Source organism: Grus americana, chromosome 2 (assembly GCF_028858705.1).
Source record: "Grus americana isolate bGruAme1 chromosome 2, bGruAme1.mat, whole genome shotgun sequence".
NCBI lineage: Eukaryota > Metazoa > Chordata > Aves > Gruiformes > Gruidae > Grus > Grus americana.
Genome location: NC_072853.1, coordinates 142349858 through 142636916, shown reverse-complemented (window position 1 = coordinate 142636916; position 287059 = coordinate 142349858). Strand labels below are relative to the sequence as shown.

At 40.8% G+C, this 287059-nt stretch overlaps 4 protein-coding genes and 1 long non-coding RNA gene across 8 annotated transcripts; 2 read left to right on the top strand and 3 right to left on the bottom strand.

The window, feature by feature from the left end:
• Positions 1 to 54020: 54020 nt before the first annotated feature.
• TFPI2 (tissue factor pathway inhibitor 2) lies at positions 54021 to 61074 on the bottom strand. 3 transcript variants are annotated; one of them, XM_054814079.1, is made up of 6 exons: positions 61020 to 61074; positions 59204 to 59409; positions 58921 to 59100; positions 58261 to 58440; positions 56826 to 56999; positions 54021 to 54485 (listed from the first exon to the last, which is right to left on the bottom strand). In XM_054814079.1, the coding sequence occupies exons 1-6, from the start codon at positions 61025 to 61027 to the stop codon at positions 54382 to 54384; spliced, it is 852 nt and encodes a 283-aa protein (XP_054670054.1). In that variant the 5' UTR covers positions 61028 to 61074; the 3' UTR covers positions 54021 to 54381. The 3 variants fall into 3 exon arrangements, with proteins under 3 accessions (XP_054670054.1, XP_054670052.1, XP_054670053.1); XM_054814077.1 differs by lacking the exon at positions 61020 to 61074 and adding an exon at positions 59582 to 59598; XM_054814078.1 differs by lacking the exon at positions 61020 to 61074 and adding an exon at positions 59582 to 59598 and having other exon boundaries at positions 54021 to 54482.
• A 1556-nt stretch (positions 61075 to 62630) lies between these two features.
• On the top strand, positions 62631 to 66382 carry LOC129202060 (guanine nucleotide-binding protein G(I)/G(S)/G(O) subunit gamma-11). 2 transcript variants are annotated; one of them, XM_054814082.1, is made up of 3 exons: positions 62631 to 62767; positions 62934 to 63032; positions 66130 to 66382. In XM_054814082.1, exons 2-3 carry the CDS (start codon positions 62937 to 62939, stop codon positions 66253 to 66255), a joined length of 222 nt encoding a protein of 73 aa, XP_054670057.1. In that variant the 5' UTR covers positions 62631 to 62767; positions 62934 to 62936; the 3' UTR covers positions 66256 to 66382. The 2 variants fall into 2 exon arrangements, with proteins under 2 accessions (XP_054670057.1, XP_054670056.1); XM_054814081.1 differs by having other exon boundaries at positions 62716 to 62767; positions 62929 to 63032.
• Positions 66383 to 66524: 142 nt separating this feature from the next.
• Positions 66525 to 158998, top strand: LOC129202056 (probable acyl-CoA dehydrogenase 6). The gene is made up of 9 exons (XM_054814076.1): positions 66525 to 66916; positions 83413 to 83533; positions 125030 to 125159; positions 132274 to 132380; positions 138329 to 138496; positions 144703 to 144876; positions 150940 to 151101; positions 151244 to 151394; positions 158157 to 158998. Exons 1-9 carry the CDS (start codon positions 66764 to 66766, stop codon positions 158245 to 158247), a joined length of 1257 nt encoding a protein of 418 aa, XP_054670051.1. The 5' UTR covers positions 66525 to 66763; the 3' UTR covers positions 158248 to 158998.
• Positions 158999 to 160494: 1496 nt separating this feature from the next.
• BET1 (Bet1 golgi vesicular membrane trafficking protein) lies at positions 160495 to 166643 on the bottom strand. Its single transcript, XM_054814080.1, has 4 exons — positions 166446 to 166643; positions 164349 to 164464; positions 162625 to 162681; positions 160495 to 161754 (listed from the first exon to the last, which is right to left on the bottom strand). Exons 1-4 carry the CDS (start codon positions 166462 to 166464, stop codon positions 161599 to 161601), a joined length of 348 nt encoding a protein of 115 aa, XP_054670055.1. The 5' UTR covers positions 166465 to 166643; the 3' UTR covers positions 160495 to 161598.
• A 68621-nt stretch (positions 166644 to 235264) lies between these two features.
• On the bottom strand, positions 235265 to 269137 carry LOC129203095 (uncharacterized). The gene is made up of 4 exons (XR_008575911.1): positions 269028 to 269137; positions 267862 to 268023; positions 262264 to 262326; positions 235265 to 235356 (listed from the first exon to the last, which is right to left on the bottom strand). It is a non-coding gene; the product is annotated as an uncharacterized LOC129203095 (long non-coding RNA).
• Positions 269138 to 287059: the final 17922 nt, after the last annotated feature.

Sequence of the window (287059 nt, the reverse complement as noted above, 5' to 3'; positions counted from 1 at the left end):
TTTGATTTTATCTTCATTGCACTTTGGTCTCAATTTTCTCATAATGTTCTTCAAGTCTTCACTTGCCCTTCACAGGATTATCAAAACAACACCTACGTTTGCAAAAACTCTGTATTTGGGGAGTTGTGCTGTAACTTTACTACCCCATCCAGAAAGATATAAACCAGCAGCAGTGTTAGTGTATTGCCTGAAGTCTCCAAAATGGGACAGATGCAATTCCATATTTTCTACACTATATTTTGCACTCCAAACACACAGTTACACCATTCTGGTAATTGCACCAGGTTTTCCACATGCTTCCATTTTGGCTCAGGCACCACCTTAAACATATAAGAAAATTATACAACCATTCTAATAATCTAAACATTTTTCTTCTCTGGCAATGACAAAATGAAAACAGCTGATTCATAGAAGATCTACTTTTCCAGAACATGTATTTCATACATATCCTCAGTAAAGGAATATGATGATGAAAAAAGACCAGCAACAGGATACTATTGGCCATAGTGAGTGAGAAAATGAGGGTGGTGTTCTTTCTGACTTGTTCCCTTTTTTCCAAATAGCAATCTGCCTGCCCGCTTTCATTCTCTTGGAATTCTTTTTCAAACATCTAAATCATGAAAAAGAACTGTCATATTCTTTCCCATTTCTAATAATTCAGTGGCAACATTATCGGCACCTGCTGTTTTGTTGTTCCTGAGCTCCTGATTGCCTCTCGAATCACTTCAAAATTTAATTCTTCCACAAATAGCTCATGTGTCTGGGAGACAGCTTTTTATTCACTATGAACCATCTCCCTGTAGTGGACACATAAAAGTACTCCTCCTTACTCTTCTGTAATTGAGTTTTTATAATGAAAAGGTTTCCTTATTTATTCTTTATCAGACATAGATGTAGTTAATATCCTCTCTTCCATGCATCGATACCCTTATAAAATGTGTTTATTTTACTAATCTTGCTCTCCTGTTTCATGTTTTTCCCCAAGCCATGAAAGTATTGCCTTTCTCCTTATACTGCTGGCCTCATGACTTTCCCTCTGGCTTTAGAGAGTTTCTCATCCAGAGTTCAATTCTGATTTGAAGGCTACAGACTTCAGTTACTTTCCTGCTATCTTTATCAAACCATTCTTTTTCCGTTATTTTCGGATTTATTCCTACAATCTGTTCTAACGCTTTCTTTACCACCTCTCTGCAGGTGTCCCACCTGGTATCAGTTAAACATCACAAAATCCTTTGAAGACTCCAAGCACTTTTAACTACTGGCCAATATTCCTGTCCATATTCTGGATTCCCCAAAGATTCTGTATTGTGTCTGTGTCTCATCTGCTTTATTTCATTTTGCTCAGTTCTTGGTTGTAGCAAATCATCTTCCTACAATACAGAGAGCTCACTTGCAGCCAGCTCCCCTTCTCTTTCCACTTTCCTGGGTGTCACTTCTACATCTTGAATAAACTAGTACATTGTGCAGTCTGATTGATACCAAACTATTTTGAGGTACTCACATATGCTTTTGAATGTTCTCATGAGCAAACGTGACCTTCGCAACCACATCTTTGAACTGGGCAAGTGGCACTTGAGCGCTATTAATTCTGCTCTCATCTGGATCTCATTCATCTTCCTTTCCTTCCTTAGGATATCAATCATCCAGGAAAATATTGGCAACTGAAATCATCTTATCTTTAGTTCTTCAGAGAAACTATCATCTATTATACGATCAGCGAGCTTCATCAGAATGAGAAAAGTCTTTTCCTGGTACCTCCCTTTGAACCACAGACAGAAGTGCAGAGAGGACTCCAAACCCAGTTGCTGCTGACAGCGTAGTATCACCAGTGAGCCAGGTCCCGTTTCATGCTCCACAATTACTCCTCCATTCCAAAACAGTGCCGAACCCCCAACTTCAAGAGATTTCTTTTCCTGGTCCTCTTGGTTATTTTGTGGCTTTGATAATCAAACAGTTAAGAGGTTCCTGATTTATGTGAAGTCAAAATGCTAGGTGTTCCCATTCCCCAGTATTACTTCCACAGCTTAGGTTATTCAGTACAAAAGATAATGCGGATATCTGAAGCTCCCATTTTTTTCCCAATTTCAATGTTTACTGATGAAGGGACGAACGATGTGCACAACAGCCAGTTTGCAGGAATGATTTCCTTAGACTAATCATTATTCTTCTACCTGTCTGACCAGGCTAACTGCTGCAATATAAAGAATAGGGAATAGGTACTGGAAACCAAAAGTCTAAGGACTATTTCAAACATAGTCTAACACACGCTTTTGCACAGTATTTTGTGCTATTTACTAACTGAAGAATTAATTCACTCTGTAACGTAGTGTTAAAATTCTAAACATATACAAGTCAGCAAAATGTAAATAGGAAAACAAGCTGAAAAAGGAAGGGCAAGCAAATTTAAAGCAAATAGTAAGAAAACCTCACATTTATTAAATTTATGAAAAAAAAATTAATTGAAACTTCATCCTTGGGGCCATATTTAAAGTCAAATGGTATAAACAGTACAAGGTATCTCTATGACTAATTCATACTGACTGAAAGAGCTATGCCCATCTCAGAAGCTGAAACTAGAACTTAGATGTCTTGAAGATAACGGAAGTTTCCATAGTGAGTTTATCACAAATTATGTTTAACACTAACAGAGTGATGATCTAAACAAGTATCCTGCGTGCTTGCACAGAGTGCAGTGCACAGAGTGGGGCTTCAGCGGAAGCCTCCCAAGGAAGGGGCGTTCAGTGGACCATGGCAGAGGGGAGTCAGTGATCTCTGTACCTATGAGCATGTGGCCTTTGAGCACTGTTGCACGGTCCTGCTGATTCCTCCACAGCTCCCACCACCACTGTGGAAAGACAGGCATGTTGCCTCACCTGCCTCATTTTGTGCCCTGATGATGGGATGCCATGGGAAGAGAGGCTGCATGGTGCCTAAATGTGTAAAGTATGACAGTAAATAGCCAACAGAAAAATAAAGGCTTACATTTGAAATCTATTCAGCAAAGAAAGACCAAAAGCCAGATACATTTCTAGCCAAAGAACAGCACGGGATGAGGCACTCACTTGCGAAGGGACCAGCCTACCACACACGTCTTCTCTTGCATTAAAGCATCGTACACCAAATCCTGCGAACCATGCAAGTTTTCCAAGCTTCCTTTGGGAATCATTGACGCAGTTGGGCTGCAGGATCTTTGAAATACCCTGAGCCTTCAGCTCAGCAAGGAGCAGTGAGGGCAGGCCGAGAAGGTCTCGGAGAAGCCGTTGAGGCAGGACCAGGTGGGCTCTGGAGGCACATTGTCCTCAAGGCTTCCTTCTGTGCTGACACCTGGTGGTGGCCGTGCAGCTACCGCGGCCCTTGTGTCCAACACGAACAACATTGCACGGAGAAAAAAGCCCAGCAAAACTTCAAAACCCACTTATTCCCCCCTGGAAGGCACTTCTTATTTTTCTAACTAGAACCAGCTCATGTGACTCAGAAGAAAGAGTACTTAAAGAGGGATATACTCTCTCAGAAACGGTTTGTGGACCAACTGAGCCCATTTCTTTGCAGAGGACTTTTCTCAGTGATTCGAGCATTAGGTTTAGCAGATGTGACACGCTGGGAATGCCATTTTGTTGGGGAATTGTTAGTGTGGTTAAACTCTACAGTTATCTTATCCTAGAGTTCTTTGAGGGTGGTGCTTCAAGTTGAGGATTAGAAAGTTGAAAGATGAAAATTTACAAAATGTTCCTTTTTCCTCTCCTAGTGAAATAATCTAAAAATGTGAACCAGATTTTGAGAATTTATGCTAATGTAGCTATTTTAAGGGACTGTACCAAAGAGGTTGAGTGCTGGAGACCCCCCCTCCCAGAGCAGAGCATATCCTTCACTCCATAGCATCAGGGAAGACTGCATATTTATCTAATTTTACACCACTTTGGGGAAGCCACTAGAAAATAAACACAGAATCATTTATTTATTTTTAGTAAGGCTTATATTTTGCTGTGTATCACTCCAGGCACTAAAAAGTAAACACTTTCCTTAAGGCAGAATTAATGACAAATAAAAAAGGTCCCCCAAAAAGATTTTTAAAAAATATTTTCTCTAGAAATGCTGATTCCTGGAAGCATTGTCTGCAAGATACAGGAAATATTCACTTTCCATTAAGTCCCATTAGGTTCCTAACTCATATAAAGCCATACTTGTGAAAACTGGAAAAATATTCTTTCTAAAGAAAATTGACAAACACTATGCCAAATGCTCTTTCTCCCTCTTCTATAAACACACAGAAAGCTTTATTGTTAGTGGTGGGATATGCAACTTAATTTTCAAGAATGTATTACAAGATCAGAAGGGAAATAAGGCAAATATTTTCATGGATATCTGTAATTAAGCTTCTAATTTTGTATTTAGTTTTCCAGACATGAGATTTTAGGATCTTAACATTGGAAATACATTAAACAAAACATGACCTGTGTCTTTATAATGAATCAAAATCCCTCAGTATTAGAAAATGAGCATTGTTTGGGTTTTCTGTTCATTTCCTGAATTAAGCAAAAATGAAATATTCTGATGAATGTTTGTTCATTTCAGGCGACAGGCAGTAAAAGTGATTTATTCTTATAGTAGCTTGGATAAAATCCACAATGGCAGGTTTCCAGCTCACTGTAACACTCAGAAAGTCCAGCTGATTTTGATAAACACTGGTATCTTAGTGTTTATTTTCCTTAAAGCCTCATCTGCAGTTCTTTCAATGATGGAATTATCTCAATGAACAAGAAACTTTTTGTTTTGGTGCATAGAAATTAAACAATTCATAGTTACATTAGGTTTTTTCCCCTCTACTAACGATATTTCTGAGTAAGGGTAAATTCTAACGATGCCTTTCCTGACAAGTTAAGCCCAAATGCAACCCTGTATGTGAAACTTCAGGCTACAACACTGCATGTCAACACAGCCAGCCCACCCGGAGGTTGTGGGTCCCGTTGTGTTTAGGTGACATTAAATCCAAGTGTAGCCCAGGCTATCCGCCGGCTGGTGCAAACCCAGTTTTGCTCCTCACCTCCTTCCCCCTCCAGCTTTTCTCTCTCTTTTCCATTTAGACTGTAACGTCTTCGCTGCAGGGACCCTCCTTCATCCCCTCTTCGCTTATTGCTGGGGCAAAGGATTCCCAGTCCCAGGATGGGTCTCTAGGTGCTGCTATAACACCAATAATAATAAATGCTGCTATGACTATTTTTCCAGATATTAAATCAGTACCAGGACTGTCCCTGGTGTCTGTGGCTCCTCTGAAACAGATGGACAGAAATGTCATCGTTTCAGCTGATTGTGGTCCTGACACTGCAGGGCTGGTGTCTAACCCATGCTGTATCCCACCAGCATGACCAGCTCCCCTCACCTGTACTGGGCAAGAGGAGGGTCTGTCTGCCCCAGGACTTATGTCCCATGTTTCAGGTCATTAACGCTTTGACCAAACAGAAGCATGGCTTGTATATGCCCCTTTTAGATTAGTATATCAGGAATTTTGCCCAAAATATGGCCTCTCCTCGCACCTATTCCCATTTCCCTGAAACTGGCAGGTTCCCTTGAACTTACTATCCGAGGAAATAAAAAGGTCATTTCCATCATCTTGCCATGAGTTTGTCTCCTCAGCAGTGTCAGCAAGAGCACTGAGTCGTGACCTTGTAAGACCAGAGTGTGATACACAAATCAGCCATTAAATCCTAATGACATGAGGTAGGCCAAATGTCTCCAGCGCTGATTCTGCCTTTACTTAAACATGCACACTTAGCATCTCTTAGCTCTTGTGCACTCTCAACATTATAATTGGAAAATTGTTAGCACAGCTCAGCTCTGCTGCAAGGTATTTCCTCCCAAGACTTTGTAATTTAAGCAGCTGCAAATTTTATATAGCATCCCTACCACCTATTTATTTTTTAATGCTAGACATATTGTGGGACTGGAGAAAAACAACAGCTATCCAAATAAAATGAGAGAGAGATACGGTGTGACCCTAACTAGACAGGGAAAAGCAGATATTTGGTTGCCAATTATGCATTTCCTTCTCTCTACCTTTTACTGGAGTTGAAACATTTCACTTGCCTTTGTAGAAGTACTTTGAGACCGATGGGGAAAAATAGAATATACAGCCATGTATTATTAGTAATATAGTTATTATTATTACTATTATTAATTACAGTAAAACCCACAGCATTTTGTTTTCTTATCTCACCACATGCTGATGATGTCCCCTGGTAGACTTATTAAGATATTGCTAAAATGCAACCTTCTGAGTCCCCGCTGCTTTGATGACTGGCCATCTAGCCCATCCAAATGGCATTCTACAAAATGATATCAAATGATAGTTGGTGTTTTATACTGTTACTCTAAGAAGACATTTGGGAAAAAATAACCACAATACCTCAAAGTGATTGTGGCTGACATATACACATAGTAACAGCCAGTCTGAATTCCAGTCATATAACATGGATGTTCTAGTTCATGTCATTAAAACTAAAACAGATTATGGAGATTGTCAGTTCAAAGAGAAAATATAGTACACTGTCATGCAAGAACTGGCCAGTGGAAATCAGTGAGAACTAGAGGTGCTTATTGCTTCGTGCTGTTTAGGGCAGACTGCGTCTGAGAGCCTGTTGGGGAGACTGCGGAGGTGTTCAGATACTCATGACAGCAATTAACTTATAGAAATATTTCTGAGGTCAAAAGTCACTATAAGAACTTTTATTACTGTGTATGGACAACAAAACATAAAGAAGCCCGCATGCTTAAAAAAAAAAAACCAAACCAACAATGAACAAACAAAAGAAAACAAAACAAACAAACAAAAAACCCACAGACAGATGACAGGTAGGGAAGTAAGAATTTTTCTTTTAAACTGCTTTGTCCTAGTATGAAAAATTGGTGCCACAGCAGCCAGAAAACTGTTTTTACAATCTACTTCTCAGGGCAATTTTAGGCATTAATGAGGCATTAAAAACTCAAGTGGAAAACTGAGGAGATTTGCGGGAAATTTTGTTGCTAGATTGCAATTTTGGTATTATCCTTTCCTTTATATTATTGGGGATGCTTAGGAACAAGAAAATTGACCTACCGGAACAATTTAGTATTCAGTGTACGTTCATATCTTGTTTCTGCAGAGGATTAACTCCTTTCTGAGGGGAAGCACAAGAACCTTCACGTCAATAATTACCAAATCATCTGCCCACAGATTTTTTTCCCAGCTCCTTCACCCTCTCCTACATTCACCTGCTCAGAGGTACGGCATGAAATTTACAGCATTTCCAAAGCTTCCAAAGTTTCCAAAGTTTAATGCAACCAAAAATTCCAATGGCTTCTAGATTTTCAGTTCCAGTTTGAATTATATTTAGTTCTTGTCTTTGCTAATACCTTGCAACAATGAGTGCTAGTGGTTTAAAAAGCATTAAGCCCATTTCCATATGTGTGAATCTTACATATTCTGCCTTGCTTGAATGGTCCCTTGCTCTGGTGTTGAGCAAGGCAGGAGACAGCTCGTCCTTTGCCCTCTCTGAGCTGCTGCTGCTGGACATGGAGATACGGGTGATGGGACATCTGTAGCCCTGTCTGTGCAGCCCAAGCTCTGGCTGCCTCGAAGCCTCGGTTGCCCATTGGTAGGTGAATGTGTTGGGTTTGCGTGGCAGGGTTTTGGTGGCGGGGGGGCTACAGGGGTGGCTTCTGTGAGAAGCTGCTAGAAGCTCCCCCTGTGTCTGACACAGCCAATGCCAGCCGGCTCTAAGACGGGCCCACCCCTGGCCAAGGCCACGCCAATCAGCGCCTCTGTGATGACATATTTAAGAAGAAGAAAAACACTTAGAGAGAGAGCTTTTGCAGCCAGAGAGAGGAGTGAGAAGATGTAAGAAACTCTGCAGACACCAAGGTCAGTGCAGATGGAGGGGGAGGAGGAGCTCCAGGCGCCGGAGCAGAGATCCCCCTGCAGCCCGTGGTGAAGGCCATGGTGAAGCAGGCTGTCCCTCTGCAGCCCATGGAGGAAGGATGAGGGGGTGTAGAGATTCCACCTGCAGCCCGTGGAGGACCCCACGCTGGAGCAGGTGGAGGCACCTGAAGGAGGCTGTGGCCCGTGGGAAGCCCACGCTGGAGCAAGTTCCTGGCCGGACCTGTGGACCCGTGAAGAGGGGAGCCCACACCAGAGCAGGTTTGCTGGCAGGACTTGTGACCCCATGGGGGACCCCACGCTGGAGCAGTTTGCTCCTGAAGGTCTGCACCCCGTGAGAGGGACTCCATGCTGGAGCAGGGGAACGATGAGAGGAGTCCTCCCCCTGAGGATGAAGAGGTGGCAGAAACACCGTGAGATGAACTGACCGTAACCCCCATTCCCCGTCCCCCTGTGCCGCTGAGGGGGGGAAGGTTGAAGCCGGGAGTGAAGTTGAGCCCGGGAAGATGGGAGGGGTGGGGGGAAGTGTTTTAAGAGTTGATTTTATTTTCTCATTCCTCTACTCTGTTTTGCCTAGTAATAAATTAGATGAATTCCCTCTCTAAGTTTGGTCTGTTTTGCTCGTGACAACAATTAGTGAGTGATCTTTCCCTGTCCTTATCTCAACCCACAAGCATTTCGTTATGCCTTTTCTCCCCTGTTTAGTGAATGAGGGGAGTGAGAGAGCGGCTCTGGTGGGCACCTGGCCTCCAGCCAGGGTCAACCCACCACAGTGAATTTCTCTGTTCGACCTTGGCCACGCATTATTACCAGAAGCACCGATGTGGTACTGAGTGGCAATCTGGTGTCCAGGCAAAAGGCAGGGTGGGCCCATGCTGCCTCTTCCAACACACCTTTGGATTCAGCAAAAAAATCTCTGCCTCTCATCCACAGAGAGCGACCCCAGCTTAGAGCTGGCAGTACCTGTGTGCTCAATGTGAACCTGGCTCATTTGGTGGCCAACCAACATTTACATCTCCTGACTTGGAAGCTGATTTATTTCTCTGCCCTTTTTCATGAAAACACCATCCTTTCTGCTTAGAGGTTCATTGGTTGTTGCCGTTTCCTTGGCTTTCAATGAGGTTATAATCCTGCAAATGTGAAATCCTAATTAGTTGCAAAGAAGTCTTCAAGGAAACCAGCAAAGTGCTTTGGAAAGAAGGCAGGAGATAAATGCAATTGGTGTTAGTATGACAAACAGTGGTTTTGGTTTTAATAACAATTGATTCATTTTTTATTCCCTGTGACTGAAGATGACTCACTGCTGTTTCTCATTTTTCATTAATAGAAGAAAATATAATCATAATATTTATTATCTCCATGAGTAGTTCTGATTATAAGCAGCTACAAGAAGAAAAGACAGCAAATCAGACCTGTTCATCGTCATCTGTGAGTCTGAAAAGCATGTTCATCTAGACTCCACCTTTCCTCCCACCTGTCAGTCCAGGTAGACATCAAGTGCTGGTGTTTACTCAGCTCACTGACGCTGGAGAAGCTGCCCAAAAGCTGATAGAAGTCCCTTTCTTCACTGACCCCAAAGGCTTCAGTCAGCCCCCAAACTGGCTATTAATTACAGTGTTCAGATAAAGGACAAGCTCAAAAGAGCTGTGCGCTGAAGGCAATCAGTACAGCACCAATAAGAAAATCCTTTATAATCATTAAAAGAACTCGGGACTGCTGCAGTAAGTTTCCGTCTCTTGCTTGGTGACCAGTGGGACCTGCCGCGCTCAAAAAGGTGGTCCTGCATTCACATCTACATTTCTGAAAGATGCAGCGATCAGCCCTATGATCACCAAATATTTTGGAAATCCATTCACAAAACAAGCGTACACGTAACTAGCAACTCAGCCTTGGCAGAGGCACAGAAGTTCATTAGAATGAATAGTGAAACCATCCATCTGGTGAGCCACCTAACTTCAGCCCCTCGCTTGTTCATGGTAGGGGAGTCCATTTATGTGGATTTGTTACCTAATGTGCTGAGGAAGCACCAAGCAGAGCAAGAGCTGCTACCTTAGATCTGCTGAGGCCACAGTTACTTTGAATTAGTCAAAGGTGGAGACCATGTACTTCTTAGAGGAGAAAACGTGTAAGTAGAAATCTTGTCTGAAGGTGGACCTGTCCTATTTGGGCCATGTCAATGAAGGTGCTGTCTTTTGTTTCCTGTTTGGGTTACAGCAGATTTCCTGAGGCTTTTACATTCTGGCTTTTCTCCATTCAGCAACATGTTTCCTGGTCATTAGGAATCACCAAGCTCAGTTATAATCTCAGTTGCATCTGGGCTTCCCAGTGGTTTCCAGCTAATTCTTTCACTTCTGTTTATAAACCCCAGTGCCTTTCCTCCACCAGTGATTTTTGTGGGTACGAGGGATGCTACAGCTGAGGAGAGGCAGGCGAGCAGCTGGAGCGGTAAAAGTCTCTGCAGCCTCTGCAGCCTTGGAGGTGGTGCTGCGGCAGGGGAGGGGGTTCACCTTGCTGCCTGCAGTGCCGAGAGCCTCTGCAGAGGCACGGGGTGTGAAATGGGATTTTATTGTGTCCCAGTGAGGAAAAGTTTTTTCTATGAGAGGCACTGAGGACTCATAACACTGTCTACGAGACGAAAGTACTCATAACAACACTCATAACACCAACGGTGTTTCATGATATTGCTTTTCACGGCAAAAACTACTTGCTTGTTCGCTGTCACGCGCAACCACTGCTACGTGATATACTTTTTGTATCTTTTTGACGTGGTTTAGGCCCAGCCGGCAGCTGGGTGCCACGCGCCGCTCGCTCACCCCTCCCCCGGCAGGCTGGGGAGGAGAACGGATAAACAACGGCAAAGCCTCGAGGGTTGGGATAAGGGCAGGTTACTGGGACAGCAAGGGAGAGGGAAACGATCAACAACAGTACTGATAACAGATATTCACAATGGGTGATAACAGAGAACAATTTACCGAGCCAACCACCGACCGAGACCGACCAGCCAGACACTCAGTCCGTCCCGGAACCGCGCCGAAAACTGCACCCCCCCTCCCCTGCCCGACTAGCCCCACCCCCCCGCCTTTTATGGTGAGCATGACGTCACATGGTATGGAGTAGCCCCCCCCCCCCCGACCAGCTTGGGTCACCTGTCCTGGCTCCTTGTGAAATTAACTCTGTCCTTGCCAGAACCAGGACACTTTTGTAATTTACCTACTTCTGCAGCTCTTGTATTGGTCCCCATTGACTAGAAAGTGATATAGCTAATAGAAAGTAGTAGCAACAGTCAAAACTATGGATATTATTTTTTTATATACCAAAAACCCCTTAATCTTAACAGGGTATGGAAAAGGAGACAGCGAAAGAATGTAGAAAGTATTAAAGTTGAGGCCCCATCTCTTCACCTAAAGGAACAGACAGTGCATAGCATATATGGGAAAGAGGAGCTGGAAAGTAAAAAGGGTGAAAGGAACAATAAACCCCATTGTTGCCTTTTTTTGAGAAAATATTGCAAAAACTGGAGCTTTATTAAGAATTCCCTGGGGCCTATGGTATAGAAAATACTGATTTGCTGTAGCTCATGGAGTTTTTTGAAATGGTATCTTGAAAGGATCACGGCTGATAAAGAGCTGTGATGATGGGCTTGGCTGATTGCTGTACGTAGAGTAGGACTCCATGGAGGCAAGCTCCGGCATCAGTATTTACCTGGTGGTGCGGAAAACCAGAGAGGCTCTCCCCCACCCCCCAACCCCTCTCCTGCTGTGGGATTTTACACAAGAGGAGATGACCGAGGCCTTGTGGCTTTTCCTGTTGTGGTATGAACATCCTTCAGGAAAGGAAGTGGTTGGTTTGTCTGGACGGATCTCATGGGGGGTAGGACATCTAAGAGGCCCAGGCTTTTAACCCATTGAGAGTGTTGTGTCCAGCATCAAGTTAAAAAGTTTTATTAGATCAAAGACTGGAGACTTTTGACTATCAATTTTTCATTCACTTGATATGGCAAACATATGCCACTGTGCCCTTCATAAAGCTGCTGGTACAGGAATGTCAATCTTGTCCTCTCTTCAAATTTCTATGGACAGTGCAACAATCTTGTCTGTATATTTCAAAGAATTTTCTGTTTTAAAAATTATACAATCTGTGTGCGTATATGTACACGCACTATATATATACACAAACGTGTTCTTCATGAGTCTGTCAGTACACAAAATTCAGTTTGTTTACTGGTGTTATCAGGAGGCCTGTAGTATTAACACCTAGTTACTGGTAATGGTTGAGAAAATGTCTGCTTTTATAAGAAAATGACGGATTTTTCCTGCTTTTTTGAATTCTAGAAATAACTCTGAACACATAACACAATGTAACAAAAGTTGAGAGAAAAATGCACAAGGTCATTTAAAAAAAATAACCCCCTAGACATTATTCAGAGAACTAGCATAGATATTTTTCTTATAAAGAGAATCTCCTGATCTTCTGTACTCTGGTTTAGTGTTCCAGTGTTTTTTATAACAAAGCAAGGCTAATATCACAATACTTATAAGTTATTAAAACTGAGAATGAAGTGTGCTTCAGGGAGACTTCTTTTGGCACGAAGAGAACATTTTTATCAGATCCATGACTCCAAAGCAGTGCTGGTTAGCCCTTTTTGTGGTCTTGTACTTCACATCTCTGTATCTGCATTTCAGGAGCTGAGAGAGAAAAGACACTTCTCAGCTGCTACCAGTTTTTCTGGCACTGGCAGCAAAACGATGAGTCCAGCTGAGAGCTGTACCTGTGTCCTGGAGGATAAATCTCATGTCCCCAGAAGCTTAGGAGATTCTCAGGGTTAAGAATGCATCTGAAATGTGTCCTCAGGGCTCAATTTGACGGGGAGATGCTGCCGATGGAAAATTCCTGTTGAATCAGGCACAAACATCTCTTTCCTCAAAGAATCTGTGTTTTAACACACTCCAGTTGTGGATGAGTCAGATAATCCTAGGCCAAAAAATAAGGCTTTCTAATTCCCTTTAGAGTCATGTGGAATCACTGAAACAGATGAGATAGGTGTCTGTATGTGCAGATATTGAATCTTCTCTTGAGTAAATCTAAGTACAAGAAGAATATTTGGCCCGTTGCTTAAACAATGTCTTGAATAGCAGCAAAGAGGCTGCTGAGCTGAAAGCAGTGTACGGCCAGCAGCCCCTGGACGGCCACGCAGGGCGCTGGGACACTGCATGAGGTTGATGCTCCTGAAGACAGGACCTGAAGTTGTCCACGAAGAAAGCTCAGGCAGAAGAGTTAAATTTCGCATGTCACTCTTCTCTGGGATTTGAGATGTTTTCTTAGATTTCCTCAGAAAAAAACAGTTTAGATCCCTCTTGGGCAGAAGCAAGGATGGGATGTGGGTTCCTTCTCTATTGCAAAGCTCTCTCACAGCTCAGCCAGCATCTCCTGCACAAAGGTGCCAAGTCTGGCCTTGGCACATGGGTGCGCTTTGCTCAGCCAACTGAGCAGCAGGTTGGCTGATACCCAGCAAGTCACTCCCCTGAGAAAGCCAAATGCTCTAGAGGTAAATTCATCCCTCTGGGGCAGAGCAGGGTGTCAGGTCAAAACCGCTGCCCATGGTGGTAAAGGCTGAATGTGGGCACTTCCCTGGGGGAGATACCTTTGTCTGCTGAGCATGGGGTCACCCAGGTGCTCAGTGCAGACTCCTGCAGCCCATTTGGAGGGGGATGAATGTCTGTCCTCTTCCCCAGGACCAGCCCCACCATGCTTTAGCTCCAGACACCTACATCCTCCTGTGCATCTCAGTGTGTCTTGCAATCGTTTCCTTCCTGCAGATCACTGCAAATACTTCTCTAACTGCTTTTTCTTTCAGAGCTCTTGCTCGCTCTTTCCTTCTGAGGATGTTACTTGGGTGCTTTTTCAGAGCCTCCAGGAGGAGATTGTTTATGAACTTATTCATTATGGCAGCTGTGTGACTTGACACACCCAACAGACGTGAAGTGGAACAGGAGGAAGAGGAGCACTCATAGGTTTTGAAATAAAACATGTTCTTCAGGCAGAGCTGTCTATTTCTGCAGCAGAAAGTCCTTCTCAGCATGGAGAAAGTTATTAGCCTTTGACTCCTGCTCATCAGCAGACTAACAACCTCCAGTTTTACTATGCCCATCAGTAGCTCCTAGAGATTCATCTTCAACGCGAAAACTTATTGACTGCAGTTTGAAAAAAACAATGGATTTGCTATATCTATCCAGACAGTGATCTCTTCAGAGAGCATCAGATGGCTGCTTAAGCTTACCCTTTCCTGCTTGAATCTATGCTGGGTACTGCTGTTTCTTCGAGAGATAGGAGGGCAGCTGAGGAAATAATACTAAAGATAAAACTTGAAAATAATCTATTTTGCTGTAAAGGTTCAATAAGAGGCTGCTCATATGAAAGCCTGGGAATTACAGCTAATACCCTTACACCCCTCTGACTCCATTGGCTCCTGGTGTGCATTGATGTAAGAGCGAAGAGAATAAGAACCCAATTATTCTCTATTTGAATGGCGCTGTATCTAATCACAAGTAGGGCATATGGAAGGCACAGAAAAGCCTTGGGGATGTGCTGATCAGTCACCTGGTAAAATATAATGACTCACATAAAGCTTTACTTGGAATATTTCTCCCATCTAGTCCTTTGCATGTGCTGAGCATTTGCTGTAATACATATGAGGTCCGATTTACCTCCCTCCCTTCATACTCTCTTTCACCTCCCAAAAGCAAGTCAGTCTGTTCAGCCAATGCTTTTTGCTGTGCCTCGTGAATCAAATTCAAGACATCTCCTGATGCATTTCCCAAACAGACACAGCTGAGCAGACTAGCAAGTAAGTCAATTTACATAGTGAAACTGTTAGAAAGCTCTGAATCTTGTTATACGAGGATGATCATCCTAGTACCCTGAGGATGGGAGGAAGAATTTTCCCTTTTACCCGAAATCTGAACATTGCAAGTAAGTTTGACTGCAAAGATCACCATGGAAATTTGGCCATAATTTGTAGCCCCTGGGCTATAAATGGCATCATGCTATTATTTTAGGAATGCTGCACTTTGCCACCTTCCTGTTCAATGACTGTACTCTTTTAACAAGTCAGTTGTCAAAAATAGCTCCCACAGTCCATTACAGATGAAGCACAGTAAATAAAGGATAGCACTTAAAAATCTGGTTCATTAAGTATTACTCTGGGACTCTACTTTTAAAAAATGTGATTGTCTTTTGTCATCATTCCCTGATGTGTTCTTCTACCTTCTGTGAGAGTCAACTCAGCACCCAGGCATTCAGCTTCTCAGCCACTTTCAAGATTTCTTTCCACATTACCCCCTCATTCCTGCCTTTCTGTTGTAGGATATGACCTTTATAATGCTGCTTTTTTTGCCAGGGGTGTTGCTCGGAAACAGATCAGGGACTGATATGAATTAAAATATCTAAATATTTTTATTTTTTAAAAACTAGCTCGAGTGCCTAACTTGGTTCCCAGCACACATCCCTGCAGCAGCAGTACCAGTGCATATGAAGGGGCAGTGTGGTGCGGCAGCAGGAATGAAGCAATGGGAAGAAATGGGAGCACCCATGGAAGAGAAGGGCCAAGAACTTCTTAAACTGATTTTGCAACCAGGTGCGAAAGTTGAAGAGGAAAATCTGGGGTTTGTGCATGGATTGACAGAGAGCAAATAGTTTTTGCTTTCAGGAATGCAAGAACCTGGAGCTGCCTATATAATGAATAAATAATTCCAGAGGATGTATAACCCACAGTGAAATATTTCTGACATGGAGAAGAGACTAGGAAAGACATTTTGGATCATTTTTTTAGCAAGTCTTGCTCAGGATGAGAGAATAAGGTGAACTTTTTTCCCTAGGAAGATTTCCAGAGCTTCTAGTGAGGAATAGTTTATGTTTGTCCAAGAAAAACAGTATTTTATATAGATTTTCTTAGAATTACTTTCTTTAATGGTGATAATTGTCTATGAGGTTGCACTACATACTAATGAAAAGTATAACCTTTCATCCAGCAATGTGGATTTACTATGTCATCTCATCTTTCTAGGAAATGGGGATGAATCATACGTATGTGTATATATATACACACATACGTTATGTGACATGAAACTACTGAGTAACTCTTTGTCTGCCTGGGAATTCCACAGAGCTCCTTTGTGTCTATCCTGAACAGTAAATCCTACTTAGATTTTGACAATTGGCACGAATTTCCCACAAAAATCTTGAGTTTTTAATCTGTGAAGTGCAAAATTCAAAACACGGCAAAAATTAACTTAAAAGGAGTGATATCTTTGTTCTGTTATTTTCTTGGTCTCTGCAAAAAAAAGTGCAAATCTATGTTTGAGTCCAGAAAAAAATTGCTTTCTAAAATAAATTTCATGTGTTTATGAAATAGGTTCAGCTGTCAAATTCTGCATGAATTCCAAACTGAAATGGATGCATTTTATTTTAAAGCGAGAGGATGTTCCTTTTAGCTTCCTTTTCCTAAAAAAACCCAACACTACCACATTGTTTAGAGTAAAGTTGCTGGAGATTGACAGCTGACTTTACAAAGGAGAACTAATTTTTTATAAGCCTGTCTGTCATGATATTACTGGAACAAGGCAGTAGATATCAGCCAGCCTTTATCACATTTGCAGTTTGCTTTCATTAGCTCTCTCTTTCCTTCTTCCTGGGGATCATCTTCCTTTTAAAGAGGCAATTTGTTAACTTTATCAAATGATACTCTAGTATGTATGTGGCCTACTTAAGAACAAGGTCTAATTAAAGAAGAAAAGGAAATCACATGAGTTCAAAAATAAGAAAGCTACAGTAAATGCAAGTTAATACAGCTAGGAAGGAAAAGTTTGAATTATGTGGGGGAAGAAGTTGTCTGATCTTTCTAGTGGAGGCAATCCCTCCACTCAATCATGCAGGGCCACATGGAAACAGGAGTGGACATTTAAGTCAACTCATAGGTCGCAACTCAATAAACTTCATGGTGCCTCAAGCAGATGGATATGTACACATCAGGCTTTTAACGGGACACATGGTGGGGTTACAGGGACCCTGACATTGGGCCAGACATGGATCACTTGAATGGGTGAAGGGAAGAAAGCAGAGCCCAGTGGACCTCTGGGTGGGATCATGCCATGCCTCTCTCTTCTGCTATGCACATAGTTCAGGGCTGAAAACTAGCAGCTTGAGATATGTCCCTGCTAGCAAAAATCAGTATAGGACAGTGTCTGGAAGCCGCAATAAGCCATGAATTGCTGGATGACCTACAGAAGGCTACGGGAGACTTTCACATCTCGGTCTTCCTGACCTCAAGCAAGCTTCAGAGAAGATGGAAAATTTACAGGACTCTGCTCATTTGGTTAATGGGAAATTGGCTTAGTGGCTTCCTGGTCTACTCCCTTCCTTCCTCTGCTTCTTCCAGCTTGCCTCAGGCTGGTAGTTAAAAGCCCTGTGAAAACACAGAGGTTGGGTCAGGCTATGGGTATGAGAAAAAAATAGGTAGGGAGGGAGAAGGGGCTAGCTCAAGGGTATGAGGACTATTGTGGCAGCTGTAAATGTTGCACAGAAGACTATAGGAGTGACGACACAGCCACAGGCATCTCCAATAGCCCAACCAAAACAACACACCGTAAACCAGGCGAAACAGGACTGCCTGTACTACCTCCTCGTAAAGTAAAAGGACCCCACAAAAGTGTTTGTGTCCAAGGTGCAGGTTCTTGGATAGGCGATTAGTTGAACTTCTCAACTTTGGTTGAATTTAAGAATTCTGCAGACTGGGGAAAATTTGCAGTGTAATTGGGCAAAATGCCAGATTTGTTATAAAACCTTAGGTGGATGAGTTTCTCAGTGTTTGTTCTGCTATTTAAAAGAAGGGAAAAAAAAAACCCCTTCCTTTCTTATGTGTGTGATGTTGGGAGAAAAAAGGGCACTCGTTCTATGGTCCACTCCAAGCAGCTTACAAAATGAATAATCAATATAAAGAATAGCATCTTTTTAAGGTAATGTCTTATAAATACATGTAGCTTTCAGGAGACATTTATCTGGTAAAGCATGCAAGTTACTTCAATCATCAGCTAGATGTGAGAAGATCAAAATAAATCCCGAATGTGGAATCTAGACTCTGCTGCATATCAAGTAAAGAAGCTTTTTTGACACCTGGTCTCAAGTGTGCTGTTTCTGTGGGCTGAATTTACCTCTGATGTCAACTTTCTCCTATCACAGGTTGTCACATAAGTGAGTGAAGGGCCTGCGCTGAAGACTGAGTGTCTCGTCTCACAGTCTACTTTGTGTACAGTAATGCGTCAGGCTTTTCATTTTTTGACACGCAGTAGTAGTAGTTGCTTTCTGGGTTGGCTTTTCCCTCCCCCGACATGACTGAGTCTGTCTCCTGGGAGCAAAAACTCAGCCGTAACCTGCAGGAGTGAGGCATCCTGAGTCAATTCTTTAGGCTTTGCAGGGCCGGGCTCCACGCACAGTTTTGGGGGGGGAAGTGGCAGACAACATGTTACCGGCACATAGTTCATAAAATGAAGGAAGTAGTATGTTTTCCCATTTCTCCCATGCTTCAAAAATAGAAATCCTTTGTCCTGCCAAATGCACGTATAAATAACCTTGTTATCTGTGCTTTGCACAATTTGATGTAGACAGCTAAAGATATAAGATTTTTTGCTTATTTTTCCCAAAAATTGAATGGATGTTATATAGTCAAAGGAAAATATACTTTCAGGTGTCAACTAATGTCATTGCCAAGAATTTGCATTTGTAAAACAGACTAGAGCAAAAGTACTCAGTAGAGGATGTGAAAAGAAAAAATATGTATGTGAAAGGCATTGCCAAAGGGAAAAAGTGAGGGACTTTTGGTAAAATGCAAGAGGGCCTGCGCAAATACTGACACTGGGAATATCAGTGGGAATATCAGGCGCTGGAAGAGAATAGGCCTATGCATCACAGTATGGCCTGGTGGGAGAATTCAGCAATCTGTGTGGACATCTGCCTATAAGGTACTTCTGAAAACACCACCATATAGATGTCCTTTGAGAGACAGGAGCCTGCAGTAAGCACCATTTACACTTCTGTTGTGTCTTTAGTTTAAGGGAGATCTTGGGAACAAAAAGGAGTCAGGGTTGGGTTCTTACTGTGCATGACTGCACTTGGAGTAGGGCAGATTTTTGGCAAATATATCCAGTGCTCAGGACTAAAGTACTTATGAGTGCTGAGTCAGAGACGGGCCATTCTAGGCTTCATTTCAGGGGGTGGGCTGAAATAATCTGAAACAGTTTGTGCTGGACCTCTTAGGGCAGTGCATTTGTGCTGCTTCTGCTGCTTTTATTTATTAGGAAGAAACAGACATTGAGAGACACATCTAAAGAAAGAAATTTACAGACACAAAAATATTCATTTCAAGTTGTGAAACTATTCTGTGCATACGAATTATAAACAATGCTCAAGACCCACTTGGGATCTAACACTGAGTGTTAAGATCTATAGTCTAGTGCAGAGACAATGCTGAAACAAAGTCAGAAACTATTGTGTAAAAAAATAATGTAAAAAAGAACCAATTCCCACCTGTCATGGTTTAACCCCAGCCAGCAACTAAGCACCATGCAGCCGCTCGCTCACTCCCCCATGAGAAAACTCATGGGTTGAGATAAAGACAGTTTAATAGGTAAAGCAAAAGCCGCACACACAAGCAAAGCAGGACAAGGAATTCATTCACCACTTCCCATGGGCAGGCAGGTGTTCAGCCATCTCCAGGAAAGCAGGGCTCCATCACACGTAATGGTTACTTGGGAAGACAAATGCCATCACTCCAGATGAGTCTTCTTCCCCCAGCTTTATATGCTGAGCATGATGTCATAAGGTATAGAATATCCCTGTGGTCAGTTGGGGTCAGCTGTCCCGGCTGTGTCCCCTCCCAACTCCTTGTGCACCCCCAGCCCACTGGCTGGTGGGGTGGGGTGAGAAGCAGCAAAGGCCTTGGCTCTGTGTAAGCACTGCGCAGCAACAGCTAAAACATCTCTGTGTTATCAACACTGTTTCCAGCACAAATCCAAAACACAGCCCCACACCAGCTGCTATGAAGAAAATTAACTCTATCCCAGCCAGAACCACCACACCGCCTTTCCAGTTTAAAGCAGATGTTCATCTTCCTTTTAAATATTTTCAGCCTTCTCTAAGGAATATGATGATATTGTATTCACGGATATGCTTATTCTTCTTCTAAATGTGAGGATGCTTATTCTAATAGGTTTGGAGCTTGAGATTGTAATGGACATAAAATGATTTCTTATTTCAAAGCATAAATAGTATTTAGCTAAACAAGCACCAGCAGCAACCAATTCAGTAAATACATCATAGGCATACACACATACATGCTTATACAAATTTTTTATTCGACCAAATAAAAATACCTGGGTTGTACTGGTGTTGAGAAATGCCATGACAATAGCAATTTTCACTGGGACAGTCTGCTTATCTCTCACAGCTATAAAAATAAAAGCTGAGAGGATATGTGCGGGCACCACCCTGCCTTAGCAAGGCATTGCAGGCCTCCGTCTACCTGTTTTCTTTCCAGAAAAGCTTTAAAAGAGCTAAATTGTAGGTTTCTATAGCTACATTAAGAATGTAAAATTATCCCATATCAATTGCCAGCAAAAATAACAGAGATAAATGCAGAGGTTTCAAGCACTTCAGAGTGTGGGCAGGTGGAAGGGTCTGCCCTGGAGCTGGGGACCTTGTGCCTTTGCCAGCCTGCCCTCGCCAAAAAGCAAGCTCACACGAGGTTTTCAGCAGTTTTCATTAAACTTTCTGGTGGGCTGGCACAAGTGCTAGAGAAGAGACACTTGAAATTTCTGCAAACAGCCATAATTCAACAAGAGGAGACCTGCTGGCATCTTGTTCCCAACAACGGGTGCTAAGGGCCTGCCTGTGCACCCCTGGATAGGGATTCTCTGAGAACAGCTTTGTTCTCATAGTTTTTATAATTGAAAGCAGGAAAAAAAAATCATCTAATTTCTACACTTTTTCACCTGCTACATTTTTAGGCAATAGTCTTTATATAACTTTCTGAGGCACCAGCATTGTTGTTCAATGTTGTTGGCTATACTCAGATACCACACGATTACAGCTATGTACAAACTCAAGCAGGAGAGAGTTCATGCCATGTTATCAATGAACTGCCCTGCTACCTGGGGCATGAAACACTTCAGTGGCTAACAAGTAAGATATGATGGTGGAAGTGGAGGAAGAAGAATAGAAAGGAGATAATACCTGGAGAAGAAGAAAGATGCAAAATAGTTGGCACTGTTTATTCCAAATTTACCTATTTGCTGCTTGCAACACTTCCTGAATGTAGTTTTTCCTTATGTCTTTGCAATTGCTGATGGGTGGTGACTCAATTTAGTCAAGTTAAGAGTAGTTCTTTCAGTAACAGATGAGTGCTTACCAGAGCAAAAAATATTGCATCTGATAAAAATTTCCTCTCCCAGAGCTCCACAAGAAACAAGCTGGGCTGCCAGCACCCTGTGCATTTAAAGACAGCAGGGAAATAAGCAACCCCTTACTTGAAGAGCATTGAGGGATAGAAAAGGGGACCGGAAGAAGAAGAGAAAGGGTAACTGACCTGAACACCATTCAATGGGAAAATTGCCTGGCTCTGCCATGCGGAGCTGGGGTTTCACACGTGACTGGGAGGTCAATTCTGCAGGGAGATGGTGTTGCCCGTAAAGCTCCTGCTGCTAAAACCATTTTGCCACCCTTTCCCTTCATCAGCACAAATGTCCTGCATTTCTTAGCCCTTCTGAGAGTGGGACTCATGTTACACATATTCCTCTATATAGTCAGCATATTTGCTTTGTGTTCCCTTTGTTGCACTTACAGCTGCAAAAAATTAGCATCTGTTGTTGCTTTCTTGGCACATTTCTTCTTCCTGATATTCATAGAAAAGGCAATATGGCACAACTCAGACAGCACAATGATAACTTGGGCTGCTTGGAGCACAACTCTCTGTCCTAGAGCTCAGAGTCTCTAAAAGCATCCCTGGTTGGCTTGGTTTTTTACTGTGTTTGATCAGAACTTTTAAAAAAATCTACCAAAAGCAATCTGAGTGAAAATTATCTTGTCCTGATAGAGTTCATGGATCTAAGATGAAGAAATGAACCTGAGCAGATGATGACCACTAGCAATGTGCTTCAAAAGGGCCAACATAACAGCCTCCAGACTGGCGAGAAAGGTGCCCATGGAGAAGAATCCCAAGGGGAAAAAAATAGTTCAGGAGAGATGGTAATTCCTATATGAAGCAATATAAAGGATGCAACACCATTCTGTCTTCCTACGGAATAAAACTAGGAAAATGCCACAGTGGCTAATCAAGCTGGATGAGGCATACCTGGAGAACAGGAAAATCAGAGAGAAATAAAAAGTGAAAACAGTGCTAGTAACTATAGATATCTATAGTTGATTGCCACAAGCAGAGGGGTAAAAATAATTTCAAAGAGAAAGGAGCAAAAATTGCAACTAAACCCAATGTTGGCCGAATGCATGGGAAGTTAAGTAATACACTACATTTTCACCTATATATTGCTTATGAGAAAGGGAGATAAAATGAATATCAGGAAGAGAATTAAACTGTTCAGGACCTATTTGTTGTAGCTTTTACAAAAATATTAATAGCAATTGTTGTTTAAACAATCTATTGAATATTGAAGAGGCAAGTCCACATCAGGAGAGGGAAAGAGTAGATTAAAGACTGTTTAGGTGAGTGGGATATATTCAGACTGAAAGCACAAGATGAACATACCCTTGATTCCTTATGGAACTGGTCAAACTGCATATGTTTGAGTAATTATGATTTTTAACAGAAAAATGCAGTTACAAAAAATAGTGAAATCTCAGAAGACTGGAAAAGGACAAATATTATAAAGAGAAAGTTTTGGGTTTTTTTTTAAGTGGAAGAAACTGTGATCTAGATAATTACAGCTTGAGCAGCTTAGTTTTGGTACCCAGAAAGACTCTAAAAGAAATTGCATTCAAAGATCAGTAGAAATTATTTGAAATTTAGAAAATATAAACCTAAAAAGAAAGAAAATTAGATTACTTTGGTATAGAAATGAGACATCTAAATGAGGACATAATTGAACAATATGAAAAGAGTTTGGGGAGGTTTTCTAGGCAGCCTGTGGGGGTAGAGCAAGACAAAAAATCAGGTTAAATAGAAGCAGAGAAGACACATTTTAGATTTTAGGACAAACTTGCAAATTATAAATATGTCTAAGTAGTATCATTTGCAAAATAGGCTGTAGAATCTGCAGTTGCAAGGTCCCTGAGGAAGACAACCAGCTGCCTTTTCCTACGTAAAGTTTAATTTCACACCTCCCAGCAGTGAACTTTGCCGTATGAGCGAGTCCCTGCAGACTGCCTGTGCAAGGCTACCTTTGATGGGTTGCCTCTGCCTATGGTCACTCAGCTTTGAAATGGGAATAGATGTTTCATAGAGGATCTCTCTTAGATTTGAGTTGGCAAGACTGAGAGTTGCACAAACACCCATTGGGAACGGTCTGGACAGAGGTGAGCCTTTGAGGGTTCCTGAATCTGCTCAGAGAAACAGCCCTTGCCTGTCCTACACCAGAAGGATGGTATGGCCTGGCACCCACATAGCACTGCTGTGCAAGTCTTGAACTTGGGAAGGACCCAAGGATGGTTTTTGCACAACAGAACATCTCTTTTTTGGTCCTGAAACATTGCTATCAAAATATACAAGAAGTGTTGCAGGGTTCATCTACATGGCTAGAAATGAGACTGACTCCAAGGTTAAGCAAATCAATATATCATTTAAAAAACATTAAAGAGTTACAGTTTCTGTTAGGTAAATATTCCTACCATGTACAGAATACACTGGGTAATGGGTTTACTTTGACCCAGATAAAAGAGGTAATAGAGATGTAAGCACAAAAGAATAGCTAAGCCTTGCCTGCAGATTTACATTTAATTGAACAGTAGAGCTCCTCCAAGGAATGCTGAAACTGTGCAAGAGGTGAGCAGCAGTATGACACGTATATATAATGATCAGGCCCGTGCCAGCCTCATCTGTCTGGAGAATGTGTCATTTGTGCACATTGGCTTTATTGGAGCACCAGGCAAACTTGCATCTGGAAGATGGCCACATAAACGTGGGGATTGGGAGGGAAGGGACATCTCCCAACACAGCACATATGACTGCAAGGGACCGAGTCTTTGCATGCTCAGAAAACCACATCTTAAAATCTCTTTTTTAAAAACAGGGCTAAAGTCCCTCTTAAACCTAATAAGGACTTTTTGCTCCCTTTTTTTCTGGGCAGCTGTTCCAAAACCTCACTGCTCTCATGATCCACATGACTTTAGAATTTCGATCCTAAATTGGCCGCTATTTGTTTATTCCATTTGCTCTTGTGCCAATATTGTTGCTCAATTATCATGGCCAGGGAGGAGCCACATCGCATCTCAGGCTTTGTTTTGCTCTTTGTCTGAGGAAAGCAAGGATCCATCATGCTTTCAGAGCTATGCACGGCGTAATGATCCCCATGCTAACGCTTGCAGGAGCTGGATCGACAAAACAGGACTGATGCAGCCATGTCACTGAGTTGAAGAGCCCTGCTAAGCAGTAGAGTGATGATTACTTCTGGGGTCATTCAGTTCCTCCTGGTGGATATTATAAGGTAAAAAACAAATTAAGATTGAATTTGGGCTGTGGTTATTCTGGGCTTCCCTGAAACACTGGGACGAGGGGAGCCAGCAGCGGTCCCTGTGCTGTGGCTGAAATCCAGTAGATGACTTGTTGGCAGGAATTTGATCCAATATGCACATCCAGAGCAGTAGCTCCATAATTCTTGGGAAAGATGAAGCACATCTTCCTGTCAGTGACTGGCCATCATTACTGACAAAGCAAATTAGGACAGAGAAAAAAATGCAGTTCCGCCCTACCTCTAACTCTGCTTCATATTCCCTCGTGGACAGGTAACACCCAGGGAGAAATCAGTAAGGAAGAAATGCTGCATTCCCATGACCCTTGGCCTTATCGAGTGGATAGGGCTTTTCTGTCTCACACTATCTGCATTGCTACAAGATCTAGGCAGAATCAGTCCCTTACTACGTGGTTTTCCATGAAATAATAAGGTCAGTCTGTCAATTACATCTCACTGATGGCGCTGATGAAACTCAGATTTTCTCCTCATCTCTACTTCTTGCCAGCAGCAATTTTTACATTTCCAAAATGTTCACACTTGGCTGCTAAAAATGCATTCCTAACTCTAGAAACAGATACCCAAATAAATACAGGCTCAGACACAGAGCTCTTGCTTCTTCAGAGAGGGCTGCAGGCAGTGGATGTCTGAGAAAACCAGGCCACTTTTACTTAGCAGCGAACCCCACGTAGAGCAGCCTGATTTCTCTGAACACATTGCCCTATAGATCTAAGACTATTGCTAATGCAATGAAAATATTATTCAAAAGACACAGGATAAATGTTACAGATCCTGGATTTTTAAAACCTCCCTCCAAATCAAAACTTAACCTTTAACTTAAAAAGTGACTCTATGTGTTTGAACTAAGAGTACCTAATAATATTTTTCTTACAGGCTGTTTAAAAGGAGAGTACATCTGTGTTTTTGTTCTTTTCCTTTAGACCTTAGGAAAAGAATAACAATATATATACAGGGAGAGAAAAAACACAGCAAGCTTTGCAGAGCCATCACATTTTTTCTGTTCTATGGATTTGGCTATTTATTTTTGGTGATGTCTTATCTAGGTGACAGAAGACACAAATGACAAACAGCAGCAAACAGTGCAGAGACTGGCAGCTCTCTGCATGAAATATAATGAGTTTTCTGCAACCAGCTTCGGCTCATTTCTCAAATCATTATTCAAGAACTGTCACACACTGAACCTGCATGACTCCAGCGACAGGCAGGGTGCATTCACATCATCTCCAGGGGCTGAGGACCAAGACTGCAAGTCACTCGGGTCCAGGGTGGCAAGTCAGGAAGATCAAACTCCTTACTGCTTGTTCTTACCCTTTCTGTGTGCTTCTAGTTCCTTGTGAATGAGAGAGGAATACAATAATTCTTAGGTAATTTGTACATTAAATTGAGTTAAAATTGCAAAGCCATACTCTTACCTGTTGTGAGAAAGTACAAAATAAAGCATTTTTTTCTTTATTTACCATTTCTCATTACATAATACATGTCCATTGCTACAGAACTTATTTCACCGGGAAATATATGTTTAAGTAGAGGTTTAGAGCAATTTGTTTTTAACACAACCATTTGGAAAACTGAAAAGGCAGAGAAGAGAACTGGGTTGACCTACCATAATTGTAAGATCTAATAATGCCTCCAAGATAAAATATGAGCAAAACAATTACTGTGAAATGAAGTTTGTAGACTGATGACTGAAGAATGAGTTGCCACAGTTAAGTGCCATAATATTCCAAGGAAGTGCTTGGATATTTTGGTAACTACTTCATGAGTCAACGCGAGTACCTCTCTCATTTCAGTCGCAGCCTTGCCTTGCTTGAATGCAAATACAGTCTGAGCTGGTCTCTAGCCCACAGGGTTGGAGGTTGGCCAAGCACTGGATCCTGATGGGAAGCAAAACTTAAAATCATTCCATCCTTTGACAAATAAAAATGTTCAGGCAAAAACTCTGTAAGGTAACTAAGTCAGGCTTCATCCTCAATGTGTCTGGCATCACGTCCTGCCAGGAACTGTATGGTTTGTAAGCAACAGGCTGCTAAAGTGCATCTTCTTGTGCACTATGTGCTTTAGTCATTCTCAGACTCTCAGAGCACTGTAGACGCAGCCAACAGTGGCTTAATGCTGCACTTGGTCCAAGTCTCTATGTTTAACATAGAATAACCTCTTATATAGAGACTATTTCTAGAGGTTGTTACACTGGGGCCAGCACAGATAATAGTTTGAGTGGTTTTACTATTTGCAGATTCTGCTCCTTTAAGCCAGTTGCAGTGTGAAATGCAAATACACACTGGGTTAACTGTTTGATCCCTATTTGCATATCTGGCATGGTGGTGAAGGACTGTGGTCCAAGAACAGTAGTATTCTCAGGCTTTGTCGTGGAGCTGTTCAACATCACTGAGTAGGTGGTGACACTGCATTTCTAATGTCCAATTAGTGTTAGCAATGGACAGTGAGACCCACACAAGTGCCTCAGAAAAGCAAAACAGAATGACTTGTTTCTAAAGAAGCGTGGCTAGCAGGTCAAGGGAGGTGATTCTCCCCCTCTACTCTGCTCTGGTGAGACCCCACCTGGAGTACTGCGTCCAGCTCTGGGGTCCTCAGCACAGGAGAGACCTGGAGCTGTTGGAGCAAGTCCAGAGGAGGGCCACGAAGCTGATCAGAGGGCTGGAGCACCTCTCCTATGAAGACAGGCTGAAAGAGTTGGGGTTGTTCAGCCTGGAGAAGAAAAGGCTCCAGGGAGACCTTAGAGCAGCCTTCCAGTACCTAAAGGGGGCTTACAAGAAAGATGAGGACAGACTTTTTAGTAGGGCCTGTAGCAATAGCACAAGGGATAAAGGTTTTAAACTAAAATAGGGTAGATTTAGATTACACATAAGGAAGAAATTCTTCACTGTGAGGGTGCTGAGACACTGGAACAGGTTGCCCAGAGAAGCTGTGGATGCCCCATCATTGGAAGTGTTCAAGGTCAGGTTGGACAGGGCTCTGAGCAACCTGATCTAGTTGAAGATGTCCCTGCTCATTGCAGGATGCATTGGACTAGATGACTTATAAAGATCCCTTCCACCCCAAACTATTCTATGATTTTATGATAACTGGGCATAGAAAGAAGGGCATAGAAGTGATATCTTTTCTCATGTGAAGGGTAGACCAGATTAATCATAAATCGCTTCTCAGAGTAATCTTCCTCACCCACAAAAGGTTCTCAGCAATATGATTTAACTCAAAATATAGGGGTCCAGTCTCTAGCAGGAATCAGAGGTGATTTCTCTAGACTTTATTTGGGGTGTGATGAGTAGATGTGTTTCCTGTACTTTTGTGTGTGTGATAATATAAGACCACATCCCACATAGCAAACTCCAGTGAGGACGGAAACTGTCTTCTGTAATGAACTTTGTTGGCACTGAGGCTTTTCTAAAGGATGAAGAAACTGAGGCCAGACCTCTCATTGTCCATGGAGCAGAACAACACAAAAAATTAATCTCTTTTGAGACTTGTAGCACTATATCCAACATCAGAATCCAAGACTCTTTTTGGCTCTATACTGGTCCCAACATTGTTCAGGACATGACTAACATTGTGGCTTTATCCTACATGCAAACCATGGGTTCTCAAACAACTTCTCATCTCTCTGGGTAAGCAAGCTCACTGCATCTTCACCTTCACCTTCTTTCCTTCTCCATTGCCTGTTTTCATGAAACACAAACTTTACTGCACAGGTGGGAGCCATGGTGCACCCCAGGCAGCCTCCAGCCGGGACAGTCAGGGATGCTGAGCTGTTCAGCTGCTTCACTGCCTTTGTGGGCACAGTTTAAATATGTTGCTGTCGTTGACTGAAGCAGATCTTTCTCAGAGTCCTTGACCCTGATTTTTAAATAACATAGTACAGGCCTGGCCCAGTAAAATTACTTCCCCTTCATAGCAAACTGAAAAGTCATTCATATATCTTCCCTGTCTTCTGCTGGAATCACTAATACAATGAAAACTTGCCCACAAGAGTATCATGCGCCCAGTGGAACAGCTCTGAATTTCTCATTTCCTTTCTGCTCCTGCTATAATTAAAATAAAACTTCTGATCTCCTTTTAGACAACATTGGGCCTGGTTTTCTGCCATGGTTTAACTGGATTCTTGAAAACATTTTAAATTGTTCTACAGATGAAAAACTGTCTAGGACAGTCTTTCAAGTTATCAGTATAATCCTCAATGTTTGCAGCAGAAAGGGCATTTCTAAAGCTGAAATGGCATGAAAAATATATGTGTAGAGAAAAAAACATGCTGTCAGTCATCTGCTAGGCAGAGAAAGACCCACAGACCTGTGGGCATGGATAATAGTGTGCACAGAATGAAAAATTAAGCTTTGAGGTGGGGATGAAGAACAGGCTATATTTTATTTATGCGTTCTCAGGTGCTGTCTGATAACTGCTAAGCTTAAGTACATAAACATCATAGGCACAGGGAAGAGAGTCTAAAACATCCCTGTGAGATTGCCAGCTCTGTGTCTCCTCCCAACCATCAAACTCATAAGTCAACACATTCTTCCAAATGTCTCCAGGTAGCTGCAGCACCTCACAGGGAGTTGACTGACTGTGATGTGCAGAAGCTCTGCCAAAGCGTGGTCTACCTGGTCAGCAGCAGCTCCCATTGGTACAACTACTACATACCAGGGTATGCCACTGGTTTGGTCCAAATATTTTTTTCTTCGTGAAAGATTATTTTTTTTAATGCAGTTATGCCATCATGTAAAATAATTGCATTATGTTATTCTGTGTCCTCTATGTATCATCCAGGCTTGTCCTTCAGCAGATCTACTATACTGTTAGCAGGTTTAACTGCATCTAAGGAGGTGAATGAATCTTCCCAATCACCCCTTGAGCCCTAGCCTTGTCATGGTTTTTTTGTTAGATGAAAGAATTGCTCAAGCTTTATATTTTCTTGAAGGTCAAAAGGTTGGTTTTCTTTTCAGAGTGCTTCTGCCAGGGAGCCTGTCACTCTCCGTTCATGAATCTTTTGTTCTGTACCTATGAGAGAATTTCAACAGCTGAAACAAACCCAGACAGCTTGGCTCATTAGAAGAACCTTTTCTAAATAACTAGTGGGACTGGTGATGTAGTTCAAGCTGATGGTGTAAAATGCTCATACAGTCCAGTTCTTTCTCTCCTAACTTAATAAAAACCGGTGGTTCCTTATAGGCCCCAGTTAATGGAGAAGACTCCGAGTGGCTGCCAAACATAAAATCTGTGTTGGTGTCGGCACTATAAACTGTTAGACATGATATTTCAGAAGGTCTTGCGTGGGAAGAATCACAGGAGGGAGAAGAATCACCAGAAGATGCCCTGAGGTGGGTCAGAGCTGAAGAAATAATGAATCATCATAACAATGCTACAATTTCTTTGTCTCCTTGCCTGCTTTCCCACACAGAGGGAGTGAGTTCAGCACTTGGGGCTCCCAGGACAGCTGTATTTTGTAGCAGTAGCGCTTTCCCCTAACATTGGATTTTTCATTCTCGAAGGTGACACCCCACTTATTGCCACATGACTGGTTTAAATGATGAGTCTCTTCCAACTCTGATCCCTTCTCTGAAAACCTAAAACGTTGCCATGAGAGGATCAGTGATAACACCATTATACCTGAGAGTCAAAACTCAAGGATATAATTCATGTTCTGGACCTCAGCTGTTCCAGCCAACTGTGTCATATCACTCACTTCATGAACTAATTTTTGTTTTATTTTGAAATTACTAAGGCTTCTCAGCCTATCATTGACCTACCATTTCCCAGCAGTACGCTGTTAAGAGTCACATTTATGCAACGGGAAGCAATCTTTTAATCTCTAGTCTCTCATTTCAAGAAAAAAATTGAAACTATCACTGATATGCCTCATCTTAGCCTGACAAAACATTTATGAAGCTGGGCAGATAGACTTCCCCCATAACTATGTAGAAAAACTGAAGTTGCTTAATAAATTCTTTTGCTCAGTTTGCTGCAGCATCCAAACAGCTGAGGTTAAAGAACCATTTTGACTGATTTTGAAAATGTGCTTGTCGTGGTTTTACCCCAGCCGGCAGCTGAGCACCACGCAGCCACTCGCTCACTCCCACCTGTCGGGATGTGGGAGAGAATTAGAAGAGTTAAAGTGAGAAAACTCGTGGGTTCAGATAAAGACAATTTAATAGGTAAAGCAAAAGCTGCACACACAAGCAAAGCAAAACAAGGAATTCATTCCCCACTACCCATGGGCAGGCAGGTGTTCAGCCATCTCCAGGAAAGCAGGGCTCCATCACACGTAATGGTTACTTGGGAAGACAAACGCCATCACTCCGAATGCTGCTGCCCCCGCCCAGTCCCTCCTCTGCCCCAAGTCTCTTATAAACTGAGCATGATGTCATATGGTATGGAATATCCTTTTGGTCAGTTGGGTCAGCTCTCCTGTCCGTGTCCCCTCCCAACTCCTTGTGCACCCCCAGCCATCCTACTGGCAGGGTGGTGTGAGAAGCAGAAAAGGCCTTGGCTCTGTGTAAGCACTGCTCAACAACAGGTCTATATAACAAAAACATATCTATATTATCAACACTGTTTCCAGCACAAATCCAAAACATAGCCCCATACTAGCTACTATGAAGAAAATTAACCCTCTCAGCTGAAACCAGGACAGTGCTGCACAATAAAAAGACTTGATTTCCAAAAGGGCTGGAATTCAGAACTTTCTAGAAGTTGAATGCTTTTAGAGTGCTTTTAGAATGTCCTGCTTTTTCTTACTCAAAACTCTTGAAGTGTGTTTCTTCACAGATTTTCCTTGCATTGGTTATAGAATCATAGAATCAGCATGGTTTGGATTGGAAGGGGCCTCAAAGATCATCTAGTTCCAACCCCCCCTGCCATGGGCAGGGACACCCTCCATTAGACCAGGTTGCCCAAATCCCCATCCAACCTGGCCTTGAACACTTCCAGGGAGGGGGCATCCACAACTTGTCTGGGCAACCTGTTCCAGTGCCTCACCACCCTCACAGTGAAGAATTTCTTCCTAATATCTAATCTAAATCTACCCTCCTTCAGCTTAAGGCCATTACCCCTTGTCCTGTCACTACACGCCCTTGCAAACAGTCCCTCCCCAGCTTTCTTGTAGGCCCCTTTAGGTACTGGAAGGTTGCCATAAAGTCTCCCCGGAGCCTTCTCTTCTCCAGGCTGAACAACCCCAACTCTTTCAGCCTGTCTTCATAGGAGAGGTGCTCCAGCCCTCTGATCATCTTTATGGTCCTCCTCTGGACTCACTCCAACAAGTCCATGTCCTTCTTATGTTGGAGGTCTCAGAGCTGAATATAATTTCATCTGTGGTATTTTTTTCAGGTTTCCTGTACATCTGCAAAGTCTGCATTCAACTATACAATCCATTTACTATTAAGGGCTTAACATCTGAAGCTTCTCTGTCTGCAGTTCTTGCCCTGTAGGGCCTGTTTGTCTTCACCACTGGTACTGGCTCACAACCCTCTGCTTGCAAATCCAAGGAAACAGCATCAATCCTGTGCTCCAACAGACTCTTGTAAATGAGTTCAGGAGTGGTACTGCAGGTCGTGCTTACACAGATGGGAGCTTGATCTCTTCCAAGGTCTGTAATGCAGCATCCTCTGCTCCAGAAGGCAAGGGGCACAGTGGTCAACCCAATCAGCCAAGCTTTCCAGCAGTGTGTTGTAACACATGCAGTAGGTGAACACCACTTCCTCTACACGCAGAGAGCATACAGCACGGACAGTGTGTCAGTGGCCCAAAAGGGTGAAACAGTGATCAGGACTAGTGACAATATCCTGCAAGTTCAAAGGTTTGGAGGTTTTTGTTTCTTTCTTTTTTTTCTTTTAAAGAGAAAGCTGAGCATGGACTTCGGTCACCTCTATCTTGGATCCCTTGGTGAAATTCTCCTCAATTTTATGGGGTTAAAACAGAGGAGTAGCTTTCCCTGCTCTTGGATTATGGCAATGAAGTATGGATCTGGAAGGTAAGCACTGCCCAGAGGAGAAATCGCTGCCGAGGCTTTGCTGGCTGGTGCAGGCACACCGGCAGCATTCCCATCTGAACTCTGCAGCTCTCCTCCTCGCGCTTATTTTCAGAGGTTGCCTGAAGGTTTACTTCTGCCTCATTTAATCTCACTTAATGCTGAAAATCATTTATCTCTATTTAACATAATTCAGAGTCTCTATAACCTGACAGTGGTAATAGACACTCAACTGGCTAATCTTTGTATAAAATTCCCAGTTTAGGTTTTATTTTACTTGTATCAGTTCAAATCTTTTTTAAGGAACCTGAAGGGAATTCCCACTGAAATGCCCTTATGAAAGATAAAATGCCATTTTTGAAAGATAAACTTCCTTTTTTTTCAACTTTCAAACATCCGACATAACTCTGTATTAACTATTTAGACATATGATGTAAATGTGATACTGAATTAAGCATAGAATAAAAGTTAAAGTGAAACTCTGCAATAAAGTTAAAGTTTGACACATAAGAAAACATTTTGATATTTGCAGAATGAAAGGGAAAAAATAAAAACAAACTTCTGAAATTTCCTCTGAGAAAATGCATTAAAATATGATCATCTTCACTCTTAACCTTGCTGTGACTAATGTCAGTATCCACTGGGTCAGCTTTGCAGTAGCAGCTCCCACTCCTCCTCTTCTTCCTTTGCCAACTGTTTCTCTCCCCCTCTTGGGTTCCTCAACATATCAAATATTTTCTCTTATCTCTGCTAGCTATTCCCCACATCTAAATACGTAATCCTCCCTCATAACACCCCCGATCGCTGGCTCCCTGTAGTGCGGGTGCTCTACAAATAATAATTCTTGCTGACCTTAGCAAACCGTGTTGCTCTTCTGGCTTCTTTGGGTTGTCTCCAGGTGATAAATATGCTTCTGTAAAACAACTGGGCTTGTACCAAAGCTCCTTTCTGTACTCTTCTTCCTATCCTCTGTATTGCTATAATATCCAACCAGTCTGGAAAATGTTAAGTCATTCCCTACTATTTCAATAGTGGCCATGAATTCTATTTGGTTTTATAAAACAGAAGGAAAAAAAGCACCTGCTCTGTTGATACTAACAATTTTTTTCTTTTTCTTTTGCAAAAAGTGCTCAATTGTCATATTAATCTTTTCCTCTTATCTGTTCCTTACACTGTTAGGACATCATCAAACAACACATTGAATACCCTCTACATTTAACTCAGTTTGCTGGAAGCATTTTTTCAGGAGACCTAAAAAACTGAAGTAGAAAAGTGATCTCAGATCTAGTAAGTGTAAGAAAGAACTGCCTAAGGATGCATCGTCATTTGCTACCAAATGGGAATTAATTCAATATTCAACATTACTGTGACTGGTTTTGTTTGCCAAGACTCTGGAGAGCCTGGAAGCTCTTGCCAGAGCAGGGCACTGCTGTGGGAGGCATTGTACAAGCAAAGGGCAAAGGAAAAAACAACACCCCAAAAGCTAAGTCACACAATAAACCACTTGCAATCTGCATAGATATAATTGCTGGAGCAACAACACTCATTGTTTTGTCTGATTTTGTCAAAATAAAAGGCAAGCCGATACAGAGGCCCCACGCCAGAGAGGCATAGTCTGTCATAGTACTGGCCATGAACATATCATTAGACAAAATATCTGGTTCCTCATAGTCCAGCCTGAACTGTGAAATCCAACAATTTCTGTTTGCATTTCTGCAATTGCTATCAAGATGACATTACAAAAAAACCCCAAAAACCTTGCCAGAACATAAGTGGGATAGAAGGGCAGCACTGCTGTGGAAACAAACATAAGAGTGACAATAAAAAATAACTCTGCTTAGATGTGGACATTACCATTGGGAGACCAGTCTCCTTACAGGAGAAATGTGATGTCTTGGCTAGCAGCTACGACTGTTGGAGGCTGTGGTTTTCTATCTACCCATCAGTAATAATGGTGGGAAATGAATGCCACTTATATTTAGCAAACAATATCAGAGGTCCAGGTGAGGTACAATGCCAAGTATTTAACCAGCTTGGTCTTGTTTGGTGTGGATTGCCACTTATTTCGCTGAGACCCAGAAAGAGAAGTGGATGCTAAGATCTTTCTTGTCCAGCAAAAGAGAGAAGTTCCTCTCCATTTAGAGTTAGAGGAAGTTTTCAGTAGAAACTGCATCTTTCTTACCTGTTTTTACCCTGGTTTTTTACCTGTTTGTATAAGTGAGGATGCTCGTCTCTACTTTTTTTTTTCCTGTGTAAAACAAAAATTGAGAAAGGTTTTCTATATGCACAAGTCTATTAGTGGCTGAGTGTAAGTTTTCTTGAAGGAGCAAAGGGTTTGCATGCATATGTTAACTCTCATTAGATGTTTAAGACTGTCGAGTTGGCAGACACAAATCTAGAGTTAGCAAGCCATTTCCTCTTCCATTTCTGTCTCCTCAGTCTTTGACAGATGTCCCCACTGGAGTAAAAACATAATAGCACAAATGTGTATAAAACAAGAAGGAAAAGGTAGAGAAGATTATTTTCTTTGCTTCTCTAGGGTAGTCCATAATAACGTGCAAAGCAATGGTGGGATGTTATTGAGACACCTGCACACTCTCTGTTTCAGGCATGGAGCAAAACAGAGCAGAATTTGGAGGTGCAAAAAAGTCACTATGCCTGTGATGAGCAAGATATTTCAATTTCTGACACTCCTCAGCTTCTGAGATAAGCACTGAACCGCCTTTTGTCTATCAAATTCACAATCAGTTTACATACATTTGTGATCATCTGCTTTTGAGACTAAATGTAGGAATCAATCAGTATTTTAATGTAGATCAGTCACCACTGGGGATTTTATTCATGTTGTGTTCAGTTAATCATTTCAATGGAAAATTGATTTAGTTTAGAAGAAGATACCTGGAGCCTACTTGGGCAAGTGACGTGGTCAGCTTTCCTAGAAACATGAAGAAATAAAGTGAAACACTAGACCCAGACTGGGTAGATTACATCCATCCACTGATTTCAATAAGAATAACATTTCATCCATCACCTTGTTTCTGTAGCTATAAAGGTATTCATTACTTTATTTAAAAAATCATCTGAGAAAAAAATTAACTGGGACGTTATTTGTGGTATTTTTTATGCATGTACTCAGGATGAACTCATCATGGCAATATTTCATTTGCCAGAATTCTTTTCTTAGGTATTTTATAATTTCTCTGCCTAACTCAAAGATGATTTGTCCAGGAAATACAGCTGGGCCTTAAGTATATTTTAAGAAATCACTGAGAAATCAGCATTTTACATGCAATCAAATTATTTTACCCCGCCAAACCAAGAATCCTTTTTACAAAGATATTGTGTTCAACGGTTAAATTAAGTATCTCCATGTAGGGATCTGCACTCATTTAACCTTACTGTCTTCTAAACTGATGCATTTAAACCTCCTCCACTTCTCACAGCAGGCAGAGGCACAGCTGAAGGGGGAGTTGTCTGCATCAGCCTAAGGTAATTGAAATCACAACACAAGACGATGCTTTCCTTTCCATGGGACAGGGAATTGGTCTAGCAATTGGTTTGGAAATATTGCTGCAAAAAAACCCAGGTCTTTAAAGTACGACAAGGACTCCTCGAGTTAGCCTAGGTGTCCTTACCATGGGGAACTGATTAGCTGAACAACTTCCTTGGCTATTTGTCTGCATTGTGCAATGTTTAGTTAGAATGGATGAAACAGGATTGCTCAGCAGCTGCAATTATTTAACCTACAGGATTTATTGCATTTGAAAACTGAAGTCAGTCAGATGATACTCTCTGGAAGGAACACACAGTTACTTAGAAATACATGTGAAATATTTAGGGTGAAGTAATTCATCTGGCACAGGGAACATTTAATCTCTGTTATTTAGACCTTGATCTGTAACTGCACTTTGTTTCACGGGCACTTTTAGGGATTACTTTCCTTGATATACAGCAATATAGAATAAAACCTGAAAATGTTAAAAAGAGATTGGTGTTGAAAAGAGGCTGGTGCTGAAGGCATTCACTGCAGAAGCACATCTGAAACATGCGAGCAGTGTGACAGAGCCCACCAGTAGAGTATGCTGGTATAACAGCACTCACTGGCTTCAGAGGAGTAGTAGACTGGAGAACCAACCCAGGAAATTATTAAGGACAAGATTAAAGCGCACATACAAGAAGCTTTGTGTATTTCTCAGTGACTGCTCTACAGCTGTCTGCATTCAAAATTTGGGTCCTTAGATTTCCAGCCAATGTTGGAGTTCCTAAATTCTGTAGGTACCTACACTTTTTTCTCCAAAGACCACAACTGAATAAAGATCATTCAGCCATGGCTGGAAGTAAACCAACATCTCACTCATAACTACCCTCATGAGATTTACCAAGTTTTCATTCTTTCATGTCTCATAATCACCGAGATGTTGGCATTCTTAGAGCACATACATGAGAAAAGCCTTGCACACACAGGGCCCATGGGAGATGAACTAGATGCTAGAATCTGACTGTAAAGCTGTTTTTTCTGGAGAGGCAGAGATTCAGATGAATCAGTTTTTCATACAAAATATTCCCTGAAGCAGGTTTCTGGAATCCAGGTCTCTTTTTTGTATATTCCACTGGAATGTAATTATGTTTAAAAACATCTTTCTCTTTCAATGTATATTGAATTATGGAATAATTTCAGCAAGAGAGATTGGGAGAAACTCAGCTACAAATAGGCTATATTGTGAGGCTAGAGTATTTATAAAGAATGCGTGGATTCATAATATCTTAACAGAGGAAGGAACTGACTGTGGGTCTTCACATCTAGGTAAGGGCTGTAACCATTGAGCTGATGGATGAAGCAGTAGGAGTAATATTATTTAGTACAGACTTCCCTCCAAGGAAGGGTTCGGTGCAGAGACTCCTAACTGGAACGATAGGCCAGTGCTGGGGTGAGACTGAATGGAGTCCCACTGGTCCACTTGCAGCCCAGTTTTTACTGGCTACCTTAAATATTAGCTTTGATAGATCCTATTTTCTGGTAGTTAAGCTTCCCTATGTACAATTTAGGGGCCTTAAGAATGTCATTGGAGATCATGTGTTTCTACACTGTGATGAGGCTGAATAAGTATGCTTGAATTTATTTTTTTTCTTTTGTTTGGTGAATGCTCTTTTAAACTAATAATGAGGATTTTGAAGACAGTTGAATCTCTCCTGTACACTTCAAAGCTTCCACTGGCACCCAGACAAGCACACATCATGGTACCTACCCCCCCCCCTCCGCCCCCGCAGACATAAGGTTAGGACATGCAGACTCCCCCAACAGCAACATTCAGAGTGCTACATCACTTCCCTGGCCAGTGGTTGCAACATGTTTGTGTCGTCTCTCTAGAAACTATCTAAATCAGCTACTAAATGTTCCCAAATTCTTTTGCCTGGGGAGCAGAAATCTGAGAGTGGCTCTGAAGGGCAAGCCTCCCACAGGATGCTGTATGTCAGCGTGCCACGGGGCCCTTCAGCCAGAAATATTTCTTGCTTGTTTGTCTTAAGACTTTACATGGGCTTTTTGAAGCTTGAAATAATGTTTTCTACCACTTCAGGTAGAACGTCCTTTTAAATGTTTATTTATCTGTTCAGCACAACAAAGAGATCTGGGGTTAAATGCTACAGATAAAAAGGAGATTGAACTAACATGCACAGAGGTGCAGCTAATACCTCTAAGTAAATGCTGTGTTCATAGGACTCTAGGTGAAATGGCATTAACCGAAAGAGTGTCATTTTTCTCGTGTCTTCGCAATCCTTCACTGTTCCTTTCTAACCTGATATTCTCCCTATTCTCTCGTTCTTGCTCTTAGTGACTCTGTAGCCCTGTACAGGCATACCCTTGGCAGAGTTTCTTCAGGTGGGCTATGTACAGATAAAATTAGATAAAATAATTATTTCAGCTTACCTTACTTAAGCATTTCCCTCCCTTTCTGTGTGATTCATCTGAAACAAGCATGCAAGATGCTGAAGTGAAAGGGGAGCAAAGAAAAGTCCTGTTACCTATCCATCCTAGGGATATTTCTTGAGATACTAGATGCAGTTACTCAGAAAATCAACAGTTCATGAAACAAAGAAAATGTAGCTTACATTTCGGAAAAGACTCAGACAGAAGTTCAAGTACTATTCCAAATATTTAAGCTATCCAATTCGGAAGAGATCAAAATGGTTTTAAAACAGTTCCTTGCCTTATTAAACAGTTCCTTGCATTATTAAGCCACCGAGTCACTAATTTCCTTGTCAGCAGGAAAGCAGCTCCTATGTAAAAGACAGCAATGAACTCAGAAAATTTGTTGACAGACAGATCAGTACTACTGTGTCACTAAGGACAGGGTTTGTACAGGTCTTCAGCTGGCCCATCCAGCTGACCAGGGCCAGTTTGTAGCAGGTCAAGGATCTTTTCACAGCAGTAACATGATAGTGGTCGATATGAGATGTCACAAACCCTTCCCGGTGATTGTTAAGCAACTAAGCCTTGTTGGGTGCATTCACTACAGCCTAACAGTGCTGTACCTTGCTATATGATAGGCAAAATTAGTCATCCACTATATGGCATTAACAGGTTATGATCAACGCTTATCATAAATTTTCATGGATATGAAATATTAATTTCTTCAGAGTACCTGCATATGAGCCAAATATCCCTCACATGAAAAGAGGGATTTCGTTTGTCTGTACAAAAATAACCTCAAAGGCTCTGGGAGCTCTGAAGATAAACTCCCTGGGATTTCTAACAGGCTGGAAGGAGAGGAGGAAAAAAAAGTCTTCCTTAGTATAACTTGAATCTTGTCTTTTTGAAGCCCCTTTTCAAGCTGCTGTGCCTCAGGACCCCCCAAATGTGGGCTTCGGTCATATGGCACACATGCCTGTGTGCAAGGAGGGAGCCTGCGGAGCATATAGGAAAGGTGTCTTCTCATCAGATTTTGGAGAGTGCAAAGCAGGATCGGGACACGGTGGACACGGCAGCAACTGGGGCCAGTGCTCTCCACGCTTGTTTGGGAGGCAGACATGGAGTTCTTGCTCTGGAGAAGAAGGAAAATCACCCAGCACGGCACTTCTGGAAGGTTTCCAAGTCCCTGCAGGTTGATAGGGAGGCACAACACAAGAAGCCGTGTGTGTATCACAGGGAACTGGACAGTAAATACTTCTGAGGTTCTTGCTGTATTATAATATGCAGGTTGGGTCTCACAGAAAACTGGCTTTCCTGGAAGATGAGGAAATTTGTGCTTTGCAGTAGTTCAGCATTTATCAAGAATCATCTCTGATTGTAATGAGCAATGAGATAAATCTACTTTTGTAATGATTTTCCAATTGGGTTCAATTTTGTATTTTTAGAAACTTCTCAGTCAAGCTTATTGAGCATAATTTCCAGTTCTGTTTTCCAGTAATTAGTGAAATGGCATCTCATTTCATTGTGTAATATGTCAGCTCTGTGTGGCCTTGGAACCAGAATGGAATAAAAGGAGGAAATGTATCAGGGACAGGGTAAGGTCTGCTCCATAGTGGAAATTCAGATTGTGTGGTTGTCCCGCAGTGCCATGTGGCTGGCCTGTCCAAATCCAGCCTGGCATGATCCAAACCTTCTAATAACACAGAAGGTGATCACTTCCTCAGCCCAGTCTGCTGCCAAACCCCAGCAGAACAAAAACAGTACCATGAGGGCCAAGCTGCATGGCACTGTGACAGCAGGACCTGGGAAATCTGATGGAAATCTGTTTCTAAAAGTGAATTTATCTCCCTTCTGAGCCATAAAAATGATTTCTCAAAAACATTAATGAAAAAGTATGATTTAACAGAAGGAAAAGTCATATTTTGGAGATTATACATTATATTATTATTATATTATATTTTATTTATTATTATATAATCAAAAGAAAAAAGAAAATGGACAGTCCTCAGGAGAATTCAAAAGACTTTTTGAGCTTGAAAAGAAAACCTTGTTACAATAACAGAAGAGTTATTTTAGCATTTTTCCTGGTTGGTATTTTTTTAAGAACATTTCCTGGTTTAATTGGCATTGCTGACTGGTTTCCATTTTTTTACCAAATATGTGCGGGAAGAGTTGTTAAGTAGTGTCTATCAATAGTAAAAGCCAGTAAAGTATGAGCTGAGTTACATGGGCTACAACACTGCAAAGCAAGAATTTAGAGGAAGTAAACTAATGGAGCAAAACTAGTATGATTTTCTGAAAGACATCATCATATTTGGTTGTGATAGGGCATGCCTGAAATTGAAACTGCTAAAGGAAATGGAAAAGTCAAATTACCTAAGAAGATTTTAAAGCCAAATCCTACAGTATGAAGTTAGTCTTTACTCAACTGAAGTTCCCAAGAATTCCCAAGAATTTCAGTAAGACTATTGCCTGGAAAAGGGTGGAGGGTTAGACTCCTGGATAATAAGAAGAACATGGTGGGATGCTTTTGGGTTAGTTTTATGGAACATCATAAAATAGTGGGCTATAAAACCAAAGGTGCATAATAAAAGCAAACTGCAAACACTCTATAAACCAATCTTTTTATTTTAACTTTGGGGCAAAATGTGACTTAGGAAGTGAAGGAATCATCTATTTTTCTTCCAAATACCTCTAACTAGCCAGTATTTTATGTAGTAAACTAAGTGGGAGACAATAGCCTCTTTCATGCTTCAGTATATTAATAACAGTTCAAAAAATACATGCTTGCTCTGAAGATCATGACTTTACAGGAACAGCCTATTACCCACATTTAGTTTTCTGGGCCCACTTTTATGATTAGAAAAAAAGGAATCCAAGTGAGCTCACTAAAGTTATACATTTCTCAGTATAATTTGTGTTCTATGCATCTGTCTTTTAGATGACAAACCTTTAAGGATCATGTCTTGCAAAACATCAAATAAGTTATTAACCTAAGTAAAAAAGGATAGTCTTGTGCAAAAAGAGGAACTGCTAAGCAGATTTAACTTTGGAAAAAATGTATGGCCATTTCTGCAGCTTGTAAAAATTGGTGGGATTTTATTTTTTGAAACACTTTTGACGTATGGGAATGGGTCAACGATATGTGAGGAGACTCCCACCTCTGTCTGCCTGTGTCAAACAGTGCTGCAGTATCTGCTCTTTCCATTATACCAGATTCCAAACCTACGTGTTTAAAGGAAAAGAATCCAAGTATTCAATGTAGAGCACAAAAAAAGTATGTAAGAAGACTAAATATAAAATAAAATTGCATTAACATAAAAACTGGAAATAGAAAACACTTGGCTAAATAAACTAAGAGTATGTCCACCTTGCTTTCTGCAGACAGACGAACTTTGCCTTGCTTGTGCTGTGATCTGGCTGGACCTGACTGTACTAGTGCTAAAACAAATAACCTATTTGAGGGGCTGGTTTTCTTGGCATTAGGTACGAGAATTATCCGAAGTTAAGTTTGTCTTCTACGACAACATTTCTGTGCTGTTTTAGGGAATCAGTTAGCTCTTCTACGATCAAACTTGTAAATAATTTTCATTAACTTTGTGAAAGCTACATGTCTAACTGTCCTTGAGGAGATGGCTCATTTTTACTGCTCTGCAAAATCATCATGAAAGGACCTTCCTCGTCCACAGGGGAGCATAAGCAGAACCAACAACACATCACCTTGAGGCTTAGCCATGTGCTGGGTGTGGAGATGTCTCCGATTTTCCTGTCCATAGGATTTCTGAGCTCATGTGCAATGTCAAGCAAATGCAGCTTTACAACGTTTTCAGTCAGTTCAGGCCAGCAGCAGCTTTGGTGGTTTCATGCAAGGCTGAGACTGGGCTGGTAACTGCTGACTCCAGGCTGAAAGCCCTGGGGGCACAATGCAGAGACAGATGAGCTGGCTCTGCAGGAATTTGTGTGCCTGCAGAAGCTGAAACATTTTTTTATGTTCACTTACCCACTCAAACTCAGCCCTAATGCCCAGATAAAGGAACCCATCTGTAGATTAAATAACTGCACTAACGGTGGATGTATAAGCACCCTGAAAGGACTGCTAGTCCTTGTAGATCTTCAGATGATGTAACACTGATTTTGCCAGCATTTCTTCATGGTATCCTCAGTCAAATGATCATACTGAATTTTCATCTGCTAGGCTTCCAATATTTCTCATTGACATGAGAAGTATATGCAAACAGGGTATACATGAAATCTCTGACAAGGCTTTGTCCCACCATTACAAAAAGAACAACCTTTCTGTTGAGAAATGTCGGTCTGAGTGAGACTGACTGTTTAGTGCCTTATGTTTAGAAGAACATACTTCTCCCTGCACTTCATAGAGGAGAAAAGAAAAAACATTTTGCTTCCTCACATTCAATACATTTTGGTTGGACTTGATTACTCTTGTACTTCTTTCAGTAAAAATGACACATCTGAAACGAAGTTCAATCTTACAAACCTAGTCTTTCATTAAAAACCTGGTATTTCTACTTTTTTTTTATTTTGTTCCAGCTTGGCAGTGGAAGAAAATATTTGGAACTTCAAGATTACCCAAAGGACAGAAATTTTGGGTTTTGACAAGCAGCGCTGCTTACCAGGGCTGCATTTCACACGTACTGAGTGCCCTGATTGCTTCCAGACCATGTTCTTGGAAGTTCAGGAAGTTCCTTACTGGGCAGTTTCTATAGGACAAATTCCGTCAGTTTGTTATGTACTCTTGTGTTGGTCATTCTCAACCATCAACGCACTCATGAACCTCCCTGCTGTTTTATTAGCATGACTGGATCCACATGAACCCAAATCTCTGGCCTTTCCCATAATCTGCTAGAAGGCCACCCCATAAGAGCTTTCTGATTCAGCTCATATGCAGGGAACCAATGCAAGAACCATTACACAACACATAAGTTGTATATGTATTTTCCCATGCTAATCTCCACCCATCCCAGCCACTAACCAAGTATGAGGTGTGACAGAAGACATCTTGTCAGATATGGGTAAATCTGATAGATCATTCGGCTTCCTTGTCTTTGCTGTAGCATTTATATCTTTCCTCTTTTTTTCAGTGGTCAGTGGGATAATTTAATTCTCAGAAACTGACTGTCCCCCCTACAGATTTCCAAAATAAAGAAGGTAATAAACAAAATATTCCTAAATTCTCTTTTGGGTTGAACTTTGAAAAAAAAAAAAAAATTAAGAAATAATTTCCAGTTATATCACAATCTGTGCCAAAAAACATTAGCAAAAAGCCAAGAAGTCAATACCAGAAAATAAAGTCCTCCCTGTTGGATGACAAGGATTAATTTAGTGCAGCAGCACCTCCATTAGCTGAAAGGACTGAGAATGTGGGTGCAATGACAGAGACCTTGGCAGTTACCAAATGCTCACCTCAGTCTCATTTCTGAGATCTTGTGACATGACAGCAGAGTCTAACATAAAAAGGGACAAAAATATATTACAATAACAGATTAAACCCAGCCTGTTTATCCTGGTTAATCTTTCTGAAATATTTAAAGCTAATTGTATCATTATGAATAGAATGGTAATGTTTTTATTGGGTACTTTTTCTGGATTGCCTTTCAATTGAATGATAGGCGTATGTGAAATTCAGCTTCAGCCCCGCCTCCTCAAATCTATGACCCTCACTTTACACTGCTTTGTGGCCTCTTGACATGGTGTAGATCTCTTAACTGAGTTGACAGACCTCTGTCTCCTTGCATTCTTCACCAGGCAGTCTGCTTCCCCCAGCTCTCCTTCTCTTGCATGTACACAAATACATATATATCTGGCATGAGCTATTGACCTTCTGATTGAGTTTTAGCACTCATGAAAAGGCCAAATGACAGCTCTCGGGTCTTTTAAAATCTGCTTATTTTTTAGTCAACTGTGCTTAGGGCTGTCAGTTAGAGGCACTAGAAATTTCAACTTTCTTCAAAGAGATCTGTTCTTTGCATCCCAACCTCGGACCACAAGCTCATTCCATATTGTACACCAAGTAATCTTCGAGAGCAAAAACAGTCTGGTCTTGGGTCTTACTGGAACTGGAAGCAGCAAGTGAAAGGCAGGGTATCACAGGAATCTGAACTATTCAGTATGTCAACACTATTTGAAGAGCCACGTGTGCGTCATGTTCTTGTTTGCAAGCTAATTAGATTACTTGTTTTGAAAGATGGATTAATGAATTAATCACAGGGTGTGGTGGATGATTTTTCTTAATGTTCTGAGACTAATTTCATATGAAGGTTTTTATTTTTTTATATATATGATTCATTTCAGAACTGGAAAACACAGAAAGTAGAAATGTGAAAATGATAACTGTGTTAAAAAATGAAAATTATAATCACTGCCATCTTTGGCACAGCAGGCTTTCTTTTATGTTATCTGAAAATGTAGATAGTACCAGCAACTGTGGAAAGAGGGAATGACATGAGAGCTTTCTAGTTAATAAATCAGAGCTGAATGGAAAAGGGAGTGGTTTTGATTGCACAAAATGCCAGGCAGGTTTCTGGTTTGCAAAACTGAAACCAGGGGTGGTTCACATCTTGATATCTTCTCATACTGCAGCATTTATGGAAATTCTACTTTTTTTTTTTTTCTTGAATCAAAATAATTACATTTTGGGCAACTTTTAATATTACAAAATGCACTGATCCAAATTTATTGACTCATAAGCAGAAGGCAGCATGGACTGGGATCTGGCCCTGGATTCTGCAGAGGAAGACACTCATTTCTGGCCAATTCAGCAGCTGCACCACGTTGGGCATTTATATGTGCATGTGCCTTTTCACTTCTTTTCCTGTTTTTCAGTTTTCCTGTTCCAGACAGCTGCCCACCTAATAGGCCAAATTCTGCACATCCTTTTCTTGGCCACGTAGCCCACTGAGCACTGCATGGTGGGATCCTGGTGCCTGGCACACAAGAAGGGAAAGAGCCTCAATGTTAGGCAACGGCAAAGTGCGCAATTCTGAGCAGGACAATTTGCATGAACCGTGAACCATCTGGTCTTCAATCATTTTGAAAATTAGAGGTGGAGCCAGATTTTCAAAGATATTTACCTCAATAAATAAAAATAGAGATAAATGTCCAAGGTCAGAGATAAGGTGCCCTAGACACTTTCAAGAAGTGCCTGGGAAATTCCCACTCTATCAATAGGGCTGTTGTGGTTTAGCTCCAGCTGGCAACTAAGTACCACAGGGCCACTCACTCACTCCTTCCTCCACCCCATGGGATGGGGAGGAGAATCAGAAGAAAAGGGTAAAACTCATGCGTTGGGATAAGGGCAGTTTACTAGGACTTTACTTAGCAAAGGAAAAGGAAAATAACAACAACAATGCTAACAAAAGGATATACAAAGTGGGTGATACACAATGCAATTTGGTCATTGCCTGGAACCTGATGCCCAGCCCATCCCGAGCAGCGATCCCTCCTCCCCTTATATACTGAGCATAACATCGTATGGTATGGAATACCCCTTTGGCTAGTTTGGGTCAGCTGTCCTGGCTGTGTCCCCTCCCAGCTTATTGTGAAAATTAACTCTATCCCAGCTGAAAACCAGGACAAGGAGTTAGGCAATAAACACTTACTGAAATCCCACAAATCAAACACCTTTGTAAATGTGGTCTTTGTTCCTTTATCCCTTCTGTTTTCACCTTCAGCTGTACAAACACTCTCTGTACAAATACAACATGTGCAGCTCCTTCCCCAACAACCTCCTTTTGGTTCTCCCTCATTACTAAAACTGAGGAAATACCAGAGACCAAAGTACAGGCTGCAATATCTGCATTACTAAAAAGGGGGACATTGTACAGACCAAACATATCCAGTAAGGTCTCTCTGAGCCAAGAGAGAGTACCCATACCTATTGATTAGGAAAATAATCATTTTTCTTGAACGTTGACTGACTGTTAAATGGAAATTAGTAGAAAAAACACACAGAAAGATTGAGTCCTACCTAATCATGTTTCGGAGTGTGACTATACAAGTGTCTGTAAGAGAATAGGAATAGGTATGGCAACGGTGATTGAATGCTACCAATAATGCATACCATTGCTAGGTACGTATTTAGTTATGTATCACAATTTCTCTTCACATCTGCTTAGTTTGAATGCAATGAAATAGAGGAAGAGCTGTCACAGTCATTCAGCAGCTGCAAAAATCCTGAAGTCGTGTTTTGGTGTGCTTTATAGAGCATTCACTCCAGTGCTGCTGAGACTTATTGCATTAGCTGGAAAACAAAATAGTCATATTTTACGGTTTTGGATGTCTGAAGGAGAAAAATACTACTTTTAAGCTTTTGCCGAGTACAGTGGTGCATTTCAAAGCTCTATCAATACTGTATGCTCCCACCTGAGAAAGCAGACAGCTGAATTATTAATTTCTTTTGCTTTTTGTACATTAGCTGGTGTATGACAGTGCTGCGATATGACATGTGGCCAATAAGTTTATCACGTAGTGCTCAAAGGATGTAAATCAATATTGTTCCCTAGAATAAAACATGCTGCTTTGACCATAGAGCGTAGTGTACGGAAAAGGCAGTGGGATGGATTTGCTGGAAGGGGCAGAGAAGGAGGGCTCTGTTGCCAGCCTCAGCACCCCGGCGGGCCAGGTTGCGTGGTGGGAGCCCCCCTGCTCGCTCCTGTTCTCCTTCTCCCCGTAGCCATCTCCCTGTTTCCACCCAGAGTGATGCACCTGGGGCTGTGTCCCTCCTCATGCCCTGCTCCTCTTGCTCTGTACCTCTCAGCCTGTGTCCCCAGCACTGAGCTGCCCGTAACTCCGCATAACTCTGGAACAGACATCCTCCCCCAAAACAAGCAAAACTCCCGGCATGGGCTGTGACTTGCACTGGGAGTAGGGATTTCCCCAGGTAATGGCAATGGGAAGTGCCCTGGGGTGCCCAGCAGGATGGACTCATTCCGATCCTTAGTTTTTCTGTGATGTCCTCAGAAAGCTTATTTGCATTTCCAACATTACATTACTTTTCATTTAAGACAGTCACTCATACTCATAGGAAAATTTGAGCTAAGAGGAGCTGGGAGGTCATCTGGTCCGGCCCTGGCTAATAAACACCAAGGGAATGATCAGATCCGATGTTTCCTGGCCGTTGCGTGAACATGGTGCGGGCAGAGGCTGCTCACCCAAGCGAAGCAGGAGCAAGTGCAGTGAGTCAGAGAAGGGTCTCCCCTCCTCCTTCCAGCCTAGGCTTCCCTAGCCGGGGAATGAACATCGCTGCACAACTTGCAAAAAATGTCTCTCGTGATGAGGAGAGAGCCTGCAAGAGCTGTGACTATTTTATTTTCCCCTGCTTTAGCTTTCTCAAGTGCTTAAGACACATCCTACCTCTCTTCTCTCCACAGAGCTATCTGAGCTATTTCTCAGTGGTTTCTTCTTGGGGTGGAGGGTTTCAGCAATAAATAGTTGGAGGGCATTTTGTGGCTCTGATGCCCAGAGCCTCACCTTGTGCAGCTGAGACTCAGCACAGTCGTCCCTAACACTTTTCAGGCTGAAATGAGAAAGCCTTCAGGGTGCTTCGGTGATAAACGGAGAAACAATAAAATAAAATGAGCTTTTTAAAGAAGAAAACCTCAATCCTAAATGCTACTGAGTTCTCACTATCATATTCAAAGGCATAATCCTGTCTGTTGGGGATAGAAATATTAACTACAGGTGTCTCTTCAAAAGTGAGGCAATAATAAAGAGTTGGATGATTCTCTGTCAGCTCCATTGCAATAGGTTTGGAAAGAGCTTCTTTATTGTATATCTGGAGATCAAGAGCAGCTTTCTATCAGCATAACTGCAGACTACAGTCTGTAATCTTTTTTCAGTCTCAGTTTCAAAAAATACAAAATTGAAAAGCAAAATCACGTGACTTCAGTAACATTTACTTTTTTCAGGTGTTTGTAGCTTTGACTAGTTCTATGAGAATTAGAACTTCCTGTGATTCATACTGTACAGTTTTATTTTAGTACTGCTTAGATTAATTCACACTAGAAGGATGCAAAATTACTATTAGGAGATCAATTAAGGAACCCAGTTTAATTGCCGGTACAAAAGTGACACTTAAAATAGGTGTCTACGAACGTATAATACATAAGAAGGAAGAATATCCAAGCTATCTGAAGACTTTAAACCAAATTAAGGAGATTTTAAAAGTCCTCCTTCAATATAAACCGATGTCTATTTATCTGAATATTACTTTGGATTTTAAAAGAAGATTCTTGAAAAAGTTGGAAGGAACAAACCCTGATAAAACCTAATCAAGGAAATGCATTTAATGTTAAATCAGATATCTTCCAGCATTTTTATATAATAGGCTTTGTAGCAGTTTTGGTCCTAATCCTACCTGAAGACACATTGGAGTGAAGAAATGAGTTAGTTTCCTTTCCCACCTGAAAGGAACCTATTGCCCCACCAGAGCACGCAATCATTTGCGTCATACATCCAGCAGCTGAGTGGGTGCCGAAATAAAGGTCGGATATTTTTTGCTTAGCCTTCGTTTGTTTGCTTGCACCCACTGATGAAAATTGACAAAGAAGAGCTCAGGTAAAGCAGACACAGGTACTGCTGCAGGAGAACGCTGCTCTATGCAAGATCACGTTTCCGCACTTAAAGGAGGTTATCAAAGTGTTTGGACTCGCTCCAGGACCCATGGCAGAGTCCCTCCGGCTGGCACCGCGGGAGCTGTACGGGCTCCTTGTGCTCCAGTGCAGCAACCTGGCTCTGTGAGAGAGCAGTGAATACCATTTGTCATCACTGCTTTTCTCAGCAGACTTCCCTCCCACTTTTAGAGGGGGAAAAAAAAGGGAAAAAAAAGTCTTGCTTGTCTCACTACTTTCTACTAGAGGCATTTTTAGAAAATACTCCTTTTTTAACATCAGTAAAACTCAAGATTTCCTATTGTTGAAAACTACTGTGATGATGGAAAGCTTTTTCCTGGTTTGATAATGAGGTATATTTTCCACCCTTTACTCTCTTGACTCTTTAAGTATCTTTTATTAGTATAATCTATCCCTTTACCTTGCTTCCCACACACAGAGAAAAATATCCCATAGAGAATAGTGTTCATATGCATTTATTAGTTACTATGAGTTTTATTACTGCATTTCATATTAAGCTTTACAAATTTTAATCATGCATTGCCCTCTTAGAAAAGATGCTGCACACTTGCTAGCGAGTAGGAAGCCTCCAAGAAAGCTCACCGAGCAAAAATGTTGTAATTCAGCTGGCAGTTATATGAAAGAATTTAACGTGTAGTTACTATCTCAAGGCCTTTAATGAGGATCTAGCATGAGAAAAAATAGGGCTTAATATTACTGTATGCTGACCAGCTTGAAGTTCGGCCCCACCAAGTGAGACAACACGATGTACTTCGAGTTCAAACTGCATTCAAAATCCTTCACACAAAAGCAGTTAGGCATCTAACCAGCTGTGTCTGGAAGAGCCTCCATTTTGTCCATATTCATCTGAAATTATGGTCAGTGCTGGCAGTACAAAGGGAACCTCCATTGAAAGGGACTTGTTTTATTCCTACATAATAGATACAACGTTTTACATTTCCTAAATTAGTATTTAACTTGCCTGAACTATTTCTCTGCTATGAATAGTTCAGCCATGAGCTGGGAATGCTTGTTTCTCTGGCATTTATTTGGAAATCACAGCTCATGATCACATCAGTTGGTAATACCTCAAACAGCATGCTTTTATGCATCTCGTTTACATAGATTTTTTTTTAATATCATTGCTGTTCATTAGGCTTTATATACTATGATTAACACCCCTTATCCTTGGCAATTAAGTAATTTATCAGATGATAGACATTACTGTACAGGACCACCATACACTGAAAAATTAGGCTCACTTCAACAGAAGCAAGTATCTCTGAACTAACTATCACCAGTGATAGTTATGCATAATAATAAAAAGCTTTCTAGAAAGATAATGAGGCAGATTTTGCTTTCAATAACACTAATGTAAATGCATAATAATTCTGGCACATCCACAATGTGGTTCTTCCAGATTTACATCACCACAGCTGGACTGCGTTTACCCAGCACAACAGATTTCTTGTCACTGCCTGGGTCCAGAACTGTGCAGTACAGCTGACTTCAAGCTTGGGGACTCGATCTTTCACCTGTGAGCTGAGACACAACTTCAGTGAATTTTTTCTTTCTTTTTTTTTTTTTTAAATGTGGCCCATTGTGTCTAATATTTTTTTTTTTTTAAAATAAATGTTGCATGTTTTCCACCTCCTCAGATGAAAAGAATCAATAAAGGATCAGGGATGCTCCTGGCAGTCAGAAATCCTACTCCAGGGATACAAGCTGAACTTATCCCTGTTTTCCCCCTAAAATAAGGAATTGTGAGAAAGTCTTTTATTGGGGCCAATCACTGCTAAAATAGGTGTGGTGAAAGTTTGCTTACAATCATTTAGATAATCAGTAAAAAAAAAAATTTCATTTTTCCACATGGATTTTTTTCTTTTCTCTTTTTGATAATTAAAATTCCACTCAGATATAAAGATGAAGCCATTCTCCAACTCTTGAAATACTTTTACAAAGCAATTCCCTGAGTGTTGTCACAGACTAAGGATGAACAATCAGCGCAGATTTTCATTTTTATAGTCTTTGATATAGTTCTTCTCTAAGAAAAGAACTGGAATTATGGGTTGCAATGGAAAGTTAAAGAGCAGTGATGTTATTTGCACTGGAGTTTAGTCAAATCTGCGTATTTCAGCAACCACTGCTCAGCAGCAGGTATGACTGTCCCATGCAAATCACTAGTCATGAGTTTCAGGGGCAGTTTGCCTATGCAAGACAAGATGAACCCAACCGATTATAATCACTGCTTCCCTCCTCTGCAGTAGAAATTGGTTCTGTGACACATAATACCAGCTGCTGGACACTGGCTACTATAATAAAAGTTAATTTGCAGGATGGCATGGGCTGCATTAATTTTCAACGTGGCAAAACACTAACAGTTGACCCAACCTTCCTGAAAAAGGAAGTAAGTCATGAGTCATGTAAAATGCTGTAGATGATAGAGAATTATTTAGATTAGTCAAAGCCGCAGGAGTCTGGAGGGATATTAGAGTAATGTAAGAACATGAAGCAAAGCAGCACAGTGGCCACTGAAATTCTTTGTAGCTAAAACAAAGGAGATTAAGGCATTTACCTGGAAAAGAGGTACAATTTATACAAAGTGGAATAGCTTCACTAAGGGACTGAAAGAAACTTCCTTGGCCTCTCCCCTTCCTCTTCTCCTCCCCTCTTCCCCCGCTGCCCTCCAGAATACTCTACAGCCTGCTCACTAGGAAACCCTGCAAGAATTATGGATGGTTTAGATTAAATCTCTGTGTGGTATCAGGTAGATAAGGGATTAAAACCCAAGCCTCTGATATTTCATGGAGTACCCTAGCAGTAAGCCCTTGGACTTCGAATTATGTTTTTATGCAAGAAAAGAAAGAGCATGTGGAGCAGCCACATGACAAAGGGCTACAGTGGCCACCACTCCTGTGTCCTGGGGGGAGCCTGGTCCATCAAGAAAGCTCTGAGTCCCTGAGGAGGCATGGGCAGAAGATTATCAAACTCTTGGATCCCTTCCAGGACACTATCTAGGTATCGCATTGCCCAGGATATGTCACGATGCGTGACCAGGCACCCAATTCCAACATCAAAAAGTAAAGTGAGGGAGCTGCTCGCAGATTTTGGGCTCCCTTTAAATCCCAGGTCGACTTTTGTATCCCACCCCAAAATACTCCTATGAAAGTCAAAGACAGAGAGAGGTAAGGAGCGACAGTCCATTTCTCAAACATGTTACCAGAGATTATACCCCACAGTGATGCTGTTAAAAGATGGCCATCCTCTACAGTTAAAAATAGTGTTTAAATTGAACTTTGACTTCTGAAATGGGCTTGTGGGTTTTTTAAGCCATGGTCACAAATCTGCAACAAATGCAGCTGGTGTGCCCCAAATGGTAGTGCAAGGTATGAAAAAAATATTCAGAGGGACACTCTGGGTTGCTGCTCTAAGCAGCATTGCCAAAATTCGCAGCCCAAGGGAAGGGACACAGGCAGTGTCCACGGGTAGCGTGCCCTGTCTCCCCCAGGGAGGTGAGACTGGCCCCACGTCTGTTCGAAGGCTAGTTACCAGAGAAGAGGTTTGGTATGGGACAAACACTCAGAACTGTGCCACTAGTTTCTTGCAATTTTCTGTCACAGAATGCGCCCATTCATCTGCACTAAGTGACAGATTAATTGAAATAAGGTTTTTTGAAATCAAGAACCAGAAATGGCATGGTAGGAAGACTATGACAAGCACAGCCGACTGCTTTAATTGAAAATCCAGCAGTGAGAGAAAAATCAGTAAGAAAACCAAATCTTGACGAGTTTTCCCATCATGTTCCCTCTCCGAAATGGGGATAAAGCAAACACCTGAAATTTTCGAACTGAAAGCCAATGTCATTTCAAGCAAATAGCCCACTACCCACACAAAAGCTCTTCAGATTGTGGAACATCAAACAGGAGACCCAGCAGCAGACCATCAACTTAACTAAGCATCTTGAGAGCAGCTCTTTAGGGAGAGCCAGCTGAGCCATAAAAACTGCTGGGGATAAATGACATCAATGCAATTTACTGGCTTTCTTGAAAGACAGACCTCAGCGTAAGGAAATGATTTAAGAGACAACTAAACTCTTCTAGAGTCATAATTAGTAAATAGCAGGTTCCATTACATATATTGGTATATACAACTAATTTAGTATAATTAACAGAAGCATATGACAGAACAAGCTCTCCTTTTTTTCCCAAACATTTTATTAACATTACTTATGAATTCATATGTAGAAAATATTGTAGGTGAAATGAACTGAAATTCAGACATGGCTCAAATACAAAATGTGAAAGAAGGTGCAATAATATCACCATAGGCATAATCTACCGTAAGAAATAAAATAGTGCCTCAAAAGAAGGATTATATGAGATTTGCAGAAGATTCTGCTTTTCCGCTTTAAGAGCCACCACATAAACACAAGTATCAAGATCCTCAGCAGATGTAATCAGTGTAGCTCCATTAAAATCAATAAAAATATGCTGATTTATGCTACACAAGGATCTGGAGTGTAACTTTGCAGAAATCTCAAATGTCATGAAAAAGTAATGGCTACATTTTCATTTTAATACTCAAGTAGCTTATTCATTGCCTTTGTCAGAATGTTTATCAAAGTATCCCTGTTCCCAATTGTCTCTTGTGGGATTTAAGTTTATAAGTTTATTTAAGTTTATACTTCTGTTACTGTTATGAAGGCTTCTGAAAGCACTGACTATGAACATAACTGTAAAGGACAGTGTACTTAAATGACAGTGCAAAAGTATGTAAAATGGCAGGGTAATAAACCTCTCAACACACTTTTGAAAGGTTCCTTTTCTTTAGCAAACAGAGGACACCCAAAAAATCCATGGTAGAGATTTAGTTTTGTACTCTCCTTAGTTACACTAAGATATAATTGATTTTTCAAATCTTTATTTGTAACAGCTGAAATATTCTCCCAAGGCAGTAGTAACATTCCCCCATAAAAACATGGAAATCTAAATACCTGGCTTTGCCAAAGTATTACTGCAAAGACAACAGAGCAGAAGAACCAAACTTAGGTTCATTCTTCTTCTATTAAATGCAGTTCTTTATAAAAAGTAAATTGGAAATAAAAAGCAGTTCTGAAAGACAGAACTATGTCGGTGTATAAAACTGTGTAAAAACTATCTTACAAAAGAAGAAAGTGGAATCAAAGGATGTTTCAAACATCCAAGTGCACATCAGCTTTAAGACTTCGGGTTATACGTCTGAGGTTTTTTAATCAGTTTTCTCATCATTTTTCTGCGGAATACATTCATTGGCTTGTCGATTCTTGGTTTCTGAGTCCCTGCTAAGAAAACAAAGGAAGCAGTTACGGAAGCAGTATGAAAACACTGTTACTACTCTTTGTTGTTTGGGTTTGGGGGTTTTTTATATTATGCTGTTCAAGCAGTTGATCCAATAATAACAAACATATCAGAAACTGTAAAATGTGTTCCAGACTCCCTATTCTCACACACTGTAAGGTCTCCTTTGGCACTGGAGTCCTACTTTGCTGCTCTTTTCCTGAGCAAACATCACAGTCTTTTCTAGCTGTCCTGCAGTGACAGCAGAATGGAAGTAAACATGCTGTTCTATCTGGAGGGGGAAAAAACAAACAAAAAAAAACCCAAACCAAAACATGAAGAACTATTACTATGTTTCTCTGAACAACACTGGGGCAAAGTCTAAAATATAACCAATGCTTGTGGGAGAAGAAAAGGTAAAATGTTTAAGGTTTCTGCACAGAACTGGGTTTCACACAGAAGCTGCAGAGTGGCCAAAGACAGTTGGGGTTATCTCCAGAAATGCTTACAAAGGCCACATGAAATGTGTGCGTGCAGTTGAGAAAACAAGTACTTTGCAAACCTGACTGAAAACCTTTTGTCTTTATGCTACATATTTACCTGCATGAGGAACCCCTGTGGCCAGTTCCCAATCCTTTCGCTGTCACCCCAACATATTTATTTTCTTCTCCAATATAAACTTTTTTAATGAAATGAATCAGAAACCTTTTCACTCCAAAAGCTATAGATCAATTTAAACAGCAGTTGCATATTTGCACAGGGAAGGTCAACCGAATTCAAGTCGAGACTCCAAAAGGTAACAGGAAAGATGCTGGGGAGGGAATTATGGGAGCAGGAGAGAAGGAGTGGCTTAAGTTGCCTTAAAAGTTTTACTTAATGGTGCTGTACACTCCCAAGCTATAGAAATGAATATGTATAGCACAACATTAATTAGCACTAATTATGCCCTTAACTATGGGCTTCAGCTGTACCAAGCTTTATTGAATTGTGAAATCCACAAGTTAGTGAAAAAGCTTATAATTGATCCTTTACATTTGGCTATCCAGTGCTCTAGTTAGGAGACAGGTAGCATTTCCCTGCTTCTTTCTTCCAGGAAAAGAGTGAGGAAGGGAGAACCCCCAGGTGGCTCTGGCTGGGTGTGGGCAGGGGCAGCACGGAGGCGAGATGCTGAAGAGGCAGTCTCCTTCCTCCTCTCTCTTTGCACACTTAGGCTGGAGCCTGGCCCTACCATTTCCCGGGTAGTAATAGATGCAAATTAGATAATCACAAGCATCTCAGATAGACTTAGCGTGCTATTAAAGACTCCCTTACAATACTAGAATGGCAGAGACACACTCAGACTTGTCACCCACAGAAATATTACTGCCATGACTAACTGGCAGACAATATTTTTACTTCTGAGGACTGTGCTCAGGGTGCAATCTTTGCCCCAGCCCTGGATTTCTAGCCCAGAACTGAAGAATCGTCTCCTGACTTAAGCATTCTGCCTACACATCTTAAATATTGAAGTACTTGGACCTTGTGCATCTCATGTTTAAAAAGAGAGCTACTTTTTGGCTTTTTTTTTTCCCCCAAAGTCAATGTACATCCTAGATATAGCCTTAATTTTTTTTCCTGTTAGTATCAATTTTTTAAGTATTGTGCTGTGTCTGCTTCCTGAGTGCTCTGGGGATCAACATATAATTACGCTTTTCTCTCACTGATTTACATATCAAATGAATTAAAGTAGACTATTAAAACTAGCAATAGCTGGTATGAACACAGGACTGCAGGTAAAAGCACAACTGTTTTGACTTATAAGCACAGTCAGTAGCTGATTTGAATAAAACCATTAAGAAAAATCAATTATCATTCTCAGCTCTTCCCCCCCTACAACCACAGAAACAGTTGACTCAGCGCAACTGATGAGGCAGAAATCCTTAGGAATGGGAATGGGAAACAGGAACAGGCAGCAGGGAATCAAGGGAGGCTGATAACTTGTGAAAATGTGAAGGAAAAAAGTAAATTGATTTCACAACTTACTTTAATCCTACTTTAAAATACTTGGAAGAAAATGAGACCTTAATTAAGTGTTCATGCTGGTACTGATCAGCTTAAAGACTAATTCTTTGTGGGCTCTAGTAAGTTAATTAATGTTTTTGTGTGCTCTTCTCTACATTTCATTCAAAAATGATGTAACCACCTTGCACCGCACTTGTCAGAAGGATTTAGTGTTGCATCTTGGTTTTCCCTGCCTTTGAAAACACCGAGTCCAAAATTCAAAAAGCATACCCTTGTAACAAACCAAGGTGAGTATTTGGATTGCTTTATGTGCTTGTAAGTGAAAAAATTACAAAAAATCTTACCTTTTCTGCAGACATTGTAACAATCCGTTTCAGTAACGAAGTTATTGGCATTTCCACCACAGCCGGTATATTTGAACTCCTTACATGATTTAGTCTTGGTGTCATAGTAATAGCGAGGCACAGAAGAAGAACACAATCCTTCATCCTTTGGGCTATAGCATAGCAAAGGACCAGCTTGAAAAAAGGAAAAAAAAAAAAGAGAGAGAAAAAGACAAATTACATAAATGTAATCTCTGTGCCTGGCTTCTTAAAATTTACCCTGCAACAATTTTGTGGCTAAACAGCTCTCGTTCCCATTGAACTGACATGACTCTTACCAATGACTTCAGAGACTTACTACATTTTACTCCTGTGAGTTATGAATTTGAGAAAGCAACAGACAGTCCCAGAAAATAGGATTACTATCCCACAAGTGAAATTCATCAGCTTTCCCCATTTGTGGTGCCACACGTACGACAGCTACGATATTTACATAGTCTGGCCAAAAGTCTTATTCCATATATATACAGGAATATAACAATGATTCCAGTGGAACTACCTCTGTAGAGCAAAAAGGCTCTATTTTGTTTATCCTTGCTATGATTTTGCCAGCAAATCCTGCCCACTCATAGCAAAAAGTACAAAACCCACCACTTTCCTCACAAGAACCATGTTTCATTTTGCCTTAACAAAATTTTACTTTTCTTGCTGGAGCCCTTTTACCAATTTATTGGATACGCAACAGAGAAATTAAAAATAATTCAGCGTTCACCTAAGAAAACACTGGCAATCTGTCTTCAGCCAAAAATAACTGTCTCATCAAGCACTAATAAAGCAGTGACAGCTTTTGCACATTCTGGTAGATCTCTCTTCTTCAAAGATCCTACCTTGCACGGGATATTAATCTGGTGTTTATGACAACACTTAGCTTTAGTCACCTGCCTATAATTATCACCTCTCATATGGAGAGACAGTGAAGGGTCATGTCAGGCAAAAAACTTCTAGCAGAAGTTGAGCTGGCGAGTGCCAACAACCCAAGCCACCTAACCCCATCTCTCAGGCCTGAATTTTAGAAAGGCACTTCCATTTTATAATAGGATATCACTGCCCTGAAGGTGACTGCCACAATGTCTCATACATCTGCCTCAACACAGATCTCCAACCTTATTTCCCTTCAGATTACACATGTACAGCTCTCTAGAAGTTAAGAGATCGGTTGGGTGTAGCTGTGGGCATGTTTAAGGTCACAATATTAAACTAGCACAGCATTTTTGCTCTTTCAGTAACAGCTGAGACAAGTGACACATTAAAGTCTGCAGAAAACATACATGTCTGCTTCCCAGAAGTCTTCAAAAATACCACTGTATGGGTATGCAGAGGAAAATATAAAATAAAATATCATCTTCGTGTCGCTTTCAAACCATCTATTTTATTAAAAATTTAGAACAGTCATTACTTTTCTCTGGCAGACAGTGGTCCACACAAGACTGCAAATCTCTGAAGTTATTGCCATTTCCGTAACAGCCACCATAGATGAACTCTTCACACCTCATTGAGCTCAAGTTAAAGGCATATCTTTTTAGATGACTCCTGCAAGGTCCTCCATCAGCTTCCATCCGGCATAATTTGGGCACTTCTGCAAAAAAATTAATTTCATCCTCTGTAAAATCAACCCTTCGTGCTCCCCATACTGAACAACATGGCAGTGCAGACAAAACGCTATTACTCCGGTTGCAGGCAAGTCATAGCTTGACCCCACTACCTGCATTCTTTAATAAAGTGAAATACGCTTTACAGAAGGAATCTGATGCATTGATTAGCAACTAGATATAAGATTAAATTGCATTTAAAATATTAATAGTTAAATTCCGCGTGTCGCCTCCAAAACAACTGGTTCTGGTTTCTCTGCACAAAACTGACATCTGGGAGACAGTCGCGGCAAGCAGGCGGGACCGACGGGGTGGGTACAAAGCATCCCGTAAGCAGCGCAGCCTCCCCGGTGCTCCCACAGACCCTCTCCGTCCCCCTGCCACCCCGGGGGCACTCCGGGGAACCGGGCCCCTTCGCGCCGGCCCCCGGGGCTGAGGAGGGCGGCGGGGCCGCTCCCTGGACTCACTCTTGATGGTCCAGCAGCTCTTCTCGCAGTCGTCGAAGGTGAGGAAGTTGTTGGCGTTGCCGTGGCAGCCCCCGTAGGTGAACTCCTGGCAGCTCTGCGTGTACCTGTCGTAGTACCAGCGCGGCACCAGGGCGCGGCAGGGCCCGTCGTCGGGGGGCAGCAGGCAGGCGCGCTGCTTCTCTGCGGGAGACACCAGAGACCGGGGCTGAAGCCACCTCGGCGGCGGAGGCGGCCCCGGCCCCGCGTAGCCGCCCGCGGGGTCCCGCCGAGCGCCCGCTCCTACCTGTGAGGGTGCGCGGGGCCAGGGCCGCGCAAGCCAGCGGCAGCAGCAGCGCGGGCAGCGGGAGGCGGCGGCCGGCGGCCATGTCGCGGCGGCGGCGGATGGGAGGGAGGGCGGACGGGTGGCAGCGGGGTCCCGGGAGCGAGCGGCGCTGCCCGCCCCGACGGCAGCCCTTTATATGCGCCGAGACGGCTTTCCCGGGCCGCCTCCTTGCGCATGTATGGGAGGGGAGAATCTGATTCAGCGGGACAGCAGGTCACCGGGGCGCGGCAAATTGCGCGCCTGCGTGAGCCCGAGTGCCGAGGGCAGCCCCCCGCCCCGCTACGGGGAGCTGCCCCACCACCACCACCACCCCCCCCCGCCGCACACACACGCACACACATTACGGGATGATGCTCAAAGAGCATTTCCTGTTAATCACGGCGAAATCCGGGACGGGTCACTTAGCGAAAGTCCTCTCCCCCCTCGCCCTCGCCCCCGTGGCGGCCGCTCCCCGTTTGGCTCTGGGCAGAGGGCGGCAGGACATGGAAATGAAAGACGGGAGCCTCGGGAAGGTCCTGATCCAGCCGGGACAGGCACGGAGCCGCTAGAGATAACAGCCATCAACCCGCGTTACTAGTTTAATACCCTTCTGTATAATGCTGATGAACTGGAGACAACCGAGGCACCGTCAGCGGGCTCGGCCTGCTGGGAAACCCAAGGGGCTGAATGGATGAAACCTCTGCCTAGTTCAAAGCTGCATTTCAGAAAATACCATGACTTGTCTTATTCTGTAGATTTTTAACCCCATCAGGCAATGCAGTGTGATCTGGGGGAGGAGGGGGTGAGCACCAAACAGCATACTTTCCTTCTTTAATCTATTAGAGCCATTACATTAATTAGTGTTTACTCCAGATTTAATACAGTAAGAGAGATAAGAGCAGCTGCAAATTAGGCGTGCTGTCTATAGATAACAATAAACTAATCTGATCTCCTATTGTTCTTCTCCGCCCCCTTTACAGCAATGGTGTTGGGCCTCGTCCTTCAGGCAGGTGCTGCCCGGGATGGGATTGCATACAGGGCCCTGGAAATCTGTGGCCTGCAGGAAAGAAGCTACAGTCCATATGGGCTGTAAGGAGGAGGAACTTTATAGCATCCTGATTATTTCAGGAATTTACTTTCTCTCCATGGCTTCTTTGCTTATATCATGGAGGATTACGACCTAGTTTTCTGACATTCTGTTTTTCATAAAGGCAAGAAAAAGGAGCAAATTCAACCGCCACCTCACCTAGGTGGCTTCTGGGGGGATATGAATGGCACCTCTCTCCCTCCTTTTTCAGCACTGTTCCTTTTTTTCAGAATCTCTAGTTGCCAAAGGACAAGTGGGTGCTTTAGTGGCAGGAAAATAAGCCCTGGTACAGTTTGAGGCATCACTATGGGACACATCTGCCATGTTTTAGAGTCTTATAGCTACAACTGTCAGTAACAGCCCCTCATTTTGGGGGGCTTTGTTAAATTTCTTAAGCACAGCAACTATAATAAAGCTTAGGCAGAAAAAAACCACCCACACACCAACCCCCCATCCCCTACATTTTCTATTTCCAGAAAAAAATCAAAAGGCCTTCTTTCTAATATTAGGAAACTCTCAAGTGATTTTCATATGACTAGACTGATGTCCATTAGTTTTCATCAAATTTTGGTGGAATTGCAAAGAAAGTAATTGAAATACCACTTTAAACAATAGCAGCAAAATGAATGCTGTCATGCAAATACCATTTCCCATATTTTCCATTTCCTCTGTGCACACACACATACAAATCAAAGTCTGAACTAAACTCACCTGTCCATCAATGCTGCAGCACAGTAACAGCAAAGAAGTTCACTTAGATTAGGTAAGTATCTGTAAAAAATATATGAACGAGAGTAAAAGTTAACATAGCAAGTGGTAGAAAGTCCTTTAGTAACTACAGTCAGTTAGTCATGCCAGCAGACAGCTCACTGCAGGCTTTCCATGACACGGTTATTGATACCAAGCTGTCCTTCCCATCCTAACCATGCTAACCATGCGCGAGAGCCCACTCTCACATCACTCCCACACCCTACGCCTGCTACCACCACACCACACGCACCACAATGTTTCTGCTCCCACCAACAGCCCTGGCTCCCCTGGGACCCCGGCCGGCCAGCTCCTTCCACCTGTTTTGGCTGGCCCTGGGACCAACAACTGGTAGTGTTAAGGGATGCAGCTGCCAGTGTAGGTTAAGGGGGTGTAGAAATTTCATACCAACAGCTGGGAGGGAGGGATCATAGCCAGAAGGAGGGGAAGAGGAACTGATTTTAGTGAACTGGCTAAAATAAAACAAATACAAACCCCAAGAGCACTATAGGAGCAGCGCTGAAGAAGAAAGATGTAAATCTTACATACTGCTGGCAGCTGTTTACATCTGGTGAGCGGGAAGAGGAGAAGCAAGGAGTGTCTTTAAGGGGAAAAGCCAGAGGTGGAAAGAGGGAGGAGCAACTGCCTATAGGGACCTTTGAAGTATCAGATAACAGAAGGACCCATTCTAATAGCTGCTTCCAGGCCTGCAGCTCTGTTCACCGTAACTGGTGGTGGATTCTGCCTCCACTGGTATTGTAGGAAAGCAGCTGCTGGGATCAGAGATGCTAGGTGCTGTACAAACACACATGGAAGGACCACCCTGTTCCAAAGAGCATAGCCTCCTGTTTGGAATGTAGACCTTGAAAGTACATGCAACCACAGGAGAAGAATGGCCTAGTTCCTTCTTGTGTTTTCTGAACCCATCACTTCTCTTACAGACAGCGTCCCATCCTCAACACCTGTCAAAACTCCAGGTCTCCAGAGATGCTTTGTGCAGGCCAGGCATGACATCCCTCTCACATAGAGCTGCAATTCTGCTTTGCAGACATACTGACATGCCTACCAACAAAAGTTGCTGTGTCTGCCATTGACAACCTAGCCACCTGCCGGGACACTTGACCCGAGAGCCGTTCCTTCCCTCTCTATGTTTTAGCCCATTTATAGTTACCATGTCCAAGTATCGAAGAATGTGCCCATGCAAACCACCTGCTGCTACCTTAGCTGCTGGGCAGAGGAGCACAGAGCCCCGGGATGCTGGCGGCACAGGCAAACAAGAATCATTGCGAGGGACGGGAGGAGCAGAGGGAGGTGGCAGGGGAAGAAAGACCTCACCGCTGGGCCAAAACACCCGGTCGACCTCGCTGCGTTTGCCCCACAAGTGGTGGCGGAGATGGAGAGGAGGGGGGAGACCGGCACACGAGGGTCGCTGCAGCTCCCCGCTCCGTGGGGAGCCGGGGCGATGCGGCGGCGGGGCCGAGCGCCCTGCCCGGGGGCCGCGCCGGGACGGCCGGACCCTCCCTGTGCAGGCAGGGCCCGTGTCAACGCCCCGGCGCCCCGTCCGCGGTGCCGGGTCGGGCGGCGGGCTTTAATCCGGTTAGTGGGGATTAGCGTGGCGATTTAAAGGCCGGAGCGGCGCGGGGAAGGGGTGCCAGGCGCGCCGGAGAGGAAGCGGCCGCCACCGAGCAGCGGGGCAGCCCGGACGGCACCGCGTGAGTGAGCCCAGGGGCGGGCCGGGGGCGGCCGTCCCACCGTCCCACCGTCCCACCGTCCCACCGCCTCCCGGGGGGCTCCGGCCCCGGCGCCCTCGCTGCCCAGAGGTAACCTTTTGTCCTCTCTTCCTCCCTCCATCCCTCCCTCCGCGCTCTGGCAGCGTAGACGATGCCAGCCATCAACATCGAGGACCTGAGCGAGAAGGACAAACTGAAAATGGAAGTGGAGCAGCTCCGGAAAGAAGTGAAGCTGGAGAGGCAGCCGGTGAGTGGCCGCGGAGAAGGGGCTCGGGGCTGCCGGGGCGGGCGCCGGGGCCGGGCCCGGGGCCGGAGCGGGGAGAAGCCCGTTACTCTCCGGGCGGGGGTGCGGGGGCTCATGCGACGCCCGGGGACACGTCGGGCGGGCGGCGGGGCCGGGGCACGGCAGCCCAGCGCGGAGCGGGAGCGCCCCGTCCCTCCGTGGCGGGCCCGGCGAAGACAGGCTCAGCGGGGCTTCGGGAACCGCTCTCCGGGAGAGCCCCGGCTCTTTTGGGACGACCGCGGTTTGCACCGTCGGGTCCAGCCACCCCCTTTGGGTCAGGGACCGGTGACGGCGCTGCCGACATACCACCGCTAGCAGCGCGTAGGAGCGCCGGTCTTTAACCGGGGTGTCTGTGGAGTGAGGGAGGAAAGGGGCGCTCCGACCCCGGGGTAAGGCGCCCCGAGGGGCCGGGCCCGCCGGCCGTGCCTGTTGGCGTTGCATTTGGCACCCCTGGGCTTCCCCTCCCTTGCCGGTCCCTGGAGCCCCGTGGCAGCGCAAGGCAGCCTTGCCTGGCGAGGGAGGAGCGCGTTGAGCTCAGTTCCCCTCCTCTGTAAAGCGCGTTGGAATCTGCCAGTGCCAAGTGAGGGGGTGATGTGCCGGCGGGAAGCCCTGCTGCGGCACCGCTCCGTGTCCTGGCCCGGCCGGAACCGCACCGCACCCGGCCGGGCTGCGGGAGAAGTCGCGGGGCCACGGCCGCCCTCTCCCCCCGGCACCGCTCCCCCGCTTCACTTGCTGTGCGGTGCCCGGGCAGAGGGCAGGAGCCGAAGGACTGCTGGTGCAGAGCCGTGATCCATCCAGCTGGTCCGAAGGAAACGCTGTACTTTCAGTCATGAACAGCCATGGTTCTTTTCCACAGGTGAAGTAGTTTCCAGTGAAATTTTTGTATTTTCGCACATTTTCTATAGGTGAAAGGCATGCAAAAGTGATCTTGCTCCATGATAAAACTAATATTATTTTTCTTTTCTTTTTTGTTCTGCATGCCTGCAGAAGCAAACTACATCTAAATAAATGCTTCTAGTTAGGACTAAAAATACATTTATATGTGGGAATCAGTGGCATTAGTCATGCTAATTACATTGCAGGTCTAGGTGTTTAGACTGGAAAATACAAGAAAGCCAGTTATGTTTTATCTGTCAGTTAGGTATCAGTGATTGTAGATGTTATGGTATGGTCTAAAGCTGCAGCACTAGTGAGGGCTCCACATCCAAGTACTATAGATATCTATATCATCCCTCAGAGAGTTCCCAAGCAACTGAAATAGACTCTGTAGGATGTATAGATGATGATAATAATAATAATAATAGTAATAATTCTTGCCTAAATATTTGGAATAAACCATAAGGCTGATCACTTTAGGGAAATGAGTATTTTCAAATCACCTGTAGTAAAGTACAGCCAACATCCTCAATTTTACCAGTGCATTATAACATTACTATGAGAATGAAATCTGTGTTGTAGTTGTCACAGTCCCCGGTACCTGTGTGGGTGTTACAGGGACAGGGAAATGCAGAAGCCTCACTTTTGTTGTCACCAAAAGTAAAAATGTTTAGCCAGTTTTCTTGACCCTTTCCTATACCTTTACAGCACAAAGAGGAAATAGCCTTTTGAGTAATTGTTTGAATGAATAAAAATGTCTGAATGTGTATTTAAGGAGACATTTTTTCTTATATGTGGAAAAGGTCCTGATAGTGCTGGCTGAAGTAAACTGAACCCTGGTCCTGCGTATACTTTGGAGCACGACTTTACTGTGGCATAAGGTGCCCCAATTTGAATGAACAGTGTTTGTGAGGCACAGACGAGAAAGGCACGTGTAATGGGATTTGTAGGTCCAAATTCTTCTTTTCTGTAAGGCAGCTAGAGGTAGTTAGACCTTATTTTATGCACTGTTTAACTGGGAATTAACTCTGAGTTCTTTCTGATGGCTTAAAACTTAATTTTGCACCAGCCATGCTCTGTTAGTCTATGATACAGCAGGTAAATTCATTGGTTCTCTTGTCATAATTTTACCTATGGAGTAAAATATAATTAACAAAGAAGGCAAGAGGCCTTAAATTAGAAATACTAGTCATCTAGTGGCCTGGCCAACAGCTGGTTCCTGCTGCTGACTCTGCACTGCTGTGCCTGCGCAGGGATTGCGGGTAGGAAGGGAGGAGGTGGGGACACCGCCAGAAACGTGTCCTCAGACATGTCAGGTATTTGGGCACCGAAGGACGGTTTGTACTGACATAGGGAAGGGAACCGAGAGATATGCGTGGACAAGGATCCTCTGGAGCTGATGGGGCCTGCTTGTGCACCCTCAGGCTCCGCAGACACTGTTCCTGCACGTGCTGCCTGTGCTCCTGTCTCAGTGAACACACACTAATCCCATTTCTTCTTCACAGGCGGGTTCTGTGCAGGTTTACCTACATCAGTGCTGGGTTGCTATGAATGTCATGCAAAGTGTCATGCATATTATGTTCTGTCATAACACTGTTTATTAACGTCTGTTTTATTAACTGTTGTTCAAAATAACCCCAGGTAACCTGTAAGTAAATTGTCTTTCCTAGTCAGGTCTTTACTGCCTCTCAAGACACATGGTTGCTATTATAGAACCGCAAGGTGAGAATTTGTACTACTGTGGAAAAATCATTACTGAATGTTTTGTTTGGGAAAAACACATAAAGCCATAAATACTTTGAAACTGAATTGAAAGTTACTGATCCTGAACCCATTGACCATAAGTCATGTTGATGCTGAGGGAGAGTGTGACCTGCAGCTTAATAAAACTATATTGAATGATTAAAAAAAAAGCAAAACACCAAGTTTAACTATGCAGCAACTGCTGTTGCGAGTGGCATATAAATTCCCAGTGATACTCACATGTTCTGTGAATATCGGGCTGTGAAAGAGTGGAAGGAACCTGAGTCTGCACATGCTTAGTGCTGGCTCTGTGGTCAGATCTTTTATATTTGATGGGAAGGTAAATAAGAGAAAGAAGGATGTGAATTCACTGGGTTGCTGTTCTGACGTGCACGGTGAGCTCCGGCCGTAACGCAGCCACTTCTCTGTTCTCTCACTCGAGGTGTCCAAGTGCTCCGAAGAGATCAAGAACTACATCGAGGAGCGGTCGGGCGAGGACCCGCTGGTGAAGGGGGTTCCCGAGGACAAGAACCCATTCAAGGAGAAGGGAGGCTGTGTCATCGCTTAGGGAAACGAACCACCCGGAGCAGACACTCTTCCTGTACCTGTAGGGAGTCACTAGCGTGTCCCCATCGCCGCCGGTCCTTGTTGAAGAGCACAGGAGCGGATTTCTTTTTTTTTTTTTTTTTTCTTTTCTTACAAAAATAAAGAAACCAACCCGAACGCCGCCGAGATCCGCGTCGGTCGCTCGGCAGGGACGGCTGTCCCCCGCTCCCCGGCGTGGCCGTCCCTCCTCCCCCGGCGGGGACGGCTACTTTCGCTTCGCGACGCCCGCTTTCGCCACCCGTTTATCGGTTGCTTCATGGCTGATCGTTGGCATTAAAGAAAACCTGCCTGTAACCCGAGAGCCTGCCGTGGCTTGCTGCGGGGGAGAGGAGCTGGAGGAGGGACGGGGCGGTGCAGGGGCCGCCGGGGCGACCCGGACCAGCCGTTAAAGCTCGCCGGGCCAGGCCGCGGCCCTTGCCTTTGCCCTTGCCGGAGCGGGGCGGAGCGGAGCGGGGCAGGCAGTAGCGGCCATGGCGCTGCGTGGCAGCAGGGGCTGGGCGCGCTTGGCCTCGGCGCTGCGCGGGGGTGCGGCCCCGGGGCGCGGCGGCAGCTCGGGGCAGCGGGACGGAGGGCTCGGCGGCGATACGTCGCAGTACCGCGACTTGCGGGCGGCCCTCAGGAAGGTACCGGGCGGAGGCGGTGGCGTTTCCCCGCGGTGGGCGGGCTCGGGGGACGGTGGGACGTTAGGCCGTGCTGCCCCGTGGGCCGAAACAGGCGGAGAGAGCAAGCGGGACAAGAGCACCGAGCCGCCCGGAACGGCTCGGGATATGTTTGAATGAGTAAACTTCCCCCTGCCAGTGGTGCCAGAAGCGAAGCCGTGTGTCCCCTGTATGTGTCCTGCGGAGTAGCAAAACACTTCCCTGCCGTGTGCCGCTGCCACGGGCCGAGCGGGTGGGTGTAGTGCTGCGGGGTGAGCGCTGCGTGCTGCTGCCCCTGCCGCAGCTCCCTCCGGGCTGCCGCGAAGTGCAAGGTTAAGGTCCGGCTGTGGATGCAGAACGGAGCCCGTTTGTCATTGGCACGATTTCTAGAAGGGGAGTAATGGGAGGTTACGGTAAAACTGAATCATAAATTAAGAGGAAAGGAGGCACTTCTGGTAAGGTAACGCATAAAAGGAATGCCAGATGACAGTCTGTAAGTAATGGTGGTGTCGGTGAACTCTGTATATTCCCAGCTGAGAGGTCAGTGTCACCTGTAGAAGGCTGTGGTATAATCAAGTACACCTGTGAAAGTTAGATAATGAGATGGTTTGGAGGCAGAAAGCCCCGGCGTGGTGCACACTGTGGGGGTTGTGTGTGAGGGAAGTCTGCCTTTAAGCTATGAGCTGATGAGAACAGGGCTGAGGTTCAGTGCCTACTACAAGGAGTAAATGGCATTATTGTGGCAGCCACCTGTGAACGAGCAGGATGTGCGTTCAGAGGTAGGCATTACAGATTGTAAGGACTAGTCTGTTATTTACCTGCAGCTGAGTTTACAAGTCCCAGCTGGTGCTGCAGTGCACTGCTGTAGCTTTTTAAAAACAGTATGCACTGGATGGCCAAATATTACTGGATTGCCAAATATTAACTCATTCATGTGACTTTGGAGCTGTGCTGTCATATCTTCAATAGATGCTTTTTAAAATTACTTGAGGAATCTTATATATTCATGGATAAATTTAACCTTTTCCAAATTTTACCTCTTTCCCAGTTCACTGTGGGCAAAAGATAGTGGAACTACTTCTCAGTCATGTGGTTTTTACTTCAGGGTTTGGTTTTTTTTTTTCTAGGAATTAACTTTCACATTTCCAGTGTTAAAACAGGATAGCCCAAAGGCCATTTAATTAATCAAGTTTTCTATCACTAACATGAGGCCTGTTATCCTTGAGCTTTAGCAGTTGTGGGTTCATCTTGTATGTTAGAAAAAAGAAACCTGAGCAGTAAGGAAAAGCAATGCATGGCCAGTCTGTTTCCTAAAAAATTAGTTCATTAGTCTAAACTCCTGGGCCTTCTGCAAAGCAGAAATAAGTTGACAGAAAGGATCAGTAGAAGTTGGAAATGAATCTTCTTTTCTCATGTGGATTAATAGTACAGGATTTTGTAGCTAGTACCATAGTGTTGAGTTTGTGCTGATCCCGTTTGGAGCAAGCCTTCGCTCTTTATATCTGCAGAGTCATCTGCCCGCTGAACTCGTCCCCTGGCACACTGCTCCCCGTTACCTGCCTGGGCACTACAACTGCAATAGTGAAAAATCAATGTCCTTCTGAAATACAGAGGACAAGGCCAGACCTTGTGAAGGCAGTAATCTGCATCTGGAAGATTTTTAAAAGCCCTGCTTTGTCAGGGATAGGTGAAGGCACACGTTATTTTGTATCTCAGATGTTTGCAGCTGTGTGTTTACTGAGAGATTGGGGGAAAGTGGCTGTATTAGTGTCTGCTGGTGCAGTGTTTGTTTGCTGCTCTGCTGTGTGACACAATGCTTTTTTTTTTTTTTTACAAATATTCCCCTCCCTCCCCCCCCTTGTTTTTATTGCCCCCATGCCTGTTGAAGCACAGCTAGCAGTATGCCCTGCCTTGCTGGGTTTAGTGCAGGTAATTGCATCGTGGGCTAAGAGGGAATGTAATGCTGCGTTCATCACATAAATCCTTGTGATGAACATATTGTAGAAGAAATTACAGTAAGCAACATAAACCCAATTTTATAGTGGTCCTGTATCTTACAAAATGCTTATACAGCATTTATTTTAGATTTTATCTGATCATATAGAGAAGAAAAAATAAATCACCATATTATGTCAAATCCAATCTGATGTTCACCCCAAAGCTTCTAGCAATCAATGTTTATTTTGGCTTAAGTTAAGCCTGTTCCCAGTGACTTTGGGGTAAACTGAAAAGTAAAGCCTTTGGGAGAGAATCACCACTCAGGATCTGTAACACATTTTAAGTGTACCTGGTATGTAATTTGTGTAACTCTTTCATCTAGCTAAATCCAGATGCAACTACCAGAGAAATCGGAGAAATAAGCAGTGCAATTCCATGAGTGAGAACTGTTATTTTTTTGTCTCCATTTTATTTTTTAATCTATTAAATTAATGTATGTTAAACAGTCTGTTGTTTTCCAATTGTTCTGAGCAGGATGAGGAAGAGACTCTTGTCATTCCAAGGGGCTGTTTTTAGCAAGGGTATTGAAATAAGCTTGTGAGTGGTTTCCTTTACAACTTTATAGGTCACCACCCTTCCTCTTGGAAATTGAAAATGTAACTTTTCCTTAACTTGTTGAACAATGCTTGCACTGCAGTGGTATCCTACAGCTTGCTGCAGTGATTAAATACTATAGCTGGCTGGAAGGAAAAAGATTTAACCTACTCTGTGTGTGTGTATGCATAACAGTATGCGTATAGGATATATGCATGCTGTCTGTTTTTCTTCTGGCATTAGTAGTAAGAGGCTTTGGGAAATAGGCTTGAAAAGGATTGGCATATATTTTGCTGGAGTTGCATGTAATATAAATGAGATTTCATTTTATAGCCAGCAGTGACTTAGTCTAGTTACGCTGTGTTACATCTCTGTAGGATAAGGGGGATTTCCCCTGCAACAGTGAGACTCCATGAAAGGACACTGCTACCTTTTTTTGCCACTCTTGGCTAGTATGTCGTGAGTTTCTGTTTATTAATATAAACACAGCTGAATCTGCAAAATACCTGACTTGCATCTGTCATTTTAAAACCTTACTTATCATGCATCCGAGGTAAAAGTTTCAGGAAGGAGACGGTTCAAAAATGTGACAGTAGTAAAGCTCAGGGTTTTTGCACTGAGTGCCCTCTTGTCTAAGGGAAGCAAAACGTTCCCAGATTCTGGGGTATTTGCAGTAGCCTTTGTCATCTTGTGTCTGACAGAAACATTTATATAAATATTTAGGGGCTAGTTCTCTTTCTGGTATAGATAAACACAGCAATATCCTTCACTACTGCCAGTTTTTGGTAGTAATTTAACAGAGAGGAAACTTTCATAATTGATTTTTGTTGTTATTGGAAGAGGCAGCTGGAATATACCACTATAATAAGAGGAACCAACCAATACATTCAGTAGTGCCCTACCAAGAGTTGCTTTTAAATCAGTTTAGGGGAGAAAAAAGAGCTTTAGCACAGTCAAGCAAGCTCTGTAAAAAGCTTTTTCTCATAATCAGAAAAATGTCACTTAGTGTACAAATGCTTCATTGTGTAGCAAAAATGCTGTAAAAGCAATTTTATGAGCAATGTTCTTATTTGTTACTCAGTGTCAGTAGTGCATACATCTGAGATTGCAGTTGCTGTGTCCAAACATTGGATTTTTTTCCTACTCTATATTCATGTTAGAACAAATTGCCACTGCGTCTAGTTGGACTTCTCCATGAGCATCTCCTAATAGGAGAACTGGGCCTAAGAGATATTTTTGTGGTTCAGGTCTAGCTATTATATTGCTTCATCATTGTCACACCTGATTGGGTTCTGACAATTAAAATCATGTCTTAGCAAGCAGTTTATGACTGAGCAACATCTGGGGTTTATATAGGTTTTGCCATGACTGTTCAGAAAATGTAACTTTGCTTAAAGCTTTTTAGGTCACATTTGCTTGGAAATGTGTAATTAAATCTCTTCCCCTGCCTATGTATCCATTCTAATGAATGTGACATCTCCCAGCCGGGCGTCAGGGTGTTCTGAAAGCTGGTCTGTGTTTCAGCTCACCTTGCTCTGGACTTTGACTTTCTGGGAGAGGTTTTTTTTTTTCCCCCGTTTGGACTAGATGGAGCATGAAAGCCTACATCCAGCTCCAGTCCTTGAAGATGAAATTTGGTAGGTGAACACTGATAGATTACATGAGGAGGCCTCCAGGATGGTTAGTGTACTGCTTAAAATTATTTTCTGTCATGCAGCCAGGCTTGAGCAGCTAGACATCAATTGTTAGATTTTTCAAGATCTTTTAAGAGCCAAAGATCCCTGGTCAATAGTCCTGGTAGCACCACCTGAGCTGTATGTTCCCTCAGATTTCAATGACTAGCTTTTGACTTTTGATAAAAAAAAAACAACCCTAGAGCATTAGTTTCTCTGTAGGAGTAAGTCAGGGCAAACTTAATAATTTTAAGTATTTCCAGAAATGTCATTATATCTGCAATCTGCCATTTTATATACGGCAGCCTTTAAAATATGCCATGTAAACTCGAGGTTGGGCAAACTGGTATGGGCGGCATGCTGTGTTTCTGAAAGTGCCAGAAGTGTCTGAGACAGTGAGGTGCAGAGATCCTAAGGAGAAGGGAGTAGTGGGGTAGCCAAATCGTCACACCTGAAGCTGCTGTTTGGTGGTGGATGTTCTGCTCCCTGCTCATGCCAAGGCACCTGGGAAGTATGTGCTCTGTGAAAGCTAATGAACTGAAAGGCTGGAGTGTGGACTATCCTCTGAAGTTCTCTTGGCCATGTCTACTGGTGTCTGGTCTCCAGTACTGCTGCAGAACTGGCAGGATTTTGTCTGTCATTGGGAGCCCTCTTTCTCCTTTGTCAGCATCCTTCAAACCTGCTGTGGACGGGAGGCTTGGGTTGGAGAAGTGGAGCTGCTCTTCAAGCAGATTTGGGAGGGTTTCTCAGGAGTGGGTCCTCAAGTATTGTCACAAGTATTCCTATTAAAAATGTGCAGTGGGATAAGCACAACAGTGTATGTTTTGATTGCGTTTTCAAAGGCAGCAAAGGAAATTAGAAACTCCTCTCTTATTCTTAAGAAGAAATGAACCTTTCCCAGGGGAAACTGATAAAATCTTGGAGGAAAATCATCTTTTTTGGGGAGAAATGTGGAACATTTTATTCCAGTTTAGCTTTCTCCCAGCCACACACAAAGATAAATGGAAAATAGAAGGAACTCTGTAGAGCATGCTGAATAAAAATGTTTCACATGGTGCTGGGGCAATGCGATAGGTAGATCCTGTGTAAGCTTCTTGTGGTTCAGACGACATCCAAATCTAGCTGATGATTTGGTATTATGAACTAGCAGACCCTCAATGAGGTCAGTTGTTTCAATCCATGAGGATGCCTCAAATTTATTAGGTACTTGGCTGATAGATGATGAGCGTAGATTAAGAGCCAACACATATATAAGTTGGCATAAGCTGTGGGTCTGCGGTGAGTCTTCATCTACAGTTTGGCATGTGCAGAGCCATTTTTTTGAACACCTGTAGAGAATATTTTTCATCTTTCAGTGACCCAAGACAAAGAAAAGGTGAGGGCAACAACAGAGTTAGGATCAGTTCCTAGGACTATTTTCCGCTTTGTCTAAAGGATTCAGTCATGATGTGGGCCTCTTGGATGCAGTCAATAAACCATGTTTTATTTCCAGGACTACTACTCTGGGTACGGGTGTGATAGCACAGATATCCCTGTCTGAACATGGCCTGCTGATGCACTGGGAAGTCCTAGGAGTACAACAGGAGACCCTGGTTGCCACTTGTGGTTTTGGTTGGTTGAAAAAGGATCGTGAACATTTGGAAGCTCTGCTAATGGAGATCTCTTGATGAAGGAAATCATCAGTCTAGGTGAATGGTACAGCCTAGCCAGCGCTGGATACAACATTGCTTAACACAGTCTCTCCAACTGTTACCAAATTTTCAGTTTGCACTTCTACTTAGTTAAGTGCTGAGCCCTTTCATGGGAAACAGTGTGTAGGTGGCAAAGATGGATAAGCTCCAGAGAGTTGGGATTGTTCAGCCTGGAGAAAAGGTGGCTCTGGGGAGATCTAATTGTGGCTTACCAGTACCTGAAGGGGCCTACAGGAAAGATGGTAAGGGAGTGTAGTGACAGGACAAGGGGCAATGGGTTTAAGCTGAAGGAGGGTCGATTTAGATGAGATGTTAGGAAGAAATTCTTTACTGTTAGAGTGGTGAGGCACTGGAACAGGTTGCCCAGAGAGGTTGTGGAGGCCCCCTCCCTGGAAGTGTTTAAGACCAGGTTGGATGAGGCTTTGGGCAACCTGGTCTAGTGGAGGGTGTCCGTGCCCGCAGCAGAGGGGTTGGAACTAGATGATCTTTAAGGTCCTTTCCAACCCAAACCATTCTGTGATTCTATGCCTTTGAAATTGGATACCATCGTAGAATTCCACGATGCCCTAGGACCTTGCAGTGGACAGGTGGCCTGGGATGAGGTGGGACACAGTGAGATAACTTGTTTTGTTCCTGCAGGGATGTAACCCAGAGTCAAAAGCAGGATGCAAACCCCAACATCCCAGCCCCTGGTGAGCATTACACTATACCTCAGCTCAGCATCTCTCTGTTGGATAGTGTGAGTTGCAGGGGCAAAAAAAAAAAAAAGCTTCACTTGCTCAGTTCTGCATGGCTTTCACAACTGGATACAAGTAGCCAGAGCTCCCACCCTTCCTAATGGCTTGTCTGAGATGAGCACCTTGATTGAGATGACACACATTTTTGCTCTTGTAGGATTACCCTGGCTTGAATGCATCTGCCCTCAGATCCTAGGAATAGCCATGCCCTCAGTGCTCACTTCTCACTAATTCTGGGTTCCCTGTATGCCAGGCCAGGAAAAAAAAAAAGAAAAAAAGTCTTTGTCTATTATGTTGTGAAAGTGTGTGGTTTGTGCTCATTCTGATTCCTTCTGGGATGAGCCCTCCAGCTGAAATCAAGTTGATTGAGACAGTCCCATGTGGGAGTCTTTAGATATGTTGTAATTTGTGTGCAGGGGAAGATTGATGATAAGATGAAAACTGTGGAGTTGGTGCTGTGGACAGCCTCACAGGGCACCTAGAGAGGTTGCGTCATTACCAAATACAAAGGATTCTCATGAACAGAATTTGTGGTTACAGTGGGTGAGTCTGAACCCAGTCAATTGATGGCTGGTTGAAGGTGGAAAAGGGGATTCCTTTGATCTATTTTTTTTCCCTACAATGACACCACGTGCTCACGTGGTTCTTGTCCAAGAACACAGGGCCCCACGTGGCTTAAAACCCATGGTGTTGAGTGAGAAATGGTCTTTTGATGGCATATCGCTTTGCCCCTTTTGGTGTGGCTGAATGGAAGATGCAGTAGATATTACCAACAGAGAGGTAGCTTAAGTAAAATACAATCTACATGTGCTCAAAGGAGAGAAGGTGAGAAATTCCATGGAACTCAACACAGAAGTGAGTGCCTGATCTCAGGAGGCTTTGCAGATGCATTCCTATCCTCTGCTGGGGAGCAGATTTCAGTATGGAGTCCAGAGTGAGAAGCAGTTTTGGGATCCTCCCTTTTCTGCCATATTCTTGGATAGGGCAGTTGAAGGGGTTGTGGTTGCAAGTGTGCAGGGATTGCCAAGACATTTGGGTTTTGCAGGGGGCATTTACCCATGTGATTGTCCTGGGAAGAAGGAGATAGGGAGGGAGGAGGGGTTGACTAGGGTCATGTCTGTCCCTCCCCAGCTGGAGCTGGTCTTCCAACATCTCATTCCTCAGGAAAAGGTTAAGCTGGGTTCAGCTCCCAGGTCCTGGACTGGACCTTTTATTTTCTTAACATGGTGATGATGTGTGCCCTCTGCTCCAGTGGTGGGGCTCCCAGATGCACCAGCAGCTGCACAGGGTGGAGGGGCAGCACATGCTTCTGCACTCCCTGGCAGGTTTTTAAGTTTTAGGTAAGCATTGGCAAAAGCCTTGTGGTTGATTCAGGATTTGGGGTGTGGGTGGTTTTGGGTTTTTTTGTCTCCTAAAGTAAAAGCTGTAGCCAGATGTATGAGACCAAAAGATATGCAGCATTTAAATTTCTGAACCGATAATCAGCTTTGCTTTGTGTGTTAAATACGTTGTGAGGAACTGTCCTAGTGAAAGGGAGGAAATGCAATGATTTAAACAGAAGCGTGTCCAGTTACTGCCAAATTAATAGACCAGGCAAAATTGCAGAATACTCATAAAGTGCATGCTTTTTTTCCTGAAAATCAGATTTTGTAAAAATAGATGAGGGCAGGTATGTTTTATTGTATAATGAGATGCCGCCAACTCTTACGTTACAGGGGTTTTGCCTCTGTTATTTTTTTTTTTCCCTTTGAGAAAGGGAAAAATTCATTTAGTAACAGTTTGTTCCAGTATTTGCTGATCACTGCAGTCTTTGGTACTCAGTGCTGTAGCAGATTGCATGATTCCTTTGTTGCCTGTGGCACGACTTAATTGAGGGTACAAAAAGGAATTGTGGTGCTCTAATTAATAAATTTTAAATACATGTCTTCCCATTCCAGCCATACATTTTCCAGCACTCAGGAAAAGTTTCTGGTTTTCTCTTATATGAGCCTACTGAATATTGGTTTTAAATCCACTGGAGGTTTCTCTGGAAGCTCAGCTCTGGCCACAGCTATGTGCAATGGCAGTGGAGAAACCCAGACGTGAGCCAGGCCTGTCCTCCCTCGCTTTGCAGCAATGAACAGAGAAGTAGAAGTATCCTAAAGATACCCGAGGTGCTAACGAGGAAGTGTTATCTGCCCCTTTGAACTGGCTTTATAGTACTTGCTGGAATGACTTTTTTTTCCTTAATTCTTAGTGTCTCAAGCTTATGTACCACCCATTGGGAAAGGGAAAAGGGGAAAGCGAAACAACCTGAAATCTGTGTGTATTTATGTCTAAATACGTGCACGTGCACATAGTAGATTCAGGAGGGGTTATATGTAACACACCTGATATGGTTGATGTGTCTCTCTATTCTGGCAAGTGCTTAGTATGTTTATAAGCAAAATAAAGGATCAGCAATGCAGTCCATGGAAAAAGAGGGTGGTGAGCGTGCGTGCCTGCCACGGACCCTGTGCTCAGCCGGGTGCTTCAGTGTGGTCCTAACCTTATTTCTGTGTAATCCCGCAAAGCAAGGGGACTGGCAATACGTTTGAGGAGAGTTGATGGAACTATGATTTTGCTTTTCAACACCTGTTTAAGGTTCTTAGGTATGGAATTAAAAGAAAAAAAATAGAAAATATAGTTGTATTTGACTTGGCTTTCTTTTTTCTTCTCAATGATATCTTCTGGCTGGCTTGAAGTGTCCTTTTCATCCAGCAGTCTTTTTTTCAGTAGGCTGGACGCATCTTGTCCTGCAGGTACCATGTAGAGTCATTTGGTTCTGCACATGAAATGCATGAAAAGTTGGGTAGACCAAAATGAACTGAAGGGCAAAGACAGCGGAGCATGATCTTCTGAACCTTTTCAAGGGGTGGGCATTGGCAGCTGTCCTGCCTGGTTTGAGTGTCTGGCATGTTCTTCAAAGTTTGTGAATGAAGGACAAAGTTTCAAGAGCAACTTTCCTACCTTCTCTTTTTAACAAATCCTACAACCACTCATTTCTTGCTCAGAAGTATTTGTTTAGTGTTGAAAAAGATGCTGATAAGAACAGCCCATTCCACTGTTTAATACTGTTTATTTACCGAGGGCTTCTATGCGATTGCTTTTTAGTCCATGAATTTCAGTCTGTGTGTCTCTCCTCTATGGGATGTGCTTGGGGTGATATCAGTGAGCTTGTTTATACAGGCTAAATCAGTCACATTTCAGATTAGACCTGTTAGTCCTCAAGTATAATGGGGAAAAATGTAATAAAAAGACATGGAGAATAAACCAATGATACAACTTGGAGGGTATTTTTTCCTTCAAATGCAGTGAATGCTTTTACAAAAGACATGGATGTGTGTGGTAATTCCTCATTCATTTTAGGTTTTCACAGGGGGGAAACAAGATTGAAAATTCTATGTAGAGTAACAAAATGTTTTGAAAAAAATGTTTCCAGTAATTGTCGAAAAATATGGAAAGAAATCAAAGCTGTTTACTTCAAACCCTTGTATGAAAGTTTAGACCACACTCTCTCAATTCATTGCTATTGGCTGTAAAGTTCTAAGTTAGAGGGATACTTAAATACTGTGTTTTTTTCCTGCTGTTTCCTCCTTATTCTATGTGCTACACTCACGTTATTATTTAGTATCTTCATGATGGCTTGAAAATATTGAGGCTTTACATCTAGATTATAATTTTATAACTTGTTGGCTTGGGGTTTGTAAAATGAGTCATGATGTTTTAAAAAGCTTAAGTCAAAATTACTTAATTTTTGTTCTTTAATTTAATTATCTGGATATTCTGCTTTTAGGACGTTGTTTTTTCTGTCAAGTGTTTTTTCACAGGGTCATGAAATGGATGTCTGCACTTAAATTGAACTTTTTCAGTTCAACCCTGTATCATTGTGGAAAACATTTCTTGGCTTGTTCCCAGCAACAGTCTGATGACAGGTCAGAGTACAGAAGTTTCCGTATCATCTTTGAGGTCCGGTCCCAAATCCCGTACTCAAAGAGAGCAAATTCTTCAGCGACATCTCTTGTAGACAGTCATTTGTCCAGATGTCACGTTGCACGTTTGCCTGGGTAGTCAAGTGCAAATACAGAATATGAGGCACAGATTGTATCCAAATGCCAAATCTTCCATGTTGTGGGCACGAGGGAGACTTGGCTTCCTCGTGCAAAGGGGAGATTTGTTTTGGCAGCATCTAGGACATTTGCTGCTTTGACAGGACCCCTTGTGTAGTGGTAAGTCATTTTTTACGTAGAACTCCTAGGTGAGTTCTAACCAACAAGAGCATGTATGTTTTTATAAGAGAAGGAATGAGGGCTATCCCCCTTGTTTCAATTAGTATATATATTAACCCCCCCCCCAAAAAAAAAAAAAAAAAAAAACAACCAAAAAAACCCAAAACAAACCCCAACATAAAAACACCAACCAAAAAAACCCAATCTCCAGAAGATGGTCCTGCAAAACTTCCTGGAAATCTTTGCCCTGGGGTGGTGATGCATCCTGAAAGAGGAAGCAGTAAGTTGCAGCTTTGCTCTCCAGATCATTTCAGACCTCAGGCAAGCTGGTAATATTGGACTTTGGCTGCCAAGAGAAAGCACGCTAAATAACTTTGAGCAGGCAAGATTAGTGCAGCAGGGAACGTTTTCTGTCTGCTGTGTGGTTAAATCATCTTTGTGCGATGGAGTTGTTTTTAATCTGTTGTGGTCTTCTGAGTCACATACTACCTCTGCTTCTGCACGTGATGTCATTGGAGACTGAACGATTGCCTCTTTCATTGGGGCACTGACTGCTGCAGGTCCAAGCTTGCCACCACCAGACTGGGTCATCCGGGCACTCGGGCTGCTCCTGGCTTCTGCTGAAGTCTCCTAGCACGTGTCGTGGGGACTGCAAGCACAGGATCATCTGCCATCCTGCCAGCACTGGAGGGACCTCACAAGTGCAGGAGGGACAGCAGGACCCAACTTTGCTCCCCATGTGCCAGTAGACATCCTCATCAATGAGGTGCCACAGCAGAAACACCAGTCTCTCCACAGCCTCTCTAGTAGGTAGCAGCTACGAGGAGCTGACCTCCTTCTCTCACCTGCCTTGATTTGCCCCGGTTCTGTCCTGAGTGTGTTTCCACATCCCAGTCTCCTTCTCTGCACCTTTTGCCTACCTTTCTGAAGAGTATTACTGGGAAAGGATTGGCCACCAAACTTTGTTTAGGGCTTTGGAGGAGTTGTGGGGGAGCTGAGGAAGGCCACGGCCTCCAAGCCCAGGAGCAAGAAGAAACAGGGAATATACGCTGGAAAACTCATTCTGGTGTGCTTGAGATGCATGCCTTGGGGGGATCCAAACAGCAGCCACCACGTAGGAAATGAACGGCTGCTGTTTGTATGTATGAGGCCCCCCCGAGGGGCAGCCGAGAGGACCCGCACAGGCTGCAGCGCGGCAGCTGGCAAGGAGCTCGCCACTGGGGTCATGGCTGCCTTGCACCCATGGGGTGGGTTTTGGTGGCCAGGTTTGGTAGCACTCATGGGTGGCCCATGTGTTTGACCGCCTCGGCTCTGGCTTATATCTTGCTAAAGCACTGCCTTGTCCTCAGTACCGGTGTCCCTGCAACGACGAGTTGTCTCTGTGCTGAAATGTACCACCACCCTACAGGATTGTAAGGGTAGATATAAGACGTATTGTGTGTAGAAGTGGCGTGACCTCTGATTTCTGATTTGAATTGCTTGATAGAAGATAAACTTGCTGGTGAATAATGGAAAGAAGTCTTTAATTGCTGTAAAGGACATCTGTACGCGCTGTCAGTACCCAAATTAATTCAATTACAGTTTCTACTGTTGTAGAAGTAGTGCGTTTATTTTAGAATACAGTGAGAATTAAATGGCAATCGCTAATGTTTCTGAGCAGTTGCTGGTACAGTATCAGCACAAAATATTGAGCATCATGTGAAGGAAAATGCCCAAATGTGTGGTTTTGTTTCTTTTCTCATTTAAATAGTGTACTAACTTCCAGTGGAAAAATAATCAAAATGTGCAACTATCTGGCAATGTTTTGGGGACAGATTTTCATTGCTCTGTTTTAGAGAGAAATTAGAATAATCTATTAAAAAAAATTATCTGTATTTCTGTCTCTGTCCCCTCCCCAACCCTGCCACCGCATTTCCCCATTCCTGGGCAGGAAGCTACAGGTGCTGTTTTCACAAAACTTTGTCAAGACTATTTTAAATGAAAACACTTTTATTTTTCTTAGTGTCATTCAACACAAAGTGAGTTTGTTGGCTCGCTCAGTTTCTGACTGGGCAAATATCCACAGTGTTTTTTGAAATAATTCATGGCTGATACCAGCCCTGAAGCCATTCTTTTGAAGGCTCCCTGGAGAACAGCCCAAACTCTTGCTGAACCAAGGTTGCCTCCAGAGCCGAGTCCTTTAGGTTTGCATCTTCACGGTTTGGATGAAGCAGCTTGAGAAAAACACTGGTCCCATACATGAGACTTTGTGCCCTCGCTGCCAGGAAAATAACAGAATTTCTGTTGTGGTTTGCTGGTACTTTATCAGCAGGTGGGAAAGATATATGGCTCCTAAATTGTCTTTACATTCCAAATGCAATTGAGATTTGGCCAGCTAGATCAGGTAAAAAGATTTCCTTTGTGGCTGGGAATATCTGTCAGATAGCATCTGTAGTATGCTGTGTGAAAATAATTCTGCTGAGAGGAGTTTTAGGTCTTGTTACAGTCAGCATCCTAGTGATGGAAGTCTAAATGCTCTCACCTGTGATTTCCACATTTCTTATGATAAAGCATATAAAAATAAAAAATCTAGCTGCTCACCTACTTCCAAAAGCTTGCTTCTGTGTATTTGTCAAACACTGCATGTATACCTTATGATTTAGGTTAAGGTGCCTGCATAATTTGTGCCTGCGGCTGCTGGTGTTTGCTTCTTAAAGCTGTGCACATTCAAAAAAAATTGAATTAATTAAAAGTTAATTAGTCAAGATTTAAATTAATTCAAGTGTGAAATATTTCTCACGGGGCACGGATGTTAGGAACTGGCCAAAGCCAAGGGAAGGAGCAAATTAAATGGTTAGGTATGCGGCATTATTTGACCTGCATCCATGTAAACCTGTCTTTACCAATGTTTTAAGCACCCATTCTGTAATTGGTTGTGTTCCTTCAGTCATTGGTTTGGCCCTTTGAAAATCTCTCTCTCTGTTTTAGTTTGCTTTTATATGAAGGGATGACAATATCCAGTGATCAGTACTGAAACATTAGCCAGTTGACCAGCGCCGCAGTTCTCCAGCGATATGGCTTAGGCTTGTGACAGGACAAGGGGAGGTGTTTCCCCCAGACCCCCTCTCCCATCTGGGTCATCTGCCTCTGGTTGCCCCACAGCCTCCCCTCTCACTCTGTACAAATTATCTGAGGATGTGTGTTTTCTGAAGGCTTATTCTGAGGACTGATACTTTTAAAAGAATGAGTTTGCATGCCTGAAAGTAGGTTAGTTTGTGTAGAGTCTTGATGATTGTAAATAGCATGTGTGATTTTTTTGCAAACAATTTTCGTCTAAAGTGTAAAAGCTTTTGACAAGACCTCTTTAATTTCTTTGCAAAAATACAATTTCAAGTGGATGGTCCAGTGACTAAGAAACAACTGCAGATATCCGTATCTAGACTGTGATACTAATTTTTTTCTTGAACTGTTTGTGGTTTGGTTTTTTGTTGTGTCATGCAAGGGGGATCTTGTTTTGCTTAACATGGCAAACTTCACCTGGTAATAATTAAACTTTGGCTTTGTTTAAACAGTTTTGAGTTTTACTCAAAGGCATAGGAACAAGCAGGTTATAATCTGCAGAAATCATGTAAAATAACTTTTCTCATGCCTTAGTCATTCTTCTGACTCTTTAACTTCAAAGGTAGCTTTGTATGTAGGCTGTGAAACACTTGGCCTGGTACCAGCCATAACAAGCCCAGAACTCTGTTGGTACATTCACTTCGTGCTTTTGCCAAGATCCATCAAAAGACAGGGATAACTTTCTGTGTGCACTTCATAACATCCAGGGAAATGCCTGAAAGAGGTTATCAGATGAGCATTACCAAATGTTACTACAATCAGTCAAAAAGGTGTTTCATCACCTGTAACTCAATATTAAGGGTCAGCATCCTAGCATCTGAGCATCTAGGATATGGCAATATAGAAATTAAATATGGACTATCCTAGATAGTGTTCCTGGTGAGTATTTTGTTACTATTGATCATGAGGCCTACGTTATTCAGTATAAGAGAGGGAGAGAGAGATGCTAATTACTGAATGAGTTGAACGTTCAGCATATACGTTTCTCAGAATTTGTTGAGAGAAGTGAAAAAGTGATTTTTCTATTACCAACAGAGAAGTATACTTATTTCTGTGGCCGACTGGGAAGCAGAAAGCAGCCATATATGGGCTGAAATTCTCCAAAGAATGTGAAATAAATAGATAGCTCAGAAGAAGGCTCCACGGGGTCTCATGAGCGCAGCAGTTTAGGAGGGAGAGGAGTCTGTTTCCAGCTCAAGAAATAGTTAGCACCACAGGACTTGTTTATTTAGTGTGGAGAAAAGACTAAGAGGAGTGAGTTCTTAAAATAATAATTTCTCTCTTTGTAAAACAGTATAACAGCAAAATTGTGGTCGTGGATTACAGACATTAACTTTCTCTTGGGAATTGGTGTTTGTTTTGGTAAGGTTGGTTTGGGGGAAGGAGAGTAGCTTTTCTGTTTTGTGCGTGCTGACCCAGGTGCACGGTGCACTTGGCGGCACGGGTTTGGCTTGTGGAGGTAGGCAGGGGTGGGCACTGTACAACTGACTCCTTATGAGAGCTACTGAAGCGCCGTCTGCCGGGTTGGTAAGCATGGGGAGCAAGAACGAGGTGGCAGAAACACGAACACCTGATGCGCCCTGTGGCGTGGGGCCATTTGGCATGGAGACAGCTCTGTTCAGGGGTTACTGCCAGGCTTAGAGGTCAGCTGTGAAACTGCAGGTTGCCCATTTGGCTCCCTTCCCATGGCCATGGAAATCTGGGATCTTGGGGGGTGGGATGTCCAACCCTTGTGCTCTGAAACCTGAAAGCGTTACTGAACGTGGTGGCTGTACTCCAGATGTATTTTGCTGGCAACAGCTGTAGGAGAAGACAGCATCTGAATAGAGCAAGGGCAGTAGCCAGGCAGCTTAGGACATTGACTTCTGGAAGGTGTACAGCAATAGCCCACTTCAGAGTTGCCCAGGGACTAGACTTGGAAATGCTATAAAATCTGGAAGAAGACCAGATTTTTCCAGTACGTGGGAAGTCTAACTGCAGACTGGACACGAGTGCCCTGAACAGTACCTGACGTCCTTGAGAGCCTTTCAGGCAAAGGGAAGGGAAGCGAGGTCTCTCCTGCTTGCCTGTGTTCCGTACTGTGTGTGGTCATCGTGAACAGATCATCAACCTTCTTTGGCAAAGACCCTATGAGGATAATCCAGATTTCCCTTCCTGTCACTTTCTAGAAACTGTACCCAAAAAGGTAACAAATAATGAGGGGGAACCACTGTTTTTCTAGGTCTTGGAGAGGCTTAAATCAGCCCTGATGACTTCCTGTTGTAGCAGTTATAAGTGCTAAAAGAATTATTTATATTTGCCTTATTGCATCTGTTGTAATAATTGCGGGTAAGTGGAGAATAAGGACATCCATCAGGAAGTAAGAAAATGAATGTGCTTTCAAAATTTTCCCTGTACGCTTTTTTTCTTTTTTAAAGTCAAGTTTTTAAACAAAAGTAATCAAAGGTCTTTCTGTAGGAATGTCTGTGTTAATAACTTTTAAAATTTATTTTTCGAATCTAGATCATTGACAAGGAGATTAATCCCTTTGTGGACAAGTGGGAAGAAGAAGGACAGTTCCCAGCACATAAAGTATTTAAAACCCTGGGACAGGCTGGATTCCTTGGTGTGGATAAGCCAACAGGTAGGAGAATATGTAACTCCTGAGTATTGATGTTGACGGTGATAGACTCATTACGTTATCTCAAATCGCTTTTGCCCCATATCAAAGCATGGTTTGGAATTCAATGCAAAGTTTACCTATATTCCTCAGTCACAGGCATGCTGGTTACCAGCTGTGCAAGTACAGAAAATAATGTTGCTGAGTGCTCAAGTTCATATTCTTCTAAATATAAATGTTAAAAACCTGTGTGACTGTTATTTTAAAGTCAGTGAAGTGAAGGTCATTTTAATTTTCAACATACAATCTGTATAATGACTTTTCTTCTGGATCTGGACACATATGAAATAATCTTCATTAAAGAAACCACAGTTTGAAGGCATTGAAAGTATTGTAAGATTTGGCCTGTTTTATTTCCTTAACCTGTAACCTCTCCATCGTTGTAATGTATTCTGTCTCGCCATTCAGAGGACGAGGTTTGTGTGGATTTTAGGCCATTATATCGTAGACTGTCTTTAAAATGCACTATTCCAGCCCACAGAAGCATGTACAAAACAAGAAACTAATGATGCACACAGCAAGGACAGAGCAATTTTCATGTGTACACATATATATTGGTGAGGAAAAAAGTCAAGAAGTCCAGAGGAACAGGAGGCATTCCTGCTCTTCAGCCAAAATACATATTCCCCTAGTTTTTTGTTTGTATGTGATGTAATATATACTTGTTTTCTTTTCAAGTGCTGTTGTTACATGTTCCAGTCAGAATTCTCTGGGTTTTTTTCCCCCATTTTCTTATTCATGGTTAAAAAGTTTAAAACAAAAGTAAGTTTGAATAGGCAAACCTTTTAGCAATCGCGGCGAAGTCAGAGCAGCCCACAGTGACAATGTTTGAACAGTTAACTGCAGATAATTGTCTATATGGAGCAGCTCACACAACCTTAGCTATGGCACGCCACATCATTATGTTGCTAAGGGACAGGGTTTGAACTGTGGAACAAATTATGTCTTTTTACCACTTTCAGAGGAAATTTTTCCTCTTGAAATGAACTTTCATATTCTTACATATTCCAACGAGGAAGGTTTTTTTTCTCTAGCTGTTCAGCTGTTGGAGATCGCAGAACTGTTTAGCTGTGATTGTCTGACAAATCCAGTTAGGTCTGAGCTGGAATTCTTTACAAAAATGCTGACAGTTTAAAATTATACTTAAGATCTAATTAAAGGACAAATAGGATTACTGGGGGAGGGAGAAAACCACCTCTACCTTTTGCTATAATTGTTTGATAGGCAGATTTGAAATCTGTCTCAGTGGGATCTCCTTCACACTGCTAATATTCATGTTGGTTGTAATAACGGTTGCGTTGCTGCCCGATTACAGCCACATCTTGTTATATGTATCTCAGGGCATGCAGAGGCCTTGGCTGGGGTAGAGAACCTCAATCCTGAGCAGCGCATAAAACGTTGCATAATACTTACAAAAGCTAGGACAGAAATAATGTGAGTGAAATCTAGTGAAGAAGGGACTTGTAGAGCCAAAGATAAGCACTGACTATGCTTGTTATACTCATGACTAAGAATATTTTAGCCTTGGCTTTGGCACTTGTATCTAGCTGTTAATCTAATTGTTGGGCCTCTGCAGCTGCATTTTATAAAAGCTATAAAAAATGGATAAAATTCTCAGCGACACATGGTCCTTCTGAGTTCATCTTTTGGAGCAAGGTATTGTTTGGTGCAGAAAAAGCACCAGCTCCCTGTAAGATGCTGCCTCTGCAGCATTCAGTTGTGCAACAGAATGTCACCAGATCTAGCTTTGCTCTGTAATGGTGTAGTACCGCCAGGGACGTCCTGAAAGTACCGAAACCTTCTCGTGATGGTAAGTGAAAGAGTCAGATGTGTAACAGCGTAGTCTCAGCAGCAGGACTTTGGTAAAGCCTGAAATTCTTCATCCTTCTACAAACTGCTTATGCTTGTTGTGATTGTGATTAGTGTGTACTGGTAGTAGTAATTAAAAAATAGTAATAAAAAATTAAAACCTATAGCTTTTATACTCTGCTCAGCCACTTCTATTATTTAACTGCTGTGTGCAGAGGAAGAGAGATCTTAAGAGATTTGAGGAAGCCAAGAGCAGCTGGGAGTTTTGGGGGGATGTTGGGAGAGGTCTGGAGAAGAGAGGTTAATTGATTTGAGGAGAGCATTCGTGACACAGCCATTGAGTAACAACCTGCCCTACTTTCTCTTTCCAGCACAAACCAAAATTATAATTAGCATATTGTATCCCTTCAAACCCAGATCATAAAGCATTCTGTTTAAAGAAGACTAAGTTTTTCAAGTGAATTCACTTTATTAGCAACTGCAATTTTGAAATGTAAGTTTTTCTGATTTTGTTTTCCAGGGTCATTCTGTCGAGTACAGTTAGTGAGTTTTTTTGGGGTGTTTTGGTTTTGGTTTTGGTTTTTTTTTTCCTGTAGAATTAATTTTGGAGCTTTCTGATTGGGCAGAAACAAGTCACACACTTGTTTTGCTTAGATAGAAGGAAACATCTGTTGGATTTCAGATTTGTTGAAACTGGACTTTTTCCTGTGTAAACACCATTCCCTTTATGAACAATGAGCTGCTTAATGGGAGTCATGTTTTTAGAGGAATGTCCTTACATGTGTCCCTTATCATTGGGAACTTTCTCTGTGTGGAGAACTGATTTGGGGCACTATTTGTATTGCAAAGGCTCCATCAGTTCCCACCATATGCAGTTGTGGGCTACAAATTTGTCGGGGTTTTTCCTTTATATTTTTTCCACAGTTGTTTATGCTTGTGCAGAGTATTTGCTGTAGTACAGTAGTTCAGGATGTTAGTTGGAGGGGTCATGTAAACACTGTGGTCAAGGCCCAGCTATGCACCCATAATTGGAGAATCCTTAAGATGATATGGGGATTTAACTTACTACACTGTCTGGTCAGTCCTCTGCCAGAGGAAGATTTTTCTCTTTGAACTGTTTCTCTGCTCTGGTATTTACATGACTCAAAAATAGTGCATATACTGGTTTTCCTTGGGCAAAAGTGTGTGTTATTCTGTTATAATAGGAAATTCTTTCTACTAGTAAAATGCATGCTGAAAAAGTGAACGTTATTTATGCATAAAAAGTCCCTTTTTGCTCTATGCAAAATGTGTTTTACAGAATCACTCAGTTCAGCCTGAAGTATTTAGTTTGAGGGGAAGAAAAACCCAACATCTCTATATACTTATTATTCCTCATTTATGTTTACTGTGTGTTTCTCCTCAAATTATAAAGTTTCTAGGCTGTTGAGGTACTGACAGTCCCAAAACTAAGGGCAGAAAATATTAGGGTAGGCAGCAAAAATATTTTAAATATTAGGGTAGACAGCAAAAATATTTTAAACAGTCTTCGTAGTTGGCCATTGTCTGTTTTGCTAAGGGAAGTGGGTAGGACATATTCTTTGGAGTGTTTTATGTGCAGGTTAGATGAGAGATTGGAGTAAAAGCTGAAAAGATCTATGCAATCACTTGTCATCTTATGGTTTATGAATCACAGCCTTGGCTGTTGCTAAATTTTAGGATGTGTTGCCAAAGACACAGGCTCAAAATGTACTGTTACGTGCCTGCGTATGCTGACGCAGTTGATTAAAAGTTGTTTTTATCAGCTGATGCAAAAGTACAGGAATCCTCCTGTAAAGGCGCAGGGAAAGTGAAGAGGAGGGAAGAGAAAGCTTTGTAAGAGCGCAGAGTCTGCTGTCCTGCATATTCACATAACATCACTGTGAGACATGAGCAATGAAATACCCACAGTGGGCATCATTATTAGTGTTTTCACTGGCAGTCCTGTAGGAATATTTAGCGGAATGCATTAGCATGTAGAAATAATTATGACAGGCATGTCCAAATAGTAGCCTTCGTTATTTCTGTCAAACACTTAGCAATGCACTTGCAGAAATACGTTCTTAAATATATCAGGAAAATTAGGAAACTATGTGGTAAGACTTGTACATGGATGGCGAAGTATAGTTTCACGCTGTCTCCTTCCCCTGCTGCTGGGATATATGCTGGAGGACTGGAGAAAGTAATAAACAGTATGTTCTTGTCACTTCAGACAGATAAGCATCTGATGAAACAAAACAAATGTTTCAAATGGTTGATTATACTGCAAGTGGAAAATGCTACAATAGCTTTCCTTAAGAAAGCATGTTTATTCCACGTGTCTGTGTGTTGAATGTGGGAATATAGATCTAGACTATCTTCTAAGGTTAATTTTGTTGTTTTCTTCACAAGTATTTGTTTCTCTGGTGAAATGAGACCTTGTGAGAGTTTGGTAGTGGAGAGTTTCTTTCTCTTTCTTTTATTCTTTTTCCCTTTCTGTATTACTAAGTCTTATTATTATATAGAATGAGCAAAAGAAGGACCTGAGAGGAGCAGTGAATTCAGTTACTAGAAAGGAACTTAATAGTTCAGGTGAAAGGGGTTTTATGGCCTCTGAGGGAGTAACTGAAACGAACTTTTTCAGATGTATCTATGAATAGAAGCTAAAAGGGATATATTTGGCAGAAGAGAATCCTTTGCCCAGAACTGTTTCTGTATGGTAGGAGTGGATCAGCTGCAATGCTTTGCTTGGTTTAGTAGATTTAAGCATAGCCAGCTGAACTAGTTGTTTGGTCTCTCTTGCTTACAAAAGAGTGCAGCTGTAGTTAGTTACTAATAGTTGCACTCTGAAAGTTTGAGAGAAGCCATTGCACCACGTTTTCAGGTACCAATGACCCGGTAAAGCTGCACTCTAAAATGTTTACCAGCTATGAGATATACCTGGTTTGCAATCAAGAAATAACCTCGATAAGCCTCTAAAAAGACAATAGACCAAAATTAGTCAGTGTTTTATTTGAATCAAATTGATGACAAAGTTAGTGATGGATGACAGTGATTTGGAGACCTCAATCATAAGTATAAGAAATTTCAGGTGCTTATCTGACCTTCTTAATTTGGCGGATTGGAATGAAATCTCAGGAAAATAGATTTTTGTATGTGTAGAAACAAGTTCTGTGTGGGTGAGACTTTTTTACCTCCCCTCTTGTGAAATGCTGACAACTCAAGTCCTGTCTAGCATCTTGCAAGTGTAGGACGAAATGCAGTTGAAAATGGTAAGGAGGGGACTGTTTGTTGCACTTCACAGATCATCAGATATGTCTGATCAGACAAGGAAATGAGCACTTGAGTTTGTTTTTGGTTTTTCTTGACTCTGCACATGGCTTGGAAACACAAGTACTTCGTTCTTTGTGGCTGGTTAGGAAGTGTAGCAGTACCTCTGGGAATAGCTTGTTCAGCTATCAACAGCAGTTTTGTAGAAACACCCAGCAGAGAACAGGCTTACCGAAGGACAGTGAGTCTTTGTGAGAGAGATAATCATCCTTTAAATGTGTTGTTGATAGAGGGATTGGATTAGTTCCTGGGATTCTGCTTTTGTCCTTGAGATAAGGCAAATCCTCACGCTTGTGACTTGTAGTGCAGGACACAGCAGTAACCCATCCAGTTCAGGTATGTGTATGCCAATACCTTAGGGGCAGAGTAGGAATTTCTGAAATCTAGTACATGTACCACTGTCAAAACAGTATTAAGACATTTCTAACTTCTTCCAGGAAAGAGGCATTTTTAATTTCTAACTGGGAACAAGTGCTCAGCTATGTACGTGCTATTAAGTGCTTAAGCTCTTGATGGTCACTTCTCTCACAGCATACCTGCTGTGCCAAATTTGCCTCTGCATCATCACAGGCTTTGCACAAACTGGCAGATGCATGTGGTGTCTTCAAGTTGTTTAGGAGCACTTAGTCTCTGGTTGTAGCTAAGAGATGGTTACAAACAGCTGTCCCTGTTCCATCCCTGTTCCGCACAGTGTGCAGGGTTGTGCTCCAGGTAGTGCAGAAGAGTCCATCTTTATCTGTTGTACTTGATTTTAGGTTAAGTGCACACCAACTTGAGTGCTTTGTATGGGGCTTGTTAATGAGGTTTCCAGGTTGCTCAAAACTCTCTGTATTCACATACCAGGTATGTGTCTTTGGGGGGACGCAGTGCAGAAATGAAGATGGAAAAGCCAGGGAGGAAAAGTAAGGATACAGCTGTGGTGTTGTTGGAAGGTCACACTGAAATGGTGTCAGAGTGAGAACCTCGGTTTCCAGAATCCAAACTGTGGTCTTATCTACTGCCTAAGTGGTTCTGTCTTTTTTTTTATCTACTAATGCCTCAAGCTTCAGGACAGGTGAATCTCATCACTAGCTAGAGTTTTCTCTTCTCCCTAATGCAGAAGTTGCAACAATAATCTTCTATAAAAAGTGAGAAGAGGACCTGCATACTGCTCTGAGGTTCAGGTGCTGAATCAGGAGCCATATCTAACCTGTGAAAGACAGCTAATTTGACTAGTTGGCACTGAACTGGACCAAAAGCCAGATGGTATTTCTCAATGTAACATCATGATAAAACACTGGAAGAAGCAATCAGGACTCTTAGTAGTATCTTGTGATCGTTTATTTGGAGATCAACCTGTTCGGAAGCTGTGGACTAAACATTCTTAGATTGACTTGAATATTTCAATTAACTTTTATGACTTCTTTGATTTATCCTTTTGTGGGGTGTTCTCGGTTTCGTTTTCCTCCTGTTCCCATGCTTCTGAAGGTCTCTGTGTATAACTTGGGTTTGAATTTCCTTCAGTTTTGTAGAAAATTGTTGAGTTTGGGGATTTTTGAAGAGGCAAATTTGGTAAAAAAAAAAATAGAATAAATCTGATGTTCTTAAGCTTGTAATGGTGAGTAGGAAAAGAGTACACACTAAAGAGAACAGCTGAACAGATTAAAAAAATATGAGGTACGACACCTGAAAAGAATATAGAGGTTGAGACATTTTCAGGTAAGACATACTGTTTGGAAGTTTCCATTAAAGGATTTTAGTTTATCCTGATACTTCTGTGGATCAAATGGCAAGACACTTTCTTGACAAAGCATGGGCTAATGAATGAGCTTATACTAAAATAGCCTTGGTATTATGTCTCCTTAATTTACACATTACTGTCTCTTCCCAATCTCAAAAGTTTGATGCTAGATTCTTGACATCTGTCACAAACACAGATGGCATGATCGGAAAGCTTTCTGAAAGATATAAATGCACCTCTTATGCTTTGAGACATGTCAGTACACCCAGCGTGGAGAGTGTGGGAGAATTATCTTTGTGAAACCTAGGCTTGATTCACTTTTGCCCACTCACTTTTGCATTATCAGCTGCTGGGAGTGAAGGCTGATTTCTTTCCTGGGACTGAAATGAGGAGAAATACTGTAAAACAGTCATTCTGAGGTTGACATGGAAAATCTCTGAAGAGCTGTTGACTTGTCAATACTTCCAGATCCCATAGGTCAAGAACCAAACCACAAACTTTGAATGACATCTGGCTTGAAGAGAAGATTAACAAGATTGCAGTAAAACAGTGTTGTTCCTAGGTAAGGGTATCTCTCCCCAACGTTTGAGCAAGACAAGAAGCTGGTGTCCAGGCTGTGCAAACCTGAACATGTGTAGCTGAATTAGAAGAAATGAAAGGAGGAAAAAAGACAAGAAATGCATTTAGTTTTGGTTGTCCTATTCTGATCTAACATTTCTAATCCCTAGTGACCCAGTTCATGCAGAATCAAAAGCATCATTAATGATCTAATCCTTGGGGATCTTGCATACACACTCAGTCATCCCAGTGTCTGTAAGGAAGTTCAGGGGTCCCCATACAGGTGAAGTACCTTTTCCTAAAAGTGAAAAATTGGTCTTGGCAATATCTTTCTCCCTTTCTGACAGGTGACTAACACTGCAAGCCACCTTTGTGAATCTTGTCCTTACCCTTGCAACACAATTGTAGGGCTTCCTGTGCTGTAAACAGGACTCCTGGGGATAGCACTAATCCTTTTTGGCACTTATCCCAGAAAGGAGGACAGGCAAAGGCATAGGCTCATGCATAGGCATGATTTTTGTTCTTTTAAACCGCTATACAACTTAAAGAAATAGCCATCTGGTCGGTTCGGCCCAATGTTTAATGTATTTCAAAGGCCTGTCCCCGCTTTCTGTGCAAAGTTCGTATTTCAAATATTACTAGTTAAAATAACACCGCTGTAGCACAATGCTGAGATATCATGAGCGCTACTCAGGAGACTTGCTGCAATAGGGAGGCTTTCTACAGTAAAGACTTCACTTCTTCTTTTTTTTTTTTTTTTTTTTTTTTTTTTTTTGTCAAATAATTGCCACTGCCTTGGGGTTTGCTGGTGGGAAAGCTGCTTTGAGGTGCTCAGAGGTATATGATGTCTGAATATATGGAAACCCGTAGCCAGATTTGGAGTCATAAGGGGTTTGTGCTAGTCCCCTGACACACGTGGCTCCCTCGAGCAGAGAACAGCCATCAGTTTGTGACCCAGCTGTGAAGCGTGGTCTGGGGAGCACCATGCCACTTGGTGCACTTTCCTGACCCCAAAGCTTTGGTGGTCACAGACTGCTTGTCCTGGTTGTGTTTTAGGGCTCTTAGCTCTTTAGCTGAACAGTCTTGGGACTCTTGCTGCTTCATTGACAGGGATAAACAAAAGCGATAAGTGTAATATTCGTAAGTGCTCAAGAATGCATGGGCTGATTATTCACAAGTACTCACCATTTCTGATCAACATTTATTATTCTTTCCCAGATTCGTTTTTTTATCATTTTTTATTCTCTCCAGAGGAATTGTGCCACATTGTGCCTCTGTTGGATGAAAAAGGAGCTGTAGATCAGTGTTTAAAAACACACCACTGTGACTGCTATCCATACCATCTCCTTATACCCCTTGACAGCCATACATAGGCAGAGGAGAAGCGTGGGCTCTGCTTCTCCTGCATTGCTGTTATGAGAAGCAGTGTCCCATTCCCCAGAACTGCTCTGAAATTTGTTGGCAGTTACTCAATTCCATAACATTTCCCAGGAGCCGAGCGGTTCGGCGGTACCTCGGGGCTGGCAGTCTCCCAGGGGATGGCCAAGCTGTGCTGTGTCTAGAGCTTGGACCTACCAGAAGGAAGTTGTCCATCTGTCTGACCTGCAACTTTTCTGTCCCAGCCAGTGCTCAGGGTTCTTGTCTGACGCATAGAATTATTTAATTTGGAGTATTCTGTACACCACTAAATAAACAATCGTTATTTTGGCTTATTTTCACATGAATAAGGATTATTCATGGGCCAGAGAGTTTTTACAATTAAGTTCATCACCCTGTTCCTTGAAACCATAAATGATTTGCCAAGCAGACAACTTCTCAGGAAAGCAATTGGATATATGCTTACGTGTTGTGCTTTAAGGAAAGATTTGAGAGTGCCCTTTGCTAAAAGAATAAATAAATTCAGCATACAGGTTTATCCAGTCTTTTTAAATCTGTCATAAATATTTGGTCAACTGTCAACTGCCAAAAATATGCTGTCCATGTGAAAAAGTCCAGAAAAGCTGATGCTCCTTGGCCTGTCAACTGCTCCTCAAAGCTTTGATCATGCAACACAAGATACCTTTAGTCCTTTTATTTAAATATGTGCTTACGTGCATTGAATGTCTAGTCTTACTGCTTTGGTTCCTAAGGGACATGGTTGCGAACTGGTTGCCACTTGATATCGGATACTCACACTTCAACTCTTTCTTGCCATGTAATCTATAATGTCCAAAGAGAACAACACAAAAGTTAGAGAAGTCATTGATAAGATATGGTGAATTGATGGCTATTTTTCTTAAAATTTTGAATGAAAGCAAAGGGAATTATTTGACTTGTGCTCAAGGTTTTTCAGGTTTTCTTTTTTGTGCATCTCATAGTATCAGAACAGAATATAAGTAAATGTGCCTTTTGAAACTGCTGAGGGGTTGGGTTGGTTGGTTTGGGTTTTATTTTTATTGTGTGTGGGGTTGGATTTTTTTGTGGGGTGTGTGGTGGTTGTGGGTTTTTTGGTGCGTGTGTGTGTGGGGGATGCCGGGCTAGTCCAGGCTTGTTGGTGCCGAATACAGGGCCATTATGACCCAGCAGAAGGGGCCCTGGGGGAGTCCAGCTTGGGCGAGAGCAGGGATTGAGCAACTTGCTTATCTTGCACTGATAAGCACCGGACCTGAACAGGGGCAGGAGATGAGCAATGCGCCTGACGGGTCTACTCCTTAATCAACTAAGTGACGCCTGGGGTGAGGGGGAGCCTTCACAGCTTGACGTTACTTTGGTAAAACTAAACAGACCGCTGCACCTCTGTACTTGAATGCCTTTGTTCTCTGCCACTTCCCACCCCCAGCCCCGATCAACTGCACAACAAGCCTTGTTAAGGGCCAGTCAGCACACAATACCTGACTTAGTCCCACCTTGCCAAAAGTATAAATCTGGCATTTAGAATCCTCTTTTTTGAGGACGAGAACTCCAACTATCCGGACGGGTCAACGGGCCTGAACCTCTCTCCTCCCCAAGCAGGGATGCCTCTTTGGTAAGACTTGCACCTCCGATTATGTTGGATGTTACCCCAGGAAAACTATCATTAACAAAAGCGCTGAACTATTAACTTGAGCTCAAAATTGTTGCAGTAAGTGCATTTATCAACGGCAATTCCCAACTTTTGTATCTGTCACCTCAATAAATTACCTATTTTTCTTTTCAACTTTGTGAAACTGTTTCAGTGAAAGTCCTTAGTGGGGCTCTGACAGGCAAACGTTGACTCTGATATGTGGCTATACACATAATCCTTTAGACATAAACCGTTGACCAAGTCTGGGACTAAGACTGGACCTAGCCGCACCTAGGCTCCTCTCTGAGAAGGAGTTTAGAAAGCAAGGGGGTCCTTTCTGAACCTCGTGACTCAATGGGAGGGCCTCCCTCAGCCACACATCAGACTTGTACCCTTTCACGTGACAGTGTGGTTTTGGTTTTGGGGTTTGTTTTTCGTAAGTCCTGCTTAGGTAAGATGCTGTCTCTGCAGGCTAGCATCATCATAATACCAGAAGTTCAATGTAGTGGCTTTTGTTTATCTGTTCTCTTACATGTTTTAAAAGATTGATGGAGAGATCATGTTTAAGTGGAAACACACACAGTTAACATTCAGGGCAAACTGGATCAGGTGCCACTGCAGTCTCTGTGGGGAATGGGTGCACGATGTAAAGAAAAAACGAAGGATGGGAAACTACCGTGACCCCAAGGCTCTGTGAAACAATACCAGTCTTTAGGGGTGGAAGGAGCTCTGAGCAGGACCGGCGGATTAGGCGTGCTGGGCACAGGTTGTCTCAGTCTTGCCTCTGCAGTGTGGTGCCCGTGAAATCTGAGGAGCTGTCTCAGTTATTTGGCAGCTGACCTTGTTGGCAGGGATGTTGGGAGGAGACACGTCTGAGGTTTACTGGGGCAGAGGTTGGGGAGTTGGCATGGGGTAAGCCGTTTCAGGAGGAAAAAGGGGAAGAAGCCATAAGATGGTGTGAAGATTTAACACTTTTATTCCAGGTGTGTTTGGTTTTGTGCTGTCATTTCAAAGTCATGATCATTTGGAGGCAATACAGTTTCACCCTGTTTGAAGAGAAGAAAACAAAAAATAGGAAAAGTGTGTGTTGGTTAAAAAAAAAAAACCAAACCACAAAAAAACCAAAAAAACAACCAACCAAAAAAAAAAAACCATGAAAAGGAAATCTGAATTAAAACTTCATTTTTTGTTTTTTATTATTTTCTTCTGTCCACTCAAGAAACCCTTTGAATACCTTAATCATCTAGGGTTTTTTTCAGTAACAAAAAGAGCTTGGAGCTTTTTTGGAATGCAGAGAGTTGTTAAAAAAGTATCTGTTTAAGTATTTGAAGTGTTGGCCAGCTATGAAGGACAGTGTGATAAGGAAAGCATTCTTCTAAACACGAGGATTGTACATACACTGAAATCTAATATCACTTTTCTGTTTTATAGAATCAGTTTTGAAATCAGACTTCAGTGTCAGATTTTTGTTTTGTTTTGTTTCTCAAGCAGATGCATGGGTGACCATTTGGGAGCCACAAAGTATTTCTTGCAGGTCAGTGGTATTTCCTGAAGAACATGACTGTTACCTTTCCTGGGCTAGCCTAGAAGAGCTGGTTTCTCGGTCCTCTCCAGTGCAGTAGCTGTTGTGTCCCCTAGGACCACAAACGCGCTTTGTGGTCTCGTCTGCTCTGGGAAACGTCTTCAGCGCTGGGAAGCAGGAGCCAGGACCGCAGCATGGCTCTGGAGGAGGGCAGGGACTTTTTTTGCATAGGACCTTTGAAACACCGTGACCTGCGTATGTGCGTTTTGCTTGAGCCTGTGAAGCTGGCAGAAAATGTGCACTAACCCAGAACGTCGTGCGTTTACAAGTTAGCTTCGCTTGTACAGCTAAAAGGGGAAACAAAGGGCAGAATTAATGGAAAATTTCCTCGATTGAGTATCACAGGGGCAGGTATTTGTTTTTTATGGCATCGTTAAATGGTTTAAAAATCTCTGAAGGTGACTGTAGTCAGCATTTCTTCTGCTTCCTATTCTGTACATCAGAGGAAATGAATGAGACTGTTATGCTCACCCTCACTTTATTATTCAAGAACTGGGGTCTCTTGGCAGAGTGGAAGATCAGTGACTAATAAGCCTGCTGAAAGGATTTTTTTTTTTCTTTTTACATTATGCATAACCTGTGAAACTCATCCTGCAGAAATCACACGGAGCAAAGTGTAATAGCTTCTGGATTCCGATTAAATGCTTTTATAGATGATGGGACCATCCACAGTTACTTGAGGGAGAGTAACTGTATTTCTGATCATCAACTACTCACTTACTCAGCTGGTGGATACACCATTTCACAGCTTCTTATACTCTGTGGCCTCTGTTGGCTCATTAATACCCCCCTGCATAGGACATCTAGCACTGCTCTGTGTGCTGGGGTCCAAGTCTGGTGTGGGCAAAGTAGCATAGTAGGTGGATAGTAGGTGGAAGGTAGCACGTAGCTGGATAGTAGCAAGTATCAGAGCTTTAGTCCCAGCAAGAGGTTGTAGTTTTATGCCAGAAATCCGGACTTTATCTCATGATGTTAGTAACCCTCTGGGCTGAGATGTGGTATAGGATGTTGGTCATGTCAGCCTGCCTGAGAGCAGAGTTCAGCCTTGGGTTATGACAGACACTGCTCAAGAGTGTTTTGCGCTCCTGTGGATGGAGCTTAGCGCTTCATTGCGATGCAAGGTGAAGCCCTGGTGCTTCAGTTGGCCAGCGTGGGTCCTGCTGTGCAGTCGGGGAGGATGGGACGTGGCCCTGAAGAGCCCTGGAAGAAGGTCCGGTTTTCTTGACTGAAACATTTCTCTCTACCTGTTCCCAAGGGAACTTTGCAGCTGCAAGGCTATGAGGGAAAGGGTTGAGTGCTCTGACCCGCTCTAGAGCTATTTGGTGAGCCGAGGCCGAGCTCATGCAGACACCCCATCAGAGCCCTCTCCACATGCTGGTGGAGCACCAGAGGGAAGATGACATCAGGCTGCAGCCAGCTGGTCCAGAGCTGCTAGGGGCTCAGGTGAGGCATGGCAGAGCCGGGGCTCGTGTGGAAAGAAAGTAATCTCCTGGGGAGCTATGTCTAGCAGGAAAAGACTTGCTCCAGGCTCAGTTTTGCCAGGAATGAAATGCTACTTCATATATTGGAATGGTTATGATCACATTTTTTGCAGGTCGTTACTATCCATATTTGTTTTCTAAACTTTACCAGTTGTTTTCAGCCATCTCTGTGTTTTCGCACTGAACCTCTTACCTCTTTCTTCTTGCATTTTTTTTTTTTTCCTCTTCAGAGGATTCAGGTGGATCCTCATGTTACTTCTCTAACTGCTGTTTCCTGTTTCTTCTTTTTTTAACTTTGGAAGGACTGAGGGTAATAAAATATTTTGTGAAAAATGAATGAAAATCTGGGTGGAAGGGGGGAAAAAATCATCCTTTATGTCAGATACTCTTGACAGTACTAAAGACCTTAAGGTCCTGAAGGCTGAGAAAATTGAGGCTTTTTTATCATCTACTTGCTGTGGATTTATTCTTTAAAGCCAGTGCCATTTATGAGAAATTTAGACAGACGGACTTTGCTTTGTGGGGAAAGCTTATTAAAGATTAAATTGCATATTTTTTACTTGAGCTAGTAACATGCTGCGTTTCCGTTACCTGGTCTTTTGTTTGTTCTTGCTCAATAACCTTTTCAGGAGTTTTATTTTGGAAGATAAATAGAATATCTTACTCCTTTGGTATTCCAATAGGGACTTGCTTTCCAAATCTTTCCTCTCTTAGCTGAGCAGTTCAGACTAAATCCTCATATTGTGGAAGTCCATATATACAAACCAAAACAAAAAAACCTCTGAATCCATTGTACGTGCTTTTTGGGCTTTGTTTGTTTTAGGTAGAATACTGAGGGGTTTTTTTCCTCTTTTCTTCTAAGGGAAACAGCACAGGAGCAATTTGCTCTTCTGTAGCTGATGGAAAGAAGCTGTTAGCTGAGCGTGTCACTCGCAGCGAGTCAGGAAATTCTTTCCAGTGTGTCCAGATGCTTCCTGTGCACAAGGCTGGTGTCATGCTTGGCATGTGTTTAAAAAAAAAAAAAAAAAAAGAAAATCGCACTCTGACTACTTTTTATTTTGCATTTAGCTGGGTCCTTTGGCACCATGGAGGGAGGATAGCCTTGCTGGTGGGACAGTGTAACTGTGCTTGGGGTTGTCTGGAAGAACAAAACGGAACTGTGTAAAATGTAGTAATTTTTTAAATTTTTTTTTTTTAGCTGTTGAAAGCCTCCATTGGCTTTCTTTTCCATGCCACCTGTATGTTATCCTTGTAGAAGTAATAGACTGACTGCTATTCTGCACATGTTGGGTTCTGCATTGCTGAAAATAATAGTTATGGCAGCTGATGCTTGTAGCAGTGCTGCGTTTCAAAGGGGGAGGAGATGATGTTGGCATCTTTGCACTCTTAGGGGATTTGAGCTGACCATGATACATCCTCTGACCCCTTTGTAGCTGGTATTGTATTTTTACGTTCCTCTATGTAGGAAAAGTTGTGTAAACTGTACGTTCTGGTTTGTGCTTGTAAAACCTGTGGGCTGGTGGACCTGTAAAAGAAAGTGTGATGCATTTGCTACCTTGGGACAGGTCTCTCCTGGACTGTCAGTTGCTAATGACATGTCTGGATAAACCATATTCTCTCAAGAATAAAAGAAGTTTCCTATGCTTTCTCCTTATCTCCTTCCAAACGCGGTGTTGGGAATCCCGTCCGCTGTCGTAGCTGGATGTCGTAGAGTCCCATAGTCCCAGAAGAGGATGTGGAGAGAGGAGAATACAAGAGGAAACAAATACCAGGAGGAAAATTCTTTAAGTGGGAATCATTTCAACAGGAAATGTTCTGCTCCTTTCAGCAAACTTGCTTTGTAACTATTTTCTAAGATGCTCATTTTATTTTATTCTAGTTTTACATTTATTTCCTGGTACTGAGAATCCAGTTTCTTCTCTTCTAGGGAAGAGACGTGTATTTTGGTCTTTGAAAACTTTGTCTGCTATTACTGATCATCAACTTTGAGTGACCAACAGATCTTTAATGTACAAAAACGGTGTTATGAGTTGTGCTGGGTGATACTTTTAAAACTGAAGGAACCCTTAGTTTTGGAGATGCCCACTGAACAGGCTCGTGCAGACTGATGTGCACAAGATCTGACCTGGCCCGTAGGCTCACTGCACTGTGTAACCCCTGAGCGACTCCAGGGATTTCAGTGTTGCACCTGTCTGTGATAGAAACCACGCACCGGCCAGATTCCGATCTGCAGTGCTGCCTGCTAAATTAGGGAAAGGAGGGTAAATGCCAGTTTTCTGTTTGGAAACAAGAGAAACAGAGTGGAACAAAATGAATTGGCCTTTCTCTGAGGATATTTTTCAAGCAGTTTAGCTATGTGTCTGAAACATAAAACATATAAATGTAGAGAATTCCAAAATCTTCCAATTCAGATCTTGCTAAAGCTTTAACAGGTTTTAATTGCTCCCAGGTTTAAGGCAAGTGTCTTTAAACAATCTAAGATTCCAAAACTAAAAATACGAGATTGTTAACATTGGAGATTTTTACCATTGGAGTGAGCATTGTCTAGATATGTAGCGTAGTGTGGTTTCTGCAAGGAAAAGTGTGGAGCAAGGTGGAGAGGGTGGGACATGCTGTGTTGTACCTTGTGCCTGCATGATGGAGAAGCAGGAGGCAGCACCAGGTCTTCTGTCCTACTTCTGAGCTGTCTGGGGCTCATGCTGAGGACTGCGGATGCGGCTGCCCTGCATGGCTTTTAAAATGTTTTGCCTGGATTTGGGTAGATTTGTGTTTGTCCCTTGGTGTGGTGTGGATCATCTTCCACTGATGGATTTAGTGAGGAGAAACTGGGTAGAGAGTGGGTATATTGACACAGCTGGTAGTTTTGGGGGGTGAATCTGCACCCTTGTCTGCCACCAAGTGCTGTAACAAGCTTGTCCGTATTGAAAGATGGAGAAAACCTCCAGGAGAAACTTTCTGTGTCCTGATGTGGAGATGGAGCAGCACATGTGAACGGTGGTGGTCTCTAACGCTAGCTATCATCACCCCCTTTGCTCTCTTTTGAATGTAAACGCTAATAGGTCTTAAAGGGAAAAATTAGTTCATATATTAAAGTAATTTTTCCTTCCTTTCAGTATTTTACTGATTCAATGGGTAGTAGTGAGCTGTATTCTGTAAATGCCTCCACATGCTGAATGATCTCATTTTCCATGTGGGAGTACAGAATAAACTTTGGAACACAAAAGATTGCATGAAAAGGTGGCATTAATTATACAAAATTACCATCAGAAGGCAGATTATTATACAGAACATTCTTTTTGACATTGTGAAACAGCTTTTAATTTAATATTAAGTTTAACCTGACAACACTCAGAAATAACCACAAAGCTCTGCAGTTTAATTTCTGGCAAGGGAATATCCTTAAAGTTAGTTATTGAAGCATGCTAACAGGTTTTTTTGGGGAGAAGGAATTTAAATATAAGCTCTGCTGAATACTAATGAAGGGCTTAATTGAAATCAGTAATTTTTAGATGTAGCTTGGCGCGAAAAGGTGAAATGGAACAATACCCAAATTCTTCTCAGAGTCCCAAATATCTACTAGCTGTGAAGTAGTTAATGTCATGGACATGCAAATGTAAACATAAAAGTTTGGGGGGGAAAAAAAAAAAGAAAAAAAGAGGGGGTTTTGACATTTAGTTGATGTATTATTTAAAAAGAAAGCAGAAAATTAATACAGCAAATAAGAGGAAAAATCAAAACTTAATGTAGATAGCAGGCACCAATTTGCCTGTGGCCACAGTTGCAAAATGCACAGTAAAGCAAACGCTGGTGAGGTAAGGCTTGTGTCTTGCAATTATCCCTGGCTTCGGACCTGCACAGGCTGTTACATGATTTGTTTTTATCTCTATTTATGCCAGAGAAGTACTGGCTTATTTTAAAAGGGGGGGTAAAAAACCCAATGCAAGAGCTACACTTGCAGGGTTATGAAAGTGGGATGGAAACTGTCATATGGTCGTAATTATTTTTGCTTGTGTCTGGAGGCCACCGCTGTAAGCAGGGCCTGTGATGCCGGGTTGGTGGGAGATGCTCAGCTGGAGCCAGCTGCCAGGAGGAGGCTTCACAGCTGGGAGCTGAAACACAGAGGTGGCAAAGGCAGTCTGGAGCAGAGCCAGAAACTGGACCCTAATTTTAGGAGGCTGGGTAGCTGTGATGAACATGGGAGACAGGAAATTCCTGATCGGGATGGTTTGTGTTTGCTTTCACAAAATCTTGGGGGGATTACTATAGTCCAAGACTTGAAAGACCCCAGCAGATGAACCACGCAGAGAGGTGCTTGCCTCCAGCATCTCCTTACATATGCGCTCAGCTTCCCCTGTCCCTCACCATTTTTCTCTGTCATGTTTTTCAGTCAAGTTATTTTTGTTGTGAGAGTGATTAATTTCACAATTACGGGGAATGTTTTTAAAATATTAAAAAATGTTCTTGCTGCTCAGACAGCAGGCTGTGAAATCACTTGGCAGGGGTGGTTTTTATTTCAGCTGACCCTGGAGAATCTGAAGGATACCACAAATGCATTTTTAATGGTCAGCTGCAATTTTACCCATAAGTAATAAATTGCAACCAATCAGAGCATCATTTAGGGCAAAAAAATAGCTCAACAATATGAAGTCATTCTAAAGTGCAGGGCCAGATTAAAATATCCATGTTCAACATAGGCTTTGAACTCATCATGTTTGTGAAGATGGGCAATAAAAAGCAGAATAAAAGCGTTGCTTTATTTAGTTTTTGAGATGTGTGTCGCAACCTGCTCTGTGAAGGACACAAACTCAAGGGATTATAGTTAAGCTTATTTTCAAGATGATACTCTGTGAAGACCATATGCCAACGTTGTATCTTGTTCTTGCAGCAGCGCTTTAAATGCTCAGGCTGCTGGCTCAGCCTCTCAGATAATGGAATCCCTGTTGCTTACCTGGGCGTTTTTATCTGCTTAGGACCGAATATCATCTTTGTTTAAATAACCTCTGTGCAAGATAAACTTCCAAAGGCCTGAGTTACTGTCTTTTTTCGTATTGAACATCAGTGAGACTTGGGCACATATTTGCAATTTTAATTTTTTGAATATTGAGTTTGTAATGAGAAAAAAAAAGCGATGTGATAAATATGCTTCCTTTCTGTTTATTTCCTTAGCACATCTTTCCTTGTTGGTTTCTAACAAAGCCTTCAAGCTGCCTTGAACCACGTAACCGGATCAGTCGGTTTGCCCTAAGTGTTTAAGCGCTGCAGCTCTTTCCTCTCTCCCAGAACGATTACGCTGGCGCAATGCAGAGCAAGGGACAGACGAGACAGGTGGCAAGTCCTGCACGCAGTGATTTTAAAGGCAGCATCCTCACTGACTTTAATGAGCCCTGGATTAAAGGGCAGGAAATGTCTTGTGCAACTTCTCTGTAATGAGGGAAGCTCCCTGAGCCACGCAGGGATGTGCCAGCTCTGGGAACAGGCAGATGTCACCGTACCCCATTTCTTGTCCAGAACAGGTTTTGAAGTTGGGGCAAGTTTTACCCGTGATGAAATAAAACTGATGCTACCTGGGCTGCAGTGGTGGTTGCTGGGAGGGCAGGGGGCTCTCAGAGCTTCTGTTATGAAGCTGTGATGTATTTTAGCTTGGTTTCCTAAAAAAAACCCAAAAAAACAAAAAAAACCCTCTTAGATTTTTAAGCACTCAGTTTCCTTTAATACTTCTGGATGTTATGAAGCTTAGCTGGATTAATTAAAAGTCCCAAAGATAACTCATTCCTGTGTGTCTGAGAGTCATTGAAGGGTGAGAGGAGCGAGACAGGAATGAATGCCACCCAGAAGAAAAACACAGTGTTGTGAGCCGAAGTCACCTGCTCCTTTGGCCCAATACCTGTCTTGGTACCTGCTCGGGCGGCTGCGTTTGGAGCCGCTTACCCCACATGCTGCTGCCTGGGGGCATGGAGGGGGAAGCTGGTGGTGCAGAGCCCTGAGGGGCACAGGGTGGTGGGAGCAGAGCACCTGGAGCTCTGCTTTTTGGATAGGATTTCCCTTGATGCGATGGCAAAAAATATCACAATCTAATTCTTTTTCCTTTGCTGGGTCACCAGGCAGAGTAATGATTATCACTGTGATGCCATAAATATTTATGAAAAAAGATTCCATCCCATCTTTCATTTTCACCGATGGTTTTTTTTATATTCACTGTATCTCTGCTTATTGTCAAATTACCCATCTGATTCATTTTTCATCATATATACTCCTCACTCTATGCTTGTGGGCTGCTGTAATATTGCATATATTCAGGTTATTGTGAGAGGAATTATCTTCTATTTTTGGAGGAGTGCTTTTTTACTATATATTGTGCACACTGGCAATAGAGTGTTTCTATATTGCTTTGAGATGGTATGTTACTACTGTCAACTGTCTTTTTTTTTTCCTACGTTAGTTACACGGCAATGAAGCTTTTTTGACGTTTTAGAAAAAGTTTTGCTGTTTTTTTTTTTTTTCTAAGGAAATCTTTATAAAGCCATTTTCAGTAGCTGTGCTTTACATATTCATGCATTTATACATATTTTACACGGCCTAAATATGTTAAAGAAAAATTAAGGGTCAAGCAGAAGCTCACAGGTCCAATTAATGAGTTCCAGTAAATGCCCTTAAATCCTTTGTGCATTGGGAGTGGGGCACAGGAAAACCTCTCCTGATGCTTATTTCCACTTATTGCTTCAATATTTAATTAGCATGGCTTAGTCACTGTAATTCTTAGTGAGTTTTTAAAAGATTTAATTTGAAACTAATTGGACTAGTGCACTGACTATTAATTACCCAGACCTGCAGATGGAGGAACGGTAGGAAGTTGGTCTCTGTGAAGACACTGGGTGCGGTTCTGTATCAACACTGAAGCTCAGGTGTGACGGAGTAGACTTAGGGAAATCTCGCCAGCTTTCTCTCTACACCTTTTTGCCATCTGTAGAGGGGGAAGAGGTGAGTGGCATAACAGCCTTGTGGTCAGTGGTCTTCAGTCAGGTTGTGTAACGTGAGTGATAGTGGCAAGACATGTTGCTGGCATGCGTACATGCATACACTCTGTGTACACATGTCATCATATACATATGTGTGTGTGTATATGCGTGTTAAGACACATCATAGAATGTCCCAAGTTGGAAGGGACCCATAAGGATCATCAAGTCCAGCTCCCTGCCCCTCACTGGACTACCTAAAACTAAACCATATGACTAAGCGTTGTCCAGACGTACATACATTTTTCCAGACTTTAAAGAAGTATTAACGAACAATTTTTATTTTTCCGTTAAAGGGCAAAACAATTGCATTGCTTGTGGAACATCATCTATTTTTCTGAGGCCCTTTCCTGATTGACTTTACAGGTATGGGTGGTCTGTGGGGGAGGTCTTGTTTGTTAGAGGATCAACGGGCTTTTTCTCTGGCTAGTAGACATACTGCTAGTTGGAGATGCTCGTTTGTTAATCAGCAAGTGAAATTTCAGTGAAGCATTACAAACTCTTTAAGTTTTGTATTCTCACTACTGGGCAGATGGACGTTACTGTAAATTTGCAATAAATGCATCGTTGAAATTTGAAAACTTGCCAGCTTGAATAAAGCAAGGAAGCTTACTCATGCTTCATAACTCTTGCAGGTTTGAAAGCAATCTCAAATTGTCATGAAGAACATACACCTGAATCAGAGATACAGAAAAGATGTGGAGGCTCAGACCTCACTCTTAGAAGAATAAAAATTAAAATTGTGCATAGGTTTGGGGGTTTTTCCTCCATTTTCCAAAACAATGCTGTGCATTTTTTCTGCTGATAGCTTGGTTCTTGCCCGTGACTTTAGTCCAAGGTCTTACAACTTGCTGAGTGGTCAGACGTGACTTGTTAGCAGTGGATTTGCGGGCACGGAAGTGTTGCTGCGGTGTACTGTGCAAATCCCACCCAGCTAGCCAGCTTCTCCCATGTACCTGCAACCCTGCCAGGCAGCAAAAGGTATGGATGGCAGAGCAGAGAGCCTGCTGCCTGAGAAGCTGCTCTGCTGCTGTGGTGTCTGGTCACGCAGCGATGTGGGGATTAGGCTTTTCTGTCCATCGTTTTGTTCGACTGGCAGCATGAACCCAGCTTCTGCCTGATTAAAACTAGTACAGTAGTAACTGTGATGGGAAAATATTAGCCAGACTTTCTTTCCGTGAGTTTACAACTGTTCCTGGTGTGGTGGCAACATGTATTTCCAAATGAATTACTATTCGGAGGGGTGCCCTGCATTTCGGAGCCCCTCGGCTGCTGTAAATTGCAGTAATGGAGCATGGGGGTTTGTTCTTCACGCTGACATCAAAACCATGGCTGCTTTCCCGTTGGTCTCCCAACTTCCTGTCTTGGGAGGGAAGGAAGGAAGCAGAGCTGCCTCCTGAAATATATAGGTGGTGAGGTGTAGCTGTTTTCATGTTTCTTGAGGAGCTGGGGGCTGAACGACTTGAGTCTGTAGTAGGAAGGGTGACTGCAGTTTCTGTCACACTTCATATTTAGAAAAAGGAACAGTAAGATTGCTTACTTGCAGTAAAATGGGTATTGGATCTCCATGCATCAGCTGCTCCAAATGCCAAGTAGCAACTGAGGATATTTTTAAGTGAGCTGTCTTTTAGTTGATTATCTGCGGTTAATGCAGTGTACATTATTGACTAGGAAAGCTGTGGTTTATTTGTTTAAGAGCCTAGAAACAACAGAGCCCTTTTCCTGGCATGTGCCGTGTCTAGTGGCGATAAAAAGAACTTAGATCTGTTTTCAGTTTTTTAACTCAGCTTAATTTCTTATGTTTCTTTTGGTTTTTTCCAAATAAAAAATATTGAAAAATTACCATTTTTTTTTACATGCTGCCAGAGGCAAGTTAATATATATATATATATTTATATAGTCTTCTTTAGTCTGTGATCTTGATTTCAAACTTTTTTATAAATCATCTTTTCATCAGCAAGAGAGATACTTTTGAAAGCTGTTCATGTTTGACTGTTGGAATAACTTTGCTGTGGTGCTGGACTGCTTCTGCCAGTAAAAGACCTAAGTTCAGTAAGTAGCACGGAACCACGTTCTGCTGTCAGAAGTTTGCAGTTATCCTTTATGTAAGTGCAAGCAGAATGTGATTCCTTCTTTATTTTCAGAAGTTGTTTTCTTTTTCCTTGTTGCTACAAAGCTGCTTTCTGCAGCTGTTTGCCACACATGTTGCAAGGGTCATCGCCGTAATTACTAGTGAAAGCTCAAAAAAGAGAGAATTGACCTTTCCTGTGTTTCAGGGAATTTTCATCTACAACTCTTTGTCCAAACCCGAAATTAACTGCATATTTTACTAACACTGAGGACGGATTTGGAATGGGAGCTCTTACCTGGGCATGTCTTGGCCTGAAAGTTTTTGGCAAACTAATGAGTTCAGGGAAAAAATGAAGAAAGCTCAAAGGATCAATTTGTAGGAGCAATTAAAGAGTTCAGTAGTTGAGCTAGGGAGTGATTAAAGAAACGTGATTACAATGTATGTGTCGGGCATAAACAAGAAAAGTAGGAGCTGTTCAGGACAGTGGAAGAAAAGTAGAAATTTAGCCTGAAAAACTGCCAGCAAGTAAAATGGTGAGATTATAACTTATTACCAAAAGTTGGAAACCTTATTGCTGGAGACATACCACTTGTAATAAATGGGCAGGAGAAGATACGCAGCTGGGACTCACACTTCTGGAACTCATGGCATTCTCTAATTTCATTGATACTTTTATTCAGATTTAGTGGCAGGCAAGGGACTGCTTGAGCATGTCATCTAACTTCAGGTTTAATATGGGTAATTAAGTTCCATGCAGTAATCAACTGATTAAATCCAGTACTTCTGGATAAATTAGAGAAGTAGGTTTCAGCCTGTGGCCTATGGATCTCTGTAGATTGTTTCCAAGATGAACGCAAAAAGTTAATGAGGACAGCAAACTTCTTGTCAGTAGGCTTTTAGTATTTACTGTAAAAAAATTATGTCATTGAAGGAGGAGGGGGGGAACCCCAACAAAACAAAGGAGAGCAGTAAAGATATTGCATATGTCTGTATACAGTTTGAAAGACATCAGACTTTAATTTTTGCAGTGGAATGGTCAGCGCGCTGTTTGGCAAGATTGTTATAGCAGTTAGCTATACTCACTCATGGAAATTTGTATCTTGTTTCAAGATTCAATTTTGCTATTTTCAACTTCTGGCTGTGTGGCATGTATTACTTACCTTCTCCTGAATCATTACTTTGGTCGTGGAGTCAAGGTAACAGCAGGGAGATCAAAAACTGCCATAGAGGTATCAAAAAGTAACATGCCAATATAAGTTTGCTAACAAATATTTGAAGGGGTAACATCTCCGGCGGATTTCAGGCCAGATCAGGTAGCATCTTTCATTTCTGGAGTTCGCGTAGAGCGGGTAACCTCATGCTGTGTGCTCTGGCTAACGTGACAAATGCGCTTGTGCCTGACCCAGGCTGAATTTTTACTGTGATGGAGCTGCTAAAGCATTGGCCTAAAATCAGTGACTGGCGAGTCCTGGCTTCTACTAATCTTCAGTAGTGCAACTATCTACAATGCTTTCTGTGTTATGATAGTATCTAATTTTTATGATTTTTTTCAGATTTTTTTTTTAAAAAAAACACTGACAAATTAATTCTCTACGTGTGGGTTTTTTTCCATTAAACTCAGGAAATGCTTTAAAGGTTTTGCCTTTGAAATAAGAGTGCAATGAGTCATTTCAAATCTAGTTTTCCTAACGGTGTAGGAAGTAAGATAAAAAAAGAGGAGTTCCTATGGTCAATATTAATACATATATATGAAATATATAACTAGGAATTCAAGAAATGAATATTCTGTTATTTATATACAGACTACTCTTACATTTGTCTGTAGAGTTACTTGGCTTTATTTCTCATGTCCTCAAGTCTTCATTGTTTAATCATCAATAAGATCATCTTTATTGATAAGATACAGATATAAGTAAGTCTCTTTTCAGTGAACAGTGTCACAGTATGAATAATGAAAAGAGAATCAAGTTGGTGTTGACAACAGGCAGTTTGTCTTCAGAATCTTCATAAATTTGTTCAGAGAAAGTGTTTAATAAACAATTTCAAATACATGTGTTTACAAGTTTGTTCTCTGTGAGCAAACAGGCAGAAAGACCATCCATTTCTGACTGCAAATTATTTGCTATGAACACTTCAATCACATCTATAACTTCGGGTTTAAATTCTTAGTAGTGAGTTCTCTTGTGAATTTTTTTAATTTTTTTAAAGTTTTGCTCTGTTTCTCTGTAAAAGAAACCTGGCCTGTGGTATCCTTGAAAGTAGTGAAAAATGTGAATTCATTTATCATGAAACTAATGAGAAAATAATCTCAGCTGTAAACAGAAAAAGATAAACAAGAAAAACATCAATCTTTAGTTTTCTTGTTACTCCCTCTAGACAGCTTTTTAAGGCACACTGAAGTTAGAGAGTATATGTGATGTAAAAACTTTTGAAGTAAATTTTATGGAACAAACCACCAAAATTGGTGTGATTTTTGTTCATGTCTTTTGCTATTCCGCCATCTAAAAACCCCAAGTACAGGATTCAACAAACAAATCTGAAACTTTATAGAGAGCTTGGATATGGGACAGGAGGTTTTTGATATACATCTGGTTTGATTTTTGCATTGTTCAGACAGTCCTTCTGTTGTGGTGAGTGATGCTCTATTAAAAATAGCGTGTAGTGTTGCTCGTAGCATTAGTAAAAGGGAGTTTTTAAGTGGAAGCATACCTTCTTGTCACAAAGCTGCTTTGGAAGCTGATGTAAATATTTCAAGTTCATTTTAAAAAAAAAAAGAAAAGAAATAAAAAGTACCATTCTGTGAATTAAAAGTAGGGACCCACTATGTTGTGCAGGGAGGCAGGGTAACCACTGAAGTGTACTGTAGTATAATTTAAACCAATCTGCTACTTTTTAGTACCAGTTATTTCCTGACTGTTGCATTCAGGCAGTTGTGTGGCTGAGGGATGGGGAAACAGGCAGGTTATGCTGAGGCTGAAATAGCAGCAGCGCTGCTGGCAGCAGGATGGTGTGCTGGTCACAGGAGTCAAAAATTCTCCTGCTGCTGACTGCTGCTTGCACTTACTTAGGGATAATCTGTTATTTTCAAATCATTCTTCGCAGTGGGATGAGGAAAATGACGGTCCCAGCTGGTAGAAGTCCCAAATCCATGTTTGGGGTGGCAGTCTCTGCAGGGCTGCGTGCCCTGACCCTGTGGTTAGGTTTGTCTTGTCCGCCCATTTCCATGGAGGCCACTGTTACACCAGATAAGGTTATGCGATGGCAATAAAAAAGCTTAATCTATTAAATCATGCAACTAGATGCCTGGCTGCAAAATTAGAAATGCAAAAAAGACTTTCTTCATTTATTTATTTATTTAAAAATTTCGGATTTAACTTAGCAAGATCTCAGTGGTGTCCGTATCACCGCTTCAGAGGGTGGACACTGGCAACTTCTTCTCTCCACCTGAGGGCTGGTTTGCTCTGGAGACCTCCAGCTTACATCTCGTCCCGCTGGTGTTTGAGGAGTGCCTATGAGTTACTCCGAGTGGTTTAGCTGGGTTGTGTTTCTCCAGGGTCTCCTCCTGCCTCTCAAGCAGCCTTCTCCTACTGGTTGCTTTTACCAAGACGAATCTCCAGTTAGAGCACTTACCAGGTTGGTTGTGAGGATTCATATTTCCTTCCACCCCTTGCTTCATTGAATTAGGTTTAAAAATAAAATACTTTTATTCTTAAACTTCCTTCTCCTTTGTTTTGTGTGATGGAGAGCATCACTCTCCCCATCTGTCTGCCTTCCTTCCCCTTGCACTTCCCTGAAATTACTCCTCTATTGTGTTCCTTAATTACACTCTTCGCAGCTTCAGGCTTTTTTTTCTCCTTTGACTGTTTCAAGATTGGGGCAAAATCCCTTAATTTGTGTATCGAGAGGCTTGCTTGTTATATCTCTGTTAGGTATCTTGCAGCATCGCCGTCGAGACCATAAACACCACAATATTAAATTGCAGGCAATGCATCTTTTTCTAAATTACTTTGTTCTTTCATGCCATCCTCTTCCATGCCTTTTACCAGTTTTGTGGATCTTGCTGTCATCATTAAGGGGAAAGAATTTGTTGTCTTTTTACTAAGTAGTAGGGCATTTTAAAAGAAAGTCCGTGGTATAATGCCATGGCTTTATTGCCTCACTGGCCATTTAATTTAAAGTCATACAAAATGCTTCTCCTTATGCAAGGAGATGAAAAAAATGAAGGTAGATGAGCGGGTAAATGAGGGATAAGAGGTACGGGTGTTTGGCCCCTTTCTGCTATATGACATTTTCTGAGCAGGAAAGACCTGAGAGCAGGTGGTACCCTGTATCTCCAAAGTGAAACCTGACCATCAAGAAATGGGGACAGCAACAAGGTGATGTGAGGAGGTGAGGGCTTTTTGCTCAGCAGTTGGCAGAGCTCAATACTGTGGCTGTTGTTGACAGTGGTTGAGAAACTTAGCTAGAGGTCAAATTAAAAAAAAAAAAAAAAAGTGAGTCAACAGGGAAACATTAGGGATAATGAAATTCCAGTATGATTAGTTTTTATATAACCTTGTTGTTGCACATTCTCCATTGCTGGCAGGCTAAACAGAGAGGGCTCCTGATTCAGCTGTAAAATCTGTATGAATTTGTTTTGGTTTTTTCCATCTTTTCTGTGTTTATAATTAACAAAGCAATCAGATCAGCAATGCCCATTCATCTCGCTAGGATATTTCAAAAGCATCCCGAATGTGGCAAACAAGAAGATAGGTTTTCATCAGTATAAAGAACAGGGCTGGGTGATGTACAGTGCCCAAAGCTGGATTTACACTGGTGAAGCCTTTTCAATGAGGGAGAAATTAGGAAGCAGTTTCATCCCAGGTCACGATGGGAAACACAAACCAGAGGACAGGATTTGTCTGAAGACTCAGCCTAGCTCTGTCTGAAGACTCAGCCTAGTTCTGGAAAGTCGGCATGGAAGGACACACTGAGAGATGGAAAACAACTGGAAAAAAAAGAAAAATCATATCAAGATGTGTTGTTTGATTCATCCGTACTTCTCTTTGAATAAAAGTAACCAGGTTCTTAAAGCTCTTCATTCCAATACAATAGTTTGTTAGTTTTTTTCTATTTTGCTCAGTTATTTAGCCTTAAGACCAATTTTTCTGGAAGCTGACAGGCTGCACACATCTTTTCAGCTTACAGGGCTGGATTAAACAGGACTTCAACAGCACCAACCACTCCAACACAAAATCAGGAGCAAGCCAATCTTGCAGAGTGAATTGCAATTAAATTGCAAGTGGGAGATATTTTCTAGTGGTAAAACATTAGCCAGGGTAACCTCAGTCTGCAGCGGCAGAGCTCCCAAACACAGATTTTCCCTAAAATGGTAATAGGTTGGGGTTTCTTTAGTGTTTGTTTTTTCTCTTCATGGCAATACTTCTAAAACATAAGAAGAATCTGTGCAATGAGGGAATGTGTCTGATTCTTTTGTGTAGACCTCTGCAGAAAGCAGAGAATAGTGAGATGGTTGGCTTGAAAGTGTTATTGCTAAGCTCTGTGTTTTAGCGTGCTATTTAGGTGAGTTTGTATTTGGCGCGTTTTTCATGTCTTGCCTTAATTAATCACTCTCAGTTTTGTCCATACTTTATCAGTGCTACTCTAAAATTTAGAAAACAGCATTAGCCACAGTCACAATGTGAGAAGGATTTCAAACAAGACTCATCACCAACGCTTGGTCTTGTAAGAAAAACAGAAAAGCTGTAGCTCAGTCATTACAGTTACCATGTTTGCATAAATGTGAGCAAAATAAATGAGCCAATTTTCTCCTTTATTTCTGGGAGGGGTTTTTTGGGGGGAAGAAGATATGCATTAATTCATGTTTGACTTGTTTTATGTCCCTTGACTTGAAGTGGTGAGGCTGTAGCCTTGGAGAAACTGTGATCTTTTCCAGATAGAACAACTTATCTCACTTCCCTACCACCACCCTTTTTTTTTTTTTTTTTTTTTTTAATGGAAGGAGAATTTCAGCTTTACATTTGAGGAATAGTTCATGTAACTTGTCATTGTTTCAGTGAAGTTTAGCATGGTCTTAAACCTTATTGCTAATTTTGAGGCCATTAAGTATTCAATGAACAATGTTTTTGTCCCTTCCCCAACTATTTTAAACATAGAGTGAGAGTTGAGCATAATTTGATGTCTTTGGTGTGGGCTTTCTCATTCTTCATGGTTCAGTATAATGATGTAGTTGGGAGAAAGGAAGCACAGTCACTGCTGCTTTGCTCACTGTTAATTTAGTTGCCAGAATTGCTCAATTTGGGACTGCCTAATGCTGAGAGATGCTATAAACTGGCTTTTCATTAAACATAATGAGTTTGCAAATACTTGTAGTCCTTAAAAGAAGGAGAGAAAACATGATAATGATGCAGCGCTGAAAGGATATGCAGTATGCTCAACATTGTGAAGCTTATGAGTTTTAATACGTTTATTATAATTTTTTGTGAGACACTGCAGAAGCTTCAGAATGGGTCACTGATTAAAATGTGTGTCTGCTTATATATCACTTTGCTGCTTCTGCATCTACCTCTGGGCTTTGATCATGCTAATGTTGCTGAAAAAGCTGCTTCACAAACTTGAACAACTGATCTGGCTCTTGGGCAGTTTATGAAGACAGTCTGGAGTCAGTGTGGGATTGGTGTCTCCGGCAGACTAAGGGTATGCAGAGATGTTGAACCATGGGTGCGAGATACCAGCTATGTACTGGAAATGCATCTTTAAGCTGGAGTTGTTCCAGGGCAGACATCTGCATGTCTGCTGCCTCTGCTGAGCAGCATGGAAAGCCTCCAGCACCTCAGCTGCAGGCGAACTCCAAAGGTCCAGCAGCAATGGGCTCCTCGTGTGGTTGGGAGGGATGATCCCTGCACGCCCAGCCACCTCCCGTGTTGTGCGCCCCCCCTAAATGAGCAAACAAGTTCAGCCCAGCACCTCTTCAGGGTGTCTCTGAAATACTGGAAAGCTTATCTGCCAGCTCTTTGGAGATGTGGCTTAAGAGTAACAAGAAGGTGGTGGAAAATATTTATCTCTGAACAGAAGGAGTGTCTGGGAGACCACAGGAAAACAACTTTAGCAGAGTGGCTACCCCAGTGAGCCACCTCACCATAGTAAAAGTTGCCTGTGGTAATAAAATCCTCTTCAGTTCCCTTTCTTACAGCCCTGTGCTACTCAGCAGGGTCTCACGGCCACAGAAGCTGTTGTGTTACAGCTAGGTGGATGGAGGCATGTGAAAAATCAAGCAAATATTTTTGTGCCTATTGCATGCAATTCCAGAATAGTGCCTCTTATGAGGTGGAAAGGAATGTAACTCAAAACACATGCCAAAAAGCCTTAACATAGTAACATAATTTTATAATTGTGTGTTCTGTTTCTGGAGATTCTTACACCTACCTACCAATAAATTGACTGGGATTTTCTTTTTTATTTCAGGTGTTTCCGTTGCTCATTTAGAAACAGGACACACAAACCCTTGGTACCTGATGGATGGTTGCCAAGCCTATCATGTTTTTAAAATTGTTTGCAATTAGACGGATCTAATGGAAAGTGCACAGTACAAGACCAACTTAAAACAATAGTAATAATATGTAGTTCTGACAAGTGCTTTTTCCTTCATGAAAAAACTACCTTTCCCTCACCCGTCCTCCCCAGTTCCCATCTACTTGTAGGTGTGTGGGAGAGATGGGGGAAGCAGGATGGCTCTGGAACATTTGTCTCCTCGGGAGGTGGAGAGGACTCCAGCCTCACTGGTATTTTTCTTCTGATCTGAAAGGAAGGTATGTTACCAGCTAGATTAGTGAGCCAGGAAGATAACAACTCAGGTATGTGGCAATACTTCTAAGATTATTTTTCAAACATCTCCTTAATTTCTGGGAAGAAGGATTTCCCCCCGCACCCCCAAATATATGAACTTGTTTTGCTGCTTTTATTTTCAAATGTGAATATTTTAGATCTCAGTTTCAGAGCAATCCCATAAGTATGAATATATACAATATGTATGTTGATTTGATATACTTTCCCTTTCAGAATTACTCAGTGTATGCAAGAGAATTTAATTTCTTTGCAAATTTACTATGTGACCACATATTCAATATATTCTTTTCCTGAAGAATATATTTATTGCTATGTAGCTCCTCTAGTATGTTATTTTAAGAACAAGAATTTAGGATATAATTTGTGGTATAGCTACTTAGAAAAAAACCCAAATGATTGAGATGAATAGCCAGCCTCTGAGGTTCTTGGAGCTCCTGAGTGGTAGCTGAACGCATGTACGTCCCTGCTCGGGTTCCTGAATGGTCCGTATATAGCAGAGGTAGTATTCACGATCGGGAGAGGTCTGACTTTAGCCACAAGTGTTTATAGCAATCAGTAGCGCAAATGTGCTTTTACTATAGACTTTAATTTGCTATGGCTAAATCTATTTTCTGTTTCTGTTGTAAAGAATTACAGTTAAATTGTGTAGTAAAAGGATAGTTGTACTACTGGGTGCATAAACACTTAGGGTCAGAGTTATAACTCGGGTAGGACTGGGAGTCAGGGAAGGTGGAATGGATTTTCTGGAGATTTTTGTGTGTGTTGGTTTGTGGGTTGTTTTTTTTTCCTTAACTTATGTCACTCTTCTACAGATACCTTTAATCATTAATTACACTGCAAATACTTTCGTTTGTGGCCAGTACCATATATGAGGCACACCTTCCAACTTCAATGTAAATAAAAATAGTGCTGTAGCATTATTTTACATTGGAGATTGCAGTTCAAATTAGAATCCTGTTATCTTTTTTTACAGAGAGGGATAATCTGGTTTATGATATGGTGTGGCTGACAAATCTTAAGGGCAAGGATGCACACAATCATAGGCAAAAATGAGAACTAAACCAGGCATTTTCAGCTCTAGAATAGTTCTTAAAGTGTTTGTCCACACTCCTTAAACCAAATAAAAGTTGTCAATGAAATGTTTTTTCCATTAAAATTATCAAGAACAAAGCATAGGAACATGTCAGTTTTCATAAAATCTTTATTTTGTTGGAGAAAAGTAAGGGGAAATGCATTGTTTTGACAGTGTGAAAAATCTTTCATTTTCATTCCAGAAGGGATTTTTATTGTGAAATTTCCTTTGTGTGACTTTTGGAAAAAAACAATCAAACAACCTGACAAAATAATACAATTTCATTTTGTAAAAACATTGTTTTTTGCATTTTTATTTGACTTTTTTTTCCCAGTCTGAGATCAAACTCTCTGGAAAACAGAACATTTGGGCTTTGTTTTAAACAGCTAACCACACTCTATCACTCAGAAATAGGGATGCTCTTTCATTGCTTTGTTTTTGTTAAGTCAAAGTAGTTTCAAAACGAAACAGATTTCACAAACAATCACAAAACATAGAAGATGCTCTCCTTTGGTCTCTGCTGCACCCAGGAAGTGAAACATCTGGAGATGCTCCAGAAGTGCAACAGTCCATCCTGCGGAGCCAGGGCTTGGGAGCTGCTGGGCAGGAGGAGCTGTGGAACTGGCAGTCCCAGCCCTGCACGCACTGATGGCTGCACCAGCCTGCGGATGCAGATGTTGCCAGCTGAAAAAAGTTTTGCCTGTTAATACTTATAAACAAGGAAATTACCTAATGACAGAGGGGTTTACTTCTAGCTACAGCATTACAGAATCACAGAGTGGTAGGAGTTGGAAGGGACCTCTGGAGATCATCTAGTCCCACCCCCCTGCTGAAGCAGGATCACCTAGAGCAGGTTGCACAGGATGGCGTCCAGGTGGGTTTTGAATATCTCCAGAGAAGGGGACTCCACAGCCTCTCTGGGCAGCCTGTGCCAGTGCTTCATGACCCTCAAAGTGAAGAACTTTTTCCTCATGTTGAGATGGAACTTCCTGTGTTCCACTTTGTGCCCATTGCCCCTTGTCCTGTCGCTGGGCACCACTGAAAAGAGTCTGGCCCCATCCTCTAGACACCCGCCCTTTAGATATTTGTAAGTATTGATCAGATCCCCTCTCAGTCTTCTCTTCTCCAGGCTTTAAACAGCCCCATCTCTCTCAGCCTTTCCTCATACGAAGAGATGCTCCAGTCCCCTCAACATCTTTGTAGCCCTCCCTGGACTCTCTCCAGTAGTTCCCCATCTTTCTTGAACTGGGGAGCCCAGAACTGGATGCAGAACTCCAGATGTGGCCTCACCAGAGCAGAGTAGAGGGGGAGGATAACCTCCCTCGACCTGCTGGCCACGCTCTTCTTAATGGACCCCAGGATACCATTGGCCGCCTTGGCCACGAGGGCACATCGCTGGCTCGTGGAGAGCTTGTTGTCCACCAGGACTCCCAGGTCCCTCTCTGCAGAGCTGCTTCCCAGCTGGTCAGCCCCTAACCTCTACTGGTGCTTGGGGTTATTCCTCCCTAGGTGCAGGACCCTACACTTGCCCTTGTTAGTTGATAGATGTCTTTTTAATAATTTGTTCAATGTGACTGTGCTAAGAATATGTTGATCTGCAATGTGACAGGTATTCTGGGATGGCATGGTATGCTTTATTCTGTATCTGGTCCAGCTTCTCAAGGACTTCAGGGGTCAGCCACTGGAAAATAATTTGGTACTGTAAGCCTGTGCTGATCAGAAATTCCTGTGGAAGCCTCCTGTGGTGTGTTTCTGTTCAGAGTTCCGTGTGACTGAGCTAAACCCCCTGTGCTAGCCAGGCTGGCTCCAGAGCACATCCAAAGTTCATTTAATTATTTACTGCACACATTCTGAAATAGTTTTTTCTGGAATTTATTCAAAATCAGCATTTTTCAAAAATCTCCCCCTGTGCCTGCAATTTTAATTCTCAGTTTATAACTCCATTTGGAGATTGCAAGTTTTGGAACTTGTGATCTAGTAAAATTTATGCCTTTGGGTGTGACATCTTGAGCTAAGTGGCTAAAGATTTCCATGTCAGACAAATCTGGATTTCCAACAAGCTATTTATTAGCATGGACTGGAATAAAAGATCTTGTAGGGAAGAAAGTTAAACACAGCTTTCAACTGATAAATAGTCAGCATTTGTATTAAATCTTAGCATAGAAATTTTAATAAGTAGCAAATGTAATAAATCTGTTTAATCCCTGAATCATGTAGTATTTCTTTTCAGTTTAATTATTTATTTATGTGGAATTCAGAAGACCGAGAATCTTTTGAATATTGACTCTATATCCTGACGTCTTTAAGAAGTGAAAGTAATTAGTCTGCTTTTTGCTGATAGGACTTGCTAAAAAACCGAGTACAATTTATTCTGATGTCAGATCTTGACCCCTTTTCATCCAGCTTTTAAAAAATCCTTACAAATGTACATACTTGTATTCAGTCCTGTTACTCATCTTTTCTCTCTGCTGTGCTTCAACGAGAATGTTCTTTGGGCTCTCTCTGTCTGTTACCTATTGATAAGTCTATTCCCATTTTCTTTCCCTGTTCACCTCCAGGATGTGGAATGTCTGTACATTACCATAGATTCCTTATAATATCTCTTTGTGTATTCACACTTCAGATCCTGTTGGAGGAGAATTTGCTGTGTTGCAGAGTAACATGAACTTTTCATAGTAGTTTGTGGTAATTCACATGAGAGGAAGAGTCCTGAATAGGAGCACCAGCAGCACATAAAGATGATGTATCTCCTTCATTCTTGTACAGGTGTGAGATTAATTGGTTTACTACCTGTTCAAAATGAATGAACACATTTAAAAGAAGGTCGCTGAGCAGCTGTGCAGTTGTTTTCTTGGGAGGAAGAGCACATTTTACATGGGGCTGACAGATGCCTCATCGAGTCTGAGGGCAGATTTCGGTGCCTCCGAGGGCTGATTCATAGTGGTGTCAGTAGGACTCCAGTGGACACGCGCCATGTCGAAGGATGTTGATGCAATGTTGGCCTGGTCATCAGAAGGGTGGCAGCCTTCAAGCTGGAGAGAAGCAGTATTCCCTGTTGGTTAAGCCTGACTCAGAGGGTTAAACTGAGCATCCACAAGAAAAGCTTAAACCAGGGGGATGTGCAACAGGTTGCAGGATTGACTGACAAGCAGTGGGGAGGTTGCAAGAGGTGAAACCTAGGCTATGGTTTGTTTATGAGCTTGCCAAAGAGAAACCCCATGAGAAGTAGTGTGGGTTTGCCACTGAAGCTCAGGAGGTGTGATATTCAACCTGTACACTTCTTGACTTTATTTTTCCATGTGTTTTTTTTCTTGTTTTCTTCATGCTGTAGCATTTAGGTTCACTGACATTTTTCAAATATACAATAATGGAGATCTTTACTTTTTAACCTTAAAGAAAAAAACCTGTAGGAATAACTAGGCTTCTGTGGAGTTGATGTTGGGTCAGAGCTGAGGGGGAAAAATAATCTTAGTTTAAAAGCAGGCAGAAGACGACTGAAGAATCTGTGACCAGTGATTGCATAAAGCTTTTTTTTTCTCTGAATTGGATCTGATGCAATAGCTGGTGCTTGGGACTGTTTGCAATCTTGGATTTTCTTTTTTCTTTTTTCTTTTTTTTTTTGATACTATGTCTTTTTACACTGTTAATATTTCTTGTGTTGCCATGTGGACATTTTATTCTATTGTACTGTGCAGCTTAGCTTTTCCTTCCCCATAACACTGTACACAATTTAGGCGGTTTGTGTGATTTTTTTTTTTTTTTTTAAAAAGTATGATATCCTTCTGAGTTTGAAGATTTATACAGATGTGATTGCTGACTCAGATGGCTCTTGGTGACACTGCATAACCATTTAGAAAATAAAGAAAACCAAATTTCTGAGGGAGGCTTTTGGAAGTCAGAGGGTAACAAGTGCAGCTGTTGTCAACCAGTGATTTAGAATATATTGCTCTGGTTTTCTAAAGCAGTGTCCTACACAACTTTGAACCCTCTGTACGTGTGTCCATGCTGGCCCCAGCTAGGGCCGGGTCCTGTGGTCTGTTTATCTGCTCAGTGGCAGGCACTGCCTAGTTCCTATGTGCTGTTTTGTGGGTTTTTTTATGGTTTGGGTTTTTTTATCCTTATGCTGTGGGGGAAGTTTCTCCTGTATTTTCCAGCGTAGCTCTGTCTTAATCTAAAATGGTGCTAGACAGATCTGATCACCTCACTCATCTCAGTAAATTTTGTTTCTGAAGCAGGAACCGTGGTGACTTCTATAGCAATGAGTATTGCAGGAACACACAATTTGCACTGTTAATTGCTCAGGGATTGTACTTATGCTGCTAACTGTGTATGTTTGAAAAGGAATGAGCAGCCAATCTGTAGTTTTCCTTTCCCAAAGGGCCGGATCCCTAGAGGAATATTACCAAGTGAAACTTCAGCTAGCAGAAGAGGTCCTTATCTGCCTTGGATTTTTTAGATGAACTAGTGAGTATCTGTGAGAGGTCAAGTACTGTACGTGGTGGTCATCATTCTAGGGTCAACCAAACACAAATGTAAAGCACCATAATTCCTCCTAGTTTGGGACAAACTCAGGGAATTTGACCCATCTGTCTAAGATAGTCTGTTAAGGGGAACTTTTGCATCTGGTACAAGGTTTTTTTTTTCTTCTTTTTTGGTGAACTGATCCAGGTGAAATAACCAAAAAAATATGTGCTTGTCTCAACAAGGCTGAAGTAGATGCATAGTGTTTCTGTTACATGAAATGAGAGGTTTTTTCCATTGCATCCAGCAAGAAGCAAATAACCAAGAAGGGAGTAGGTGTTTTCTGAGCTTGTTCAGCCTAGACTTTTCAGAGTGGGTTCGTGGGAAATTGCACAACACGGAGACTAACCATTTGGTAATTCCTTTTATGTAAAGAGTAGGAAATGAATTACAGTAGGATTTCTGTGCTGTCCTACCTGGTGATGTTTGCGATTAAGTAATTTCCAGGCTCTTTGTAGTCCTCTGGAGTTGAAATTCTTGAACTATATTTATAACAGGTGAGTAAGGTTTGAACACTTAATTTTGCTTCTGTTGATTTAAAATTGTAGGCTATGTTGAAAACTGGCAATTAGCTCCGTCATCTTGGTGTCAGGTGTAGAAGTCTCTCAGACCTATCTTAAAAATGGGAGTTGATTCATGTTTTATTTGTCTTTCTAGTCACTTGAAACAAGAGCACACATTTGTTTTTTCTTGCACTGAGTTAGGTGCCAATAGTAGAAATAATACTTCGTGATTTCCTTTGGTGTCGATACACTTTATGTGAACTTTGGAAGCTCTGTAAACAAATAAGATGAATTATATAAGCATTTAAGACTCAGTTACCAATACAGCTGTATTGTGTTCTCACCATCCCTTTTTCCAGGCTCACTCACATTCTTAAAACACTCCGAAACCCCCGTTTCTCCTTGCTTCAACTCACTTATAGACCCTTTTTGCCACAGATGTTGTCATTCCCACTCACAGATACTAGATGGGGTTCAGAAGCAAATTCCAAATAGAATAAACTCTTACAAAATTTGGACTAGAGACTTCAAGCCTGTCTCATCATTGAACACAGTCACATTTGAACAGGGAGCCTGTGGCTGAACAAGTGACAAGAAAAGTGTTGGCCTTCACAAAAACGAAAGGATTGTATGAAAGATCTCAGCTTCTCCTTTGCTTGTGTAAGTCCTTCTTCATAGACATTCTTTGCCTTTGTTTTGCCAACTGATCATCTCAGCAGTATTTGTGTTTTGATATGTTGCAGCTGAAGATCAGAGAGTCTTGCTGTTTTATTTGTATTTTTGAGTATCATCTTTGCTGTCCGTCTATAGTCATGTATAAAAGTCCTGATACCCTAAATTGTCAGATTTCGTAGAACGTACATCTGCATCTTTTAAAAACTATGTTTTTTAAAACTTGCTGTTTTCTCTTGGACTCCCACTCCACTGGCAGTGTCACAAACTTAACGTGTAGAAAAGGTGGCCTATATAAAATAAGGAGCTTTTTTGGGGAGTGGGGGGATAAAATAATGTGGTGGTGGTTAGCAGAAAAGCACAAAGCCAATTTAAAAGAAAAATAGGTTAATACACTGACAATGGTGTGGTGGGTTCACCTTGGCCAGCAGCCAGACATCCACCCAGCCGCTCGCTCGCTCCCCCTCCTCAGCAGGACGGGAGAAAATGCGATGGCAAGGCTCGACTGTTGAGATAAAGTCAGGGAGGCTGCTCACCGGTTACCGCCATGGGCAAAGCAGGCTTGGCTTGGGGAAAAATTAATTTAATTTGCCACCAATTAAAATAGATTTGTGTAGTGAGAAGCAAAGAGGGATTAAACCAGCATGTTCCCCCCATCTTCCCAGGCTCAACCTCAGTCCTTCATTCCTGACTCACCTGCCTCCCTCCCCACCCCGAGCGGTGCAGGTGGACAGTCGGGGGCCTGCAGGCTGTCAGTCCATAGCGGGGGGGGGGGGGGGCTGCAGGCCATCAGTCCGTACCTGGGGGGGGGGCGCTGCAGGCCGTAAGTCCATAGCGGGGGGGGGGGGCTGCAGGCCGTCCATGGCAGCTCCTCTCTGCTGCTCCTTCCTCCTCACACTTTTCCCCTTCTCCAGCCTGGGTCCTCCCCATGGTCTGCACGTTCATGTGTTCTTGCTTTGGGCTTTATAATTTAATTTCTCTGTAAAAGAACCTGAAATCGAACAAAGGATAAGATACCAAATTAATCCGTTCAACAGATGGAAGTTGTGTAAGCAAAAGAGTAACAATTTGAATATAGCAGAGTTGCCTTTTTCTACCTGTTTTGAATTATAAAAGCATTAGTGCATTAGACTTTCTGCCTAGTTTTGCTTTGTACTTTTAATATTTCTTGCAAATTAAAAATGGAAATGTAGCCAAACAATTCTCTAAAGGTCACTCATTTTAAAGTTAAATGAAGTATTTACCCTAGAAACATTTTACATGTGAATATTTACATATGCTGGTTATTCTTTAAAAAAAATAAAAATCTTAAGTTGATTTGGTTCCTTTCATTGTGGATTTTTCACCAAAAATTATATTAGACATGATGTTTGCTTTTCTGAATGACAATTAGATGGACCTATTAGCATTACATCATTTTACAGATACTTCCAGGAAGTGGTGTTTGTTGATGGAACTGGCAAACATAACCCTCCTACCAATTTATTCCCTTACTGCAAATAAGAGTTATTCCAAAAAGAGGAAGACTTATTCCAAATAAGAATTAAACATTCATGCCGTAAACTATTCACTGTCATGGCTGTGACAGGTGGAAATAAGAACAAAAAATGAAAACCACGAATGGTGGTTTTGTCTCAGTTTAAGATCTGAGTCCTGGGGCACGCAGGGTGATGTGCTCGGACCAGCCCCAAAACAGCTGACTGGAGCGCTGACAGCGGGGCTGCGGAAGCCAGGCTGCCACCCTGTGCTGGGGAAAAAAAGAAGGTTTCATCGGTGCTCGGAGCCGGTGCTGTCTGCTATTGCTGCGTGTGACACTGCTGGCAGCGCGTCTCGATGCAGAGATCCGGTTCTCCAAAGAGATGGTACACAACTGTCTTTAGCTACGGCGTAAGTTACCCAAATTACTTTGGGACATAGCTGCACAGGCTCATTGACAAGTGAATGTCTGTCTCAAGCAAGCGCTTTGGGCTCAAAAGAGGAGTTCTGTATAATCATCTGTCAAACCACTCCCATTTCTCCATGAAACCCCTTCTCCTTGGCTCCTGGAACAGGACTGATGAAAAGTTGGCTGCTGTCTGGTTAATGTTCTTACAGTTTGCTTCTCCCTTCTTGCTTGGCCGCATCTGTGGTTGTCTCTTGCGTTATCGATCCCCAGATTATAAAATCTCCGGAGGATGCATCATCTCTTTGCCTGGTAGGGCTTCCCTCCTCCACCTTCTCAGCTCCCCAGGCTTCGTTCTGATTTGTTTCCTCCTTTTGGTAGGAAGTTCCTTCAGCGTCATCACTTTGAGAGCTGGCTTTTTGCAGCATTTTGTTTTAAAAAGTACCACTTAGTAACTAATCTCAAATAAGAGCAAGGCAAGTCTGTTACATAGTAATATGTAATGAATTGTGGTATGAACAAAGAATGTATGTAAGCTGTACACTTGCATAAAACGGTCATCCTTGGGGTCATTTTTGTGCGTAGCATTCCTCTTGTGAAGTTGCTTTGGGTAAATCAAGAACCTAAGGTTTTGTTTTGTGAAATTAAGTGAAAGACAGGAATATAACTGCTTGGTAGATAAAACCAAACACAAGCTTAATAATAACTGTAGTTTGGCAATAAAATGTTTGACTAATTTAAAAAAAAAATGAAATCAAATGGAAAGTATTTGTGCAGTGCCAAAACTGAGGTCATCTCTTATAACTCTGCTATAGATTAATTTAAAATTAGCAAAAATTCTCTCATACCACACATACTTAAATAGCTGTGCCTCTGTGTGTGCATACATTCCTTACTATTCCTTAGAGTACATATTTATTGATGGGGGCTTTGTAGATGCAGGATAATTGGATTATGTATTATGCTGAACACGTTTCCATAGTACTGTTGTTTCACTGTACGGCTTAAGATCCCAGTAAGAATTTTAGTTTTGTGTATATTTTTAAGAAACATACTTTATTTTCAGATGAAAGTTTGGAAAAGTAGCTATTTTCTTAATTCTGATAATCCAGGCTATTCAGGATGATCTAAGGAGAAATGTTGTTTAAAAAATTAACTTCATGCTTAGTCTTTTCCATTTATGTTTTCCTTTCTTTCTGCAGAAAAAGGATATGCAAAGATAGTTTCTGTGGGTTTAGGAAACAGATAATAGCACACAAAGCCCTGTGTTTATATGCACTGTGGTGTTTTGATTTTTTTAATTAATGGTGTTTTTTGAAAACTTCAAAGCAAGTCAGTAGAGGGATGAGCTCAGATAGTGTTTGATGTCAGCAGGTGAAAATGGCAGAGGGTCATCTGCCCCTAATTGTGTGTGTGAGGGGTGAGGAATTGTATCTATTTATTTGAAATTTTCTTAGATGGTCTTCAAAACTAAAAAGTTGGCAATTATCTAATCAAAGCTGCTCAGTCAACTAATGACGTCAAGCAGTAACCTTCTCTTTCTCACCATATTTCCTTTGGACTGTAAACTATTTATTACAGCTAGAAATTACCTCATCCATCATAGCAATGTAGCGTTTTTCTGTGTTTCGCTATGTGGTGGGTTTATCAGTGCTGGGCGTGGGGAGGAGGTGAAGAATAATATTCTCTTTAATTGAATTTGCAGATTGGAATGTGGGGAGGAGGAACGGCCCATGCTGGCACCCGGCCAGCAGCCCGCATTGTCAGCCTCCTGCTAATGAAAAATGCTTTAATGACTGCACCGACCAGGTGCCAGGATATGAAATACACGTGTTCGGCATTGTACTTGTGTCTGATGTGGATTAACGTAACGTAGGGATGCCACCTGCATGCACACGGTCTGGCTCTGGACTGACTTGGCTGCCGCGTGTGAGAAAGAGATGGGCTCAGCTCGAGTGCATTGGGGGGTGAGGGTGGGTGTCAGGTGTTATCATGGAGAAATAAAAGCACTTCTTACCGTGTGGTGATTTGTTCATGTGACCTTGCTGTTAGAAAGAATAATTTTGCCTTCTGATGTTGTTTTCAGCAGCGTGTCACTTTTTCCTGCTGTTTCTAGTAAAAGTAGTGATGCTACTTAGGATATCTGGAGATGACCTGATGTGCACCTGGGTAATTAAAGCAGGTGTAATTTTAAGTTCAGGTTTTGTAAAGAATAGCGTGGCATCGCTTTTCTGAAAGGAAAGCTGATAATTGTCAAATATTTAAAAATTAGCAGTGAAATTGCAGTTGGCAAGCCTTTGCAGTAGCACTATTTTATTTTTTTTTCCTCGTCACTCATTCCAGTCTGGAATATGACTGTCATAGATCTGTTTTTTTCCTCAGAGTATGGCGGCATGGGCTTGGACTTCTCCTATAACATTGCAGTGGCAGAAGAGCTGGGAAGTATCCGCTGTGGAGGTATTCCCATGGCTATTGGAGTGCAAGCTGGCATGGCTACTCCTGCTCTTACAAGGTAATTTTCAGAAAGTTTGGTTTAGCCTAAAACCCAAATCATTACGTGTTTGGGCCTAAAATGCAATCTGTATAGGAGTAGAAAAAATCATTGCTGTGCAAATTTATTGTCTAGCTGCTCTTCAGTAATGTTTGAGGAAGGAACCTACTCTCTACCTCTCTCAAACAGTTTGGTTTAGGGGAGAAAATACTTTTTTTTACTGTTAGAATATTATATATTAAAACATATGCCTTATTTAATAGTAGATGATGTGTTTACAAACACAGAACCTTGGTGCCACAACCAATAAAACAATTTTACTTCCAGAAACTACCTATTCATGTTTGTGTTTTTTTTCTTAGCCAGATATCCCAGTGCAGTCACGCTAAGGATGCATTCAGTTGTAATAATTAGGATCAGTCTAATTGTATTTTGTAATTTACTTGCTTTTTTCCAGCTTTACAAGGTGCTCCTCGCTGACTGTGAATTTTCAGAAATAACGATCAATATTGGTGTAAGTCCTACAGTTGTAGCAGAAGTATCATGCTTCCTGAATACACCCATTCCAGGCAATTACTCATTTTGCTTTTTCGCATTTGCTTGTGTCAGTGTTCCCCTTTTATCGCTTGCTATCATTCAGGCTCCTGCACTTTCTGAATCTGTTTTGGTTTGGTTTTTTTTTTTTTTTTTTTTCCTCCCTCAATAAAAGTGGCAGTTACCAACTTCTTCATGTAGTAGTTTCACATCAAAACAGATGTTTGCAAAACTAGAGGGAGGCAACAGGCTGGTCCAGCAGTTTGCCTCTGGAATATGGATATGACTAAAATTCTGGAAGGTGGTGGTGGGGACTAAATTCAAATAATGATGATGAAGTCATAAGTTTCTCTGCACAGAACGCATATACAAGAGGGGAATTTTTGCACAGAAAGGTATTTCAGGGGTGAGTTGGTGGTTGTTGGGTTTTTTCCCATTCTGGATGAAAATGCCTGTAAATCCACTGTAGAGCTTGGAATGTAGGCTCTGTTTGTTACCTTGACATCCATGTATCCTTCTGCTAGGTATGTACAACTTTGGAGGTCTCAGCCATGGGAAATCTTTCTAAAAGTTTTCTTTTCCTTTGTGTAATACACCAAAAGCTTGCTGAAAGCATGGAGTTCATCATGTCTGTTGCAACAGTAGCTTCTGGTTTTCAGTCCAGCTGAGGGTAAGACTAGTATTTTAAAAGACTTCAGAGAATAGTACCTTGCTCCCATGATAGCCTTTTATTCCCAGAGGTTTAAAAAAAATCTGTGGGTAAAAGAAGATGGGATTTTGCTCCAGTGCAGTTTTTTGGCCTTATGTTACTCTGTCGTGCTGTAGTGAAGCAGTGAGGCTATATACATTTGAGCTAGTGAAATCCTAAAGTGGATGTTCTTGGTAAGTAGATGCGAAAATATCATTACTATGATGAAATCTGTCATTGAATTTGCACCTCTATTAGTGAACTTTTCCTCCACTGTTAAGTCAATTCCACTGACTAGTTGTACAGTACAATGTCCCACTCTAAGATGTAAAAGCGAAACTCAGTTGTGAGAAGAGAAGCTTGGTTGCTACAGGAAACTTAGCACTGGTGCAGCTTTACTGCAGGCAGTACAGAGAGAGGGCGAACCGCTTGTCCTGAGTCATGGGTTCACATTGCATTCACAGCCTGGATGGTTTCTTTAGAGGTATCTGTGTACTATGGTGATCCTAAAGAAGTTCAAAGAGATAATCCGAACTTTGCATCTTAACTGCACATTTTTACACATGATGCATCAATGTTGCACAAAGTAAACAGTAATAATGGGGATCAACCATCATCCCCTAAAAAAACTGGGGGAGTGTTTTAGTCTGAAGCCTTTTGTTGACTGTCGTAACTTTGGGCTTTATTCAGCATTCATCAAGCACCTACGAGTGCACCTGCAAACCAGCTCTGAATGTGATACACCATGAAGCTGCTCTGCCAGTATAAATTAGAGATGTTCTCTCAATGAGATGTATAGACAGTGCAGTAGTTTGGATGGATGGATGCACGTATGCATGCATACACACACGCGCACACACAATACACCTTTTTACATTTTCATACTTTGGAAAAATAAAGCCTGAAAAATGTCTAGTGTTGGGTTGCCTCCTGATAATGTTTCTGCAACTTTCATGGGTTTCTTGCTTCAGTGAGAGGCTGTTGCAAGGCTTAGTTTGTGAAGGCTTTTGAGATATTCAATTAAATGGGAAGTACATTGTAGTAACAGTTTTAATTATGTAAACTGCAAAAAGCGTAGTCATTTTGAAAATGCTATCCATATCTGTTTAACTGTTCCCTGTTCCTGCCTCTTTTCACTTTATTCTCGATGATTTTTTCTGACAACCTTCAGAAAGCTATATTTATGGTCATACTTGGAAGCAACCCTGCAGATTTTGATTTATGTGTGCTTCTATTGTGTAGAAAAATATTGGAGAAAATAGTTGTGTTTCACTTGAAGATGCCCAGACTTCTCTTTTTTTCTTCTTTTTTTTTTTTCTCAGATTCCTCTAAGTGAAGCAGTAGAAGTTCTGAATTTGAGAACTAAATGCAAAATGTTTTGTCAGCATTGATCTGACCTTTGATGTGTCTGGTTCTGAACATAACTGTCAGGTCTTTCAAATGTATTCAGATGTAATACTTCACTTGCTTTCATGCTTACAAGTAGAGTGGAGAAAGCAGCTCTCAGCTGAAGGAGTGAATGAGATGCATTTCCCTGGGCTTGTACAAACCTACAGGGTGACACATTCGTAGTGATACCAGATCAGTGTAGAGCTCTTTTATCTTGGCAGTAGGCAGTAAACTTTCCTTTCTTTTTTCTTTTTTTTTCTTCCTTCTTCTCCCCCCACTCCCTATTATTTATAGGAAAACAGTAAGGATAATGATGAGTATTTGCTGGGAAGAGAGTGCTTTTCTATTTCATCAGCTTACTCGTCACTGATTCTTTCTCCACCCTGAACAGCAGCGTATCTGAGAATGAATGTCAGAGAGGTTACAATTCTACTGTCTCTTTTCCCGTTTGCTGTAAAGAAGAGAAGCTGACAATCAGAACAGCAGTTTTGAAAAGCAAGATTGTCCCCTGGATCAGCTGGGAAAAGGGTGAAAATGGGAAGAGGTCATTTAAGAGCAGAGTGGCTTTCTTTCCCATGAGCATAGCATAAGGGGAGCTTGGTTTTGTGCTTCTGGAAGAACAGACATACTGAGTTGTCTCATTCTCTCACTTCCGGTACTTAATTTGTTAGCGCACTTAAGACAGACCACGTCTTGCCCTGAGACAGAGCAGAGGTTGTTATAGGTGCAGCTTTCAACATACCATTAAAAAAAAAAAAAAAGTAGAATTAAGCATTGCTATTGTGATGGCTAGTTATGTTGCATCCATAGACAGTTGTGCTGCTTTGTGGTTTTGAATATCTGTGAAGGTCTAACCTGGCCAGAGCAATACGGTGGGGCAATGTGAAGTCAAGCAGCTGCTTCTGAACTAGCTTTCCTCAAAACAGCTTCACACCGTTCCTATGCCGTGGAGGTTTCTCCAGCTCCTCGTGACAGCCTGGCTGTGCTACGGTGGCAGGTTGTCTAGTGGACATCCTTGAGGTCTCCAGAGCTGGTGTGGTAGCAGCAGGACACCAGCCACATGAGTAGGTCTTAAAATCTGCATGATCTGAAGAGAGTGATCTTTAATATGACTCCTCTTTTACCATACCTGCATCTTAGTGCAAAATGCATTCCTAAATAAACAGAAGATTGATGTAATCATTCATAACCAAAACCCTTCAGGTAGTCTCATCTGCATGAGGTAGTCACACCCATCAGGTAACCTAATAGAGGCTTCTCTTGTGTATTCTTTTCAGAACGTAGCAGTAGCTCGAACTGAGCAATTTATTTCATAAAATCTTCAAATAACTGAAGCTTAAAGGCTTGATAAAAACTGGGAGGCAGAGCACTTACTGCTTTTTTTCTTATGCCGTCTTTCACAAAAACTAAATAAGTTTTCTAAATGTCGTTTGTTTTTTTTCTAAACTTGCATGTCATCTTATCTTGACTGAAATAGGGACTCAAGGAGAGAAAGCTGATTGCGATGTGGATTCTTTTAAATCCAGGTTATGTAAATTACTGAACTTAATGAGGCTTCCATGCTGCCCGAGGATGCTTTCTGCTGTTCACCATGCATTTCTGACCCTTTCTGTGCCTGTAAAGAGCATCTCTTCCCTTTTGGTATTTTTCTTGCTTTTCTGTATCTTGAAGATCCAAGGAGTACGGCTAAGCTGGACCTGGACATCAGATGGTAGGATGCCTGTGCAGGACTGAAGCAAAAGCGTGGCACGTGGCTACTGTATTATTAATAGTTTGAGTCTAGGAGCAGAACAGAAAGACAATTGGGAGAAATTCACCGCTTGCTAGTATGTAAGAAGGAAAGTGGCAGTAGGTCAGAGGAAGTCCATGAGTAAACTGTTGTCCTCTTTGAGATACTGTAGAATAATGTATAGTTCATCTGAAAATTTTTTCCTTTTTTTTTTTTCTTTATTTTTGCTTCAGTGGTGAGTAGTGCTCAAATGGGTGAGCTCCACTGCAAGAAAACTTGAGTTGATCAATTGCTGAGAGCTGAGTTAGAATTGCCTGCAGCTGTTCATATTCAGAATTTCAATTTGGACTTAATAGTGTATCATACTAGTGTATCTGTCAGTTCTACTCAGAACTTTCCTTACTAATTTAATTAATTCACTTCAGCTCAGCTTTTTTCCCCAGAAGCCGAAGAAACAAGAGTAAGATCTGCGGTTCTACCAAGATGATTATCAGTCCAATTAAGTCAGAATAGTGAAGTGCGATAGACATATTTTCATTCAATGTAGCAATCTAACCTGTCAGAAACCAGATTTTTATATATATTTGAGATGAATAACAGTGACTTCAAATTTCTAATTGGCAGAGCACATAAACAGAACTATGTGGATCAAGGAAGTGTTCTTACATCTGTGTTTTGCCATGGTTTTATTTTCCTTTTACCTACCATTTATAACATTGTATACCATTGTCATTTTTGTGTTTGTATTCATGACATTCCACCCATGTTACTTATAAAGTGTGGAGCAAGAAAGGATGGACCACTTTTACGCAACTCTTAATGTGTCAGAATCCCACACTTGGGAATTCTGGGTTATGCAGCATTAACAAGGAGCTCTGGTTTATTGACTGCAGATTCATGTGTGTGTATACATACACGCATGTATGGAAATATATTTTAGAGCGATGCTAAGGCTGCACAGTTAATCACAGGGGAAACTACGCTTTGGCGTATGGCCCCAGCCCAGAAAGCAGATATAGTCTGGGCTGTGTTGAGCCAGAGCACGGTCTCATTGCAAACAGAGTTTTCTGATTCTGGAACTGTTAAACTGGAAAGAATTGGGTATTGCATTTATGCAAACCTGAGATTTTTCTGGGATGCATTTAAGATGGGTAGAATTTTACAGAAACAACATATTTCTAACACAATAGCTAGCTGCTTGCTGAGATGCATGTCCTTCCTGCAAGGCATGGAGACCCATGATCTTCTGCAGATAGTGCGGCCAGACTTTTCTTTTAAATTGCAAAATAAATTCTTCTGTAGCCTCATTTTGGGAAGAGCTGAACTGTTTTCTGGAAGTTAAACCAACCGAACAAAGATATCAAACCAAAAACATGATTCTGAGAAAATTTTTTTTGTCATGGAAAGCCTCTGTTGAAATAACTAAAGGTTGGCAACATTTTAAGCATGAGAAAGCATTGCCAAAAATCCCAGCTAGCTCCTCTCAAAATCTGATTTTTCATGTTGTTGGTTGAGGTTTTTTTGTCTAATGAATGTTCAGCTGGCCATACTTGATCATGTCCCAAGGAAAAGAAAAAAAAACAAAACACAACACAGTACACTGCATAACAGACATGGGGACTTTGTCCCAGCGTGCTGGAGGAAGGAATAAACACTCCAAGCTCACTTCTAGTATTTATTTGGGATTGCTGCCATGATTATCAGCAGGGATAGGACTAGGAATTGAGCTCCCTGTGTGCACAAAGTGCAAGTGTCTGCCAGCTCCCAGTCTGTTCTCTGGCCATCCGGTGTCCTTTGGAAGTACTGGGACAGTGCTGTAGAAGGAGGGCCCAGGTAACTGCAGCCTGCTTAGGCAGCCATCGAGCCTAAGGAGATGAGTGGAGATGCTGACCTGAGAAGCCTCATACTGAAGAGGAGGCTGAGGAGGAACTTGACTTTTATGGATTTCTGCTCACAGAAAATGCATAAATTTCAGTCTAGCGCAGGAGAGGTTCAAGAACTAGACCATGAGCTCACCATACTCATACTGCAAGACCAAACCAGTGAATGTTAATTAGGACAAAATCAACCATGAAATGAGATGGACCATGTTTTGAATCAATGAAAGCAGCTAACTGTTGGAAAAAAAGAAGGTGCCTCTTAACTGGATTGAAATATGACCCAGTGAATTTTTTGGTTAAAGTGCCATCAACAGTTTGCTGTTTCCCTTTTTATTTTTGTGGGGAGTAAAAGAACAGCTGGGCAGAAGCACTAGTGGATTTCACTGTGTGATTTAAATGCAGATGTGAAATATTAGTAATGTAAATTCAGATATTTGCAGAGGATGGCCATCACATGTCATAACTTTTCAGTTACAGCTACAACCTGGCAAAGAGTTGGTGCAAAAGTCAGAAGATATGCAGAGAGCAGGTCCTCCATCCTGGCTGACTGCAGACTGGTGCAGGAGCATTGAGGGGAAACCATAGGGACTATGTTTATTTAGATGTGATAGCTCTCAAAACAACAGTCATAAAGATCAGATTTTGGGCATCTAGATCACACGTTTTTGTGGGAGTAAGATGGCTGAATGTTTGTAAAAACCTTGTTTAAAATGATTGTGACTGCACTTCTGGTGAAGGCTCTGAATCATAGCTTTGGAGGGTATCTATTTTGTCTTTTGGCTCTGGGACAGGTTTTACCTAGTCATAGGAAAATTGATCACTGTGTGGGTAGAACAAAATTTGAAACTAACTTGTAAATAAAGTTTACTGTCAAAAGCTTTTAATATCCTATTTTTTTTCATTATAATGTTGCAGATTTGGTTCTGATGAGTTGAAAAAACAGTTCCTTGCACCGACCATAGCTGGAGATTTTGTGGCTTGCTTGGGAATCAGTGAAGCTGGAGCTGGGTCAGATGTCGCAAGTAAGTTAACCTAGCAAATTGCCAATTTTAGACAGCTTGGTATTTTAATGGAAAGAATCTGGTTTGCCTGACCTTTCGTTTTGCCACTATTATTTGTAAGAAATACAAAGGAAGGAAAGTCTGGTGTGGTGAGAGCAAAAAGTAATATTCCAGGAGCAGTAACGCATGCCTCTGATGTATCCAAAAGCAATCAAATTGGATGTATTTGTCAGTGAATCAATAGCTATAACCCTGTACGGGCTGAGCACAACAGATTAATATGCAGCTGTCATGCTGGCCCTGGATTTCTCCCAGTGTTTGTTCTGCTGCTGCCTCCCCTGGTCTGTCCGAGCTCCAGCACCTCCTGTAGCTGCACAGCCACCATCGGTTGTGCAAACCTGCAGACGTACATGGTAGGGGGTGTTCAACTGTACTAAAGCTTGCACTTCCTTAAAACAGACCTCTCCACTGAACGTGGGCAACTTGCAGAGCTAGTCTATTCTGAAAATGACGTCATCACTTTCACAATGGGTTCCTCTTGCTCATTCTTACCTCACCTCAGCCATTTCTGTCATTCCTGTGCAGCAAAAATGCCTCTGAACTGGTGATTGTTTTACTTAGAGCTAATGAAGAATTCACCATGCCAAATCTATTAGCTTTGTGATTTAGTTACTTTGCATGCAACTGTTTTTCTTGGTTTAGTGCAGGAATATGTTTAAAAACATGGACAAATGAAACTATTATTCTAAAGTTCTTCAGGCAGTAGATAATTTGAACAATTGTGTTAAAACAGATACTGTAGAAAAACTAAAAGATCTCTCATCTGACTGTGTATCGTGGACTTCAAGGAGAAGGGAATGACAAGAAATCTCTTTTAGAGGTTTTGTTGTTGGACACAGGATGGCTAAGCTGAACATTGTACTCTTACAAATTACTGAGATGTCTTTCTGCAGACAAAATCACCAAGTTTGACAAAAGTTTTTTTGATCAGCAGAGTCCTATGTCCGTGTCCTGGACAAAACTCATGTTGTTTTCTCAAGACAAATAGGTAATTATTCAGTGTTAGAGCAAGGGTGCAGCAGGTAGTTTTCAAGAGAGTTAATGGGGATAATGAAGTAATGGGACTAAGTCTTCTGGCGTGATCCATTGCTGTGTACCTTTCTAATTAATTGATTTTGTTCATAAGAAGAATTCCATAATTTTTATAGACTTGTTTTTCATTAAAATAATTTGGAATTTAAACTTTGCTAATGTAGGAAATACAACATCATTTATTTTAATTAATGCCTCTCTAGTTTAATTAGATGATTATCAGAAACTTCTAAATATGATTTTAATTTTTTGATGCAGTGTTCCAGATAATAAGTAACATAAATATATTTTTTAGCTGCATGTTGTTTATCATCTAGTTTAATTGGTATGATACACTTGGATTAATACAGTTAAAGAGAAATTTGGAATCAACTAGGATTATCTGATGAACCCAGACTGAAACTGGGAGGCAGACTGCAGGATGAAATGACAATACTTTTTCACCTGTCATGAAAGATCTGATCCCTGGTATAAATCCAGAAACCAGCTTACAGTGCTTCTAAAGCGTAATTAAATGGACAAGTTAGGCACGAGCAGCACTAGCTTATGTTCTGAGTAGCACTGGTTTGCATGAGGCAGAGCGAACATATCATCTCCAGGTGGCCCAGCTTTAAGGTAGACTGAACTGCGTGAAACTGCACTTGATACTTCCTTTGGTTTCTCATGTTGTTGGGATGTTTGTCTCCCTTGGGTAAGTGAAGGGGTAGTAAAGGATAGCAACTGTTCACATGTGAAGGTTGGGGACATGCTTCTGACATGTGAGCTGGTGTATTTTAAACTGAAGAATGACACAGAGTAAGGTGCATCTAGCATTTTCTTCTGCCAGTTCCAAAATTACTGAAGGTGATGCGAACACAGAAGGAAAAAATAAATAAATGTTTCTCTACACAAGAAGTGAAAAGTGCCTGGAATGAATTTATTCAAAATTCAACAGAACAAAAAGGACCGTGTATATTAGTCTAATACAAATTTCAAGTCAATTTGAAGGAGCACCTGTCTGCTTTTAAATGTCATTGTTGTATATTGTACATAGTATTGACCATGTACGACAAAAGTAGCACAGAGATGACTTGGCAAGCAGAACAGTACAGAACAGTTGATATAGAAAGTGTCTGTCTTTAATTTCAGGATTCTTGGTACCACAAAGCATACACATTTGTGTTGATTGTAATGATTTTGTCTCATTCTCTCTCACTACTGTTCCATAATTTATATAATGTTTTGCTGATAGTCTGTGAGGGATATGTAAGAACACATCATGCAAGACGCTTCTTCTTTCTTCAAGTTACGTCTTCCAGGCAACTGCACCAAGTAGCCCTGTTTGTGTCTACCTCTTCAACATAGATACCTTGTGCCATTTTGTCTCAATAGAATACAATTTTTCTGCTTTTCTGGGTTTAGGTCATCTTTTTTTGAGCATGAAAACCCAAAATTGCACACGGTGTCTATAATGGCACAAATACTTCTCCAACCCTAATAGAAACATTACCCTCTGATATGGAATGTTACATAACAGTTTGCTGGCTTGCGAATCTTGTGATTAACTATGCGGATCATCTTCATGAGCAGTTTGCTATTGAAACATTGTAAGGTACAGCAATCATTCTTATTACTTTGTGCCTAAGTATTTGTACTTGCCATGTTGAATTTGAAAACTCAAGATCGTTCCTTTCTTGCTGGGCAGTACCTCAGTTGTGTGTGTTGGTGATGTCTCCCAAGTTTGTGTCACCAGCAAATTTCATTAGTGTATTCCTATTCTTCTTTTAAAGATCGTTAATGGACATATTCAAAAAGTTTTGTCCAAAGGCTGATATCCAAGGAGGAGCTCCAATTGTACCCTCCCTGCACATCAGCACTTCCTCTTTTAATGCAACCTGATGCAATTTCCCCTTTGCCAAGTTCCTTACCCGCATTTCCACTTTCATCCTAATTCTTATCTTTTCAAAATTTTAACTCATAGTTGCCTAGTAGTATCAATTTTAGTTTACTTGGGTCCGACAGAATTTTTCCTGTTCTGCTTTTCTCTAGAAAGTCCATTTTTGTAACAAACAAATCAGATTAGTTTTAAATAAGATACCACTGGTAAATTGAATTCTCTTTTCTTTCCAAATGTATCCTCAGGCTGTGCAGATTGCCAAAACCAACAACCTCTGTTTTCACTAATTTTGATTTCTGTACAGTCCTTCCTGTAGATGTCTTGCTTTTGTCAGCTATATTGTGAATCTTTTTGTAATCTCATGTGAAATATTTCTTTAGTTTTGAGGTGTCCTCTGTATGCCTCATGTTTTTTCTCATTCTGTTTTCATTTCTGTGGCCAAAACATTTTTTGTTTGCCCCCTCAATCTTCGATTTTGCTGGTTTTCATCTGCAAGATATAACTTAGTTTGACCTGCAGCAGTTCTTACCTTCTGAGCTCCAAACTGTAGCTTACTTCGATGATGAATCCCTTTCGTTTCCTGTAGGCCATCCCCTGGGTTTTTTTAAGTGATTATTAATTCAGTTAGACTTGAAGCTATTTCATGCAAGTTTTGGGTTTTTTTCCCCTGTGCCAGTGATGTAAATTCCAGATATGTGTTCTTCATTTTTTACTTTAAGAATATTCATTGCCTATCTTTGATTTTAATACTGACCTTAAAAGTTGAAGCCAACCTTTCCTTATGTCACGTCTATTTAGATGTATGGCTGAACTCAAGAGCACAGTGGAGAAGAAAACTTGAGGCTCAAGTATGTTGTGATTTGAATGGTGAAGTGACCAGCCTTGGTTGCTTATATGGCACTAGCTGTATCATATGCCTTTCAATGATGCCTTGTGGCCTTTCCTAGAAGGAAATGCTCTGTAAGTTGTTGAGTTATAGGCACTACAGGGCCAGTGGTGTGGACCTGCCAAAAATGAGTTATGGAGCACCCACTGAAGTAGCCTTTTCCCAGAGCTATGCTCTATCAAGGAGAATAATTACAGTCAAATATTCCAAATTATCTTCCTGGCCATATCCATGCAAATGAGTCCACTTGACTTTGTTAAGTAGGTTTTCAAAGCCTGCTGTATTTTAAACATAAAACTTATTTGTTGACTTAATCATATTTCTTCTAATTAAAATTAAAGAGAATCAACTCTTCATAAGTTGATTTGCAATAGTCATTTCTCAAGTGTTTGAAGCAAACTGTCTACCATCACATCTGGAAGTACTTGAACATTCCCATTAGCAAGGCATTTGTTCTTTAATCTGTATTAGGGTGGTTACTCCCCTGTGACGCCATGCTTGCAAGAACTGTTTACATTTGTGATAACATCACAGTGCTCATTGTTCTTCTGCAGACCTTCTGTGGGACCTCTATCTAATCTCTTCAGTAGCTGTTCCACAGCAAGGGGATGTGTGATGTAAATCACTGTCTATGCTCCCATCCTTTTCACTGTGCTTCAGTACAGTGTCATATTTCTTATTCAGTCTTGTGTGTCCTTCATTTATTATTTAGTCTTCATGTATATGATTGTCCAGTGTCTGTGTCCATGTATTATGAGCATCAGTACTTTAGATTCCTTCAGTTTGGCCTTCATTATTAGACAGATTTCTTATCAAGTCCCTTGGAAAGGTTTGGCATAGTCCTTTCATTGACTGAATAGCTATATGGCTACTGTTTTTATCCACATTGGTGCTATCTCTTTCCCTCACGGTTCATCATTATCTGCTTGTAAGTTCTTTTAGCCATAGCTATATTTGATATTCCCTTGTCTTATACCTTATACAATTTTCTCCCATCATTTTTCCCCAGTTCCTTCATTAACAAGACTTCTTTTCAGACATGCTGACCTCAGCCCCAGTTTATCTTGTAAATGAAGATCAGATACTTGGTTTTGCTTTGTTTTATGTTTAGAACCTTTGGGAAGAAGGTTCATGTTCAGATTGAGATGGGTCTGTATGAAGGTATAACCAGCTGACTTAAATGTGCCTGCCCACTCCCTTCACTTGGTGTCTGACTCCGACCTCTCCAAGTCTACTGCCTCCCTCAGCAGGTGGGCTCTATGGACTTTATAGTCTCATTAGATTTACAGGTGCTATTAGGGGGTGTGGTAGGGTTCTCTTTTACCATTGCCTCCATAAAGCTAGGTGTCTGTTAGAGAGCCTTCCTCAGCTGGGGTTTTAGTTGAAGAAATTCAGTTGCAGGGGAAAGAAGCCAGCCCTTTGGAAATTCTGCTGGAGTGTAAATAATAACTAATGATTCACTCTGGCTCTCTGTTGCGGCTAGGGCTGCTTGCAGCCTGATGTGAACATTCACGGATGAAAATAAGATTGTTTTTTGCCGGGGGTATTAATAGCAGATGTTTAGAACTCCTTCATGTACAGACATTCTTAGCATTTAGACTTGGCCTTTTGAAAGTTTACTAGCATTGAATTTATTACGCCATTCTGACCAAGAACATGCAGGAAGTGCGTGTTCATATATCTTTATGCATACACAGATATTGAGGCTTATGTTTGTATAAGTCAGGACTCTGAAATTAATGGCATCCTCAGTGACTAACATGCCCAGCAACAGAAACACGTAATAGATCACATCAGAATGAAATGTTTCTGATCACAGTTTTTGACAACCAAATTTACTTAGGGAGAGTTTTCTGCATTCATCCACTGGGATGAAGACTCCACCTAAAGGAGAGTGAGAGAAGTGGTCTGGTTTCCCTGGCTTGCCTTCCAAGAGTTGTCCAGACAGGTCTGCCTTGTGCAGCCTGGAAGGGTTAAAGGCCTTGAGAGGCTTGAAGGGGTGATCAGATGTTAGTTGTCTGTCTGAGAGCAAGGGAGTGACTCCGTCAGTCCTACAGGGACCAGCTTATCCCTCCTTCACAAGAATAACCCTTCATTTCCTATGTTTTGAAATAGATATCAAGACGACAGCTGTGAGAAAAGGCGATGAATATATCATAAACGGTGGTAAGATGTGGACTACATCCGGGTGCCAAGCGGACTGGATGTGCCTGCTGGCAAACACCAGTGAAGGACCTCCCCATCGAAATAAATCTCTCATATGTCTGCCAATGAATCTACCCGGTAATAACACCAGAACTCTTGCTCTTCTAATTTGATTTTTTTGGTGTGTTTGTGTATGCCCAATACAAGAAGGAAAGGTGTTTGACAGAAAGGACTGCACCCATAAATGCTCTTCTAAGTTAGGTGTTTCACTGTCGTACAAAGTTGGTTCTGAAATGCGTTTGCACGCTTCCACAAAAAAGTAGGGGACAAGAGGAAATGAGAAGGAAGTTAAATATTTTGCAGACTTCAGCCTGTGACTCCCAAATAATTTTATATGGAGAATCCTTTTTGCCAAAAATATATTTATAAAAGTTGTTCAGATACATATGCATGAGAAGATTTCATAACCTTCGGTGAGAATGAATAGACAAGTCAATGCCAAGGACAAAATCTCACCCTCAGAGAAATCACTAAAAATAGAGCCAACATTTTTTTGGAAGTTATAATATCCAGTGTCTTTTAGTTTTGGAGAAGTTCCACAAAACTTTTATCTTGTTTTTAGGTCCCCAAAAGGCATGAAGATTCAAACAGTCCACGAAATAAATATTACTCTATTTATATAGATCTTTGCTACATATGAACTATATGCAAAATGTTCTTAAATTATCTTTCCAAAATGTTCCAAAATTATCTTTCCTGTTTTGTATGAGGACTGGTGAACAGAATATATACTACTTTTTTTCAATGAATGGAGAAGTATTTTTCAGCTTGCTGTCTTATTTCTTCAGAAAATATTGAAAGTGATTCTCAAATGTGAAAATACAAGGATGAAGCGTTTAGAGATTTCAAACTTGGGAAATACCTCCCAAAACAATCTTGTCCCACATGCCAACACCTGCCTCCCAGGAGCCCATGGGCCATATCTGACTCAGGGTGGGTTTACTGACCAGTTATATTGAATACTAGAAGGATGCTGTGCTGTGATTGTATTGTGTGGATGGTCCTGATCTTCCTCCGATAACCTTCCTCCACGACCCAACCTGGTGCGCTTGCTGAAGAGAAGTGCAGGCATGCCCAGGGTGCTTCATGGCTCTTTTTGCCAGGGCGCTACTATCATTATCAGTTTAAAGTGCAAAAATAGTCTGTGAGTTAAAGGTGGGCTGGAGTGAAAGCTTCAAAGATGTTGGAAGTAGGGATTTGTTTTTGAAGAAGGTAAGTCATTTAGGTGAAGACACTGAAGAAATACATTCTGATCTAAGGGTACAAGTTTCAGTAGTACAGTTCACATAGTGTCTGTTCCTGAGTAGTCTGCAGACCTTGCAGGAATAACGTGCTGTACGCTTACAGGACATTCAGAGAGGATACAGTTAAGGTTATGTTGGCGGGGATCTTTTGCAGTTTTAGCACCTGTTCAAAAGTTTTTAAACCTTTTTGGTTTTCACTCATTTTATTATTTTAAAATTATGTAATATATTATTTAATATATAATGTATGATATTTTGTCATATATTTTAAATATATATTTAATATATAATCATGTATATTAATGTATTTATATATTAACATAAATATTAAAACCTACGGCATTTTTGTTCATTCAATTCAGAGTATTTTACATACAAAAATATATCTCATCATCAGCATTTCACATGTAGGGACACCGCCGTGGCAATGAAGTGAAGGTCCATATGTTCACTTGATGGATCAGACTGAGAACAAAACCCAGGTCTCCAGTGTTGCAAAAGAGGGTGATGAGAGCTACTTAAGGGGAATGTCTTGTAAGTGAATTTCAGTATGAAGTCAGTCAAGCGAATGAGTTGCCTTGGGAATTAAGCCAAGTTCTGAGTGGGTTGTGAGTGTCTACAACCGTTGGTCGTGCAAGACAGGCTTTGAAAGGGAGCTCAGAGAAGACGGACCTGAGCTGCTTCACTAGTTGTTGACTTTGTCCTTATTGATAAGTGATGAGTGAACATGTAACTCGGAACCAGAATCTCCCTGAATTTCTAGGTAAACTCACTTACCAGCTAACTGCATGAAGTCCTCCTTGTGATTTTTCAGGAAAGGGTCAGAGTGCAAATGCAATACTACTTCTCTGAGATCAGTTTTCCAAAAACAAGGAAGCAGTCAACTCACTGTTAGAGGCAGATCACGTATACAGAAATTGACTTGGAGCTTTTCAGCTACTTTACTTATTCCAAAAAGATGCGTGAGTCATTGTAGCTTTGGGGTGGGGCAATGTTGTTAGGTTACACTGACCTAACAGGCCTGTACACAGACCTTCTTTACCTGCAGTAAATAGATTTTGAGTAGAAAAATTGCCTGGGTCACCTGAAGTTGATCTGCGGAAGTGTAGAAGTCTTCCTAGAAACAAAAATGGCACTCCTCAAAGTGTATATGCTTTCATTCTTCTGCATGATACAGATATTGACCTCCAAAAGGGTCACTGTAACCACGATTGGTGACCTTTTGAAATGAAGTATTAAGACAGTTGATTGTGCTCAGTGGGTGTGTCATATCAGAAGTGAGATTTTTCAGGAAGGCAAAGAGGAAAAGTATGAAAAAGGCTGCCATTTGACACAGATGTGAGGAGGAAGCTCCAGCCGTTTTGGTACATCCTAAGGATGTCTGTCTGCCAAAGATTGTGCTCCTTGGAGGGCAGCAGACTAAGACCGTACGGGAAGTGTCTGGAGGACATCACCGAATGATGCACTATCAAGCGTCTGTAGATGTATGTGTGTCAAAGCTCAAGAACGAGCGTGTTATGTCTGACTAACTGCTGCACTCACCAGCCTATGTGGCAGGGTAAGGAAGGGATCCATGGCGCAGCGGTAACTCATTCCTTGCTAGCAGCTGGAAGGCCATGGGAGACCAGTCCAGCATTTCTCACGAAAATCTTAATAGTTTCATACTTGTACAATGCAGTGATAAAAAAAAGTTCCGAGTCTGAAAGCAAATTATTAAATTCAACAACTGGTAATTTATTGGAGATATGAAGTAGGATTTGCTGCTTCTAATTTTAGGTGTGTACAGTGTTTATTCTGGGGTGAAGCAAATCATGGTCTAGATTTGACAGACACTGCTGAATACATTTCTCATAAAGGGAATTTGGATAACATCAGTGTGGATTCACAACAGATACCCAAATTAAGTGAATACTGCTCATACTAATGATGTGTTAAAAAAAAAGCTGAATTTCTCATATGATGAAAGAGAATCTAACAAGTCGTAAAACGTCTGTGTAAGATATATAGACAGATGGCTTGCAGCCCTAACCTGGTAACTATTTGTGCACTGGTTTGTCCTCTGAGTCCTCAGATAGCGCTAGGGTAGATTGCAAGGAGGAGATAACCGAGAAGAGCACCCAAGAAAGGGGAAAGAGCATGTTTCTCAGGTTGCAATTTAAAATGTGCCTCTTTCCATTTGTAATGGCACTAAAGGGTGTCAGGAGAGAGCAACTGCCTTTCTCTCAAGACAGAATATAGGAAATAAAAGAGATTGTCAGAAGGCTGGAGGAATGGGAGAAAATTGAAAAATCATAAGACGCCTGGGAAGGACTGCCCAGGAAGAGATATAGCAATCCATCTCAGTTATACTGGTGCAAGTAGCACAAATGGCTCTGTCAGAGTGATTTTAGTAAGTCAGGAACTTGGCCTTGCTAGATTGAGATTTGTGTGTTATTAGATGGCTTGTGATTTATTTAATACAGACTAACTCCAAGAGTTATCTGGGCAGATGATTCTACTGCTGCTGGTAATTTTTAGTATATAGCACTCCTTATGAAGAGAATGAAGAAAATCAAACTAAGTAAGGGAAGATTTTGATGCCCGTATTGTAGCCAAAGAGATGATTATGTATCATTGTCTTAAAAAAAGAGGAAATGTAAAGGATGTGCTAGCAACAGAGGGGGCACTACTTGAGGCTGATGCAGTTTGGCCTCCTTCTGAATGAGAAATATGAATTAATCTAAAAGCAAGTGAAACTGGTAAGGCAAAACAAAGAGGGGATGCTGCTGGATTCAGGAAACTTGAACACACAACCCGATCTGGAAGAAGTACGGATAGAAATCATTAATACATTTAGCTCCTCTAACCAAACCTGTAAGAGCTTTCTTCAATAGTTGTTGTATGTGGATCTGGGCAAGTACACAACAGGATTGATTTGGGAATATAAAGAACTGGCAGCAGTTGTACTTTTTCCAGCAGAGTCCTTAGTAAACCACCCACTAACAAGAGCACTAAGTGCATCCTTGTATGGGTGAGGAGCAGTGATTGCATAAAACCAGCTGGAAGTAGACCGAAGACATGATCTCTGAGACTCTCAGAGAGACAAAGCAGTAATATTCCAACAGGAAAAGATGTTCCAGAAATCATTTGGGCCTATAAATGGTTCAGTGTGTGTTTGTTTAGCTTTGATTTTAATACAGAAATAAACCAGAAATGCTTTTTTGGCATGACTGGGTGCAAATTGCTGGATAATTTTCAATCCGAGAGTCAAAAATTTATATACAGCTGTCCTGATTTTCTTCCTGTGTTGAACACACATCAAGGCAAGTATTCCTAACACATAATCTGTTTATAGATTGGCTGGTGGAGAAGAAACTTGGGTGGAAGGTGTGGAAGTCTATGTGGACCTTATTCTGAGAGCAGTCATGGCTTTTGGAAATGTTGTCAGTATTTCATCTCTGTGGAGAGATGAAACTTTCCATAACCTTATTCAGTGCAGCCAGAGAGAGTGAATTTGAAGGGAATGACTGCCAACTTCTTCTGCCTGCAAAACCAAAGTAATTTTCACATGGCTGAAGGCCTCCTGTCAGTAGAAGTTGAGATGTCTATATTAGTTCAGAAAGAGACGTTCACTGAAAGCCGCGAAGGATAGCAAGGTACGAACAAGAATAGAGAGGGACCACAACAATCTGTGCGGTGACCAACTCTAACTAAGCCATGTTAGATAGTAGTAGAAAATAGAAAAAAAAAATAGAATAAAGAGGAAAATATTACCAGAATACCTCCTCCTCACAAAACTGGTTAGAATACCATGTATGTGGGTAATAAAATGTTTGATTTTCTGCAAAGACATATATGCTGATTTGGAGGACTCTTTTTCTATGTATATTGATTTGGCAAATGTACAAATCCTCATACCTGGTTGTTGGCCTCAGTTTACCTCTGAAACATTCTTGACTTCCATCCCGAATATTCGCATTAGCCTCAGAGTAACAAGGAGGTAAAAACTGAAGATGAGAATTGCCACAAAAAAAACAGTGGATGTCTGTTAAACTCTCACGGCACAGTGGTAAGCCATGCTTGTGTCTGAACAATAGCAAGAAAGAACTTGTAGCTAGGAAAAACCAAACAACAGGAAGGAGTCCTACCTTGTGTGACTAGGTAGCTGAAGTCTTACGTGGCCAAACTCAAAGGTTCATCTCCGACACTCCGTTGCGTGTGGGGTCAGAGTCAGTGCTGTGTTTAGGGAGGTCTGGGGGGACGCAAACCCTCTTCACAAGCGTGTCCACAGGAAGACTCAGAGGAATGAATTGTGATCATTATGAACCCTCCTATGACTACTTAGGTGAACTAAACAGTGTTTTGTAGGCCATCATAAAATACATAGTTTTATCAAAATTTGTAGTTGATATGGAATTGCTGAATGTTTGTAGCAGTTATGAGTTTGAGTCTAACTTTTTATTATTAGGAAAAAGTGGTGTGGTGTGATTATAAACTCTCTCTTCTACAGGTACCAGAAAAAAATCAGCGTAGGCTAGAAAGGGGAGGGTAAATGTGGAAGAGAAGGAAGGAAGAAGATTTCCAGGAGGGAAAACCTAGCTCTGTTTTTGTCATTGTTAAATGACATTGTTAATTATTTCTCTACTGTTTCACAGCGGCACAGGCACTCAGCAAATACTGCTGAATTGAATTCTCAGCATTTTATTATAGTGCACTAAAAATCAAACATAAGCAAATAAATACTGCATTGTTTCAAGATGTGCATGAACTAAGATTATTACTACTAGTAAACAGTGATTATTTGGGGACATAATGAGAAGTGGGCCTTTACAATTGCAGTTTCTGATTTGCTAGTTAAATAAAATGGAAAAACTCTTAAAAATAGGATGTGGGCCATTTTACTCTTAAATTCCAGAATACTGTTATGTTTTTCCTAAAGGTAGGTTTCACTGTGGTCTTGGCACATACCTTCACATCTGCAAATTTCACATTGTTAAAATGCTGTACTTGTACATAGCACTTGTATTTTTTGTGGCCTTTCTAATACCCCTTTTTCTTCAGGCGTTCATGTTGCTAAAAAGATAGACAAACTGGGCATGAGGTCATCAGACACAGCTCAGATCTTTTTTGAAGACGTAAGGGTCCCCAGCAAAAACCTCATCGGTGAGGAAGGAAAGGGTTTTACATACCAGATGTTGCAATTCCAAGAAGAACGGCTGTGGGGAGTAGCCACTGGTAAGTCATCATTTGTGCTTCTGGGGCTGGGCAGGGACACAGGGGTCACCCTTCGCATGACTAACAGCACTTTCCTTGTATTGTAAACTGCAGTGACCTCTTATGATCTGTTTTTGAAATCTGTCATAGCCTGGATACAGACAACCTTCCCTTTCTGTAGGAAAACTTGAAATAGAAAATATTTTGTGAGGCATCACAGAGGCTGGTTTTGCCCTGTTTCTTTTTCTTGGTGCTTTTCTGCAGATAAGAAAATATGACATCGTGTTATGTCTGCTACAAATATAGTACAAAGGCTATCAAATTACTGGCATGAAATAGAAGGACGGTGACTTTTCCTGTAGTACAGTAAGCTATGATGTTTATCCTGGATTGTAGAAAATTAACTTAATGGCTGTGTAAAGAAGTGGCTCTTACAGGATGTAAGAGCTTTGTTTTGCTATCTGTTTTACCTCTGTACACCTGGGACATAAGCGGTACAGCACCTAGTTGCTTTCCCTGAAGTTATGCTGTCACAGAGTTCCTGTTGCTCTGAACTCAGGCCGTACTCAAATCCACATATTTGAGTTATACAGATTATGGATATTCCAGGTAACCAGATCCAAGTCTGGTTTGTCCATTTTCAGCCTCACCCAATAGTGTTTGCTTCTTCAACTTAAATGTAACGTGGTGCACTGTAAGAAGATTGGTCCCCTTTAAATTTCAGGGTTGTATAAATAATCTCACCATATTCGTGCTCCTGTGCATATCCTGTCTGATACTGTCTGAGTGTGGTTGGGGAATCGGGAACTCCAAGAAGTGATTTTCTGATTCAGTGACCAAATAAAAAAATCACTCCCTTTTGTGGGTTGATCCCAGACCAAATATCTTAGAGTACAAATGCTTTAAAAAAAAAATCTTTCATTTGGGCCAAAATTCTTAGTTCAGCCTGAGATAAATAGTAAATGTGAGAGTAGTTTTAGCAAAGAACAGGAGGTTAGACTTGCAAGGGATGCCACTGCAGACTCAGGCAAGGAGGAGACGTGGTCTGCTGGTCCCGCTTTAATCAAAGCATACACAGGCTGCAAGATCGTGCATTATGCATTTTTATGCTCAGTTTGAAGTCTAAGTTAAACAAAACAATCAGAAACTCTGGGTTGCAGTGATACTCCCCAGGCAGCAGAATAACCCATGGCATTAGTCATGCCACAGGCAAGTGACGCGCACTCACAGCATCAAAACACAAAGCCTGGCAGGTTAGATCACTCTTGTTAAAACCACTGGCAGCTTGGTACTGTCCAGCCTTGCACAACTGCCCGGCAGTCACCGTGCTCTGCCAGGAAGCAGGACAGCAGGTTTCAATTCTTTTTCCCCAGAACAACACAGCAGGAGCAGGCCAACCCTCACCCTGGATGAGCAGTCTGGGAAGGGCATCTTCGTCCCCCCCGCCGTGGCCAGGCAGGGGCCGTCAGGGAGGAAGAGCCTTGGAGCTCACCAAGGGAGAGGGAGCTGCCTCCTGCAGCGTGGTGGCCAGTGTGTTATACCTTGCTGGGCCCTCTGGTTTTGCTTTTATCTGCTGATATAAAATGCATGAAAGCACTGGGAGCAGGGACAAGACCTGTGGTTTAGGCCAAGTTGCAAACTTCAGAGTTGAGGTGAACAAGAAAAAAGAGTAGCCGATGTTCAGAGGGAAGCCAGGTGCTTGATGGATGTGATTTGTTACACCACGACATCTAGCTGTTAACTTCCAGTCCTGCAAATTGTTTTATGTATGTTCAACCACAAGTGTTCTGCTGAAGGTTCAGGTGTGGAAAACTATGTACATGCCTTCAGTAGTTCTGAGATTAGGTCTGCACATGTAATACTAGTCCTCACTGCTGGCCCTCAGAGGGACGTTTCTATTCCTTCCCAGTTCGTGACTATTCATGTGAGATTGAAGATCATCAGTTTGCTTTGAGGGACCAGTCCTGGCATCCATCACTTTCAGCTTCCTGAAACTTGGAAGAGGCAGTTGACTGCCATTCTTTTCTTTCTTTCTTTCCTTTTTGGGCATTGATTTGTTTTGTTGTGTTTTGGGGGAGGTTGTTTTGGGTTTTGGTTTTATGTATTTTTAGCATCAAGTATCATGTGTTCCAGCCTTCTCTTTGTTTATTAATTACCTTCTTTGTGGCCAGATTCCAGAATGTAGGGGGAGTTTCCTTCCTTCTTCACCTTTTTTTTTTTTTCCTTTTAAAATGAATTTTCAGTCAAACAGATGTAAAATATAAATGGAAAATTAATTTCCTGGAATTGCAATATTTGGTCACAGGTGTGGTCTTTTCTTCCGAGTGACACATTATCAAAGGCATTGGTAAAAGTCGCTGCGTTTCTTGCTTCATTGAAAGAGAAGAGCTGCCATGTCTCTCTCCCATGTTGTGACACTCGGTAAACACCATCTATTTGTGGACCTGTTGCACTGATCACAGGAAAAGAATGTTGTTATGGCAAGACACCAAACAGGTTTTTTGTGAGTTGCTTAACTTGGAGGCAAAGAGGGAGTTCAGTGTGTGTGAGAGAGCAGAATGGCACTTTTCTAATGACTTCTATCTGCTCCTATAGTCTCAGTTTTATGAGCACCATTGAGTCATGGCCAGTAAGCGGGATGACAGATCCTTTTGCATCGGCAGTGCACGTCCTTAAGAGACAGATTGCTACGCTTGGAGCTCATTGTACATCTCACTAGAGAGTGATCCACCACAGCCTAATAAAAATATATGTTTCCTTTTGTTTCGAGAGGAGACGTAGAAAGGCAAAGTATGTTTACAGTGAGCAGAAGTTTCAAGTGGAAAAATATCAGTTGGACGGAGGTACAAGGAAAAGATTATTCTGCATCTGGCAACTTCAAGTGCTTTCACAATTCTCAGCTGTGTGGTAGACCATGTGTTCCTTAGGCTGCCCTAGAGTGACATTTCCTGCATGTGCTGTCAGTTGAAACCCATGGGGCCAAGTTTGTCTGGGGATGTGGAGAACATTGTATGACAACAGAGGAAACAAAAATATGGGGGGGGGGGGGGGGAAGAAAGAAGAAAGTTCAGAGAGAAAATTAGTTTCACTGTTAAAAATGGCATTTCTCTTATATGACTGGCAAAGTATTGTGTGCTGTTATCTTATATAAGGCTGTTGGCAGTCATGGTATACACGATGTGCTGCGCTTCGTTGCTGTTTGCTACACAGCTAAGCTTTGCTGTGGTAGAGCTATGCTCATAGCTCTAAATACCTGTAGTCATAGCATCACAGAATGGTTTGGGCTGGAAGGGACCTTTAAAAATCATTGCATCCAATCTCCGTGCAATGGGCAGGGACATCTTTCACTAGACCAGGTTGCTCAAAACCCCATCCAACCTGGCCTTGAACACTTCCAGGGATGGGACATCCACAACTTCTCTGGGCAACCTGTTCCAGTGTCTCAGCACCCTCATCATAAAGAATTTCTTAGAATCATAGAAGGGTTTGAGTTGGAAGGGACCTTAACGATCGTCTAGTTCCAACCCCAAAACATTCTTCCTTATGTTCAATCTAAATCTACCCTGTTCCAGTTTAAGACCAATGCCCCTTGTCCTGTCACTACAGGCTCTGGTAAAAAGTCTCTCTCTGTCTTTCTTATAAGCCCCCTTTATATATTGAAAGGCTGTGACAAGGTTCCCCTGGAGCCTTCTCTTCTTCAGGCTGGACAACCCCAAGTCTTTCAGCCTTTCTTCATAGGAGAGGTGCTCCAGCCCTCTGATCATTGTTATGGCCCTCCTCTGGACTCATTCCAACAGGTCCATGTCTTTTTTGTACTGTAGGCTCCAGAGCTGGACGCAGTACTCCAGGTGGGGTCTCACCAGTGTCGAGTAAAGGGCGAGAATCACCTCCCTTGACCTGGTGGCCAGCCGCCTTTTGATGCAGCCCAGGACTGTCCTTAGAAAGTTTCCTCTGCTTAGTTCTGTGTGGAAACAGCAGTTCCAGGAATAAGCAGAAGGGCGGTGATGGCAGCTGAGGAAACAGGAGGATGGATCAGCTGGGGCAGGAAGGAGGCACTAAATCAGAGGCGGACACTGCGAGAGCAGTTTTCTCATGTCCCCCACTACCAGGCCTGATGCGTGGTGACAGCCTGAGCAGAGATGGGCCAAAAACCCCTTCATGATCTTCAGCCCTTTTGCAAGCAGGAGCTAAGTAAGTGCTGTTCTGTTCCTTCCCAGCCGGTCCTCCTCCTGCCTCCTCTTTGCTGTTTCCCATCTCTTCTTTCCCTGGTGCTGGATGCTGGGAACCACATGGGCCATGCTGGAGCACCTTGCTCTGACAGACCGACGCAAGACTAATCCCTTGTTCTTATCCTTCCCACCTCCCTTCTGCTCCCCTGGCACTGGCATGGACTGTTCAGTTTCCCTCCCAGCAGCTCGGACTTGCCGGTAATGTTCCCAGGTATCAATTTTGGGGGCAAGGGACAAGAAGTGCCTGGAGCACTTCTTGCTCGCTCTTTAGCATCTCTCAAGCTGGAGACCAGAGACATACAAGTGAAAAAGCTGTTAGTGTTACACACGCTACAGTATTGTGTTGCATGGTCATCTTTGGAAGAACAGGGATGTTCCTCTGTACATGAGATGTCCCTGAAAACAGCAATTTATTTTCCTGTCCAGAAAACAAGCATTAGGGTGGCAGCATGGTAAATTAACACAGAAGAAATGAGGACATTATTGTATATGCGCTTCTGAAAAATAAGCATTGAGGCTAGATGTTTGAGAAAGGAGAGGAAAATATTTAAGGAATGAGAAAAGCTGGTCACCTTACTGAATGTTGGGACAGCATGTGAAAAATAGCGTTCTGTGCAAGAGCTGGTGAATGATCATGGCAGGGAGCAGTTGGTGGGATGCAGAACAGTATAGGGATGAAGTTTAAATAGCGGTGATCTTTAAAGTGATGCAAAAAGGAATGTGGAAGCATACCAGGCTCCTGTAAGGAGCTGTCATGTGAGTAACTGGCAGGTGGGAAAAGGGATTTTGTAGTAGTCCAGGGCTTGGTTGTATTTTGCATTTCAGATTCAGAGTTTTGTGATTTAGATTCTAAATGGGAATGGATGTGGATATGCGTATTTTGAAGAGGAAGAGTGAGCCTTCTCATACAGGTGGATTTGTGAACTCTCTCCCTCTCCCTGCTGCTTGCTGTAGTGACATGGGTCTACATTTGCCAAACAAAATTCTCCACAAATTCAGCTCCTGCTGTTATCCTGGCTATGCTGCAAGAGACTGATAGCCTAGCCCTTCACTTCAAGGCTGCTTTGCCTTGGAATAGAAACTTTTCCCTTTTCTTTTTGTTTAAAACAGGGTATCTCTAAGTTTGGTCAAAAAGTAGCAGTGAACTAGTTCACTTGCTTTAAAGCAGTGTCTGCCATCTCTGTCACCTTCCAGCACTATCCTATTTTTACTCTGTTTCCATTAGAAGCACTGTTGAGCATTTACTAAAAGTGGCTGTGAATTTTAACGTTTTTCCCTTCCTTTCTGTACTGGGATCTGATCTCAGAATGCAGATGTAGTAAGTAGTCTGTTCGTATTCCTTGATCTCTGAATAGGTTTCTGCCTTCTCCCTGAAAGCTTCCTTGAATTTGCATTTCTACAGCATTCCTCAGTGAGCACACTGTCTGCCTTCAGATTTTCTTTCAGGATTGGAACAGACCTCCGGGACACAGGTAGCACGGAAAGCAGGAGTTGCCACGAGCTTTTTCTAGGGCCACAAATGAGGCCTGAAGGATAAAGTTTACATACTCATCATGTACTGCTTTTCATGACTTTCCTTCCTTCCCTCCTCCCCACCCCCCCTTCACTCCCCTCTGAATTTTGGCAGTTTGGGGCTCAGGTGAAATAGGGATAAAGAGGTCTTCAAAGTACAAGGAAATAGCAGACTTTTTTCAGAATTGAAACTGCACCCCAAACTAGGCGTATGGAATAAGTCATTTTAGAAGACACCTAATGTATTATTTGTACAATGTGAAAAAAACCGTCTTTCTCATCAAGAAGAAAAGCAACAGATGTGGTTAAAATGATGTCTTGTTTTGTGCTTTGCTTCTTCAAGTCCTGACACCGCTGGAAACTATAATACAAGAAACCATTGACTACACTCGCCAGCGGAAAGTGTTTGACCAGTCTGTCCTGCACCACCAAGCCGTGCACTTCCGCCTGGCCGAGCTGGCAACCGAAGTGGAGCTCCTTCGCTCGCTGCTGTACCGCACCGTGGGTGAGCTCCCACATCTGCCTTCCCAGATGTGCTTCTCTTCATGCAGAGAACGTTGTCAGGCTAAAGCGACGTGGGGAGGTGATTGCCACAGAGGCAGGCTGTGATCAGTGTGTATAACCGTGCTTCTTTCTTTCATTTTTAGCTCTCTATGTGGAAGGCAACGATGTGACAAAATTTGCTTCCATGGCTAAGCTAAAGGCAGGTCGACTGGCCCGTGAAGTGAGTGATAGCTGTCTCCAGTTTTGGGGAGGAATGGGATTCACCAGCGAGGTTCTGGTGAGCAGGTTTTACAGGTGAGTGAGTGGTGAAAACAGGAAATGGCTTTACTGAAATTTAGCATCTTAAATGTCTCGCTAAAAGATCACCCGCTTGAAAAGGGCACCGGCCGCTAGCCGGCATGAATGGTATTGTTCCACTGAACGGCATGTCACTGATGTACGTTGTGGATGCAAGGGCATCCCCAGGGCCATTGAGTTTGGGGTGACATGTGAGTGTTAGGACATAGGCTGACTGTTCCTTTGCCAAATCTTGGCTTTGCATTACAACTGTGTAGTTTAAACTACCCTCAGGTTAGCTTGAATAACAGGTGAAAGTAGTAAACTCCATCTTTTCCCTGATGGTCCTCTGGTACCTGCCAAACAATAGGACAAGAGAAAAAAAGGGGAAGCCTACCAACAAGTGATTTTTTTTTTGTCTTTGCTTGTAGTCTTGATTACAAGAACAGAACTAAAACCAGAAGTTTTCTTCCAAAACCAGTGAAAAAGAGCTTTATCTTTTTCCCCAAATATATGTGTGAAACTGGAGTTCACCATTAGGGTCCTACAGCAGGCTTTTCTGACAGCTGTCTCCACCTGATCAGTCACACCAGATACCGCGTGAGTCTCATGAGAGATGTAGCTGCTTCCTGCAAGTTGTTAGATCATTAAAACACTACAGAGGCCTTTTTGCAAATTAATTAAAGTCCCTTCAAGTTTTACCGTATATCTGTTTAGAGCAAAATTCTCTCTGAGCAAACTGTTTTCTTGACAGCTGTTAGGAAAATTCTGGCCCCGGTGTCTTATATTCTGTAGAAGGATCAAAGTGAAACTTGCATTTTCTTGCAGTAACAGATTACAGTTCAGCCCTTATATATACAATACCTAACCAAGGTTAGCAAAGTTAGTTAGTGGTTCGGTTAGCTGAAAGTTTTGGTAAATGTATCTGTGTAAAGTGAGAGCAGAACACTTAAAAAGAATCTGTAGGAAGCTTGTTGCTTTTCAGTAGGTCGAGTTACTTTTTCTATTTTTAATAGCATTTTATGAACAAGAATGCCATTGTAGTAAGTCAGAGAGATCCTCAACCTTTTTTGACTTGTGTATTCCTGAAATTTTCTGGTAAAGGTACAGACTGCTGTTTGGTGGTGGTTTTAAGCCAGCTGTCAATATGATGTTTTTTCTTAGTTATTTTTTTTCACAGCCTCTTTATTAGCAGCTAAGGGTGCCTGGTGATACAGATGTTAAAAGCTACTGCAGTAGGCACTCTCAATACAATAAATCCTTGTCTTGAAGCACTTACTGTCAATGTAGTAATGTGTACAGATTATATGCTTTTATATAGCTTTGATTTGTCTTTAGATTTCCTAGCCCAGTATATTATTGCTAACTGTGGGTAGGGCTTTTCTGTGTGAATTCCAGAGTGGTTTCTAAGTACAGCAGTACAGTCACATTTTTCCTAAGAAGAAATCCAGAGTATTTCCTATTGGTATAAACTGTGTCAGCTGGCCAAAGAAAAATATCTTGCCGCTTCTAAAACAAGCACTGTTATAAATGAGGCTAAAGGTGGTGTGATATCTATACTCTAAAATTTTCTGTGAATCAGCAAAATTCCATCACTGAGTAACCATAAGCTCCAGGAAGGGAGAAGTGGAGTATTACCTAAATAAACAATTACAGGTTCAAGTCAGAATCCTGTTAATCTGTAACGATAAGCAAAGCAGCAACTTTCCTAAAGCGGTTCATTTTTGTACAGCAGTCTGAGTAACCATTCACGTCATTGTGATATTTGTCAAGTAGCAAGCAGCGTAACTGCACAGCATGACATCTAGTCATAATGGACGAAGATTTTTGTAGCATAATCCTTCCCAAGTTTCTAAGGGCATGTTAGTCTTTGACCCATGTCGGGCTGTTATTCCTCAAAGAGCACACAGTATAATGCATGGTTAGTGCATGAAGTCTTTCAATTGTAGTTATTAATGTTGATAATAAACAGACCTGGCACAACACTGTCTGCCAAAAGACTTTATTCACATCTGTCATTTTAATGATTAATCTTTTAAACATTGTAGAACAAATGACTTTTCGAAAGTGTAATATTCTATAGAAGGCTTAAAGATAACTGTTTCACCATGTAGGTGCCTATACTGGGTTGATTTTTATATATGTAAATGTCTCATTTTCAGTTGTAGAGATACCGAGGAGAATGGGTTTGAAAAAAGGTTTTGAGCCCAAATATCAAAGAGTTTAATAGAAAAATACAAGCCAATATAAAAACCAGTAAGAGTGGATTTTCCAGACTTTACCCTACTAGCAGGATTCTGGAGAAGGAGAGCGCCAGACTGGAGTTGTTTGTTTATTTTTCTCTCCCCTGTATGAAATGCCTCAAAGACATCATGACTTGGGAAAAATCAATTACTGAACAAACCCACAATCTATATGAAAACCCCAGGTTGTGAGAGATCAGAGCGAGGAAAACTTTTTGTAGCAAGTATATTGCAATTTTTCAGACTTCATGAGCTTTAAAAAATTTCAGGTAGTGAGCTATATATTTAAATAGTAATTATGTACACTTCAGTTGTTATAGGAAGAACTTGTCTGGCCTTCTTAAAAAAGTTTGTCTTTTTTTTTTTTTTTTTTAAATTAAGATCGTTTCTAAGTACTAAACACTGTGTCTAACTGCTGCCAGTTCTTACAAGGTTTACTATTGTGGGATGTGATGGGGAGAATGTTGTCATTTCTTTACTTGCGGCATTGTGAAAGACTTGAGAAAGTAGTAGTGAAAAATATTGATTGACTGCTCATGTGAAATAAAGCATAAATAGCATTGCAAATGCACATAGCTGCAGAAGATTTCTTTTTTTTTTCTCTCAACTGTCACCTAGGTATTGCAATATGAAGTTTTATTTGTAATTCAAGATAGTTAAAAATCAAACTTCTACATAGTTTTAAGTGGATTTTTTTAATAAGTAATGCATTTCCTTCTAAATTATTTTTTGCATTCCTTGCACGTTTAAAAAGCCAGTTGAAATATTCAGTTTAATTCTTTACTTCATTTTTTGTATTCTTTTATTCTTTACAAAGCATGTCTAAACTAGAATAAGTCTAGAGAATTGTGGGATTTTTAATCAGTCTTTGTCATTATCACAATTTATGGTTGTACCAAACAAAACCTATCAATTTCTGACAAAAAACAATTTGCTTTGAAGTCCGTAGCTAGCTGTTGGGACAAGACTTAGTAACAATTCCTCAGTCATCTGTGAAAACAAACCCGTAGTTTCAGCCTTTTTCTGCAGAAGTTTTGAGACAGATGCCTGCCTACCACTTTGGTTGACTTTTATGAGTACCCTGAGTACCCTTTAGATGCTGCTTAGTTTGGACAGCCCCCAAAAGCAATCTAGGTGAGTCTGAAGGTGGAAGAAGTCACAAAATATTAAACTTGAGGGTACATCAATATATTTTGTGGAGAAAAATCTTGCTAGTAATACAACTTTAAAATAATAATAGAAAAAAAGGGTAAATGTTTTGTAAGCAGGTGCAATTTGTGCTGAAAGGAAACTGTGTAAATGGCTGCCTGGGAAGCAGTGATACTCTGAGCCACGTAAACCTTGGGAAGGATTTACCAATGGCCTCCTAACCAGGGAAGCAGGGAGCAGCATCTCTGAGGGACCGCTGCCATGAAACCAGGCTGCTAGGGAAAACGGAGCTGGAGTCACCAAAACTCGCTTTCTTCTCCAAGTCTGACTGGCACTGATCACTGCTGGAAAAGGGAAAGAAAACGACTTAGTTTATTTTCTCAGGACTTTAAAGTTATGTGAAGGCATCTGCATTGAAGATAGTGCAGCAGGCTCCTCTCAGGGTGCTTGTGAACAGAAAGGGCTTTTTAGATCCAAACGCCATGTGGCTTTCAAGAGGAAAATGTAGGAAGGACCAGCCCTGATTTTCAGGATAACACGGCTTGGCTTGTGTAAAACAAGGGCTGAATGGTGCTCTGGATGCAGAGGAGTCAACACCATTCAAAAGAGGAATGTTAGACTGAAGGACTATATTGGATTATACTACTCAGGAACATATTCAGGCTGTAAATTAGAGGGTTGCTAATCATTACAACAACTTTGTTAGGTGACAGCCTTCAAATTAGGATAGTCCAAGCTTAAAGGGAGCTTGTTTTTTCTCTTTAAAGCAATGCGTGATACATTTCTGAAGGAGGTTATATGACATGGTACCTATGGAGTTGGGAAACTTGATTTGATGACGTAGAGGGTCCTTTTTGTTCCTTTTGCTGCCTAACTAGAAATTATTGATAACCTGGATTGAGTTTAGTGGGTGGGAAGGGCTCCTCAACCTCCCTCATAAGTGCAGTTTTTTAACTCAGCATTGAAGAATTTGGATTTTTTTAATCTGTCATAAATGGGTTGCTTTTTAACATTTACATCTCTTGATTTGGTTGAGTAGAATAAGTCTTATCATCTACAGTGGATGTTTGAGGTGCATGGGATTTCCTGAATGAGAAGAAACTCTTTGCAGGGAGTGTTTTAGGGGGGCAGAACACAAGGGTCAGGATTTATCTCTTTCCTCAGGCAAACTCCCACTGTCTAAGGAAAAGCATTCAGCAAGCAGCTAGAGGTTTGGTCCCTCAAAGTGACACCTTTACGTAACTGTATGGCACATTGCAGGCTGGTTCCTCCCTGTCCTTGTTCAGGGTGAAGCCATTATCACAGGTCAGCACTCACCTCAGCAGGGCTCCAGGTAGTGCAGGATGTGCTGCTCTGTCATGGGGGCAGCGACAAGGTGATGAAGAAATCAGAAAGCAAAGTGTTGCTGTGCCAGATCAAAAGGGATAGCCTACCTAAAACAATAAAATTCTAATATTAATGTATACTAAAATATGTATATGCTGTATTAATAATGTGTTACTGATATAAACTATCAAACCAGAACATACAATAAATAGCTGATATACAAGCTTACTCTACCATGTCATCTTCCCCAGCTTCCTCACAGAGTTCCTGGCAGGATAGTTAGTCCTGTGGTTTTTTCTTACGCTGAAAGCAAGTCTTTCCCAGAAGAGGGCTGCCAGATTAAAATCATTAGAGTCCTTTGTCATCTTGATCCTCTTAAACTAGGTGAAACCTTCTGTCCTGTCTCCCCGGGCGAGAAATCGGCATTAGTTGCCTGCCTGTAGATTCCGTAGGAAGTACTCCTTATCTCACCCATAGAGACAAAAATATAATCACCAGCAATTTTGTAAAGACACACACACATATATATATATATATGCCCCCCCACAAAAAACATGTGAAAGGTGTTTTAAGTTTTTTTTTAAAACACGTCAGGTAAATACATGCCTGTCACACACCACCAAAGGCAGAGCTTACCACTGCCTATTTATAACTTCATATAAACAAGCCACAAGTGTTCAGGATTCCTGCTGCAAATGGAGGCTTTTTATCTGCATCACAGAGGAGGTCTGAGGATTAATTACTTACTGTTGATACAGTGCTGTGAAGATGCAAAATGCTAAGCATTGGCAGGGGCTTTCTGCAGCTTGAAAAAAACAGACAGCATTGCAGCATGGAGAACAAGTAACCTACCATCGTTCCAGCTCTGCTGCCTTCAAGGCCCACAGGAAGGTGGGGAGTCTTCAGGTTCTTCAATTAAGTAGAGGTTGTTTAGCAGAACTGTTTCAGTGTTTTGGGGTGGGTTTGGTTTTGTTTTTTTTTTTTTTTTTCTTGTCTCCAAAGGAGGAAAGAAATTTGTGAAGAAAATTGCTTAAGGTTGCAGTAGTTTGCAATCTGGCTAGCACAGGGAACTTAGGCAATACTGTTAGGGATGACTAAGTGATATTAATGGCAGTTTTTAAATGAGTGCGATTAGAAATATCAAAAGTAAATAAGCTTGGAGCAGCCATTCATTTTTAAAGCAGAGAAGCTTTATATACTATATAATACTATACTAATACTATAATAATATCCTATGATACTATATAATAGTAATACAGATTATGCCAGATCTCATATAGCTATTAGGGAGAGCAGGATGCTTGTTGGTTAAAAAATTTGAATGAAATTTGTACCTTCTCCATACAATTCTCCAATACCTCATGTACTGATTGACTAATACTCTTTTTACCACACAGCTAAGCAAAGCAAAGTGCTGCAACACGTTGCCGCTGGCTCTCTTAAAGCTCTCTCCCCTCCTAAAATTCAATTTAGGCACCTACAGCTTTGGCAAAGGAACAGCGGGGACATTGCGGGAAGTACTGCAGACCATCTCACCAGGATGAGGTGTTCTGCAGACAATTGCATTAGTATGTAACATGTAGGTCATCTGAGCGTGCGGTCAGGCAGAAAACCTTGTGAAGAGTCTGTGATGCTTTATATGCTAGTCCAAAATGATAATACCTCAACAGCAGTCTGTATGGAGTTCAGCTGCAGGAGGTCTGGCTAGGCTTAAGCAGGGGCAGCTGTATGCTAGGAGAGGTTTTCACTTATTTCAAGATGAAAATACAGTGTTGTGCCAAGTTAAGGTTATTTTTGAAAGAATCTGAAAATTGGATGTGTCGAATTATACTGTAAGCCTTTTGATTTTTGAATTAGCAACATACCTGTACACAAAAGGGTTTTTATGGTACTGACAACACATTTGTCCACACCATCTATGTTCTTCTGTAAACAAGGGGTTTCCATATAATAAAAGCGGCTCCATAATAAGTGCATAGAAGAATAAATGGGCACATAGTTCTGTACTTGTTCCATCAGTATAGCATGCAAATGTTTAAATCTACTCTTTGTATTTCTACAGAGACTTGAGATTAATGTCAATAGGAGGTGGTACAGATGAAACCATGCTTTCCATCATATGCAAATACATGGAAACACTTCCAAGCAAGTGATACATCTCCACTTCCTTGAATATTAAGAAAGCAAGAGCATGGCTTGTACTGCACAACAAAGGTTACAGCCAGTATGTGTTTTAAGGGTAAAATAAGTCAAAAACATTATTTTCCCCATCAAAATGCTTGTCAAGGTCTTTGACCATTATCATTCTATGTGTTTTCCAATGTCAAATTTCTGTTGATTCGAAGCAGTCTGAAAGCATGTGGCCTCTTGCAAGGTTGTTTTCAGTTGGTTACTGCTTTGGGGAGTCTAGTGATCCACACTAAGCACCCAGAAAAAAAAATGTCATCTTTAATCAACATATATCTACATTGAGAGCATCTAAGCCACCACTTAAGAAACAGAAATTCCATGTGGATACAGCTAGGATTTCACTAGTAACTTAATCTCATTTCAGTGCAGCTTTGCTTTCAAGATCAATAATTAAGGCACAAATTATTCCCTGCCACATTCAAATACTGGGACAGTGATTTTTGCTCTCAATTACAAGTACCTTCCCTAACTTTAACGTTTAGCAAGTAATCATCACAATGAGCTGTCATCTTTGCCAAGTCCACATTGACTTGTACTGCATTCTGTCATGGATGTCTGATGAGGGGAGTGGGGGCTGACTTTTTGTAGAATTCTACAAACAACTGTTTAATTGGACCTGAAGCTTTTGGAGGCCTGAACTTCAGCAGTAAGGTGTCATGTTTTGTGTGAAATTATTGAAGAAAAATACTAAAAATAAACATGTTAATAGGAAAATTGTGTGTGATTACTTAAACTCTTCCTACAACAGCCATTTAAGCCAGAAGAGACAACCTGTATTATTGCAAAAAAAAGCTTCAGTGGAATTGTCCTTGTAATCAAATGGATGTGTTGATTAAGGGTTTTCTAAGGAATCTCCATGATGTTGTAAGGTTAACGGTTTGATAGCCAAAAGATGGTATTTCCTTCCACCTGGAAATAATCTGTATGGTTGCTAGATAGAGTCTAAGTTACAGTAAACTGAGAAATGCAATATATAAATACTGTGTAAAAATTATAGACAAAATATTTCAAAACCAAGAATAATCATAACTGCAGTATTCTTATGTAGCTGCTATTAACTGCAACTTTGTAAAAGCACAATTAATGCTATAGTATTTTTCTATCATATCCACTGTATAGTGTATTTTATTCTACAAGGTCATACTATAGCATCCTGAAATCTTGCTAACTATTTGTGAATTTTAAGTCCTGTCAGAGCAAAACTTTTCTACCAGAAAATGACCAGTAAAGCAAGTGCAGCTGCTGAAGAAAATTCGAAGGCTGCAATGCATGGTGCCCACCACTTGCCATTCCCCTTCCCTGAGTGAAATATTCTCAAAGCAATTTTACCTTTACATAAAATTGCCTTACAGGATTCCAGTTCAGAATTTAAACTGAAAATTGACCTTTTACTGGAATTGAAGAAAGGGAAAGGTGCTGTATCTCATAAAATAACATAAAAACATACAGAAATAGTCAGTTTTGACTATGTAACTTTCAGTTACCTTTCAATTCAGAACCTTCTCTTTAAAAGAGCCTAATGAACCATGTTTTTAGTACTTAATTAAAAATGCCCTTGTGTTTTCTATTAAACATGTAGATGTAGAAAGTTGTTTGGAGGCTTCGTATATTCCTTGTGCTTAATCTTCCTCCCCATTTCCCACCCTATCTAGACAACAACAAAAAACCTGACAATTGTCCTTATATATTTCTAGAAGATGAAGAACTATTAACTGTGGTTGTCAAACATTTATTTCAGTAATTATCATCTCACTTGTTAGGTATCTTGTACTCCACTGTCTCATTAAAATTATACAAGTGCATCAATTTTGGATGGCAAACTACATCCTAATGACTAGCTTTGGCAACGCTGTACTTGCTTAGCAAACCTAGCAATTCTCATATGAAGAAAATGCATTATCCTGGTATTAGTACTTCAATGTTCTGTTATTTGTAGAAGTACTATAGACCTTTTAACAGTCAAATATTAAATCAGCTAGAAATATTTAAGCTTTAATTACTTTTACACACTGTATGTTTTGTATTAGGTGATTGACATGTCATATTTCCATTATATGTGAAATCTAATATGAAAGAAATGTAGCATACACCTCCATTTCTTATTTTAATAGTGCTCCTCACACAAGTATAGCCCCTTAAATGCAGCACCATTTCCAAAAAAATACATTGGTATTCTACAGTAGAAAAAACATTTATATAAACAACACTAGTTAGAATACTACAGGACACTTTATTTGTCAGTTTGTAATTAGTTATTAATGGCAATATGTTATACATTATTTCTAGAAAAGGTTTTCAAAAATTGTAGATACAATTTCAATATCTTAGGAAACAATTTTTTGAATGTTAAACTCAGCAATGTAATAGCTTCAACTGTTAGAAACTATCTGGTGAACCAAAGCTAAGTCTTCAAAATAAAAAAAACCTTAATATGACAGCACCTCCAACAGGTGCATCATAATACACTTTAATATAAAATTAAAAATATCTGACCTCATATTTCAGACATCATGCACTGTCGATTTAGGGATCATCACAGATTAAGAAGTAAATATACTAATGGTAGAAGTTCTAGTGATTCAATGGAATCATTAAGTTTTAGATACTTTAAATATAAAGAAGATATTTGTGTTATGTCCATATTGGTTGATCCCAATGACCAAAGGCATTTGCTTAAGAGTAGATGTGCAAGCACGATTTGTCACATTTAAATAAAAAAAAATCCAGTTTTGAGTAACTTCTCCCAAAACACACAGTTTAAGCTACTTACATACAGTATCAGACCTATCCACAACAATAATTTTTGAGGGTACCACTATTACATGTTAGCTTCAGGCCAGCCTTTTCAAAATCCACAGAGAAAACCAATTTAGAAAGATCGAAGTAATTCTTTGTGCTTTTGCACCCTAGAAATTACTATATGCCTGAAACTGGAGCTCTAATTTAGAGCATGGCCCAGAATTAAAAGCAGAATGAAAGAGAAAGCCTTGTATTTCTGCAACTACTTCATATCTGAACAACTGTTGTTTTCTGTATTTTTAAAATCAATTCTAAAAACTATTTTCTCTAAAAAAGCAACCTAATATGCTAGCAGTTTCCACATATTTACAAATAATCCCCCCAAAACAGGGGATGATGGGAAAGATTTTGATACATTATGAAAACTATATATAACATTGCATTAATAGTTAATGCAATTTACAACAATTTCACTGTGTTTTATCAACAGAATATGCCACTTTAGATCAATATCTTCATTAATTAAGACTGCTTTATAGTTGAAATTACACAATTTAAACCAAAGGGAACATGCATCACCTCAGTTTAATAATCCAGTATATTACAAAAAAAACAAACAACGCAAAGAGCATCATGTAGCATAACAGCTTTGTCTGGCTTCCTCGGGAGAGCATTCTCAGTCTGCCCATAGTTGCACCCAGAAGTCCACCCGTAGAGTCAAAATCATTATCCTACATTTAAAACCAAGCCAAACAACAAAAACCGTGTTATTCTGAGAAAAAAAAAGATTACTCCTAAAGCTTGTGAAGTGTAGTTCTTCCTGTTTTTTTTCAAATTTTCATAGAATCATAGACTGGTTTGGGTTGGAAGGGACCTCAAAGACCATCTAGTTCCAACCCCCCTGCCATGGGCAGGGACACCCTCCACTAGACCAGGTTGCCCAAAGCCCCATCCAACCTGGCCTTGAACACTTCCAGGGAGGGGGCATCCACAACCTCTCTGGGCAACCTGTTCCAGTGCCTCACCACCCTCACAGTGAAGAATTTCTTCCTAACATCTAGTCTAAATCTACCCTCTTTCAGTTTAAACCCATTACCCCTTGTCCTATCACTACATGCCCTTGCAAACAGTCCCTCTCCAGCTTTCTTGTAGGCCCCTTTAGGTACTGGAAGGCCACTATAAGGACTAAAATTATTTCAGAGGCAATTTCTGAAAATTAACTAGGAAAAACTTTTGCCCATTCATCCAGATGGCTGCAAGCAAAAAAGGCATTTCTGACTTCCTTATTTTTTACTTCCCTCTTCTATTCTTAAATACAATTAAATATAGAACTGCCTTTTTAATAATACTATACATTTGTTAATTAAAAATAAATGGTCATATCTGACGTGTAAAGACCTTGGTTGTACCTTGGAAGTAATGCATTTGCACATCTATCTTTTTGAACAGAAATACTGCTGCTGAATTAGTTATGTTTTACAGTCAACAATAAGCTGTCAGCATTTTAATACAAATGTTCATACCAAAAGAAGGAATGCTTTACGTTACTAACTTCTTAATCCTGCCCAATATTTAAAGAAAGTTGGTAACTAAACACTTACCATTTCTGATAACATTTTATTTTGGTTTTTAACTTCTGTTCCAATTTCAATGGAAAGCTATTAAAAAAAATCAAAAAATATTAAATATGAGTAATCAGTTATACATTGATTAGAAAAACTAGTTTAAAATACGTGATGTGACTAGCATTTTCCCAGGTAAAATGTGACAAGAGTACCTGCTATTTTCAAAAAATAACATGCACAGTATTTTGTCAATAACCCTTAGGAAAGTAAGTATTTGTCATTTGACTAGATGAGTCTAGAGAGTCACAGAAGGTACTCAGTGCTCCTCCTCCTCTTTTCTACTTGAACAGAGAATTCCTTATTAGAGTTATTGCGTGGCCTTTCAAAAATTCAGGATCTAGTCAAGTTGAAGTAGCTATTGTCCATTTCTTGGAACAACTGTAAAAACTACTGGCACACAGCACGGAGGACCATGAGCACTTATTGACTCAGTGTTGCTGGAGTTGACACCTGTAACCTGCTAATGCATCTCTTTTGACAAGTTGCTGCTACGGTATAAATGGGAATTTGTTCTGTGAACTTGTCTATTCCTTCTCTGCTTTGCTTCATCAAACAGCAAGCGTGCAGCAGGACCAGGAACCAAGCTGAGTATGCAAGCGAAAGTCAGTCCAAAGGTAGTAACCAGGGCTGGCAACAGCCTGGTGATCACCCAGCACGTCCACAGCTATGAGACAGGTCCAAGGTCAAGCCAGAAAGTCGAGTCTGCAGCTTAGGGTCAGAATCAGGGAGGTATGAGACCAGGCACAGACAGAGCTGCAACGTAGCAAAGACAGGGGCCAGTCAGGAAAGCATTGGCTTAAAAGCAGCTCCCAAGTGCAACAGGGATGAACCCCCCATGGAGGCTTCTCAGCATGCTGGCCTGGAACAACCAGCTCAACTCCTAGAAGGGAAGGAAATGTGCTCTAGACCCTCATGTTTTGCATTAGACAAAACCTGTATGTTTTTTTGTAACATAACGTCAATGCTGTGATTTCTTACTGCTAGATTTCACTGCAATCTATAGTTGAAAGTAAAACTAATAAAACTAAACAAATTACTTTTAAGCAACAGTATTCACAATAGGAATTTGAATGAGTTTAGGCCTAAAAAATCATTGGCTTGTACTATGTATATAGAAACAGCACCTATTGCTAAGAATGTATTTAAAAAAAAAAAAATCTTAAGTTGTTCAGAAAAAAAAAACCCACAGAATTTTAATCACAGACCTGTCTTTCAGTTAGACTTGCTTGAAAGAAGTCCTCAATCTCCAGAAGGAATCAGAATCATTAAAACAATAAACTTCGCTTTCAGAGGATATTAGCATGCTATTTCTAACAGCTGTTTTAACATTGCAGATACAGCAGAAGCTGATGAGGCATAATGATAACACCAGAAAGTGGTAGATTTTCTTAAATGAAACAGAGACAGTTTACTGACCTAAACTCAAAGTTTCTAGTTTCTGCAGGGATAGTAATTCATTCTGTAGGACAGTAAGCTGCAAGTAACACCATAGCTGTCCTCAAGATTAGCAAAAAAGGACACCTCTAGCTTAAAAATCTAATTAAAGGAAGAATCAGTTATACAAATGAATGATTGCGCATTTTGGCTGACAGCAATTCTTTCCTGTAGTAAATTTATGTTTTAAACTAAATCCACTGCTTCACTGGTCCATATAATTTCATTCAACAAATGTGATGATACGACTATAATTAAATACTTACTGATTTAATGGCACTGACTTTTGTACGCAGACTTTCTGTTAACCTTTCATTTTCTTCTTCGTAAACACTGTATCCACTACTGGTATAGCCATAGTTACCAGCAGGTGCTCCATCGCCTATAAACACAATAGCCAGTAGTTACAGACAGAAAACACCATTGGAGCAAGTGCTCTTTCTGTTTAAAAGTGTGTTTCCTCAGTTTCACCCTTGGCAATGAGGAAGAGGCACCGTGTGTTCCCAAGACAGAGGTTCAACATTTTTCAAATGTGGAAGTTATCTTTCAATATGCAAATCAAAGAAGGAAAACTGAGGAATGGCTGTAATTTAATACTATAAAACTTTTCCCCAGAGAGAGTTTTTAGGTGACTTCTATGGAAATTGACCTAGACATTACACAGAGATGTGAAGGAAGCTTTGAGGCCACTACATAGAGCAACAAACTTAACCGAAAATAGGAAACTTGAGATCATTGTCTAACAAAGACACACACTACTTGATCACACATTTAAAGGAGAGAGCATACTCTGATCCTCTGAACCTCAGACCAGAAGCCAGACCTCGGAGCAGAACACTACCATTTCTGTCACTGTTCTGCAGTCCTATTCCCACTCCCACCTTTGCTTTTTGGATGATGGAGCTTCAGGACTGTTTATCCAGACAACTGACTCAGCAGAGTACGTGGGACAGAAGGGAATGAAAGGCTCCTCAGCCTCACACATTCACTTCCTCCAACCTCTAATAAAGATCTACAGACAGCAGCTGGACAATAGCATGGGCACAGGAGAATTAAAGCCATGTCCTGTCTAGACAAAAATCAGTTTTAGACCTCAAATCTAAGATTTGAAACCAAAGAATGGTGGGCTGTTTCATGCTAAAAGAAGGCATGCTCTTTCCCCTGCACTCCTTCCATAAACATCCATCACTTCATTTTTTAAGAAACAGCATACTGAGCTGGATGGCCTTCAGTCTTGCTTCTCTCAGTTCATACCCAAGAGCAAGCTGTTATTCTGACAAAGAAAAGGATTGAAGGCCTAAGCATTATCAAACGCCCACCTTTTTATGATAAACATCCCAACACCTCTCTTGATCCAGTAAAAAGCATATCCAAGACTTGTTTTATCTTGTGTAACAGTATTTTCACAACACAAATTAAAAGCGTAGACATAAATCTAGGGTAGTGTTACAGACACACCTGGTTTAGCCATATGGCATTTATCAGCTCCTAAAGATTCATTTTCTAGAAAAAAGTACCACAACTCAGTCATAAACTTCTAAGGCATAAACATCACCTATGTTTTACTGTGAAGTCACAGCATCTACATGGTTCTAGACTATGACATGGGAGTTCAAAGTTTCTTTATAGTCATCAGTGTGGCTGCTGGTTGAAACATTGAGGCCTAAACTTCTCAAAACACTCAGCGGGAACTCTGCAGAGATTGTATTTGCACCAGATTGTATTTGTAATAATTTGACAATACTTGGGTTGTTTGGGGTTTTTTCCCCCCAAACATAGCAGGAAAACATACAGAAGTACTAAAATTAAAAAAAAAAACCCCACAAAAAAACCCCCCCACAACAAAACCCAAAAAACCCAAAACCAACACTGAGAATTTGGAAGGGACTTGACTGAAGAGTGACAAATCTGTCCATCCATGGAAACATGGCTCAAGCTAACACTGCATTAGAACCATTCACAAGTACAATTAAATACAAATCCCAGTGCTGCTCCGTAAGTCCAGCTGAGCTAGAAAGAGACAGAAGCACGGGTAATGGACACGATACTTTTCCCACCCAAAGCTCCCGAGCTCTGCTGCAAGCCTACCCCCGTCGGCACGGCCCTCTCACGCAGAGACACCCCCCCCGAAGCCCCAGCCCACAGGCCCGGGCACAGCGCGGCCCACACGACAGCACGGGCTCCCCCGGCCCGCCCCGCTGAGCTTTTCACCCGCTCTCCCTCTCCGCCTGACCCTCCAGCACCGGATGAAGAGAGGCCACACAGCCGCTGCCCACCACCGCAGCCCCGCCAGGCAGGGCGGGTATCGCGGCCCGGCCCACAGGTGGGCTGCAGGCCCCGGCGCCGAGGATCGCCGCGCTTACCCAGCCCCGCGCGCCTCATCGCTGTGCCCGGAGCTGCCAAGGGGGGAAGGAGGAGGAAGAGGACGATGAGAGCAGCTCCCGCGCCCACAGCGCCTGAGGAAAGCGGGGCTCGGCGGGGCGGCCGCGGCCCAGCTCCAGCTCGGCCGCCCGGCTCATTCACCCGGCGAGCGCCACGACAGCGCTCGGCGCCGCGCGGCCCGCTGGGTACGGTGGGCCTGGGGCAGGGCGGGGCGAGGCTGCGCTGCCCGCGCGGGGGCTGATGGGTGCTGTAGTTCGGCGCCGCTGAGGAGAGGCCGTGCTCGGCGCTGGCGCCTGTGCGCGGCGGGCGGGCTGGGGTCGGGTCCCTGACCGGCAGTCCCGCCCGGAGCCTCGGGCTTCCTCCAGCCCCGGGGGACACAGTTTCTCCGCGCTGCAGCACGGTGTCTGCAGGGTCTCCCCGCAGCACTCCAAGGCATTGAACCAGCATGCCGTTTCTTAGGGGAGTGTGGCAGATGGCTCGCATTGTCCGTGCGGCTAATAGGCCCTGGAAATGTAGTGATTTACTAAAAGTGTACGTTTCAGGGAGCTGGACAGTGAGGCGGTGGTTTTCGGGGCAGAAGAAAGTGCCAACAGCATCGCGGGAGAGCCAGGCTACCAGCTGGAGCGGGCCTTGGCAGAGCAGCTTCCTCCCTGCACGGTCACCTCCCTGCAGCTTCAGGAGAGCGCATTCTGTTAAATATAACCACTTCTGAATTTACTCAATACATTATCTATTTCAGCTTGCATTAAATTTTTAATAATTGATTCTGAAAGGAGAAAAAAATCTTAGCCTTTGTTTCAGGAGGCCATCAGTACCTTGTCGTTGTTTGAAAAAGGAAGATTTTCAGTGGTTGTCTTGTAACAGGCATTCAAAAAATTAAAATTCAGTGCTGAGTGGAGCTTTACCACCTTTTTTCCCCACCATTTATTCAGAAGTATCAGGCATGCTACTGCAGCATACAGCAACTCAAACTGGAATCCTGCAGATTTCATTATTATTGAATTTTCAGTTTTCCGAATGATTTAAATTTCATTTGCAAAGGTAATTTCTCCTTCATTCTTTAACCCCTTACAATGCTTTATCAGAAATGGGTTTTACCTGATTTTATTAAAGGTGACTCACTCTGTATACCATTGGATTTAATTTCTTTCCCAGGATGATACCAGAATGATTTGTCAGTATTCCAGCATAAAGCAATGTCATGGAGTCCATTCAGAGTTTGCTATTTCAGGTGCAGCATCCATTGGAGTAAAGATTGGCTTTTCCAATTACAACAAGTTCCCATACCATTGATTTATTTGGTATTTGTGTTCTGGTAGGACGTAAGACACCCAGTATTGGACCAAGACTAACTTGTATCATACAAGCTATACAAACTCAGACCAAAGCTTCTGCTTCAGTGAGCATGCAGTGTAACATGAGTCTTCATCTAGGCAGGTAAAATTGTAGAAGGAAGAATAAAATAACGCTTGTCAGTGAGCCTTCCCGCTGACATCCTGTATAACTGCAGTAAGACAGCCCGCCTATCTTTTTGTAGTGCATAAAACCACAAATAATTGCAGCGTTCCTTTTCTCTCCACTTGTCAAAGTTGAACTGAGATGTTAGTCTTGTGTCAGCCCAACTTTAGGACAGATATTGAGAAGCTGTTGTTCATTTATTTACTTCTCAGTCACATTGGGATGCCCACATCTCAAACAGCATTATGAAGAGTAAAATGAGTATAATGTAGAAATTGGCCTTATAGTTTATGTAATATTTGATAATTTAAACAGCTTACCCAAAGTTTCAACTAAGGCATTAGTTACGTGTACAAAACGGAAGAGAAGACCAGGGAGAAGCAGCAAACTGCAGAACTGTCACCCATACTGCACAGCGTGAGGCTAATCTCCATTATTTTGTCAGTAGTTCAGCAATTACAGCAGTTTGCAAGCTGCCATCACTGATGACTTGAGATATGATTTCCATCAGTTCAGGAAAATATATCAGTTGTTTCAAAGAAAGGAAAAATATTATCACCAGATTAAAGATGCTGTTCGTGCTGAAACTGTCTGAAGTTCACAAACGGAACCATTTCTTACCTTGCCAGGACAAAGAGGTCTCTTAAACAATTACATGCTTAACCCAGCAAATTTTAGATGATGTAAAATTTACAGAAAATGAACAAATTCTGAGAAAACCTTCTTCATGAGTGCTACAGATTTGAACTAGGGCTCTGTTAGGAGCAATATCCTCATCAAACACAATTGTTGAAGGAGGGTTGGGATGACAGTCTATGCAGTAACTAAATAACCACAGAGTAAAATTGAGGCTCTAAGATACAATAGGAAAATGTCTTTTAGTAGCAGCTGAGTCTGTCATTGTTATGTATAATTTTATTTACATTTTTTTCTTCATACACCATCCAAGCAAATGATTACATTTGGTGGCATTGTTATATGAGAAGATTTTTCTTAACAATATTTGCATATTCTTTGTCACCCTTCTTTTTTTCCCCACATGACTCTTCTTCCATTTTTTAATAAATATGGATTTATACATAGCTAGGTAAAAAAAGTACATCTCCCTGCTAGGATTGCAGTTATAATTCATTGTTAAGGGGCTCATTTTTCATTTCTACTTAAATTTTCTGTAAAATATCCCAATTAGGCATATGTAAGGTATTTGCAGCTCACAGTGTTTATGTCTATAATCTGCTTATGATGTTTTGAAATAACATATTGAGTCTATATGCAATTTATAGATAGCACATTTAATTCTTCACCGTTTCTTACAGCAAAGCATGGAAACGATACTGACATGATTAATGTTTCAAATCCATTTTTATTGTATGGAATTTATATTTTTTCATACACTGAAAGTGCCTTGTAGAAAAGTTAGTTTTATAGTTCTCCTGACACTGAAACAAAGAAATCATGATTCCATCTTGCAACACAGGCTGGTTGTAGAGGTTGACTGGGTATCATTAATATTCATTATGTTTATGTTGTATTTCCATTGATTGTTTTTATCCATATTAATAATTTCACAGAATGAATCTGTGAAATAAATACAGTTTTTATGTTGACATGGTTAATTGTACTCCTGTTGGCTTTTGGCCCGTTCCCTGGCAGCTCTCCCCCACGGAGGCCAAGCCCTAGACTCCCCAGCTTTGCAAACCAGCTGTGCCTGGTTAGCACAGGTGGCTGCAGGTGTTCCTTAGCATCTGCAGTTCTTCCTGCCAGGATGCCTAAATGAGTAGTCAGCAAGTGGTTTTAAGTGACTGACTCGTCAACGTTTTGTTTATCAGTGACAACATACAGGAAGAAAAGGCATGTAAAAAAAAATGTATGCAGTTTGCAAGCTTATCTGTCTTGACCGTGTTTTTATAATCTTTTAATAGTAGCCTACACAGGTGTGTCTTTGTCAGACACTCTGCTTAGGCAAGGTGTAGTCTCCTTTCCCAAAAATGTTAATGAACAATTACTCCTTTTTTTTTTTTTTAAAAAAAGAGATCTTTTATAAAAAGGGGTGTCCCACATGCCCTCCCAACTATCCTACCACTGCTACCAATTTTTGGTTCTCTTTACTGTCTCCAATTAAACTAGATGAATACTTTTACATAGCAAATAGCCCATATATTTTATTAGTAGATTACTCCATTACTCTATCACAAAAACAGGAAAAAATAAAAAACAAGGAAGCTGTCTGAAAAGATCCTGTGTAATCAAACTTCCAATACACAACTGAAAGCCCAGGAATCTTATTAACATGATAATAATAATGACATGATTATCATTGGATTATTAAATAAGTAATCAGAATGTCAGTGTTCTTACATGTTTGATAAACAGGTTTTCACAGTTGTCATGATTAACTTGCTACTTTCAACAATTATAGGCTGTGAAACCAACCTAACGAGTCACAGACATCGTTAGAGAGTTGAAAAGCTGATATTGCATGATATTATGTTAGTATCAAATATTTCAATTACTGTTTTGTTAAGCAGTAAGCTTCAATTATTAAAAAAAATGTTTGCCAGTTAAAGCTTGATCCATTGTGCAATTAAGTAACAGCTGATGAGACATTTCTAAATAAAACAATTACCTTAACCACACAGAAGCAGAGCTAGATCACAGAATATTTCTAATTAGGATTCAGTATCTTCAGAAAGGAGTAATGTCAGCATCTTTCATCAGTATCCTTGTCACTTCATATCCTGGTTTATTCTAATGCTATTTAGCAAATGAGAGTCTCAAAATGCTTCTATTAAAGCAAACTCAGTCAAATCACTCCTATATTCTGAAAGCTGACAAAGCTGACACTGGACTCGGGATATCACCAGCCTTATCTTCTTGGCTATACTCTCTAAATACTGCCGTCATGAAAACCGGAAGATGCCGCGTAAAACCACACCTTCCCTAAGACTGCAAATGGTTGAAGGGGGCTGATCGCAGCTGCTGCTCATTGCCAGCTAGACTGTCATGCAAACAATTAATCATGCAAGTCACAAGTAGAAAAGTATGTGCAGTCATTATTCAAGTTCTTTAATGATGAGAATGTAGGTAAAGTACTGACAACCCTGTCAGTTTCACCCATCACAACGATTCAAAACTTCATTAAATGCTGCCAAAGAGAACAATGGTTCCTTCTGGTCTTAATGTGATTCCATCATACACGGCAACTTTTTCTGGGATAAGGTTTGGAGTTACCTTGTTTTGTGTTTTCAAACTACATTCATTTGTTTAATGACATTCTTTTAATAAAACCCTTGCCAAGTATCTACCGAAATAACCTTTTATTGGTTTTAGAAGATACCGAGAAGATACCTGGACAAGATTCTGGAAACTCCTGTTATCTTTGATAAAACCATGTTACTGGGAATCAGGGGAGCTTCCTTGCTCACATCCATGCCTAGTCACCCCTAGGCCTTTCCATACACAGGTTCAAAGGGTCATTAACACTTTGTATCTAAAAAGACTCCCTATCTCAAAGCTTTGCACGTGTATAGGATTACAGGTTGAAAAACCACCTAAACTCCTAACAAGATTTTACAACTCACTAAATCTGCTCAGTGTGTGTTTGTACACAGGCATGGCTGTAATGCATTCCATGTTATTTTCTTGTGCTTGATTTCAGTATCATTTCAGTTTTTCTAGTCATTGTAAAATGTTATCCGGAGGGAGTCCTCGAGGAGCGTGGTTGCTCAGGCACGCACCAGCAGTGAAGAACCAGCTGAGGGAAGAAGCAATATGTATGGTTCCATCAGCAGAAAGTATCTACTAAGTGAAGAAAATATTTAAAGTAATAACATGCAGTCTTTTTCACATTTACAACACATTGGGGTTTTTTTGATTAACAGTGAAGTCATCTTTCTCCTCACTTTGATATAAGGTAAGTTTGGGAAGTATTGAGCTTTATGCATAATATGATTTAAATATAAATAGTATTTGCTTAATTGTTGTTCCTAAATACTATGATTCTGCTTATTCTTTCCTTTAGTTACTTTTTAGTAATTAAGCTGCTCCATCTCTTCTTTGATTCTGCAGGGAACACACCCAGAAATCTCTGCTGCATTTTTATAGATTTCTTGTCAGCCCTGTTAAATTACATCAAAAGAGACAATGAAGGCTATGGACACAAGTGCTGGTTTCTGTCCTAAATTTCACAACCTAGGGCTAGAATCAAAATTTACTGGTCATGGAGAATTTTTGTATTGACTTTGGATCGGGCTATAGATTTTTCTTAAAAAAAACTAGCTCTGCTGATTTTTTGTCCTCCAAGTAGTGTATGCTGTGTAATCTATGAATAATTCCAGTCATGATTTCTTTCTCTAATATTGAGGTACTGTTTCTGATGTCAGCTTTGACTGGGTAATAATATCAGCTGAATGAGTGATAAGAATTCAGAGCCATTGCAGCAGCCTGAGCATTAATAAATGTAATGTCTAAAGAGGAGGACTAATACATTTAAAATAAAAAGTGGAAGTCAAAGTAATTTTTCATTTCAGTAAAACAAATGTATGGGATGAATGGAGCATACAGTTCCAATGCTTCATAAGATGCAATTAAATAGTAATTTGATGATTTGTGTGCTGTTTATTTTGACCTTTCAGACATGTGGGAAAGGCTTTCACCAGTCAAAATAGAGAATTCAGTAAAAACAGAGACTTTAAGCACAATGAATTTCAGTGAGGGGAGAACTATTTTGCAGACCTGTATCTAGGCAGAGCATTTTCCTATAGCACATTTCTCAAGACAAATGGGGCAGACATCATCTTTGTTTTCTTGTCCAGCAAGGCAAAACTGAGAATATGAATCAAGATTCCTGGATGCAGGAGCTAGCTTTGTGCTACCTTTGTGCTTGGCCACTGGAGAGTTACTTAAAAAAAAAAAATCGTCATGTACTTCTTTAATTCTCTTTAGTTTTCTCATAGGTCAACAAATCATGCACAAAACAATTTGTTTGATGACTAATTAGAGAAGCTAATGCCTGAACATAAATCTGCAAAAGCTCTTGGAAGTCCCTTGTTTTCCAGAAAGACCATTATAAATAAATTCCCCATTCAAAGCACCTTTATAAAGATCGCTTTCTTAGGCTGTTGCATGGACTGCAGCAGCAGGGCTAATTACCTCTACTGGAGCATGGTGCTAATGGGACGACGTGGCTTCCTGCACTGCGGTGGCTGATTCAGAGTTTACTTGTGTGTTTCTGTGTAGCACTACATTATGCCACAAGAATATATATTTAATTTCTGTATTCCTATTATTTGCCAGATGCAGTATAACAACTGGGAGGAAAGTGTAATGTTCTCCATAAAGATGCATCAATGCGTTCTAAGAAAAAGCTCTTTTAACTTACTGAGCACCTTATCTAGCTTTTAATGAAGTCAGTAACAAAATTTCATCAATTTTTATGGCATAGGATCAAAAGCTGAAGTAATTACAGTGTGGAAAGGATCATTAATTATAGTGTAGAAAGGATCATTATATTTCAGAATTAACAGTTGTGGGTTTTTTCATGGTTTTCTGTAAAGGTAGATAAAAGCAAACTTAGGTTATGATTTATGCTATACCATGAAGAAAGATTTTATTTCGCACAGCTCATTCACCAACAGCAGTAATCTTCGCTTGAAAATAGCATGAAAAGTCATTGTCACTTGTACAGTCAAAAAGGACGTGGTATATGAGTTAGAATTAAATGACGGTCTACACATTTGTGTCACGACATACAAGCATCTACTGTATGGATACAAGCCATACTCGTAAACCCATAGCTGGACAATAACCAGAATCCTCTGCCCCTTTAGGGATCATGTCAGGCAAAAGGTCTAGAGAGCTGCCTACAGGAGAAAAAGGTTTCTCCCCCGTTTAACCCCAGTTCAAGTCCACCAAACCAGCATCCTGTTGCTAGTGTGTTGAGGTCCCCCAGCCCGTGTCTACTGATGGGCTGCTCCTTGGTTCGAGGTCCACCAGCTAGTGCTCTGTTGTGAACTGGATGCTGGCGTAAGCTCAGTCTGCCAGACTGCTCTTACGTCATTTATCTCTGAGTGCTGGCCTTGGCTGGAACTCTACACCCTGCTGTTTGACTTGTGACAAATTAAGCAGCTGTCTTATCCAACATGTTTTCCTTCCCTTTTATGCTTTGCTAAGGAGGCCTTATTCAGCTTATCCATCCTAGAAAACACCATTTTATGTCCCTGCTGCTCAGATCACCACCACCTCCTTGAATAATTGCCATCTTTAGTTCTACATAGCTGAGTTAAGATGGCTTGGTATTTTTTAATCCTTTTACCCAGGAAATCCAGTTATTCAACTGATCCCTCTTATCCAAGTCTCTTTCCTGAGATCCTGAATGAGGGAAAAGGGTCAGGTTGACGGTTTCTAGAGAGTAGCTTTCTCCAGAAGGGTTCAGGAAGGATGGAGAGGACGCTATACACAAGCAAACTCTACTCAGAGTGATGCTGCTGAGTTGAATCCATATGCTACATGATCATTCTAATTAATTATACTTTTTTTATGAGTTGGAAACTCATAAAGTTAAAATGCAAATGTTAGTTTACTACAGCAAGGCTGAGTGTCCCTATACCCCACTGATGTAAAAGAAAAAAAAAAACAAAAAACCCAAAACCCCATGAATCTTCTTTTATAAAGATAATTTTTCTTTAAATGAGATTACTAGGATAACCTGATTTATTAAAAATAAAAACTGTTATTCAATAAGACTCTCTTTTAACTTATGTATTGCACATATATTTAAAGGCTATACTTTAGTAATTACTAAATGAAGTATTCTCCTAGTGCCCCAGTCAGCATCCCTATTTCCTGACAGGATACATGGTCATGGATCTGCTTTCAAGAGCTGCTCTGATGGCTTACCGCTGAACAGTGTAGACCAACAGCAGAGTCAGCGGTATAAACTTTAGACCACATTCCTCCTTCATGGATTAGCATTGACCACAGTAAAGGTAGGGATGATTCTGGCCACATAATTCTGTTTTAGGAAATGCAATTTTCTGTATCTGGACAAATCATGACCAACTATGACCAATGCGTATTGCTTCAGGCGTTTTTGAGAGATTCCAGTTCTTAAGAAATTAATAATAGAAGGAAGTCTGGAAAGGAGAGCAAAACCAGACAGCAAACAAGGTAGGGCTGAGGCACGTGGCGCTCATGCCTGGCATTTGCTTGGCACGTACGGATCAGCTCTTCCTGTGCCAAAGCTCAGACTGGAGAGGCACTGGAGCCACTGCAGGTGTGCGGTTGATCTGATGGAAGTCTAACATATCCAGCGTGTGCCGTGCGTGTGCCAGTTCAACACGCTTGTGCACGCATCACTGGATCTACCACTCTCGGATCTGATTCATGATCTTCATGAGTCATAGTATACCCAAAAGATCCTGGACCAAGTCCCAGAGAAAAACCTTGATGACCTACCAGGAGAGCAGGTCTACCTCTAATTCTAGGTTTGTGCCTTCTGTCATGGTGGCACATGAGAGGTGAGATTCAGTGTAGGCTCACGTGCTGCTGCCTGGAGAAAAGGCAGCATTTCCTCCTATCTCCTGCAGATGCCGGCTCAGAAAATGATGTGCAGGTTGGAGAGTGAGGATAATTGGATTCTAAACTTGCAAAATAAATTATGAGATGAAGCCAAATCTTCAACATCTCTGTTCTTCTGTTTTCCTGTCACTAAAATGTGAATTTCTTGCCAAGGATGTTAAGAGGTTTATTTAATCAGTTTTACTAATCTGCTCTAATGCCTTGAAATGTGGCTTAGGAAAGAAAAGTATTATTCAAAGTCAGTAGAAGAAGAATGTCCACTATTTGCATTACAGTAGAATCAAATGATCCGATCCATCATGTAGATTATATAGGAAGACATGGTTCCTCCCCCAAAGTCAGTGGGAGAGGAATGATCATTTTTTGCATTACAACAGAGTTGGATGATATAGTCCACCTTGTAAGTTATATACAAAGGCCTGACACCTCTCCCAGATGCCTTATAACCCTTACGACTCCTGTAGTATCTATTACGTTATTGTGAGTATTACATTTTCTGCCACATTTTAGCAGCAAAAAAAGCTATTTGAAGGAAAAATAAATAGGAGCACAAACTTAATAAAAATATATTAATATAAAATATATTAATATATGTAAGTCTTTAGAATAAAGTGGAAAAACTTTTTGTTAGAAATAGTGTACATCTTGGTAAAAGAAGCTATATGTTTTGATGGTGCTGCACTGAATTTTCCAGTTTTATGAAAAAAATACAGATCGTGCAGACAAGTTTGCAAAATTATACTCACCCAAAGTTACATTTGACCAAAAAGCTATATATAAAGAACTTTCATGTGAGGCTGTTCAAGGTCATGATTTATTACGGACTAAACACAACTTCTGTGTATGTGCTTACACTGCTGGTAATGAGAATCTATTCTAGGAGTAATTTATGGAGCAAAAGTCCATTTTAAGAATTACCAAGAAATATTCCGTACCTATTACCCTTTAACAGATTCATCATAAGAACTTGTTAAAATTTGGACGAAGACAGTTTGGGTTAAAAATAGGCAGATGTGTGGTATTGTATTCTACCAATTGCTTTTGTCAAAGCCTTCTCCTGACCTTCCCTGCATCCCCCAAACACAGTGCCTGTCAGAAAGGGGAAATTCATCTCCCCCGTGGCCCTGAGAGGCTGGACTTCCAGCGGGGCGTGAAGCAGCCCAGAATATTCCGAAGGATGCCTGCAGCCCGACACGCCGGCTGGGGCGGGGGGTTTCTGCGGGTGGAGGACTGAGGGCAGAAGAGACGCACGTTTCACTGCTGCCTCGGCCTGAGCTTCTCCAGCATCAGCCTGGACAATTCACGGCTGCTGCTCCGCAGGTGCCCGGGTCAAAGCACGGTCGGTGCCGGAGATGAGTGCACCCACCGCCCCCGCTGCTGGCCAGATCACACAGCAGCCTTGGGGCTGCTCCCGAGGGAAACCAGGAGCAGGGAGGGAGAGAGGGGGCAAAGGAGGGACCTTGAGAGCTGCCTGGGGTGTAGTCGGCTCCAAGCTTTACCGCGAGCAATACAGGTAATGAAATCTTCCTCCTCTGGTTTTTCTCTGTTGGTTAAAAAAGCTTAAGAACTTGCATAACAGCTTTCCTTCCACTGGTGTGTTATTAGGGGCTTTTTTACTAGTCTGGTATTTTCAGGATGCTTGTGGGAATTTAAAATCTTTAAGGCCATAACCCTTTTAAAATTCGACAGAAATTAGCTAGTGCTTGTGTTCAAATGGGTTCAGGGGACTGAAGGCAGTCTGACTGGGAGACAGATATCCTCCCAATAGCTGGGCAAGCCTCCTCTACTGGGGAAGTGAGATAAAAAAGGGAGAGAGACCTGCTTAGGCTGGAAGAAAATACATGAGGAGGCAGAAATAACTTAAAGCCTTGCTTATGGTCAGCACAATTACAAAAGCAAGGAGGTTATGCTGTGTAGGAGATGTCCGAACGGAGCTGAGATATTCAACCGTCTTTACCTGGCAGAATTCTCAAAAGGCACTGAATCCTTGCTGCGCACTCATATGACATAAGGGGTATGAATATCGTAGGCACCTGAAAATGTGAATGTGATGCCTCGTGGTTCACTTTTGCCACCTATTAGCTAAGAGGTCAGTTAGATGAGTTGTTACAGCTTAACTTTGAGGTTGCTCAGTGAACTGTATTGTATAAAACTAGTTTTCAGGAATATCCAATGTGAACTGTGATAGCAAAAAAATCTAGCCAAGATTTTAAAAATAGTCCAGCTGTTCATCTTCAATCTTTTAAGAGCTTATTTTTTCTAAAACTCTGGAGAATGTAAACTGAAATAAAATTGTTTACATGTACTGTGAACGATCAGCAAAACAATTGAAACTCTTACTGGGAGACCATAACACACTGATGGATAACATTTTATTTCATGGAATACTAATGAGGATTTTAAATGACATTTAAGAAGAGAATATGAAAAGATTGTTTTCTTTCCAGAGCTGAATTATTAGTAGGTTTGGACTGAGCTGCAGGATATCATTATTATTTTTACATCGGTAATGCCTTTCTAACCTCAATTAGCAGGAGACCAGAAGCCACGCTATGAATCTTTCACTGAAATGCAGTTGTCAGCTATGTAAATGACTTTATAAATGTGTCCTGAGAATGGAAATGGTTTATGCAAATTAACCTGAACCACAGTGTGCAAGATGAGAAGTATAAGAAATGATGGAATTAACTTGGTGGTGTTGGGAAGCATCATTGGAGTCCACCTGAATGGAAAAGCATTCACGTGGAGAATCAGCTGAGTACCACCAGAACTCAGAAAGGAGACCTAGCTAATATTTTCAGAAGTGCGAGGGTAGGTGGAGGACATCTCTTCTGCTTACCCCTTTCTCTTGTAAAAGTATTTTTTCATTCTCAGAGTGTTTCCTCTCATATAAAAAGAAGCATAATTTCAAATGTATGCTGACCACCTGGAAAAAACCCTACTACAAATGGAATTAGATTTAAAATGAAGAGATTAATGTTTCACACTCCTTACTGGTAGTTGGCTTGCAAAAGGCTTGCAAAAAAATGTAAGGATCCTTGAAACCATTCACTTTGAATTATTTGAGGTCTGGCAGCCTGACAAAAAGAAATAGAAATCTTTTTCCTTCCTTCACAAGTCCCTAATATTTGCTAATATTTGGCATTTTATGCGTTATATTAAAGACTCCTCATGAGCTCTTTCTCTGAGTTTGCTTTAGTCATTTATTATTAAAGTCTCACATACTGTCGTGTGAGACGTTATTACTCAATGTCTTTAGTAGGTTTAAGTCATTAAAATCTGTAGATGCAGCTCCTTGGAGAGTCTTTATTTTGCCTGTGTCATACAACTCAGGTGGAATTTCTGACCCAAGAGGTCTTAAGGGAAGTGTCAGTATTGACCTTAAAGAAAGCAGAATTTCAATCCTGAAATCAGCATGCATAGCTGAAAGAGGATCTGAAAGAGGACCAGAAAGCTATCTGATCTGAAACAGATTCAGGTGTTTGTTAGGTTTTGGCTTGTACATATATAATCGTACAGATTAAGAATACACCTTCCTCAATTCTAACAGCCATATTTTTTTCTATAAAAAAATAGGGACCCTGTCCTAGATGCTTTCTTGAGGATTTTACTAATTCTTTTAAAGTTATTGATTCAAAATGCTGATAACCTTTTGTTAAATGAATTATGATTTCTGTCAAGATAAATGAAAATAGCAAACCATGATGATTTTAGAAGTCGGCAATTACAGGGGCTTCCCAAAAGATGTAAGGCCAATGCCACTTAATAAGCTATTATTATTTGTACAAATATGTTTCTCTTCCAACTTTATTGGTTGCATTTTAATGAAATTGGCTGTTCACTGTTACAAATATATGCCATGTTGATGCACTCTTTATCTTCAACCTTGAAAGCTCTCAGCTAAACTGAGATATTGCACCAAGTACCACAATTTATTTGTAGTGTTAAGATTTCCCTAAGTATCAAAAATCTGTATCAAGAATTGATTAAAAATTCTCCAGGTACAGGTGCTTGAAAGCTAAATCTGCGCAGCTAAAATACAGACCACTTCCTAATGAAGTAAAAATAAAGACTGACAGCTTCACAGAAGAAACCAAGTTCACAATTAATCTACAAGACTTGTAGATTAAGGCTTGAGGGGGTGATACAGTGTGAGACACTCCCACCCTCTGATGTGAAGCTTGACTTCTAATAGCTACGCGAAGCAGAGTTGCTATTTATAGTCTGTAATAGGAATACATGTACTGTGATAAGCATGGGGATTTTATTTTCTTTAATATTCATCTCGTTGCTTTGTCAGTTAAAAAAAACCCAACGAGGATAAAGCAGCAGGAGGGACCAGCAAAGCAGCTAAACTAGAAGACTGACAATAAGATGCTGTACAATATTTATACATCTGGGTCTGACAGACCATAATACAACTATAATAATCACTAGAAGCTTTGGAGATAGCTGTTTTCCATATCCAGGGTTAGTCATCATTACAGGTACTGTTTCCGAGGATGCCGACGATGTCCCACGTCCTCTCAGTCACCGCGTGCCATGCCGGAGTAGCCCAGGTGAGAGACAGTGCTGCTCAGGACGAGGATGCCGTTCAGCGTGCAGTAACGGGAGGGGGTGACTTGCGGAGGCAAAGTGCCGACACGGTGTCTGGTGTGCAGCTGTGAGGAAAGACGGCATTTAGGAAAGAGAGGAGAAAGGAGCAGACCTTTCTTATTTTTTTATCCTTTGGCATCTAGCTTTATCAGATATCTCAGTTTCTGCTCAAACCTACTCTTCCTTCCCAGAATAATTTTTTATTCCCCTGGAAATCAGGCCATCTCTGAACTATTGACTTTCAGTTCTAAGAATCCGGAATAACTTCAGTCTTCACATTATAATGGAATATTTATGATTTTTTTTTTTAAAACTTACAAAGCCATCTGTTAAATTTCTGAAGATGAGATCATCATATTTTATTTTCTACCGACACCACAAGATCAGAGAGCCTTTCCGAGTGGTCTAAGACTCAGTGACATAAGGTTTAAAAAGTTCCGTTGGTACACGAGCCACAATCCTGAGCAGAACAGAGACAACAGAAAATGTAACTTTTTATTTGTGTAGCCATTTTGTATAGCAATGGCTAGCCTGTTCTACATTGCTGGAGACCCGAAACAACTAATTTACCAACATAGAACTATGGTGAAATCATTGCACTGTAGTAAGGGGTGTGCCAGCTCTGTTTCAGACCAAGGTCTACATTTATTTTCTGGGCCAAGATTTTAGAGATGGGTAGGGCTTTAGCAGGTGTGGGAAATAGCAGGTTGGAAACTGAAGCTATAGCCACATAAACTAGACGAGGTACAACTGTTAGTGGAAGGGACATTCAATACCACAACTTACTTAGCAGCATGGAATAAGTTGGTTGAGGCTTGAAAGTCAGAATTAGATGGCTTTACTTGACAGTTTAAATAGAAGTTAGGGCCTTAATGGAAAAGCTACTATAGCTTCAGTGTGATGACTATTTAATTCCCTTTGTCCTTGCCACTATGAATCTGAAAAAATAGACTGTTTTGTAGATCTGATAAAAGAGCATCAGTTCAGCTTGAACTTTTAAGTTCCTTCTAAAAATTATTAACAGAATCACAGAAGGGTTGAGGTTGGAAGGGACCTCTGGAGGTCATCTCATCTGATGGTCAGCTCCAGGTAACCAAGAGCAGGCTGACCAGGACAATGCCCAGACGGCTTTTGAATGTCTCCGAGGATGGAGACTGTGAATCGATTACCTTGTGTCTCTCATTGTTTCTTAAAAATATTCTGAAGCAAGCTTATCATTTTTGAGAAAGCCCCCAAGACAGTTTTGACTAATTCAGAGCTGTGAAATACGCAGCGATAACAGATACCCAGAGTGGTTACCTGAGAGTCTGGGTGAGATTAGTGTTTTCCTGAACACACTGGAACGGTCCAGTTATGTCTTAAGTTTAATATTTGCCTCCTACTGTGTTTCGTTTGTGTCGCTGGGAGAAATCTGCTGAGGAGTTTCTTGAACAGTTATAGGTTTTTTACGAGTTTTCAAATTGTATTTCCAGTCCAGCTTCTTTATCAAACACACAACAGTTTGCTGACAGCATTCACTGCTTCATTTCAAACACTCCACTTATCGCCTGGTTTCTGCTGGATGCTTTTCCTGTCTTTTACTAAAAGCTTAATCTGAGATACCAAGCAGCTTCCTTAGTACTGAGTATGTGTTAGTCAATATGGTGACAAATAAAAAGCTTGCACACATCTATTGCACCAGACAAATCTGGAAATGAAAAACTTATTTACCAGCAATTTTTTAAAGCATCAGGAAATTACACTGATTTTAGGGCAGAGGATTTTTTTAAGGTGAATAAATAAATAACCTTAATATACAATTCTATTGTATGTAATTAATTCTATTTTATGCTTTTATTAAACTGTGTCAGTGGGGTTTATAACTGAATAATGGCACATTAATAGGGAAAATCAGACTGCTAGTCTGTTCATTTGTTATATAGCACAAAATTAGAGCATCTCTCCTTTCACTTGACAGATTTGGACCTTTTATACTGTGTGTATCGTATCTTAGTAAGGATGTGTCCTTTTATACCTCACATAAACAATTGTTTAATTGCCATTTGCTAACTGCAAAGATCCACGTGGTCAGTGGAAGTATTAGGAGTGAAAAACATGCTGAAAAGTAACAATCACATTTTTTTCATCTGCCTCCTATTAAATAAACTTGCAGAACTGATGCACTACCCCAGACCAAGGATGAAGGGATGACATGGAGTGTCCAGGGGTTGCGCTGGCACCGACCATCCAATCACATTCAGTAAGGGCTACATTCTCAGTAAGTTATGAGTATGTAGGTCTTTGAATTTGCACAAGTATAACGCTGTGTTCCCTTGTATTGTCACACACAATTAGAAACTGACGGCCAAGTGCTGCAGTCTGACCTACAGAAAGTAGAAGACAGCGATACTGGACCCAGCATCAGCGATGGGAGTGCAACAACAACTTCACAGTTACCACAAAGGAGGCTCTGGGAGCAATTTCTGTGCACAGAATAATAGGGCTGCTTATATTCCCATACCTACGCCCTATGCATGCAGCAGTATGCAAGCTGGCACGTGCATGGCTTTATGTCCAGCAATTTGAAAGTATTTCTGAGGCTATCGTTAGGTCACTCACAACAAACTAACAGATATAATTTAGTTTTGCAATTACATTTAAAGAGAGGGAAAAAACCATAAGTGGCGGTTGCATAAGTAGTAATTAGATTTGATTGCTAATATTCTGCTGTAGTTTTATAAACGATTAAGAGCCAGTTAACAAAAACTATGAAAAATCTCTGAGGGCAGTATTCTATAAGAACAAGGCAATAATAATGGTGTTAATGAAAATGAGCACCTAAACCAGGATATATTTACCTATGGAGGCAAATCCAAACTGGACAGTTGAAAGGATGTGGAACTCCAAAAGTACTACAGAGTGCTAAAAAACTAGACAGAAGCAATTAGAAACCTAGATGGAAGAAGTAGCCTAGACAGACAAAAGAAAAAGTTAATCTCTTCATCTATGCTGAAAAAAGATTTTTTTACTGCTACTTGATCAAAAAGCAAAGATATTCTTTTCTCTGTTAATATTTAATATCTTACTATTGTACATATCAGAGATATGAATAGATGCATTACTAGAGTCAGCTAAATATTGGTTTTCTGTGTTCATTTCCGTTGCCTGGCTTTTAAATGTCCATTCCGTGTCTGTCCAGTAGATTCAGGACTCACAGCTGGTTTATTACTCGTTTCTGCTTAAGGCCCAGGCTGCAAATCTCTCTCCTGCAGTTTACAGAACCATTGCATTATGCTTCTTAGTGGCAGTCTTCCACATGCAAGGGCAATTAATCTGTTCTGAGACAATCTAGAAGAAAATATGTCTTTCATATATATTTGAATATCTAAATAAGTGTTTAGGAATTATTTTGTCAGAAAGGCCACTGCTTTTCTCAAAAGAAAATGTAAATTTCATCTTATTTCTCCAGGGTTCGCCAGTTGTAAGGCCTTTTTCAAATATTTTATGAAGTGTTAAATGTCTGTTCAGAGTGATCATCAAGTTTACTCTGCACAGAATTGTGTATATATTACACACATTAAGTGAGTGTCCAAGTCTGCGGATGCTTGGAAGGCCAGGGCTGCTATAGGGTGAATCGGTTCATCTTCAGTGCTTGCGTAGGCCAGGTTGCAGCTGTGTCTGGATCATCTTACAGTCCTTAATGTTTTTGTTCACAGTGTCTGAGTGATGGAAGAAACACTGCTATCTCTGTGCTTTGCGGGCGGAAAATAAAAACCTTAAAGTTCAACCCTAAGAACCTCTCCAGAGCTGCCGTCTCATAATGCACACACCTGAACTCATAAGCCCCTCAAGTCCTCCAGACTCTGAAGTCCCCCTCCACATACCCAAAAGCATTTCAGCTTGGACAAGGCTGACCAGCTCAGCATCTTTCGATGCAGAGATCAGATACCCTGAGCAGCCTCAGCTCGCAAGGCTTTCGGTGCAAGCAGATACACAGCCCTGCCTGGGCTGCGCACAAAAGCCGTAGACCAAGGCAGAAGCAGCGCTTCTTTCCGACACATAAGTGGCTTGTTTTTTTTTTTTCTTTCTTAAATAGGATCCAACAAGTGAGAGCTCTTGTCAAACAAAAGCGGAGGAAAATGTGGCTAGGATAATATATCTGGTATAAATTTCACTGGCCTGGCTTCACAGTTCTGGACTCTTCTTTCCAAATCATACTTTGGACAAACCGGCACTGCTGTGGCCGGCATCAATAAGTTTTCTGATATATTTTCAAGCTTCAGGAGGTTAACTCAAACACAACCGAACTTCTTGCAAACCCAAAACACTCACCATCATTTATTTTCCATTGGTTGACAGCCATGAAAGAAATGAAGAAAAAAAAAGCACGTCTGATTATGGGCTGTGAGATTCGTATGCGGGAGCTGTACGTGAGTTGGAGCGCACGTGTGTGTGCTTTGATGACTGATCCGTACGAAGGCCTGCAAAATCCTGACTTCTGGAAGACAGAAAGGACACTGAATCATGAATTCGGTTCTTCCTTCCTTCAGTGAAGCAGCAGAGTGAGCTCAATTATTTGGTAGTCTCTTGTTACTGCCCACAATGGGATTTTTTTTTTAACGTTTCATACTTGTTTTCCTATTTATGCTGGTGACTAGCAGCCAATACCCTGACCAGGCTCGTTCTGTTGATTGCTGTATGGAATGCTTAATCTCATATTGCCACTCATACCTTTTATAGCAAATCTAATTTAATTACTGATTTTTTTTTTTTTCTCTGCATTTTTTGCCTTGGAGAGATTTCTGGAGATGTTTACTGGTAACTCTGATTTCTTTACTAAAATATCATTGTCTTTTCAGTAGTTTGAAAATTTTAGCTAATATATGAGCTTGCAAAAAGATTCCTTCCTCCCACTTTGTTCTCAGCAATTCTTGCTGATAAGTACAAAGCTTTTGCTCATGGACTATAGGCATCATTTTTGGTATTCTGACTTTCAATAAGCTGAATAAAAGATCTGGAGCAATTGTTATGGAGACAGCAGATTTCAGCGATGAATAACTGAGTTGCTAGAAGGGTGAAATCTTAGCCACACTGAAAAAGTTCCCCAGATGTAGAAGTCCCGTCATATATAGACCTCATTCCAATTTGGGGTAGATACCAATAACTCACTGTGATAAAAAATTGGGCTTTCTGTCTTGAATGTCTAAGGGCTTGAAAACTCATTTTTAAAAAAAATTAGATGCTATGAAGTATATACATAATGATACCCCAAAGTTTTAATGAAAAAAAATTCCTCATTAGAATCAAGGACAATATATCTTCTCACAATGTCAGAAATATTATACTCCACAAAATTAATATATATTTCTGTCAGACACTGGAGGAGAGTAATGTTTCACTAATTTGGCTGAATCTGCCCATTTTCCAGTTCTTTCCACTTCCTTCTAACCAAATAATTTATGTCAAATTTGACAGCTTTCTGTATTATGATCTTGAACACCCTCCAAAAATTTGTTGGCAGATAATAAATTTTAAGTCAAGTTTGACTCAGAAGGTGTTTTTTCTCTGATAAATGTTTGTATGTCTGAGTAAGAGAAGTTCTGAAGGTATGACATTTGTGAAGAAAAAATAGGGAAAATAGCTACTAAAAAATCATTCTTCATGGCTATTTACAGTAGCTATATGTTAAAAATATCTGCTGTTTAGGCTACCATATGGGTAGCCTTCATTTTCAGAACAGATGTCTTCAAGTTTCAGAAACAGAGAAGAAACAGCATTGGAAAACCTTTTAGAGATAGTGCTTTTGTTTTCTGTGAGATGACTGACTCGAAATGGATGACACTGTTATAGAAACGTCCTTCTGTAGATCTAAAATGGTGTAGGAACACCAGGTGGGAATAGGAGCTGATTTTTATCTTTAAAGGAAAAAAATGTTTTTTCATGTAATTCAGATGAGAAACCATTAAAATATTTTCTAGCTGTTGGGAGTTTGGGATTTGTGTGTGTGTGTGTATGTATGTTTTATGAATCTATAAAATAGCCTGTACTTTTCCTTTGAGTATTATGGTCCATGTTTATGATTACTGAGCTTATTTACTTTCTAATCAATGTGCTAATCCCTTCCAAGGTGGGGGCTATTAGCAAGTCATTATGAGCTAGCAGCAAGTAAATTAAATAGATGCAAAGAGCCACATGGTTCCTCATTTGCTTAGAACAGTAGCTCTGCAGGGGAAAGGTGCAAGGCTTGAAGAAGCACTGACGAGAAGTAATTTTGTGTAATGCTGGAAGTCCTCAGTCCACGATGTTGCCAAACCTCTGCTTGGCTTCCTCAACAGCTCTGAACAGTGATGTATCATAGGTGGCTGTGTTGTGATTATCTGGTGACTGTGCTATGATTGCATTTCTTTTGCAACAGGAATATGTGCAAAGTTAAGTGGTTAGTCTCCAGGCCATTTCCTAGTGTCTGGGACTGATACAGCTGGTTGTAGGTGGGGGCTTTCAGGATTGAGGGGAAACCCATACACAGCTTCCCCCCCCCCCCCCCTTTTTTTACTTCCTTTTTTTTTTTTTAATTTATTTTTGTCCTTCCCTGGGTGTACTGCTTCCCTCTGTACTAGAAGAAAATGGTATAGGACAACTGACTTATTGCCAAATTTCATAATTTGCAGTCTGGACAAGATTCAGCTGAATATTAACTGCTGTCAGTTTTGGCTCTAGAGTCCATTGTAAACAAACATCATACAAAATCTGGACCCACATTTTTAGTGTTCATGAAGTTCTGTTGTAGCCTGAACTGAAGGGTTGGTTTATGGCTTCATAACCTGATTAATGTCTACGCTATGTCCAAGTATGTGTTGGTGGAACATTATTGGCAGTATCTGGAATGTGTTCTATGGATGCAGTAAGCTAAGGCACATAATGTTCAAATTACTTATTCAGGCTCATTTAAAATGTCAGAGGGAAAAATAGAATAAAATCCAGAAATAATAAGTCCCATCTTTTATCACATAAACTGAATTGTCTGTGATTAGGGAAGAAAGAGGACCCTCAAAACAGACATGTTTTTTCTGGATTGCTTGAGCATCAAGCATGCTGTTTTCAATTAAACTGAAAGATGTTAACAGTGTGTGCCTTTGTATCTTAAGATTTCAGTAAAAACAGAAAAGGTGAGTACTGAATGTAGGGTGAGCAGTTCAACTGAAAGCTTGCTAATGAGGCTTATCTCAGGGTATTCTGTTACCTGGCTTTTCCCAAAGTCTTCCTCTATTCTTTTTACTGCTTGGCTTAGAATCTTCCTTTAATATCCTTGACTAGATATTAATAAAAAATAAAACATGGCTTAGAAATATACACCCCATGAAATTTCAAGCATGCAGAGGCACGCCTGCAGTCAGAAGTGCCTTCAGCAAGCAAGGAGTTACCCTGGAAGAGATCTGATTTCGTTTGCTCTGATCAACGACAGCTCTGAATCCACTGTGGTTTGGGGCCTAATTAGGTGATTGTTAATTGCTTAATGTGTTAAGGAAAAGTTAGTGATACATAAGAGAAGCTTCCATTGCTGATCTCAAAAACCATGAGTAATCCTCAAGATCAGCAGTGGGACCATGGCTGACTCAGCTCTATGTAATATCTATAAACCCATTAGCAAAGCAAGAAGCTGATGAATTATTCTGGAGAGAACTCAAGGGGAAAGCAATTTCCTCTGTCATGTCAAGACAGAGCAATAAATGTGGTCTGTCTTTGATTTGGTGTCCCTGGTAGACTGCAGGTTTTTCACTGATCCTCTATCATCTTCTTCAACACCTGCTCTGCGCTTACCCCACCAGCCAGCCGTGAGCTAAAAAATGCAGAGGCTCGGACTCTTGGTAAAGGAGAAAGCAATTATAATGCACTGGATAATTTGGAAAGGCAGAAGGAACCAAATCAAAGATAATGTAAGGCTAGGGGAAGTCCAGCAGGTGTGGTAGAAGCTTGTTTTGACTGGGGGCCTGGATGGAGGACGGGATGGGTTAGGGGTGCAGAACTATGTCTCTGGGCAGAAAACGGTTCTTAAACTGGCCTTAAATACAGGCCAGAGTATGGTAAACATTCCCACAGTGACATACAAGGAAGCAGAACAGAGTTCATTATCAAGAAGGACATTCTTTTCTAAATCCCTTTTCTCATTTTGGGGGCAGAAGTGCGTAAGGCTTTCCAGACCTGAGAAACAGGAAAAAAATGAGTTGGGATCAAACAACTGCTACTTTCTGTAATGCTTGACCTTTCCACCTTGTTTCCAAGTAGCCATGAAGTTGTAATTATAGTCTGACTTATAAACAAAGAACTGTTTGAAACAGAAAAGAGCTGAATTTGGGGGTTTGGAAATGTCAAAAATTGTATGTTTGATGACTCAAAACCTTTTCTTCAATGTTTTTGTTATTTTACTGGAATCAAATACTTTCTGCAAAGTGCATCAGCTTTGATGGATACATTTTCCACTATAAAAATACTTAAAATTAGAAATAAATACATTTTTTTAAAAGTATGTCAGAGCATGTTCCACATGTGAAGGACCATGTCTCTTTATTTTTGCTATAGAGATAATAACAAAACACAGATATGTTATATTTAAATCAAGAGGAGGTATACGGATGCTAGTGTTCAAATCACGCTACTTGAAATCAGCATGCATTTAGATCAGTGGACTTATGTACTGTGCTGAAAATTAACTATGTTTTAGCGTCCTCACTATAATTTGTTTGTAGGTACAAAGCTGGTTTGTGTACCTGTATTGGACAGTATGGCTGTCATTGGCCTCGCAGAGCTGGTAACAGGAATGGTTTTATTTGACTGAAGAATGGTATATACTAGCCTACTGAGCTCATATAAAGGAAGTCATTTTCTGTATCTCCATAGTCAGTCTTTAGTAGTATTTATCTCAATCATAAACGCAAAAGATTTTGCTGTTTCTTCTGTTGTAATTTCTTCTCAGCAAGTGTCAACTGAAAATTATAATTTAAGACTTCCTACTGCAAAAGGTATTAATTTTCATAATATTTGGTGTTCTGTCAAAAATGGAAAAGTCTCACCATGAAGACTTCTAGAATTAACACGGTTATATCTGCAATTTACAATTCAGTCCAGCTAGTATCAGATAAATAATGACATATTTAGATATCAATTTCAATGCTATATTAATGCAAGTACAACTGCTCAGCATAAAGAAATATTTTCCTTGCATTAGAATCGAACTGAAGAGGAACGTCTTTATCTTCAAGGTTAAGAAGGTTTTTTTTCTGCGAAGCTCTGTAAGCTGCCTGTAACGGCAGCATGTACTGTGTACACATGGCCCTTTCAGGGCGAGCTCTGATGTCTCTTCACAAGCCAAGCTCTAACTTAGCCACCCTGCCAGGGAATGGTTTGGTGACCTAGACTGGTGTTGTTTGTGGAATATGCTTCAGTGTTAAGCCTATGACTTTTTTTTTTTTTTTTGAACTAGAGCCTACCTTCTTGAAAGTGAACCCATTTGTATTTAATATCTGTAAGTAATGGAGAATCCTCATGTCCGTAAGTCATTTCAGTATATTTAGACACTGCTAGTCATGCATTATTTCCAGCCTAAGCTTGTTCGGATTTGGTGTACAGTCTCTAGAGCTCATCTGCGTCTACCTTAAAGATCCATTTACATTTCTAAGTTAGTCCAGGTTACCTTTACTTAAATGAAATTACCTTCACAGTGTAGTTTCATGACTGTTAAACCACCATTACTGCTTCCCCCTCCCCACTGTTTCAAAGTAGTCAGGCCAACTCTCAGCCTCTTACTGCTTTCATAGTGGTAATGCATTCCTTCGTGTTGGCTGTGCAATGAACCTGGCAGGCAAATGGATCTAAGCTAAAACCATCTTCCTTTTGATTTTAGCTATTGTCTTTTAACTAGCCTGCTTAAAAGTGCCTCACACTGAAAACGCGTGCCAGGCCAGAAATGATTGCTCATCAACAGGCAGGAGGGCTTCTTTCAGATGCAGTACCAGCTCACATCAATGGGGAAGTAACGGCACTAGTTTGCTGCTAGGCATGCTTTTCCAGCATGGAAGATGGCCTTCTTTTCTGAACGTAAGTTGGACAGATCAAAAAACAAACTACAAATCCGAATTCAAGACTTCCCACAGGCTCATGTGAGAGCAGAGCTTCATTGGTTTGTACGTATCTACTCTTTATTATCTCTAGCGGAGATAACCCTCTCCTTGGGCAGGTAACTTGCTTGGGTATCAGCATGGGTTGTGATATAATCTGGTTTTTCCTACCCTTCCCCCTCTACTCTGACGCAGGGATTGCTGTAAGTCATCTGGGTTTTCTAGCTTTCTAAAGATGCCTTGCTCAAAACCTACATGAACGAAAGATTATTTTTTTTCATTGTGCTTACTATTCCGTAATACATGTAATCCTTGACCAGAAGCATTGGGTTGATTGTGCTCTCAGCAGCTGTTTCATCTGAACTGCACTTTCCCAGAGATCACTCTCAGGTTGATTCTAGCAGCTATGAAATAAAGAAGAGAGAAGTTCAAGCAATGAAGTAGTTCAAATGTCAAAACATATTTTCGAAAGGCAATTAAAACTGATTATTTGCAGAGTTCATGATCATACTGTGGCCAGCAGTGTAAAAAAGCTACTGAGGTTAATAGTTTCCTCCATACCATACCAGAGAAGCAATTAGAATGTCTCTGGGAAACAGTCCTTTGTGGCTGGCTGTTTTAATGAGCTTTCAAAACAATTGCCCAAGTCTCTCTTTCAGACGCCAGAAAGTCTTCAACTTTACTGCCAATTGAGGAAAATCCAATAACATCAGGTTAAAGCACCCTTGAGATTCTTCGCTGGCTGACAAAGCTGTTAGTGTCTATTTAGAGTATAAACACCTGGGCTGATTCTTTTTAACTTATTTTTTAAATGCAAAGCACCAAAAGCATAACTAAAAGAGGTGGGTGCTCAGCATCTTGGCAAGCCAGGCCCATCGAAAGTGTACAGAATCATTAATGACTTGAGTCACCAAATATCATTTTACAGTAAAATGACCTTTTTTCAGTAAACATCATTAACTAGATGTAAACACGTTCTGTTGTGGTTGCAAAGTATGGGACTTGAAGAGGAGGTCTTGGTAGTCACAAAACTTGGTTCTTCGAAAAAGTTTAAAAAACTCCAAGTCTAGTAAATCAATCAGAAGATGAAAAGAGGATGGGCAACAGGGATCAGTGCAGTCATGCAGCAAGAGCAATACCCCATGAAAAGGATTTTTACTGCAGCCCTGTGTACCCAAAAGCAGTGCTCCGTTTCTTCACCAAATTCTTTAACTGTATGTGTTCACCGCCCACGAAAGTCACTACGGTATTTCTTTCTAATTCTACAATTGCTTTATATGGATGTTAGCAAGGTAAGCGAGGCTGGCAGAGGCCATTTAAGAAGAGCAGCCATTTCTGTAGCTGTTATAGACATAAATACACACCAATTCCCATCGTCACACGACCAAGAGCAGCATGAGCTGTGGACCTTATACAAACGCAGTGGGTTCTCTTGTGGGTGGGTGGGAGCTTTGTCCTCATCAGGAACTAGAAGGATATCCAGTGTCACTCCGCTGGTGGCTAAAACCCACCTCTAAGTCCCACCTCTCTTTACTGGTTCAACTCTTCCTTGAATTAGAACAGCTGCTTTCTTCCTGGCTGCACTGTGAAACAATGAAATAGGTGCCATGCCAGCTTTAAAGACAAACTAGTTTGTTTATACCGGAGCACTATCATATTTGTAAACTCAACAGAACACATTAAACAGACAGCTGTAGTCCAAGATCCTGTATACTCTGTTTCAGTTACATCCTGGAGAAATTGTTTCTTGACTGATAAGTTAATAAGTAGAGAAAATGGAGAAGAAAGAATCAGAGGTGCAGGTCCTACAAAGCCCTGAGGAGTCAGGGGTCTCTGTAAGCACCTGCTGTCTCCACTCAGAACAGCATTACCCTCCCAGGTCTGCATCTGCATTTTATTAATGCTTTATAAATACCCTTCTTCGGCCCACCTATTGTTTCTGGGCAATGAGAACTTCAGTGTCTCAATTTTTCTTGAAGAGCTCTTGCTCTAGCAGTTCATTACACGTGGACTGCGTAGTTGCTCTGGAAAATATTAGTCCATGCAGTATACCTCTTGCACACAATAAAATGCAGGCTGTTAGTCATGAAACAGATCAAAAGTTGATCTGTACTGCAGTTTTCTCGTTTGAAGAAAAAACCCCTTTAAATTAAGAAAGTTAATTTTAATGTTTCTCAGCACATATAGTTTCAAATGAAATAAAGTCAAGTAATAAGCCTTTGAATATGTAATAACACACAGAGCAGCAGCAAAGTAAGGAGTGGGTGGGTATGGTGGTGACTCTGCTGTTCCGTAAAGGAACATCTAATGGTGAGCAGTAGGTGCTAATTTCCACCCTTTTAAACCTCTTCTTTCATAACAGGCCAAATCCATAACCTTCATTCAAAGAGTAGATTAACTGAGTTCTTATGTAGTTGTACTGTAATGGGTAATGGACTCTTCCATTCTTAGGGGAAAGTCTGCTTTAGTTTGAAAACTACATCTCACTTTGAATTATTACAAATTAATGAAGGGTCTAACTTTAGACACAAACAAGCCAGGTATGTCCTGAGAACCTATCTTGGCTTTTACCTATATAGAACTCTCTCTCTCTCTCCCCTCCTCCTTATCCCACCTCTCTCTCGTCTTAGCGATATTAGCACCTTTCTGGATGTGTTATTTTTGGAAATCTTTGTTAAGTCCTGTGCTTGTAAGAGTTCTAAGCTCTGAACCCAGCGTGCCTTCTGGTCATGTATTGCTATGTTCTCACAACACTTCCCATGGTTCAGCATAACTTCTAGGAAGACAGCACTATAAACATGTATGCAAGATCTTTTATTCAGAAATTATACTGGAGTAATAATGTTTCCACATCCATCTTGAGTCACAATGTTTCTGTAGAAGTTGAACTGAAGGAAATTAATCTGCATAAAAGGAATTATTCTGTCTTGCAGAGAAATACTCTTTAATTTGAATGTTGACTGTGGCTCGGTGCCAGTACAGCAAGTTGTGTGGCAATGCAAAGAAGTGTAACATAGGACCTTAGCTGTATGAAATTTCTGTGGCCTTTTCCTCCCACTGCATTGTTCTAAGAAAACTGAATGTGGAGGGAAACTAATTGGTACGAAGGGATGTTGGAAGCTGCCGTCTGTGGTCTGTTAGAGTGTTTCAAGATGTGCTTCTCCGAGTAGGGCAGGCTGCTCCCACTGCAGGAACGGCTTCCTTCCAGCAGACGTCTGCGTTGTTTTATCTTCCCAGGTGCTTCATAGTACAGCCAGCAGAGTGAACAGCCTCAAAATAAAGAATACTTTACAACATCTAGCATTTTAGCTATCCAGAGAAACCACATGGTGGTACACATGTTGTACGTGTTTAACTGGAGCAGTTATATCTTTATGTTCTCAGGAATATTTTTTGGAGTATTTATCCAAAAGAACTGCTACATTGAGTGATTAATTATGTAATGCCTACAAATGTAATTTCCAGTTACATTTTAATTAGGCATCTCAACTTCATGTTTCAAAATGAGTGTTGTAATCATTAATTTACAGTTTTTTCCCCTTTATATGAGGTGCTGCATAGCCTCTAAAAGGCTTGATTGAAAAACTACTTCCTGTAACAGCCAACAGCTTGGCATTTGTAGGCATGGAGGAGATGTGGGTTTCAGTCTGAATCTGAAGAGCCTTGGTGACTTGAAACAGTCCTAGGTAAGTGACTCAATTTCTGGGCTATTTAGGAGGTGGGAAGGGTTGTTTGGAGACCTGAGGCTGAGGAATATTTGATGTCACTTTGTGTGGGGGAGAGGAGGAACACTCTGAAAGGAGCTCCTGTTGACTTTGAAGCAGAATAACTTCCCGATACCTACCTGCCTTTCACGGGACAGATTCTTCTTTTGATTAATTTACATAATGATTCTAAAATGCTGGGATCTCTGAAATGCAATTTTTGTCCACTCAAAATAATAAGAAAACTACTACTAGATCTTGGTAGCAGTTATTTACATAAAGACTTGGAGTAAGTGAAAGGTTTCTTTGCCTTTGAGATACTATTTCTGACAGCTTACAATAAATCTCAGAGAAATGAATGCTTATGTTGCCGCAGAGGTCTCATACTATTTATCTTAGGAAGCATGAGTTTGTCATTTTGAACTGTATAGCTTCTGCTTTACCCAGCCAAATTCTGTGCAACTCCAGGGAATACAAAAATTCTGGCCTTTCTACAATGCCAAGATATAAAAGTGACAAACTGGGAAGATGAAATAACATGGATTTAATGGAGAAAAATATCAGAGTTGAACTTGTCCATATTTTAGACACTGCACTTGATTTGTTACGGTGGCTTGTTTTAAACATGTTTCGTAAGTGATGTTTGCATTTGCCAATGAAGTTTCTTCAGCCTCAAATGAAGTTAACAGCACAAAAAATTCTAAGCATCATTTTTAACCTTTATGTTAATGTTTCATCACTGCCAGATGAAAGCCACCATCCAATGGAAAACATTTGCTTATAACAATTCGAGATCAGATCCTAAATCATTATAGCAGACCTCAAATCGGTGCACAGCTGGAATGCGAGCATCACTGCCAAATGCTGAGACACATGGAGGTGGAAGAGCAAGCCAGGAGGCTGTTGCTGGCTTCTCAGCAGCCCACTTTGCATCCAGTGCGATCTAGGCGTACCAGAAACCTGGGGGCTGCTCTCTGAATTTTCTGCTTGCAAACGTATGAGCACATGAAACAAAGTAATTAATGGGAGACTGGAATCCCTCTCTTTCTCTCAAACACTTAGCTTTAATGGATCACATTAATACTACTTAAATACCGGAGACTGGCACTTCACTTTTTGCATCCCAGTAAAATGAATTGTTCCTGTCCTTGATTTCATTTTCTTGACTCCGTACCTCTAACCAGTACAAGAACAAACTAATAGTCCTTACCACATAGGGGAAAAAGGGGGGTTTATGTGGGCAGAGGAAGCCTTGAAATGGGCCACCGTTGCCACTGTTTTGACAGAAAACAAAAAAATATTTTGACATATCACATCAGCACCTTTCAAAAAAATGCAGTTTGGTAGTTTAAGAAATATTTATAAATACTGCATTAAACTAAGTTTGTTGTAACCTGGTAAAATATATCTTGAATATTAGACTCTTTCTTAATTTCCTTGGGTGTTCATTGAGTTGAACCATCCCAAACAAATCGGTAACAACTTCCCCACCTCAATACAACTTCCTTCTACCTTGCTACATTCCTCGTTTCATCTTACTGAAGAAAGAATTATCTGGAGAATGGGAAGAGGCAGACTGAAATCTATCTCCTAATATTTTGGCAAGGGATACATCTGCTACTGATATAATTTGAACACAGTTGAATTCAGGAATTTGTCTACACTGGAATTTAATTCTTTGTTTTCCTCAACATCGAAACTTGCACTATGTGATAAAATGTACAGTTTTCTGATTTTTTTATCTTCTTTTTCCTCCAGTACTCAGTTTTGTTTGAGTACTCAGTTTCATTTGAAATAGGATTCTACTACTGATAGCCTTGAGTGCAAGCAAAACCTCCCTCTTAGGCCCTTGCAAAGTGTAACTGCTGACATCACCTTTTATTTAAAGTTTAACCGAAGAGAACAATTTACTTCCTGGTGAAAACTGCAGGTAACATCTGATTTTTCCTTGCTGTTAATAGTACCACAAACTATGTTGGTCTAGTCTTCATATAGTAAAGTTTTGATTTTTTCAGTAGCCGGCAGATGATGCTTTCATGTCATCTGTTTAATCTCAGAGCTTTGTTCAACTAGGCAAATAATACTGCAAAAATCTTTCTGTAATGAAAATTGGAATACTAGCTGCTACAACAGCAATCTATTACCTAATTGTTATTACATGCCAACATGCTGTGGTGACACCTAGTAGATGTGATGCAATGTTGTACACAGCAATTACCAGCTCTCCACTTACTTTTTCACCAGCTGGGACCCAGCTAGGAATACAAATTTTGCTTCTGTTTTCCCACCAAGAGAGTCACCATCTTGCCATCAACCTGGCTTTCTCTGATCTCCTCTTGGGCACGTGAGTGTAGAAAGAGTTGCCTGTGACTGTCAGTCTGATTGAGAGAAAGCAACTTCTTACTCTAACTGCTGACCCAGGAGATTATGACTCAAAATTAATAAATAGCTAGACCAGATTCCGTCAGCTTTGAATCTGGTCATACAACATCAATCAGCTCATCCTTTACATAGCTTATAAATGCATGTTTTAAGAATAGTTTCTGGGGTATGCTTGTGGAAACTCAGTCAGTGGTGAATTAAGCCCCTACCCCAGTCTAATCAGCCATAGGAAGAGCAGGGTGAAACCACCAGATAGGTCTCACAGTGAGTTAACTGCTCCCCTCACAACCACCACCACCCCTGCAACACTGAAACAAAACACATGTAAATCAGCTGCAAAGTAAAATCAAGGTCAATAACACGGACTAGCTCCTAACCCGGTTCGGTGCACAGCTGATCAGCAATGTATGCCTGTTCCAGCGAAAAGTGGTTAAATAGAGAATCTCACCAACAAAGCACTGGGGTGGGGAAAAATCCCAGCTTTGTCATTCTTAAGGCTGAGATGCCATCAAGTCCAGAGAGGAGGTAGCCCATGCTAATACATGGTGCAAGGAGATCACCCTGCTCTTTTACTAATAAAGTGGCTAGTACACTTTCTCCATGTGTTCAGGCTGCCTGCAAACGCTGCCTTTTGGATCTTGGCCTATCTTGTCAAATATTGCTTTGCGATAGCATTGAAAATATGGGTGTGGTGTATGGAGGTATCCAAGATATAACAATTTAGCAGGTACCATGGCCTCTCAGGTGGTAGGTTTGGATGTAATGTGGTTAGATGGTGGGTTTGTCTTGAATCTTATTGCATTCAGTACCAGTGCTATACTCCCTTCCCCATGATGCAGTCTTCCCTTTCAGGTTTAAAATGCAATAATCAGATTATGAGTATTGTTTCCAATCTTAATTGCTTTAATTTAATTAGTTTATCACTAACTCTGGATCAGGACCTTGCTGCAGTACTCTCTGCTATGCTTCATTTAATTATATTTAATGCAATCTCTTTGTTTCCCCAGAGGCTAAGTAAGCCTGCAGCCAAAGACTCAAAGTCAATACAGAAGGCTGTTCTTAGACCCTGTGTTTTCAGGTAGGCCTGGAAGAACCAGGCTTAAAACATGCATTGCATCTACTGTTTAGTTCCCCATCTCTCCATAGTACTGCATGACCTCCTAACCTGGCAGCAGGAAACCAACCCAATTTAATATGAAGAAACTATTAGTTCTCTTTGTACAGCTAATAACCTGGTCTGGTACCTGGTTTTGCTGTTTTACCTTCCTTTGCACCATTTCTTCCTGCCTGGTCTTTTTACATTCAAATGATTATTTAAACTGAAGACTTTAGTTTAATTTGAAACATCTGGGGGAGACGTGCATGGTACCAAGCACCTCCGCAGAGCATCTGGGTGTTCAGTTAAGTCTCATTTCCACATTTATGTGCTGTAATTATTACTTTCCTAACAAAACTTACTGGAAATGTCCAATTTATCAGTTTTCTTTCCATTCTCCAGCACAAGTGGAATTCTGCCATTGCCAATGGGTTCCTATGTTTACCACCATCACCGTGGCTCTATTTCCCATACAAGAAAAGGTAGTTTTCCTGCCCTGGGGGCTATCCCACTGTTTCCTAGGATACTTTTCACAGAAGCCGAGAGATGCCTCTTTCAGCAAAAGAAGTATTGCTGATTGCTTACAGGTAGGGTGAAAAGGGCAGAGAGCAACTGGTTTGAGCTGAAGACAAGGGAAAACAGTGCAAGGAGCAGAACTGGCAGAATCTTATGCCATGGAAATTTGCGCTCATCTCTCTTTCCATATCTGCTTTTTTAGAGCAGCACCAGCTCCTATTTGCCTATTTTTACTGCTTCCACACCTCCCCCCACTACAAAAAAAAAAAAGAGTCCTGAATGGCAAAGTATGTCAGGTTTCACTACTGGGAATGTTGCAGGAGAAGGGGATCACTGTGAATGAAGCTCCTCCGGAACAAAGCAATTATTGAGACTGAACAAATGAGCATTTTCTCAAAAACATGGAGCCTCTACAAGCATGAGAGGTGTGAAGACTAACTGGGGATGTGACTGAAGGTGAAGGGAGAATATAGATCCTCTGTTCTTGCTGGGTCAGATGCTTGGAGGAGGGCTGAATTCCTTCTGCTTTGGGGAGAACCTGGCTTCCTAATATGTCTCAAGTGTCACTGTATTCTTTTTGCAGGAGAGTTTGGTTCAGTAGTAAAAGCCAACAAGGGATTAGGTAAGAGGTCTGGTTAAAGCCTCTCTTGTACAGAATTACATGTTCCTCTGGATGTTTCTGTAGTGGTACCAGGACCTTTTGCCCAAGCTTCAGTTGGTATAACCCTGTAATAGCACATTTCACCCAGAAATACCAAAGGATTTCATGAAATTAGCCCTATGGTCTTGCGGTGATGTGCACTAGGAACTTATTGTAATTAAAGCTGATTAAAAATATTCCAATGAAATTATTTTCTATTGGATTATGTATACTCTGCAGCACTGTGATATTTCCTCTTATTTCACCCCAGGAGCCCAGGGAGACTTGAGGGAGAAGACTGCCACATGGTACAGAGCCAACCTCGAGCATTCAAGATGTAGCCCTTCTCCAAAGCAGAAAGTCTTAAATGGCAGCCCAAGAGGACTTGAACAAGACTGCCAAGGCTGCAAGTGTTCTTGGATGCATGGAAGGAAACCTGAAGGCAGAGTCTCCAGGAAAGAGAGATCACTGTCATTTTGAAAGGCTGAATAAATCTTTTGCAGTTCTCATTCTGTGATGACAGATTGCAACAGTCTTTCTGATGAAGAACAACTCTTTTTTCTTCTTCTGGAATTTCATACTTGTTTATTCCAGCGTACCCTCCTCCTCTCCTCATACACAGAAGAGTGGAGGCATTACCAATGTCTTTAGCTTTTCCAGAATCTCCTGGGAAACATAGGATATAGCCAGCAATAAAGACCAGCAGCTGTTATCATTGCTTTCTGTTATGATAAGAATACAACCCCTGACATGCTCATTTTTAAAAGGCTACCTCCCTTCCGTGATGTGCTTAGAGACCTTCTTTTAATAATGGATGAGATTAGTCAGTAATGATTCTTGAACTGAATTGCCTTTGGACTACCAAAGAGTAAGCTGCCACTTAGTCTTTTCTGCTGGGCTTTATTGTAAGAATAGGAACTTTTAATTTGCTAATAGGTGACTAAAAATGCATATTTTTCTTTAGAACTCCAGAGTCTGAGTGTATGGAATCATACTGTGCTCCTTCTTCAAAGGGATATTGTGTAATCCTTGCTTTCTTCAGCTTCAGTAGGGTCACTCATGACCTTACATCAACTCTCAGAGTATGTTGTGCTACTCTGCTGTAACTAATAGCATTAGTACTAATTATGACCCATTAAACCCACTAATTTCTACTAGAAGCAAGGAACATTCATGAATTTGAAAGCCACTCTGCTTGGACATACTTTAATTATGCTCTATATTCATATTTTTCAACATCAGCCTCTCACTAATGTGTCAGTTTAAAAATACTAATCATCATATTTTTATTTAAGACCTACAGCAAGCCAAAGTTATAGTTCACTATTTTCAGGTGTCTGGGAGCAGCTCCAATAATTATAAAGAACCAGAGCAATAAGCCCTATTTATAGACATAAATTCAAAATAAATACAGAATAAGAAAGAACTATGACTTTGAGAACTGCTGCTTTTAAAACTAGCTATGGAAGCATAACCTACTGCTGAAATGATAAGGTAGATGCATTAATATATTGCATGCTATACGACTGAGCTAAAGTCAGTACTTGGAAATCATTACTTTTTTTTAAAAAAATGCTACTTTTGGAAGGAGAAGTTGCCTGAACAATCTTTAAAACAGGCAACATTTTCTTTAATTCTTTTATAACTTAGGAACCAAAATGTTTGTGACTGAATCCTCTTTTTTCACTGTCTTTTATTTAAAGACTTTTATGCCATCATAAGAAAACTTTTACGGTTTTGTATCTAAGAAAAGATTTGCAAAAACATTGAAAAGACTTTACAAGTGTGGGAAGTATGATACAGAAGTACAGAGGCAATAGTCAAAGTCATCCCAGTGTAGCAAGCATGCTTAAATATATGCTGAATTTTAAGCAGTTAGATTAATTGCATCAGGATGAAAAGTGACGCATGGAGTGAGTTTGGAATGAACAAAGGAATTCCTTACCTCTTCATACTGTTTGCACTGTAAGAGAAAGTCATAGTCCAGTTCTCCAAAAACCAGACGTGGAAAAGGAAACACTGGCAGAACTTTCTGCTTTGAGCATTACATGGCACAAAACGTTAGAAGTCCTCCACCAGCAGGGATATGGAATACCCATTTGTTTCAGGTTTCCACAAAGCTCTGGAAACTGCTCCAGGAGTTGCAATGGAAGCAAAGCATGCTGAATAAAAGAAATCATAAGGGCAAAGCATGCTTAGTAGTATAAATAATTTAAAAGGTGGTGGAGTATATCATCATGGATTTAGTGAACAGGTTTTCTTATTAAAATATACTTTGCAGTAATGACTGCAGCACTGCTACAGGACTATATTAGCATTAGAGTGATGATTTAAAGGTGAAATGAACTTAAAAAAATATGATTGGCTGTTTAAGAGCAAGGTACATAGGAGGAAGGACTAGTAAACTGCCAGAATGACATTCTCAGTCTTCTTAAATGGAAGCTTATGCAAAGAAACACTTATGGAATGTGACAAGGTAAATTGCAGTTTATTCACGGACAAGCGTTCAAGGAGGGAATTTTTTTTTAATAACAGTTCATTCAGTTTAGATGTTTGGAAGATATCACTTTGTCAGGCTGTAGGGTCTTTGATATTTTCTTTTATTTGGGCAAAGTGCAGAACTGTGAAGTCATGTACTGGAGGTATCTCCTTGTCTGTTTTGCTTTTAATGTTTCTAACATCTGTTAGCACTATTCAAGGGGGGGGTTGTGCTTCTTGAGCCACAGAGATCAGAATTTGCACCCTGTCTTGTCTTTGGTTGTTTTTTATTATGAAAGGTAACCAGAGTAGTTTGGATACCTCCCAGGAAGTTAGTTTATGGGTTTATGAGAACTTGGGTAGAGCGAGGATCTCCTCTTAGTAAATAATGTAACTGCACGGCTCTAGAGAAGAGGAAGGCACATGGGCTTCAATCAAACAGTATTGTCTTAAGCATAGGATCAGCCACCAAGCTCCTTGAGCTCTGAAAGTAGCAATGACTTTCATCTTGCCTAACATCAGATATAGCACTTGCCATCTAAGCTAGTCATGCTAAGCTCAGTTAATAGGCAAGGAAGACAATTAGGCACAACTGGGCCATGTTTCAGCTGAATTCTTTTGGCACCTACTGTGAGATGAGAAAAGTTGAGCCTTCTACTCTAGTGAGGAGGTTGCACTCTGGCTGGCGCCTCCGTAGTCCTGTAAGACTATGTCTGAAAAACCTGATGTCTTGAGGGCAGGACATCAGCAAAGAGCCTACCCTCCTGTGAGAGGGGTGATGAGGGAGAGGGACAGTTTGGATCTCCCTGGTGTTTGCCATGAGACTGATGATCTACACACAAATAGCACTCTGCCAGCTTTTGGAGACATACACACAGGTCGTAGTCTGAGCGCGTCAACAGGATGTCAGGAGGTTCATTGGACCAAGGATGAAGGCTCTGACAACAGTCGAATGCATACTGTAAGTGTTCTTCTGTGCCCTTGACAGAAATGTTTAAGCTCTGAAATGCTCTCTTGCACCTTCCCTGAGACATCTTAGGCAGCTTTGACACACGTTGATTATAATTGCTGTCCATTAAAGGCCTGAGTTTATTACATAGCTGTTCTTAGTGTATTGTTTTGGTTCCTTTGTCAACACCTGTATCTGATAAGAACTTCTACTTCATCTGCTTTTCATTAGGAGGACAGTTTTTGCTTGTTTTAAATATACAAGTGTTGGGCATTCAATGAGACAATGAAGAAAACGTGGAATAGAACATGATGAGGTGCATGATGGTCTTTATTTTGTCTGGAAATCTTGGTATGTCAATTTAAAGCTTTGTTTTAGTACAAGATCACAGCAGAACACTGCAGCCTTCTGTGTAACGTCAGTCATAGCACTAATCAGCATTAACTTATTATACTAGCACATCTCCTGGAAAAATATCTGACAGAATTGATCTTGTTTAAGATTGAATAATGTTCCCAGGCAACTTGGGACCATTACAGACTTTTCATTTCTTTCTCTATCAAAATAAAAACATGAATAATTAGTTGAGAGGAAAAAAGAAAAAATGAATACTTGTCCCTCTGAGAAGAGAATGAAAAGGCGAACATCTAATACAGGCTGATTTAAGTACTACAGGACGTCAAGACATATTGATATGAGTGTATAAGAACCTATATGGAATGTAAAAGAAGCGGTGTTTTTGTTTGTTAGGGGCTAAATTTTGTTACTTGAAAGAGAAAACTGTAAGGATTAAGGAAGGATGGGAAGACAATGCTACATGGAAGGTGCAGATGTGCAGGATGTGCAGATGACAGGTCTTTATAAAATGGTTTCAAGACACTTTTTAAGTATCCATTTAGGAATAAGCTCAGAGAAGTACCTGCCATACTTTACCAGATTAGCAGCCTAACTCACTTCTCATCTTTAGAGAGTACAGTTTCTGGGTTATTGATAACAGTGAGTTTAAGGTATGCTTCAGTCAAAAGCAGGACAGATTTTCAGAATTTCTATTGTATGCATCAGTGCTCACTGGGAAGAAAAACTTCAGGAAAAGTGTGGGCAGACTTATTGCAAAGATTTGAATTAAAAGACAAAGAAAATAGTGAAACAAGTGCTATGTGCCCTCAGATTACCAACCATTTACTCTCTGATTGCTGGAAAGAATCACACCTTTAGTTCTGTAAACTCTACTTCGAAGGCAAAAGTCATAGATGATAGCTTTTCAGTTTAATCAAAGAGTTGGAAATCACAAGGGGCCTTGGCAGTCTGGAAGCAGGCTGGTTTGACTGTGGTGACAAATGCCTTTTGGGTTCTATTGTGTCATATTCACAATTGAATGTAGTTTGATTTCTCTTTGTAAATTCCCATAGTGCAGTTTTTTGTATACATTTGTCACTGTCAGTGCTTGGGCTGAGTATATTGCAGTCCAAGACAAGTATATTCTCTGTCTTGGAGATCTAATTCTTCCCCTCATGGACAGTTCTGGTAACTGGGGTTGCCTTGGGAAGAACTGATGGTTTTCTCTTCCATTTATTTCCATCTCTGTTAGCCCTGACATTGGTCTCCTGCTTATTAATCTTCTGTTTCTCTAGGGGGAAAAAAAAAAAAGTCTCATGTATTCCGCTTTGAATGGTATGCTTTTCTCAAACCCAAATTGCTAGTCTTTGCAATTCTCCCCCTGCCAATGTGTTGAGTTGTCTTTTCCCTTGTATTTTTCTTCTTGTTGCTTTTGTCTTCTGCTGGGAATTTTTAAATAGCTTATCACTAGTATTCTCTTGATTGCCTGAGATTTGGATTTGTGTCTTGAGTGACTTGAAAATAGCCTTATCTTGTCGCATTGATACTATGTAACAACTTTAAATGGGGATTTTCCCAGCTGTAGCAGATTTGTGTTTTCCTGACTGCTGCTCCATCTGTTCATTTTTTATTATGGGAAAAAATAATTAAAAAATATCAGTGTCCCTCTAGGTAATTCCTTTCACTTTCTTTAATAATTAAACCTTCTGTTGAAAATGATGCAATTTCTCCATCAGGCTGCTAGCTTTACAAAGGAGCCCAAGAGGTGAGAAACGGTGACATAACACATCACATTTCACACTGACTGCATCACTTGAACGTGTGAAGTGTCTCTTGCAGACAGCTCAACTTCAGTGATTTTGCAGTAACACTTTTAATGCCAGACTGGATTTTCTCTTTCAGCTTTTCTAGGAAGTCTTTCCATTCTGAAGTTGTACTCCTTGCTTTATTTTTTCTGACATCTGATTTTAAGCTGAATGCCCCTTCGTGCTCTGGCTGTGACTGCAGCTCTCTAGCTGTCTGCTTCTCATTCCCTCACTTCTCTACGGATAGCTTCAGGCACAGTAGTTAAGTCTTGCAGGTCAGCAACTTTATTTCTTATTACAAGAATCATGAATGTCAGATTGTTCCTCAAATAATAAATAGCAGCTGCTCCCTAGTGCCTGCTTCAGGCCAATTAATTTTGTATTTCCCAGTACCCTTCCTGTTTGTCTCCATTTGGGCTGAGAGGCCTCTGCTGAGAGCGAGTTAAAACAGCCTCCTTGGTGAGATTTTGAGAATCAGTATTTACCTTTTAATTTGAGAGCTGTTCTTCATTAATACAGTGCTCTGCTCTTTTCTTTTTCTTTTTTCCTGTGGAGAGTCATAGGGTCAGAACTAATGGGCTTTTGCTGTCCCTTCAGAGCTCACTTATAAATATCCATCTTAGTCCACACCTCTCCAGTTCCTTGCAGTGGCAGAATCCAGAAGGGATATGACATGAGGATGTTCATATATTTTATGCATTCCATTATGTTGACTTTTTAATGGCAAATTACTGATGGAGTGAGGACAGATGTCATATGCATGTTCTTTAGGGTGTAATTCATACCTATGATACCCATTATAGGTAATTTACATATATCGTAGTTAATATAAATATAGGAAATACCTAGGGCATTATTGATACCTGATACCTATTACTGAACACTTTCAGCAGGATGGCTAAAGAAAAAGATGAGAGAACAGTAGTGGCTGGATGAGGGAGGGAAGCATGTGTGGGAACGTGCCTCTCCATGCACCCTGCCTGCTGGTCACAAACCTGGGACGGCTTTGCGGTGTCTCTGACCAGGGAAGCCTGTGGGGCCGTAGAGAAGGAATGGACGGTGGGACTAGAGCCCTTCCCTTTCCCTGCTTCCCTGGCCTGCGGAGCAGTGGCACCTAGTGCCTGTATGGAACACGATCACCGCACTGGGTCAAGTCTGAGGTACAACTAGGCATCCTCTTTTCACTGCTTGTGACCAGTCTCTGTCCAGCCTAAGGCAAACAACGTACGGCAGAGAGCTGCTCCTTGTGCTCATGTTATGCTGCTTCCTTCTCTGCAGGTGAGTCCATGGGCAGACGCAGTGCTGTTCTGACTACGGGAGAGTGCCGCCCATGGTGGTACTAGCCTGGGAAGGAGAGAAAGGTCTCCTTAGCAGGTGTCCTTTCCAGTAACACGCCTGGGGTCACGTAAGCCAGATTTATTGACAGCATCATAGCCCTTGTAAGATCTCACTAATACAAAGCACTCTAGGACAGAGATGGTAGTCTTTACTACTTGCTGAACACAGTGGGGCCATGATTTTACAGCTCATAGGTGTTACCTTAATGTAAGGAATAAATCAACCAGTTTCTTTTTTGTAGGTTGTTATCATTCAGCAGTCTCTCATTACAGAAGGTTCTTAGTGCTGTTTGCACAAGGTGTCATCACTGATCTTTGCCTCTGTGTGATGATTCATCGTCTAGCATTTTTTTGTCTTTTGTCACTAAATAAATTTTAAGCGTGGGTGAAAAATTCCGTGATTAATTAAAAAAAAAAAAAAGGCTAATTGTACAATGGTTCCCAAAAAGCAGGTAGAAAGCATACATAAAGTACCTTGTAAAGATTTGTTTATCCTTATGAAAGCACCTTACATCATCTGTGTAGAACATTTGGGTTCCTTAGCATAGAGAAATGTTACTTTCTGTTTCTCCTTGAGCCCACAGAACAGAAAGAAATCTGATGGTAGTCTTGCCCTAATCTCAGTCTGCTTCTGTAGTATTCATAAAAACAAATGATTTATGTATAAATGTGCATGAACATTCACATTTTAAAAAAGAAAACCTATCCTAGAAATGTGATGAACTTTGGATTTTCATCTGGTAAGTCATAAACAGACTGTAGAAAATTCTTTATATTCCCATTAAGGCAATAGCTATCCTTTAGCTTATTAAAGTTTATAGTTCTGTCAGAGAAAAAACTATGCCATGCTCATAGAAGTAATAGGTGGGTGAGGTTCAAGAGCCACCCAGTGGTTTAAATTGCCTGCATATACCATTCAGAGACCTGTTACGGCCTGGGAAAAAGCTGGATCTATTTGTCAATGGGAAAAGGACCAAAAGTGAGTGTATAAAGTATCCATAGCTAATAATTAATTAGACCCTACTTTTAATACCTTGAGAAAAAATGATACTTTCCTTGGTTCTTAGTTAAAATGCAAGAAGCAAGTCTATTTTTCATACAAAGACATGCAATGTATTAAGATGCCATGTCAAGGACCTGCCTACATAAGCAGTTTTGGGCTTGTTGTTTTCAGATGGGGTTTTTTACTCTGTTTTATCTGTGGGTGGCTGACTACAGCCATTCTTCAAATGAGTTTTATAATTTTTATATCTATCAAGCTGTCTGTGAGGCAAGTGGCAGGGCTTCAGACTCTGCCCCGAGTTCTCCATAGAGAATCCCTGTTACCGAGAATTCTGCTTCTCTTCTCGGTGATCATTTCTCCTCAGCTTTCTCTGAAGTGCTCAGGCTGGCAGAAGGAAACAGACCCAAAAATGTTTCAGTGGGTGAGACAGAACAATTAAGCTGTAACTGTATAGAGAGACATCAAAGAAGCCCATCAATCATTTATCCTAGTGAGATAATGCCAGATGGTATTAATCATGGTGCAAGGTCAATATGGTCTATTGGTCACTCTTAAATACAAGAGATTTCTAACCAAAATCAATTATGACAAAATTGTTAATATTTGAAGTTTTTAATTTTTTTTTCAAGTTCTTATTTTCTGTATGTTTTATTTTGCTCAGATGTCACAATTGATAACCACACATTATAGAATCTCTGGATCCTGCTATGATGTTTTCATTTTTTTCCTTTATATGAATAGTATTTCACTGTACCACTAAGCTAAATCAGTGTCTCTAGAAAAGCTTTTCTCTCTCTTCCTAAAACTGAGGAGTGAGGGAGAGGTAGATTGTCTCCCCTCTTAGTTTCTTATAATCTCTTGTGTTAGTTATGCAAAGATTAATATCCTGAATATTTAAATAGTCAAAACTAATATCTAGCTTTCCATGGAAAGACTTTATTCTTTGATAAATCAACATTTTTTTTCTCTTTAAAAAACCAAGAAGAAAAAGTATGACAGGGTAATCCTAGGACCAACTGAAACCCTTTAAAAAAAAAATAAAGCTGTTGTGTAGTCATCAGATTTTTCTTCCTTGTTCTTTATGCAGTTTTATAAACATCATTAAACTTCTACATTCATTGCAGATATTATCTGAAGAGATTACAACTATCTCCATGAATTCAGTAAACTTTGAGGAGGACACTAAAACCTCAGGTGTTCTGGAAATATTGAAGTTTTATTAACCGCAAAAAGTGTCACTCATTTTGCATCTAAGATTCCAAGCAAGTACCAGTTTATCTTAGCAAGCTGCACTTCCTTATTCACTCAATGATAGAAATATCCAAATAATTAAGGAATTACAAAAATGGAGGAGTGTTGGGAGGAGGGTGAAAATTAACTCCAGAATAGGCAAGGACAATAATGTATTTAAGTTAAAAAATGGCACAGTGCTAAAGGATCTCTGTAGGACAGTAAGGGCAAGGCAATAGCAGGCAGCTCTGGGGACCCTTTATCCCATAGCTGGACCTTTTTGTCAAAATTCACTTACAGCCCTTTCTTGCTCCTAGAGCTATGAAGTAAGAAGAAATGTCTCTGGAAACAACCAGTTCCACAAGCACCAGAGGCTCGGTGAAGCCTGGCTATGGCTTGTTCCTTGATGTAAAATCCAGTGGGAACATTGGTCAGAGGCTCTCAGCTGTGCCCTGTATTCCTGTGGCATCTTCCCCTAGAGCACAGGCCAACAGAGTAACAGTGCTGATACCTAAAAGGTGGTGGAGTGAATTTGCAAATATTCACACAATGACCTTTCCTCTGCTCCCTTTTACAAATTTTGTAGGTACTTAATTATCATTGAGACCTCTACCCTTCTGATTAAAACTGGCCAACAAACTCAATGAAATATGTTATCTGTTTTTTTAAAAGATGCTACAGAACATTAAGATTCTGGCTTTTAGCAGCATACAGTAAAATAAAACAGAAGTAAATATGGTCTCCACTCTCTCTTCAGCTTCTGCATTCCTGACCATGACAGATAGTCTTATCAGCATGTTCGCTGTATATTTACCGGTCATGTTTCACTGGTGCCTGAAGGCAGTCTCACTTCTGCATTGTAACAGATTATGTGACTTCAATTTTCACTGGACATGCCCAAACATATTTCTCCTTTTCGAGAATAAATAGTTCATTTCTTTCATAACAATGAGCGCAAATGTGATTAGAGAAGTGCTGATACAGTCCTGAGAGCTACCAAGAGTAATAGCCTCCTGTGATAGGAAGAGTTCTCTGCTAAATGGCTAGATAAATGCTGGGTTTTGGACAGATAGGTAGCTATACATTAATCAATATAGGTATGTATCTCTCCTGGAGCTAGGGATTAGTGCTCCTTTAAAATTCATTTTGCACAACACCTTGAATGAAAACCTTACTTCTTTTTCTTTCTGCATTGCAGGTTGCTCTTGGAGATGACGTATGTTCAGATCTGAGGTGAAAATAAATACCATTTGCACATATGCCTTGCCCTGTCTGTTGGGGACAGCAGGCCACACAGTTATAGGCCTGGCGTCAGCCAGCAAAGTGGCCAGTCTTGCAGACATCAGTGGGACTGGCTGGCTCTCCAGCAGTGAGAGACCAGTTTGGATTGGGAGCTCTGCTGCTGATTCAGCCTGTGGCTGTACTGCAAAGACAGAAAGGGAACACCCATCCTTCTGTACAAGGACTGGGAATGGCAAAGGCTTCAGGTATAAAAAACATCAACAAACAGTACTAAAAATGCTGGGTTTTCTTTGACACATAATTGCAAAAGAAGGACAAGAGACAAAATGCGGTGGAAAGTAGAGGTAAAGCTTTTGCCAAGAAAGGTCATTGTCATCAGGATGACCAGGCTCTTTCAACACACTGATATGCCTGTAAAGCTAGCTGTCTTCTGACTCCTATTATTCTGCTGCCACCTGTTTTTGCTTTTTTTCCCTTAATGCAAATGTTTATGCATCCCTTACTCTATTTTAGTCTAAAAAGAAAAAAATCACAGCATGTCACTGTATTAAGAGAGGGTCCATATGATCACCAGTATGGATGGAAAAAGTTCTGTGAGAGTCTCAAGTGCTCTTAGGAAACATGATTTTACTTCCTTTCATTTAGATCAGGACAGACTCTTCACATGTGTTAGTCTGTAGCAACAATTCTATTAATTTCAATGGGGCAAGATTAGCTTTTAGCTGTGCTGAACAAAAAAATACTTCATCTCATTTTGCTCAGCGTCCTTCTTCCTTTGTGTGTTTCATCATGTACAATCTCTCACACAGAAAACCATGCTAGTAATACTGCAACACAATTAAATTTGTCATCTGCCATCTCTGATTACCAGGGCTTAACAATCAATCAAAGTGGTTTAGTTTGGGGTTTTGGTTTTTTTTTTGGAGAGAGACTGCACAAGGTCAGATAACAGAAGGAATGAAAAAAACCAGCTGTTGTGAAGAAACAGTTCCTGGGAATGCTTTTGTTGAAAATAAATATAGTCTTATACAAAAGTTAAGAACTAGGGACCTGATCTAACCTCCTGAAATGAACCTGAGATCCTGCACACTTCTGAACCTTTGATGGCAGAAAATCTCAGAGAATCTTTAAAAATATTAAATATCAAACTTCTTATACATTGTCTAGATAAGAAATTCCTTTTAATGAAAAACATCAAGATTTAAAACACACAAATCCAAACTCTCTTCACATTAGATTTCAAGTCAAATCTTTCAGAAATTGCAACAATTGGAGCTGGAGCAAGCTTCTCCAAGTCAGCAGCGGTCGGTGTACTCGTTTGGAAGAGGCCCCATTTCAGATTGCTTATTTGGACCAGAGTGTGTGTCATGGGCAGAGGAGCCTCAACATCCTATTTTTAGGTGTGTCTGGCTTGTACCACAAACCTTATCCTAGAACTGAGAAACATTTGTAAGGTAAATTAAAAGCTATTATTACAAGCCATATTAAAAGGTAAATTAGATCAACATGAGCCGGCAGTGTGCGCTTGCAGCCCAGAAAGCCAACCATATCCTGGGCTGCATCAGAAGAGGTGTGACCAGCAGGTCGAGGGAGGTGATTCACCCCCCTCTACTCCACTCTGGTGAGACCCCACCTGGAGTACTGCATCCAGCTCTGGGGTCCCTGGTACAAGAAAGACATGGTGCTGTTGGAGAGAGTCCGGACGAGGGCCACGAAGATGACCAGAGGGCTGCAGCACCTCTCCTATGAAGGGAGGCTGAGAGAGTTGGGGTGTTCAGCCTGGAGAAGAGAAGGCTCCAGGGAGACCTTATAGCAGCCTTCCAGTACCTGAAGGGGTCTACAGAAAAGCTGGAGAAGGACTGTTTACAAGGGCATGGAGTGATAGGACAAGGGGTAATGGCCTTAAGCTGAAAGAGGGTAGATTTAGACTAGATGTAAAGAAGAAATTCTTTACAATGAGGATGGTGAAACACTGGAACAGGTTACCCAGAGAGGTGGTAGATGCCCCATCCCTGGTAACATTCAAGGTCAGGTTGGCCAGGGCTCTGAGCACCCTGATATAGTTGAAAGATGTCCCTGCCCATGCTAGGGGGGTTGGACTAGATGACCTTTAAATGTCCCTTGCAACTCAAACTATTCTATGATTCTATGAAATGTCAGTGAACTAAATCTATTTTTATTACAAAAAATTTGGTTACAAAGAACTGTCATCTTCTGCCAAAATTCTCACAGCTCTAATTAATTTCACTTTCGGAAGAGTTGAGTGCAGTTTGCATTTACATTATCAATTAGTATTTCTGCCTTACAACTTTCATTGTTCCAGCCTACCACATGCAACCAGCTGTCATCACAGGGCAGTGAGTGTGCAGCCAGCCTGGCTTCTACGGAGCAGCAGTAACATAATTACTGTTCTGAATGACAAAAAAACTACCTTCCTATCTCTACGTTTAATGACACAGCGTTAGCTGTGGGCCCTTGTCACCCCTAAAGAGCAACAAATATATATGAAGTGCTGGTATTTCATAGATAAAATTATTTGAGACTTTCCAAAGCTTCATTAGCACTGACATATTGTCTATGTGGCCTAACCCCAGGGAGGTTCCTAATCTGCTGTTAAGTGAGACACCTTAAGTACTACAAGGAGTATGGTGCTGCGCTCAATATACATAGCTAAGTTGACTTAAATGCTTGCAATACTCAAGCTGACAGCTCATTTAGGGGATGCCATGCAGTTCAGCACAACAGGTAGGCATACCTTTACTGCAAACAGAAAATTAACATTCAACAAAAATTAGCAACATATGAAAGATGTTCTACCCACAGTTCTTTTCAGCAGGTGCTGGGAAACTCTTTAGGGAACCTGTTTTAAAAACTCTAATATGATCTCCAATAGTTAAAAAGTGCCCAAGATGGCAGACATCATGTCGGTAGTATAAATCTGGTAAATGAATCAGTTGTGGTGCCGCTCTGCCTGCAAAAGACATGGCCAAATGCAGACCTGGGGCCGAGGGTGATGCATGCAGTATGATGTCCTGAACCCACAGGGAACTACTGTCTCAGGGGTATCCAGCTCCTTCCCCACATGGCTCCCACCACTCCTGGCATAGGAGCAAACCCAAGAGATGGCAAAGTTGCTGCTGCCTCTGTCACTGCTCAGCTGCCTCCTTGCAGCACAGGCACAGGAGGCAGCCTCTTCGTGCACTGCTGTGCCTACAGCTTGGTCCTTCCATTCTCTGTCCAGACCTTGCACCATGGTGCTTACTGGTTTTGCCTTTTAGAATTTAATTTTTCAAGCCCCCAGCACATTGCAGATCTGATTCTCAGGGAATGTGCTCAGACTTCCTTTTCTATGGATGTTGCTGTGCAGGCTAGATGGTCTTATTGAAATACTGGAATACTCACTTGATCTGGAAATGCAGCATCTGACAAAGGTTTCGTATTCTTAATTCATATACACTTTGCCAGCAGTTTGTGAATGGTGCTCATATCTGTCAACGGCAGCTGAAGAACAATGATGGAGACACCCCCCAGTTGCTTCAGAGGGACCTGAATTTTGGAGGGGTGCATTGCAGTTGTGGACAGGATGACTGGGGAGAAGGCGGCGACAAAAATAATAAATATATGTTTCTTTTTCTTAATTTATACCAATAGCAAGACTAATGTAGCTTTTAAATGTTAGTTTTCTTAAACGTGTTTTCTCAGTGTTTTGTTCAGGAGGCTGTGATGACAACTGATAAACAGGATGCTTTATGCAGCAGTGCAGAATTTCCCTGCTTGTCATATCAGAGTATTTTTACTATTAAGAACAAGCTTTGTCACCATATGAATTCAATCTGGAGTAGAAATGGAGACTTTTAATTTAGTTTTTCATTTCTGGAATTACAATTCCTTTGTATTCCATAGCTTTCTCCCTATTCCATTTCTCCTATTTTTTCTAGTACCCTTAGCTTCTATCTCTAAAGCTAAAGTGGGTGAATTTTAAACATTAATTTCTTCTCAAATTTTTCCTTGTCTCACAGCCCCCTTGTTGGGTCACAGCCCTTTAGGCTCTAAGTCCAGCAAAAGAACTGCTCAGAGAAAGGAAAACATATTATAGTTTGTATGAAGAAAAAAACCAACTTTTATTCCACATCTTCCTGTCATAACCAGGTCACCAGGTGACATTTGGTGTAGTTCAGTTTCATTTCTGACCAGTGGCTTGGGGCAAAGAGGCTAGTATTAGCCCACTTGTCACAGCCACACAGCACAGGAGGGATCTCTTATTTAGCTTGCTTTAAATGAACGAACGAACGAATGAATGAATAGAAAAATAAAGGTTTTGGGGTTCGGTGCACCTTAAAACAATCAAAACAGACCTGCAGGGAGCAGCTTGGCTGTAATGCTTGGCTGTGAGCTGGGCAATGAGGTAGCTGTTTCCAGGAACCACAGCAGTGTGTTGGTTGTTGAAGGCCCAGCAGCCAGGAGCGGGGGAACAATTACAAGATCCTCAGCAAACGAGGCTGCAGGGAAAACAAACTTTCCCACAGCTCAAAGTGCTACCTGCACCTTAGTGCCAAGAATGTGCTGTCAAGATGCTGAATATCACCATCCTGGTGGAAGTCTTCAATTCAGCTACAGATTACTTTTTTTTATAAGCTGGGAAAAATGCCAAAATGTAAATATTTGTACCCTTCCTCACTGCCCTCAGTGCAACAGCTGCAAAGCACAGCATTTTCCAAGACACGCACGCCTGTTTGCTAAGCTGTAATCCTGACTGATTCTTTCTTCTTTTCCTTAGTCATCAGTTCAAGTTTAAAAATGCAACTCATTCCTGTTCATGTTAGTCTTCCTTCACTCATAGTCCAAACTTTGGATGGGACTTGCAAAATGAGGACATGAAGTGGCATTAGCTGTCTGCCTGCAGCTGAATAATCCAAACCAGAAATCCTCTCTTTTCTGCTCATCTGCCCCATCCTCATCCCCAGCCCCTCTACAGAAATAGCAGAGGTCACTTTCTTCAGCTTTGCTGTGTAGTTCTGCCTTACTGGAGATACTTTTGTCCCAAGATATTCCATGTGCTCTCCTGGCTTTATCCCTACTTCCATCACCTTTAACTGGCTTCAGTTCAAACCATGGCTTTGTGTAAACCTCCCCAGGTGCTGCTCTGGCACTGCATGGCCATGGCACACTGTGATAACCACTGCTAGTCCACAGGGTTTAGCTGGGCAGAAAATGGAGTGGGCTGGGAAAATTTTGTTGCTGGCTAAACACTTACAGTCTCACAGGTAGCTTCTCCATATTAGGAGTGAAAGGGAAGAGGTAGAAAGGACAGCAAACACGAGCCAAGCTATCCCCATGCTCCAGTCGCTAGCCTGCAGCATGGAGGAGGCTAAAGAGGTGAGAAGTGCCCTTGGCAGAGTCCCGAAGCCCAGGGACCCCACAAGGCGAGCTGGAAGGGAGCATGGGAGCTGGAGCCAAACCCTGAGAGCCAGCCCAGCCTGCTGCTGAAGCATTTCTCTGGTACTGTAGTTGGATGCTACGGAACAGATTTGTTAGAGAACAATATTTTATGCCTCCTTTCACATTTTGAGAAGTTTGTTGTCCTTTACTATCTCTGCTAATCCAATCTATCTCATTCGGTCCTTACAATATCACCTGTGAATGTGTTTATATGCTGCCTCTATTTCATTCTCATTTATCACTAAATATCCACCTACTCAGTATTCAGTTCAGCTAACATGAATCACACCATATCCTCTGGCAGATATTATTTGGTCTGCTGTAGCAAAATAATGTTTTTGGAAGAATACAGAAGAGTCAATTTATAAAGCATTTCTGTGGTATATCTGTGTTGATACTAGATGAGTGAGGACTCAGTATAAGAAATCGCAGCAGTCACTTAACCTGAAAACACCTCTGCCTTCCCTCTACATTTAAAGTACTGATTTTTAGCTATACTGATACATTGTGTCATCAGAGTCCCAGCAAAAGATCAATTTAAACAAAGAAAAAGAATAAAATAAATTCTCTAAGATGCCTAATATGAATGACGTTAAGTTTCAGAACAGCAGTACAAAAATTTGAGCAAGTACATTGCAGTGGAGATAGCCTGCAAAATTTCTTGCCATCCAAGTAGGCAAAGCACAATTTTAACAGTATAATGAAAAGGGATCTCTGTGGCAGTTTGGATGTAGCCTCAAGAGAGGGCTGTTGTTATATGCAGCTGCCTTGTAAACACCACGCTAAGGAAACGTCCAGGCCCTTAAATGATGACATGGGAAGATATGGGGAATTAGACAGATACAAGGCAGCTGGGCTGGGCTTTCTACAGTTCCACCTGGGATCTTGGAGCAAGAATGGAATCCTTCCACAGAATGGCGACAATGCTGGTTAAATTTTAAGTATTTCATCTCAAGAACAACTGAAAAGAGACTTCAGCTCTCTTTTTTCATTGAGGTAACAAAATTGCCAGATTGTACATATTCATCTAGTTACTAGAAAATATTTCTAACAAAGGTCCCTGGCAAGGGACATACTGAACATCGTGGCAACGCAATGTGTATAGGTTTAAATCTGGCTTATTCTAAGTGCTTTTTTTTCATACACATTGATTTTTTCACTAGCTGCCTAGATCTATAGATACAAGATGGAAAGACCCAGTTTCAAAGTGACAAAGAATGTTTAAAAGACTGCTAAAACTCAGGCAGGGTCCAGTCCTGGAATCAGATGGGCAGCATCTGAATGAGGTTCTTCAGGTCCTTCATAGGCTGTCTCATACAGAATCAGTATACTGTAAATTTCTAAGAGATGGTGATCTTAGCACAAGAATCCTAATAAAAATATCTTATTAGGATAGGCAAATCAATATGTAGAAAAAACTTGAATAATATATCATGAAGTGAATGCTGTTTTAAAAAAAAAAAACAACTTTTTCTAAATATTCAGTTTTAGTGACAATGTGCATTGACATTTTGAAGAATAAGTTATTTTTAAGCAAGGTCATATTTATTAATGGTTACAGTAGCTTTTGGAGTTCCCCTCATTATATGCAAACTCATAACTTTTATCTCACAGAGACAAGAATCTCTGACTTCTACATATTACACAGATGTGGGTATGAAAAAACGGTGCTGAAACTTTTTAAATTCTTTTGGACTTCCAGTGCTGTAAATTAGAGAAGAATTCAGGAAAGGAAAAAATGAAAGCCTTATGCCTCTAAACTTTTGCACAGTGTATTGTTTGGCCATTGATCAAAGCAACAGAGGTAAAAGAAGGACCTGTGAGAATGCCAGTGGGTGAGTTAGGAACTGCGCTTTCTGTTGTGCACTCTCTCTGAACATGCTTACCAGTATAACCTCCTGTCTGCATTATTACTTAGGGGTTCGACTGACAAGGTCTGGCTGGAGCACGTACAAGGAAAATCAGCTTCAAACCTATAAACATTAATACAGGAAACTTGACATACATCCAACACAAACTAGAAGCTTGCATGGCTTGTAGCTTAGACGCAAACCAGCATTTCGGCTGATAGAGGCCCAAAATATAAATATTGTATATTTATTAAATGGAAGGACAGGACTGACAGCCCTAGAGAGAGAGACTTGCAATGAATAATTCTTTCAGAATTAAATGTGCAAATTAGAGCAATTAAACTATAAGCCACTCAGACACATTTCAAGGCTAAATGTAAACACCCTGTAGGAATAAGAACAGACTGGCTTGCTGAGAGTGCAACAAGTTTTACTTCAGAGTTTCTCAGTTTGTACATCACGTAGGCGACAGCCTAAAGCTGGTTGTTCTGTATATAACATCCTCGCCCGTGTGATTAGGTAGGACCCTTTTCTTTATCCACTCCTGTTAAACCTACAGTAGTTCTACATAAGGCTAGATAGCTTTAAGAGAGGACTAAGACATTTCTTAAAGCTAGATATAAAGAGAGAGAACTGCCTTTTGTTCTTCCTTTGCTCCTCATGCAACCTTATAGCCTATCAGATTACTCTCTGTTGCCCTAGATGTTTCTCAAAGTAATTCAGTCAGCCTTTGCCCTGCTTACCTGCTTTCCAGTCTGCCTTTGACACTCACCTCTTACAGTCTCCAGACTCTGGAGGCACCTCTTTTCGCTTACTGTCTATACAGCCAAAGTCATAAAGTGCAGTAGCAGCTAAGAGGGCTCAGTTTCACAACTGCACTGCTCAGATTGCTCACTGCAATGAAACCTGTTCTGCTGTGGAAGAAGCGGGAAATCAGAATGTACCACCTAACTCATTTTTCAAAAGCAAATACCAACAGCTTAAAAATGATGGGATGCACATTAAAATAGCAAAAAGGGGAAATGAAACTTATGGTGATGTTCACTCTGATATTTCTCTTTGATGAAGCCATGGTTGCTACTTAGCATCATTGGCTGAAACTTACACTGAAACACAAGTTATTTAGATAAAAGTCACCTAGAAATTAATCAGAAGTTTTAGTGGTACTAGTAGCTATTAATTAGAATGAGTGGAATAATGAACTTTCTGACTTTCTGATTTTTCTAATTTTTTACTTTCTGCTTTATAACTTTGTAGAGGGAAAGTAGAGCATAGCAATATGAAATAATGATTATAAATTTCTTTACATTTTCACAGATTACTCCATTACTCTTTGCTTGAAAAGAACGTACTGTGCTCTGTTCTGGCCCAGGAAAATAAGACTGCCAATGATTTTCTATTTCATCCTAGCAACTGTTTACCTGACCAATACAGCAATATGTAGCAAAATAAAGCCCACACAAAACCAAACAACTTCTACCTTTACAAATGGAAAATTGCCAAGTAACTTTTAAGTTGAAGAGCTAAGGTAAGAGGTGACTTCAATAGAATCACAATTTTCAAAAGGGTTTTCCTAAAAATCAGAAGTTTTCCTGCCTACTTTTGTTCTCAATACTTCACCGCCAATATAAATAGCAAAAGTAGGCATAAAGGTCAGTCAATGTGCTGGGGAAGTATCAATGATCTTTTGTTCTACACTTTTCTATTGCTTGACAAATTACAGGTGCTAAAACAAAGAACAGGAGCCATTATAAATACTATGGTGCATTCCAGGACATAATTTTCATAAACTTTTTGAGTCAGATTAGTAGAAAGACTAAGTGAACAGCCTATATGCCCTATTGGAATACTGTGACTTGAGTGCCTTTGGATTAAAATAACACAAAGAGGTGGTTTTGATTAAACCACATGAGATAGATAGAGATTTTTCTTTCCAGGCCACATCCATGAGTCTGGAGATCCACCTATCCTCCACTGAGGTCAACAGAATGACTCCCATCTACATCAGTGAGTTTTGACCCTATATTCCTTGCAGACCTGACTTCATTATTATGAGCTTATAATTTTCAATATTCACATTTTCTCTGCCTTTTTTTCCCACCCAGCTTTCTGCTTTTGAAATTGTACATGCCATCACTTCTCTGGCTCTAGTAGAAAGCCCTCTCTTGATACACCTTAATATCATGTTTTCTTTTTTCATACCACATCACATTTATACCTGTTGATTATCTTCTGATAAACTCATATCTTGATCTTTTTCTGTTTGCTGTTTCCAACTAATGAGCTTCTCCCACTTACAGCAAAAATTTTTACTCTTAAATTCATGGCATTGCATGTAGCATTGTTACATTTCATTTCACTTCTATTATTTTTGCCCTCTGGGTCATCTAGTTCTTGCAGCAGAATGCTCTGATATTCATCTGTATTCCCAGTATCTTCTACCTTGTGTCATCAGCCAATTTTATTCCCTCATTTCTAATGGGGCCGGGGTTGTTAATGAAAACAGAAAATATGCTGGGTCACTATAGGATTCTGTATCTCAAGGATGCGCTAGATGCGCTCTTTTTTTGCCAGTCTTGATTTTTTTCCTGCTATGCTGTCAGCCTTAATTCCTTGAGAAATGCTGACAGCTACTTCCTCCAGTCCACCAGGTGCATTTTCTTTTTGTGAGGGGAACTGGCCAGAAGGTACCAGAGTCTTGGTCAGGATGCTTTAACAGAACTAGATATCACAGAGACAAAACAGAGAGTCTGATTTGGCTCTCACAAGTTCTGCATTTTTAATTCAAGTGAAAGAGTGTTTGTTCCTAGCACACCTGGTTATTTGCCATCCCTTTCTTTTGATGCTAAATGATACAAGTGTTTTTTCTTTCTGTCAGTCTCAAGCACTGGCTTCATATAAAGATTGACCTTTACTTCATTACTGACAATAAGCAAGCTCTGAATGTGTATTTGCTTAGCTCATAGATACCCACAGGGACTTCATACAAAAATAGACTGCGGCTCTGGAAATTGCACAGGAAGAAATGAAAAGTCTAACTCAAGGTCTTTTGATTTCACTTGCTAATCTCCAAGGGGAGGAACCCCTCTCATCTCTTCTGGATAGAGAATCAAAGACAATTCTTCACTTCTTTGTATGTAAGAAGGTCATAAAAGCTGATTAACCCAGCCTGAAAGCTTTACAATATTCAGGAAAAAAAACAAGACTGGGTGGGAGACTTAACAAAGCACTTCAAAATGGAAAATATAATTATATTTTGAAACATGTCAGTTTTGACAAAATTAATTTCTGGTTGAAAAAAGAAAAAATACTCTTGAAATGTTCTGGGTTTTACCATTCCAGAATAGAATACCTTGATCTTTCCACTTTGAAACAGCTTTTAATTTTTTATTTTTTTAAAAAATATGTATATTGTAAAATATTGACTACTTATTTTGACTGGTTTTACAGCTTATCTCAATTTAGGAAGAACTGATGGAGTCAGATTTCACTGATAGATCTTGTTTATCTATAGATACATACCAAATCTCTCTTTCTTGTGTACAGGAGGAACCAATAAAGTAGAGTCTTTTTTTTCTGCTCACACCAGCAAATGCCTTTTGGTCATTATTCCACCCAAAAGGCATTTCCTGAAGTGTTTCTGAGGTCTTGACATCAAGGTTGGCTCAGGCAGTCACCTGAGGCTGGGGCTGGAGGTAGTTCTGGCTGTTACTGAGCTTCGGAGCCTGTGGTCTCCCACTGATTTGTCATCTGCTACCCAAGGAACCAGCTCTTCAGATCTCCTACTATAACTGTATCTATAAGCACTCTAAACCTGCTTCCACAAGACGTGTTTGTTGGAGAGAGGCAGTAAAGACAGAAAGGTCTGAATTTATCACAAAACTGAAGAGGGTTTAGCATGCACCTTTCCCTCTTGTAGTGCAGTCCAGGCCCTGTTACTATACAGCCATTGATAACAGCATAAACACAACTTCATCTGCTCTTTAGTATGAAGCTTCAGAGCTCTCGGTGGAAAGCACAAAGTCACTGCTTGATGCCACTGTGAACAGTGGAAATTGTGTACAGTCACACCTGGAGGAATTAAATTAAAAAATTGACATGCCACAACCTTCTACGCAGCCAGTAGAAAATAGGCTGTTAGCAGAAAGGACAGGTGGAGATGATAAAGTCAGTCAAAAGTAAAAGTGGTTTAAATGGAATTGAAGTGTAGGGGCATCAGAGTACCAGCATTCATAAAAGGCAAACACTTCTTTCTGAGACTGGTGCTGCCGTAAGGAGACACTTAATGAGAATTTACTGTCACACTGAATTCAGTGCTGGTCTGGTCTGCAGTATTAGGAACATGCATCCTTTTGCTTACTCTGAATTTAAACAGATATTTTATTTTAGTTATGTTTAAATAGTCCAAATTATTTAACAGAGAAATTAAGATCTGGGACAGAAACTGTTTTATGTTCTCAGAAAGAGAACATAAAATCCCCAGACTGTTAGGGATTTGCGGTATTATATATTTGTTTTAATTTTCCTTGAGGTCAAACTCTATATTTAAAAATACGCTTCTGTTGAAGCACAGTTTTGGAGTGTGGCATGAACTCCTTGTTGGATTTCTACAGCGTACAGTATGTAGGAAGTCAGATAATCAAAAAGGTCCCTTTTGAGCTGTAGGAAGTATAAAAACTGTCAGAATTGCTCTACAGTGCCACCTAATGACAGAGGTTCACAAGAGATCCATTCCCGACTAACAGTAGTATGAAGATCTGCAATGCACAGCAATCAATACTTTATGGATTCTAGAAATATCTTTAAAATGTGTTTCTCCTCTAAAACGTATGAAACCATGTCCTTTTTATTCAAATAGCATTCAGAAATATAAGCAAAACATACGGGCAAAAGGAAACCTTAGGTATCTACTATGTGCATGCTAAACAAGCTATTACTACTTTACCTTCCTGTTGCATACCTGCAAAGCTATATAGGTTCTTTGACAGCAAGAAAAACAGAAAAACCTTTTTTAAGACATAGATCATATTTTAGCATATGGAAATGAAGGTTTGTAATAAAATACTAGTAAGAATACTCTGTAGGGGAAAAAAAAAGTCAGATGTTTTCTAACATTTCTCTAGGGTGCTGAAATTAGTTGTATTCAGAGATGGATGCTTTCCATTAAAAAACTGTCAGCCCTGGGGATTTCCCTTGTTAACCTTAATGGGAAATGTGTCATGGTGCCTAAGAGACTACTTTCAGGCCATAGCAGATAACCAGGGTAATTTCCAGATGCTCGTGTATGGTGTGGTACATCATCAGCTATCAGTTCTAGTATCACCTAAGGAAACTGAATGACTTGAAAATGTTTCAGAGTTAATTTTTTATTTGTCTTGTTTCCTCTGGGTTCTATAGATTTCTTGACCACCAGAGAATAATTTTGTCACCAAACTGGTCTTCCTGTATAGCTTATGGTGTGCTGGAATCTGTGCTGAGCTGTGAGTACATCCTTTAGAAAAAAGTCTCAGAGAGGATTCAAGCTTTCTGTGGTGTTCAGCTGTTTGAAATTGTTTCTACTCAGAAAGACTGTGTCTAAGGAGCAGCTGTTGTGACTGCTCTTGCACTGGCCGGCTCTTGTCACTACACTATTCTATTGTATTTTTCATTTTCTGATTTGTGTGCGCTTCTTGACATGGCTTCCTTGCATGGCCAGGGCTGTGGACCAGTGCTCTTGCTGGACTCGGGGGCAGATTCTCTGGTACGCAACAACCATGTTGGACATCCCTGATATAGTTTCCAGAAAACAGGTATATCTGCATGATGCAGCAGGGCATCCGTCAGAGCCATGAGCAGCTGCCCTGAGGTCAGAATTGCTGTGTCATTGCATAACTCTGTACTGGGGCCACTTCCAGAGCAGCTTATTCAGTAGTAGCTCTTCTAGTTCCAGCACGACCTGGGGGACCCCTGTGTTTCAATCCATGCAGACAGTGATGTACTTATGATAGCATTTTTTGGCATAATTAGATGCCACCTTGAAAACCTTTGAGAACAAAATATTCCCTGCCAGCTAGTCATCTGATTAAATGGAATTGTTAAACAATCAAGTTACGAGCACTTAGAGGATAATAAGGTAATAAATCAAGAGCTTAAATGTGTTTGTCAAAACCAAACACTGTCAAACCAGTTTCTCTCTTTACAGGGTATATAGCTTAGCAGGAAAGGTGGCAGTAACTGACATTATACATTTGGACCTAAGAAGAGGTGCTGACGATGCAGTAAAGGGGTCTGAATTGAACAGCCATAAAACAGATGCATAGAGAGCAGTTTATAACTGAGTTTGATGTCAAACTGGAAGACTGTCTCATGTGAGGCTCCACAAAGGTCCAAACTGGAGTCATAACTGGTTGCATTTTCATCAGCAACTTGGATAACAGAAAGCAGAATATGATTTATAAAGGTTTTAGCTGACATTAAGCCCTGAGAAGGGCTTGGAGAACAGGCTCAAAATTCACATGATGAGACATGGCTTAAAAGCAGCTAGATGAAATTCAATAAAGATATTTGTAAAGTACTGCACTGAGAAAAAAAATGCTAATGAAAATCAGCAAATGTTAGAACCAGATGCATGGATCTATGCTGGTCCTCTGAAATCAGGAAAATTCTGCCCAAGTAACCTGCTCAGCTGGCTACACAGACTGGCTAAGTGCTGGCCAGAGCTAAAAGAGGCTGATGCTTGAATTATTGGACACACATGTGTGTGCAGCATTTGGTATACCTCCAGATGAAGGAAGCAACAATAAAATGCTCATTCTCTGTGAAGAATGAGGTCATAGCCTGTGTTTAGATATCCTTCCAATATTTTGTTCATTCAGTTTTGACAGACTCTGTGTGATAATCTAAGTCAAACATCTCATCTGGTGCTAATTTCTTTTTGCTATAGTTGTTGGAATGGCAATTCTTACTCACTTTATCAGCCTGATAATTGCTGCAAAGAAAAAAAAAAGGCAGAGAAAGAATGAAAAGAAAAATTATTCACAGTTCTCTTTCCAGTGATTTTTTCTATTGCTGTTCCTTCAGTTCAAGGTTTCATGGAAAGTGATTATGTAAATGTCAAAATTTGTTACTGAACAGATTTGATCATTAGTAAGTTCAAAGTTACTTCCTTCTTAGTCACTTCTTATGATGAAGCATAAGAATGAGCTGAACTTGTTACTTCTTATATATCAAGAGAAGTGTTTCCCAAGTGCCAAGCCTTTCCATAGGCACAGTACCTACAGGGAGCATTAGGACTACACAAGCTCAAACATGTATAAGTAGAATTGAAGGTTTCAGAGCCTGAATTAATTTCACCTTCTTTAGGGGCTCACCATGTGGGTGCTTCTGGCTGAACTAGAAAAGAGATGAGGATTTGATTCATCTGACTTAATTTGGATATGCACTCTCAGATGAGGAGCACTGTACACTTGACTCCAGTAAGACCAGTTTGTCTGTGTTGGCTTTAAAGGGATTCCAAGGTGGCTAGTTCAGATGTAGATATTTGAGGTTAGGTGGAGATGAATCCTACCCAGGCAGACCTGGGTTATCTGTGAAAGAATCAGAACTTAACTGGAATTTTCACGATTAACCAGTAGAATATTTAGTCATAAACGGAGCAAGTTTTTAACAAAAATAATTTAGAATCATTAAACATGGTTCCTACACATAAACTTACAAGCCAACGCAAACACATCACTATAAAAACATTATCAAGAAGGGCACTGCATCATTTTGGTAGGCAATATCTAAATCAACATTTTCATACATGCTGTGCTGGCTAGAATTGCTAGGAAACTCTAGTCTTTATTGCAGTAACATGCAAAGTATAACAACAGTGCAATTGCAAAATTTTAACACTTGCTACAGTTCTGTCACAGAGCTATTTGAAATAGTAATGCTCTGAGGGAGTTATTAAGTTTAGCCTAACAAATCATAATATGTGAAAGATTTGTTTGTTGTCAAGCATTACCTTTTTAACAGTGAGTGCTCTGTTCTAGGGCTCCATTAAGATAATGGTGACTGTACTGAAAATGGTTCCTGATAGTCTCAGACATTCAGTTAAATGTGCTGATGACCTGTTAGAATGAAATGGAATGAAAGGAATAAGTAGCTGGGAATAGAAAGATAAAGATATAGAAGTCAACATCGTGGAAGGGACAACATCTCTGCACTCAGATAATTATTGTGTCGTTCATATAAGTAGCCCTCTCCTAAAATCTGTATCAAACGCCAGAAGTTGCTTCCCCATTGTAATAGATGACCTGTTCATGCATTGATGAAAAGTGAACAGTCTTTCTAATGTTTATTCTAGCCAGAATATCTTGAGTCATCACCTTGATTTATAAACACTGAAACTTTAAAAAGCCCTTAGTATTAGTAAGCCTTAAGACTTAGAGAATATGATGGCTCCCAAAGCTTCAATGTTCACTGGTGGAACATGACGGGAAGGAAATATTTAATTTGATTTCACAGAAACTTTTAAACCACAGTAGTTTTTTATGACCTCTGGAATTCAGTGATTCTGTTAAGGAAACCCACCATATTTTATATTAAACAGTTCCCATTTCGTATGGTAAATTGCTACCTATTATCTTGATTTTCATTTTGACGTAGCCAAATTCTTTTGGTGCTATAAGCTAAATAATAGTTTTGTTGATTAACTAAAAGCTGGTGTAAGTGTTTTCCATTGTTTTGTCTCACCTAACCCTCCTTCTGTGCTTGCTTTTGAATAGATAATTCCTATAAAACCTTTTTATCCCCTCATTTCTCATTTTTCTTTGAACAGCAGCCAGTCATCATGAAGATTGACACTGTTTCATGAAATTGTCAGTGGTTATTAATTTGTAGATGATTTGTAAGACAAGTGGAAAGGCCAGATAAGCTTCATTTTCTTTGGCATATTGTGTTTTTTCCCTGGCATATAAATGCTGCTAATCACTGTTTAAAATTGCTCATGCTTCTTCATCCATCTGTAATTACCATTTTAAAAATTAGATGCTATAACAATAAGATGCAATAAAAGGTTATTGCAACCTTTTTTGGTGCATTAGAGGACCTAAACTCAAGGAGAGAGAAGTCTAGAGGGGCTGTGTCATTTTGTACATTAAAAGGGGCAAGGACAATTTGTTTTAGGAACTCTTCTGGAAAAAGATAATTCTGAAAGAAATATAAGTCTTGTCCTTCACATAAACAAACTGTTGTCTCAACCAAGCCATCCAACATCATTCCTATAAGTACAATGCTATAGAGGGGCATCTAATTAAACCAAGTAGTCTCACTAAATTGAGTTCATTTTGGACATTGTATTGCTGCAGCACAACTTTCTAATTCAAGTTAAATTAATTAATGGATTTAATTTTGGAAACATTCAAAGTGAGTGCTGAATCCTTTGAGATTTATGCCAGTTAACTTCATGAACTTTGGTTATTCAAAACTCATTGAGCTCAAACTTTAGTTATTTGTAATTGCCTTTTCCATGTTCTGGAAGCTATGGAAATGTTCACCATAATTACAGTGAGCTCAAAAGAGAATAGAAGGATAAGAGGAAGGTACCTTTGTCCTGGAAACGGGACTGATTTCTCAGTAGATGGAAGCTGTATTCTTGCCTGTAACCATTTGATGTAGGACCAGCTATTCTCCCACTCCCTTTTGGGGTATGATCAACATCATTAGCAGCACCATGAAATAAATGTACTGAAACAAATTGCAAAGAGATATTTTTAATGGGAAAGCAAGAGGTCTGAAATCATAGCAATAAGATCACCAGTGTTACATACTTATGAATCAGGCTCCACGAAGCAAAAATAATTAAAATTATCTTTCTTGGAGCCCTACCATTTGTGTTTCCTTTGGGTAAAGACAGAATGCAATATCAAGGCTCAAATGTTTCTGCAGTATTTTTGTCTTCGTCCAGGAGGTGTAAAAAGTTCATTATATATTCAGAAATATAGGAAATGGATTAGCTAAAAAGAAATAAAATTGTGCATATCTTCACATATAGTAAATGGCTCTGGACACTGCACTCTTTGCAAAGTTCAAAAAGTGAAAAAACAACAGTAGAATTTCTCCAACTACAAAGGGGACAATGAATGTAGACATCATTAAATTATTTTGTCTGCACAGTTTGAGACTGGGAGGAAGCCACCAGAAAGGTTATTTCTGTTGCTTTTCTGATACAGACAGAAACAGGGAAGATCTCTCAGGAAGTATATTTCCTGGAGATTTTCCCTCAGCATAGAGGAAAGAATGCAGTCTGATAAATCAATTATTTTTTGCACTGTGAGTTGTCAGGCTTTTCTGGTCCAACTTCATAAGTCTGTTTCATATCCAACTTCCTTTCTAATTTCAGACTGGTGAACAGGTTGTTGATTTGCATGTTTAACGGTTATTCTCCGCATAGCCGTGTGCTCAGAGGACACATACATAAAATGGTAACGTACCACAGCAACACATGGTCTGTCCTTTCAAAACTTTAGCTCTATCATGAAAGTCACTTGCATTACATACTTAAAATTACAGCAGATAAGCCAGTTTTCTAGCTTTCCTGTCACTGACCAGGAGATGTTGGCATCCATCATGTGATATATACAGGGGCAGGGATGTCATGATTTTTCTGCACATTCAGAAACTGTCTTTGTCCTAGTTTCAGCTGAGAGGGTTAATTTTCTTCATAGTAGCTACTATGGGGCTATGTTTTGGATTTGTGCTGGAAACAGTGTTGATAATATGTTTTTGTTATACAGACCTGTTGTTGTTGAGCAGTGCTTACACAGAGTCAAGGCCTTTTCTGCTTCTCACACCACCCTGCCAGCAGGATGGCTGGGGATGCACAAGAAGCTGGGAGGAGACACAGACAGGATAGTTGACCCAAACGGACCGAAGGGATATTCCATACCATATGACGTCATGCTCAATTTATAAGGAGCTTAGGGAAGAAGAAGCTTGGGGCGGCGGCGTTCAGAGTGATGGCATTTGTCTTCCCAAGTAACCAGTACGTGTGATGGAGCCCTGCTTTCCTGGAGATGGCTGAACACCTGCCTGCCCATGGGAAGTGGTGAATGAATTCCTTGTCCTGCTTTGCTTACGTGCGCAGCTTTTGCTTTACCTATTAAACTGTCTTTATCTCAGCCCACGAGTTTTCTCACTTTAACTCTTCCAATTCTCTCCCCCATCCTGATGGGTGGGAGTGAGTGAGTGGCTGCGTGGTGCTCAGCTGCTGGCTGGGGCAAAACCACGAAAGTCTTGGTCTCACTCTCAGAACAGGAGGCTGTGGTCATCAAAATGGAGCACACTCCTGGAGTAATGCATCTCACTAGCCACAACCTCATAAACAACACACAGAAGGAACTGGCAAAAGCCTCTACTGAAAGAGACTTGACTCAAACACCAGATCACAAAGCAAAAACAATAGGAAAAAGACCCTGGTAGAATTTGAAGCTGTGTAACTCACCTAGCTTTAAACTTATTGTCAAAAAATAAAATACTGCCAGTCTTAGGTATAAAAGCAATTGATGTCTGCATTATCCCTGTTTGCAAGTAACTTGTTGGCCATCTAGAAAAAACAAGTAGATTTAAAACCAATAGGTTGTTTTCCCAGCTTTGGATTTTCCTTTTGGCTGACTGAGCTCAGACAATTTTAGAGAGATAGGAGTCATTGGACCAGAGACCTGAATAATTCCCAAAAATTCACAAGTGGTTGTAAAACTGCAGGAAACGGATATGTCAGAAATCAAGTGACTTCTGCAATGTGGAAAGCACAACAAATACTGACTAAAGGCCCTGGCGCTTATTGCCATCTAGTGAAAGAACTGACCAACACCACAACGCTTCTATTTGTTGGATTGCCAAGTGCATCATCAGGAACATAAAAGTATGCACAGGCATAGGCATTTCCAATGCAGCATGTGCAGCACATCTAAAAATCTTGCTGACAGCAGGTATTATTCTGAGGCCACTGCAGCTTCAGAGTCTGGCTAAACACTTCAATGCCTGGCTAATGAGGGAAATCATTATCTGCTGTGGTATTTTACTATGGATTTGATGAGAAATCATGATTCACCTGGCCATAACAAAAAAAATACTTGAACTAGTGGAAAATTCAAGTCTGGTCTTCTCCCGAACACCATCTATCTGTGTTAAACCTCCCAGATTTCTGAATTTTGAGGTTTGATCTTCAAGTTACTGTGACATGTACTCATCAAGAAAATTTCATCCAAAATGACTGAAAAGGAGAGAAAAGTTAACACAGAGAAGTAATAATAAGAAACCTAGCCAGTGAAGTCTACAAACTCCAGCCCTAACTTTTCCATGGATTATAATTGTGCTTTAAATTAATCTGTTAGTAACAAATTGAAAAATAAGGAAGACAGTCCATAAATGTAGAGCATGAGGATTTAATAAACCGATCAAAAAAGGCTTTTTCTAGTAGAGTGATGGTATAGTTACACATTTATGTAGTTGTAAACCCAGGTGTTTCCATGGCATTTCTCCCATTCCTATCTGCTCCTTCCGAAATTCCAGGCATGATAAAATTCTCACAGAAACACATATTCAATGCCTCTGTCTGAGGCACCAACAACATTCTTTTCTTCTACATCTCAGCAGAAGAATAAAAAAGATTTAACTACATTTCCATATAATGCATCAAACAAAAAGGAATAATAATTTAGTCCTGTTCTCCTGTCTAGTCAGTATAAATTCCAGGCAAAGATCTCATACAAATGTCAAGGGCATAAGAGATCTGGAACTAATAGAAACTTGAAAGCATAGTGGAGACTTGGATCCATCTTCATATCCTTTTTCTTTCCACAACTGAGCAAAAATTTGATATTTGCACATGAGATGGAAAATAATTCCTTCAACATCATGTTGATTTTCATAGGGTCAGCCATTTCTGAGTTATGCAAGACTACAAAACATGCATTTATTAGCTTTTTGCAATGTTTTCATATCACATGGGAAGGATTTAAACTTCATGAGTGTTTCAACGTGTTTAAAGGCATTAAGTTTGGAAACAGGAAAATAAAAGCCATTTACAGTATACATCCTGAGCTAAAGCTCTGCTGAAGATCTCTGGCACTCAGACTGCTTCAAGAGCAGCTGCCAGCCCCTTCTGCACAAAAGACCCAAAGAGAAGCCCAAACAAGACCCAGTTTTAATAAAGACAATCACCAGATGTGATTCAGACAGATGGAGTTAGGACAAGCTGGAGTGGAATGGTCATGATAACGAATATGGAGCAGTCACCATGTGTTAGCTGCCTACCAAAGTCTGGAATTACCAAGGAACTGAAGTGAGATACTCGCTTTTCTTGCCCTAGGCTCATGTTATGATTGCCTATGGCAATATTAAAGCACATACCCTTCTATTGTGATGACTGTTTCTCTTCACTGACAGATAAAGACAACCTACTATGACTAGTCTCCTAATTTAAATAATAATTATCCAAAGGTACGCAGGATGAATTTGGCCCAAAATCTCTTCCTTTTTTGGGTTTTGTTTTGGTTTGGTTTTTTTGGTTTGGTTTGGTTTGTTTTCAGGCATTTTGTTAGGAGTTGAAGGGGAGATGTAAAGGTAAAAAAATGAAGAGTGCTCACAAAATTTTGTGGAAGAGCCCTCCTTTACATAAAGAGCAACACAGAAAAAAGCTCAGTTTTTTGTGGTAAAACTTGAATACAAGACAATTAAGTTCAGAATCTTTGGCAAAATTAAGGTGGAAGTGGTTTGGGAGGAGATTATTTACTCACTTTCTAAGAGATGACAGGCCAGATGGGACTAAGTCTCCAAGAGAGGAATGGAAAACAGGAGACCACTGCAGGAAGTCAAAGCAGTAGCCGTGTAATTCAAGCAATCAGTTTGATTTTTGCAGCAACAGTTTGAAAGTTTTCACATGAGAAAGAGTTGTTTTATGCCAAAGCCAAAAAGAAGACTGTGTAACTGCAAAATTCAAGACATAGCTGTTTGGGCAAAAAAAAGAAGTGCTGGCCTTATGTTTTGAATAGGGAAAAGATCTTTTGGATAGGACTACAGTTCTGAAAGATCTCTAAATGCTTTTTACACAGAAAAAGAAACAAGAAGCAATCTGTAAGAAGCTTTCCACATGGATAGACAGCTAGACAGGTACTAGACAACCTGACAGGTTTCAATTATAATCTTTCATTCAGGCAAGTCTTTATTATCTCTATCCCAGGATAAAGCAGCAGTGGTTTCCAAGCAAGGACCAAGTACAGCAATAAAGATTGCAACTTCTTAAGTCTACATAAGCCTTGGAGCTAAGTTGAGGACGGCTTCCACAAAAGGTGTACAAGCAGTTTCCTGTAGTTGCAGAAGAGGCTGGTGCCTCAGAGTGATTTTTCTTGAAGTTCCACTCAGACAGCATTTTCATTTAGGGCTTATGGACTTTCCAACAACTGCTGATAGCAGGAGTCAGGGGAAGGACCTAACCCTTATAAAATAAATCCAAAGGAAATACTTGCACAAGCTCTCTACAAGGTGAGGCAATGGATCTCTAGGCAGGTTTATTTAAAACATAGGCAGCTTTTACTGACAGGTATCACCCACATTCATTACAGCAGCATTCCAAATGAAGAAGCTGAAGAAACTGTCAGCTGCCATGGAAGAACTATAAATACAAGCAAGTTCAGGAGCCTTATTAATGAGAAATAAAGGGCTACTGTTGAGTGTGTAAACACAGAAAGCAATATTGTCCTTCTGAAATTACAGGCAATGTGACAGATTGTGTACAAAATAACAGGAACTATGTTGAAAGCACAAGTGATCACCACACCACTCTAGGTTTGAGGAATGCTGCAAAAACTATGGAGCAGATCAATAATACCAACAAGAAATAATTCTATTTCTTTACCTATGTGTATCAACACCTGTGTTTGAATACACTGCTTTAGCACATGCATGACTATTTATAGTGACTGTTTAAGGTCTTATTTTGGTGGTATTTGATTTTCCTGAAACTAAACTAATAGCATGGTAAATGAATATATTGCTGCAAATAGATACCAGAGGACACAACTCTATGCTACATCCTACTCATCTGTTTATAACTAATCACCAAAAGAGATGACCACCAGAAGAGATAATCGCCAAAAGGTGCTTGACCACCTCTTTCTTTTTATGTCTTAGTGGTAAACTGGATTATTACTAAATTTATTCCATCCAATCAAACTACATTCGTTAGCATTTATTGATCTTAAAAGTGCAATATTGTAGTAAACAATATCTTGCTTAAGTCTATTTTATAACACATGCTTTGTGACCTTATCTGTCATTCTTGATTATAAAAACGTAGGTTTTTGAAACTGTTACAGTTAGCAAGAAAGATCTTGGGAAGGATTAACACATTAGAACAGCCCAGTTCTTCCCAAGTAGTACTGAAATGGAAAAAGGGCTGACAAGACTCTTTTCAAAATGTCCTGAATCTGAGGAAATAATATCAGAAAGGAAACTGGCTGTGGTTGTTATTTTCTTGAAAACACAGAGTCCTGAAAATAACATTTGATGAACTTCCTATGCACCAATGCTTTCTATGCATATACATCCATTTTAATAAGTCAATAATTAATGATTAGATAGTAAAGGCTTTGATAATGCAAAAACCCAAGAATAATCATTGCATTGTTTATTCAAAGTGAAAAAGCAGTGTGAATCACAGAAACGATCTCTGGAGGTCTATAATTCAACCTCCCACTTGAAGAGAGACTGCTGAAAACTAAATCAAAGAAGCTGTAGCTTTGTCTAGCTAAGTCTAGAAAATGTCCAAGGACAAACTGCTAAGGAAAACCTCTACCCTCCTAGTGAGGAATTATTCCCTCATGGACAGCCTCCCAAGCCAGAAGTTTTGGCCACTGCTCCTCATGCCACTACTGAGAAGAGTTTGCTTCCATTAGTCTTTGTAACTCCCCTTCAGGCAGTGGTAGGTAGCTATTAGCTCACCCATTCACCTCCTTGTTGACAGGTGAAATGAGATCAACCTCCTCAACCTCTTCTCATAAGTCAAGTACTGTAGCCTTTATTAATCTTGGTAAACCTCTGGGCTCCCTGCAGTTTCTGCAAATTCTTTGTGAACTGGAGCCCAAAACTGGACACTTTATCATCTATGTAACCACATTATTCTATTGTAGATCAGGAAGCAGTTTGCATGTGGTGGACATACTGTTGAGTCATATTCAATTTAACCTATATAACCATCGCCCCTTTTGGCAGAGCTATACTTGGCCAGTCTGTTTCAAGCCTGCGTTGATGCATGAGGTTTTTCTTCTACTAGTAAGCACACTTTGCCAGTCATTTAATTATAGAAGGCAGTCAGGCCAGTCAAGTGTCATTTTCTCATAATAAACCCGTGCTGACTCCTCATACATCCTTCATATGTTTGAAAATCTATTCCCAGAGGATATGGTCCATGTTCTTTCATGGGACTGAGGTGAGGTTGACTGACCTACAGTTATGCAGGTGTCATTCTTGCTTTTCTTCTACCTTCTCCACTCACCAAGACTTTTCATGGGTGATACCTCCCTCAGAGTTACATCAGCCACTTCCTTGCATCTGTGGGTATATTCCACCCAACCTCATGGATGTGAACACATCTAATATTTCTAAGCAGCCTCAAACCTGCTGCACCCTACTGAAGACTGTAGGATGTTCTTCTCAAGCTGTGCTACTGCATACAGAGGCCTGGAAGTAGACTTTCCTTGGGAAAACTGAGATGAAAAAGGCATTGAGTACTTCAGCCTTTTCAGTGTTGTCCACCAATATGTCATCTCCACCATTTACCCACAAATACACATTTTTTCTGAAATACTTTATGCTGCTAGCATATTTGTATAATTTGTAGAATCCTTTCTTGTTATACTGTATGTCCCTACTTAGGTTTAGTTCCAGTGGGCTTTGACTTTCCTGATTTCAACCTTAAGTCCATATTGGAGTGGTTTTATTTTTCTCCTTTCTTGCCTGTTCTTGTTTCTATTTCTTGCATACTCTCTTTTGGCATTTTAGATCATGTGAAACTCCATACTTAACCAAGCTGCCCTTCTGCCAAAATTCCCATTCTTCCTGCACAACCTTATGGTTAATTTCTGAGCTCTCAGTAAATTTTCTTTAAATGCTTATTACTGCATTTTAGTTTACTTATATATGCTTTACATCACCAAATCCTGATATCTTTAAATAAGGATCATTCATATGAATAAATTCAATTACTTATTAGATGCTACATCTATAATGCTACTAGGACCAAGATCTTAATACAAAATGACACTTTAATATCTCAATAACTCTTTAAAGCTTCTTTTACAGTTTCCCACAGCAGCTTAATGCTTCTTACCTTGCAAAGGATTCATTATGTCAGTGGTGTATCACAGGTAAACTAAAGCTATAAAAATATCCCTGGTACTGCCTTTCTGTACTTATTTCTAATATGAAGTTTTGTTCTGTCCCCTTATATTTTTTATAGTAACATAGCAGAAAATATCATCATGGCAAAGACTGGATCAGCTAAAGCTCTGCAGGATACAACAGACGTAAACTGGATGGGAATGGATTTGTCCATTTGGTCAAGTGCCTCAAACATATGTACAATCCTTTACTGAAGAAGAAAATCTTATCCTTTTCCAATGTAAAAGATATGAATATAGTGTTTTGATTTGTAATAAGCCATCATTAATTATCTTCTGTATTTCACTGATGATCAAGATTAACCACATTATAAAATCAGTATCATTAAATGTAGAATTATTCAGAGTTTATCTGATAGTATTATTTTGTGAAGACCACATATCCCAAGCTAGAATCTCTTCTGGCCAAATTTTTGAGGTCTGTGACGGAGAGTACCAGTATCTCCTGAACTGGTGCTATCCAATCTCTCATAGTCTTATGGCTTAGTGATGTTATAAATATTGGCTTCAGTATTAAAAGCAGTTTAGCCGTTTAGCCTTGGTATTATGGCATCATCATTTTTTCCTGAAAGAGCCTTCTTGTTCTACCATGAACTGTTTTCTAACAGTCATGAAACTATTGCCCTCTCCAAAGAAAAAAAAACCACAAAACCAAACCCAACAAACCAAACCAAAACCAAACCCAAAACTTTTTATATTGAAATGCATTTCCATGCAAAATGGAAACATTTGCTGGAGCATATGACATATGAGAAGAGGCTGAGAGAACTAGTTTCCTTCAGCTTTAAAAGGAGAAGGCTACAAGAGGATCTTATTGATGTCCTCAACTGCCTACTGGGAGATGATAGAGAAGCTGAAGCCAGACTTCCCTGGCAAGTGCCCAGCAGGAGGATAAGGGGTAGTGAACACCAGGGTTATGTGTGTCACTGTGACTGGGCTTTGTGCTAAAGCTTGAATTTGAAGAGTCTGAAAGGAGAAAGGCTAATGACTTTTCATAAAGGCTGCTATATAAAATGCATTGTTGACCTGCGAGGGGCAGGTAGGAAATCTGTATTGTTTAACCTCTGTGAGTGTCTTTGTGTCTCAGGAATCACTAGAGGTTTTTTCTTTTTAAACACTCCAGGTTTCCCTTTTTCCCAGTTTCTGTCATGCCAGGGAGTTCTAACCATTTTGCATGAGTGGATGGCTGTTGACCCTCCAAATTTCCTCACAAACCTCTATGAACCCTTTTCAGCCCTTTTGACTGCAATGATGATTTCACAATTCACCATTTACCTTCACCATGATCTACCAGCAAACCATGAACTAGAACATGCAAATCTTTAACTATACAGTATTTAGGCAATAGGGGTCTACTCAGTCCCAGTTTGTCAAATTGATTGAATACTCAGAAAAAAAATCCACACCTATTTATTGAAACAAAAATGCAAATTTGCTTTCCCACTTAGAACTCTCTGTTCTTGTTTCCAAAAGCATTCATACCAGTGGATATCCATTTGCATAAATGTTTCCCAAAAGGGTCATGAATATTCATGTGTGTATACGCCTCTATCTTGAAAGTTCTTGGGAGGTTGCGGGAGGAGGAAAAATTATTCAGCCTGAGACAAGATAAAATCATGTGACACTGGTAATGAGTCACAAACTTACCGACTACAAAAAGCCAAAATGGTGGTGGGAACTTGTTTGGGAAGCTGAAACTTCTACACATCATTCATCAGCTTCAGAAAAGTGAAGTTTATCTATAATCATAAACAAAGATAACAGCAAAGTTAAAGTAATAAGCTCCTACTTATCACAATTTTCTTGCTCCTTTCTCTATTAATTGTAAGAAGTGCTGAATACCCACAGCAGGTTTAAAAGTGGCCTTCCTCACCTGCAACTTTCAGCATGGTTGCTCCAGAAGCCAGAGAAATATCCCTGTATTCACATGCTCAGGCATGGACAGCCATGGGGCATAAGCAAGTCTGGAAACCACGTGGCCATGTACATGTCAAACTGTGTCTGTATGAGAAAGTCCATCTGAAAGTCACAACTTAGTAGATTACTACAAACATGTGCAAACATGTCCAGATAGCTTTGAGATCTGGGTCTGGCTGATTCTTAAGCATCCGGGCATGCAGGCAGAGCCAGGACATGACCTGCTGCAGCAGATAGTCCTGACCTCCTCTATCTGTAATACAGTCATTTTTACAATAGAGGTTAATTTGCTAATGAGGTTATAGTATTCTGCTGCAATTGGTCAGGCTGAGCTGACCAAAGAAGTACCAAGCATGTATATATTTAAAAGGAATATATGAAAAATACAGTGAGGATATCATAGAATCAGAGAATGGCTTGGGTTGGAAGTGACCTGAAAGATCATCTAGTTCCACCCCACCCCTGCTATGGGCAGGGACACCCTCCATTAGACCAGGGTGCTCAGAGTGCCATCCAAGCTGGTCTTGAACACTTCCAGGGATGGTGCATCCAAAATTTCTCTGGGCAACCTGTTCCAGTGCCTCACCACCCTCACAGTGAAGAATTGCTTCCTAATATCTAGCCTAAATCTACCCTCTTTCAGCTTAAGGCCATTACCCCTTGTCCTATCACTACATGCCCTTGTAAACAGTCCTTCTCCAGCTTTTCTGCAGGCCCCTTCAGGTACTGGAAGGCTGCTATAAGGTCTCCCCGGAGCCTTCTCTTCTCCAGGCTGAACAATCCCAACTCTCTCAGCCTGTTCTCATAGGAGAGGTGGTCAACCTGCTGGTCACACTTCTTTTGATGCAGCTCAGGATACGGTTGGCTTTCTGGGTTGCGAGCACACATTGCCGGGTCATGTCCAGCTTTAATTTACCTTTTAATATGGCTTGTAATAATAGCTTTTAATTTACCTTACAAATGTTTCTCAGTTCTAGGATAAGGTTTGTGGTATAAGCCAGACACGTACACATGGCTTTCTGGGCTGCAAGCACACATTGCTGAGTCATGTTGAGCTTCTCGTCGACCAACACTCCCAAGTCCTTCTCCTCAGGTCTGCTCTCAATCCATTATCTGCCCATTTGTGCTTGGGATTGCCCTGACCCATGCACAGGACCTTGCACTTGGCCTTGTTGAACTTCATGAAGTTCACATGGGCCCATCTCTCAAGCCTGTCAAGGTTCCTCTGGATGGCATCCCTTCCCTCCAGCGTGTCAACCGCACCACACAGCTTGGTGTCGTCAGCAAACTTGCGGAGGGTGCACTCAATCCCATTGGCCATGTCGCCAACAAAGCTGTTAAACAGTGCTGGTGCCAATACCAGCCCCTGAGGAACACCACTTGTCACTGTTCTCCACTTGGAAATTGAGCTATTGAGTGTGACAATCCAACCAATTCCTTATCCACTGAGTGGTCCATCTGTCAAATCCACATCTCTCCAATTTAGACACAAGGATGTCATGTGGGACAGTGTCAAATGCTTTGCACAAGTCCAGGTAGATGATGTCAGTTGCTCTTCCCTTATCCACCAATGCTGTAACTCCATCATAGAAGGCCACCAAATTTGTCAGGCACGATTTGCCCTTAGTGAAGCCATGTTGGCTGTCACCAATCATCTCCTTATTTTCCATGTGCCTGAGCAGAGCTTCCAGGAGGATCTGCTCCGTGATCTTGCTGGGCACAGAGGTGAGACTGACAGGCCTGTAGTATCCCGGCTCTTTCTTTTTTTCCTTTTTTAAAAATGGGGATTATGTTTCCCCTTTTCCAGTCAGTGGGAACTTCAGTGGATTGCCATGACTTCTCAAACATGATAGATAGTGGCTTAGCAACTTCATCTGCCAGTTCCCCCAGGACCTGTGGATGCATCTCATCAGGTCCTATGGACTTGTGTACCTTCAGATTCCTTAGACGGTCTCAGACACCTATCTTCTCCAGTTTACCCAAGGTGTTCCAACTGAACACCTTAGCAAAAACTTCCCTCAGATAGATAAGATGCCAATATTTATCTAGAATGTAAGTTAGTTACCATATCAGTGACATTTGGGGCCCCTCACTACAAGAGAGACATTGGAGTGCATCCAAAGAAGAGCAATGAAGCTAGTGAAGGGTCTAGAGAGCAAGTCTTATGAGGAGCAGCTGAGGGAACTGGGGCTGTTTAGTCTGGAGAAAAGGAGGCTGAGGGGAGACCTTATTGCTCTATACAACTACCTGAAAGGAGGTTGTAGTGAGGGTGTTGGTCTCTTCTCTCAAGTAACAAGTGATAGGACAAGAGGAAATGGCCTCAAGTTGCACCAGGGGAGGTTTAGATTGGATATTAGGAAAAAATTCTTCACAGAAATGGTCGTCAATCATTGGAACAGGCTGCCCAGGGAAGTGGTTGAGTCACCATCCCTGGAGGTTTTTAAAAGACATGTAGATGTGATGCTTAGGCACATGGTTTAGTGGTGGACTTAGCAGTTTTAGGTTTATGGTTGGACTCAATGATCTTAAGGTTCTTTTCCAGCCTAAAAGGATTCTATAATTCTATTCTATGATTAGTACTACTTTTTTCTACAGTTTGCGTCTGAAAGTTTAGAGCTTCCTATAATGAAATACTTTGTAGTGACAGTTATCTTTCTATGAGCAATATAGCAGAATCAATCTATATTCAGAACCAGACACCTCATATGTCCCCAGGAGACTCTTAGTAACCCTTCCCTAAATTGATTTTTGCACACACAAAAACACTGTTCTATCTATGTAATACCTTTTTCTAAATATGGTCTATCATAGCAGTAATATACAATGCTAATCCACCATTACCTTTATTTACTGAAGTTTCCTCTCTATAATAACTATTCCTTCATTATTATTATTATTCTTCCCTGTCTATTTTATCCTTTACAATATCCATTTTTATGTTCTTCAGTCCTCCAGTTCTTATCTATGGTCTTCAAATTTACATATTAATTTCTCAGCTGATTCTTACTGATCTCATTCACCTTCCTGTCCAGATTGTGGTATAGTCCTATCTCTGTAAGTACTGTTCATCTGACTGTTTCTTCTGCTATTAGTTTCTTTCTCATCCTTTCGTCTTGTAGAGTTCCTTTATCTATTTTTCCTTTATCTCCTTTCACTGGAGATTTTTTCTGTATTGTAAAAATGGGCTCAGAGATCATCTGTCTTTCATATATTCCTCTTGTCTTAGTTTAAAACTCATTAGGTCAGTTGTGTCAGCCTTGAGTTCAGAAAAATATTCTTCCTAATCAGGTGGAGTCTACCCATGGAGTTCTACTTGTGAATGCCTCCACATGTGTGAATATCCACAGATCTCTTATAGCACTAATTCATAAGCTGAGTATCTATAAGTATATTTGTGCAAAATGCATAATTACCCTTGATCTACTCAAGTGGGTATCTAGTGGTTAGTGTCATTTGTCTTGATGACATTTGTCTTGACAATACTAGTTCACAACATTTTAGTCTTTTAGATTGTGAATAATAGCATGCCATAGCTAGAACAGAATAGCATAGAGATTTCATGTTAGGTTGTTCTGTTACTACTGACAGGTTGTAAGAACACTTATACTATGAACAGCAAAACTGATAAAGCCCTTATGTCCCCTCCACTTTGTTGGAGTAACTGTGGTTCTTCCCATATGATGGCCCTTCGTGCCAGTCACAGTGTTTCCCATATCCGTCTCTTCTGTACCTCTGCTTCTTTCCCAGTTCCCTCAGTTCTTTGGTCTATAGGACCTCCTGATGCTCCAGCTCCTTTTGTGTTCTCTAGCTGCCTTTTGCATCCTGCTGTCTGGCCAAGAGCCAGTACAGTCTGCAGAGCATCTAGAAGGACCTTTGTACCATTCCTATGTAGTAACTAACTGTGGGTTAGTGCCCGGCAGAAGGGATAACAGTGTGTTCTTCTTCCTGGTCTTCTTCCAATTAATTCTTCTTTACAAAGCCACTGATTCCAGTGAAACTTTTAAGTTGTCATGGAAATTTTAGTTATTTGACAACTGGGGAGTCAGACAAATGGGAAGTCCATATGATTGTGCAAATCTCACTTCCTTAGGAAACCAAATTAAAAATAATAAACCAAAAATCAGAAGAAAAGTAAAGAATGCAGAATATACACAAGAACAATTTTGAAAATAAATGTTGAGGTTTTGTAACTTTCAAATTTTTTTTTTTTTTTTTCAAAATTTATGCTCATCAATTTTGTATTGGGTTTGCGTGGCAAGATTTTGGTAGCGGGGGGGCAGCGCTACAGGGGTGGCTTCTGTGAGAAGCTGCTAGAAGCTCCCCCTGTGTCTGATAGAGCCAATGCCAGCCGGCTCCAAGACGGACCCGCCGCTGGCCAAGGCCAAGCCAATCAGCACCTCTGTGATAACATATTTAAGAAGGGATAAAAACAAGTTAGAGGGAGCTTTTGCAGCCAGAGAGAGGAGTGAGAAGATGTAAGAAACTCTGCAGACACCAAGGTCAGTGAAGAAGGAGGGGGAGGAGGTGCTCCAGGCGCCAGAACAGAGATTCCACCTGCAGCCCGTGGTGAAGAAGACCATGGTGAAGCAGGCTGTCCCCCTGCAGCCCATGGAGGAAGGATGAGGGGGTGTAGAGATTCCACCTGTAGCCTGTGGAGGACCCCATGCCAGAGCAGGTGGAGACACCTGAAGGAGGCTGTGGCCCATGGGAAGCCCATGCTGGAGCAGGCTCCTGGCAGGACCTGTGGACCCGTGGAGAGAGGGACCCACACCAGAGCAGGTTTGCTGGCAGGACTTGTGACCCCGTGGGGGACCCCACGCTGGAGCAGTTTGCTCCTGAAGGTCTGCACCCTGTGGGAGAGACCCATGCTGGAGCAGTTCATGAAGGACTGTCTCCTGTGAGAGGGACTCCATGCTGGAGCAGGGGAGTCCTCCCCCTGAGGATGAAGAAGTGGCAGAAACAACGTGTGATGAACTGACCGTAACCCCCATTCCCCATCCCCCTGTGCTGCTGAGAGGGGGGGAGGTTGCAGCCAGGAGTGAAGTTAAGCCTGGGAAAATGGGAGGGGTGGGGGGACGTGTTTTAAGAGTTGATTTTATGTCTCATTCCTCCAGTCTGTTTTGCTTGGTAATAAATTAGATGAATTTTTTCTCTAAGTTCAGTCTGTTTTGTTCGTGACGATAATTAGTGAGTGATCTCTCCCTGTCCTTATCTCGACCCACAAGCCTTTCGTTATACCTTTTCTCCCCTGTCTAGTTAAGGAGGGGAGTGATAGAGTGGCTCTGGTGGGCACATGGCCTCCAGCCAGGGTCAACCCACCACAAATTTATTTTTTTTTCCCCAAATGCCAAAGAAATCATGGAGAGGCAGTTCTGGGTTTAGTTCAGTTCCAGGCCCAAGCTCAGTCCCCCGTGTTCCTTGGGCATCAGCAAGCAGAATTTGAGATAATGGAAAGGAGAGAGACAGGGCAGGAATCACTTGTTTATACAAAGGGAGGTGTCTAGACATGTTTGAAATGCTCCCACCTGACCATCAGCTACTGTCCCCAAAGGCACCCTATAAAAGTCCTCTGTCATATATGCCAGTCCTGTGCTCATGTCTCAGATACCCTGGCATGTCTCAGAGTAAGAAGTAGTAACCTACATTCAGGTGACCAGATAGAGCTATTGTGTTCAGCAGAAGTTGAATATCAACACCCCTATATTGTAACCATAATTATTTCCCCTTTCCCTGCTTCTCAGAACCTCTAGTCAGGCTGCAAATTGAAGGAAATATTAAGTTGTCATTGAATGAGCTGAGTTTTGATAGGGTCACCTGAGTGCTCAAATACTACTGAATGAAGAACTATACAACTGTAATTAACTTACATTAATTAAGCTAAATGTTGACATTTTGGTTAGCCTCTTCATTAAAAATAACATTGACATTATTTCTGCATGTAATACAGGTGCAGCCTGTTCATTTCTGTAAACAGTGAGGGTGGGAAAAGTCTAATTTTTGACTCATTTTCTACATACAGAAATGCCTTTGCAAACTGATCACTCTCCAGTGTCTATTTCTGCTTGCTAGTATTTAATTATCTCCTGAAAAAATATTCGGAACTGGTCTCTTTATATTGTTCCACAGAAAGAATGATCACACCTGAGGCCACATAAATTACAGCCAATGGAGAATTTTACACTGAAGCACATGAAGCATATTTATAGGACATGAAGAAAGTGCTGTTATTTGTTAATTCATGTCAAAACTCTTGAACAGGTTTAGAAGGCAGCGGACTTTTATCTGGAGTTTGTGATAAGCCAGATTCTTAGAGGTCAATATGTTATTTAAATATAGATGCTATCTTCAAAATAACAGCTTTTTGGATATCGGGGGGGGGAGGGGGCGGTGAGGGCAGAATCACAAGGTGTCTGTAATAATAAGATGATTCAAACATTTCTCCTCCATCTTCACTCTAATTGCATTCTGCAGCATTAGTATCTGGTATTTGGAGAGGGTTTTTTACTTCCTTCCAGGACAGATAATATCCCTATATTCTTCACAAAGACCAGTGTTGTCTCTGATATTTTCATTTGTTTTGGTATTTGACTCAGTCAATGTTAGAGCACAGCAGAAAAAAAGCAAGCTGATATAACATATGTTCAATACGACAAGCTAAACTGCACTCTAAGGAAAGTCTCCTGATGTCTCTTGCATTTTGATGGTCGTACCAAAATTAATATCCAGCACCATTAGATAATTTCTTAAAAGGTAACTGGTTATTTTTTTGAGAAGTGCATAGCATTAAAAATCAGTTAAACAAATATAGCTAAATTTCAATTGTCACTGCATGTTATACTTCTCCTAAATTTTCCACACACCACAGATATTGCTCTTATTAAAAACAAATAGGCTTCCTATTAGAAATGTCTTTAAGGGAGACTTAAACGTGTCGAAAACTAACTGTGTTCACAGTCAGGATTTTACCATCCTGCCAGAAAAAGGAGACATTTCAGGATTCAGCACACTAGAGATTTTTAACACTGGGAAGTGGCATAAGTCCTCTGTTCACTCCTCTTGATATACTTTTAGGGATTTTACATGACTGTTTTCATCATAATGAGATCACTCTCCACTTCTGTCTTTAAAAGGAAAAAATGATCCCAAGGCTAATGTTCCTGTGGCATAACACTGGTTTACAGAGTTAACAAACCTCTTAGGTAGAGGAACCAGCATTCTGTTTGCACACTAACAAAGAAAATACTGAATCAGTGTATCTTTGATTAAAATTGGAAAGCCTTAATTTTGAAGCACATTTGAGCTAATAATGGCCAAAGAACTAGTGAAAATATGGAACACTAATTATCCCTCTACATTTCATCAGGCACATGTTAAAGCACTCTGTGTATACTTCTAAGGCATATAAGCTGTAAAGTAGATGAGTCTCAGTCCATTCATCCAATTAAATTTTCTTCCCCAATTTATTTTCTGCTAGATCAGTGAGAATGGTAGAAAATTAAAGTTATAAATACAAAAAGGGCTGTTTTACCAACTGAATACTTCCATATTCTAATGCTTTCCTAGTAAGCATACCAGAATTGAAAATAAGCAATATCTAGAATAGACTATTTCCTTTCCTTGCCATTATCAAAAAACTAAAAAATAAAAAACATATTACATATTAACATTTTCTCTTTTTAACAAAAAAGAAGCTAAGTGTCCTTACATGAAAATTCCCTAACTTCTCATCAGGAAAATTTAAAACTTACTTCTATGTAAACCTTTTCTCTTTGGAGAATTTTGTACACTTTGAAGCTTATTAATCATAGATACCATGAGGGGAAAGGAAAAAAGGATACAAGAGTCCTTCTTGCCTTCGTTGCATTTAGCTTTCATTCACAAGCTGAGCCTGAGACTGAAAAAAGAAGGAAACAGTATAACTGGGAGGGCTTGGCAGGCCCCACAGCCAGGGCCTGTCCCAGTGCCCCAGCCGAGGAGCAGGGAGGCAGGAAGGCAGCCCAGGGCTGCCACAGCCCTGCACATCGGACACCTCCCTGGGGACAGGTCACGGCCAGGCCCGGACATCAGCCCGCAGGTGCGCCTGGGTCTGGCTTAGCAGAGCCCATGGCAGACCCAGGCCTGACTGCAATATGGCGGGACTGGAGCTGAGGGATGCCACCAGTGGGGCCTCAGCTGAGAGCAGCCCCCAACGGGCTGGGGGTTGGCCATAGCTGAAGCTGCCCTACCATGCATCTGGGAGCTTCTCCCAGGTGACAGCAAAACAGGGCCGCCCTGGGCTGCGTCAGCACTGAGCTCCCCTGCAGCCAGCCTCACTGGAGACTGCGCTCAAGGCCCTGGCAGCATATTGCCAAAAAATTGCTTACAACAAACTCACTTTGGACTCCAAGGAACAATTTCTTAAGAAATCTGAGACAGGGCAAAACGTCTGCAGGGCATCCAGGGCCCTGCAAGCTGTGTGGGACCAGCGGCTGGGCAGGGCAGGGCAGGGCAGGGAGACCCCTGTGCCCTGAGGACAGGGCCCTCAGTGGGGCAGAGCCAACCAGGCCCGTGTCTGTCACCTGTAGAGAAAAACCCGATCGACCTTGGAAATGCGTTACAAAATTATGAATTAAAACTGACAAAAATACAGCTCGGGCATTACTTTTATAGGCGTTCCACCCTAGGTCACACTGACATTATAAAAGCATAGTGACAGTAAAGACTACATATGATTAACTCAAGAAGAGCTTCCTCACAGAAACATTTGGTTAAGAATCTGTAAAATATTGTGGTCCCTACAGCAGGGAACAGTACAAAATATGGCATTGATTTGTGTGAATTTTCACAGAACACAGTAAAAAAAACCCCTAAATTACTTGTCTTACAGGTTTCTGTTGTGCCTTGGGAAGAGTGTAGGCAGTTGTACACAATGCAGTGGGGCACTCTGTTCTTGATGGAATACTGATGTTTATAGTCTCAGCAGCTTTATAACGTTGTAGTCATGGGTTAGAAGTGTGTAGATATCCAATTAAACTTGTTTCTGCATCAGTACATATTAATAGCCAGGGCCCAGTCACTGCCTGAAAGGAGAATGCTCACATGAGGGCCATGCAATTATTCATGTTTCCCGTACAAGCTTCATCCTGAATTTTTTCCAGAATCCTGCAAAACTTCTGTTGGTGTTATCATTGCAAGGGACAGGATTTGTGCCCACATACACACAGAGGAAGCAACAGTCTGTTTCCTTCATACCCTACAATCCTGCCAAGGCACCTAAGGAGCCTGGTAAACAAAAAAGCTAGTGGAAGAAAAACCAGTTCCTTGCTTCGGCTCTGAGGTACCCTGCCATCTCCTTCTGTTTCCTGACAGCATGTCTCCAATAAAGATCTGCTGCCAGAGTTTTCTTCAATTATGTGATTTCTGGTGTCCTTCCGCAGCTAGCTTCTGCAGTGCGGGTGGACTTTTAAAGTTAACAGGACCCGAAGATGAGACCTTTACTGGAGATTTTCTTTATGGGTGGTAAAGAACAGGTTCATCAGGCCAGAAAAAGAGTAAGGACCTTAACTTTAGTTAGAGCACAAAACCGAGAACAGAGAAGCTTAGATTTTTATCTGTGCTTTCCAGATAGTTTTGAATTTTGTCCAAAGATTTTTAAAACTGAAATCAGTGGTTTTCTAAGTAAGTTCTACAAGCTTATACAACTAGTAGTTCACAAGGGCCATTTTGCCTTTGGAAGACAGGTCACTGATATTATCCAGGGAATGCTGCAGTGGTTAATTAATTATTATTAATTATTATAAAGACTGCAGTCCCTTGAATAAACTACATCAGTAAGCAGAAGGAAGCAGTCCATTAGATGTGCTTGTGTTGCAGCATTTGGAAAATTCCACTCTTTTTACTTGGAAAAAGTTTAAGTGTAGACATGCATTCATTGCCTTCATGTAAACTAGCCACTTCTTGCTCTCAGAAATATTTTGGGACTTAGCTCAGTTAAATATTTCTGTTCTTGTTTCTGCAGTCTGCTTAAGTATAAACCACTGCTTTTAAAATATAATTAATCAGTAATAGGAGTTGGTGATGCCCTATGGGTACATGTACACGAGGGGAAAAGATTTTGAGTCTCTACCACAGATACAATGGGTGGTTTTGGATAATGTTTTTCAATTTTCTGTCCTTAACACTGGGAAAATGCTTATCTCCTCACAAGAATGTCATTTAGCAAAAATTAATTTATTTTGAAATGTTTATGCAATGTTAGGCTTGCGTTCAGACATTATGACTTGATAATGCTGTTCTACCAAGAGTGTCTTTAAACCTTTGCAGTGAAAAATCAATTTATGCTGGTTTTGTGGTGGGATAGCTGAGTAGTAGCAAATAATGTGAGATAATAAAGTAATCCAGGCAAAACACTTTGAAAAAGATGAAAATGTCTATAGAAAATAATTAATTTTAAAATTTCAGTAATACAGAGAGGGTTTTCCATTATAAAGATCTATGGATACATCAGTGAAGATGATAGTGCTTTTTCTAAGAATGTTACTGTGGTCATGAAGGAAAGCTGTGGTGTATATATTGGGTAAAGATTAGAGGAAAAACGAGGCGCAGAAACCCAATCTCCCAGTTGAACAGCAAAAGCAGAACATACCAAAAGAAAGAAATAAGACTTCAAGCAAAGCCAGGCAGGCCATATGGTGCAGTAATTTAAAACAAAACTAAAAAGGGCAAAAACATGTTTCAACAGGTATTTATAAAGCAGAAAGAATCCACTGGCAGGACAACCATGGAAATACTGCTGGAAGTTTTTGGCTGTAGGAGAGCAGAGAAGAAATCAGCAAAAGGAAGAGCTTAGGGTGGAGCTACTCCTGGGTTGGTCAGGTCTCTGCTCAATATAAACAGCAGGCTAATTGCAACTATCATTCCTGGTTTAAATGAGCCTCTCGAAGCCTTCTGACAGAAAAGTGGTAATGGTATTCATGAGATAGACACAGGAGGAATCAATAGCAAAACTGGCAGTAAAAACAACAGAAAATCCTTATTTCCAGAATTTTTTGTTCAGTGGCCTGTAAAAAACAACTATATCTGTATACTATTGCTCACTTCGTGGGTTGAGAACATTTGGCTATTCCACAGAGAATTTATCTTACTTCTTATAAGTGATATGTGAAAAGGTCTGCAGATCCAGGTAACAATATTAGGAGTTGCTGAAGAGTTTAGATGACTGATTTAATATCCATTTGAGACCATCAGATCAACCAATTAGTCTTGGTCCTGCAATTTAAGTATCAACTGCAGTTGAATCATTCAGTAATCATTAGAACAATCAGCTGATATATTCTAAAAATATCACCACCTATTTCATTATAAATTTCAACTTTATCAACGTCAACTGCATCCTAAATTGGAAGAAAATGAAGCAGCTTAGCTCTCAAGACATAATCATTATCTAACTTTATAGCTGTCTAACCTAAAGCTTCCTCCTTGAAGCTAAATTTCAAAATTAAGATTTTTGAAATTACTTCCCATCAAAGCATCTGTTTCATGTCTGGCTGGAGCAATGTGGATGGTGAGGGGCTGCAGCAAAGACATGTCCCATTCCAAAGAGCTCCTCTGAGTAAGGATACCATGGGAGGCCATCTAGCTGCTTCTGCCAAGTGCATCTCTGCCAAGACATGCATCTTCAGCGTAATCCTGCCTGTAGACAAATGGCTCTTCTGCTCCATGTAATAACCTTCCTTTGGCCCCCAACAAAATGATTAAGACATGGATATGAGTAGAAAGCTCTTTTTAAATTTCTGCTTCTCAGCATTTATGAACCAGGAACTGAAGGTGAAAACCTAAGGATTGTCAACATTCGCATATAGAATACAGAACAAAACATCTTCCTGGACTGGAAGGAACATAAGGTGATCACAGAGATTTTGAGGTAACCTGACCATTTATAAAAGAATGACTTTCTGCTGCTGAAGCTACCTTTACAACAGTGTGTATAGCCTGACTTATGATCTTTCCTCCCACATTTTCGATGTTGCAATCTTTCTATGTTGCTCTTCCCTCCATGGATTTAATTCATTTTCTTTGTAGGACAGATTTTAGGTGTGTTTAAAACTGAAGAGCATTTCCTTCAGGCACATTTCTTAGAGGAATTTTATAGATGTTTTTACAGAATCACATTAGTTAGCATGCTCTAAAAATAAAAAAAGTTGAGTTGTTTTCTGTTCAGTGCAATGGTTTTCCCTATAACATATTCTCTGAATGCAATGAGAGATTGATCCAAATTGGACTGATGTCTCTGTTGTTGTTATTTCTTCCTCTTTTGACAAGAGTTAGCTTGACAAATTCTAGAAGGGTCACTTCCCTTTAGATGGTTTGCTGAACATTTCTTACTCTTACGTTCTAGATTCATATAGGGTTTGCAGGCAGTTTTACTGTGCAGTTCTTCCTTACAAAGTCTTGAGTGAAACCAAAGTCTTTCTCAAAGGCATTCAGTGTGATCTGTTCATGGTCAAGGGTGCAAGTATCAATTTGGGAAATCTGTATTTAAATAAAAAATTTAAAATCCCCAAAACTTAATAAAGTTTATACATTTTAAAAATTCATAAATATAAACTTTTTAAAGTTTTATTTTTATAAATATAAAGTTTAACTTCTTAAAGTTTATAAATATATAAGCTTAATAAAGTTTTAAAATTTGCAGTCTTTTAGGTACTGCAGAGGCTGTGGTGTATCAGTCCCAGATACTCCATACACCCAGTCTGAACATATGGGAAAGGTCTGAAAGTCTTAAATTGGCATTGTACCTCTGGCTGTGGAAAGTTCAAAATAAAACCTCTGTAGTTATTTGGGAAAAAAAAATAAAAAAGGAACAACATCAGCCACTTGGCATTTTTTACTATTAAAACTAAAGATCAGATTTATTGTCTGTTTCAGCATCTCCAGATATCTAGCCTTCTGGGAAATGAGGCAAGTACTATGACCTTTCTGCTTTGGAATTGTGTCAGAGAATTTATCTTCCAAAGCCTTCATCTTGATTAGAGCCAGAGAGCAACCTCCTGGGAACACTTTTCCCTTGGGGTATGCTGAGATGCCTTGTTCAAAACTGTCAGCTGAGAGCTCAGCTGGTGGAGGCTGATCCAGGAGTGTCCCAGGGAAGGAGCATTTGGAGGTAGCCACCATACAGATGCAGAAGGCTGAGACCAGAGATCTGTGTACTGGTGGAGGAGAGCTACGGTTAACAAAGATGCTTTCCCTCACTGCATGAAAAATGCCAAGAGGGAGAATTGCTTCAGATAAGGGGTTTGGATGTGGAGCAGAAGATCTGAGTGGGATTGTTTAGACAGAAAAGTTGATAGCAGATTCAGAGTTCAGTAAACATCCAAGAGTCAATGAAGCATCTGCTGTCTGTAGCTACTCTCTTCAGAGAGAGAAAGAATTTGCAGGCCAGAAGGGGAGGGATCCATGTCCCTTGAGGCCTGACTCCGGGCACTTGGGTATCCATCACACCCATGTGCTTTGTTTGTGTTCACGCTACAGCCCCCTTCCCTAATCTTTGCTGCTCGCAGGGGCTGTGAATGCACTTTGCTACCCATGAGCCCAGTCTCACCTTCAGCGATTAAGTTAATTTTATGCCAGGGTATGAGGGACTGAAAAGATGCTTTCATGAATCATGTCAAGTTAATACGATCTAGAAGCCACCTCAAGGCCTGAAAACTGGTGCCTTCCAGATGAATTGTTCGCATGGCCAAAGAGATGGCTGAAAAGATCTTTTAGACAGAATATCGTGGAAGGAACAATATTCAGGACTCTGTTTCCTGCTAGTTTAACACAGTTTCAGTCAGTAAAAATGAGGATCCAAATTCAGAAGCTTTCACTTAAAAAAGGAAATCCAGATGCAGACACAGATGGACATATTAATTTAGCAGCTTTGCAAGTCTTTACTGTTCTAAAGCATAAGTTTTCTAAAGGTATTAATTCTGGTAAAACTATTCAACATTTTGAGGGCTCTTTTCTGCTGTTTTGTCATTAAGACATAAAAATAACTTTCAGAAAATTCATTGGTTTATGGCAGCTAAAGTTTATGGTGCCATTACAAATTGATAAACAGTAGTGTAAATAAGTGTATTTTTCATAAACAGTCCTTGTTTTCTTATGGCAACATTAGGGATCCTGGATAATTTTATTAGATTTTTAAAAATATTTATTATTTTTTTAATGAGAAAATTATGAAAGAACAATATTAATATTTGTTTAAAGCAAAAGAATAAGACATTCAAAGGATTTTATAAATTTAAAATCTTAGACTTGAATAGTAACTTGTTCATAGAATCATAGAATGGGTTGGGTTGGGTTGGGTTGGGTTGGAAGGGACCTTAAAGATCATCCAGTTCCAACCCCCCTGCCGTGGGCAGGGACACCCTCCACTAGACCAGGTTGCTCAAAGCCCCATCCAACCTGGCCTTCAACACTTCCAGGGAGGGGGCATCCGCAACATGTAGATTCAACTGATATATTTAAAGAAGGTATTAGCATTGATATTTTTTAATTGTTTAGAAATATTTGCCAGAGCAAGTATGGGTTTTTTGAATATACTGTTGTGCTTGCTGCACAAATGCATCATCTCAGCATTACTCTAACATTTCTTCAAAACTTTAATTAGAGTCATTTCCTGCAGACTTCTCAGCATGCCGAGCTTTCCTTGTAGCAAATTAGGCACAGAGGTTTTTAGGGCGTATAAATGGGAAATCAATAGAAGCTCCTGACCTAATTATCTTTTAAGATATGGACCTGAGAGTTTTCTGGTGGGTCCGTGACAGGATGTTCATTCTCAGTTCTCTCTGTTGTGGATGCCAGTTTGAGAGGCAACATTTCCATTTACAAACTGCAACTACTTCAGAATGGTGATCTTTTACCCTTGTTTCATTCTTATCAGAGTTTCCACCATTACCTTGTCTACTCACTTTTTTCTAACTTTTTCACTGTGCTATTGAAGTGTTTCCAACCTCAAAAAGTCACAATTATAAGTAACTTTCCTCCTTACCCCAACAGACCAGAGATAAGTTTTATGAAAAATGTGTAAAGCAAAAATATTGAATGATTTTAAAGGTATCATCCAGTACTTAAATTTTTTTTTATCTTGAAATTTGTTATTTTTATTTAAAATATATGTTTTGGGTAGCATACCTGATTCTCTTGTTTAATGCTTGCTGTGATCCTCTCAAAACCTCTTCCAGGCTGTATGACCTGCAGGGACAGTTGAGCTAAGCCCACCAATGTTATCGCTCCTACTGACCAAGCAAGCAGCTTGGGAAATAACTGCAGGTGTGTGGAGACCACTGCAAGAACACTACACAGGTCTCCACACCAAATCTCTCTGGGATTGCAAAGGTACTACCCATGTGGCAGCATGCTGTGGCCCATCCCAAACTCTATGTGACCACATCATTGGACCTTCTTGGAAACTATTGCTAGAATCCTGGAGGCAAAAGAGGAGTGGAATAATGGTAGGGCACAAAGATGACATGGAAGCTGAGCATGCTGCAGAGCTATGGTGCTCGTGTGAGGGAAGGAATGAGGGAATGCAAGGTGAGAATGTTACAAAATAAAAACCTCAAATAAACAGAAGTCATGGTGTACATATCTCTTCTGCTCTGCTTTGCACACACTTCCCAGGGACCACTTTGTCAAGCATTCCCCATAGGTTTACCTAAATTGAGTTCCCTTTATTCTTTTCTCTACCCTTCCTGTCCACAAACTATCAAGGAAGTACTAACAATGAATAAAAAACAAAATAAATGAGGAAAGAGAGGAAAATATACTGAAAGGTCATCTCATGGCAGTTATTTCCAAATAAAAGACTACTCAATCAAAACTAAGTAGACATATTTGATTGTTCTCCAGTGAGGTTTTAGCTTACTTAAAGTGCTCTTACTCCATGACTATGCACAGATCCCAACAAATCCCAGTTCATCAGGCTAATGAAAGGAACTATGTGAAAATAAAGAGACCTTCAAATATAGCAAAGCCATTACATTATATCAAATTAATAAACTTCTCAGGTTTATTTATCCTGGACAGTTAAACCATCTTTCTGTCAATTGACTCTTAAAGCTGATTTCTCTTGAAAAGCTTAAGAGTGGACACATGCTTCCCATCTATGGCTATGCACAATACAAACTGGCATTTGGCCGTATGGAAATAAAAATTTGGCTCCTGAAATTTATTGCATTAAAAGCAAATGACAGCATGTAGACTAATGACAAGTTGTTAGTGATTAGGTCACCTCCAGAATAAATTGTTTGGACGTGGAAATGGTTTCTGTGCTGTTCCATTGACAAGAGGCATATATCAGAATACGTGACATAAAAATATATTTGGAGGACTAATTTCAGCAAAAATATGGATACAGACAAGGCTAATTGGTAGTTTGCCTTGGGCTTTGACTTCATTCACCTATTAATGAGAAATGGTCTGGGTAGATGTTACAATCTATTGGATTATAATGGAAGTAAAATCTATCAGGGGGGTGGGGGAGGAATCCAACTGTTTTACTAAAGCTAACTTGTTCATCCTGGTTGCTGCAGCTTTGGACATCTGTGGAGAGGAAACAGGGTAAAAGCCAATCCAGTTACTCATAGTTTATAAATGCCTCCTCAGTAGGTGCATCACTAATAGTAATAAAAAAGAATTTTTATACAGAAGCATTTTAATTTCAAATATTAACAACCAACAATTGCCAAAAAGACACAGAAGCTCTAAAAGCATTGCTGCCTCTGATGTTGTTGCTTCCATAAGCACATACTCAAGAACAAGTTCACATCCTACACTAAGATTGCAACACTGGGAGAAAGCAGTGGACAGTAGGCTGAGGAATAGAGGAGCACAATTTTTTCCACTGATATTATGAATGGGAAACCAAGTTCTTGCAGTTGGATGATGAAAAAACTGCAAAAGACTAAGAGAGCCTACTTTAACATTTATTATCTATGGGAAATCGTGCTTAAATATGTGTGAAATATCTAGGAGATGTGGACACACTGGAATACAAACAACCTCTCTGTGCAAGACAGCGGTCCTTGAGTAGTAAAAAGATTAAGCAGCTGTTATGGAAATACATGGGTAGACAATGGGCTTACATCATAGGAAAATGAAAGCATACTTGAAGGTTACTCTGTCATCAGAGCTGAAAGCAGTATGGTGGTGGGCATGACATTTTCCCTGTCCTCAAACTTCAGGCAAGTCTGAAACAGGCTCTGGCTTTGTTGCCTCTAGAGGAGGCCACCTTGGAATTAGTATAGTCTCGGGAATAGTACTTGCACTCTGCAGTCCTAACGATTGTTTTAACAAAGAAATGGTTAAAAAATAAAATATATCTTCATTTTGGCAAAAAAACCCAAGTATTTACATTTGGAAATGTGGCTACAGTGCCTTAGGAGTGCTGTATTTTGTGTATCTTGTGACGTCCTCCTCACATTTTACACTGTGGGTGAATATCTTCTCCGCATAATTGTTCTAGAAAGAGTGAGGAATAACAGCATCTTACCATCCCATGTATTCAGATTTGGTGAGCCTGGACTTCAAATCCAGTTGCATTTTATTTCTGTCCTTCAAAGCGTAAAATATTGGTTTAGGTTGAAAGGAAAGATTTATTTCACAACATAGAGATCATTCTTGGCAAATTTTAGTATGGTGAGAGACCAAAATATTCAAACTTCGTTCAGGCTAAACCAAAATTATTTTGATTTTAGCTGTTGTGAACTGAAAAAGCAATTACTGGCTTGGTCCTGTTATAAATAGGTAATCTTTTAAGATCATAACATTAGAATCTTGCCATCATAAAATGACTCTATTAAAGAGTGCAGTAGCTATACTTGACTTCAAATCTCCTGCTTTTCAAGGAAAACTCCAATATATAACTATTCACTGAAAAATGATTCTGTAAGTTTCCTTTTTTTTGTCACCGCATATCTTTTGCTGCTTCCTTCCGTGTTTGTCATGTGTTGTAAGCAAAGGGTTGCAATGTCACGAACTTGAAATGTCAGTATCTCTTGTAAAGCTATCACTCCTCTTTCAAGTATGTTGTTTCCATGGTGAATGACAAATAAAGAAGCCCAAAGACAACAGCTGAAGAGGAAAATACAATTGGATGTGATTTTAATTAAAAAATATCTGTATTTAAAATGTAAGTGGATGATGGCAAAAGTAGGTCTTTATGAGCTAGGCTCAGGCAATGTTCTCTTACTATATCTGTGCAGTGAAAGTCTCTCAGCACTCAGAAGGTATGTCTAGAATAAACCATGGAAAGCAGAAATATCTGAGCTGATTTCTGAAGTACTAGAAATCGCATGCCCATGGTTTTGTATATTGCAGATAGACCATGGCAGAGATGCTTGTTTCCTGAGGCAGAAGCTTGAGCATCTGGTTATGAGGGCAACCACCTACTTTAATCTAACCACACCAACAGGGTGAAATTAGCACATAGGCATGAGGGAATGTTGTCACTGAGTTTGCATCTCACTTCATATTCTGAAGTTGACAGTGTTGATCACCACACCCAGAAAGGCACAGGAGGCAGGAACTACTTTGGCAGACTGTTAAGTGGTTTGTGAGAGAGCTTTGCTGAGGTTGATTGTCATCAAGGATTGCGATTTTCTGCAATCATGTTACGTCAGTAACACCAGTCTTCACTTATAGCTGTGTGTGTAACTATGTACAGACCATGAACATTTGTTTCTTCAGACATTACATTTTCTTATTCCTGAACAGACCCCACCAGATATGTTTTAAGGAGTCTTTTATTTGCCATTCTCTTTTCCTACCTGTATGGATGTTTTCCTGCCTGCAGGCAGCTTTCAGATAAACTACTGCTATGAATGCACCACTGTGACCTTCTTCCTGGCCAAATGCTGATCAGGTTTTCTCAGTGACTATGAAGACACTATGACATTGTTGCTGGAAAAGTTTACAGATGGCACAGATGGATAGAGTGATAAATAATGCTGTGGTTCATCTGGCAAACAGGGCACTGTCAAATGTGTTTTATTATAGCCAAAGTCATGCCACTACAATGAACACTTGGTTACACTTGCAGAGAGAAGTGGCTGTGAAAAGGGCATTGGGGTCATGGTGAACAAGTGTATTCAGTGTAAGCAGGTTACTTAGCACTGCGACTATGAAAGCTAAGAGTCACCACAATGCACAAACAATTGAAATCTTAGCAGTGGCACTACTGACAGGAGCCTGCAAAGTGCCATGTCTGTGAAATACAGCATATCCAGAGCACTGTTAATATCAGCAACTGCCAAAAAGCTTTGGTGTGGGAATCTGCTCTCTAGCAGCTGGAGATTTGCAGAATTTGCTATTTTGACTGCGGAAGAGTGAAGGTCATTATGCAGTAGCATTGACTAAATGTTCAGCCTCTTTAAGGCACATAACAACAGCAGTGCAGGAGTATACATGGTGCTAAGGAGCCTATCCTGTAGGTCACAGCTTAAATGGAGGTTAAGGCGAACACAGTCAGAAAGTAAGAGCTATCTATAAAATGAGTTGGTAGCTTTATTTCACTTTAAAACCAAACTTTTTGCTACCTAAAGTATTGCCAGATTGAACAGAGAGACTAAGGACTGGTGATCATGATTGACTTTCAGAAGCTGTTGAAGCATCTTGTTTCATCAATTCCAAAATAAATCATATAAAATTGGAAAGTGCAGCAGAGTTTGAAATGAATTGAAAACTACTCTATTCCTAGAGTTTTGGCCTCATAAGTTATATTGATTACTTACAAAGCGTCTCATTATGTGCATTAAATTTCCTACAGAATTTCATAGAAAATGTCAAGTATAGTGTATACAAGCAACAACAAGTTTATTGACTGTTTTTGCTTGGTGATGGATGAAATCAAATGCCTAACTGAAATCCTTTAGTTCATAGTGATTAAATACAAAATAGTAGAAAATAATGTTTCTGGAGAGCCTGGAACAAAGATCAGGGACACCAGTAACAAATTTTCTGATCTGAGTGGGCTTTCAGTCAGATTATGTATAGAAGTTGTTGGGGTTTTTTTTTTGGGGGGTGGGGGGTGGGGGGTGTGTGTGTGTGTGTGTGTGTGTGTGGCCAAAACATGATACTTCATCACGCAAACCTTCTATTTGCATTAGTGAGAGCTTGCTTGAAGAAAAACTGATGTATTTGCCTCTTGGTATTTTGCCATGGAGATATAATCACTAATCAAGCAGAAACCATCTGGCTCATTTCAGTGTTGTCTGGCCTCTGCTCTAGGAGGGAAAGAAATACAAATCCTTGATAAATCATAACCGTATTGCATAAAGCAGTTTGTTACTGGTTTGAGTAATTACCTCTTTTCCTGTAGGCAAATGCAGTTTGAACTGTTTCATCAGAGCACATGAAAAACAAAGCTTTATCTTTTAGAAAAGGAAGCACTTTTCATTGTTTTATTGTTGTTGTCCTTAAAGTGTTTAACATCACTGCACACAGAGTTGTTCAGATCTAAACTACATTAAAGAGAGGTTTTGCACGTGAAGCACTAGATAGATTCTTTGGAGATCTGACTTTGCCAGAGATGAGAGCCAAAGTCTGTTGAAGATGGACAGAGAGAAAGGTCCATTTCAATGAGGTCCACATACAAAAAGCTTGTAGCTTTTTTCTTTTACTGGGAGAATCTGATTGTCATGGTCTTAGCTTCTAGTATTTTGGCACAGTTCTGTAAATTTCCTATACTATGGTTGATGAGAGAAAGCAGTACTATGACATATTGCTGTATTTCTGATTTATGTTTAACCTTGGAATAGCAACACAAGGAAAGATTTCTGTTCCTTTACAATCCAGAAGGCTTGGTGACCACGAGGCCTCCAGAGCAGACACAAGTATTGGAGGTAAATAACTTTCTAACTCTTTATTACTGTATTTCAGTAAGGCTTGCAGTACAGACCTTAAAGCCAGTTAGCAATGAAATCGGTGATAAACCATTTCAGTCATAACTTAAAAGATTCCTGGGACAAGTGAACTGTCTTTAGTAGGTAGGCAGTATCTCTTTTCTGGCTACACCAAATGGCTATCTCATGAAGGATGGCATCCCTGATAGAAAAAACGGTTCCTAAGTGCTGAGAAACTGCAGAACCAAACAGTGCCACTTACTGGTAAAATTTCTCTAATAGATGGAAGGCAGATAGCTAAAACCTAAACAAGTTGATCGCAAAAGAAGAGAAACCTAGAGTAAAAATACTGTAGGGAGACTAGATAGAAATATTTATTTCAGATATTGTCAAAGGGCACTTTATTACCTATCAGTTTCTATAACATAGCTTCATTCAGTCAAAGGAATTACCTTAAAATGCATTCCAGTGCCTGGAATGAAGTTTCAGCTCATTTTGAAGAAATGGCCTGAAGCTTGCTTTCACACAGCAGAGTGACAACCATTACCAACAGAGAAATTGAAATAGGTGTAATACAAATTATAGTAATGTTATTTTCACATGTTTTCTGCAATTATTTTTATTCCCAGCTTAATCAGCTACATTTCACAGCAGTACCAGGAGGTATACAGTGACTTAGAAAAGAAGTCTATTTTTGTTCCTACTTCACCTGAAAGTAGCAAGGCTCAAGTCACAGAACATATGCCTAAAGCCAGCTTATAAGCAGCATGTTTTCCACAGTTAAATGGAGCAAATATTGACCACAGACCTTGGTGCAGTGTGTTCACACCACATGGTGATGCGACTGCTGCGTTTTATGCCAGTGCTTCATAGTGATTCCAGCCTCAGCACAGGAGCTGGAAGATGAACATCCTCAAAGCAACAGAAGCTTCTGAAGTTGCTGTAGCAGCCTGTTAGGGTGCTGATGGTGAACTCTTGGGGACAGAAAACCCCCTCTCATTATCTAGTAATTTAAATTGAAAGACCACAGAATCATAGAATTATAGAACCACAGATTGGTTGAGGTTGGAAGGGACTTGTGGAGGTCATCTGGTCCGACCCCCCTGCTCAAGCAGGGCCACCTAGAGTCAGATGCCCCAGACCGTGTCCAGATGGTTTCTGAGTATCTCCAAGATCTCCAAGATGCCACAACCTCTCTGGGCAACCTATGCCAGTGCTTGGTCACCCTCACAGGGAGAAAAGTGTTTACTAATGTTCAGAGGGAACCTCCTGTGTTTCAGTTTGTGCCTATTCCCTCTTGGCCTGTCACTGGGCAAAACTGGAAAAAGCCTAGCTCCATCTTCTTTGCACTCTCCCTTCAGGTATTTATATACATTAAGAAGATTCCCCTGAGCCTTCTCTTCTCTAGGCTAAACCGTCCCAGCTCCTTCAGCCTTTCCTCATAGGAGAGATGCTCCAGTGCCATCATCATCTTCATGGACCTTTGTTGGACCCTCTCCAGTATGTCCATGTCTCTCTTGTACTAGGGAGCCCAGAACAGGAACTAGTACTCCAGGTGCGGCCTCACCACTGCTGAGCAGAAGGTAAGGATTACCTCCCTTGACCTGCTGGTAACACTCCTCCTAATGCAGCCCAGGATACCATTAGCCTTCCTTGCTACAAGGGCACATTGCTGGCTCATGTTCAACTTGTTATTCCCCAAGACCCCTAGGTCGACTTTGTCAAAGCCATTTTCCAGCCAGGCAGCCCACAGAATATACAGGTTCATGGTCTTGATTCTCCTCAGATGCAGGACTTTGCATTTCCCGTTGTAGAACTTCATGAGGTTCCTGTCTGCCCATTTCTCCAGCCTGTTAAGGTCCCTCTGGATGGCAGCATGACTCTCTGGCATATCAGCCACTTGTCCCAGATTTGTGTCATCCACAGACTTGCTAAGGACACACTCTGCCCCTCATCATGATGATTAATGAAGTAGTTAAACAGGATTGGACGTAGTATTGACTCCTGGGGTACACTGCTAGTTATTGGCATGCAGCTAGATTTCATGTCACTGATCACTATCCTCTGGGCTCAGCTGTTCAACCAGTTTTCAATTCACCTCACCATCTGCTCATCCAGCCCATATTTCAACAGCTTCTCTAAGATGATCATACAAGAGACAGGGCCAAAGGCCTTACTGAAGTCCAGGTAAACAACATCCACTGCTCTCCTCTCTTCTACCAGGCCAATCATTTCATCATAGGAGGTTATCAGGGTGGTCAAGCATGACCTCTCCTTAGTGAAGCCATGTTGACTACTCCTGCTGATTTTCTTGTTGTTCATGTGCCTGGAAATGGTTTCCAGGATTAGCTGCTCCATCACCTTCCCAGGGATCGAGGTGAGGCTGACCAGCCTATAGTTCCCTGGGTCCTCCTTCTTGCCCTTTTTGAAGACAAGAATGATATTTGCTTTCCTCTAGTCTTCAGGAACTTCTCCCAGTTGCCATGATTGATCAAAGATTATCAAGAGTTTCTTTACAATGAGATCTGCCAGCTCCCTCAGCACTCGTGGGTGCATCCCATCAGGGCCCGTGGACTTATGTATGTCCAGTTTGCTTAAGTATTCCCTGACCTGATCCTAAAGCTTAACACCTAAGTGAGTCAGGATTTCTACAACACTGCTTCCTTTTTTTATAATTGTATGATCTTGCTGGAGGGAACAGAATAGGAATTTAATTGAACAGAGTAGGAAATAGAATAGAGCTGTACATGCCCAACTTTATCTAGACTATGTAAAAAGACTGGCTACTTGTAGTTGAAAGGCAGTACCTGTTGGTTGTTACTGGCCATGTCTATGCTCTGGATAAATCAGTACCTCTAAAAAGTGAGTTGAGAGACAAAACCTTTCTGTGTCCCCTCAATTTTGTATACATGCTATCAAAACTCACAAATTTATTCTTACTTGTTTGAGACTGGATTCTTGTCCCAGTTTCTCTTGTAAGTGTGGAATATCTCTGTGCATCTTCCAGGTGAGGTGTGAGTAAAGCTGTCTAATCAAAACAGGAAATGTCTCCCTGTGCAGTCACCGCAGAGCTCCACTAAAAAACTTGAGCAGGCCAGACCTTCCCATTGGTGATAGGATAGCCCTGCACACACTATACCACAAAGATGCACACAGCCGTTTCCCTCTGACAATACCAGTTCTTGAGACAGGAATCAAATGAAAGCCAAACTGCTGTCAAATGCAATAGAGTTGTTCGCTGATATTCTAAATGTTAGTGAGAACCAAAACCAATTTTGTAATTACAGTTTATTTTGCTTCCTTTCACTTTGTTGCTATTAAATTAACTTTATAAAATTCTTCAGAGACTTCTCATAAATTTCTTCTGACGTGAAATAAAAATATATCTAATTTTCTCTCCCTAGGGATGAGATTTGCAATCAATATTTAAAACATCACCTGTTTAGCACTTGTAATTTTTTCATTAGCCAGGAAAACTCGGAGCAGCATTCCACTTTACTATAACATTTCCAGTTCAGATCTGAAACAGAATTTTTCATGCATTTGCACAAAGAATAATTATCCTTCTTTTAATGCCATTAACGAAGTAACTTTATAGTATTAAATTCCAGCAGAGCCGTCTGAAATGATCAAGGATTTATTCAGTCTCTTGGTAACAATAATGGTGTTGTGTTTGGTGTGAATATTATCAGTAGCATAATTTATGTGTAAATAGCTTTTACATTTTACAGTGCATTCAATACAGTAAACAGAAAGGGTCCATAAAGAGCACAAAGAAAAGATTAAGTGATTATAGTGCTGTAAAATCTTGTTACGATGCTGAATAAGGTGATTTAATTCTCCCCTTCTCCAAAAGTCCCATGTTCTCTTTCGTACATAATAGCTTCAAACATTTCAAACCTTTTGTAGCATTTATTAGACAAACAATGTGTTGGGAAAACTATGCCTTAGAGTCTGACACTCTTGAAGCAATGAGAAAACAGAGATAATGAGATTGAGGGAGGAGCAGTGTAAGCAAACCCTGCACTCGCATCCCCAGCAAGTGCAGACTGGGCTGGTGAGGCGCTCATCTGACACAGCTGTGCTCAGTGCTATATGCTTAAGAGGATTAAGCATGAAGAGAAAGCCCCCACCAAAATTTTGAGGTCTCCCAGAATAACTCGCAAAAGTCAGTGTCCCAGCTCGTTCCACTCACCAGTCTGGGAGGTGATGGGGTGCGAGGGGAACTCCTGAGTAAATAAGGAACTGAGGTCTCACTGTGCAGGTCTGTGCTTAAGGTCCATCCCCACAAAGGTTGTAGAGGACAGGGATTATTCATCCTTCCCTTTTTTCAGTCTGTTCCATGCAATGGAACACACTAAAATTGCACAGATATATTAGGAAGAAAGGTGGGAAAATCACGAAACCATTTTATGGGCAAAATATTCTTTTCAGAATATTGTTAAGATTTGGTAACAACTTTAGTCCCTGCCATCATCAGAAATCCCACTGGCTATTTGGCGTGGGCTTCATGGTTCCGTGCTCTGGAGCTATGGGATATCGCTGAGAAGGACAGGTTAGAGGGAGCAGCGAGGGAGGCCCAGTGCCCTCCTGCCACTTGCGTTATGGGAAGAAAGGATGAAACCCAGCCAATAGAAATCCAAATTTCCCAGTTCTGGCAGTTAACAGGAAAATGGAGGAGTGACTCGGTGATTACAAATCCATTAATTTCTCACCCTGTTCTGTCCAGCAAAGACTTTTATTAATGGTTGCTTTAAAGAACTTATCTTTTCTTCACATATCCAAGTGATTTATGATAAGCTTTTCTTTAGCTGTGGAGTCTTGGATAAAAGTTATGCAGACACATTGTGAAGCACATATGAATTTCAGAAGATGCTAATAGCACAAAACACTTTCTAAATCATCAAGTGTCCTAGCGGACCCTTGCACATAAAGATACAGCAGAAAAACAGATAGAATGGTGTAGACAAACAAGATGAGATTTAAAAAAAAAATAAAGTGCATTAAGAGGCCAGCCTATAGGCAGAGACCCAGCGTTCTCAACGACCGTGGCAGCACCATTGGAAAAGTGGTTTGGTTAGGTTGGCTGCTTTCTGCAGATTTCTTCCAGTTCCTCATACCAAAATATGCTTTAAATAAGCAGTTTATTTCCCTCATATCTTTTTTTGCTTTCTTCACACACAACTTTTGTGGTTATTAGAAGAGAAATACCATCAAGTTATTTAAATCCAAAGGCACTAAATGCAAGATCTTGGGCTTTCCTTGCAACAATTCTTTTGATGCTGGATATAGTTATTTAAACATTAGGGCCTCATGAAAAAATTACACACACGTGACTGTGCATATATGGTACAGAGAGGATAAAATGATGTCACCGAAGGATGTCATATTGAGGATACCTACAAACAAGCTGTGAAGTGAGAGCAATAAAAAGAAATTAACAATAATAGACATTGACATATTTACAACAGAGTGTTTACAACACAATATCCCAGTTATTGTCCACCACTGGTGTAATGATGAAGATGTGGAAATGCAGACCTACACGGTAATTAGCCTGCCAGATTAGTCTAGAGAAGATTACAGTCATCACAGCACACCTCTCAAACTCTGCTATAAGTGTATGAGTGCTCTAAACACCTGTTCAGCAAAATGATGGAGCTTAATAGTGGTCTGTGGTAGTTACGCTCTGTGCATGTTTATGACATTTTTTAAGTAGGTTTAAGGTACAAATGCAAAGTGAAAAGGAAAAAAAAATTGGCATGGTATAAAAAAGCAAATGTGACTATAAAGCTAGATTGTTGTAAAAAACACACTAAGTTATGATATCTGAGCCAGATATTTAGCAAGCTGCTTCTAATTTACCTGGAGTTCATAAGTGAAATCCTGCTACTTTTCTGCATGCTGAACCACCATTCTTCCATTCCACTGCAGAAGAAAGAAAGAAGGCAAAAGTCCATTTCACTTCATTATTATAATTGACTGGCCCTTCTCATTATCAGTCCTTTTTATTTTTCTAAAGAGAAACAATGAAAGCGTTACATTATGGAGAAATTTAGCAAGTATTGGATTAAAGAACAAATTAGCAAATATTTCTTGACATTTCTAAAGCAGAGAACAGCTCCCAAGACATCTGAATTAGATCAATAGAGTACTATTAAATTAAATCAAGAGAGTGGTGCATGCTTATTAGCAAATTCTGAATGACTAACTGAATGGATGATTGTAGCTGTACAGAGATTTCAGAATGCAAAGTATTTAACAAATTACATCTTAATGCACCTTGCTAAAAGCAGTGATTTGCTTCAGAAAAATTATAAATATTAGTCTGGCTATCTTGCAGTTAACTATTTGCAGTCAACTTGTCTGCAGGCTTTTCTGCAGGGTTTGGTATCAGAGAATAATTTGTACACTAATTTGCAATTTTATTTGTGCCTTCGTCATCTCATAATATCAAGGTAGCCTTTACTAATCCATAAAGAATCGAAGTACTATAATCCTGAAAAATTAGTGCTGTCTCAAATCCATCACAAAGAAAAGTCTGTCTAGCTACTCAACAAGAAAATTATGGAGAATATGCAACAGATAAACAGGTATGTAAACTGAGAAATGACACCACCAATTGTTATGAATACTTTGATTTGACATTTTGAACCTTTATAGTTTAGAATTTCCTTCGGAAAATTATTCCCACGTGCAATATTTAGTTGTGCTGAGCAGAACATGTGCTAAAAACATGAAATATCATATTTTAAAATTAAAGTTAATTTTCAAAAGAATTTACTGTAGACAGATACATGCAGCACATGTCTGCACACTGGAGAATCTAATGCCATTTGTGCTTTTAAATCTAATCCAATGTTTGTTTACCAAAGGCAGGTGAAAACTCAGAACACTAACATCTACACCAAGCTTGCGTTACTCTCACATGCCCAGGGAAGGAGGAATGGCTTAACTCATTCACAATTTATTTTTAAAATGTTGAATTTTGCTGCCTCACAGCAAGTACAACCTCAGTGTATTTTTTTCTTCTATGTATTTTAAGGTAGGTTCTGAAATATTTAATATCATTATAGTCAGTCTCTGCCAAATTGTTAAGAAATTTGTTTAAAAAGAGACATTTGTCTTTAAGTCTAGAAAAGAACATTAGGCTGCTTTATTCTGCTTATTAATGCAGATAAAAGAATAGTGCTGGCACAGCTATATTGACAAGGTTCCTATCATTGTACTCAGTCGTTCACTGGGACATCTTTGTGCTCAATATCTCTGCAAAAGTGCCTCTTAGGCACCAAAAATAGATGTAGACAGCGGGCTTTGGAAGGCAATTTTACAATGCAAACCTATGGCTACAATATTATCAGGCCCCTAAAGGAAACATGGTTATTTTCCAATCTGTTAGTTCGCTACCTGATAGAAAATGGAAACGCCAGTTTTAAAACCTGGCAGCTTTTGATGTTTGGAGGCGAGGAGACAGTGCTGTGTCCTCTGCTGAGCTGGGGAACTCTCTCTGCAGGGGTACATAATGTTCCCATTACTGACGCAGCAGGGACGGAGCAGCTCAGCCAGCCACGATCCAGCAACAAACTGTCCTTGTAAAAATGTCAGAAAGAAATCCATGCTGGGAAGGGAAGCTACAGCAACTTTACGCTCCCACATATTAATACCACTACATGTGGTATGTGCTTTTGTCACCCTACGAGAAGACACTGCCCAGACACTTCCCTTCACCCCCAGTCAATGTGGAAGGTCCGTATGTGTCTCTAGGCAACCATTTCCATTACCCCACATATCCCTTCTGCAGGACTTTGTAAAACCATCCGGGAACATCTTAGAATTAGCTGGAACGCATAGGTTGTGAAGACTCTACAGATGAGTGGATAGGTAAATCTCTTAAACATTTGTGCTGCATATGATTGCATATATATTAAGGGAAATACTTTAACTCAAGTGAATGGAAGTAGAATATGTAATTAGTCTTATCTGTAAGCTATAGACTTGCTAAATGCGTCTTTTTTTTTTTTTCCCTTTGTCTCCTTGGTAAACAATTCAAATAGGAATTAGTTCTTATATATACCAAAACTTCCAAGTTTTAAAAGTATGAGGCAGGACTTGAGGCTTCTGAGCTCTGAAGAGGTTAAGAGATTGTGAAGGAAGATGAAGATCAAAATAAGGTTCAGGAAGAGCTTTAATGTCACTTCAGTAGATTTTCATCCATTGAGGGGGCTGCTCTGTGACAGGGAGTGAATCATTCTCTTCTATCTTTAGTGTTCTGTGGCATGTTTTTGAGAGATTTGTATGAATTTTCAGATTTCCTTTTCATCGCATACAATTTCCAAAAACGGTGCTGAATTAAATTTAACACAGATTAGATATTATTGTAAAAGGTTGTTATCACTGATTTCTGACTGACTTGATCCCATGTGTACCTCACCTTATTAACAGAACACTCACTTGCACTGGAAGCAGCAAAAATGAACAAGGTTCTTTGTGTATGTATGTAGAATGAGGGGGAAAAGTGGGATTCGGAAGTAAAAGTCTCCTGCTGGTATCTCATCATATGTGACAGGCCTGACATCACTAAACGACTCTGACATGCAATATTCAGTTTTAATGGCCATTCAGGGAGAGTAATACATGGGTCATGTAAGGATAATTAATAAAGACAGCAGGAATGGATCTTTTACTATTACTGTTATGCCACTGACTACTTAATTTTTCTACTACCTGCACTGTGAAGCCTAATATTCTTGGAGACCACCTTGGCTCATGACACTGAAAAGCAAGCGCCTTTGTAACCTGGTCACAAATTTAAGATAGGCACTGTGCTAATTACAGGTACTACACTCTTCTTGTTTTCTGCATTATGAGAATTTATCAGATTTCTGTATATGGCATGTCAGCGGATATTATTTCTTCAGAGGGCTCTTGTTTTGTGATATACATATCTTGCTTTTCTGAGTAAAACCTACTTATAATTAAGGCAAAATTATGTTCAATGCATGTTTCACTAGATGTGTAAAATGAAACCTTTCAAAGAATTTTTTTTTACTTTCACACAATTCAAGCGATCAAGCAACATATTGCAATGAAGACCGGAAAAGAAGTCACAATACTTAACAAGGTATCTGAACAGCACAACTTAAATAGACATGTCTCAGTTTCTTGGAGATACTACTAAGACCACAGCAATATTCCTTCAAACTATGCGTTATAAAAACTCTATATACAATAACAAACTATGACAAAAACTGTAGGTGTTGTTTTCTTTGGAAAATCAACAAATACCAATATCTTTGAGGTCAAGGGGTTTTTGTTAAGTTCATGAGTAACCAAAAGTTGGAATTATGCTGGAGAGTCTTACAGCTTACAGAAAAAAATAGCTGTAAAAATAGGACCTCTAAATAAAAGTGAATATTTTATAGCTAGAATATGCTTGCTCTCTTTTCTTCTTTTAATCATTTAATTTCAAACTTATTCTTAGGGTAAGTCATGCATTCATGGAAGTTATATAAAATTCAGACACAACTCACGAATCTTCAAGAGCAAAAAATGAGATTATACCAAAATGTGAAACTTGGAACTTCTCATTTTTTTCAGCCAAGTTAGTTATCACATTCAAAAGTATTGTTACTCTGGGTCAAGCCTATTTACTTACCTCAATAACATACATGATAATTGCCTACTGGCAACTGTTTCAAATATACCCAGTAGTATTTTGACAAATTCTTTTCTTCTTTAGTATCTAGGTTTGGTTGGGTTTGGTTTGGTTTGGTTTGGTTTGGTTTGGTTTTTTTCCAGGGTTACTCCTCTGACTTTGTGAGAATTATATGTTTTACATAAATGTGAGAGCAGAAGACAGTCCTTTATAGCTAAATTTAATTTACTTACTAAAGGTGTGCTGTTTCACCTGAGGTGTGGAATAATCAGTCAAGCTTCATGTACCATGATACAGAAAGATACAGCTGAATACAGCAGGTAAGGCTTATTTTTTTAAACTTTCCTCTCAAAGTCCTCTAAATTATTCCAGAGACCAATGTGCCACCAATATCCATCAATCACAGTAGAGATAAATATGGCTTGCAGCCTTTGTCACGCATCCTTCCCTCTGAATCATACAGAGAGCGACTGGAACATTGCCCACTGCCTGGAGCAACAACATTTTGCTTTTATGCTCTGATATTTACCACAGCCATTCCTTCTGGCCTTTTTTTCCTCACAAGATGTAGCAGGAAGGCAACAAATATTTTTTTAGGAAGTAGGCCTTTCTTTCTTACAAGAAAAAGACTGACTTTTAGTCATTGGCCAGCTTGTAAGTGGTGAGCCAGACCACAGAGTCCTTCCTTTGAGTTCTTCAAGCACACTGGGCTTTGGTGATTTTGATTTGGTTCTGAGAAGCCACATGCTAGCTCATCACTCCATGTGGGGATGGGGGGTATCACGGCACAGCTGTCTAGGTGCTATGTAGCATGCAGGATATATTGGTCACCATTAATCATCTATTCAAATATGATCAGCTCTTTGGAAAGAACGGAGTCTCTAAAGTATAACAGCAATGACACTTTTGAAATTACTCTGCCAGTTGGTGCTGAAGCCATAAAATTCATGCATGATTGAATGACAAAGAGTCCACAGTGAACATAAACAAGAAAGGCTACATAGACTAACCTCTTGTTCATTAGCTTTTTTTACTGAGAAAATAACAGGAGGAATATTTTTATAGTTGACCACAAGATTCCCTAGTCTGCCAACTATAACTTTGCTTATCCAGCATTAAAAAGCATTCCTCTCAGAAGGTAGATTTTGATGCTGAAAATTGGCTAATGTGGTTTCCGTGTTTCTGTTCTACATAATGATATCATTAATGCCAACGTTTTGTCTTTTCACAGTTATGCCCTGATAGAGATATAAGAAAGCTATTTTCATTGCTGTTTAGTGCAGCTAAGGGAAAAAGAACGTCAGTTTCTGCTCCGCTTAATGCAAATGAAATGCTCATTCTGAGCGTAATGTCAACTATAGATCAAGTGTTTGCTGGCAGCACTAAAAAAGAGCAGCCAGTGTAGGAAAACCATCAGATTTAATCCATCAGATTTAAAAGACTTAATGAATGTAAGAGACATAATGAAGGGATGTAAGGGATGTAATGAAGACAGGACTTGGTGAGCAGACAATACATAATCCTGCATCCAAGCATGCCTAAGACAAACACATGCAATATCCAGGTGGTGAGAAGAAATTCACCCCTTGATACTGGAGGCAACAGAGATTGGTAAAACAGCCGTTTGTGGAGAATGTTGAGAAAAGGGTTTCTAGGAACAAGAAGAATTGGACAGCGGTGGTGTCTGAAGCACAGGAAGGGAGACCAAAACTAGAGACACTGGAGACAACTGGATGCAGCAGCTGCAGGAGGCATTATCTATGGGTAGAATCTGATGGCAGTGATTCCTACAGTGAGGTGACACCTACCAGCAGGTGGAGATGCAACTGGAGATTGTGGTAGAGCTCAGATAGGGCTTTCAGAGTGATGGGAGAGAGGAGGGGGTGCATGGCCAACCCCAAAGTTGCTGACCCCCAAAATGGGTTTTCTGAACATCAGTGTGAGAGGTGATCTATAGAAATGTGTAACACCTGCAAAAATATATTAGTATAATTAATTAGCATTCAGCAAACAAAATACCATATCATCTTGCTGTACTGCAGAAATAGTATTTGAGGAAATACTATTAATGAAAAATAGCTTGCATTTTTTACTGTATTAAAGTCTAACCCAGTTAGACAACCTAGTGCCACTAAAACATTATTAAAGACAGAAAGACTGAAATTGAGCTGTCTTTAGAGAATTCAAATCTTTCTATGAAAGGTCCAGTCCTTTATCCATTTTAGATGATGCTTTTGGAGCAAGCAATTCCAGCCATTACGGGAAATGTTTACAGAGTAAGAGTCTCCAAAATGTGAAAAAATGTACAGTTCAACTCAAGTTAGCATACAAGGATAACTTGAGAATAAAATTCCCACCCTTCAGGAGGACATTGATAAAGTCTACATTATCTTAACATCTTAAAAAAAGGCCTTTACCTTCTGTCTTGAACAAAAGGTAACATCTGCTTATAACATTTGCACTCTTGAATCATTCAATCAAAAAAAGCTGACTTTTGCCCTTTGCATTGTGTTTAGTAATATGACCAAAATAATAAATAGCGGGCAATTTCTGACTTCTGCTGCCTGAATTGAAACCATGAATAACAGATCAGAATTCAAAAGGTGGTTTTGTGTTGCAAGGTAAATGATGAGAACAGTTACAGGAAAAAGCTCCTTTGTTTATTGTTACATCCTTCAAAGAAGCCAAGACATTACCATTAATAAAGAGACAACTGCACAATTACAATAAACAAATACTCAAATACTCAGGTTTTTAGTCAAAGGAATAATAAGAATTTTCATTTGAAGTTCATTTAGATATTCCTTGAACATTGTGTTACAATTTCATAGATCATTGAAAAGTAACATTATTTGCTAAAAACCAAACATTGCCATTGACATAATTGATAATTTTTTCAATCTAAAAGATGCATTATTTCACAAACCCCTTGTATAAATCCAATAATGAAAGAAAAGGTGACTGAGGAACTTACTTGAAGGGTGCTCTGCAACTTTAATGTAGTGTCTCAGAATATCCTCCCTTACACAGTGAAGGCAAAGTGTTCTCAGAAGCATGTGATTCCTCCAAGAGAGATCATCAAAGTCTACGTTTATAAGAGTGAAAGAAACAAAAGCTGCACCCCTTTAATTAAGACTTAAGGCTTTTATTGACTGACCTCCGAGATATGATTGCGCCAGGCTGATGGGGACATCCTGGGGAAAGACTCCTGGTGCGCCAGTCCAATAAGCTTGCACTGTGTGTCCAACATTACCTTAAATATTGCTGATGCTGCCATTTAATCTAAAGGTCAGCTAATACCCAAGGTATTCCAAATGTAAAATTGCTGTTTACTGTCTTCAATATAAATTTAACAGGATACAGTACAACAGACATGACAGTCGTTTGGCAGTGGACTGAAAATAAGTCTGGAAATGGTCACGTAAGTTTTTGGTAGGGATCCGAGCATTGCAGTTTCCCATTCAACACTCATAATTTTTATTTGGAAGAATACTGTGAAATATCTGTGTCTGCCATCTGAAGGTCATGTCTTTCCACTGCTAATAACTTGTAGTATTTCTGGCATCTTCTTATCAGGAGACTTTATTATTACAGAGTAGCTGGAATAAAGTTTCCAGGAAGAAGGCAGTATTACGTTTATTTTCCCATTTCCTCTACAATAAATTGGCAAGGTCTGGCCATTAAAGAGAAAAATAAATAAACAAATAAAAAACCCAAAAGCAAGCTGTCATAATTTAGTCTCAGTGATTACCGAAAAAATAAGGAACCTCTCAGACCAAGAGAACAAAGGAAGGAATGTGCAAGTTGTTTTGTGAAGTTAGGCAAGAGCTTATGTAAACTGGATGAAGCATGTGGATTCAAGGAGACATTTAAACAGGAAGATACATGGTGCAGAAGGTTGCCATTTATTGATAAGTAATTATGGTTTTGGCTGCTTCACAGGTTGTGTATTGGGAAGAAGTCCACTAGGAACATTCAAAGCTGGAAATGATGAAGTAACAGAGATATGTATAAAGAAAAATATTAGCCTCATCTATTTTTTAAATATGTAATATTATGGACACATTTCTGAGTTATTTGCAGAATTGGTATCTTGGTGTCAGAGACCTGATTTTAAAAAAAATTTCTAAGTTCTTCTAATTTCACCTGACAAAGCTTCTTTGTTCTCCCATGTTGTGGTGACACAACTGGCACTGGCCACTGGGGCAAGGCTGTAGCTGGCATCTGCTGGAAGGTGGAGAGATGCAGATTTAGCTGATCCTAGCATAGGCTTGAAATGATCTGGGTGCCATTTTTCAGAAGACGTTTTACCTCCTTATGGCAAAATGGAGAAAATAATAGTATTTGTTCTATCTATCTTACTTATTTTTATCGTAAACTCTTCATATCAAGGGACTGCCATTCACTATTAGAATCCTGAGTATGCAGAAAAACTGGGCCATCACTTCCGTTACGGCTTTGAGGTACAACTGCAGGACATAAGTTAACAGGTAAAGGGATGTCTTGCTTGTCCTTGTCTCTAATATATCAGTGGTGCAGTTCCCACCCTTGGTTTTTTCAGGAGTATGCCAGTTCCTAGCAGAGTAGAAAGGATGAGGAAGGACAGAGTCCATTCACATAGCCAGGCTATGGCACAGATGATGCTGGGTGTGCTTTCCCCTAAAAGAATTAATACTTATCTGGCAATTAAACTCAACTAAAGGCCTGTAGTGCTGCACGTGTGGGCTGTTTCACTCCTCAGCTAAGCCTAACCCTGGCAAGCTCACATCCCAGAACAGCAGCGTGCACAGCTTCTTGTATTTTTCCTGCTTGCTGAGCAGGGAAATTGAGAGAGAAAAGGTTTTAGTCCTGTTTTGAATTCAAAGGAAGGGAATTGGTGGAAGGGTAGGAAAAGTGATTACCTACAAAAGCCACAAAGGCATTCATCAAAGCAAGGCATCATTCTCATTCTGTTCTTAATGCTCTAATGCTTCATTTATGGATATAATTCTTATTTCCCAGGACTGTCCTCTCTCTACCCAACAGAATTCAGCCTTGTGTCCAAAGAAATTATTTTTCTCTAGGAAAAAATTGCCTCTGTATAGCATAGCAAGCACTTTTGAGACTTTTTTGAATTAAAAAGGTAATAAATTCTAATAATATAACTTGCCATTATTTGGAGCTTCATAGCATCAGCATTTTGGGGAAAATTTGTTGATGAACACTGCATATATACATTCAATCAAACTCATTACTGGCCAAGCCATAAATGCACTTAAAGTTGTGAAGTTGTGAAGTTTGTAGAGAAACTGGTCTTCAAAGTGATTTGGCCACTTTAGAGAACAAATGTGCTGACTGAGGTGATACAGAGGAGGAACTTTGGGCCCCTCCAGGTGGAAAAACATGGCTTGGCTGCCTGCCAGATTTATGCTAGCCTCTTTCCCCTCAGAGAATATTATTTTTTTAATCTCTGCCACCTGAGATAAGCCATTCACTCCTTAAAAATATTATAGAAGCCTCACAGACCAACTTTCTCAGGGGAATGCTCTCAACCCTGCCTTTGCTTTGGAAGAGGAACCATCCATAACTTCCCCTCAGTGCACTATTAGCAAGCTCTGATTTAAGACATCAAGGGCCGGCATGCCCATTGTCCAGTACGTGCACATTACTGTATGTGCTGTGAATTTAGGGCACTGATGTCAACATTCCTATTCTGGTTTCACTGATTCTTTCCCACAAAAGCCACAAGACTTCAGACTGGGATGCTGTTCTTTGGGATTCTTGCTAAAGGACTTGGGGTGAATCTGACAGATCTTTCAGCCATCCAAACTAGAAGAGTAAAAAGTTTGGTAATATTTCACTTATCCTTTTAAAATTACTGATCGTTTTTGGTATTGTCCTTTTGATATTTTCAAAGATTCGGACTAGGCTTAGAGAAATCTTGTCTGATACAAGTACTGTATAAATAGAAGGTGTTTTTATGGGCACATGAAAAAACAGGGAAATGGGGTGAAGTTTGAATGGTCTTGGGCACAGCAACACTAAGCTGAGAAGAAAGTGGCTAGTGGGGCTAAGGAAGAGGACAACAAAACTCTTTTAAGGCTAGAAAACAGAAAAACTGAGCAGAACAATGTAGTTGACCCAACAGAGTGAGAAAGGTCAAATGGGAGGGACTGAACAGAGGAACTCAGCTGAGCTCTTCCCTATGGATGGAAATGGACAGGCTTACTGAAAATTTTGCACAAAACTAGCACTTTGGGAGAAAGGAGATACACTAAGAACTAAATTTACATTTCTTACAATTAACATTTCTTTCCCAGCTCTCCAGCTAAACAGTGGCTCAGTATTCATTGATTAACAACTTCAGGAGGACAAATCAACTAAATCTCACAGAGCTTTGTGAAGACAAGCACTCCTTGATATTGATAAAGCCCATGACTAGAATTAGCTTCTCAGTTGGAGCCTGCTTGCTTTGCCTAGTTTCACACTCATGGGGGCTATCTCTGTGTTGCAGTCTCACACTCACCGATACCATATAAAGGCTCCTGCACTAATTTCCAAGACCTCCCATCTAGAAGCTGACCTCTTGTTCTGTTACCAGCTGTGAAGTTTCTCAGTCATTGCTGTCACACTCCATTCAAAAAATACATTTTCTGAGGATTGTTGTGCGCTTAGTGTTGCTATCTACACTGTGCCCTTTCAGGCTAGTGCATCCCCCGCTCTATTTTCATGTCAGCATGAGAACACTGGTTGCTCTCATTCATCCCTTATAAAGGTCTTGCATTTCTTTTTTTCCCTTCCCACCAAAACTGTGGTCGTTGCAAATTTTTGGACTAGTTTCCAAACATCAACACAAAAGGACTTCTGCTACTCTAAAACTGATTTCTATTCCAGTGAATGTCTAGGAAAAATAGTATTTTATACTTTCTGAAGCAGAAGTTGCAGCAATGTAGCTCTCTTGACTAAACTGATTCTTCCCCTAGGACATAATTTAAAATTTAGTGGGTGAATTGAATTCTTGTCAGTTTATATATTTCTACTTGTTTCACTTATGGGCTGAGTATAGGGAAGAACTGATTTTGGGGCACCCTCTTTATTTTATTACCTTTTGATCTGAAGAGACAAAATGGCTTGTCAGTCATCTCATAATATTTTTAACATTATTGTTCTTCATAAGGGTTTGTCTTTAAATAATCTGTGTTTGACTACCAAATGGATCTAAAGGACTATGGCAAAATAAAAATAGAATTCTATAAATGACAGCAAATGAGAGTCATCTCATATTAATCTCTTCTCTTTTCTAATGGGCTCAATAGCCATTAGTTATATAGAGATATGGACGAGGAAGATGCCACGAGATCACTGTCTGTATCACCTGAAGCCTTCTGAATCAGGTCATGTTAATGGGATGCTTTCACCCTCGTCTACCAGGAATCATGCCAGAAAGTAAGGTCTGACTAATTATGGCTCTTTTCATCTAAGCACGTAAAATCAGCCCAGTGTGACACGAATAGTGTGTAGCTTATTGCCAGAAGCGATGGCTTTTCCGAGTGATGTTAGAACTCATTTAAAATAAAAATAAAAACTAAAGACAAAACAAAAACAAAAAAGGAAGAGAACAATTGCAAAACAAGTGGTGAATACAGATACCTTCTCAGTCACCTCAGCAGTAACATGTTTTAACAGGTCTGAAAATTCAGTGTTTTTCAAGGAGGGTTTGTTACACTGAATACCTGGATGGAAAGACTGAACTGTGTTTTGACCTGTCCTCCATCACTTAACAGGGATGATGTGACATAGCAGCAGTGGCAATAGCCTGATGGCTTTCTTTAGTGTTTTCCTACAGAAATGTAATGTGACATTTGTTGATGGTTTCCTCCCCAGAAGTTTAGGCACATCTTGAGCCAGCCAATATCTTTATGGAAGGAAATGAAAGTTCCAGTTGCAGATAGCAAAGAGGGAAAATACAGAGGATTGATCCCACATGAGTCAGGACCTCATCATTTGTGCTTCTGGTTCAACGCATAAACTACACAACTGCACCCACTGGAAAACACCTACTAACAAGCAAACGTCAACTGCTGAAAGAGTTTAACTTATTTAGAGTATTTGGATATCACTGTTCTACTGTTCTCTGTTGTGAGATATAAGAAAAAAAAGTTCTTCATCATGAGAGCAATTAAACATTGGAAGAGATTGCCCAGAGAAGTGGTGAAATCTCCTCACTAAAATGTAAATTACTTGAATTGGCAGGGCCCTGGATAACCTAATCTAAGGGTTCCAGATGCACTAAAAGGAGCTCCTGAAGCAGCGGGCAGAAAGTGTGGGTGGATGTCCCCAGTGAGGCTGGTCAAGGCCATTAAGGCCCATTGGTGCCCTCAGGGTCCTGACAGATTCTGTGATGTCTGACATTTCTAATAAAAATCCAGTTTTTCAACTGTGCATAACATATCATTAAAGATGCTGTTCTTAAACTGGTTATTGCTTTTGGTTTTAGCCTGAAAATTAGACAAAAGTTATGCAGACATGCATGAACAACACTAACAGTTTTGGTGGTGTTTGAGATTGAGTTATGGCTCTAGCAAAGCACCACTCAGTAATGCCAGTGAATCCTTTGCATATGGAAGGGGAAGACCACCTAGACTCTGGCTTGATGAATCACAACTCTATGCGTCTAGTCAGGACACTTAAGTTATAACCCTATCCACCTCTACAGTTGATGGAGAGAAAGATGCATGTCTAAAGGGTATTTCAGGCCACTCAAACTCCGGATGTCCCAAGGTAAGTTTGGAACACATCCAAACCATGTGTTCCACATGGATTTGTTCATGTTTTCTGTATGACCCTTAGCTGTCATTTTGTGTATGACATCTTAGCTTTCAAACAGGCAGAAATTCAGGCAGTTAGCAAAACTATTGCTGGTGTATCAATCAATATATCTGATAAATAAGTCAAGATGGAGGCCAGCTCTATCTTCTAGGCATTCTTTCTACTACCCAACTGATTCCTGAACTAGAGGGCCACAGACTAAGCTAGTCATGTTCTGATTATATCACCAGTTCCAGCTAAGGTATTGCAACTAGCAAGCAATCCCTTCTTGGTACTCCTTAACGTTTTCCCCTTTGCATAACCTTAAGGGAATACCTGGTTACTAATTTACATCTACCTGCTTCCATCGTCATTTAACAACTTCTAAAGTGTACTGCTGATAGTCAGGACTGGTTATTGCCCAAGCACAAATGTGTTTAGTAGAGGATCAGGGAAAGCTCACAGTAAAAGTAGCCCAGAATGGGCCAGGAACAATATTCGGATAGAATAAGGTTAACCATTCTTACATTAATGCAGTTGTTTTGTATAAAGTAGCTAAGCACAGGCTGTATTGACTCAGTGCCTGTCCTAAGGTCAATCTATGGTCAGGTGAAGGGCCTCAAATTTAGGGCCTGTTGGGTTAAGCGCAAGCTGCTTTAGAACCTAAACCCTAAATTTGTCCCCTGTGTAACATGCATTGTGAATGTGACTTATGATACCTCATGATAAAAAAAACCTGGGGTGCCACCATTCATCAGTTAGATGGAATAAGTCTTGGCCCATGTAAGCAGATGTCAGTGGCTAATGCCTGGGGCTGCTTGTCCGATGACAACCTGGAGCCTAAAGAAGTTCACTGGTACGTACATGCTTGTGAAAAGCATCTTTGATACTTCAACTATATCTTCAGATATGTAAAAGTTTAAAAATTCATCTTGGGATGGTATTCTGAAACTTAGTATTCAGTCAGTGTTCAGATTTTTAGGAAGAGAAAATTATTTGAATCAGTCAATAAGCTCAGAAAATATGCAATTCAAATTCTTTCTCAAGTCACTTAGCTTTCTTTTCAATGTTTTGAAAACCCTCAAGCAAGCCTCTCATATTCGGTGTGTAGGTGTGTGCATCGTGTGGGCTGTAACTGTGCTGATTGTTCTTCAGAGTCAGCTGTTGCCTAGAAGCAGTAGAGGAGAAAGCATTGGTGGGTAAGCTTGAAGCTGTTTAGCTGAAGAAGACAGCCCACACCTTTTAAGTTAGGACCAAGAAGATTCCAGTACTCAGGTAGGTAGAAACAGTTGAGAGAAAACAACTCCATAAAATCAAAATGGACTGTAGGTGCTATTCTCATGTATTGGTTCCAGGAAATAATACAAAGCTCCAATGGACACATTTAGAAAGCCCCAAACTTAGGAAACACTTGCAAATTTTGCCACAGGGACCACCACAATGCAGAACACCCCCTCCACACACACACACCCCCCCCGTTAGCTTTCAGTGGAGGGCATATATGATTTCTATCCAGCTGCTGTTGCAGGCTGAGGTTGTCACTGCATCCAGTTCTGCACTGGCTAGTCAATGTAGAATATTTCCAACTCAAGCTTTGTCACTGAGGTGACAACATGTCTCTAACCAGCTTCTGCCCAGCCTCCCAAATCTCACATGCACACAGCAGGGCTAGCTGTGCTCTTCTGCACTCTGCAGCTCTACCACAAAAAGTCCTGAGTATGCCACAGAGATCTACAATGAAATTTAGTCAAGAGGTGGTTATCTGAAAGCAGGAAATAACTTATTTCAATTAGCATTAAATAACAAAGTCATTAATGGTTTGTATTTGAACTGTAATCATATATTATCACATCATGGAATAAAGAACAAACAGAGTATTTCCAAACAGTTCTGGAGCAAAATTTAGAATCTTTGGAACAAAATACTTCCAGGGAACAAAACCTGAGAAATATTTGGAGTGAAAATATCTAAGGCTATTTTTTGTTTGTTTGTTTTTCCTGAAATTCAAATTCAGATTTAAAAGTTAGAATGATCAACTGTGAGTTTTATTATCATCCAGTCAGTTTGGGTGACTCATAAAAACAGAATTTCTAAGGCCATCAGAGGTAAAAAAGTGGGGAAAAAATATGCAGCCCTAAAGACAAGGTTTTGGTTTGGTTTTTTTTTTTCCTTTTTACTATCCTAGAATTTCTTTTCTGTTTCAAGTCTCCTTTCAGCCCTATGTTTACTTGAAAAATACTGTTCTTGTGAGTCAGCACACTCTGCTGGTAGACCAAGAGAATGTGACTGACACAGCAAAAAAAATTGCAAAAATAAAGCATGACATGCAATTAAAAAGTAATCAGTTGTATCTTCTGAGAAAAGAAAACAAATTGCAATAATACGTAAACCACAGCTCTCCTACACAGTGGAGTTAATTTGTTAATACAGTTTGATTCATATAACTATATTAAAAAGGAGTTGATTCATACCCTTAACTCTGTTTTTAAGACAACAACTGTTTCAGAAGGAACTAATTAGAAGCGAGGCAATTAGACTGTGGAGTGCGCAGTGCTCCAGTGGGCCCAGGTTCAGCTATCATCTTTTCAAGCTTGGAAAATGAGAAAGGAGCCTGAAATATATCTTCAGATCCTGTCTTTGAATGTAAGGGGTTGGGGACAAGAGGAAACTCCCTGACTCCAAGCGTGACTCTGGGGCTCTAGTTCTACTTCTGATCTCTAATCCGCTGTGCAAGGACGAAGCCTTTGGGAGCTGATGGCCATCAGGATTTTCTGTGCTCTTTGTGCAACAGCTGAGGAGATTTTAGTGCCAACTGTTGTTGACCCAATCAGGAAGAGTTGAGTTCCCTGAATTTACATCATGAAATTCTGGGTAAATGTTTACTATTCTCATGATAGCAAAAGTTTTGTAAATAGGTAACAGTTACACAAAGCATTATCCCTGAAATTGCAGGAGATTTCTATGAAGTCTCCCTGTGTGTTTCTGACAGTAGCTTTGCTGTTTCACCAAAAAGCCCCTAAATCCAACTTCTTTTGGTCTTATTTGCTGCTAGCTGTTATACTACTACCACATTTTACTCTGCTTTTGGATAAGGTTATTCAGTGACATTAATCTATACTGAAAAGGGCTTCAGAAGAGGCAATTAAGAGAAAGGAACAAAAACTGGGAAGATGAGTCATGCGTGTGTTGCCGATATTCAGACATACTTTTCTTATGTATGCTATTTTACATTTTGAAATTCATTTGCAATACTGTGTCCAGAGCAAACCAGGGTATCCCATTTGCTGTGGATCTAATAGAACAAAGTCCCTCATTTGTATGTGTCTGTCCTGTATGGCCTTGCACACACCCTTACCACCACAAACCTTGCTTCCCCCCTTCCCACTTTCTCTACGCCCTTCACAGCACCTGAGATTCCTCTTGTTGCTTCACTACTGAACCGAGCAAGTGGTGGTGCCTGCTCTTGCCCATCCCAAATGGCGCGTTGCTGCCTGTCACAGCGCGGTGACAGGCCCGCCCCACGGTAAGTGCAACAGAAGCCTACTGAACTCACACCGCCTATCATAGTGTAAGCACTACCAGTTTTCACAAAACCTCGAGGAACCTGATTCTCTTTAATCCTGCTGACACAACTAGTTGAAATTGGCCATCAGATTCAAAAGATTCTGCAAAAAAAAAGGTGTGGGAACTAATGGACACACAAATTAATTAAAGAACAGTCAGATTAACCAAAGGGGAATGATGTTGCAAGTTCGAATAAGTCAGGAGACAAGGAATGCTTTCCTTCATGTCCATCATCAAAAGAAAGCAATATCCTTTTGGTTATACTTATTCAGTTAAGATGTAAAAGAACTTAAGGCTATCAGAAGAAATTATCTCACTTGATTTAAAAATGCTATATCTTTAGTCTTGATTTTAGGTGCATGGACCAGTTCCCTAAGTAGCATCAACTTTCAGTTATGTTTAGTGCAAAGTCAGCCATCATTACCGTTAACATTTTCCTGTTCAATCACACTGTCTGTAACCAGCCACTAATAAGAATTAATGAGACAAACCTGCCTTGACTTAGTTTCAGTGAACCTGCAGGAGTTTGGTCTCTTGGGAGAGTTTCATTTATTCACCACCTGTACCCTAAACGTGTTCTCTTAATTTTGGGAGACCCAGCAAATCTGCCAGTCTCTTTGTTGTTGCTGTTCCTTGCATCAAACTTTGCATTCCTCATGGGCTTTCCTGTAAAAACCTCCTGCTATACGCAGCATATTTCTGAAAGGCAAACCCAGCCTCTTAAATCCCATGGGCTCTGGAGGTCACACATGCTGCATGCATCCTCTGGAGTGAATAATCTGTGCCTGCTGGAACTTGCCAAATGGGTTCAGCTGCTTCCAGCAGCTGGTCCAGCTAGACTATGTGGTGGCAGTGAGGAGATGCAGAGCCAGAGGCCACTGCAGAAGAATACCAGTAAGACAGACAAGCATTTTTGAAAGAGTACAGAGAAAGAGGTATTCCCAACAGAAAAAAAGCAAGGTTACTTCAAAAGATCATTCTACTTTAATAACCTTTCAGATAATTCAGGGAGTCACTTCTTCAGTTTCATTCATTGTTATTACTAGTTTAGGTCTTTTTTGTTTTTATAGTCTTATTTTGTTTTATAGTCTTTAATAGTCTTATTTCATCTTAAACATATCACTTTAGGGGCCAAGGATGGAATGATATGACCATCATAGAGTGCCGTCCTGGTGAGACCATCCCTTACTTGACTGTGGCAATGATTTCTGCAGTACTTCAGCCGTGTATTGTCTGCTTCAACGACAGCTTCGTTGTCCTAATCGGGTCCTGAAAACAGTACACGCACATTTGTTTAGAAGTGCCAAATTAACTGCAAAGATGTCTGTATTGTTAATGTCACGAAATTTCTCAACTAGATGATGAAATACTGAAATTGGAAATAGCAAAGCATTGGTTAGAAGATGGGCTACTCGCCTCTACTAGGAAAAACTTCTCGCAGTGCTACAGCCTCCTGCCTCTTCAGCACAACAGAATACACGGCAGTAGTGCTCAGAGGAGAAGAATGCAGGAAAGAATGTATTTTTCCCTGATGCACATGATAGCTCCTGTAAGCGCTAATGGTATTTACGTGCACATTCAGAGACATCTGGAAAACAGACGGTCAAGGGGGTATTTAATAAAAATATCATTCACCTTAAATGCCCTGTTTACAAAATGTCAATTATATTTTCGTTTTCTTAGAAGAGATTAAATAATAAAGGCAGAATGAAGGCAGAAAATTAAAAGAATAAATTAGCAAACAATGCATTGGAAAAGCCATAAGTAAGTATTGTCGAGTAACAAAGTGATGTTACTACAGAAGTAACCTTGTGCTATGATAGGGACTTTTCAGTTAAAACTAGTAAGAGCAGGAAGACATTTTCCCAGAACCCTTGGACAGAATTTTATTTTGGATCCAATGTTTTTAGTGGCAAGAAAAAAAAAGAGTGAAACATGAATTTCTCAAAATTCTCTGAAACTGAGAAGGGAAAGATCTGCTTCTGCCCTTCACCTCACTTTCTTCTTTTTCAGTGAGGAGTGGGAAGATAACAAAAAGAGAAACAAAGGGGAATGGACTGTTGCTACTCACGTCATGCTGCAGATAGCTTTGTGCCAAATTTGTGTTAATAAATGGAATCCTTATTTTTACTTTTTTAGTTGCCAAGTATTGAAATGCCACAGCAACTGAATTGAATTGCCACAGCAAGTGAATTGAATTGCAGATTTAGTCCTTCCAGAAGAAAGTTGAAGACAATTGTCAGAGGAGGAGGAAGTTTGAATTTTTATAATTCATTTTAGTTTATATGTGAAAGACTTCTCTTTCCATTACAATAAGTTTTAAGGCTTTCATTTCAGCTATATGTTTATTTTTAAATCTTATTGCAAATATTTACTTCTTTGAAGGCAGTACTCATTTCAAATATGTATATCTTCCAATACATAAATGTAAATAGGTAAATATAATAAAATATAGCATGTATATAGTAAAGTGAACTAACATAGTACGTTATCAAATGGATACAATTTCCTCCTGAGCAATGCCCATGAAAATAACATCATTATAGATTATACAATATCTGGATGATCATTTTATTCACAGCTTTTCACCCTTGATGTCTGTTCTTGGAATTGTAAATCCGATCCCATCAGTGTAGGAAGCTGTGACATTTAACTTCATCATTCTCTTCTTCCAGTTCACCAATCCTCTTCACCTGCTAACCCTCTGCATTGCATCTTAAATTTAATTAGCCATGAAGTCTTTTCTAAGATAAGAGCAAATCTTGCATCTGACAGGTTATACAACCTTGACCGTAGGTCCACATTCCCTCTCTATGGATCTGGTCTATGATTAGCATATGCTGATCTTCATCGATGTGCTGAAAAGGGTCCCACACTGCCTACTAATGTTAATATTCCTACGTTATAATCTGCCTGTTTGCCTCTGGCTTTTAATTTCTTTCATAAAATGATAGTGTCATGTTTTAATATGGCGGTTGTATAATTGTGTCTGGATATGACTAGCAATTTCTTAACTATGATTTTTTTCATAGCAAAATGTTCATTTACTGAAACCTAAACCATTCATAAGAATCCTGCAACGTAACAACATGGAGAAAATGTCAGAATACAATGTATTGACCCTTTTTCAAAGGAAAATTTTCATTTTCCACTTGAGAATGACTTGTTCATGCAGCACAGTTGATTTATACTAAAAAAGTCACTGTTTAAAACCCATTAAAATTGGAACAAGATGTTTTGATGTGTTCAAACCAACCATTTGCCTTAAATCCAGCTTTATTCAACTGAAAAACATTCATCTCAAGAATATCTTTGAGATTTTAATTATCGTCAGCTGATGATGGATGATAAACCTCAAACATTGCTGAATGGGGAACTCTCTTATCAGCCACTATGTGTCCTTATACTTCAGGTCTCCTTTCGTGTGTTTAATGTCATCCTTTATCAAAATTTCATTGCTGTGCAAAGGCTGGTGCTGTCCTTAATGTGAGTGCCATGTCTGGCTATTGCCATGCTGTGCTTGGATTACTGAACACTCCTGAATTTTTATCGGCTTGACCTGATGCCCCATCCCCCCCACCCCTCTTCATTTGACCTCACTAGGGACCACAGTGACCTAGGGTCTTCCAGCCGCTTTAATTTCTTTCTAACTTCAACTATAGCATCACTGGAAGATGCAACTGTGACTTCTTTTCTAAGCAACATGTGTGTGTCAACCAGAGTTAAAAAGCTGGTTTTTTGCCCCTGGGTTGCAAGATGGAGCTGTAGTTTGTGCTCTTCACTGGTGGACATCATGGATCTGGGCTGCAGGTGCCTTGTACCCCAGACACGGTTTGAGAAGGTTTCAGATAGGGAAGGAGGTGAGAGTAGTAACAAGAGGACTGGTGGTGGTAGTAGTTGCAACACTGAGCAATAGGCTCATAGGTCTGTCGGGGAAAGTGCTCTGATTTCAGTCGACCTCAGCAAACACCTAAAGATCAATGACTGACCTAACCTTTCCCACCTTTCCCCAAAATCCACTGTGCACTGAGCTTATTTCGCCCTCCACAGTCTGATTGTCTCCTGGTAGCCAGACCCTCACCATGACCATTCTTGTTGAATCTGTAGGATTGACCCTGAAAAATAGAGAGGTAGGCATTTTGACATTCTGTTAATATTTTAAGGTGGATTGATTCAAAAGAAACTAATCTGCCAGATCTCTCCAGTGTGAGGTACCTGAGCCTTCCCAAAACTAATAACTGTACTATTAGCTGCTGCATGTGTATTCAATTTAACATTTTCAGTATGAACTGCTTAAAGCACGACCCCTTTCCCCCTGCAATAAAAAGCTGTGTGCAAAATCTGCAGAAAATTAGAAGTCTGAAATTGCTTGCTGTCTCCTCAGGGCACGTGTGTGAATGCTGGTTGGTTTGAAGAATAAAGGACAAAATGCCATTAGGATGCAGCTGACTCTGATTCCATAGTAAAAATCCATTGTTTTACAATGTGCTTCTATTTCTAAATCAGTATCCCTGTCAGAATTGCTATTTCAGCACTTTGTAGCATTTAAAGCTGCTAAAGGACTTTTCTTTGATGCTGTGGCTTCATTGTACCAGTTTTAGGAAGCAGTTGCATTTCTGATTGTTCTTTTTTTCTTTTTTTTCCCTTGATTGGGCAGGACTATTTCTGCTGTAGCTAGAAACCTTGGTGTTTTTGCTAATGTTTGGAGCTTGGTTTCTAATGCTTTATAGCATAATTTTCACAAAACTCCTGAGCTCAAAGCTTATTCCACCTGCAAACTCACCATCTGAAATTGCAAGTTAGCGAACACATTTGTCTATATCTAAATTCTCATTTCTGTGAGAGAAGCCCATCTGGTTACACAGAGGAGAACAGTATGGAGGACTGGGCTGCAGATGGAAAACCAGGAGTCCCCTTTCAATGAGGAGTCTCTCCAGGAGACAAGTCACCTTGGGGATGTGTCATGCTATAGGCTGTTGTCTTCTAGAGCGTGACTGGATGATGTTAATTATTTGTGTGATTAAGCATCATCACCACCCTGGTTGTCAAGGCAATGCCTTCATCAGCAAGGAGAGAGGTGTTGACATGACCCCAACGTTAGGCACAGAAAGATTGTTGCCTTCGTGTCCCTGTTCGCTTTGTATGGTCAATAGCTAGAAACCGGTTGGCATGCTCAACCCTCACACAAAATCCCCAAACCTCAGTTGCCACAGTTCCCTGGGGCTTTGGGACCAAGTCCCAGCGCAGAGTCACAACCCTGGCAGGCCATGCAGATGTGGCCTCAACATCTCCCACCATTTATAAATAACCAAAACTCCCACCATTATTTACCGAGGCTTTTCTGATTCTCTGAAACTTTCCTTTTTTCCCTTGCAGTTAAAATATTTTGCGAAGTCATCTCCTCCACCATAAAACATATCCTAACAACTTCAAAGGAGAGTGCTAAAGACAAAAAGCCTCAAGAAAGATGAGTGTACAAAGTGCACCACCTTTGTCAAAGTACAGCAAAACATGGCTTCGGTGTAAGTGTAAGGATCTGGCGTATTTATGGTGGAATCGCTATGAAACTCAAAATGCCGGGCTCAAGGGTGGTGAGTAGTTTTGGATGGAGATTAATAAAATGAAACACGATTGCTCTAAGGCTTAGAAGGTGAATAATACATCAGGAAATTCAATTTAAAATTAATCTCACATATGAAACAAGGAAAAGCAGGAGCCCCTGCATAATATTGAAAGTTAATCATAAAGTCCTCTGAAGTAGTTACGTGAGGTGGTGGTGTGGTTCAACCCAGCAGGCAGCTCAAACAACCACACAGCCATCGCTCACTCCCCTTTCACCCCAGCGGGATGGGGGAGAGAACTGAAAAAAAAGTAAAACTCATGGGCTGAAATAAAAACAGTTTAATAGTACAGAAAAGGAAGATAATACTGATAGTAATACTAATACTAATGAAAGAATATAAAAACCAAGTGATGCACAGCACAACTGCTCACCACCTGCTGACCTGCTCTGGTGCACTCTGCAGTTGCACAGCCAGTGTAGGACCCTTCCTGCTTTTTTTGAAGCCACTCATTCCTGGACCCTTGCTGCCTCGTCAGTCGTATCCACTTGCGTCTCTCCATGTCCACCTTCGTGAACTGGACTTTCACATGATGCTGTTTAAACAGAAGAAAAATGTACAGATGGGATTTCAGAGAGTCAGGCATGTCATGCTACACACAGCGGAGGGGAAGGCAACCTGCAGCAGGGGAAAAATGCCTGGAGGAGGCAGGAGGTGGCGAGGGGGACCTCTTACCATCTGCACTTCCAAGGCGCCAAGGCAACTAGATGACTAAAATACAGGCTAAGCCTAGCCCAGAGGCTCCCACTGGGCTGGTGCTGTACAAACTCAACAGATAGCCCTGCACCCAAAGTACTGCCAACTGAAAAAAAAAAAAAAACAACTTCAAAGCTCCAAAGCAAAGCTAATTTTTTAAAATATTTGAGTCAGAATGAAAAGGCATTAATTGTGATCATGATTTAATGGTAATTTTTTGGCATGGCATTTGACTAGACTTTAAAGAGATATTCCTAACATCTATTTGTCCTTCAAGCCCCATTAACAATATGGATGTCTCTCTTTATAGCAAACACGTTAACAAAGGACCAAGCAGCTGTTACCTCTCCTGGTTTGAATTTCCCCTATATTCTTATCCAAAAATTGCAAACTATTGACTAGAGAGGATAACAATGCCGTAACAAAGTGCTGAGGGCCATAGCTTTTTGTATTCCTGACTTCATTTTCACAAAGTAGTCCTGCAGGCACCATTCAGTCTTAGAACAAGTATCTGTTATATAAAGAGCACTTTTTGGTGTATAACTCATCATTTGAGATGCTGACAGTATACAGCCTGACTTGCTGCTTGCTGCATTACCTGTTTTGTTGCTAGGATACTTTTGAACAGGAGCCAATTTGCCAGTCAGCTATTTGCTTCATGTGCAGTTATACGGAAGAGGACCTAAGCTGATCATTGTTTTAAACAATGCCCTCCAGTTCTTTTACATGGCACAGCTAAAAGCAGGGGACAGGTGCTATGCAATAACATTGCTTACATGTATGATGGAGATCTCCTAAAGTTCCAGAAGAAAGGCAGGATTCACATCCAGTTTGGATTCTTGCACAGAGAGCTCATTCATCTGGAAAGTGAAAATGCATCTGTATTGTGCTTAGCCTCTCCATTTGGGCAGCACTGTACATTTTATATTTTCATTATGTGTACTGCAGTAAGAGACATGGCCCCAGCCAGAATCACCGCTCTATTGTGTGACCAAGCCCTTGCTTTGAAGAGGTTATAGTCTGACACCATGCTGCTTGACTCTTATCAATAAATTATCGCCTTTCACACTTTTTATGGACTTTTGTGAACAGAACTGGGCTGGTGAATAGGGAAGGCAATAAACCATTGCTAACAGGGAGACTGCCATGCTCTGGGGACTCGATTTGTCTGGCTACTAACCCCCAGTTGCAGTATAATTTCCCAGTGGTGTTGCTCCAGTGCTTCCCAGCCTGATTCACCTCCGCTAGCAGGGAAACGGGCGTGCTGAAGAGACAGATACCCGAGACTCATGAGGGGGTGACAACCATGAAGACTTCTGTTCCTGACTGTGGTCACTGAGAAAGCCAATAGTTTTGTGTTTTGGAGGATCTGCACAGATTCATAATTGTAGCTAAAACTACCAGTACCTTTTTGCACCTAAAATATTATCAAATATTTTGTTTTACTTCTTGGGAAAGGGACAGCTCCTGTGAAGCTAATTTCAAGACCATTTAAATACACACCTTGTGCTGTGAGATAACTAGCTTTCAAAAACAGAGAAATGTTCCCCTAAGTTCACACATGCAGCGCTAGCCCAAAAGCCATGATAATGATCTGGTAACACATAGTTTTATTCTGAGTGTTGCACCCCAGGAAAGTGGAGGAGGAGGAGTAGTAAATAAAAACAGGCTTATCTGCTCCACAAATGTGTACTGGTTCTGAAGATTTTACTCTTCTAACATTTGGGTGAGCCTGATAAATTCAGTGAGGTGGGATGGTGTGACCTGTTGATGCTTCCTAACACTGCCATCATGTCCTCCTTTCTAGAACAGGGCTTCAAACAGGCCGCTAGACATGGTGACTACTGAAGCTGAATGAGTTTTAGAGAAATAAATGAGAACACAGTGAAACTGTGGACAATCTCAGCTGTGAGGAACTGCTTGTCTCAGAGCAGATTTAGATTAAAGGAAGTTTTCTGTCCCCATCCACCCTTTGCTATAGCAGTTCCAGGTCTTTGATTTCATACAGCTGTCTGCCATTTCATCGGATGTCCTTACCCATGCAGTTTAGAAAATCCAAGTTTTTCAGTAGCTATCCTGAGGTGCTCACCTATCCACAGAGACTCTTCAAAATTTTGAGGTTCACTGCAGATGCTGGTTATTGGTAAAATTATTTAATTCCTTTCTTTTTCTCTGTCACTTTTTCTTTCACACCACCATGACCATAACATCAATGTGCGTCATACATAAATTTTGAAATAGCATCTATAAGAATATGTATTTTTATGTTCACTGTCTCACTGTATATATCTAAAATTCTTCTGAAACAGATGTTGCTGGATATTAAATATTCATGTTA

Bases quoted from the DNA above. Each gene is read 5' to 3' on its own strand.
- TFPI2 (XM_054814079.1), bottom strand. The intron at 59,101-59,203 runs GTAGGAGCGGGC...TGTCTCCCGCAG, and splicing joins GGCCCCGCGCACCCTCACAG to AGAAGCAGCGCGCCTGCCTG. The intron at 54,486-56,825 runs GTAAGATTTTTT...TTGTTTTCTTAG, and splicing joins TTACAATGTCTGCAGAAAAG to CAGGGACTCAGAAACCAAGA.
- LOC129202060 (XM_054814082.1), top strand. From the start codon at position 62,937: ATGCCAGCCATCAACATCGAGGACCTGAGCGAGAAGGACAAACTGAAA. The intron at 63,033-66,129 runs GTGAGTGGCCGC...CTCTCACTCGAG, and splicing joins TGAAGCTGGAGAGGCAGCCG to GTGTCCAAGTGCTCCGAAGA.
- LOC129202056 (XM_054814076.1), top strand. From the start codon at position 66,764: ATGGCGCTGCGTGGCAGCAGGGGCTGGGCGCGCTTGGCCTCGGCGCTG. The intron at 66,917-83,412 runs GTACCGGGCGGA...TTTCGAATCTAG, and splicing joins TGCGGGCGGCCCTCAGGAAG to ATCATTGACAAGGAGATTAA. The intron at 132,381-138,328 runs GTAAGTTAACCT...GTTTTGAAATAG, and splicing joins AGCTGGGTCAGATGTCGCAA to ATATCAAGACGACAGCTGTG.
- BET1 (XM_054814080.1), bottom strand. The intron at 162,682-164,348 runs GTAAGTATTTAA...TTTTTTTAATAG, and splicing joins AAGTCAGTGCCATTAAATCA to CTTTCCATTGAAATTGGAAC. The intron at 161,755-162,624 runs GTAAGTGTTTAG...TTTTAAATGTAG, and splicing joins ATAAAATGTTATCAGAAATG to GATAATGATTTTGACTCTAC.